Source organism: Motacilla alba, chromosome 4 (genome assembly GCF_015832195.1).
Source record: "Motacilla alba alba isolate MOTALB_02 chromosome 4, Motacilla_alba_V1.0_pri, whole genome shotgun sequence".
NCBI lineage: Eukaryota > Metazoa > Chordata > Aves > Passeriformes > Motacillidae > Motacilla > Motacilla alba.
Window position 1 is genome coordinate 55122311 of NC_052019.1, and position 250705 is coordinate 55373015.

Sequence of the window (250705 nt, forward strand, 5' to 3'; positions counted from 1 at the left end):
TGAGGCTAACCTCCTTGTCAATCTCTTGTCATCCCTTGACATTTTTGTTCATGAAAACTACACCTAAAGTAAATTAACTAGCAATAGTGATAACATTATTATCATTGTGCCTACTGTTTAACACCTGCATTGCCACATAAGCAAGAGCCAAATTGTTCAGGACAGTGTACAGATACTCCAAAAGATGGCATTTACTTCAAAACACAACAGTATGAGGATGAAAAGGGAAAAAGCAAAGGAGAGGGAAGGTATGCACAGCACTTATAATCTAGTCAGCATGTAGCATAATTGAACCTATTAAAATGGAAAACATATGAGAACTTACATCATGACACAGAAAGGGTCAGAGGTCAGATGTTGAAAATCCTAATTCAAAAAGGATACGAGTCTGGCAGACCAGGGTCTTCCACAGAAGCTGAGCTTTTATGGAATGTAATTCTTGTCAGTGTTCTGGAGGGCAGCTGGGTTTAGCAGCTTGGGACATCAATCAGTGAGCTTTGGTCTCCCAGCCAGATACACACTGGTGGGAGGGAAACACAGCTTGTGCCTCACCAGATACTTCAAGGCACTTCACAGTACAGGTGGGAAAATGCTTCCATTTTAAACACCAGCACTTCTGGCCAAGCAGTGAGAATGCATTCCCCCATCCTATCCCTAACTAGTGAGCTGCTGGACTCCTAGTGCTCCATCATCTCTGTGTGGCTCTCTGTGGAACTGGGATCAGGAGTGCAGTGATCAAGTGGTGCCTCTCTTTAGAAGGGCCTGAGTAAAGAGCAGTGTAGGAAGTGTTTTTGTAAAACCATCAGGAGTTTATTCTGATCCTGAATATGGTAAATACAGCATCTTACAATCAAAAAAAAAAAAAAGAAAAAAAAAAGTATATGCTTCTTCAATGTGTTGGTACCTTTCTAACAAGATTTTATTTGCCCTTCCTGGTGTATCTTGATTTGAGTGGCATAGAAGTATAAAAACACAAGTGTAAATGAAATTCATGAAGTCCTACAGCATTAGTATCCTTTAAGTTACCTGATACATATTTAATGTGGAAAGATCTTCCAGTTCTTTTTAAGCATTACTTAGATTCATGCATACCTCTCTCTGCAGTTCTTCACCTTCCAGGAAGAAAAAAACAAGTTGACACTTTCCATTAAGTCTGTGTTGCTATAAATAATAACAAATGCCAGGAACACCTAGCCTAGGAAATGAAAAGGAACTTACCCGGGAAGTTTGGATCATTCCTTGCAGTTAGCAGAGATAACTTTGGATTCTAGGTTCAAGTGCTTTTCTGCTTCTTCGGGACTCCCTTGTAGGAGGACACTGAAGGAGTTTGGGATCAGTAAAGACAACATTGACAACATTATTTGAATCAAAACAAGGATATAGATAAATAGCTAAAAGATCCTGGTACCACCAATCATATTAGTGGAAAAGAAAGTTTTTATGGGAGGAGGGAGAGAATGATGCTACTGGGATTTTATTAAGTTTGTGGACATGGAGATCCCATTTGCCCCCCATGTAGCTGTTATGACTCTGCTTGGCAGGAGGGAAGAGTCATTCAGGTGGGAAGAGTAAAGTGGGTGCATTCCACATCCATCTCCAGTGCTGGAGCAGAGGAGCTGTGCAGCTGACAGTCATCCTGCTCTTGGGATGATGACAGAGGGGAAGGGAATGGGAGAGAGGGAGGGGGCTGGGCAGACTCCGACAGAAGGTGGCACAAGCACTGTAAACTTTTGAGACTGCTGATATGTTACTGCACAGAGTTAAAATCAAAACACAGATGTCAGGTCTGTGTACTGACCATTACCATTGTAAAGGTTTTTAAATGCCTTTTTTCCCACTGCCTTTTCATTTGCAGGGTAGGACCAGGTAAAATTCTCAGCCTCATGTCTGTCAAATCAGCACTTCCTCCCCTTCCCTGCGCAGTTTATCAATATCAATTCTAAGTCTTGTTATCTGTGTGCATTGCTTGAGATAAGGTTTCAAATGAGGCCTCAGGTGCTGTAGTCACACAAATCTCTTCCCTGTGGTTTGATCTCCCCACGGAAGCCACCAGGAGCTGTGTGAGGGCATTAATATGAAATCAAACAGCTTCTGTGCATGTGACAGAAAGATCTGAGAAGTGACTTCCCCCAGACAAATGACCAGTGTTGAGCAGCTCACTGTATGGGTGAGAAAGCACAATTACCAATTATTTGTGTAGATAACAAAGGTCTCAAATAATTAAAAATACTGTAGACAGACCTGTTCACAACACTGTGGATCATACACCAAATCAACACCAAACTTTTGGACAAAAAACTCGCAGATTTCTCCATTATCTACCAGGAGCCTCGTGGCTGATTCAGGGATTTTAACATATTTTGAAAGATGTTGCAACACAAAGATTATTCTCAAACAAGCAGTTCCACAACAATCTGCTTCTGATGACTTGTACCTAAGTATGCATGGTTCTTTTCTTTTCCTATCCCATGCTCTTCTGCTTTACTTCTTCCTACCATGATGCACAGTCTGACCCTCTAAATTCAAAGTTCTGCAGGTACTGCTGCCTGCAAATAAAGGGTAGAGCCCTACGTAATAACAACAGCACAACAATGCGGCATTAAGTGAGATGAAAAATTTCTAAAGTGACCTGTTGGAAAATGCTGATAATTCAGAATGAAAATATCCTGCAGATAAAGGCTATTTTTGTTCAAATTCTCAGTAATAATAATAATATCGGACTGATATCATTAAGTCTTACTATCAGAATGTTGACATGTTCATTGCAAAAAGTCCAAACATCTTTTGTCTTTCTTGTTTTTTGATGAAATAATAGAATATCAGTTTAGCAGCTCTGAACTTATTGAAATGAGATGCTCTGCATGGCAGAAAAAAAAAAAGATTCCTGCATGTTTTGTTTGCAAGTTATTCTGAGATTTTCATCCCAATTTAAGGCAACATAGAATTTTGAAATTTCAGTCTCTCAAATAGCAATTTATTTTTCCAGCCCCATGTAGATACTGGAGAAAGAAGACAAAGCACCAGAGCCTCCAAAGGAAAAAAACCACACTTGTTGGCAACTATAAAAACAACTGACTGAGAAACAAACAACTAGTAGCTTTTCTGAAGCACTGTGCAAATAAGAAAGTTTGTGACAGTAATTTTATTAAATGTAAATTTTGATGTATTACCTGATTTGGCAGGCATTACCGTGAGATTCTCAATGTAACTACTGAATCCCGGTGTTAATTTACTTTTTATTCTCTTAATGCATTGACTATTCCTATTTTAGACCTCACACAATTTTATCATAATTTTATCAATTGTTTGCATGGTCAGATTTGCATGCTCAGAAATACAGAATTAAGGAGCTGGCACTACCAGAGACTGTTGCAGATGCAAATCTCACTATCAAACCTCTGCTCACAAGCTTTTCCAAACCAGACAGCAGGGAGTAGTTTCTCCCTATATCTGAAAGCAAAAGGTCTGAGGAAGACCCTTAGGCTTGGTGGTTACAAGAAGAAAAAGTATTTTTCCTGGAGTTGAGTCTGTAGCTGTTTACTCACACAGCCAGCCAATGAACCACAGAGATCTGACAGTCACTTGTTCAGTGAATGGAGAATTACTCCTCTATTTCATACTTCCATTTCTGACAAAACATCTTTCATGCTGAACTAAGTGTGGGGAACCAGAGAAAATCCTGGAAACGAAGGGCTTGAAGCTGTTGAAAAGAAACAAAACAGTGAGAGTGGGAGCAGACTGATGGCAGAAACTGTCCCCGAGCTGCCTTCTTTTCGTTACCCACAAAACTCTAAGAATATATTCCAATTGCCCTATGAACTAGAAGACTTAGTGATTAAATCCTGGAGCTAATTGGGTTATTTAATCATGAATATAAACTGTTCTAGTTTCAACTCACAGGGCTGAGTAACTATTTTGGGTAAAATAAGTGGAAGGAAGGGCAGATAAATTGTCTTGCTGGACTTGGGAGCTGAGCATGAGCCCCCTTGTGCAGAACTAGGGCAAAATTTTTTCCACTGCTTTTAGCTTCTCAACAATATTCAAAATGTTATGTTTAGAATATTAGCTAGAGAAAGCAAAGGCACAAAGAAGAAGGGGCACAAACACTCTGCTGAGAAACAATAATCACAAATATCAATATAATCTCATCTCCTACAAGATGCCTGGCATGGGCCACCCTTCTCTACCCAGTCCTTGCCAACACAAAGTTATACCAGTGCTGAATGGAAAGCCACTGCCACAGCTCCCTCCTTTTATAAATAAACACATCTATGCAAAGTCACAACAAATTAGGAACTTCTTATTTCTGTTCATTGAGCTTGATGGAATCAATAGCCAGCAGGGAGCGGGCAATGGATTTATTAAGGCAGCTCTCAAGACCTCAGTCATAGGAGTGAGAAGTCACCCACTGGCCTCATTTCCCTGTAAACAGGAAACTGGGCTAAAATAAATCTCATTTCAAGTGAAAATAATGGATAATACTCACCTTACATTGCACTCTTTTGCCATCTACAGCAGCTGAGCTTTTCCCTAAATAATTCATGAAAGGCTGTTCAATGGCCAATATCTGATAACTGTATTGTCTTGTCTTGTGAAAAGAAACTGAAATAAAACCAGAGAAACAGTCTGTGGCATTTCATGCTTATTTTTTGCCTGTCTGAAGAACATCAATCCATTTAAGTAGATTTGCTTTTGATTGAAATCAGTGTGTTTCATCTGACACGTTAGAAATTCAGATGTCTGCAAAGCAGGTGTTTGTCCTTTTCTCTTGATGTGCAAGTGCATAACACTAGAGCTTAATATTTATTAGAAATGTTCAATCAATCTTCTGAGTCTGCAGTTCTCTGGATATGTCACATATTAACAGGGCTGGGAATAAAAGTCAAACACAGTACCAGATGTGAAATATGATAGTGCTGTAAAATGATAAAGGATAGATAGAACTTCTCACTTTATTACTATCGTAACAAACTTTTTTACTGAGGAAGCCACAAACAAATAGAAGAATCTATTGTGCTGGGCACCATTCAGGTTCTTAACTGGGAAATAAATCTTACCCCAAATATTTTTCAATCCATGGCCTTGTAGGAATGCTCTTGCTGACCTTATTCTTGGAGCAGCTCCACTGACAGCAGTGCTGTCACAATGATAAAGTTGTGCTTGTATGCGCTGCAGAATTGGAGCTTTAAAAGATGAAAGAAGAAGAAGGGTCACAGCCTACAGGGATCTGTATTCCCCATCATATTTAATGGCTGGGAAACCAAGGCAGAGATTACTTTGGGCCACTACAGTCAGAGGTCATCATTAGCCCTGGCAATAACTGGCAGACATTTTTTGGCATTTTTACCAGAGAGACCGAAGGTCCAAATGGGCTTAGTAGACAGAATGCTGCTTTGGTAATACTATACATTTTTAAATTATTATAAAAATAATTCTATTTTGTATTAATACCTCATTAAGTTTTAGTCATAAAAGCAAATTAAGGCAATTTCTCAGCAGAAATGTGAGTACTTTTCTGGAAAGGTAATAATCCAAATGTTGTTCTCAATAACTAACAATCACTTGAAGCTGCTATTCCCGCACCAACAGATTTTGGGATAATAAAAAAATAATCTAAATATAATAATTTTAACTGTGAAGTGTCACCAACTCTCCAGATTGTCCAAAGGCATTTTTTAACAGTTTAATAATAAAAGTACAATTTAAACTACATTAAAGAAACAGAGTAAATTACAAGTTTTCATCTGAATGCGTAAATTACAGATTTGGATTATTAAAAATTAACCAGGAAAGGCAATGCAAACAACGTAATGGAACATTTGAAGGGGTTAAGGAACTTGAGTTCTGGTCCCAGCTCACTGATGTATTTAATCTTCCTGTGGCACCTTAGTGAACAGCTCTTGACTTTAGAAGGCACTTTCCAAAACTTCCACCTCACTGTGGTTTGAACCGGGCAGGAACAAAAATCAGTGTCTAGGAAAACCCAGAAACAAGATATAACATCTATGTCTTTTTTTGGTTGGTTGGTTGGTTGGTTGTTTTTTTTTTCTTTTTTTATCACTGAAAGGTCATAGTGAAGTTCATGCCCATGGGAAGAGTAGGAAGGATTGTTTGACTGAGGTACCAAGAAAAGCCTTATTTAGACACAAATCTGGTTGTAAGATTCATGTTGCTTGAAACCATCTACCAGACTCAGTAGAAAAGGTTTTTTGACGGGTCCCATACTAAAAGAATGGTCAAGATACCTATTACATCAAAATATCCTATGGGAGCATGCAGGTCAGAGAGTATCTTCCCTGCTTCCTGTCTCCTTTTAGCGATTCCCATGCCTTGCAGTGGGAAGGTGCTGCCCCTCACATGACTCTTTCCCCATTAATTACAGGCACGGAAACAGGCTGGAGACAAAATTTTTCAAAAAGCATGAATAGTGATCCTTTTTAACAGCTTTCACAGCCACACCACCTGAGAAAACTATGTTCCCTTGTCAGCTTGTGTCTGCATCTTGCAATTAGACTGACTGGAATGATCTCCATTAAATGAACATGCAAATGGCACCAGGCACAAAGGTAGGATGGCATTGGAACAGAGGGTTACTCATTCTGTCTGGAGATGAGTCTGAATAGCAGTGAGAGATAATTCCAGAAGTGAAAGGATTGGAATTAAATGAAATGTGACAATGAGCAATCCAGTCAGGGCAGTGTCAATAGTGTTACATAATTTCATATGCAGATTTGGTTTATCCTAGTCTGCCCCTAGTTTGCATGGACTCAGGCTAAATCTAAAGGCCTTTCCCTTTTCAGTGGAATTACAGGAGACACAAGAACGTTGTCTGTCGCTGCTATTTTTCACTGTTCTCTGCATAGTGCAATGTCTTACATGTGGTTCAAGAATTATAGATTAGGTGTCAGTAAATGGGGTAAAAAATGGTTTTGAATTGAACATTTCTTTTATGAATGCAATTTCAGATGAAGGTATATTGCAAGCTGCCACACAACATATTCGGCAAGTACTGCCTTGCTGCCGTAAGACATTATTCTGCCTCCAAATATGATTTGTGTGAGGAGGGAACCAGGAGCGTCCCTCCTAAATTATGTTGTTGACTCATTTTGCCATTGAATTCTGGCATGCCAAGGTTGCATCACTAAACAATGTTTAGTTGCATAACCTTTTAGAGGTTATGTAACTATTATGTCTCATTGCACAGAGTCTATTTCTTCCACCAGAGTTTATATTTATTCAAATTTTATAGTATCAATGTTTTGTCTTTTAGGAAAAATGTTCACAGTACAATCTCAGACTCCTGATTTCACATTTCACATGAAGTTATGCTGTTTTAAGAATAGCTATGCTTAGCATTTCCATTTCACTGGCTTCCTATCAAATACTTAGTGCTTCGTTCCAGTATGCCTTTGAAAACTAATACTTTGGCTTCTTAAATTGATTTACTCAGACCCTTTATAATTTGCACTGTACAATACTGGAGTCAAAACTGTTAAAAACAGAAAAGAGGGGTACTTCACTCACCTTTTTTTGTATGTGTGTGTTACAATCGCTTACTGTAAGGCCAAGCAGTGCACAGTATAGAAACACAGGAAGATAACATAGACTCATGGAATGGCTTGGGTTTCAATAGATCTTAAATATCATCCAGTTCCAGCCCCCAGCCATGGACAGGGACACTACCCACTAGATCAGCTTGCTCAAAGCCCCATTCAACCCAGTCCTGAACACTCCAGGGATGAGGCAGGCTCAGCTTCTCTGGGCAACTTGTGCCAGTGCCTCGGCAGCCTCACAGTAGAGATTTTTTTCTTATATGTGATCTAAACCTACCCACTTTCAGCTTGAGTCCATTCCACCCTCCTCCTGTCACTTGTAAAAGGTCCATCTTTGTTTTTCTTGTAGGCTCCTTTCAGGTACTGGAAGGCTGCAGTTACATCACCCAAAGCCTTCTCTTCTCCAGAATGAACAATTCCAATTCTTTCAGCCTTTCTTTTCCATCTGTCTGAGCATGTCCATGTCCATTCTCTTGACTCACTCCAACAGGTCCATGTTCTTCCTGTGCTGGGACCCCAGAGCTGATGCAACACTGCAGGTGAGCTGTCAGCAGAGCAGAGCAGAGGGGCAGAACCCCCTCTCTGGCCCTGCTGGCCACGCTCGGCTTTGGATGTAAGGCAGGATGGAATCTGCTTTCTGGGATATATATATATATATATATATATATTTGTAGGCAATTCTTCTGTAGTTCTGGAACTATTTTCTTATCTAAATAAGTTTAGATATACACAATAACTCTCTCTTATGGAATGTTTAGCAATGCTTGGTATTTCATTCCCAGAGGGAAGGGGAAGAAGTTGCATTCAAAATTGTAAAGGCCTTCAGCAACTGGGATTATTTAAAACATAATCTCTAGTCAACACAAGCTTTTCTGAGTGCATAGTGGTGGGCTCAGGAGTACTGGACTGAAATGTCTATTATCAGCTCTCTGGATCCCGTTAATATTTCTTATTTCTTGCATATTGACCTTGTTTTGAATGCAATTTATTTGTGTTTATTTTATTGAATGGCTTTGAGAAGCTAAACAGATAATGGCACCTTTACAGCTTAACAATGAGTTCTGCAAAGAAAATAAAACTTTAAGTTTCACTTTTCACTTGTTTTACAGTCTTTATCCCAGACCTAGTACCCTTGACCTTCCTGCCATGTATTTCCTTGTGTTTGCTTTAAGCAAAAAGCATTCAAAGGCTCATGAAGATGAAAGGATGTGGGCTTGGTGAGTTGAATATAAAGAATTTCAAGTATGTCCAATGAAGCGCTAGCATTCAACCTGTGTCAGGGCTATGGGCAGGATTGAATAGAGAATAGAAAAAAAACAAATAGAAAATCTCAAATCTACTTCAGCTTAAGCACTTAGCCTGCAGACTACTTAAAGGCCAAGTTTACAAGTTATTCATTGCAGAAGTAGAGGTTTAGCGCTTTACAAAGACATTTGTGTTCACTATGTTCCAATTCAGAAAAAAAAAGGGGGTATTAATGTTCAGAAAGTACTTATTCATCTCTCTGTGAATCATCAGACTGCTTGATTCTGCAGGTCTTATCCTTGCCTAGCAGGAGAATCAACGTACAAAGTCTAGAAGGTGGATTGAATCAAATGGAACTAATTTTGCTCTGAAAATGGATGTTTATTGAACTTTTTTGGTCTGCCTCACAGCTTCAGACAAACAGGAATTCTTGTCTATGATTAGCAAACTTACCCTATGAAGAAGGCATTCAAAACATTAAATTGCTTTTTGGGAGGAATTTTGGAAGCAGTGAAAAAAAATTAGGTTGAAATTTCCTGCAATAAGTTATTAAGTGATTGACTTGAAAATCCAAAGCAAATGCTCATTCATAGCTGGGATTAAAAAAATAATCTTTTTAAAATAACTGCATTGTACTTAAAGCACCAAGAAACAGGAGGGTATTCCCTGACTAGAGACTATTCTTCTGATCATGTTTTGCTAATCCAGGAGATACCAAAACTTAAAAGGTGAGAGGTTTAGGACCTATGGAGCAGCCTGTAGACTGGTATGCAAAAGGCTTGTACTCCCTGTCACTACACTTAAAGAGGGAATAATATCCGCATATAAAATTCATAGCATTTAGGAAAAGCCCCATGGCTAAAGTTGAAATGGGTGAAATTAGCTGCAAATTGCCAATTTGTTTTGTGTTCCTTGATGCTTGCAGAACGTGAGAACACTCACAGACATTCTCTTTTCTTCTACATGAGATCTGTGAGAATGCAGTGTTATCCTTTCACGTACATTCTATGGTGTGTAATTTTCAAGGGCAGTGGGTGTGGTAACTTGGACTGGAGTTAGTTGATGTACAACTGAAAAATATAGCTTACCTGAGATTCCTGTAGTCAAAAAAGCATACAGCAATGTTAGCCACCCTGTAAAGCATTTCAAACAATTTTCAAATAATTCTTTTGGTTCTTTATCCTGCTGTGACTCCTTAATACATTGAATTCATTGGCTGCATATACTATGAAAATGTCATCTCTCTTGACTCCCTGAAATTTTGTTTTATTGTTACACCCAAGAAAACATCTGAAATTACCAAAAACAATATGAACATAATCAAAACTTGAAACAATCAAGTAGTTAGAATGCTGAGTACACCTCTTACACTATTATTATCTCACTGTTCCCTTGCACTCACACATCAATCTGTGTTGGCCTTCTACTGTAAACCAATTGGTGGAAGTAACAATTTCTGCTACGTTGTCCAGCTGGTGTCCACCAGGCACCCTATTCATGATCAGGCATCCAAAGCATTTCAGCACTATGAATAAATGTAGCAGAAATATTTCTGCAAGTTTTTTTCATATGTCCCCCAAAATGTATACATTTTTGAGGGATAGTCAAAAAACAATGCAGAAAACTGTCTCTTTGGTATTTTTATCTCATGGCAGATAGCAGGCACTGGGCTGAGATAAGGAGTAAAACCCATCATTTTCCCTTTCTTTTTTTATTTTGATGATAAAGCTGAAATCTGCTGGGCTACACAGATCTTTCCTCAGCTTTGTAGCTGACTGCCCAAGCAACTTGTGATGCAGTCTCATAGTGGGGAGGGCTTTCACCTGTGCATTTTCTTGTCTTTTCACTTCATGCATTTCTCCTTTCTGTCAAAAATGTGGCTAATGCTTCAGTCCAGCCGTGATTTGACAGGAATTGAGGGATGACTATATACTTTAAAAGAAAACTTAGGACTTCTATTGTTGAAACCATTTCTCATATACTATAAATAGATTTAGCAGACCTTTCTAGTCCCAGGCCCAAAAGCACAATTGTAACCCCCCTCCTGCAGGTTTTTCTCTGGATGTAATCCTGTTTTTTCTCCTGGAAGCTGATTGATGTGACCTGGCCAAACTGGACACAACCTAGGCACTGTTCTTGAAATCTGGATTGTCAAAACATGAATTTCACTACACACCCCATGCAGTCAAACTGCACAAGCTCCATGCCTACTTGTCCTAGATTTCTACTATTCCTAGTCCATCTGGGCTACCAGATATCTGTAAATCCTCCAGACCAGTGCCTTGCATGGAGTGGATGAGGATTAATATTAAAGCTCTGTAGTCCTCGAAAAAGGATGCATTGCATGCCTCTCTGTTACACAAATAAATCTTAAGTCTGACACTTTGTTTATTCTCTCAGGGCAAAATTGACAAGCAGATCAAACAAGGGGCTGTATGAACTTGTTCTGCTAATGCAGACACGAGGCACTCAGCTAACATTTGTGTAATGCTTTTCTTGTTTAAAAGTATTTGTGAAAGAAGAGCAAACCAAGTTTGCATAGCGTGCAAAAGATCAGAGCTTAAGTCAGATACAAGGAGACATTAAATTCAAATGGTAAAATTCATTTTGACTAAAACAGAGAATGTAGTCCAAGGAAAGAAATGTTGATTTCCCCCCACCTTTGTAAGACACAATTTTGTTGAAACTAAGAATGCTGTGACTTTGTGAACAAGTAATGAACTCAGTGTGGGGTTCTTTTAAAATTACTTTCTTAAAAGTTTCTCACTTCTTTCTAAATTCTCTAATTCATTTACAGTCACATTTCGATTTGTACATATTTAGAAATACACTTTATTAAGAGTTCTATATTATGAGATGTATTGTGTCTGACTGGGATGGGGTCAACTTTCCTCACATTGCCTTTGCAGTGCTGTGCTTTGTATTTGCAGCTAGAAAATTGTTGATAACACACCAGTGTTTTGGCTACTGCTGAGCAGTTCTCCCACACCTTCATTGTTGTTTCTCCAAAGTGCTACCACCCAACCCCCAGCCCCAACACCTGGGGCTGGGCAAGAGGATGGGAAGGGGCAGAGCCAAGATAGCTGTCCTAAACTGACCAAAGGGATATTCAACACCGTTTAACTATTTTGAGACATTTTGAGAAGGGGAACATCAAGAATATCACTGAAGGCGGAGGAGAGAGGAGTTTTTAATGGAGTAGACAGAGAGAAGAGGAAAGCAGCCACTGAGGCCAGCAGAGGAAAAGCTGTTTGCAAAGAGGCACAGACTGAGTGCAGCTGCATTCTGTATGGTTTTGTATGTGTTCCTTGTTCAACGCAGTAAGACCATCCACTCCTTTCCTCATGGTGCTGCCAAAATTAAGTTTTTTGCTGCCGATGATATTTGAGCATGCTGAGCTTTTTGTGTACCCAAAATAATCTGAATCTCTGGGACAAACCTGTAAAAAAGGAGCTTATCAATGAACAAAGAAATGAAATTTTTAGTTTCTTACTTTTGAAAATTAGTAAGAATTGAGTCATCTTCAGCAACCAAGTTTGGTCTTTGTCAACAGAACTTTTCATGCAATTCCTCTGTACTCCAGACACAGTATTCATCTCTGGCTTGGAGGTTGATTTTTAGCATTTTTTAGTATTGTCTGAAAAGCTGTCATACTCTGTGAAAGCAGCAGCTTTTAAAGCTGCGTCTTTATCCAAGAGGATCTTTTGTGCAGGAAAAAGACTCTCTGCTATGAATTGCATTGATGCTATGCCCTGTTTTCTCCCAGCTGCTTAGGATATAAATACTTATTACTAGCTCCATTTTAATGAAACACCAGTAGGAACCCACTTTTGAGCCAGAATTTAAAAAGCTCATTTATCATGGTTAATCTTAGCAGGTGGAAAGCAGTGCTTCTGCTCTGCAACTCTTGCCACAACTTGAGTTATGGTGCTGGGCAGGTGAGCAACCTGTCTTTGAAGATCACCATTTTCAGTAGATGTCAAACATGTAGATGGACAAAGCCAGCCCAGCCCTAAACATCCAGGCAGTTGTTGGGAAAACAGTGCTTTTGCAAAGCACTTCTGTCAATAAACACTGAAAGAGTTTTTTCTCAGTTCTTGGCTTTCAGCATGTTTCTCTGTCTCCCTGGACTGTAGCTCCACTTCAAGGCTGTTTGAACCCGACAGCTGGGCTTTTTTGTGTTTGGGGTTTTTTCTGCATTTTTTGCCCCACTGTGAAATTCCAACAGACTGGTTTCAAAGAAAGGCATCTGTTACCTTCAGTGCAGAGCTGCTGCAAAGCAAAGTAACTGCCATTCTGTGCCTTTGGAATAGTTTTTCTTTGGATTACCTGTGACTTTTATGAGTCAGGATATGGGACTTGCCATATCCCAGCTGTTCATGAGGCTTCCATTTCTTCTGCTGTGAGATTAGTTGAAATAAAATAAACTTAAAACAAACTCAGCCTGACTGCAGAGGAATATACACAGCAGAATTAGGAGCTGCAGTGTCATGTAATGCCTGATGTTCCCTATATCATTTCTCATTGTGAAAGTACTTAACTGGGAAAATGCTGGAACATTGGCAGGGCTGAACAGAGAGACGTCATTAAAACATTTCAACTTTACAAAAGGAAGCTAACATACCATCGCTGGCATACGTGATTAAATTCTTTTTTCACTCAGATTAAAGTTAAAATATCCACTTTCTTTGCAGTTTTCAATGCAGGAACTGAAATTCTCATTTGATTTTTTCTTTTTTAGTTTGATATAGGTATTTGCGAGCTGTGGTCCATGGTTCACCTAGTCAGTCTCTGGAGAATGTCTGGTCCATCTGTTTGGGCTTATAGCTCTAAGTGTAATTTTTCTGAGACAAAGAAAAATAATTTGTACAGTATCTTGCACAATAGAGACTTTTCTCTATGCCTGAAGTCATCAAATGTGAGAGCAAAAAAAATGTATAAATGTTCAAGATGTTCCTAAAAAATGTTTGAAGAAACCGGTGAGGAACATATTTCACCTTGAGCCTGCTCTGTGCAGTCTTTCTTCCACCCTATGCAGGTTTTAACAGTTCCCTTTAAGCTCCTTCATGCACCTTCCAGTCACTGAATAAACACCTGCAACCTCAGCTATCACTCAGGGAAAGCCTTTCAAGGGACAGGTGAGAAAAATAATTTCTGCTTCTGGGCCCTGTTGCTCTTCACATTGCAATGGTAGAGAAATGATTGCTGTAGGTGTTGCCTTACTTGTCATAGCTGCTACTCCTCAGCCCACTTTATTGGGTAAGTTGGAAACTGAACTGGGAACATAAAAAGGAGCAGTAGCTGGGTGAAAGCTTCTTCAGGTCTGGCTTGAGTGCTGAAGGAGCTCTGTTTGTGGGCTTGGTTTTGTGCATCAGACACTGGAGAAATAGTGCAAGATTTGCACAAAGGGTCTTTTACACATTTTAATCTCCAAAGTATCAGCCTGTGTACAGTACACTGACATGTCTTTATTAGTTAATATATTCTCATACAGGTCACAGCTGTTTGATCAAAGCAGTGTCTCAATACAGCTGAGCAATGTGAGCCAACACCAGAACAGAGAGGAGCAATCTATATTATTGAACTCTGTCTTTGTAGTAACAGAGGAGGAGGGGCAGCCCAATAGTACCACTCCATCCCAATTTGTCTGTGCCTCCCCCCATTCTTCAATTCCCAGCCAGGAAAACATTTTGGTTTCTTTAGCTTTTTTCTCAGCCCCATTCATGCTATAAATTCTTTATGCCCTTCAGTGTGGATATATAAGGGAAAATTTACTTATTGAGTTTCATTTTATCCTTTCATATTTCACATTTCAGTTTCTTCTCTTGGGAAGATCCTAATGTCTGATGCTAGAGGGAGCTCAAAACCAGTATGAAATCTCATCTGGGTTAGTGGATAAAAATCAGAATATTGAATGTTACATAGAAAAATTGTTCCTTTCTGCTGTGATGATTTTTTTCTTTTTTGGTGGGTTTTTGGGTTTTTTCTGCATCAGTTACAAAGAAGGAAAAAGAAGTCTAACCTTGATGGGATTTTTTTTCCCCAGTTATTAATTTTCCCTGATACTGGTGTGACCTACAAGAAGCTTTTGTTATTTTCAAGTGAAATGTTTGGATTTAAGTTTCTGGACCATTTCACAGTGAATAATTTCCAGCTCAATTTCTGATCTTTTTGCACAAGTACAGGCAGTCTTAAACTTACCTTAAAGGTATAAATGAGCAAACATTTCATTAAAAATGAAGAGGCTTATGACAATACCTATTCTCCTCAAATGGAACCACCTGAGCTTTTCTAATAGCTGGTGACATCCATTAGCACTTCTCTCAGAAATTGAAAACATTTTCCATCTGTTCATACACACTCATTACAAAGTAGTTAAGAGCCTATGGGATCACACAGACACATTTTTGCAAATTAAAAAATATCAAGATGAGTTATTGAAGAAGCAGGGATGACTTTGTAATAAGCATCTAGGCCTTAAACTTTCCCTTTCCTCAGCCACTGCAGACACCCCATTAGCTGAAACCTGTTTAGTCTGCAACCTTCCAGAATATGTCATTTTGAAACTCTATGCTCTACATCCTGTGAGAAGTCCAGCCAGCCCTGCCCACTTACACTACTCTAACAAAGAGCAGAAATCAGTCATTTTTTGTTAGACATTCCTAAGGTCAAATAGCTAAGAGAACTCAAATAAAAATGGAACATTTACATAAACAATGAGATCAGACAGTATTATATTAATATGCAATAAACTTCATGAATAATATTCTTCCGTGTTTCCATGCCTGGAATTGTCTCTAACCATTATGTTTGGATTTGTCTTTCCTGAAGGAAAATTTATTGGGAATGGACATTTTAATAAATTCCTTAAGATGATGGGATATCAGTGAAAGGCTTCTACAGGCCGGGCTTCTAGAATGACAGAGAAGGCTTGGTTGGAGACACATGTCCAAACAAATAAACACAATACGCATTCAACTTAAATATGTTTAGAGTTCTTCCTCAAAAATCAGTCTTCTTGAGAGTGATTCCAGTACCATCTCACTCTATCTATGTTTCTTCACATAACCAACCTCTTGGTCAAACCTCCAGTTTGTACACGTCTAATTGATTACCTCAATATGGTAAATTGAGGGTTACCATATTTTACATTGTTGGGTCCTAAGCCTGATTCAGAGCTCCAAAAGCTTCTGTTTTTTTTTAAGTAAAGTGGCTGCCACATGTCATGGTCTTGTGGACTCCTTGACAAATTAGATTGCTGAGCAATCACCAGCTCTATGAAGTTTAACAAGGGCAAGTGACTGATTCTGCACCTGGGATGAGGCAACCCTGGCTGTATGCACAGAGCAGGGAGCAAGTGGCTGGACAGCTTGCTCAACAAGGAAATATTGTCTGGGGAGACATAAAAGTAGCTGTGAAAAAATATAGCAAGGAAGAAGAAACAGTTAGTGTGGGAACCTTGGGTTAGCCATTAGTGGTGCACATGTTATGCCTATGTTTCAGTCCACAGTTGGTGTCAGCAAACTCCAGGCTGTAGAAAAAAGGTCTGTATGAGCTCACTCAATAAGTCAAATGTTTCTGGATGTTGCACAAATATACATGAGCATGAACAAAGAAGGGAGCAGAGAACAGTGGTGTGTCATCTGCAAAACAAGATGAAATAGGGTCCAGATGTTCTTAGCACTCATAAAGCAAAAGGCTCACTAAGATATTTCTCTGCACTCTTCCAATAGTTTAAGCTATGTGATGACAACACACCTTCCAGCTCCAAGATTTTCTGCATTACCATACCAGGCACTGTTTAGAAAATGATTGGCTTGTTGTATTACATAAACACTGAGCTTACTAAAATCTTAACCTGAGCCAACATTAGAGCAGTCAATTCTCTACTTCCATTTTACATATGAGATTTTCTCAGTCTCTATAACAAACGAGGAATTATTTGCCAGGAAGCTCCTTTTTTTAACATCACTTACAATATTTCTTCTTAGTGGCCAACAGAGAAAATGAAGAACCATGTATTACATAAAATTCTTAGAAGGTGGGCTGTAACAAAAGACTAAATCCTTGCTAAATGTTGACAGATTGCCAGCAGCATACAGTAACAATGGACAGTCAGAATTAAGGGCACAATTTGACATTTTGTGCAGAGTAACAGCAACTGCAGTTGTTAGAAGATATCTTTCAGCTGGTTGGCTTTTTGAGGACAGAATGAAGACTGAATTATGAGGGAAACGAGAGTCCTCCTGTCAGCTGTGATGTATGAGGAAACTTTCTATATCTTAACAATTAAATCCTTTTCAAGCATTACAGACATGTAAAGTAAGATGAGTCAAAGAGAAGTGATGTCACCATAATAGAAGTGATAATGTAATAGGTTACTATGGAAGATAATGGCCAACATTCCCCAAAAATTAGTCTTTCTGCTCTGTATCTAATCACTGAATGATCTTAGCCAAGATGTTTAAACACAAACATATGAAGTGAGCCTTTCCTGGTAGTTTTTTATAAAGTCATCTGAATGTCTCTGTTTCATTGAAAAAATGAATTGTACTTTCATTGCCTTTTGATGAAAGTCTTGAACACATAATGGGATAAATGGATTTGAAAACTTCTCTCCTACATTTGTGATCAGGCTTCCAAATATGTATGATGGTGGTGAAAACATGAAGGGTGAAACCAGCATGCATAATCAATGCATGATGTTTTTTAGAGGCCTGTTGGATCCTCATGTTTTTGCTAACATCGCTGCTGTAGCCAGCAGAACAGACAGGCCATGTGCTGTGGGTCCGGGGAACAGGCAGAGTGAGGAGATACTTTGGGGGAATTCTGCATGGGTATTTCTACCAGAACCTGTCTATGCTGGGGCTGTAGCCTCAGCTTTCACAGCTTTTTGCCACTGTTGACATTTCTTCAGTAAAAGCTTCCATGTTTTATACCAAAACCTGAGCAGCCCTATTTTTCAATGCCAACCAACTTCCAGTTTCCTAGATTAATAACTGTGAGTAGCCTAAGAAAACTGCAGGTCCAAGTTTTCATTTATTAAGACTCAATGTATTTACTCTGATTTTATCTGATCTGTAATAATTTTTATCATCTGATGATAGATCTTCCTGTTTAAGCAGAACCACATTTCTACCCTGCCTGTGAAATCCAGAGCCTGCATTACCTTCATTTTGTGCATAGGACCTTCAGGGAAACTGCATTTCTTTTTACATGCTTTTGTATTTAAAGAGATAAAAAGAACAAGTCAGCTACTTTGGAGCAAATAGTGCTGTGAACTTAATGAGAGCACACTGTCAAATTTACTTTGGGATGATGCATTTGTTCATTAATTATGATATTTTAGGTGAATGTCATACTTTTCTTTATCTGCATGCTTAACTACACTTCAACCTTTTCAGCAGGTTTTCCATTGAATCGTTTTCTCGCATAAAAGTATTGGAGCCATGCCTCCCTTTTCTTTAGAAATATCTCTGCAGTTTTCCTGACCCTACTACTAGCTGGGAGAATAGATTAAAACTTCTGAGCTGTGAGTTACATTAGTGATTTCTATGGTTATCAGTGATAAAGCAAAGTGTTGGCATGTCACATGAGGAACAGACTTCTTTCTATATTAAATAACCTTTTCTTATGGATGATGAAAAAGCCCTGCTAGAATCATAGAAAGATTTGTGTGGGAAGGGTCCTCTGGAGGCTTGTTGTTAGATCAGACTTCTGAGAGGCCTGTCCAGGCAAGTGCTGAAGATATCAAAGGCTCTGGATTTAATTGCAAAATAGTATCCATTGCAGGATTGTCATTCTACAGCTGAATCACATAACAAGCAAATGCACAGCAGGGCCACCATTAATTGAAAGTGAAAGCAGCATCCAAATGAACCCTGCTCTACTTCAAATGAAGCCAAAGATTTGCAATCCTACTCACAGCGGACCAAAGCTTTCATCAACTATTTTGCACCCAGTATTCAAGTTATTCCATTGTTGGCTTCAAAGGAAAATCACAGGAATAACAGGCGGGCAAAGAGGGAGCACCCTAAGTCCATAAGCCGAGTGAGAGCCTCACTGTGTTGATATGCTGCTCCTGCAGGACCATGCAAGAATCCTTTGTTTGATAGCCATGGTACTGATTTCAGATCTGGAAAACTGCTTTACAGGGAATCGTAGAATAGTTTGGGTTCGAAGGGACCATTACACCTCGCCCAGTACAACCCCCAAGCTGAAGGACATAAGGAATCCACCTTAATTAATGTTCAACAAAGCCAACTCTAAAAAGAGTGAGTGGTTAGGTAGGAGACAGTAGGTTATGTATTACAGTCCTAGGCAGCAACTGCAGTCAAGAGCCACATTTTCCCAAAGCCATTGCACCCAACAACACCCCATGGAGAGAGGGAATCAGGAGTCATTAAGTCATTAATCAGTTTTATCCATGCTGGATAAAACACAGAGACCTTTGACTCAAGCATGGAGACAAAACACTCTGTCTGAGCAATATAATTAGAAAAAAAAAAAAAAAAAAAAAAAGGAAGCCAGAAGGTTGGCTGAGCTTATGCAGATACATTTTCATGGCTTTGCTAGGAAAAGACAGTTAAGGATGTGCTCTTTTTCTTTCTAAATGTCAGATTTTACTGAGCAATCTTTTCTGCTGTCCAATGACTTATTAAAAAGAGAGGGACTTTGAAATGCTAAGCAAAACCAAGATCCCAGGAAGCTGCTCATATCTGTTTATTTATTTACCCACATTTTTTTCTCTTGAGGCCAGCTTAGCTCCTGCCTAAGAGAGCAAACAAACCGCAGATGCAGAGCTGTTGACATTGGGCCTAACAGAGCCCTCAAAGTAAAGCCATAAATTGTTTCTTTGAATTGTCAAGGAAATGAGACTTTCCAAGTCTAATTTCAAAATAGATACTAAAGTCAGTCTCAGTCCAGTATGTGTGCTGAAGCTATGAGGCTTCAATGCTTTGAGTATTTTTTTAATTTCTTTCCCTATTAAGGACATACCATCTCCTATTTTTTTGCTGGTCTTTACAAAGTAAGGTAATGCTAGAGGAGATGCTGCTACCACATATTTTGTGTGTGTGTATTAAGTTACTTATAAGAAAGATTTACAATTCATATTTTAAAATAAAAGCAAAAAGAAAAGCACTCTTGTTATCTTGCAAATTTGGGGGCCATTTCTGAACTGATGTTTCAATTATGCAAAGTTCTTTTACCAGAACTACAAATCCACACTGTAAGAGTGCTTCCCAACCCCTTTGTTCCATAATGTAACCAATATATTTTTAAGCTGTTTGAGTTTGAACTGTTTTATCTAATTATATCAGAAATTGTTACCAATATCAGGTTGTTAGTTACTTTCTCTGTACAGTGAAACAATTTGCCAAAGTCAGTATTACATCTATAGATGTACTAATAACAGTTGCTTGTTCATTTTTTGCTTTATGGATTAGGAGCATTGGAATAAAAAATGTCTTTCATAGTAGCCTTTAATTCAGTTGTTAACCTAACAATGAAAGCAAAGAGTAAAATTACTGTAACTGTAATCAATTGGCCAGTGGCTGAAGGAAACTCATTCATAACATGCTACATGCAAAAATTCATCATGTAAGGTCTTTATACACACAATTCTGTATTTAATTGTTCTGCCATATTTACAGAGGCTCAGATCCATGGGGGTGGTTGGTGATGACAAGAGAAGGAGCTAGGATGGAGAGGTTCAGTTTGGATTTTGCCTTCTCTATTCCAACCCTCTTTCTCACAGACAGTGCTCAGTCCCTGGATTTCCTTCCCTTCTCCTACCTAGCCATTCCCAACACCATTAATCCTTCCTCCATCCACTTCCCTAAGGATTTGTCTCATGGTTCCAGAGTCCTTCTTGGAAGGAAGAACCTTCCATGGTTCTTCTGGTTCCAGAGTCCTTCAGAGCAAAGGAAGGCTGGGCTTGCATCTCCAACACCATGTCCACCGAGGCCTGATGTCATAGGAGGGTTGGAGACTCAGAAAGAACTTTTGAGATCCATCTCTGTGTTTTTACCACTCTTACATTCCTCCATGGATTTGCTTTTGGCCATTGGTAGGAAGGAGGATGTGAGGGAAAGCTTTAGGAACATGTCAGTACTTCTAAAAATTTATGCCAGTCTTCCCTCTTGCCCAGAGTGAGGAGCAGCACCCCAGCAACTGTCCTGATTTGTCCCAAGGACATTGGTGCATATACCCAGTTTTCTCAGGAGTATATCTCCCTTTTGTCTTCTAAAACAGAGAAATCTCTGTTCTGTGTCTGCATTCTGGACTGGTTATTTTCCAGCCTCCAAAATTACTGTGCAGCAGACTGAACCAAGAGTACTAGACTGAACCTCACTCACCTCCTGATATCCAGACATATGCAGGATCTTAATTAAAATGCAGGAAATGTGTTTTCTGTGGGCATTTCTTCCTTCTAAAAATCCAAAGTTTAGTTGAATTAAAATGTTTTGTGTAATGATTTTGTGATGATTTTCATGAACAATTAGAAAACTTGTTTAATAATATAAAAAGCCATAACATTTTGATGTTGGGAGGGAATTCTTTACTTTGAGTGTTGTGAGGCACTGGAATAGATTTCCCAGACAAGTTGTGATTCTCCCATGCCTGGAATTGTTCAAGGGCAGGTTGGATGGATTTTTAGAAAACCTGGACAAGTGAAAGGTGTCCCTTATGGTCAGAGGTCTGGAACTAGATGATCTTTAAGATCCCTTTCCAACCCAAGCAATTCTGTGACTCTATGATTTATGCTTTGCTACAGAAAGTTAATTTCAGTCACTTTAATTTGGTTGCTATGTAACAGAACTTTTGTATGCATCAACAGTACACCAAGTTTTCCTCCACTAACAAGTACTTCCCAAGGGCAGGCGTAGGAAGTCAGGAACCACTGGTAAATTTACCACTGGTGGTAAATTCAGTAAGCGTGTGTGAGAAGATATTGATGGCTGTACAATTTTGACTACAGCATGAAAGAACCAACAGTATCAGTCTTACAGGTCTCTGAAATATTAGGGCACAGAATGCCAAGAGCACAACCTTATGGGATTAATGAGACATTATTAAAAGAAATTAACTATTTGCATAGCATTTCCAGGATCATCATTTTTTGACATCACTAAGAGTAGAGTAGCTGAATGTTCTTAAAGCACACTCAGTCAGCATCTGTGATTGTGAAGAAAACTGTGTACTATGAGGGATAGGTGGGCAGACATTCTAAATCTTTTGGAGCATAATGTGGCCAATTTTATCTGAAAACTATTAGAATTAATGACAAATCATATCTTTAAAAAGGTGACTGCTACCATTATAAAATAATACATGCATATTATACTTCATACAAAGAAGTCATGACTTCAGCACATCTCTGAGTCACTGGCAAAGGGCCCTTGCTAACACTCACTAGAACGAGTTCATAGAAGAAATTCACAGAAGAAAATACATCAGGGTTATTTAACAGTATAATACTACTACTTGCTCAGCTGCACATTGCTGGTAGCTGGGAAGGTGTAACTAGGAAAGTACTACTACATAACCTGCCATAATATTTTTCCCCCAGGCACCCACTACAGTACATTATTGGATGCATAACGCAGACTTAATGGAATCCATTCGGCTATGGTTGAAATACAAGGATTATGAGTACACAAAATAGGTTTATGGGTTATTTATTTTATTCTGTCGCTAACATGCCAAAGTTAAGCAGACTTTCTTTCAAGGAAATGGAATGGAAATTCATTCAGGATAAACTCCGAATTCAAAAAAGTCTGAAAAAGGTGGGAGTAAAGTCAGGGCAGTAATTCAACCTTGGCTGTAATCTTTGCTCTGTCTACCACTGTAATCATTCACTCCCAACTCTTGGATGTTGGCCCTAGACTGACCAGAGTATAGGAACTCCCACGGAGCCCATGAGGGTCACTAAGATGAACAGTGATAAATCAACATGTTTTGCTCCTACCAGCTGTGATGGAATAATTGCTCTGAACTTTGTAGTTATTAAAATCACATTTGTCATGGGGGAAAAAAAAAGAAAAAAGAAGAGATTGAGGACTCAAAGGGTCTTTATATATAAGTCATGTTTTTCTATAGGGTATCTAATTTTCTTTTTTAAAAAAGATAACTCCATTACATTGGACTGAGAGAGGAAGAAGAAAGACAGGTGGAGAACAATCAAAATAAATTCCAGTTTGTCGTATTAGTCACTCTCTCCCAATGCCAGTGGCTAATTGTCATACTGCGGCATGCTGTGAGGACACTGAAAATAGCTGGAATGGCAGCAAATGCCTATTTCATTGTTTAGACATGCAGGCCCCCTCCACTCTGCTTGGCTTGTTTATCTGTTTGCAAATAGTTTTCTTGGGGATCAGGTTTTGCAAGTGTTTAATCATTTTTTGTGTGTATTAGATTCTTTGGCAGGCTACATAGAAATGAGGAGGAAAAGGGAAACCAAGGAAGAAAAGGGAAACCAATATTTCTAAAATCCTTTCCCCAGGTGACTTGCTTATGAGCAAAAGCCAAACTGTGTCCAGGGGGTATCTTCTAATTCTCTCTGATGATGAAGAAACCTGAGCTGAATGAAGTGTGGAAACTCACCTGTAGGCTGGTTTGCATACACCCATATCAGTAATATTTTCAAACAGGACTATGGTACAGAAAAGGTAGGAGATATTGCCTGTATTCATAACACAGATTAGCTTTCAGACTGTTTTGAATTAATCCAAGGATTGAAAGGATGGAGAGGTAAAGCTGATGTCAGAAGAAGTAAAAAAAAAATCACAAAAACTTCACAGCAACTATGGGGTAGTCTTGGAGCTGTGACAACAGGGTGCTGGGAAAATGGAGTTGTAAAGAGTCCCCAGGATAATGTAAAACCTTATTTCTTTGACAACTAATTGTTCAAATAAGTTTAATCAGAAAGTGTAATAGAGTATAAGGTTAAATAATTACCATGTGGTGTCTCCTGGAGTGGGTCCACTGGAAGGTGGCAAAGCTGATTAAGGCACTGGAGCACGTCTTTTGCAAGAAAAGGCAGAGGGAGCTGAGTCTGTTCAGCCTCCAGAAGAGATGACTGAGAGGGAACCTCATCAATGTCTGTGAGTATCTGAGGGGAGGTGTCAAGGGGATGCTTCCAGGCTCTTCAAGCAATAGGAAAAGAGGCAATGGGCAGAAACTGAGGCACAGGAAATTCCACCTGAACATGAGGAAGAACTTCCTTCTTTACTGTGCTGATGACTGAGCACTGGAACAGATTGACCAGAATGGTAGAGGAGTCTCCCTCACTGGAGATATTCAAGAATGGCCTGGATACAATCCTGTGCCATGTCCTAGGATGACCCTGCTTGAGCAGAGAGGTTGGACCAGGTGACCTGCTGTTGTGCATGTCAACCTGACCCATTCTGTGATTCTGTGATTAGCTGATTTTGTTCAGAGTAAAGAACAAAAACTGCCAGCACGAGTGCTTTTCAACATCCAGAATAGACTGAAAGAAAAAATAAATGCTTTCTGCCCACTGTGTGTCACATCATATATCCTGCGGTCCAGCAATATTAAGTTCTTCTTCTAGGATCATAGTTACTCACCTCTGCATGAGTCCTTGTTTCCCACAAGGCTTGTTCAGATGAAAATTGAATTGACATTTCCTAAGAACTGGAAAATTAGAAATATATTAAATTATTATATGAGCAGGGAGATTTTTAGGTAGGGTCTTTTTTCCCTCTGGGTCTACAAAGATTATTAAGAACATCTGGTCAATCCCATCTTGGGGGAAATAAAAATTTTAAAGTTCTTATTTACAGACTTCTAATCATCATTTTTGAAAGGATGAATCTTGTATTATGCTAAATTAAAGTATGAAATCTGAACCTGTTGAAAAAATGCAATAATTTCAGGGTTGGTTTTTTTTTCTCCTTTTTCAATGCAGGAGTGATACCAAATAAAGATCAATAGAAAATTAGATTCCTCTCCTACCAGACCATTGTTATAAAAGGTAAAAGGGCAAATTATTTCTGCATGGGAAACTTATTCTGTTTATTTCTTATTCTGCATGGGAAGAAACGGGGAAGGAACTTATTTCTGCATGGGAAGGAACGGGGTTGCTATCTATGCAAAATTATACAGCCAGTATACAACAGTCTTTTATTCCTAAAGGGCAGCAGAATAGGAAGGCTCTGTTTTTCTAAAACCTCAACATCTACTTCAAATGAAGTTTGGTGTGAAAAGGTGATTGAGGTGCCCTCTAACTCAGAAAAATATTAGAAACTGAAGAGCTGCTTCTCTACATGGGAAAGGCATAGCAAGGAACTCAGATCAGGAAGCAGAGACAGACAACATTCAGCTGACAAATAAGAATGGATTTTATGACATAAGGATGAGTGAGGAACAAACTTCTGAGGGGCATTTTATCTTGATTATCTGTAGAGATGCCTTTCTGGAGGGCAGGATTAACTCCAGCACAGAAGATATTGCTTGATGCAAGAGCGATGTACGTGAGATTCTCTGCCTTGAAGTAAGATTGGATAATTATAAGGAGCCTTTTTGTCTTTAAATGGCATGACTGATTTCCCAGGCATGCATAGCTCTGAAGTGGAGTCTGTTTAGACTGTTTAATCTACACAGATTTTCAGGCTGGAGTTGTGGAAAATGAGTGAAGCAAATATATTTTAACTATGCTTTACAACCAACTGTGCAAGAGAGCATGGAAAATGTTATACCATGCTAGACAAGCCACTCTCCTGTGTGTTAAGATCTGATTATTGTGTTGTGAAATGTTTCTACCCAAAAAAAAGGTGCAAACAAGATTATAGGCCAAAATCAATAGTGGGGATTTTATTTGACAGTAAAATGTGAGGTAGAGAGATGGAAAGAAATAGAAAAGGGGGAGGGGGGAGAGAAAGAGAGTGAGAGAGAAATAGATTAAGTAGAAAGATTGTCACCACGCCTGTGGATACAGTGGTATCCCATTGGTCCTTCTTCACCATGGTCTTCTCTGTGGTGGGATTCCTCCAGTCCCTCAAAACTTCTCATCTTTTATACATTTTAGCAAACAAAGGAATCAATGTCCATGGGCTACATGATTTTCTCAATTCCAGTGCTAGTTAGGTTCATGTTCAGTCTTTCTATTCCTTTGAGTTGGTGGGTTTCTTACATGGTTGCCCCCTTCCAGACCAGTCAGAGCTGATTTTCAGCACAGTTGCTGTATTGGCTTTCTTTGTGTATTCTTTATGTCCATTATCAGTGCTCCCCCAGCTTATTTACCTCTTTCTAGTTTGAGATAATCAGACAATAGTTCCAACTTTACCTTATCTCAGGTTCCAGCCAGTTGCTTATCTAAATGTCCAAACTTCCAGGAATTTATGAAGGCATATTTGGGTGGAGGGGAGGATGTATTCGGAGGTCACCGGTGATTGAGTAGGTCCTCCTTTCTGCAGTTTGCCATAGTGGGCAAACTTCAGTGATCTTAACAGTGTGTGAGGAAATTATGATCTATGAGTCTCTTACACTGTGAAGCCAATGACCATCCAAGTCTCCCCCTTTATATCCTGACTTTGGAAACTGAGTGCAGAGGAAGATATAATACTCTCTGTTTCCCTTCAGCAGCATAACATGAATGTGTTAGGGATTATCTGACACTCCCTTATGCTGCTCCACTGAAAAATTCACCTTTCATGTCAAGAGAAAGGATAGTGAACTTGTTTACAACATACAGAAAGACATTATGAAATTAAGAATTTAAAAAATTAACTCAAAAAGGGATTCTTATTGAGGACCCTCTGCCTTTCTGCCCCCACAGGAATGAGAAAGAATGTATGCAGGCAGCCCTCAGAGAAGTTTGTAACTTATTGTGCTTTGAACTTATATGCTAGAGAGAGGAACAACTGCCAAAAGTACATCCTTGTGCTTCATTTTAGCAAACAAGAACAACCTAGAAGAGTTGTTCAGCTTTAAGGGAATGTGTCCTCAAATATTTGTATTAGCAACTCGCTTACCTAATCCAGAGTTAATTGGAAGAAAAGAGCTATTCCATGACTGTCAGTCTTACATGGCCTTTCTAATCATGCCTCTCTCGTTATTTGGATAAAGATTTGGTGGACGGACCTCTATAGTCTTGCACTAAATTCCTATTTTACAGGGATGAGAAAGTGTACTTCATATTCATATTGTAATATTCACATAACCATCTTTATAATGATATCTACCTGTAGGACTTATAAAGAACAGCCTAGAATCAGGCTACTAAATCCATACTCAACCACTATAACTGATGTAATAACTGAGCTGTTTCATAAAAAGTCAGAGATTTTCCCTACTACTCATTGGTTACCTGCATGGCAATCCTGGGAATGTTGATTGCATGGAGAGAGAAGCCACAGAAATGGGCAAACCAAACAATTAGGATTCAAAAAAACACTTTGAATGAGTTAGTTTTGTAATGGTGATGCAAGAGCCTTGTTTAATTTACAGCTGCATCTTAGTTTCTATTATAAGTCCAACATTGTTTTCTGATTTTATTACATAAATTGTTGATAACACTGAGAATTAGATTTTAATCAAGAAAAGATTACTCCTGGGCACTAAATCTCTGATTAATGCACCAGTCCACGAGAGCACTGTAGCATGTAATTTTATCCCTGCTTAGTAGAGTACATAAAGTCATGCTTAATTTGAAGCCTGTGAAAACTCCCTTTGACTGTTAAAATAAGCAGGTTTATGAGAATCCAGAAGAATCCAGAGCACAAATTCAGTAGTAAATAAAACGAAAACAAGAACAGAAGACAGTAAAAGTTGCTGATTTATTCTCTCCCATTCTCCTCCCAAGTGGCAGTTATTCTGCTGTCACAACATTAACATCATTTATGATTTGTCAAGGAGGATTTTTACCATGATGCCTCTTGTGTACAAGATGCTGTACAAACCCCAAAAGATAATAAGCCCACCCCAAGTGGTTTGCAGTCCATTTCTAGCTGAGATACCTTACCTAAAGGACATTGAAACTCAAAGTTTCTTTGAGGTTTGTCTTGCTTGCACTTCTGCATTTTTATTATTGACACATGGTTTTGCACAAAAGCTGAATTTGTATGTCAGACTGTGTTCTTAACATTGCCAAAAACCCAAACATGAAGCTGAATTTATATACAGAGTCTTACAAAACTGATTTAAAAAATTAACACGAATTGCTAAGTACTGCCCAAATTAACACAAATCAGAGTTCATTACGTAGCATTAGGAGGCAATTTATTGCAATCATTATGCCTGCTGTTACAGAGAACCATATGCCAACTCCAGAAATAACAAGCATTCTGAATCAGGGTCATTGCTGTCATATTTGCATGTGAAACACATTAATTGATCTCCTGTGCACATTAAAATTTAAATCCATGCTTTTTTGCTGCTGAATGCTCCATCATAACTTTGTTGTGAGAAGGGACAGACTGGGTGGAGAGAGAAATGATGTTTTAGATAAATACTTGTCCCAGACTGTGGTAGACTATTTAGTTAAATCCATTCTGCTTAACTAAATGAGGTCCTTAATATCTTTTGGTTTCCACAGTAGGAAGATATGCAGTCTTACATGCCAGATATGTGAAATAACATGGTCTTACGCATGTCATCTTATTCTGGTGGTCTTCCTCAGGGGGCTGTTTCTGTAAGAGCTAAAGGATGAGCAACACAGTGTTTAGGAAAGTCTCTTCTGTAAAGGTTGCTGTGCAATGGAAAAAGGATAATAAATCTCATTGTTCAGTCACAAAGAGTGAGAATGTTAGCATGGTCTTCAACTGTTACTCCCAGGAGACACTGCTGCAATGCAAATTAAAACAATTCGGAAATCAAAACATGTATTTTGCTATTCCAGGTTGTATCCAGAAATTCCAAGTTGTCTACAGATAAATAAAAGGTGAAAAGAAGACTCTTATTTGAAAAAAATAAATTTAACATTACTATTCTTTCTCCCATTCGCTTTTGATGAATCCTGGACAAAGACAGTGGGAAATTTCCCCCCCCCAAAAAAAAAGAAAATCTCTTTCCAAGGCAAGGGGAGATTGTGGGAGAGAAGTTGGATGTGAAGTAATATGGTGGAAAAGTCTTTACTATAAGATAGGTCATGGAGTTTATGTTAGAAACTTGACTTTTGGCAGTGGAGTCGAAGAAGGAGGAGGAGATGAAATATTTTGAGATGAGCAAAGAGATGATTAAATTAGACAAGCCAGACACTGAAGCTGGACAGGGAATTCTGACAGGGGCATGAAGGGTGAAAAAACACCTGAGACAATTGGGGACTGGGAAAGGGCTTTGTCAACAGCCATTTAAGGCAAGATGGGAGCATTAAGTAGGACATAAGAGGAGCAGAAATAGTGGCTGTATCAGATTGTTTGTCCTGCAGTTGATGCCAATTCATTGAGCATGAGGAAAATCTTTCCCTTTTGCCCCTTGAAAAGGAAGATGTATCTTTCAAGCTCTCTGCGGGTATAGTAGCCCATAAGGACTTGTTTAGTTAAGGTTTTCCCTGTCGAGTCACATGGGTTTCTCTGATCTATATTTTCCTTGATTCCTATAGGCCAGAGAGAAATTGGTTTGAAAATGCAGTATGATTATGGATTGTTTTGCTCTACTTTGCTTCATGTGAGAGCAGATTTTCTGGAGCACATTCTCCAGGGTTTACCACACCAGCACAAAATTGTCCTGTCCTGTGAAAATAATTCACATGCCTATCTATATATCCTTTACCAAGTGAATACAGCATTTCTGTTATAGTGTGTGTCTGTCACCCTTAACAATAAAAACGGAAGTAAATTAGAAAATAGTAGCTTAAACAAACAAAATTATTTTATCAGCACGAGCAAAATAACTCAGAAAACCTTAAACTTTTCTCAGTTAATGTGCAAATAATGGCAGCTCAATGTTAGCAGTGCAAACAGCTGTTGTGCTTACCCAGAGGAGGGCAGCTCCTCTGAAATGATGTGGGTTATTTAAATCTTCGGAGATAACATTATCAGGAGCAGCACAAAATGCTACAGCATTTATCATTCACCTACTCTGTTTTTGTCAGTGCTGAGAACATAAACACATTGCTTTCTAGGCAGGAAGTCAGATAGGCCAAAGCATGAATTTGAGAGCTGAGTGCTATTAACCTTCAGCAAATGTGAAGATAGCAGATATGCTTCAGCGATTGCATAAGGAAAATAAGTCTGTGCAACCATGTTGTTTTGCACTCAGTACCAATAAATGTGGGTACTGAACTCAGCACTGCACATACACCTGCCAACCCAAAAAAGCAAGCGACGTGTTAGCAATGGCAGAAACTGATGCATTGTGATTCCTGTTGGAAAATCCAAGAGATAAGGGATTATAATCAGTAAAGCATTCTGCCATCACCATGACACCCAGAGTGCGCTATGAGTATTCAGGTTCCCTGTAAATATGTTAGTGAGCTGAGCAGCTCTGGCTGTTTTACACAAGCTGAGTAGGGAGCCATCCACAGGCAGATGGCAGGAAGGGCTGCAGGGAAGGAAAGAGCTGAAGCCCTAAATCCAGAATGTTGAACTGACCTTTGCTACATCCCTAACATACACAGCAAAAGACAGTGCTTATGGGGTGTTAGACAAAGAGAAACATTGCTTTTGGATCTGCTTTGGGTTGAGCTGGGAAAGAGCAGAATGTGGGCATGAGCTGCTTTTCCAGTAGATTTAAAGACCAAGAGAGATGCCTTGTGCCTTGTAAACCAGCCATATGAGTTCCCAGAGAATAGTGGTGCAAACAGAGCCTTGATTAAGTCTGGGTCTATGTCTGAAATGTCTCTTTTTCCATCTTTTCCAAAGTGTTTATGGATGGGGTACAAGTAAAGCAAGTGATGGTGTTTCCTGTAATGTCCATCTGTGTCCCAGGATGGTGGCATGCAGGATCCTGTGAAGTGTTTTCTCTTCCAGACAAATGGAAGTCTAATAAGGTCAACATGGTGATAAGGGAGCTTACAATTTGCCTTTAGTTCTGCTTCACTCATATTGCAATCCATTCTTGACAAATGCTCTTTGTTTATATAAATACCGAGACAAAATCAAAACATGTTTCAGATGACTCAATGTTCATTTCCTTGCTGATTTCATAGTCAGAGACTGTTAGATTACAGAAAAATTCAAGGAAGCAGAATGATTTACAGCTCCTTTCAGTTTAATACCTTATTAATACTATCTCTGTCCCATAACAATGAAAATAATTATTTAATAAAGTCCAAGATAATCTTCTCATATCTGTCCAGTCTGAGAGTGAAAGACATATATTGTCAGCTTTGTGGTGGCAGAAAAAGAGTAATGCCTGTCTATCAATATTGTACAGATTTCTGAAAGATTCAATAGATCCGAAAACCATTGGATTAGAGGAGCATCGTGGTTTAACCCCAGCCAGCCCAGTACATAAAGGAGATTCCTTACTCCAGAGTTGGTCATTCTGTACAAAATGAAATATTAAATTCCTGGCAAAAATGCTCTATCCCTTGCATCACTGACTCTTTGGAGTCCATTTTAGTCTGGGCTCAGAACATAGCCAAAAAGTTTTGTGTTTTTAACCTTTATCTCCTCCCAGACGTTCTTCCGTACAGTTCCACAAGCTCTGGCAGTGCTGACAGAGGTGAGAACTGCAGCAGCAGGAGGGGGGCAAGCTGCTGACAGAAAAAGTGAGATCTTCCAGCCTGCTTTGCTTTTGGGTAAATCTCTCGTTTTTTCCTCCTTAATTGGAAACATGTGTTTACCTGCAAAGAAAAGATAATGCGGATATAAAAGCTCAGCATCCTCACACGCCAGTTTTTCAGCCAGCTATTCATAAGCAAAGAAAAGATTTCTAGGGGATAAGTAGAAACATTTAAATTCCAATATGGCTATTATTATTTTAACTTTTTCTTTTCTTTTTTTTTTTTTTAATCTTAGCAGAGACTCTTTATCTCTTCTTTTAAAGTCTATAAACATGCAGAGAAATTAATAGCTGTTTCGTGTAATAGAAAAGCAGCAAAATGCTCCAAAGAGCAGACGTATTTTGTTTGGACTTTAGCTTATAGGAAATGTAAAAGACAGTCTTTTTAAAAAAAACGCGTTGAAACCTTTGCTTTACTTCTCTGACTTTGATGCTAGATTGGAGCCTGCGCTGCCTTTTTGAAGGAGCTTATAATGGAAATGGTGAGACATCCTTAACTGCAGCAGATCAAGTGATTTCCCTCACAATGCAGCCCAGCGTGGGAAAGCATCAGCAGTTAAGGAGACTAAGGGAAAGTGTGAACTGTCCCCAGAAGCCATTACATTAGGGAAGTTTATCTCAGCCGGGTAATTCGCCTCAGTCAGGAGCGGAATTAAATTTACTGTTGGAGCAGCAGCAGCGGCATAGCAGTGCTATTTGTGTGCTCTTTATCTAAGGTGCTATACATTGTGCTCAGAGATAAAAAGTCATCCTTTTTTTTTTTTCCTGGAGAAGACAAATTAGATATTAGCAGTCATAAGAAAGTGTTTCTCGCCGTGCAGATAACTTCTTCTAGGCGTCTTTGCATTTGTTTTAATGTTTGCATTTGCTATCATGTTTTCTTAACAGCTCCTTGTAAGCAGGAATCTCCTTCCCCAGCTTAGTAGGAAAGAAACACATGGGCCATAGTCGTGAGGATAGTTTCTCAAAAGACATCATGGTCATCTCACTAGAAAGGAAAATGCTGTCTGCAGAAGTGCAAGAAGAGGAGGAGATCAAATACCATTCTAGGCAGATGGGTTTTCAAAACTCTGTCCCTTTTGGGAAGATTCTAACTTCTAATTTCTGGAGGAACCAAGTATTTCTCCATTCTTAACATCAATGTCCCAGCTTTGTAGTGCTCCAGGAATAAGGCACTCCTTAAGAGAAGACAAATTACAAGTTTACAGAGCAGCATTTCTTAAACCTCTCCACTTAACCACAGCAAACTGACAGCAACTTTCATGCCACCTCCCTGGTTTCTGTCCTCAAGCCAGACCATGGTTTATCATGTCCTGGACATCAGAGATTTTAGAGTCAACCCAACCATACTGCGGCAACAAGCAATCCATTTTTATCATAGGGGCACTGTGGAAACAACAAACCCCGCTCCCCAAGGTGGCTGGAGCCCATTTATTCCTGGGGTAGAGCCACTGGAAGTGCACAGGGTGTTTGTGAGATTGCTGATCCAAAGGCCCATCAGGCTAATGAAACATTTCCTGCTGCAATGGAAGTGCTCATTTCTTTTTTTCAGAGGGCTTTCAGGTGTACACAGAGCTATCAAAATACTCTGACGCACTCTGAGAGGTAAGAAAGCATACAGGCTCTTAGGCCAGATACTCACTTGAATTCTGTGAACCAATGCTCCCTCATGTGGCTTCCAAAAATTGAGAGGAAAGAAAGGTGTACTTATAATCTTCAGTCAAAGTGAAAATACTGCCAGTAGAGCTCATCAATGGAGTAATTCAGAGCAGTACTGCCAGGAAGGCAATGGATCTTTAGCAACGTGACCAATCTGGGCTAGACTCACTTCTGTTGTCCACCACAAATTTATATAATCATGATGAATCTCTTTAAAGCATGTTACCTCTATTTTCTGTTTGAAAATGTGGGCTCAAACATACTCTGCTCATTCTAGCCTGAGGTACCTACTTCACCTCCTGCAATTAATACACTTTCTGGAGATTCCCATTTTGTCATGGTCATTTTAAACATCATCGTTTTATTAAAAGTTTTCAATCATCTCAGGTGATGAAAAGATGTTCATGTGCTTTTTAAAGGTTGTGAGCAGTTTTCTGGGCAGAGTCGAGCTGTTTGTGCATGTGTCCAGACAACTGCCATTCTCCTAAATGAATGAGAGGAGGGTATGGGAGGAAGGTTTTGCATGATTGATGGCAAGAATGAATTACTTCCAGCCACCCAGCAGCACTGTAATTGATGTCTGGGAGGCAGCTGCAAGTGCCACATAATAGCTGTCAGTGTCACAGATGGTCTGAGTGCTTTGGTGTGGAGAGAACAGTGTGACAAAGCGATTGGCTTGGTGTGAACACACCACCACCATCCTTGGCTGGCCACCTCCGGCAGTGGCAGCGCCGGCAGCACTGCTGTGCTGTCCTACACAGAAGATGTCTCTGACTCTTTCCTGCATGTGAAAAGATGATGATATCTCTAGAAAAGAAAACTGAGAGATGAAACCAGCATCAGAGGCCTATAAAACATATGTGCCTTTCCCTCATATCCTCTCAGATTCCTAGAAGATAAAGGGTTTATGGTTTGGTTTTTTCTTATTATTATTATTTTTTAATTTTTTGTATACTCTGGAACCATCTTGGAGAGAAAGTTTATTTCTGAAGACTGAGGGAATTTTCTAAGGTTCTCACAAGGTATTGAAAGGTAAAAATACCCCATAATCTTATTCATTAGCTCCCACATCGTCCTCAGAAAGTACTTTCAGATAGAAAAATATCTTACCCAGCAGTGTGACTAGGACTACTGCATCACACACTTTAGTTTCTGCACTCTCCTGGCATTGGAAAAGGCTCCCCAGGGAAGTGGTCATAGCACAAGCCTGACAGAGTTCACTCAAGAAGCATTTGGACACCACTCTCAGGCACATGGAGTGATTTTTGGGATGTCCTGTGCAGAGTGAGGAGTTGCACTCAATGATCCTTGTGGGTCCCTTTCAACTCTGGCTGTTCTGTAGTTCTATGATTCTGTGGTTCCATGATCCTGTGGTTCCATAATGAGTACTGTGACTCCCGAGATCAAAGCTCTGACTGTGTCCTCAAGTGACTGACTCAGGAAAGGAATCCAATTCAGAGTAGTAGAATTAGGCTATTTGTTTAGATGTGGCTGTCAATCACTCCTTATGCCCCTCCTGCATGATTGTTTATTTGTTTGCTATTTATCTTGTCTTGACTATGGATTGTGGGCTCACCATGTGGAACAGTCCATCCTTTTTATTCTCAAACCTATGGATGGAAATCTTAAATGCTTAGATCCTGGTTTTCCCCTGAAACCTGACTTGCACTCCAGCATATTTTAGAGATGTATTTTGTTGTAATTTTTGACATCATATCAAGTAGATCAGTAATCCTTCATTAAAGATGACACTTCCTGAGGCAGAGTTTGGATTAAAACAGAACTTTATGCTAATTCTGGCTTAATTCTTTCCTGATTTTTACTTTAGCCATGGAGGGGTCATTCTAGTTTGATAAGATCTGGGAAAACATCACTTAGAAAACAAAGCAGCATATCTGGATGCCTCCATCCCCAGATAAAATTAGTTTGCTCATAAAACCAAATATTTATTTAACATTGATTTAAAGTTAATGGAAGACTATTTTTAAAGATAATAATTTATAACATAAACCAAATACAAGTAAAGAAGAGTTAAATGATTAAATAGATGCATGAAACTGATCTGTTAATGTTTTCTTTTATCATGTATAAACAAAACTGGTATTAATAATTTGCAGTCAAAGTGGGTCTGCACTTGTAGAATCCTAATTATGAGCTGAACAACAAGATAAATATTGCCTCCCTCTTTTTATATATTTAACTCTTTTAGAAAACAAATCACTCAAGATGCTTACGTGTGTTAATTGCCAAAACCATTTTGAAAAACATCTCTGAATACTGACTTCACTCAGTGGGAACTGCTAGGTCCTACCTTTACAGAAGATGATACTCCCTTCAAAGTGACAGAGTTGCCCCAGTGCATAAAGGTTTTCTTGGACTGGGGAAACAGCTCCAATACAGCCAGTTGAGATAATTTCTCACCTAGTTGAAACTCCCTGCATGATGTTGAAATACACAGGATTGGAATGTTTTGCACCAACAGAAAGTTTGGCCCTGAGGCTTGTTATTTCTGGCAAGAAATGGAAGAGTAGTCTACAGCTGAACATTACCAATGTAAGTAAATTTCTCTCCTTCAGAATGCAGAGAAGCCAGCTTGTGTTAGCACTGCACCAATGCAGAGTGTGATTAATTATTCCAAATGGTATTTAAAAGAAAGCTAAAAGCTTGGTTTTCAAGGCTCCCAGACAAGAAAAGTCTTCATTCCAAAGTCTTGGTTAGCTGCTCTTAATGTGAAACAAATTTTGTTGAGAGACAAAAGCTGAGCAAAGTATATTTCAGCAAACAATCTACTATCTCATTCACATGTTTTTCATATCTCACTCATTAAAGTGGTAGAGTCTTGGCACATCTATGATCTCACTTTCAAAAACACAGCAACCATTCAGTTTTGATTAGTAGGTGATATTAGAGGAGTGTTGTAAAACACATCAATTAAACTAAAATACATTTCACAAAATCTGTTTCAGTACCTCCACTTTGAGTCTAAGTTTAAAAAAGAGCTTTTCATCCATTAGAGAGAGATGAAAAGAATTGGCACATAGATTATTCACAAGGTACATTTTGAGGAAAATTTAATTAAAGACAACAGCAAGCAAATAATAACAGCTCATGGTTCAGCATATTGATGAACATGGTGAAGCAATTTAAGTTTTGCTTTCATTATGTTTGTCTTCCAGAAAAAGCTGCTCTTCTCCAAGCAAGAATGCTGTGGCTGTGAGCCGCTAGATCATGATCTCCCACCTTCTTTTGAAAAGAGACAGGAGGAACACACAGCAGGGACAGTGAGGCAAATGGTTCTGGAAGTTGCTGCACCACAGAGTAGTAGTAAGCACTACTAGTAATTAGTTGTCTTGGTAGTAGGCACTACCAAGAGAGCAGCAAGAAAATCATAATGAGGCACAAAACCCCTGCCTCTGTTCACTGTTGGATTTTTGGCATTACACAGCCATGGGTCTGAGTTTCCAGCTGGAGAATGAAGTAATTATATATGTGTCCCTCGAGGCTGAGGACTGGGAGGTTAGAGAAAAAGTTCCTTTATAGATAGCTTAGGGGAACCCCTTGCTGGATAGTGGTTGATTAGCTTTGCAGATATAGTTACCAGAAGGGCATTTAGTCACCGAAAGAATGCTTCAGGACAAGCATGTCTTGTTCCATGGATTTTGATGGCTCCACTGGGATAGGTATTGATTTTAGTAGTGGTGGATCTGCTCTGCCATGTTTGCTTTTGCTCTTTGATTTTTTCAGTTTTAGCCCTTCTTGTTCTGTGAGAATATTTCCTGTAGTGATGGATTTTGTGAGTTTAGGGATATTTGCAAGTCAGCAGGAAGAGTTGTGAAGACATTTCTTTCGAGCCATGAACTTCTTTTAACACATGTAATGATTTTTTAATGACTTTGAAAATTTCAATATGCACTAGTTAAGGCCTCTGCGATGTTAGCAGATTTCTTTTTGTCTTGTAATGCCTGGTATTCAAGGTAATTCTTCAAAAATTCAATTTGTTTCTCAGAAGCAGCATTCTTTACAGGTTTGTGGTTGACTTTACATTAGTGAGGTGAATGTCAGCTGAGAGCATTTACAACAATATTGAAGGGTTTTGCTATACATTACAGCTTTCAGAAAGGAGATTAAAGAATATTGGAATTCCACTTAAACCCTCTCAAATGTCAGCGTGCGAAGGCAGAAGCCACATAAGTGAGGATATTGCCAGTGCTCTAAAGCATAGTAGTGATGAGACTTCACAGACTTGCACATCAGTGTTACCCTCTGCCCCTTACCTGAGAGAATGTGATCACACTTGCCTCCTTTTGCCAAAAAATTCTCCAAAGTCAGACAGATTGCTCTCTGTGTCTCCTTCTCTCACTCTTCCTTGTACCCAGGCCAGTCCTCATAGACCTTGAGTAAGATATGCCCTAATTTTTCGTGGCTCCACTTTAACTTTTCTACATTAAATGAGTGAAGGGCAAATATTGCATCACAGTCTGTTCAAGAAGGACACAGGATGCTGGCATTATCCATCATCCAGAGGTTAAGCAGGAGTGGCCTTTTCATTCCTGCCTTTCTGGTCTCATGCTGGCTACTGACACTCAGGGAGTGGGATGGTGGTGTAGAGCATCTTGAGAAGCATCTTTCTGAGAAACTCAACATTGGTGATAGTGGGATGCAACAATGCAAGGAACTTGTAAAGGCACAAACAGCAGCAAGAAGAATTTGCTTAATCACTTTGATATGAGCAATATCCTTCTCCTGTACCTATATTGTCAGGGCTTTTTCCTCAATCCAAAGCCCACTGATTCCAACAGAAAACTTTCCACAGTTTTCAGAGCTTCAGACTGGGGCCATAGAGACGATGTCTCCAAGCAAGGACACAACTTTGGCCTCCTTTCTGCTGTCAATTTTTTAGGTTCAGAGAGTAAGAAGCATCCTGGTGTTCTGGGCCAGGTGCTCAGCCAGGTCTCTTCTTTGGCAGGTATATAAACTTTACCAGTTAAGCACCCAACCTTCAATAGTTTTGATTGCGCTTGCATCCTCTGTTGCACAAAATTATGGGAAATGTAAATGCTTTTGTTTTACAGTGATTTTTTTAAGTCAGACCTAGATTTTAAATGTGTAAGCTCTCCTATCAAGCTAGATAATATGGATCCATGTTTCTAAAACTTGAGAGAACTCCTGTTACATGTCTTATTCACCGATTTTCAAGGTGCACATCTTGAATCTGATTTTTATTTATAATTAAGTTCTAGGCTGGTGGCTGACTGCAGACTACACTTAGAAAAGGGTTTTAATTCTTGCCAGAATTTTCCTAAAAGACCTAACCAAAACCAAGAATATGATATTTCCAGTTCATCCTTGAGGAAATTGCTATAGATTTGTGTAATGAATGGCCTTCATCAAAAGTGGTGAAAGAAAAGGACAAAATTATACTTCTGCTTTCTGCTATTTTTACTCTGCAAGTCATCTTATGATTTCAGATTAGACATAAATGAATGAAATCCTTCCTCTCAAGGAAAAAAATCACAATTTTCACCTTGAGTTAGCAATGCTGATAACTTAAGGATAATTAGATTAAAGAGAAAGAAGGACATTGTTAACAAAAGCACCTTGCAGTGAGTCTTCCCTGATTTTTATATGAAGTACAATACAAAAGGAAAGTGTGGTAGAAGTAAAGATCATGACATTTAGTGGTAAATTTTGGCCAGCCACTGATTTTTGAGTTATATGGATGTACGATGGATTGCACATAAATGTGCTCCAGAAGCAAAGACCTCCTGAAAAATGAGTGTACTATAAACTTCCACTACTAGTACAAGACTACACCATTTGGATAGTAAAAGTCTCAGTTCTTAAACCTTCTTGCCTTTAGCATCAGGAAGCCATAAGCAGCTACAGAAAATGGTGAGCGAGTTTTATAGTTTTTATCTATGGTTTAAAATTTTTTGTCCTTCTCCTTGGCACCTTCCACAACGATGTGACTAACTACAACATCTTCCTGTGCCTCATGAATGTCAAAGAGCAAAATTTCAAGGACTCTGGTTTCTCAGACTCATTTATTTATTTTGCTATTTTCTCTTTCCTTTCAACAAAATACTTTTGAGGGTCTCATATGCCAGGCCTTTCTTTATCCTCTAATTTTTCCAGGATTTTTTTCTTTTACTTTTCTTTGTACTTACTCCCTTGGTATTGATCAGGTATTTTCCACTTAGGGATACATATCAGGCTGTATCTCATTTCTAAGGAAATATCGCAATTTTTTTTCCACATTCATTTTCGCTGGTATCTTGTGTATGTCTGGTAACTACCCAGAAACCTAAAATTCAGCAGCGTGTTTACAATATAGCAGCATTTCCCACAGACAAAACAGTACACATGACTTTGCTGTTTAATTCAGAGAGTGCTGATACTTTTTCCACGACCTGGATGCAGACTTCATGTTGCATAGATTTGTTTTCAACCTGAGACAGCAGGCAGTAAGATATAAACAGTCCCCAGTTCTCAGTAGATTTTACTATAAAAAGCATATGGGAGAAAACCGTGCTGCATTTTTTGCCCAACACTTACATAAAACTTGCAAAGCACAGGGTACTCCTCAATTTTAAGACCACGCAACAAAATGCAATAAGCTAGAAGGCATAACATCTGCCAGAGTTTGTAATCAATGCATCAAACCCTGTTTACTGCTGTAGCCCTTTTCAGTCAAATTTGTGTTAGTTTTTTCCTGCGGCCTCCAATCTGTGGAAATGTTTAAGAGCACAGAGGTGCAAGCTGATGTGTAAAATATCTGCATTGGAATGGAAATTCTGTGAATGACAATGTCACCTTTGGCAATGTTTTGGTTAATTTTCATTAATAAGAATGAGTAAGCCTATTTTACTGCCAAAAGGACACAGCCGCTCACTGGTTTGGCGTCTTGATGTTGAGGTGGCAGACTGAAATACGTTGTTTTGGAGATACAGTTCAGCAAGATTTAAATAAAAAGCATTCAGGGGAGCATCTCCTCCATAAAATTGATAGACTTCTTTCACCTTCAAGAAAAAAAACAACTGATGAAGGCTGCATTTCATGCAAGGCATACAATGCAATTTTCATGCTTGTTCAATTCCAATAAGAAACATGAATGTCCACCTTTTAGGGGACAAATTGTAAATGTGTCACCTGAGGCCTTGAGAACATCAGTGAATTACAGTAGCACGAAATACCTACTTTAAAATATTTCTTTATATTCATCCATCTCTTCTTGGATTTTTAGGTGTGTGACTGTAAATTGTCTGTCCTGCATATTAAGTACAGACTTCTGGAAGTAAGACCTCTTCCTTAAACAACTACAAAGAGGAACACAAACACAAAATGCAGACCTGATGTAAAAGAATACAATTATAATTGTATTTTGTCCTTGAAGGACAAAAATGGCCTTATTTTGTTTTTCTGTGTATTCTGGTCTGATCTCCAGAAGTAGATTTGTTTCTGACTAAAAGTGTAACTGGCAGATTCACTTGCTCGCTGACACTGAACATCACACAGGGACAATCATTTTACTTTGAGGTTACCCCATGTGTATTTCTCTCTCTACCTCTAGTATCTTTCATTTTTTGGAAGCCTTCTTTTGACTAATAATTTGTGAACTATTCTCCTTGGAATTCAAAAATGCATTTCAAGTCAGGAGAGAAAATGTTGTAGTGGGCCATTTAGGGTCAGATTCAAATGACAGACATTAATTATTTCACCTAAGATTTTTGAAGTGCCCTGCAAATTACTGGCCACAATTCTCCCAGGATGAAGAGCTCTGTAGTACATCAGTCTTAGTAAGAAACTGGAAACCATAAGAATCCCATTAAGTACCTAAATACCTCTTAAAACCTATCCCTGTTGGTCTTTTCACTCGTTTTTTTCTGATCTGCAGTACACATGACACGTGAGAGTAGTTAGAATGATGCTACTGATAAAAACCAAGTGTCTCTAATTTTTAATATCTCTGACAGTGGCTTTTTTTTTTTTTAATTGTGTACTCTCTACATTTTAAGCTTTGCTCCTAAACAAAACATCATGATACTTGCACATGCCACCTGAAAGAATTAGAAAATCTCCCTTCCTTCCTAATCCTCCTAGGTCCACAGAGATATATTGCCTGGCTTCTAAACAGCCCTAGCCTAGTTTATGAAGACAATTTGACTGTTTCTTCTATTGTTCCCCCATTTTTTCTTTTTCTTCTGCTCTACCTCCAAAAATATCAATAAAATCTATTTTTGTATGCCTGAAGAAACTGTTAGAGATTTGTTCACATTCTCTTTTTGTATAAGGAAAAGTATGTACATCTTTGAACAATAGAGTAAAGAGCACACTTGCTAGGAAGAGAAAGTTAAAGAAGCTGCACAAAGAAAACTTCTGTATGATTTGAAATCACACAAACAGAGCATGAACCTCAAGGTTGAAGTGATGTTATTACCATACAAAAGAAAATGGAAATAAAGAGGCAAAGCTGCCACTCTATTTTCAAAAATAAAATAAAATTGCACACAAGTTTTCCCACAATACTTCACTGTCTTCACAAAGTCTTTTATGGCTTTATGATAAAAAACTTCTGGTAATAAAAACAAAGACTGGAACAGGTGGCCAAAGTTGTGGATGCCCCATCCCTGGAAGTGTTCAGGGAAAATTTGGATGGGGCTCTGAGCAACCTGCTCTAGTGGAAGGTGTCCCTGCCCACAGCAAGGAGGTTGGAACGGGATGGTCTTTACTGTCCCTTCCATCCCAGGCCATTCTATGACTCCATGCCTTTGTCATGACAAACATCAATATGGAAGAACCTAGAGAAGGTGGGAAAAGATTGTTGATGGTTTTTGTCAAGGTTTATGTCTGTCAAAAGCTACTGCAGTCCTCACTCTGGCTGCTCAGGGTCAAGTCATTCTGAAACTGTTCACTGGCATAATTGCTGTCACACAAAACACACAGAGCTCATGTTAACCACAGCTTTGAACATGATAGTAAAGACCCTTACACAGACCTTTCTGGCACTGTTTATGCCAACATTAAATTTCCTATGCATATTTTTGCAGTAAAAGCACCACATTTTTTGTTTTTGTTTTCTTTCCCACATTGTTCATAAATTCAACGCTTGTCAGAGAGGTGTGTGACAGGCAAGAGGAAGGAGCAAGAAGCCAGAAGCAATATGAAAAGTTCCAAACCTTTGTCAAAATTGCTTCTTTATGTAACATCAATGCTACTGCTGTCATGCCTTTAGAGGCCACCCTTAAGTGTCACACTGAGAGGTGAGGAGTATTGTAGAAGGGGTAGTGAAAATTGCTTCCGATAAAATGCAGTTTTCCTGAGGGACAACAGCAGGGTCTCAAAAGGTGACATACACAAAGTTGCTATTATATTTCTCTTTTTATTAAAAAGAGAAATTTCTCTTTTTATTAAAACCCTTCACACTCTCAAAACCTCCAGTCCTTTATATGTGGATAAAATAAGTAATTATTGCAAAGGAATATGATTAGTCCTTCAGGCAGAAACTATGATGTTCAAACATGCTGTGTTTAGAAATCTAGGTCCAGAGGTCAAAGTTTGTGTATGTCTGTAACATGGAGCAGAGCAGGTTACAGTGCCCAGGCAAGACTCTTGGCACAACATTGAGATATAGTGGTGCTGAGTTTAGTAATCTGTAGGTAATAACTTCTTTTTGAAGGAGAATTAACCTTGGAATACCTGATTTTTTGCATTGCATCTGTTTAAGACACTGACAACTCCCAGCAGTGCTGTGGAGGAAGGTCTTCCAGGCGCCAGCTCTAGACCTGGTTTGGACCCTCTGCCAGGAATTATTTCTCCTGTCATAGTACAGCCTGCCCTGTATCCTCATCAATTTTCTTTTAACGTCTATGTAATAATTTGACTTCTCCTGCTACGTCCATGACAAGAGAGAGGTCACCTCTGAATAAAAAATAACTGCATATCCTGGCCTATGCTTTAGATTCTAGTTTTGGATATTAGTTTAAAGACTGACAATGTTGTTTTCATTTAAAAATTATCTACGTTTTACCAAGTCCATAATTTCATATGGTGGTGTTGTTTTGAAACTAAGATATGCAGTGAAAACACGGGACCTATAAGGAAAATACAGTCTCATCAGCAAAATAGAAATTATGGCATTTTTGTGCAGCTTTCAAACATGCAAAGTTACAGGAGCAACATTTTTCCGTAGATTGGTTCTCTTTTACCCAGTGTGCACTGCTTATGCAGAGAATGAGAGTTTTGTTCCTCGTTGGTTTAAAATTGGGCTTCTTGATTCAGTTAGGTTTGACACAAGAACTCTCTGAGAAGCAGTAAGAAATATATTTTTCCCTAGTGTTAAATACACAGTCACAGTGAGGGAGAGAGATGAAAGGAATTTGAAAGAACTTTTGTCCCCTGAGAGTTGAAATATCTGATCTAAATCTTTTCTTATTCTAAATATATTAGATTATCTTGTCTCAACTGGAAAATGAAGGATCTGTTACATGCCCTTACTATATTGTCTAAATAAATGAGCTCTCTAAATCATCCAGGAAAATCCACTTCATGCTGGGCTGACATGAGTTAAACTGAGATATAAGGTCTGTACTGCCCTGACTTTTATATCTGTGCAGAAGATTGATGTAAGGGGAGCTTCAGAGAAGTTAAAGGTCTCTCAGCACAAGATCCCAAATACTTCTTAGGATCTGGACCAAATACCATTCCAGCACAAATTCCACATTGATATGAAGGAAAACACAGCGCCCTGGGTAGCTGAGTTCTCTGGCTGGAGCCCACAGTTATAAAAGTCAGAAAATCAGACTAAGCCTTTTCTTGTTTTTGGATTGAACTCTAACATTAATGCAGACTAATTTTCAATTTAGGAAAAAAAAATGTTCAAATTGATTTCACAAAAGATTCTCATTTTCTGTGGAAAATGCAGAGAAATCTGTTTCTGATCATGAAATCTAATGACCATAAATATTATCTGCCTTTTTATAGTAAAAAGTGGTAGAAGAAAACTTTGAAGAGTGACACAGGGAGTTACTATACATATATACATATGTGCATTATTGTCCTTGCAAACCAGAAGGACCTCATTGTGAGATACAGAGTTGATGGGAAAAGAGAGACTACATTATGAGATGCCATGAGAGTCAAAATCTAGCCTTTGGGACAAAAACTCATGGGAGGCTCCTCATAGTACTTCAGAAAATATCTGTATAGAAGTTAGCTGAAATAATCAATGTTTTTTCATCCTTATGATCGTGGGAGGGTGTTTAGAAATGATCAGGGCTGGGAACAAGATCTGCTGTGCATGTCCACCATCCTGCTATCACAGAGGACCTCTGAAATATTCAAGTTATGGAAGACAGACAGGAATGAATGATACACCAGTGAAGGGATCACATCACTTGATAAAAATCAAAGCTTTCTGTCACTGTCATAATTGTCATTGAAACTGGCATGGCTGTATTTAATCCTTATGAGTTTCCCCACTCCTCCATTCTAAGTTGCCATTTTTGCCTTTCCTGCTGAAGCTAAAGGCACTCTGAACCTTGTGCTTTGTGCAGTGAGTTATGAGACATTTTAAATTATGGTGAATTGAGGAATAGTTTACCTCTGGCTCTCACAGATTTGATCTGAGATTTGTTCCTTAAGCTGCAGTAGAGTGAGAAATTTGCAGCTTAAAAGGATTGAGTTGTATTTATGTTCTGACTTATCCTCAACTGTAATGGACTGAGGAATGTTTTATCTCTAACACTTGCACTTTGCTCTGAGATTTGCACCTTTCAAAGGGGACTGAAATTGTGCTTGTACCTTCTCTCTCTCTGATAAATAGCTTGGGTTTCTAAGATCTTAAATGAGTGCCATAGTGAAGAAATGTTAAAAATTAATAGCATGTAATTCTCTGAGGCACAAATAAGATGCTGACCTCTTTTCATTCAATATGCATTGATAGAAGGAGTAATTTGGAAAGGGAAATGCAGAGTGACCTTAATTTGAGGGATGGTGTGCTGGCAAGGTCCCTCTGTCTGCCCTCTCAGTGGAGGATGCGGCAGCAAAGATACATGAGTGATTGATGTGTTAGAAACTGCAGAAGAACTGAGAACAGCCACATAGGGATTCAGGCTTCTCTTCCCTGAGGGGTGGTAAGATCTGGAGTGCCTCTACACCAATGCATACAGCATGAGCAACAGACAGGAGGAGTTCAAAGCCATTGTGGAGTGGGAGAAATTGGATATACAATCAATCACAGAAATGTGGTGGGATGACTCACACACCTGGAGTGCTCAAGGGATGGCTATAAACCCTCCAGGAGGGATATGCAAGGAAGAAGAGGAGGTGGGGTAACCCTGGATGTTTTGACTGTCCAGAGAGCTCGATGATGGCAATGAAAAGTTTGCGTGTTTATGGGTAAGAATCAAGAGGAAGGCCAACAAGGCAGGGTGGTGGGAGTCTGGTACAGGCCACCCTGCCAAGACAAAGAGGCAGACAAAGCATTCAACCACAGAAGACGATAAATGACCCTCAGAAAATGTTGATGCCGTTTTGCCACAACATGGTAGACTAGAAAATTGTGAGAATTTTCTTCTTGCTGGGTCTGCACATAGTAACTGTTGTGACTTCTTTTCACACATGCAACATTTAGAGGTCAATGTAGTGCTTAATGGAGAATGTAACTGAAGATAAATCACATAATTCAGCAGTGTTAGTTGCTTGTGTGCACCTTGAAGCTCTGCTGACAAAATTGCACTGGTAAGTCCCTTGCTTTTCCCTGTGCTTTCAGGAGCTTAAAATAGCTCTGACCACCATTTTATGACTGGAAGGATGATGCAGGGATACATACAAGTATCTTACAATCCACACTTTTGATCATCTGTTTTGTTCAACCTACAACTGCATTAGAAAAAGAATTTGTACCTGTTAAGAGCAAACAGTGGACTTTCTATCTAGATTAAAACTGTTAGCATCATACAGAGTCCCTGCCTTGGCAAGTACGTGTAGGAATGATCATAAGTTCCACCTCAGATTTGGCCATTTGCCCTGATTCTCTTTCTATGTTCAAATAAACACAAAAAGCTGTGATAATTAGGTGGGTTTTCCCCACTATTGCTGCAAGTCTGGGTTAGCTGGGTCTGTGGGCTAACAGACCACATGGCCAGAAATGGTGACAAGGTCTTCGCTGTCACTTTGCTAATGAGTGCCACAATTATTTCCAGAAGATAAGAAGCCTCATGAAAGAGGAGGAAGAAGTGAAAAGGCCAAAGAAGAAGCCCCATGAGAATCTCCATTAAATCTTGCCTACGTTAAACATTTACATAGCAACAATACTGCAAAGGTAAGGTGTGAAAATGAAAGGATTTGCAAGCCTATGTGACTGTGACAAGTTATCTGAGAAGTGTTATCATCTGAGCGGGCATTCCCATGCTGTCCTAAAAAATACCCTTAACCTTTAAAAGGCAAATCCTTTTGCTTCTTTCTTGTTTCAGGTTTTGCACATGTAAAATCATGGAGTCATCACCGTGTCATGCTGCGATGTGAAGGATCATTAAAGTTTTACAAAGACAGCCCCAGGCTTTGAAAGGAATTCCATTTCCCTGGAAGTGGTCAGGGCACCAAAATATGCTGGCTTGTGGTCTAAGGTAGAAAATACCTCCAAAATGTTCACTGGCAGTGATGCTGGTGGTCTGGGTCAACCAAGAACAAGCTGCTCAATAGAACAAGTGGTCAGAAGGCAAGGAGGTCAATGACCATCCTATCTCTATTGCACACAGCAAATGCTCTTGAACCTTGCCTTCTGTTTCCAGGTTGCTGAAGGCTTTTGGGAACCAGATCCAAGTGTGAATCAATGGGATGTGATGATTCCAGGGATCTGGAAGTCCGAGCGACTCTAGGTAACGGGGGATTTGCTCGATTTTAGGAAAACAGAACAAACCACCAAAAAATTGGTCAAGACCCTGCTCTCTCTTTCTAGGGAAAGCAGGGAAGACAGAGGGACAGCTGCAGAAATTTGGGAGACATTTATACACAGATGCCAGGAGAAAAAAAGGAAAGTAAGAACTTTACTGAAGGGAAGCTTTTTTGTAGATTAAAATGCTAAAAAATGTACTCAGACAAGACGGGGTGTTCTTTGCTTGAAAGAAAAATTTAATTAATCTTGGTATTTTAAGCAAAGTCTTGCTTGTTATTTGTAGACTTTCCAGGGAACTTGTGCCATCACAGATTTCTGTGAGTCGTTGGAGAGTGTGGTTTTGGAAGGTAGAAATTTCCAAGTGAAATAGCTGCTTTAGAGTTTGATACTAATTTACAGGGAGGAATTTACTGTGAATCCAAAAAAGAATAGGGAGGTGGGATGAAAGCCAGCATGGGGATTTATTTTATTTCATTTAAGATGAGAAAATGCAAGATAATTAAAGTTAAGATTAAGCATTTGGAAGGGTGTTAGGAAAAGCTATTCAAATATGAAGGGATCACAGCAGAAAAGTGTAGCACAGAATAAAGTTTCCTGTAGCAAGGGTCAGTAAAGGAAAGGGGAAAGGTTATACAGACATACTGGGAATGAGATAAGTGCAAGCTCAAACATGGGGCAGAAAGATTTCTGAGGTTTTCGGGAACTGTTTTTTATAATCAGAAATGGACTGAGCCCTTCACCTTGCCTCAAAAGAGGATTGGACTTGGAAGGTCCTTCCAATTTCCATTACAGTTTGTCTTTCTCTAACCTATGCAAAAAAAATCAGGATTTTTGCCATTAAATCACAAAGCAGAAATTAATCGTTGTCCTTCTAACAAATGAAGTATTTATTGAGTTTTAATAACATGTATTTGATTCTGAAGATAGCTATCCTTGACTGAACAGTGAATTGCTGAAAGTATAAATCAGTAAAAAGTACTTATTTTTGAGGGAGGACAGGACTCATTGTTTTGAACAGAAAATACTTATCAAGTCAGATGGGAGTGAAAATTGATGCCTGTTGCTCCTTGTCAGCAGTTGTGTGACAACTAGCTGCCATTCACCCATTCCCAAATGGAAATACTTTTCAAAGTGGGAATGCAAAGTGATGATGGTGCCCAGCTTGAATTCACAGTAGGAGAAATTGTGCTCCAAACCTTGAGTTCTTCCTGCTGAGATCACTGAGTTATTTAATTATGCTGCTGCACACATTGCTTCAGCATTTGATCTTTTCCATGACATCCTTTAACAACTAACTTTTCTCAGTCAATGAGAAAGCAAATAAACACTGCATTTCCTTTCATGTGTTTTGCCAGTTTCAGTCATCTATATCATACTCAATTATGTCTCTATTAGCCTTCCTCTCTGTGCCTGTTTTCCTGCTTTGAAGAAGCATCTTTCCTGTCTTCTTGGATGCCTTTGGGTCTAAATGTCCAAATATGTCTAATCTCATAATTAAACGAACTAGCCTTTCATTCATAAGTAGTCATAACATTAGAGTGTCTTAACAAAATGTAAGCTTGATTTTGGATCTTTCTACCCATGTAGATGCCAGTTTAGGATTTCATTTCCCAGGCTCATGTTTAAACAACCCCTCTTTAGTGTTAATTCTGGTCTACAGAATATCCCTTTTACAAACACAAACAATCAGCAACATTTCAAAAGTGGTGCCTCTGTAAGGCAGTTTCAGTCCTGCTGCAGTTCCCTCTTGTAAACCTCTTGTTTGATGCTCATCCTTCCCTTCTTCCTACAACAAGACATGAAGGAGCAAGACCTCACTCTCGAAGCTTTGTTATCATGTGATTTTCTTAATGACTTTGAGGTCTTGTGTTTGCCTTTTTATTTTTTAAAGAAAATGCCTGTCAGGTGTTGGCCTTAATATTTCACCAGAAAAACATAATTTGAGTATTTTTCTTCTAAAATCTCCCAGCCCCGGAAGCTTAAATAATTTACCCTGTACTACAAACAAGATAAAATGAAATTATTTGTTGGGGGATGGGCTAATGGAATATGGAATTTGGAATATGGTCTGTCAGTGCAGAATCTTCTAAGTATTTCTGTTCCAGGACTGAAGAGCAGCCTAAAATAGCTGCAATCATCACATCAGCTTAATTATTTGAGATCTGTAGTTTTTTCAATGCACCTGTACATGTTCAGACATGCAGACACATGCACACACAGACTAATATTTTACTCAACTTTTTAGAAGACAGACACTGATACCAATGTGGAACATTCTAAGAACAGACTTAATTTTTCAGCTAATTCTTCCCTTCAATGCATGAAAATGGTTATTTTCATTTCACTGCAACTAGTTCCTTCCCCAGGTGGAGTCCATATACGGTGTTTCACTGTGGTTCAAGTATGAGAAGATTGAAGTGTTCTATACTGTTAAGATAATTTGAATCAAAGAAAAGGTAAAGACCATTGTAAAAGATATTTCAAGTGTTTTAATTTAGAATCCAACTAGCAAGCTGACTTGGAAATTCTTCCTAGTGAAATTCCCATGGAAGTAGGCTTTTCTGAGTGTCCAGCAGATGTTTTTCTTTACTAGATACAATCAATTTCTATCCTCCCGATTGGTGCCGGGTGGTTTGTCCTTTGAACCACATGAGTTTACAGATTCTTATCTTGTATCCCATTACTTCAGATTCTTTGGACAATCTTAGTGCTGTGGAATTTACTTTATAAATTAAATTCCAACTACAGATTCTGCAAAGACTGCACCAGCATTACAAGTTTCTGATTGTAGCTCTTCTACAGCTTGCCACATTCTTCTCCCACCAGTATCTCCTGCTCAGACTCCCATCACCAATTAATTAATTTCCTACTTTTTTGCAAGCCCTCCCAAATGTCTTCAATTCCAAATGCTATTTCATCTAGAATTATTTCTACTATAACTACACTGACATAGTATGCTTTAGCTCAAAATAATATCCTGGAGCTTTCAGGCCAACATCTGTCAAAAACTGGCATTGGACACCCCCCTTTTTGCTACCAGCAGTTGCCCAACAAAAGGCACAATCTGCATTTATTTTTGAAGTGAGCTGTGTATCAGATTTACTGAAACCATCCTACTTTTTTTCTACCAAAGCTATGTGAAAACTTCTGCCCAGGCAACTTTAAGAAATAAGGCTTTTTACATGCTGGCTTTTCAGCTGAGTCCCAGCTCACTGCTGGGAGAGGCAGCTGAAATCTCTGTTTAGAAGTTCAGCAATTATCCATCACGCTCTTTACTCTTTGAATTGAAGCTGGAGGCTTCATTTTACTCATAGCAACACAATTGTTTTATCTTGGCCTCTGCTGAGCCATTTAAACTGTGTTTGTTGGTTTCTGGTGGGCTAAGGGTATCTCTATTTGTGCTCTGAATAATAGCATTTGCTCCAAGCAGGCTTGTCCAAAGGAACATGGTGTTGGTTCTTTATTGTTAATTGGACAGAGTTCTGGTTGCTGTAATTGGGGTTTCTCTGAAAGGCCGCTAACAATGGATATTGATAATGATTGATATTGATAATATTGATGATGGATGTCAGCTAGTTTTTTACCAGGTATTCTGTCATTTTCTCACAGATTTACAACCTGTATTATTATCAAACACTTAAATTAGAACAACATCTTCTTAACAGTTTCTAAAAGCCCAGGCATAGTAAAAAGGATCAGAGGAAATAAGGCAAAAAAGACAATGTGACTTTTATGATTAGATGAGTTGCAAACAGCAGTTGCCATTCATAATGACAGGCAATCATACCACATGTTATGCTAGTTACACACGTCAATTTCTTCCAGCTCATTGTGGATTTTAATGCTTAATTAGATCAGCAATTAATTATTCATTAGAGAAGAGGGAAGTTCCAAATTTTTATCTTTTGAGAAATCTCCGTGTTTCCATGTGGATTTTTATGCCAAATTGATGTGAAAGGATCATATTACTCAGAGATTGGGCACCAGGTTTGTGACATGAGTCCTTGGGAGCCAGCCAGAGTGATATGTCCAAACCCACAACTAATGCTTCGCTACACAGTGGAGTCTGGATGTTGTACCAATATCATTCTGAAAATTTATTACCTGTGGAAGCTAAGAAGGAACATTTTTCCCCCTATGAGCAGGGGATTTTACTTCTGAGGTTGTGTATTATTTTACCGCATCTGAAGCCCTCTAGTCTGATTGTGGCTGTGACAGAAAGCAGACGGTGTTCCTAGGGAACACCAGCTGTCCAGTGACTGTCCAGTGGCAATATCTCAGTTCTGTGTGGCCATTTCCTCTGGTGTGCTGTGGCTGAGGCTTTTCAGGATGATGTTTGATGGTTTTCCAAGTTGTCTGGTGTGCTGTGTCTGAAGGGACTGGATAAACCAGAGGGCCTCAAAAATGTGCATACTGAAGCTTAAAAATAGCCTCTAACAGATGCAGATGGACAGCCCAGGAAATGGGGTAAAAAGACTCTTTCAGCCTGGTAGCTATTGATTCTTGCTATGGACGCTCATAAGGAATAACACAATGCAGCCATTGTCAGGCCTTTTCCTGTTATCTTGAAGTTCCTTTGAATAAACAAACCTCAAAACTGTGAAAAATCCAGAAAAACTGAAGTTACCTTTGACAGTCTGCCAAGGCCTGCAGTCTTAAAAACACCTAAAGGTCCCAAAAGTGTGTAAATTTTAAGACCATGAAGCAAGATCAGCGTGCAATTTTGGCTTGGATTACTGCAACAATTCCAGCTATTGTTTCACACTGCTTGCAGATTCCTACTAAGGTCAGTAGGCCTTGTGCATGTAGTTCAGAATTCAGCTGCAGGTACACTGGAGTATCACAAGAAACAATCAGCAATCAAGCAGTCATATATAAATTTCCACTCAAAATTAACTTCTTCCCCTTCACATACTTCCTCCTGCCCCTGAAAAGATTTTGTATTCTTGAGAGAGAGGGGGGAATGAAACTACTTCAAGAAACAACGTTGATGGGCCTACAGAAAAAAGAAAAAAAAAAAAGGAAAAAAAAAGAAGATTAAAATTCTCATTTGCTTTCTAAGGCAATTAAATTCTAATTGAAGGAAGTGTCTCATGTAACCTGGAGACTGCAGTAGGATGGGCCTCTAAGCACAAAAAGGGACACACTGAGCAGTAGTACATTCATTTCTTGCTTTAGGAACCCAGTACCTAGTGAGCCCAATTGAATAATGGGAAGGCTGATGCTGTAATGATTCCTGCTCTCTCACTATTCCTAAACAATAGCAGATGCCCCTGAGGTGTGAATAACACTCCTGAGGTGTCTCCTGACTTTTCAGTTCATTACAGTCCCTGGGCAGACAGTTAGTTCCCTTTCATCCAGCACTACTCATTTCAGCCACAGAAATTGCATCCCCAATTAACCCCTTTTCCTAGGGCATAGGAGGCATTTTGGAGGTCTCTTCTCTCAGGGCTACAGCTTCATGGAGCCAGACACAATACAAGCTAACCTGGAGAGTGGTATCTGCACTGCCTAATCTACACCCTAATTTGATCAGTGGGAGAGGAGTAGGGATAGATTTAGCAGGGCAACCAAGAGATTTGCTAACTGAACTAGAAACACTGCAGATGTCACTTGCCAGCTCAATTCCTTCCCACCTCTACCATGCCACCAGTCCCTTCACTGGGCCACCACATCAGGAGAAAGCAAAGACATGAAATTTGGGAAAGTGTCCCGTTTTTAACAGTATAGTCTCTTGAGGATAACTGCACAGAAAATGTACACCATGTGAAAATGCTTCCCACAAAACCTTCCACCACAAGTACTCTGAGGAGAAGATGGTTAGGATGGGGAATGATGTCGGCTTCCCAGGATAGCTGTGACTACAACATGCCAAACGTAGAATCAGATCATCAAATCCTCTTTTAAGTAAGAAGTCTTGAATATCAACACATGTGGTCACTTAAGCTCTAGAGCTGCTAATGTTTTAAGAGGCCAAAAACTGCTGCTCCCCTTCTCCTAGTAGAAAATGGGCCTATATAGACAACTGCTCACTTTGCAAGATGTTCCAGTAAACAAACTTGATGGATTGAGGTGGCAAGATTTAATTTAAGGGCAGACATAGAAAGGTGTGCAATTATTAGTCAATTACTCATCCATTAATAGGCTACTGCACTGAACTATTAATCATGCTTAAACTTAATTCTTTCCCCTCTTGTTCTTTAAAGGGCAGCTAACCCTTTTAAAGAGGGAGAAATGCAGTACTTCAGGGCAGTGGCAGCCCTGTCGTCAGTAGGGACTTATTTTGAACTCCCACATACGGAGGCATTTATGGATTACTGTTTCTCAAGGGAGAACTGTAGTGCACTGCATTATAATTTGTCATGTTCATGCCCTCAGCTTTTAGGAACTGTGGAGGAACTGTGGAGTGGCTGTCTGGAGTACTGGGTTTTGTCACAGTTTTATGTGCTTTTAATAATGACAGTCAGATGGCTCACAGGGTGCAAAGAATTGCTGGTTCTTTAGGATATCTCTGTGTCCTGGAGGAAAGAGCCATGAAGTTCCTGGTAGACGTATTTCCATACTTTAGCTCTTTGACATGTTTCTATTCTGAGGATCTTTGCATTTTGGCCTTTAAGAAATCATATCCTCTTTATTTTAAGCCAGAATGAATTAGTTCAGGGGAGAAAGGACTGAAGGAAATGTTCATCCTGTCTCTAGCTGCTCTGGAGAAGCCAAGTGATTTTGAAGCCTGAAAAATGATTATCCCTATACCTAAAAGAAAATATTTTTCTATTCATCCTCATATTGTGGGACCCAGGGGTAGAAGAGTTTCAATAAGTGTTTTAAGTTTTAGTAGCTTATGCAATTTGGACAGCTGCACTGTGTGAGTGTATCCAGGGGTAAAACCAACTGAGGACTTTTAGGTTTGCAGAATTTCATTCCTGCTGCTTTGTTTCCCTGTCACTGTAATTTTGGAATTTCTTGGGCTCACCTGCAGCCTGCTTCAGCTCACCTACAGAAGGAAAGAGCACTTACTTTAAAAAAGGCAGCTGTAGACCTTTGTGGGAGCTGCCTGTAAACAGAAGCAGGAGTTAGGGCTGCATGTGTGAACCTTTTCACTTCGGAATAAGGTTATTGACTTTCCCTTCATCCCCTGTTTTGCAGCAGTATTACTCTCCTATTCTTGTGCTACCTCTAAAATGAGACTTTTGAACATCTTTCGGGAAAATCCTCCCATCATGAGACTGAGATCTAAATGAGATGGATTTAATCCAAATTTTAGGAAAACAAACTGTCAGCTGTTTAAGGAGTTAGTCAATAAGATCCTCTGGGTAACTACTCTTCAGAACAAGGAAGCAGGACAAATCTGGAAGACTTTTAAGGATACTTTCCATACTGCACAAGAACCAACCATCTTCGTGTAAGAAACCAGCAGAGGAAGGAAAGAGACTGGCATGGATGAGTCAAGACCTGCCTGTGAGATTAAAGGGCAGGAAGAAAATGCACAGGCAGTGGAAACAAGGACAGGTAACCCGGGAAGGGTAGAAAGATGAAGTTTGGTTGTGTGTTCATGAGGTTAGGAAGGCAGGGTGAAGCTGGAGCTGTCCCACTTGGAGCTGGGACACAAAGAATAATAAGGGCTTCCAGAGGTATGTAATACAGAAAAGGAAGGTCAACAAAGGCATATTTCTCCTAAGAACATGACTGGCAAACTGCTAACAACAGACAAGGATTCTGAGGTACTCAACAACCTCTTTGCCACAGTCGTCACTGGCAACCTCTCTCCCCACACCTCTGGAGTGGATGGATCACAAGATGAAGACTAGGGGAGCAAAATCCCTCTCACTGTAAAAGATCAGGCTCACAACCATTTTAGGAACTGGATCATACTGAAATCTATGAGACCTGATGGGATTGATACCAGAGTCTTGAGGGAAGTGGACTAGATGACCTTTAAAGGTCCCTTCCAACCAAAACTATTCTATGATTCTGTTAGCAATGGGTTGTATAGAGAAACAGCAGAGAAATAAGGTGAAAAAATACTACCTATGCGATGTTGTGAATTAAAAATAAAATGAATTGCTAAGTAATTTTATTCAAAATGTAACTGTCATGTTAGAGGAGTTTACAACTAGATTGTAGATTTTTTTCATTGTAAAATGCAATGAGACTTTAGAACAAATCTGGTATAATTGGCTGATGAGGACTTCTTTTGTATAAATTAGCATATTGAACCCCTTTTAAAAGCAAATAAATGTGGAAGCAAGCATTTCATTGCAAAATCATTCATTGCAAAATTATCTTCTAAAAGTACAGATATAATGCCAAAGGGTTATTCTTTAGTTGTGTAGAATGATTTCAGGTTTTACCACAATCCAGTTGAGCAAAAAGGTTATTGTAACAAATCCCAATTATTTTTACTGAGTGTATGTAATGAGTACTTCTCCTAATCTACATATAAAAATTAGTATCTATCCCAGTAGAAATGTTATATCAACCCTTTATGGCAGATCTTCTGCCTTGCTTCAAAATTCTTCCGTGGTGGCTTTAAAATATCTGATTAGTCTGACCTATTCTTTGGGAAGGAAGATTTATAAGCGCCATGAAGGTGAAAATTATTTTTAAAAATTAGTATTCTTTTCCTCCTCATTTCATTTCCCTGAACAATGACAACAACAAAAATATTTAAGGCAAAAGAAAAATAGAGTGAAATTTAGAGAAAATGTAATATTTTCTCAAGTCATGGGAAAAATTTGTCCAAGATAATTCATCTGCAACTAAGTTTTGTCACAAAATCTTTTCCGGACAAATATATCATCTTGATCTATCAAAGGACATCAGTTTTGTTGTGTTCAATATATCCTTCAGTGTCATGGAGAGCTATCTAGCTGTCCTTTGTCTGATTTGAGAAAGTACAGGGCACATCACTCTCTCCTGGTGAGATTTCAGAGGAATCTTGTTTGAAGACATTTGTCAGCAATATATAATGATGGTTCAATTCCTTCTCCTATCTTCTTGCCACCAGTAACTCCTAACGGGGCAAAAATTACAGGCTGCTGTTCTCAGTGCTGGGAGGAAGAGGGAGGGACAGACAGGCAAGTATCAGCAACTCATCAAGTTCTTGTTGCAGAGAAAACTTTTTTCAAGAGGTCATCAAGCTTCCCCTGCACCTTTATGTGTCATGGACTGTATCTGGTCTCAGCAGGGAGTGTGCAATTATTAACAGTGTCAGGAAACAAAGCTTCTGAGTGTGGCCTGAATTCCAAGATGCTTTCTGAATTGCAAACAGATTTTCTGTGACCTAAATTACAAGATTCTTTGGTTTGATGTCTGAAAGTCTCCCCCAATTACTTGATATGAAATTCACTCAGCTCCCAAGCAAAGGAAAACAAGCATAGCAAAATGGTATAAATTGTATTGGTAACTAATGTTGAAAGAAGCAGAGGGCATTTTTTAGCTGTCCTCATCACGGCAACCTGGATCTTCACAGGAACACAGGTCTGGAAGAGGTCACCTGCTTTCTGAATCTAGTCACCTGCTCACTTTTTGCAGGGAGGATTTCAGACTTGAATTTTCATCTCTGTAATGACTCACACTTAGCTTTGTATTCCCTGCATTATAAACAGTCACTTAACAAGCTCTTAGTGGTCAGATCATAGATCTCAATGGTTCAAAAACACAATGAAAATATTGCTGGAAAATTTGTACGTTGGTAACAATTTTTAATGCACAATTTGAAGCAGTGTCTCACAGAAAAATGTAACGGCACCTCTTCTTAAATGAAAAATTACCTGAAGTCCTGAAAAGGCAAAAGCTTTTGTTTCAACCAACATTTTGTAAGTCTAAACTGAGAACCTAGATACCACTGCAACTTGGGCATATGCAAATGATTAATGTTTGCAATTGCTAAAAGGAATTTTAGTCAAAGTTTTGAAACACATTAGTAGAAAATCTGTGACCCTAATTCACATTGAGTGTGGTATCCAAACCAGTTCAAATTAAAGACTTTAAAACGTCACAGTCCTCACAGGCTAAAAATCCTCTTATCAACATTTGAAGTCTCTAGGTTACTACGAACAGTAGAAAGCTTCCTTTCTGGTCTTTATTCTTCCCCCACTGCATCTTTCCAGACTTTGCTCTGCACCTCCAAGGAATGGATTCCTTGCAGACAATGGATGCATTTACTGAATGCTTTCTTAGCATGTGTCTCCACTGGCTGGACCAGCCCTCCAGAACCTCTGACACAGGAGACCAGGATGAAGCATGTTGGAAGGAAGTTGAGGAGGAGCATGTTGAGGAAGCATGTTGGAGCAAGGTCGAGGGAGGTGTTCCTGCCCCTCTACTGAGATGGAGTGAGGCCTCACCCAGAGTGTTATGTCCAAATCTTGGCTCCTCAGGAAAAGAGAGTCTGAGCTCCTGGAGTGAGTCCAGTGGAGGGTGAGAAAGATAATGACAGGACAGGAGAATCTCTGTCATGAGGAAAGGCTGAGAGAGCTGGGTCTGTTCAGCCTTCAGCAGAGGTGACCGAGAGGGGACCTCATCAATGTCTATGAGTGTCTGAAGGGAGGTGTCAAGAGGATGGAGCTTAGCACTTCTCAGTGGCCAAGCAATAGGATGAGAGGCAACGGGCATAAACTGGAGCACAAGAAGTTCCACCTGAACATGAGGACACAATCCTGTGCCATGTGGTCTAGTGTAACCCCGCCTGAGCAGGGAGGCTGGACCAGGTGACCCACTGTGGTCCCTTCCAACCTCATGCATTCTGTGATTTTGTCGTTCTATTGTTCTCTGATTTTGTAAGCAGCCTGAGAGCTGGGACTTTTATGTAATTAGTGACGTGCTTACAAGCATGAGGCTCTTCAAGGAATATATGCCACATGTTGAAGACTTGACAACATTACCACTGCCCAGGGTGTGTTCACAGCCTGGATTGGCCTGCTAAATCTGTTCCCTTGGCCTAAAGGTAAGAAAAGGGGCACTCAGCACCTTTGCAAAACTTTGTCATCTGTTAGACACCTCCACTGATGATATGAGTCTTCACTTCTCAATATCTCAGGTCTATTGTTTGTAATGGGACAATAATTCTCACCTACTGTGGGAAGGTGAGTGGGCATGAGATACAAATAATTAGGATGTATTCAGTACTTGAAGAGTCTGATAAGTGCCATATTTAAAGAAGGACACAACATTGTCAGTAATTACAATTGCTACACCCTTTAGATCACGGGCAACTTATTTCCAGGACTTCCTATTTTTGTCAAATTGTCAGCCAGGGCATCCAGAAATGGCATTTTTAGAGTCATGAGTCACAGGAAATCTGACAGTCTGCACACATGGCCTTCCAAAAGATCAAGTCACTGGCCATTACACAGAAAAAGCAGAAGCACTTTCTTTCATTCAACAAATTACTGTTGTCAGTAACCCATTAGAAGAAGGGAGTTGGACTGGACAATTCCTTCCTTCCTTCCTTCCTTCCTTCCTTCCTTCCTTCCTTCCTTCCTTCCTTCCTTCCTTCCTTCCTTCCTTCCTTCCTTCCTTCCTTCCTTCCTTCCTTCCTTCCTTCCTTCCTTCCTTCCCTTCCTTCCTTCCTTCCTTCCTTCCTTCCTTCCTTCCTTCCTTCCTTCCTTCCTTCCTTCCTTCCTTCCTTCCTTCGTCTCCCCAGTCATTGAATCCACAACTCCCACCTTACACTCCTGCTGCTGAAATACTGGACTGGGTGAAGCACACCATGGGCTCCACAGCTCGAGTACACACTGCACAGCTCAGCATCCCTGCAAAGACCTGGAACTGCATTCCCTGAGTCTAGGGATGTCTGCTATTTTGGATAGCAAGACTTCAGAAATTTCCCAGGCTCATCTGGAAAGGTGACTGTGCTTGGAGGAAAGCAAAAAGATGAGCTTCTTCCTTGATTTGAACAACAGAACTAAGCCCTGGAAAAAGGCACCACTGATCTGCAGCTGTCACAGGGATGATGTTGCCAGAGAGCAGGGAGAAATCATTTTGCTACAGTGAGAAATGTTCATCACTTGCTGTCTAAAGAAAATGCTGAAAGATTTTGACACAGCTACATTGCTATTTGCATAAGCAGTTCAAGCAGGTGCTGACAGGGTTGAAGGCATGGGCATGGTCATTAAGTCCCTTTAACCAATTCTGCATCTTCTTGGAGAATTTTCCTGTTCAGATTTTATTACAGGAAGGATGTCCAACAACCTGTTTCTTGTTTGTACTGAGACTTCCCTATGCATCTTAATCAGGTAAACATCTGTTTCCACAGGCTGTCCTTTCATGTCTGGAAAAAAGCAGCTGGTGAGTTTAAATCAGCCTCACATTGTGTCAGAACAGAGATGGCCTCTGCTCTAGCTTTTGAGATATGCTGATAGGCAATAATTTTCCAGGTGTGGATATCAGAAACATTCAAAGAGCTGAAATGGAATTTCCTTCCCAGAGAGATGGAAGGCAGGGGTGGAGAGGATACCCCAGTAAACTCATTTCCTTTGATATGAATAGTGCTAATTTAGACTCTCATTTCAGATTAGTTACATAGCTACACACACCCTAGAATGGAAATAGTCACAGAATCACAGACTCAATTAGGGAAAGACCTTTGAGATTATTGGCAGACCACTGAGAGACCATGGCGCTGAGTGCTACACCCAGTCTTTCCTTAAACACCTCCAGAGATGGTGACTCCACCACCTCTCTGGGCAGCCCATTCCAATATACGATCACCCTTTCTGTGAGGAATTTCTTCCTAATGACAAACTTAAACGTCTTTTGATTCCAAGTTTATTCAAGCAAGAAATCTCTTGACCCACAGGGTGTTGAAATAATTATTTGTCACCTAAGTTGCTTTACTTTAAATTGGAGAGAGATTGGTCTTATACCAAGCAAAATCTCCTCTCCCTACCCTGCTCTGCCCCTACTTTATTTTTTCCTGTTGTTCATTTCTCTAAGGAATTTTATGGTTTAGTAGGAAAAGAAAATCAGAGACTGAACATATTTGTGCTTTGAGAAGGGAGAGGATACTTTAAAATATGCCAGGGAAGAAGGTCGGCTCTCAGCTTGCTGTGCAACTACACACAAAATACAAAAGCTTCTACTTCAGCATCACAACAATCTTCTTGACAAAACAAGACAAGCAACTTGGACTTCAGAAAGGGACATTTTTTGTAAAGCAAATAAAAAACACCTTCCTAATCCTCTGATGTTTTCAGGCTGTCTTCCTGCAGAGGTGTGCAGCCAACATTGCTGTCTCTTTCCACTCCCTCTGCTGAAACCACCCCTGCAGTCTCAAGGCTGTTTCATAAAGCTCACACAGGACTTTAGAGTACAAATCCCAGTGAAAGCTGGTAGTGCCCATTGCTTCCCCAGATGTGCAGTCACGTCCACCTGCTTCTCTGCTTACCTCTGGCTTCTGCACCCTGTAAGCAATCCTCTGAGGGGGCATCAGGCCAGAGAGATTTATTGCTAGCTGCCTTTCAGACACTGCAAGCAGTCAGAAAAGCATGGAAATGCTCTTGGTCGCTAGCAGCAGTGCTCTACAAGGGGTGATAGAAAATAAAAAGACTGACACGACAGAAAGTAATTGAGCGTGTTATTCTTTGAAGCTGCTTTTCTTGTAATAAAATAATGCAGAAAGATTTGATGCTTGTTTTGATGCACGACCCAACTTTCACTCTCATCTCTGCAGATTTTTGCTTCATTTCTCAGGTTCGGGACCAAGATTTTTATCATATTTTCAGCTTTTTGGTCAACATTTCTTATAGGAAGAGCTTCTCCCTAGAGGTGAGGTGCCACATGGCCACGATACCTGTGGTACCAGTGGAACATCAGGGATACAACTCCCTGAAACCACTGGCTTTAGTTTAAAGCACACTGGGCTGGGCAAACCTTCTACTGCCCTCAGCCTGATCATGGTCAGATAAAGAAACTTAAAAGTTTTCCTAAGAATTAACATAACCTCAATTTTCCCCCAGGCTAATTTCGGAATCATCCAGGTAATCACGAATGTTTTGCTCACTGCTCCTTAGGACCTAACAACCAAAAAATCCTATAGCTTCTTCTCACCCTCCTCTGGGTTGCCTGAATACAAACTACCTCTATCCAGGGATGATTAAATATTTATATGAAATGCTGGGCAGTTGTAGTCCACATGAGTTCCACTTGGAAATTTGCTGCTTCTCAAGGAACTTATCAGAAGGCCATGTATGTCTGCTTTATTTCCATGTCTCAGGCAATTGAATAAAAGACATTACCTCTCCCTATAAAGCCTGCTTCATATAATTTGATTTTGATCTCCTTTTTTTCTCCTATCATTTATGGATTTTTGGGGTTTGGATCAGTGAAGGCCCAGTGCCACAGAATAAATCATTTTTTCTGCTCCTGTGACTCTAATTACTTACACTTTTGTACTCTATAATCAACCTCAATCCTATCTTTATTTTCCTGTACCTATACCACATCTGGTGCATTTGCAGCATTCCATGTGATTTAAGTGAACTGAAGATCAGTCAAAAGTTTTAAAATTAAAATATCATTTACTGACAGACCAACAATATTCACAGAAAGTGTTTGCTTGGCTTGAACTTTATTTTTTTAATCAGAAGTGGAAAAACAAAACAAAACACCACCACCCCCAAAATCCCAAACAAACAAAAAAACCCAACACCCCATAAGAAATGCAATTTATTTCATTAATGAACTAGAATTTTTTCAAATGTAACCCAAGAGATAGCAAGAGATACTAAGGTTTCCTACAGTGGAAGGATTTCTGGCATAGTCTTTCTTCAGACAGAAACCACCTACAAGGATAAGTCTTTTGTTGCATTTTGCCACAGGATTCAATCAATGCTGCTGCAAAGCAGACCAGTATGATCATATTGAGATGGCATTTAAGGCTTTTATGTCTCATCAGTGTTTGGTTTCCTTTTATTATGACCTGTCAATTTTCCTCAAGTGATTAAATTATCAGCTCTTCTATTTATAGATTTTCTTAAACTTCTGAAATTAAAAGAGTTATATGAACAGTAAAACAGATATCTTTCCTGTGTTCACAGGGTAGGAGGTAAGTAATTTGGTAAAAAAAAAAAAATACAAAGATTAATTTTCTGCAGCCACAGAGAAATTTTTCCAGCTCTTCCAGCAGCAGGCCCTCCCTGGGAATTGAAAAATGTGGTGCCTGCTTCATGTGACAGCAGTAGCCCTGTATTTGGCAGCAAAAAGAGAAGCATATGGCAGGAGAAGTGACTCTGTAGCTGAATGCACCTTTCCCCAGTCACTGCTCAAAATAGGCAAAATAGGCATTTTGAGGAGAAAAGCAGTGCACGAGGAAGAAGTCAGCAATCTACTCAGTTGTGCTTTTAAAAGTTTGTGAAAATATCCATTTTTCAGAATAGAGAAAAGAGCCAGAGCTGCTCCACAATCCAGCCAGAAGCCAAGATCTCATGTTAATGGAGAAAGCTGGAAGGAAAGAGAGAAAACATAAGGGAGGGAAGGGAATTACATTAAAGAAAGAGAAAGAAAATGCTTTTAATGTTTCTAACTCAGAGAATGGGGAGCTTGCTAGGGAAGCAGTCCAGATGCTGAGCAGGGAATTAGAAGCTTTCCCACTCCCTTTCCAGTGCAGATGCCTGTCAGTGTGTACCTCAAACTCAGCATCCAAACCAGGTCTTTGCACTGCAGATCTTCATCTGAGGTAGTGTTCATTTTCTTCTTAGCAGCTGGTACAGGGCTCTGTTTTGGCTTTAGTATGAGAATATTATTGACAACACACTGATGTTTTGGTTGTTGCTCAGTGGTGCTTGCTCTAAATCAGGGCCTTTTTAGTTTCCCACACTCTCCCAGTGAGGAGGTTCACAAGAAACTGGGAGGGACATGGGTCAGGCAAGAAGTTACACCCTAGAAATTTAGGAAAGCAGACTTCCAGCTTTTCCAGGAGATAATCAGTAGGATCCCCAGAGAGACTGCCCTAGGGGACAAGGCAGTGGAACAGAGCTGGCAGATTTTTAAGGAAGTCTTCCAAAGAATGCAAGAGCTGATGATCACCAAGAACAAGAAATCTATCTAGCAAGGAGGGCAGGAGATTGGCATGGCTGAGTAGGGAAATGCTGGTCAAACTAAAGGGCAAGAAGCAACAGGTGTTGAAAGCAAGGACAGGTGACCTGGGAAGAGTAGACATGAAGTTCAGCTGTGTAGGGATGGGGTGAGTAAGGCCAAGGTGAAGCTGGAATTGAATCTGGAAAGAGACACAAAGAATAAAAGGAAAGGCTTCTACAGGTATGTTATCCAGAAAAGGCCAAGAAAGGTCTGGTCTTGTGAAAGGTGTCCCTGACCATGGCAGAGGGGTTGGAACTGGATAATCTTTAAGGTCTTTTCCAAAAATCAGATTTTACTGGATCGGCTTCCAAGTGAGAGGTTTGTCTCATGACCTACGTTGAAAAAGTAATTCTGAACTGAAAATAACATTGCTCTTCTAAATACACTGCAACAAACAGGAAACAGGGAGGCCTTAAGTATTATTTCATAAATACAGATAGTTCATCGGTGAATTTAGCTGAGTTCTTTTAGGGAGCCCCAGTTAAATTTCTTCACTCTTGGTGTCTGGTCCATTTGAAACATCTCTGTCTCCCCCAGGAATCTCCACCTAGCCCAGCCATCAGCCCAGTGCAGATGAGGCTGTGTCATGTCAGGCATGGCAGGCAGTGGTGGGTGGCAGCTTCACATTCCTCAGGGCACCTCAAGTGACACAGAGCAGCTGATTTGAGTCCACTGGGTGCTTTACTGTAAATGTGACCAGAGCTGTCAGAAAGAGAAACTGCTGCCACCTGACCCCTTCAGAGGTTTTACGTTTACAGACAGCTGGTGCCTCTTATTTAGATTCTTCATTTGCAACTCAGCTGAACTGAGATCTGACTGCAAAGCCACTGCTGAGACAGGAAAGATTTGATTTTAATCTAAGACAAATAGGTTTTTCCAATTTTTTTTCCCTCTGGTGAAGTTCCAATACTTTGGCATTCATTTTCTCACCATGAATTGTGGCCAACATTGCAGGGATCATCATATAGATAAGAGTCTTACCTGCATTTTCTCTTTTATATGCAGAAACATTTCACCTCAGTTCAGCTCCACACCAAGTGTTTTTTCTCCTCAGTTGCTGCCATGACATCTGTGATTTGTGGTTTCTTTGCGTTATGCCCCAATTCTTCCCCTCTTCCCACTGTGACACTGCAGATCCCATATGGATGCCACATGGTCACAGAACTCCAACAAACTTGGTGAGCCAGCTAAGGGGTGGCAGTGGTGCATCACAGGATCTATTTTTTAGCGTGGGAGTCCTTCCAAAAGAAAGTGTAAGATACTGCACTATGACACAAATGAAACCACAACTCATTAGAGTTGCAAGTTTACAGAAATCAAGATTTAACATTCTACCTTGCTAAAATCCAAGCGTTTTACCCTCTTTCTCTTAATGCAGCTTGACAGAATCAAGAAAATTTCCTGTAAAAAATTATTTTATCTTCTGACTCTTAATATATTTTTATTGTTTTAGTTAATAAATATATTAAGGGATGACTCTTAATGGAGCTTAATGAGTCTATGTCATTGCTAGTTAGCATCTTACATTACTGTGATAGCTTCATCCTCCACTCACTGTCAGCACCCCAAAGCAGAAAACAACTGCATCAGCATTTTAATAAAGCAAGAAATAACTACTTTTATTTTCTTTTATTAAATGTTAAGAAGAACACAGAATTCGAGAGCTTTTCCTAATAGGATTTCTTCTGCATTTGCTATGTAGGTAATGTATTTATTTCTAGCAATCTCTTATTGTGTATTTTGCAGTGCTAAAATATTTCTATAGGGTCAGCATATGGTAAAAAATGTAAGTGCTAGCAGGGAATCTGAGAAGGACTCACATTCACACACATCATCTTAAAACAAAATGCATTTTCTAATAAAACCTGTGAGGGCAGATCTCATAGCTATGGAAGATAAATGTCAAAAATAAACAGATAGTTTGGGTTGGTTTAAGGAATCTGTGCAGCACTCTCCCTGTGTAAAGTACTACTTAACAGGAAATAAAAGGTACACCTGGAACAGTGTTATTTTTCTATCAGTGATGTGAAAGCACAGTTTTTCAGTGTGGGGTTTCTTTTAAAAAAAAACAATAATTTGGAGCCTATCTAGCAGCTTCAAGCTCAGAGCAAATCCTTCATTTTAGAGCACCCTCTGCATAGAGCAGACTCCTGTCAGTTCTGGAAACAGGGAATTGCTTTCATCTGCCAGAGACCAAAAAATACCTCAAGAAAAAAGGCCAAAGGCCTCAGCCAGGTGGTGGACCCTCTGAAAAGCCTAGGAGAGCTGTCTCCAGAACAGTGGGAGGTAGTTTAACAACCTACTCCTGGAGAAGAGGACAGGTAGAAATATATAATGCCATCCAGCCCTGGTCTATGTCTTGTCTGTGTTCTGTGTATGGAATCCAGCAGCAAGGAACGTGGACTAAAATGAGCAATCCCTCAGGCTGGCATCCTCTGTCAGGGAATAAACTGTTGTGTCTTTCCCAAAGACTCAAAGCCTTTCTTTGGTGTACAGGGAAAAAGGACTAAACCTTGACAAGAACTATGGGGGGATTAGGGACTGGAAGGGTTTTCTAACACCTTCCATCTTCAACGAAGTGCTCACAGGTGTTATTCTGATGGAACAGGTGCCCCAAAGCCAGAGTTATTTGCTGTAACTTTCTATTTTAGAAAGCTTTTTGGAGTGTTTGGCACAGACTACTGCATTTATTCACACAGTATCTCCACGTGAGGGATGTGCATTTTATTGCCTTGGAGACTGATCCTAAACACTTCTATGCCCTCATTCTCTTCACCAAAATCCTGCTCATGAGGAAACATATTTTGAGCCAGAAACCTTGTACAGTGAGCACACCAACATGGTACTGATGTCTGCTTCCAGCAGCTTCAAAACCAGTGTAAAAGGAGATGTGACTGATCTACCTTTTCTCTGTTTGGGCAAAATAACTTACAGTTTAGGATCTGATCCAACATGCAGGTTCTGAATGAGATTTCCTTCAAGCCTTGGGGCTGACATTTAGTTAGATGAAGAGAAAACCTGTTTGGAGGAAAAACTCCTGTAGAAAGGTAATGTGCCATTTCACAAAAAAAAAAAAAAAAAAAAAAAAAAAAAAAATCTAGGCTGGTCACCAAAGTCATAATTTACATGTGCCAATGAGACTGTTTTTCTGCTTCCTCCTGACTTTCTATTTTTTGGTACATTCTCATCTGTTTTTCTCAGGGAAGTTTATTTTATTTTTGTTTTAACTTAGCTGATAATAAATCTGATGGATTATTTTTCATGTAGTGTTCATTCAGATTACATTGTGAGTTATCTTTTTCTTTTCCTATCCCAAACACTAAGAGAAAAAACATCTATTGACATTTTTAATTTAGTGTAAATGTTCCCTACTCTCTTGCTGTATCATGTAAACTGAACTGCTTCCTATGGCTTGCTCTCACAGAAAAATTTGACTCTTTTGGTTTCTAGTACTATTTTTATCTATGTTTCAGATATTCATATCTGTGTGACTGAAACTGACTTTTTTTCTTCAGTCAAGTGGGGACACCCAACCACTGCTTTTTTCTGAGCATGATAGAAGTTTATGTTATCAGAAGCAAATGCAAAATGTATAAACACCATGGAAAATCTTCCACGTGTTTCTAGAAAATCTTTACATCTGTCCAAGCAACTCAATAATCATGTACATTTTAACAGAAGCTTTAACCTGGAAGAGTCTCAAAGGTTTAATCTAATTTGACTTAGTTTCTATGTCAAGAGAGTACCTAAACTGGTTTTCTGGACTCATTCTATAGAAAAGTAGATATTGTCTCCCTCTGTACATGTTAGATGGCAAACATGGCTTCTTCTCTCAGACCCAAGGAAACAGGAATCAGTCTTTTACATAAATATTACTTTACATAAACATTCAGAGATGCTCCTCTAGACAGGACGCATCTACACAACCAGCTTTTACCTCTTATATATGCTAAGATAGAAAGGCTTCCTTTCTTTAATTAATTGTATCAATAGTGCCAGAAGATCATGGCAGTGAACTAATTCCAACCACCTTCCTTACTTCAGGAATGGCAAAAGGACCAGTCTAAACACCGCCAGTCCTTTGCCTTAAGCAAACATATCTAAGTATCCTGCTGACTTGAAATTAATTCCATATTAATACTGAAATGACAGGGCTAAATGTTTCCTTCTTTTGATGTGCTTAACTAATAGTCTGATCAAAATACAAGCTCGGATCTGCATTTAAAATGCAGACAGGCTGCTGTGACTCTAGCTCAAGTTATGAAACCTTTTCTACACAGAAGGCATCTATGAAAGCTTTAATCCTCAGCATTCAGCACATAGGTTCTGCATCTCGTGCAAAAACCACCTTCACCACCAATACAGCAGCATATTGCAGAAAAGAAGCTCTGGTAAAAATAATAAAGGTAAGAAATGTCCAATCAGATTCACTTCTTAATGAAGGAAGGGAAATTATGCTGATAGACTGTAATATTAAATGAACGCTTAAAGAAATCTAGACTCTCCAACCTGGACTATCTGCATAACAGCGCCTGAATTTCAGCAAGAAGAGAGGAAAAAAAGCTCCAGGTGTGAAAAATATGAAATTAAGGGTGATCAGGAACAAGTCTGAGGTGTGATTCAGCCTGTCCTTCTGGAAACTGGAGGGTGCCATAATTAAGTAAATGCTTTTTAGTGAATATGAACTTCTAAGAAGTCCATTAAATATGGGGGTTCTGCTCATGGTAAAGGAAGTGGGAATCACACCAGTGTCGGGTTTAGGAGAGAGACGCCTTCTCTTCAGGTGATTTATTTTTGGGTTGGATCTATTAAGATACAACTGGATTTTTTGGCATTTCCCTGGTGGTTAGGTATTTAGATCTCAGTGTCAATAATGCAAATAGCAAAGAACAATTTATTTTTAGCTCTTGTTGACTCATCTGCATCCTAAGCTTAATTTCTCAACTCCACCAATTACATTTGCTTTTTGCAGGGACAAAAAGTAGTAGTCCCTATTCTCATTTTGATGCCGTTCAAGCTTCTCTGCTTATCTTTTTCTGTTCCAGACAGTCAATAAGTGACCCAAAAACCAAAGCTGTTGATAACTTCAGTGAGTGAGAAGGGAAAGACAAGGACATCTCACAGATAACAAAAGCATCATAGAACAAATAAATATGCTGGGGAGATGATAATTTTGTGTACTTGTTCACTGCTCAGTTAGTGTTGTCATCCACTACATTTGTTCTGTCACAGCAGCCAAGCTTGAGACAGTATTTCACCAGATACTGTGAAAACACACACTGAAGGCAATTTCTACCCAGAGGTTTGCCAGGCTGAAAAGCTTACAGGATCTTTCAGGATCTTTTCCCCCAGTGAGCTCAATTTCCAACAGATGACTTGCAGAACTAAACCCTCTTGCACAGAGACCTCAGAACAGGCAGTGAGCGTGGGTTTTTGCCAGAGATGCTTGTGTAGCTGTCACTGGAGGCGTCAGAGGGAAAAAAATGTTCTCCATAGGAGGGTATGACCATAGCATCTAGAAGTGTTGTATGTTTTTGTCTGCTTGGGAAGTCTCCAATCCCACTAGAGGAAGGATGGCTGGATGTACTCTGTGGCAAGGAAGCAGCCTTCTGCCAGTCAACATCATGGATGTCTCTAGTAGGCACCAGGACTCAGGGATTTGTCTTGCACACCAGCCTTGTGTGGCTGGAGAGCCCGTGCTCCTTCTGTCCAAGGATGATGGATATGGCTGTTGTTTTCCAGTTTGCAAGTTCAACCAATAACAAAGCTAACATGTATTCCAGAGATCCACACAGAGACAGAGGGAGAATTTACATGCCCTCCCTCAAATATAAAAAATCCTCAAATTCATCCCATTATCCCCTTCTTAGTAGTTTCCAAGTGATCAGTTTGTGACCTGAGAGTTTGGGTCTTTGCCATTGTCTCTGTTATAACCTACCCAATATGCATGTGCCTCTGGGTGGGGTTTTTTGTCACTTCCCTGTTACTTATTACTCCCTTTGAACAGAAGATTTTTTGTGTGATAATCTCAATGAATTGGAAGCTGCTACATTTTAAACACCCTTACTGGTCTGAATCGAGTGGGAAGAGCCAAGAGAGGAAAGGCAAGATGCTTGCCTGCATCCAGGCACAGGCTGGCATTTATCACTGCAAGGTCTGCTGTCCTACCACATCTCATCACTGAGACATACACCCCAGTAAAATGCTGAAATGCCTCTCCTAGGCATCTTGCAGAATCTCTAATGTTTGGTTGTCATAGCTGTTCTGTGACTTAAGTACAGATGCAGCAAAGGCAACTTTCAGATTGTCATGTGTGACAGAGATAAGAGCTTTCTCCATACATTTAGAGCTGTTTGAGGTTTGCAGTGGAATGTCAATGCCTGCATTGACAGGATATAGAGGCTACATCCTCATCAATCCTATTAGACAAGAGCCAAAAGTCCCTATGGATCCAGGGAGACAGGCTGGACACACACCAGCATAGCAAACAAGTGGGGGATAGGGAGGTTGACATGACACAGCAATTTTTTTTCAATAATTCTGCTTATAAATCATCATTCAGTGCTGAAGCTCATCCTCATTCCCTGTCTTCAAGGGCAGAATCCTTGTTTCTTAAAGGATCATCTGCTTTTTCTGTTTATTTCTCTAAGTCAAATCAATTTGCAAAATAGCAGTTTGTTGTGGTAGAAATCACAGAGCCACAGAATGGGTCAGGTTGGAAGGGACCACAGTGGGTCATCTGCCTCAACCTCCCTGCTCAAGCAGAGTCATCCTGGAGCACATGGCACAGGATTATATCCAGACAATTCTTGGATACCTCCAGCTGATAACTCATAAAAACTAGATCTCTGAGAATTTTACAGTACCTGGTATGGGTAAGTAGCCCTTGCATGTTATTAAGCCCAACTTTGATTGTCTTATAAGCATTTGGGGAGCCATATTTTAGCAATTAGCTATGCCATTATTTATGTAAGAATCCATAGATGCAGTGTTACAGCTTGGTAATTGCATTGAGATATACATCTCTATGCAGTACTGGCTATTCACATTTCATATGGATTGTGGCCTAAAAGATACATTTCTGTTTCAAAATTTTCTACAGTGCCTGCAATGACTTCATCACTGTCTGTTACTTACAACTGACTCTCACTTCTCCAACTAAACATTAAAACAACAATCAATTTTCAACTCATAACCACCAAATCACAGAATGGGTAAGGTTGGAAGGGGCCACTGGAGGTCACCCAGTCCAGCATTCTTGTTCAAGCAGCCTTCTTGTTCTTGTTCCCCTAGAACAGCTTACTCAGGATTGTGCTCAGGCAGCTTTTTAGTATTTCCAGTGAGGCAAACTCCGCAACCTGTTCCAGTGCTTGGTCACCTGCATGTTAAAGATGTTCTTTCTCATGTTCAAGTGGAACTTTCTGTGTTCCATTTTCTGCCCACTGCTCATCCTATTGCTTGGCACTATTGAGCAGAGCCTGAATCCATACTCCTGACACCTCCCTTCAGCTATTTATAGACATTGATGAGATCCCCTCTCAGCTGCCTCTTCTTGAGGCTGAACAGGTTCAGTTCCTGCCGTTGTTCCTCATAAGAGAGGTGCTCCAGGCTCCTCACCACCTTTGTTACCCTCTGCTGGACCTGCAACAAGACATTCATGAAGGAAGAGCAAAAAAACTGAGGCTTCTCTTGCATTCAGCTGCTGCATCACCCAGGGGGACTCACTAACAGCAGGTGCAAGGAAAACCTCAAATGCTGCTGTCCGAGGGGAAGATCCTGGTGACAGCAATAACTGATAACTGTAACTGATAATCCAAAGGACACAGAGAAAAACTAAATAATTAAATGAATAAGGGAGATATGATCTTCTTTGATTTTTTTGAATGGCTTTCAATGAGTGATATAAAATTTCCAGGTGAAACCTGGGTTCTTTTGAATTAATTTCTTTGGCACCCTGAACAGCTCTCCTTTCCTCTGTAATATAGGGAACGATAGCACTTCTCTGCCTGAGTTATCTGTTTAGTCTGCAGGGCTTTTCAGAAAGGAATTATCAACCAAAGTAATTCAACACAGCACTTGCCTGGGGCCATCAATGCTTTTGCAGTACATTTAACAATAATAGATGCAATAAATAATGAGGTCCTAGAGGAAAATGATAGTCCAGCTAAACATCTTAGTACTCAAGACATCTCCAAGGGCTTCTCGAGCCCATTTGACAGCAGGTGCAGGATTGGTTTGTAATGACAGTGTTTCTCCACATGTTGCAGAAGGGTACTAGGTGAGCTTAGTGTAGCCCTAGCAATATATTCCCTTGTTTTTCAAAAACCTCACTTTTTCAACACTTAATATTAACCTCTTTTTGTCATCTATTGTGCTGTCTCTTGCCAATGTCATCCAAAAATATTTTCAACACCTCCTGTTGCTCTCCTGACTGATCTACAGTGTTTGCCCACTCCAAAGGTAAATTCAGAGAACAGCTGGAAATCAATCTTTTCCTTCTTTAATATTTCAGGTAGATTCATTATCTTCCAAGCTAGTAATTTGTCACTTTAATAAGTACCTGAAAAGTTAATTCATTTAATAGGAGCAACTTCTTCATTTATTAGCCAAGCAGCAATTGCAATTCAGGTGGCAAGGAGAGATTGATGAAGAATGAGTAATGCCTGAATGGTACAGTAAATGTTATTGAACTCATTTCATCTATTAGTTTGAAGATAATTAATCTGACATTGTCAGTATCTGGAGATGAACTGATCAAGCCTTGAGCTCTTTGGCCATTTTAACCTGCGGCTGGCTATGTTTTGTCAATGGGGAAGGGCAATGCAAAGTTAAAATAAGAAAAGTTTGTCCATAAATTAAAACTAATTTAGGATATTCAATATGTTGGAACAAAAATCCATTACTTTGTTCCTTTCTGACTCTTTTCTTTTTGAACAAAAAATGTAGTTTTGGTGGAAAGAAGAATCTCCCTGCATTCTCTGTTCTTTACTTAGAAAATAGAAGGTCATAGAAGAAGCCAAAATGTGAACTGGGTTTTGTACTTGAAGGAAGCTACAGATAGATGTTGAATTGCTCTGTGCTTCGACATGGAGGCAGGAGAGAGAGGAGAAAAAGAAATTGTGCCTATGCAAAACTGCTCTGAGCTCAAAAAGACCATTGCAGGGACATATTTCCTGTCATCTTCCCCTCTTCTCTGCTGAAGTTTTGGGCTGATATCTCCCTTTCCCTAAGTCTTTAGCATTTGCAATCCAGAGATGGCTTTTCAGAGGTCCTCTGAGGACCCTTTCCCAGGACACACTGTCAGCCCAAACACTCCTGGCTCCATTTGGTGCCCAAAATATTCTCTGTTCTCATCCTACTCCCAGCTGTGTGTTTAGCCCCTGGAGTCTCCTCACAAGCACTGAACAAAACTCAAGGCTTCACAGTCCAGGGGAATTTTTGACTTTCACAAAGGCCTTCTTGGGCTCTGTTTTGATGTATGCATTTCCTGTGCTTGGCAATTTTATGCCTCTGTGTGAAGTGGCAGCACATTTTGTGTCTGGAGGTAGCTAATCTCTGTCTTCTTCATCATCCTCACTCACCAAATATGCAAAGAGCAGTTAAACTTCAGCTTGACCAACATGATGACATTCCTCAGCTTTCAGACTGCAGCCCACATACTTGTAAGACAAATACTGCAGTTGTTCAAGCACCTGAACACATTTCCTGGTGCAAATTGGTGTGCATCTGTGCACACACATTCACGCACACAGTGTTTCCAAGAGTATGTTAAGGTCAAGGGAGTTGAATTTTCCCTATTCTCATGCTTTACAGTACCTGGTATTGTCAGCGCTGTCTTTTTCAGCAGGTTGTGTTTGTTTGTTTGTTTGTTTCTACTGAGATCAGATGTTTACATGAGAGTCTCAGGTCTTATTTGAAAAAAAGGGGAAAATGTATGTTATGTTACTTTGCAGATGTATACAAATGTTGAAATTGTGTCTTAACAAAGAGAAGCCTATCAAAAGAGCTCATATTTACTTGTGTGTGTTTTTTCAACTTGCTTGTTTTGAAATATGCCACAAGTCTTGCATTTGCAGTGTGTTATGTTTGGGAAAACAAAGGTCAGCATTGCATATTGATATCTCTCCAGCCTGTCTTGTCATGCTAACATTTGTACAAAAAGCTTGTCCTACAGAATCCACTCAATGTAGGACAAGACAGGTTACCTAACTGTAAGAAATAACTACAGAAATAATTTTTTTAAATAACTGTTTTGCCAAGAAACACAAAAGCCTCTCAGTGGAGATAAGTGGATCTTCAGCTAGCCCTTTCCCATACCAGAAAAGGCTCTTTCTTGCCATGCCATGAAGAGGGGACACTGTCATGTCACTAAGAAAACTACCATGCCCATACAGTTTCATTACAAGCCTCATCAAGCACAAACCTGGAGCTCTCCAGATGTTTTTGAAGTTGTCACCAAATTTAGGGAGAAATCACAAAAGAATTAACTTTGGGGAACTGCTGTCAGACTAAAAGAGAAAGGAAATTTTTAACAGTTAGCTCATTAAATAGGAGGATATGAAGGAGTTAAAATGGGATCTTTCAGCTTTCTCACACATCCCATTAAAAATTTCCTAAAAATTAAATAGAAAAGAGACTAAACATATTTGGAAATGGGAACTGATGTTTAATCCATTGTCATCAAATAATCTTTCAAAGTAAAATAAGATTTCTTTCCTGGTGGAAATAGTCCAAAAAGAGAAAGGACAGAAAGTACATTATCAGCCATTCTGTCCCTGATCATTAGCTATAATTACAGGCAAAGGAGGGAGATACACTTGTAATGAATTACCTTGTGGTAAGTAGAGTTTTAATAATTACTTCCTTAAATTGAGTTTTTATAATTGATTTCTCCTATAAGATCAGATATTGTAAGATCTTTAAAACTGCCAGATTTGAGACAATGTCTATTATATTTTTTACTGAGCAAAAGCTGATGCATGGAAAATTAACTGTTTTCTCCTCCAGAGTCCTTGGCTTTCTCTTGTTTGTATTAATGCCTTGGACAATTGGATCCAGTTGTGTTATATTCTGAAAGAACATTTCTGCTTAGATCTATCAAATGGACAGCAACAATAACTCATTCCCAAAGGTTATACATTTAACAGATTATTCTTCTTGTCTGGAAAGGAAGATGTAAGAAAAATTCCCTAATCTTTGGCCCTGGACTTTTGGGAATAGATGCCTGTGTTATCTGCCCTAAAGACAGTTCTGGTTTTCAGATTTTTCATTTTCTCTACCTGAAACTATAGGCTTTCTGCTGTCCACAAGAGTCTTTCTTTTCCAAGCAAGAGGATGTATGCTTTTGGTAAATTGCTTATTTTCTGCTTGGGGCTCTTGTTAAATTAATGCTTCCATTCAAGAAATAGCAACAAAAGTGTCAGCCCACAGACACTTATAGCTATTTGATTTGTATTTGTATTTCTTGCTTCAGATGTGTCATAGGGTGAGCTGGTGGGACCTATTATGTGTGTACACCTTGCTCACATGTGCTGGGGAATTCTAGGTTTTCTGTTGTGCTAGGAAGTGTCTGAGAAGGAACACAGAACATTTGATCTGTCTGCATTTAGAGTAGAAAACACCTTGTTTCCTTTGTCTGAGGTAGATTCTTGCAGATAAAACTTTTGTCCGTGTGCATTAGTTTAGGCTATTAGCATAATTAGACAAAATGTAATCAGGTCTCCCTAAAAGTAGGGACTGTGACACACCATCCTCACTGATAAAACTCCATAGAGCTTTTGCTGGAGTCCTCTTTGCTTCACTGATCAGGAGTCTCCTACCAGCTCTTTGGCCATTCCTTCCTACAGACCCATCTGCATGCAGTAATCACTTCAAACCAAGGAAAAAGCACCTTGTTTTAATGGCCTAATATAGGAAAAGATGTGAAAGTGATTTGCTTCTCACTGCTGACTGTGACTTCAGCTCTTGCCTCCCAGAGTGTAAGCATCTGGCAGAGTTAACCTGTCACAGTATCCCTCAAAAGAAATGAAGGAGTTTTGAATTTACAATCCTGAGGCAGGCCATGACTTCTTTCTGTCTAGGGCCTGAACTCATCTGAGCTTTTCTGTTCTCTCTGAAGATGGATGGATTTAATCAGCAGACACTGATTGTAGTGTGAAATCAATCCTTCTGGACTAAGCAGTGAAATTTTGAGAGTGGCATTTGGCACAGACACAGTGGAGAAAAAAAGCATTTCTGAAATACAAAAGTGAATACTGAAATGCCCAGCCAAACATGAGACCCTCCTAAGCCCTCCTCAGACCCATGAAAGGCAGAGTTTTCTAAGTGCCATAGGGCACCCACATAGATGACAGAAAATACTGTATTGCATTATAAAATGGGCCCTCAGGTCTAAGCAATTATTTATGGTTTGCCAGGGGTAAGCAAGTGAAAGACAGAAGTGTTGGACAGGAGGAGACTGAGCTGAACACACAATGAAAGAGGAGTTCCCTGCAAGCCTTCAGGTGTGTATTCTGGTATGTTTTTCCTGCTGGCTATGCCACCACAGTTAGTCCTTTGTACTCTTGAAATTATGCTCTTCACATCCACAGCAGTACCTCTGGATATAACCATGTAATAGCCCCATCTTGCTCTGTGCACGTGTGGGAAATCCCATGAATTTAATGGTTAAAATATGGTCATCTTATACTGTGTATATCACTTTACATCATATGCTACTGGAAAAAGAGCTGCAGGTTACACTGCAAAATGAGGTTTCTGCTATTTTCCATGTGAGTGAACTTTCAGTACATTAAGTACATTTAATACTATCAAAATTTCTTAATGCTAACAAGCTTTTAATACAGAAAAATTAATGCTAACAAGCTCCCCAAGGTGAAATGTATAATATCTTATCTTCAACTGAGGAGAATTCCTAAATGTCCTCACATTGCTAGAGAGCTTTAATTCCCTATTGATTTTACCTTTAGTTCTGCCAGGCAATGCTCAAAGCTGGGTAGTTTATTTTACTAAATCTGTCTGAGCATTGAAATAAAAAATTCATGAGTTTTCACACAGTTGTAGAAATGAGGGATGGAAAATGTGGGAATCCATAAAACCAGAGGGTTTTGGGAAAGCTGCAAAAGGCAGGCCTCAGAGACAGCAGAGCTGTGATTGGAGCTAAGCAGTAGCCATGAGATTGGTCAGCGGAAAAATTATGTAAGAAGTAGAAAAGTAAGGACATTAGAACAATGGTCTGTGTATTAACGTTTGTCTTGAATAACTGCTTAAGCTGCAGAAAAGTATATCTAGAGAGATATTAGGAAGTTCTGAGCTTAATAATGGAGCTCTGTGCATTGTATCTTAAGGCTTACAGGCAGGTATTTTATTCAAAATAGGCAAGCATTGTTTTAACTGAAGGTACACGTGCTTATAGTAATTGGATAGAGCTACTGTCAATATATTTTTGTTTTGTGTGATTGGTCAAAAAACTTTTACAGTTGTAACATTGAGTTCTTTGTCTGCTGCCTGGGATGTGAGCTGCTGGCATCTTCCCATTGTCATAACCATGTAATGAGACTGATGCTGGAAAACAAAACAGCTCAAGGCACATTCCTAGCACTCCCATCCTGTTTGTGATTTGTACATAGCCCCCCAGCTGGCGATAGAAAAGTTTGAAAGACATAATCCAGATATTCTGAAATCAGCATTCATAACATGTGTTTGAAAAACAGGGATGTTGCCTTTTCATCTTCTGAATTTCCATTGCCAGACAAAGTTTCCACTTTCAAACCAGGACATTTTTTTTAACAAATCTGAAGAATGAAAGATCAAGATCTAACCTGGTCAATAAAGTGTTCTTTGCACTTATTCAAAGAGAAATGGAGGCCAAAAATCTCTTGGGCAACTTCAGAAGCTGAATTTTCCATCCATTTTTTGGCAGGACCAAATTTCTGAAGAGGCCTTTTCCATGTGAAAATTTTCAAATAGCTCCAGCCTAAAGCCACAGTGTGTTTAATTGCTGTCCTGTGACTGGACTGTTATTTAATGAATGGATCTGATCCTTAACTCCACTAGTACAAGCTCAAAGTTTGCTTTGCTCTGTCCTAGTTTAAGCCCAGCCAGCAACTGAGGACCACACAGCTGTTTGCTCTTTCCTCCTCCCCCTGCACTGGAATAGGGGAAAAATTAGAAGAAAGAAAGTGAGAAAACTTTTTTATTGAGAAAAGATAGTTTAATGGGTACAGCAAAAGCCATGCATGCAAGCAAAGAAACACAAGGAATTCATTTACTGCTTTCATGGACAAGGAAGCCACAGGTCTCCAGCACAAATCAACACATAGACCCATACTAGCTACTGTAAAGAGCATTAATGCTATCCCAGCCAAAATTTCTCACTCTTACAGATTCTTTCCTGAAGAAAGTTTAAGTTACCTTGTCTCCTGGTGCCTTCTAACCACCATGAGCCAAGGGAAACACTTGAGACCTGACTCTGGTTTAGTTTACTTTGTTTTTACTTTGAAATAAATTCCTGGTTTTCAATAAGCTACATGACCACTGGAACCAAACTTTGATTCTGCATCTTTCCCAGGGGAAGCAGAAATTTCTCTCAAAGAGTCCCAAAAATCAAGATGTCAAGTTTACCAGAGATGCCATGAAAGCTGAGGGCATGCTTCAGATCAAGTAAGACACATTATTTGATTTAAACAATTTAAATGTTCTCTCAGCAAAGATCAATACATTCTCAAACCTTGAGCCACATACCATGGTGGGAAAGTGAGAATGAAAAATCAAAGTTGCTTTGACAATAATTTGCTTACTAAGGACCAAGGAACATTGTTTAGCACTGTGTCATTAAACACCTATTCGTGTATGTACATATGTGAATATTTACTTAGGCAGTTTGCATCCTGTTTTACATGAATGGTTTGTTCATGGCAAGAATAATTAATTATAAAAATATGGCTATTTTCCTGATAAAATTAAAAATATATTCATTTTTAACTAACAAGGCTGTTGAGGCACATATATACCTGAATAGGAGCTTTGTGGGATCTATTTAGATTCCTAGACTACATTATTAATAATGCAGAATGATTCCAATTGTCAATGGTGTTTATACCAAGATAAGATTTGGAACAAATTTTTTTAGAAACAAAAGGACATTTAATTTACTATGCTAGCAAATCTGCTGAGTTTGGGAAACTTCTTCAGATGATGTTTTAAGGCAACAGAGAGTTCCTATGCTCGATTTCCATGGAAAATGCAATGTGTACTCCTGCTCTTTGAGGAATAATCAAAGACATGTTAATATAGACATCTTAACACTTTATCAACTTTTACCTCTTTATTTCAGTCTTATCCAGAGCTCTCTGGTTACTAGAAGACTTCTTCCATTGTATGATGAGCCCAGCAATCATTTCATCTTGTATAGCATTGTGCAGCATATCTCAAGATAGGTAGTTCTATAAATGAATGGATACTATAAAAATAAAAACAGTTTACAGAAAAATCTGATATAGTTTGAACCTTCTGCATATTTTTCTGCAGAGATATATCTTCACCATGATACAGACAACACACAGATAAAGTTGCATGTACTTTGTCCCCTTTTTTGCCTCAGGAAAAAAACCCTCCATGCGAAGTCTTGTACTGTAATCCATAAAATATGCCAGTCGTCTACAGGCAGAATTCATGCATAATTTCCATGCTACCTTTGTGCATCAGCAGAGGGGCTTTAGTGTCACTGAATTTGGTGGTGGGTAGCAATGCCTGCTTTTGATTTAGGTGCACTCTTAAACTCCCTCCCTACTGCATCCTGCTTGTTATTTTTCTGTAATTATAAACACAGATTATAAGCAGCATCTGGTCCTCAGCACATCCTTAAGAAAATTCTGCTCTCAATGATGTTGAGTGGGTTGAAATTTTCACTGGAATTCATGTGCATCACAATGAATTTCTTCTTTAAACCTCAGCCTCAGAGGCTGGGCCAGTCACAGAGGGATGGAATTCAGGTTGTCTTTGCACCTTTTCTTGGAGGAGCTTTAATATCTCTATGAGTTCAAGTAGGTGTCTGTAATTAGGCAGGGGCAGAGGGGAAGGCTGTGGGGGATAAAGCACACCTTTCCCCACCAGACATTCTTCCATTCCATAGAAGCTGACTGGGTGCTACACCTGCTGTGTCACGCAGCCTATTGTGCTGCAATGTGCCTGTGTCCTGCACGTACATGTCTTTTTTAATAAAAAACTTTCTTCATCTTGGAGCCCAGAATTCATAACCAGTTATCTTATTTCCAAGATGCGTGAGCACACGGCAGATGCTGTTTTGCTTCTGATGGAAGTACCATACCATCTTCCTTACTTTTTCCTAGATATTCAAACTTCATACTTCCCGCCTTCACTAAGTTTGAGTTTTGCCTGCCTTTAGAAAACCTCATCCACTTGTTCTTCCAGTCAGATGGCCTACAGGCAACACTCACTATAAAGTCACATTTACACATCTTCTCTTTAATCCTATCCCATAAGTTCTCTGTTGGCTCCTCATCCATCCCCAGGCAGAACTCCATGTTCTCCAGCTGATTCCTCACCTCTCACACCAAGCTCATGCAACACATCTCATATCTCACACCTCATCTCACACATCATAACTCACATCCAGCTCTTCTTTCGCTCTCCGTGTCCCCCATCAAGCTCCCACCCTGTGGCACAGTGGGTGGCCAGGTTCTTCCACGTGACAGCATGGTCACCAGTGTACCCACAGCGCTGAGCAGCTGTAAGGCATGTGATGTCATGGCCCCACTCACAATCAGGATAAATTTAACACTGCCTAGAGCAGGATTATTTAATTGACTCTCATGTGACCAAGTGTGGAGCAACTTCGGATTACGCCATCAAGAATGTCATCTTCCAGGTCAATTTTAAAAATAACTGCAAGCAGAAGCAGTCAGTTATTGTTCATGCTGAGCACTTTGTAATAGCACACTACAAATCTGTTCATTACTGCAACATCCCTGCCTGGAAAGGGACACAGATGGCCCTCCCTGAGAAGCAAGATTGGGTACAGCTTTCTGCATCTCACAAAACATGTCAGGATCTGAACAAAGAGCAATTATTTTGGACTCTGTTTGCAATCCCTACGGTTTTCTAGGAGCAATGCTAATCCCTGGCTGTTATCTCCATTCCATTGCTAACTTACTTAAGCAGCTAGCTTGAGATGTTAATCAATGGTTTGAGTAATTTTGGTTATCTGAAGAGAAAACAATATTGGTATAATTTCACCCTCTGTGAGACAAAATTGCCCAGAACATAAAGAATCATAATTTTCTGAGAGTGTGGAAACATCCTTCAAACCATTCAAACCACTGTCCCACCAGGCAATGCTAAAGTTTTCCATTAAATACTGCTGCAGAAGTTGTCTTTATTCACTGCTCTGTATCAACAAAATAAACTCCAAATCCAGCTTTCCCTGAAAAAACAAATAAGCCCGAAGAAAGCCTAATGAGAACTGAAAATCCACTACAAATTAAACAACATTAATTGCCACTATTTGTTTCTCCCACAGGGAAAAAATATGATGCCACATTTCTTTCAGCAAGGATCATTAACAGGATTGATGGAGACAGAGTGAAGAAAAGATTGTCACCTATGGCATTTGAGAATTTATCTTCCCTCTTTGTAAATACAGATTTGGTAGAAATACTTATAGAGAATGGGACTAATATACAGCAACAATTACATCCTGATACACCCTTTTAGAAGAGCATGCATTGATCAGGTGCTAGGAGCTGTTTGATAGATTTTGTTTATGGGTCTGAGTTTCACTGAAATATATTCTTGTCCTTGATTGTGAGATGATGAGATGATTCTTCTCTGGAGTGTTCTTTGGAGGGAGCAGTCAGTACTGTCCTTAAAGTCCATGGGCAACCTCACCTGTTCATCTACACTGTGAGTTCTGCATGGACACACTGGCTTCATGTTGGACCTGCCCCATCACCACAAATTTATTTCATAGTTTGTATTCTATTTCCTTTACATTGGCTTAAATCCAGCCCCCACCCCAAAAAAAAAACCAAAACAAAACAAAACAACAACAAAAAAAACCTTTAGGAACAAACAGAGCAGTCTTAGTTCTTCAACATCGTGATTAAAAGTTGCTATGCAAAATTTAAGCTACAGATACAACTCATATATTCCCCTGTGTATTTTTACAGAGTAAAATAAAATGTGTGTTTTTAGGGTAAATTGTATCTAAATCATCACTTTTGGGCAGTTTCCCTTTAGTAAACAGACTGTAATACAATGTACCCATCTTCTGGTTTTTAGAACACCTATAAATGTCTGTCAGCAAAGCTCAAACATTTCAAGCAACATTAAGAGACCAGAATCAGAAAGCTATCTCCAACATTTCTTCACTGTTCTTTTGACAAACTCAATGCATATAATAGCATGAGAAAGCAGCCCTTTGATATAGTTTTAAAAAGTAGACCCCTGTTAATAAAGTTGGTTTGTTGTTCAGCGCATCACAATGAAAATCACTGTCACCATGTGCTCTCTGCTGGGGCATTTGTCTCAGGCTATTTGTTTTTATTCTCTGCAATGACAGAGGAGCCTCCTGTGGGAAGAACAGATTTAAAAGCACTGTTCCCACACAGGATTTGCCAGTGAGGATGCACTGTGAGTGGGAAGCTCACAAGAGTCTGACTGCTATCTGTGAGAGGATCTCCCTCTGGGACCTAATCCTCAGCAGTCTGCTGCATGCTGGGTTCAGCTTTTATCTTCAACTGATGAATGTGGGTGCTCAGATGTGTGTCAGAATAGGGCCCTCCAGCTTGTATTAATCCTTAAAATCATAATTCAAAGCTTGTAATTCCACTCTCCCTACATAATGACTAAGGCAACTATAATAATGGCAGATAAAGATTCCCATTTCATGTTTTCTTCCTTAAATACCTTGCAGTGATCACTATGGAAAGATCTGTTGGTAGAGTCCCTACCTTTTAATGCCAATTTATGAGCACTGATATATTACATAAAGACAGATTAAATTAATCCCACAGCTCAGAATGCAAATCTGTTTGAGCAAGCTTGCACTTGGAATTTATCCCCCTACATACAAGAGAATATTGGTTCAGTTAGACAGAAGGTGCAGACAGATAATACAGAAGGAATATTGTTATGCATTCTTCATCATCTTCAGACCTTCCACCTCCGGCATGTGACCATGTGCCTTTTGTTGCTTTGTCAAGAGATATTCTTTCTCTGTGCTTGTTATATGCATTAATGAGGTTCACTTGATATATGTGACTTCACCTCTTTTGAAACCCAGCTCTGAATAGTGTAAGGCTGAGCAAAGTGTGGTCTAACATAGCCTGTAATGATGATAAATGATATTTACTGGCCATTCCCAATTCTGTGTTAAGCCTTACTAAATTTCTGCCCCTTCTCTCCCACCCTGCCCCCAGTAACTAGCTAAGTCTTTTTAGGTTTTAATTATCAGAACATTGATGCTGGGTTGTCTCCACTGAGTAAAATTTTATTAGGGATACCTGCTGTGTGGACTAAAAGAAGGATTTTCTTCTCTAAATCCATATCTTGTGCTTGGGTCTGTGTAGGGTTCACTGGGTGATGCACTATTCAAGGGAAAGGAACAGGACATGTTTTTTTCTGTGCACATCTCCACTAATCTGGGAAGAGATTTAACTAAAAAAACCTACCCAGCATCACCCTGGCTATTGCATGGCCATCCTCTTCCATCAAATGACACAGGTGGATGAAATATAAGAGCCCAAAGCTTTCATCTCTTCCCTGGTCCCATGCAGATTCTCTGCCTCTATGCAAGTGAGAAGATTCCAGGTAAGATGGAAACCTAAGTTTTGTTCCCTCTTTTGTCATTAGACAGTGCACTGTGACCAATAGGTATTTCAAGGTGCTACAACTTCCATGGAAACAGCATCTCAAGAAATATTTTTAGCTCTTAATTACTGTAGCAGAAAAGAAGATGGAAAAGAAAAAAGCAAAAAGGTGAAAAGATCCATAATGCAAAAAGTAGTCAAAAGGATATTGACCTTTCCTCATTTTCTTTTTCCTTTTTCTTTATATGTGGAGAGATTTGCTCCCATCTCACTTTGATTAATTCTCTTCACTGGCATCCTTTAAGGCAGTATCAAAGATCATTACAGTTCTCTTTTAAATGGAAAGCAAACAAGGGGGGATCTGGAACATCACACAAGTGGCAGTTGTCTGCAGCTAGTGGCAGCACAAATTTTCAAAGAATCATAGGATACCCTGAGTCAGAATGGACCTGCAAGGATCATCAAGGCCATCTCCTGACTGTGCACATGACAACCCCAAAAATCACACCTTGTGTCTGAGAGTACTTGGAAATTCTGGAAATATTATTTTGTTTCTGGGAGTTCAATGATAATACACAATTAAAAGGAGAACCATCTATTATTTGCTTCATTATTTTCAAGATGTAATGAAAATGTTAGGAAAGCATTCACATAATTTAAAAGTATGCAGCAACCTAAATGGCTTGGTCTCCAATAGCATGTAATTTTCACTGAAAATTATAACATTAGCATTGCTTTGTGGTAGTCTCCAAATTAATAGAAAACAAGCAAGAATATTTGTTTCTACTTTAATTCCTGGTTCATGTTTTTTCATTTTGCAGCTTTGTTGATCAATAACTAGAGAGAAACCAACAATTAACCTTGAAGATTATGCATATATATATATATATATATATATATAAGGTTTGAAAGACTTGTATTCACTCTCAAAAGCAGTTCAGAATTAAAGGAGGTATTTTATTTTGTCATTCTTGCATACCTACAAATGCTCAGGTTTTTTACCACATGACTATCTCTTAAAATGTCTTCCAGATATTAGAAGTTATTTTACAACCTTTATTTTCAACTTTAAATTTAATTAGATATGAGCTTCAGCGGAAGTTACGCATTGTTCCTTGCAGGTATTTAGTCAGGATTTGGACTATAACATTGTGTTGCCCATCCTCAAGCTCTGTCCAGAAGCTCTCACAGCTCTAGCTCTTCCTGGTCCCTACACACAAACTGTGAACCCTTTCGAAATTCTTGGCTTTTTGCTTCCACCACAGACACTACCCACTGTTTTAGCTCTTGCACAGATATTTGATTTCCTCAACTGACTCCCTACAGGCACAATATTAAAGAAAGAAAGCTAAATATAAGCCCCCTGGAGAATTTGAAGGTAGCCAGTATTCAGAAAAGGAATATGGGACCACATCACAAGATATATCATAGACCAAACAGTTTTCTGGAATTGTGTTAGGGAAAAAAGGCACATTGGTATATATAAAAAAAAAAAAAAAAGTGGAACAAAACCAATATTCAGAGAAAACAGCCACAGCTCTTTGCCTCTGGTGTTCCTCATCCATTTAATGTGTCCAACTAATGTTTATGACTTTGGACTAAAGAGCAGTTAAACACAATTTATTTGTTGCTCCAAGGACATTTAGAGCATGATGAGGCTCAATTTGTCTGGTCTCTGGCTACAATTCTTCACTCACACTGACACCATTACCTTATTATGGCCCAAGAAGATAGTTACTGCTTGCTCCATATTTCCAGTTAAGATGCATTTATGACGATTGTATTACAGTTTTCTGAGACTGAAATTCATAACTGAGATAATTTCCAGAATGTGCTCTAAGCACGTCACAACATTGACTTGAAGAGTCTACATAGTGCATGTGCTGTGCCTCATTCTTTCTGTCACATGTAAATAACAGTCACATTCCTGAAACCAATTTGAATCCAAACATGCACAGTGCCTTTTCTATTCTGTCCAATTTCTCACTCCCCTTTATCCTCCATCGTAGGCACGGCAGTGGAAAATATGAATAACACCTTTGTTTATTGGCTGATACAGAATGGAGGCATATTTCCCTGCAGAAGATTTATGATCCATGAGCCCATTACATTTGGATTGCAGCTAGCAGATTAGTTGGAGATTTGTCTCATTCAGAAAGCATCGACAATGGTGATTCATCTCAATAATTTCACTGAAGGATCTCAGCAATGTTTGGAGCCACAAGCAGGTGCTCAATTGCCATTCATTAAGAAAGTCATATGAATGGAGACATTGCAATAAAAATGTAAGCATTCTTATTTATTTTGGGTGAGAGAAAAATGTGCATGTGAGAGACATTTCTTTCTTTACTTGTGGAGTTAGAACTTTGCTGGGAAAGAAACCATTAAGGCGGTTAAAATCAATGAATTTATCACATATCAGACTTTCATGTTTCTGTGTTGCTCCTTATAATGGAAAATTAATTAATCTTCTACATTCTGACTCATTAAAAACCCTAAGAGGACTTGAATATTACCTTTAATATAAGGGAATGTCTAAATTCAGTAGGCTTTGTCTCAAACTGTCAAAAGGGAAGCCTACATTTGAGTTAGTAACTATATTTAATCTTCTCATTCTTTGACCTGTGACACAGAACTTGTAGCATTTCAGCACAAAATTATGGAGTTTCTTCTTCTTCCCCCGGCTTTAAATAGAATATCCCAGTGGTCAGCTGAAGTCGGGTGTCCTGGCTGTGTCCCCTCCCAAATTCTCATCCATCTCAGCCTACTCACTGGTGGGATGGTGTGAGAAGCAGAAAAGACCTTGGTGCTGTGTAAACACTGCTCAGAAATAATGAAAGTATCACTGTGCTATCAACACAGTTTCCAGAACAAATCCAAAACAGCCCCACAGTAGCTTCTGTGAAGAAAACCAACAGCCAAACCCAGCACAACCAGCAGACCCAGGAATGATTGGATCTGCTCTTCTGTTTGTGCACAGAGCTGGGCACCATGATAATTCAGGGCCATAATATATTCCTTGAATTCTCTGGAATATGCATTCTGAGGAAAGGATTATTCAATTTAGTTCTATGGGTCTTCATGCCTCACCAATCTTTTAATTTTTTGTGCATTTTCTTCATGAGATTCAGCATAGGCATTCTTTGCTAAAGTGTAACATTGGGTATTTCCCAGAAGGCTCCTTCTTTGGAAATTTTGTTAACTTTCCCTGGAAATTAAGTATCTGACAATTGCATCACTCATTTGTCAGCGCAACAATTCCTTTAAAAACCCCTTTGTGTAGTTTACTCCCAAAGTTTGCTCCACAGACTTGCTTCCTCACTGATTTTCCTCAAATTGTTCAACCGTGCAGCTAATTACCCTCTCCTGAGAACAGACCTTGCATTACCTGCAATGCCTAGCATCCTCTAAGCAGCTCTTAGATACCACTCTCCTGGGCATCCTCAGGACCCAGGATTCTGTGCCTGCCCCTTGTGACCAAAGTGATCCACCACAGACCCTTCTATGGCTCACAGGTCCCCAGAGGTGCGTGAATATGTAGGCTCTTCTGCTTTGGGTTCCCTTCAAAGAAGTATTTGAATGCAGGATCCTTTTGTAGCTGAGTTTTAAGGGGTTTTCACAGCAAAAGACAATATATGCCTTCAATGAAGTGAATCACCTTAAATTATTATTCGCTCACCAAAGGTGAGCTCAGTGTCAAACTCAGCAGAGTTAAAAAGCCAGAAGAAGTCAGGGGGGAAGACACAGCATGCAGCCATTTATTCGTTCTTCCTACTACACTCGAGGCCTTGTCTCTCATAGCTTGGCCCAGTGGACAGACCAATCCGTATTTATGGACTTTGGGCTAACAAGATGTCTGCTGAACGTCTCAAGTCATAAGATGAGCAGAACCACCCGAGGAAGAAACAGTATGACCACTCAGATCCAAAATGTAAATGAAATTATTAAAGGGACCTAAGAGAGATCCCAGAGCCATCACATATGTTGTAAGGCTTCAGATATATTGCACCATTTCTTCTCTGGCTTAAACGGTGGAACAGATGGCTTGTTGGCAGCCTAATGACAACTCTCCACACTTCCAGCAGCTCTGCCCAGAAAGAGCTGAATAATACCCTCTTTGACTCTGAAGAGAGCATTTTTAAAGTGTGTGCATGTGTCTTAGTCTGACTCCTATTCCTATGACTGTCGGTTGCCCTGCTTGTTTGCCATGCATTGTGCTGTAATTAGTGCTGGAGAATAGAGCTCTAAAGAGTTTTATAAATCTTGCTGAAGTGAGTAATTTCCCTTGTGTAAATGTCACCTTTTGGAAAGAAAACTGCAAAGTTTTCTGGCAGTACATCTTTTACAGTATTAAGACAATACATTATTTGTCATAAAACAAGCATTCCTTCCATGTAATGAAAGTCAATAGTGATTTTATTGACCATAGGGAATAACAAAGTCAACAGAAACCTTCCAAATGTCATGGTTGGTTGTTTATCTCCAGGCAGAAGATTATTTTCATCTTCATGAGAACTAATGGGAGGATACATAACTTCATAGTAGCAGCAGAGGTTACACCATACTCTCAATTTGCTGCTTTCAAATCAACATGCCAGATATGAGGAGTGGATCTGCAAAGGCTGAGAGCTCAAGTTGGTTTCCAAAAACAGCTCAAAAGCTTTGATATTTTACATGAAAAATGCTTTTTGTCATTCATGTCTCTTGTGTACATTTAACAGCACAGTCTTGGGTGCAAAGACCAAGGATAATGTCTTCAGCTATTAGTAATCCCTGTGACTCAGTAGAGAAATCTATATGTGGCCACAGAAGGAAGGTTGCTCCAGACAACCATTCCTTATAGCACAAAGTTTCATGGCCACATACTGCTATGGGCAGGAAAAGATGCATTTCACAAATCTGCAGATACCAATCCAAATTTTTTTTCTCAGAGGTCTGTTCTCTACAATAAACTCTTGTATCCACTGGAATTAGGCCAGGAATCCCTGAGCAAAGCTATGCCCTGACACTGGGAGCACAAATAGTTTTGATGGAACATTTGTAACAGTACACTGGGTCCAGTGACCTCCCAGAAGCCGCTGCCTTCAGCTGGGTTAGGGCAAGTCCCTTGTCATTAGACTGTCAGACTCACCACTGCCAAGGCCAGCAAAATTAACAACTCCTGGTCAGATCCCAGGGCAATTTGCAGGGCCTCACCTTTTGTGGCACAATTCAGCATTTTGTAGATACTCCTCCCTATTCAGAGGCAAAAGATGTGTCTAAATGGAAGACAGAACTATGACAGGGAAATGCAGATTTATCTCAATCAAAAGAGAAGTTTAGATTAACAAAGTTGTGAGGGATAGTTTGCCTTGGCCAGCTTAATCCCTTGAAGGGATCAGCAAGGCAGTTAAAAAGGGACACAAGGAGGGAAAATATGTGACTGTGCACAGGGTAAGCTCTGCAGCAGGAGACAGTGGGCAAGACAAGAAATTTGATCAGGATTCTGCATGAACAGAGTCCAAAAATGGAGACAGGAAATTACTATTTTATACCTATGCAGATGAGTAAATTAGGATGAAAATAATAGCACTTAATTTTTTTTTTTAATTCTTAATCCAACACATGCACCTTTTAGAGCATCAGGCACAAAATAGAGAGTGCGTTGCTCTCTGAAATGCTTTGAATATAAGCATAAGGTAAAGACCCTGTTGATGGAGATGTTACCACCTCTCTGGGCCGCATCCCACTTTCTGTGCCACTCTCTTGCAGAAGAGTGATTTCTTCCTGGCCCATCAGAGTTTCCTATGTTGCAGAGGTACCTGTTGGCTTCTCCATGAGGGTCATTGCTCTGGCTTTGTCATATCCTTTTTGAAGTGGCAGATGCAGTTAACTTTGCTTCTTATCAGCATTCTCTTTGCCAGACTGAATAAAGCCTACTCCCTCGTGGTTTCCTTGTCCAAGATATGACCCAGATTGGAGTGTAAGTTGGCTTTTACCAACTGCTGGCTCATATTCCATTTGGTTTTCACTGGAACCCTGAGTCTCTGCAGACCTGCTTCCCACCTAGTTCCCAGCCTATCCTGGTTCTGTTCCAGATGGAGACTCTGCATTTTTCTCTGCTGAATTTCATGAAGGTGATGCTGCCAACTCACATGCCTGGAATCTAAACAGCTGTGGAGTGAGGGTGTGCAGCCGTGATAGAACCACTGTCTGGTCTAAATTGCCCATCACATTTGCACTGATTCCAGTCAAAACTCCTACCAAGCTGATTCCTATCCATCGGAAGAGGGAGTTTCAGCTGTTAATATTCTCCTAAGATATAATCATGTAAGTTTGGGCCATTGTGTTTTCAAAAGGCTGCAGGACAACAGGCTGGAGCCAGAAAACTGCTGATAGAGGTATGAGCCATAAAAATTGCAGTAAAAAGTACAAGACAGAAAAGCTAATGGTGCAATATGAAGGAAAAAAGTCAAGCAACAGCTCTGCCCAGTCTTTAAGAATAACAATGCAAAAGCTTCACAGGGTAGTTTGAACAGGGCAGAGAGCTGAGAATTGTCTTCCAGGAGTGAGTATTGGCTAAGAAATAACTCCTTCACGTGCAGCAAGAGAGCAGGAAACCCACTTCAGTGCTGAAGGTTCTCAGCAGGGCTGACAAAAGGCAAGAGGTGATTGTACTTATGCCCCATTCAGCCCCTTGTCTATGTACTCCTTTGTCTCTGTAGCCTTTCCCACTCCATTTTCCTCAACCTGGTTTATACATCAGATGTCCTTGTCTGGATAAATCCATAAGCCTCTCCTTTGTACACTGTAATTGAGACTGTGAAATGTAGTCCTCCAAACGCTTGGCATTTGAATTTTTTTTTTTTAAGCTAGGAAAAATGTACATTTTTAAATAGGCCATTGAATTTCTTTACAACTCAACTCATTTGACAGAGTCTTCTTATTTTTCTCTGTGTATTTCAATAGGAAAAGATATGATTTCAGAATCAGCTGGCATATTTTATTTTCAGATATGAAAATGTGCCTTGTGGAATTGAATATTATTATAATTGGAGTGCCTAAATCTTTTGCTGTGGTGACACCTCTCCCTTGACCCCCCTCCATATCACTCCCTTTTTCTCCTGTTTCAATTTATTAAAACTCATTTTTCAGTTGGGAATTCCAGCATTTCACCACAAGACTTTTTATCTTTCTCTTTAGTGTCATTTCCTTTGAAACCTCCTCCTCCTCTGATATTAACAGTGTCCTGATCAGCCACCTTCTCTCTGCTTCTCTCAGATTTCTCTGTTTTCTTTATTCACATTAAAATGTTCACAATTTCTGATTGCCTTAATTAAATACCCTGCTTGAGCAGGGTATTTAAGCGGAGTCCAGATGCTTCTTGCTTTTTAAAGAAAATTTGCAACAGATCTGGTGGAACCTGTTTACAAATTAACTCCTATTCTTGCTTTTACAACAATTATGTCTTGTTTACTCGCTTTAAAACATCCATATTGCACTGCTCTGAAAAGAACAATATGATCAAATGAGAACAGCTTGGGTTTACAGAGTCTTTTCCTACACAGTATCATGCCATGAGCTGTCAGATAGCAGAGAATCAAGGAAGAGTTTCAAGAAGTCAAACTTTTAGTTGCATTCATCACTTAAATCTACAGTCAGTTTCTCTGATGGTTTATTTCTGAAGGGCATATATTATTTCAGTCAGTTTCTGGCTTTAAACAAAAGATGTCCAGGAATTGAGTAGACCTACTGCTTTTGTCTCCATCTGTTGAGCAATCTGCCCTCTGCCCATTGAAAATGAAACAAGAAAGTGCATGACAAGACAGGAAAAATTGCGCTTAAAAAAGAAAAGGAAGTATTTTTGTTCTCCCTCTGAAAGGTTTCACTTAGAAATTTGGCTGAACTTTTTTTTTTACTTATTATTTTTATAATAAGCATTATTATATTTATTTATTATTTAAAATTAATACACACTTAGATTTTTGATCAAGTAGAACATTCTGCATCAGCATGTATATTATGACATCTAGTTGCAAAGAAATGCCTTTATAAGGAAATACCTGACTTTTCAATCTGATTACTCAACCACTATTTTCACTACTCTGCAGAATGGTGAATACTTACGATATTTGCTATTTTCCAGCAGGAAGACTGTACCAGTGTTATCTGAAATGGTTGTCTTGATCTCACTTTTTTTAAATTTATGGGAATTTTCACATCGAATTTTCTCCTTCTCAAAATCACACATATATATCTTTGCATCTGTTTCAGCTCATTTAACTGAGATCAGCTTTCTAATCTAAGATAACACATTCATGCCAGGAAAGCTAATGATTCAACCTGCCAACAAATTCCATAGATTTTGGCCAGAGATCCATTTGCTCAGAGAGCTAAACCCATCCATGGCTATACAGAAAGAAAGAAGAGGATGTGTTTGAAAGAGCTCAGATTGTTATATTCTAACTTTTATTTAAAGCTTTACTAAAATCAATCAATGTTATACACACTCCTGGATTAGCTCCTAACTAGTAATATACAAATTTTGGTATTTTAAATAATTAATTTATACTTACTTATCAGGAAGTACTGTAGTTTTCCTTTTAAATTTAAAATAAATCAGTATTTTAATCTTTCATATGAAAGTGTTCATGAAAATACTTTAATTGCAGCCACATCCTTGACTTACCACAATTCCACAAGAGTGCTTACTTAAATGATCACATTATATTAATTTAGCTCAAAATTCCCCCTTGATTTGTTGCTTTGGGCTCACTTTAGGCAGCTCAAATGGAGAACATCCTCATGTCTGTTGACAACGTGCTCAGACTTGACAGACAATGCCTCCTTCTTTGCCACAGAGAAGGATTTTATGCCTTAAAATTTTGGATATTGGCAAATGCCGCATGACAAACGATGTAGCTAGCTCTTCCAGTGGCTGGAGATCAGCTTACAAGGGACTTCTGAGGGACTTGGTCTGATGCATTTGAAAAAAAAAAGACAGCAAACCAGAAAGAAGAAGGTACTGCTGACCTTGGGGTGCCCTGTGCATCAACGTGTCCCTTCACAGGATTCTCTGTCCTCCCAATGCAGGACCAGTAAAAACCAACAAGATAATTCCTAAACAGAATTATTTCCAGTGCCAGCACAGCCCAGGCATGGACATGAGTGACTCTAGCCGTGCATACCTTTGTTACTGATTGGTGTAAAATTCTCTCTCTTGCTTCTGAGATACCGTCAATAAAATAAAAGATCACATTCCCAGTGAAGGATGGTAATACCTTGCAGATGGGATGCAGGTGTGAGTTAGTTGTGGCAATGAGATTATAATGAGCAAAGTTCATCCAGGGAGAGTGATTTCACCACAGCTGCTGGTTCAGCAGCAGGACATCTCCTCTCTCCCTTGGCTGACAGATGCTATGTGGTTTATCATCTACCTGAGAACATCAAGTTCCCATTCCTGCAGGGATTGCCACAGAGTCTGGCCATGGTGTCTTCATTCCATCTCACCCTCCATTTCATCCCTCCTAGCATGTGCTTAAGGTTGTAGGTTGAGTTGTGTAGGAAACTACTATGACATGGATTCCATGCATGCCAACCACATTTCACCACAGAATTCCCGTGCTGGTTCAACTTCTGTTAGAATGTGACAATCATTTTAGCCTCAGGATTTTTCCCAGTTTTCTCTAATTTTAGCCCCAGTCTTTTTTCTGACACATCCTTTCCCTCAGGCGCATCAAGAGCCCCGCTCATCTTGGTGTCACTGGCAAACATGTTGCTGATGTGCTCAATCCCACTCTGTCATCTGTGAAGATACCGAACAAGAATGTCCCAGAACAGACCCCTGAAGGACATTGACCTCCACAGAGCTTCTGACTGCATCCTTTTGGATGTTAGCATCCAGCTAATTCCTTATCCATTGACTAGTCCATCCATCAAGTCCATGTGTCCTCAAATTAGCAAGAAGGATATTGTGTGGAACAATGTCAGGGGCCTAACAGGAGCCAAGGCAGATGCCATCAGATGCTCTTCCCTTATCCACCAAAACAGTCATACAAGGCCACTGGGTTGGTCAGGCACAATTTGAGCTTTGTGCAGGCCTGTTGGCTCTCTCTAATGCCAACCCCTGTCTTCTACATGCCTCGAGAAAGCTTTCAGGAAAATCTGTTCCATGATCTTACCTGGGACAGAGTGAGACTGACTGAGCAGGCTCTAGGCAAGAAGACAAGTCTAGCAACAAGATAAGGAAATGAATGGCAACACCAACCATACCAGTGACAGAGAGTACAAGAAAGTGGTGAACAATTTACACGGAAACCTCACAACAATGAACAATACCAAACCACTTCCTCCACCTTGCTAAACCAACCAGAAGAGGGTCCATCTTCCCAAAAAAGATTCCCTTCCCCTGTCCCCAGAAAATTACGTGAGGTGGTGCAGAACCTCCAGATCCTGGGCATGCTTCTCCTGAGGTTTGCAAAAATTAACCCTGACCTGGCTGGAACCAGGACAATTGGCTAGACAATGTCTCATTCTGGGTGTGCAGATTGTCTTGACACACAAAGCACAACTCACTTGTTGAGCCACAACTTCCTTGCTCTTTGAACCACTATTTTTAACATCTAAATCATCAGGCTTGTGGGCAGGTAACAAAATATTGTGGCCACTAGGGAAAATGAATTTTGGGAAAAATACTGATGGATCATTAGTAAGACATCTCTTTTTTTCCCCCCCAAGCATTTCAGTTTTGCAAATGTTACAGTTCTTGAACTAACTGGTGTACAATACTTAAAAATTTCACTTCACAGGCCTTTCATTTTGTCTGATTAATGATTGATTTTATGACACACTTGCACTTCATAAACATTACAGTGCTCTCAAAGTTTACTTCTCTGCATTACCAGTGTGCCTGAAAGGGAGTTTTATTTGCCTTCACTGGGAATGGGGTGGAAAGTTTAAATTTGCAGCTTTATATATGTCACATTTAATGATACCAATCAACTGTGAGCCATCTCTAAAATTCCTTTCTGACATCATGAGACTGCAGCATTTAAAATGCCAATAAATTTGTTATGATATAATCATAGTGACTGGGTAATTAACCAGGACTGGGTAAAGATTTGAGCTGGAACATAAACCACAAAGCAACTTGAGGTGCCAAAAATATTTGGTAAGTGAACCTAGGATGACAATCTTACCAGCTTTTAATACCTTACTATGTGTGCTCAGGGAATAATGCAAATAAGAACTACAGGGGGATTTTTTAAAGACTACTTATTCATGCATTGCCAGTCATTGTGCTTAGGAATTTTTAAAGATTAAGTATAAATGGGGATTTGCATGAACATTAAAAAAAAAGAGAGCAAATAAGAAGGCTGACTGAAAACTAGAGGAAAACTCTTGCTAAGGCAAAAGAAAAAGATGAGGAAGTGAGATGGCTGAATAGTGACTGACACGTTTGATAGGTAGCAGGCCTTGCCAGATCCATGCATTTCACATTCAGTTGTGAGGGAGACACTGAGCAAATCCCTTCATTTTTTGCTGGGCCTCTGTTGCCTGACTGAGAAGCAGAGGTGCCTCCTCATCGTATCAGAGGGTCTCCAACACTCAATAGTACCCTTACTCAGAAAGTGCTCAGAAGTCTCCAGTAAGTCTGAAAGCAGAGATGTTCGATTAAATAAGTCCTGTGAACAGAAAAATGATATCATAATCCCTCTGATAATCATAAATCTTGGCCCTAGGACAACAAATTGAACTCTGGTTGTCCAAGATATCTCCTGCCCCTCCATGCCTGACTAAACTGTGTTAGGCATTTGCAGCAATCCTTTGTAAATGGAAATCTTACAGGAGCAAGGAAGGATAGGAAGTGTCCCTCCATCCTTTCCCATTGAATTGCTTCATAGAAGTCCTGTTTCTATATGCATTTAAACAGGCTGCTTGCTTTTCAGAGGTTGAAAACATTCTCTAATCAGGCAGAAATCTAACTGAGATTAAATGCTTGCCTGACTCTGTAGGCCTGGCAGAGTTCAGCTTGTCAAACAGCATTTCAGAGATAAAATCATGACCTCTGTGTGCAACAAAAATCAGAGATATTGGCTTAATTGAAAGACATTTCAAACCTCTTGCATTTGAAAGGCTTTAAATATTTAAAATATCTTCCAATTACTTCATCTTCTTTGTCTGCATTATGGATTCCCAGCTGCTGAGCTCCACATGGGGCCCTTTATCTCAAATTGAGAGTCACAGCTTCTGATTTCAACTTTGATAAGTAGCTGCCACTACAGCTTATGCTGTATGTAAAGCAAGTCTGCCTATGGCCTATTTGATAGAGAAAACAAGAGGCAAGACTGCTCTGGACACCAGCAAACACAACAACCAAATTGCCTGTATGTCTATGCTAAAAAGCTACTGAGAGTTGAGTTGAAACCATGCAAACAAGTGGAAGACCCCATTTCTCTCACCAAGCCAGTCTCTTGATTGGGTTCTGTGTCTGTATGACAATAGGAGTGCAGTGTTCCTTCTCCCCAGGAATAAAAATTTTACTTGATTTGCACATGGACAAGTGCCCAGGGTAAATGTGATGGTAAATCTGATGGTAAAGCAGTGTGGGTGGAAGGGACTGAAAGAAGAAAACTGAATGCAGGGAAGAACAAGAGTATATAGGAAAATTCTCTATCTGCACTCTGCTTGACATACCTGTTAGGCAATCCCTGAGGTAGTGGCATGATCCTAGATGCCTCCCAAGGATGCAAAATTTGTCTGTTAGGACGAGGAACTGGAGCTTATTTATCTTTGATGAAGATAAGGAAAAAATCCTCCAACTGGGAGCTTACCTGGACACCACAGGACTTCTTGGGTTTTCCTCAGAAGCAGCTGGTTCAGGTCTCCAGAAGAGCCATACCAAGATCCTGAGCCTGAGTTGTGCCGTCAGCTCCTGCCAGGGCATTTTTACATACAGAAGGTGAACTTTCACCAGTCTCCTGAAGTTGTGCCCAACACAAATTCTCAGAATGGTCCAAACTTTACCAGCCCAGCCAGAGCTTTTGCCTGACCTTCCTTCCCCAGGGCAAACATGAACAATGAGCTGCTTTCCTCAGGTTGGGTGGAGGAGTGGGCTGATCTTGGTGCACTGCACACCTCAGGCTGACAAGGGTAAGAGGAAAGAGCAGCATTTTCTCTTGGAAGGACCCAGAGAGAAACACTTGGCTTGGCTGCTCCTGCTGCTATTACTGTGCACTGTGAATACCACCACCTGCTACTCCAACTGTATCCAACAGCTACAGCTACAAATGTTATTATTGGCCATAAAATTATCCAGCCCATTTTTCAATGTGTCTGTAGTGTTTGACTCCCTGACCTGCTGTGGTAATGAATTCCATAGGCTGACTTCACACCACATGAAGAAGTGCCTCCTGTAATTTTTTTTTAAGTGCACTGGCCATTAGCTTCACCCAGTGACCCCTTTATTCTCTTATAATGTGAGAGAGCAGTTTTAACTATGTCCTTCATAATTTAAATATGTTAGTGAAATCTCCTCTATCTCACTCGCTGTCACTACTAGATATTTGCTTTTTTAGGCAAAGAGTTTTCGAGAAAAGAAAATCAACAGAGAGGAGCAGTTCTGCCAATTGTTACATGTCACTTAAAATGCAACATATACATAATGCCAGGAACCTTGGCTTCTCCCTGAGACTTTTGAACCCATGCAAGGACCACACAGTCCAGAGGAGATGGGAAGCTGAAATTTAAGATGGCTTTTGACTCTGCTATATCTAACAGCACAGTTTCTGCTAGCCAGGAGAGAGCAGAAGCCCAGTTCCTCACTCACTCCCTGGCTCCTGGGCAGGACTGCAATGTAACTCTTGGGCACTGCAGGGAGCAGTGATCCTGGTGAATAAGTATGTCACACTTCCCAAAGCAGGATGGGAAACCCACCAGCTCTGAATGTTGTTACAGTGACACCTGTCAACATCAACTCCTCCTGGTGAATTCCTCAGCAAAACCATCTGGATGCAAGGCCACCAGCCAGGGCTGGTAGTCATGGGATTGCTTGGACTGACACCTGAAGTAATTCTGCTCTTTTAATTGTGATTTTAAAACGCATCTATAAGCCTGACAGTTGGTATCTGTCTCCAGTGGTCCCCAATCAAGTTAGATCAGTGCAAATTCAGAGGAGACCCTGTGTTTGAGGAGCCCAAGGACAGCAGAAGCTTGAGCCTCACTGAGGAGTAGTGCAGGTTTTATGTGAGATGTCAGCTGGATGCAAGGCTGGCAGCTGGCACTGTGTGCTAGCAGAAGCTGCTGTTGACTTGTCTGCCTACACACAGCTTGCTTACATGATATGGTGCTGGGGCTTGGGACCCTGTAAATTGACTTTGACAAGCCACAGACATGACAAGGGGTAGCCAAAAATGACAGGTTTTGACTTCCTTCCCACGAGTCCAAGCAATCTTGGGCTGGATGTGTTATGATTTCTGGAGTAGCATCATTATCCAGTCTTCATAGCTCACTGCCTCCTGTTCGGTCTGCTGCAGTTGGCCTGTTTCAGAGCTACTGTACTGAACAAAAAGGGGTTTATCTGGATGGAGCTTTGTGGAAATGCAGAGTCCAGCTCAGACTGCCACTTCTGTAACCTTCCTGAGACAACTGCTCTGCCCCCACCACTTACAGAGAAATAGTTTATACATGTTCTCCTTGCCCCCTTCCCTCTCTCCCCACCCTACTGGTTGCTGCTGGGGATATGAGTGTGGCCCTTTGTGCTTGGAGAGCAATGAATAGCAGCAATACACAAGGAAAAGAAAGAGAAAGAATGGGTAAGAGTATAAAGGACTGGAGAGATATCACTACTGGTGGATCCTGCAGTGGGTCTAGATTGCAATTGCAATTTCAAGGTCCATGGTTTGAAGTGATGATCACAGTCTTGATCCGTTGTGGGTGGGGGAAGCCCACAAAACACAAAGTTCAGTGTGTTAATATATGGTTCAGATTCAGCTGGAAACACCCAGGTGCCTCCCCTGAGCGGGTGAATTTTACACTGTGTGATGTAATACCATGGATCGTGCACTGTCCATTGGTGGAAGGCCCCAGAAATTAGTCTGGAGCCTCTTTGGGGCTCCTTGATGGTTTATGACACCTTTAAGACATGACAGCAGTTTGGCCCCTGTGTAGCTGAGCCAGCTGTGTCTTATCAGAGGGAATTGGCATGAGAGAAGACATCACCCCACTTCTGCAGGATCTGCTTCTTATCAGCTTTTTCCCTTATAAGGCCAGAAAACAGCTTGTTTAATACATCAGTCACAGGTTATCAGGGACAAAATCAATTGCAGGCCTCAGCTTGTATATCCAAACAATAATCAGTTTGTTGTGGTCATCCTCTGGAGAGGGTGCACACCCCCTGCCTAATATAGATCAGAGGATTTAGCACCACACACCAAAAGCTCTCCCTCTCCCCTTCATTTAGGGTGTGCAAACTTGGCCTCAGCAAAGAACCCGCTGTTCTTGCAGATGGGCAGTTGTTTGGGTCATTCACCATTAACTTTTCCATCTATCACACCATACATAAACACTTGTTTTCTCAGACATAATGTCCCTTTCTCCCATTCTCTTCCTCTCTTTTGAGGCTGGATCCCTACCACAGAGGTTCTAAACACTGCCTGTCTTGCCTGGTGGCAGGTCACCTCTCTGCTCCAGTGTCCCCTCAGGAGAAGGTCTTGATAGGAAGACAATATAGACAAGGCTCCTGTGCCATTGCATGACAAGGGAGTCTGCAAGCACACCTTCGCTTGCTTTGGGCTGTCCCATCAGGCTGGAGCCAAAACTTTCACCTGTTCTCCTTTCTCCAAAGGTGTGCATGGCTCAGGGTCCCACAGATTTCTGTCCCCTCTGGGACGATGGTGTGTCACAGTGGTTACAAACAGGGCACAACATCTCCCACAGCGCAGCTTTCACTCCCGCCCTGTATGCAATGCTTCTTCACGTGGTTTCTGTGCCATTCCCCAGGAACTTGTCTTGTCAAAAACATGAGGATGATCTCCATGCAGGGCATTTGGGATTATCTGACTATTCCTTGTCCTCCAGCCCAATGTACTGTCTCATATATCAAGATGTCATTGTCAGCAGTTTAATAAAGTCCTTCCCGAGGTCCCAGAGAGTCCAGAGGAGAAGAAAAGAAGGGGCTTTTCTGTCTCTTGAGGCTGTTACTGCACTCAATAGTACAGATAAAAATTTTGTGCAAGCAGTTCATCTCAGTAGACTGATACCATCAGAGAACAGGATAAATTCCCCCCAAATACATCTTGACCTGAAGATTTTAAGAGTAGAAATACAATTGTGGCAATTGGCAAGACTGCTTCAGAATCTTTAAACTTTCTCATTTTCTAAAATAAAATTTACTGGATTAGATATCTTTATAATTGATTCATAAGAGGATTTTGTGTTTTATTTGTTTTTCATAACAGGGTATCTCCAAGATTTGGGAACCAGGAATTGTGGCTGTTAAATAACCATCCTATTTTTCTTATGAAAAGATGCTTTCAGGTTTTCTAATATGCAATTCTGTAAAACAATATGTCCCTTTACAATTTCATTTGTGAGGATGGTCTCAATAAAGTCTCATTACTTGTGGGCCTCAGAGTTTCCAGGATTGGGCCATTAAAGGCTAATTAGTACTAGCATCCAATAATGGCTTTGTATTTTAATCTAAAGCTTTGTTAGGGCCTTCAACAAAATGAAACTTCAATTATATGAAAACCATGCATAACTAATGAAGAGGACGTTGTTCTTTCTTATGTAAATATCACTCAGTCTGGAGGGATTGCTTGCAATATTGTCTGTTGATTAATTCATCAGGATTAAATCAAAGAAGGGACTTTTGGATTTATACTGCTCCCATGCACCCAGGCACACTTCAGAGGAGCAAGTCACGCACGTAATGGCTACTCAATTAATTAGTATGTTTTGAAAGCAAAAGATTCCCCTTGCACCCACCAGTGACAAGACATACTGCTTGTGATCAGCAGCCATCAACTCCTGCAAAAATTTAGCCTTAGGTTTTTATTTCGTTACACTCCTGGTATTTGCCAGAAAAACAGCTGCAATGCATTTATTGCCTTCACGTGTGGCATTTCTGCATCCGTGTGCTGGCACTGAGCTCCTGGTTGAGGAGAGTTTGAGACAAATAATACAATGAAGTGAAATTTATTTTTCCAAACAAATTAAAATCCCATCAACTATAAATTTAGGATGTTAAATGGGTTTGTCAACTACACAACCAACTTAAGAATTCTGATCGTTTTAGAGGGGTAACCCAAAATGAAGCAGTGACAGCCCCTGACAAAGAGATAATAGCCTTGTGGAAAGACAGGAATGTTGAGGGGTGCCAAGGCCACCTGTGACAGGTGCCATTCTCTCCCCACAGGTTGGCTCTGATTTGTCACAGAGGGGTCTGAAGAGCAGCCCCATGCTGAACTGTGTCCTCTTGATGACCAGAGCTGTGGCAGCCCATATCCCTATTCCTGAGGCAGGTTGCAGCATCAGGGATGCTGTGAATGGGTTAAAACAAGTAAACCGTCCAAAATCTAAGCCTGAGTGCCAATAGTTTTCACAAGGAGAACCAGTTGAGGAAATAAACAAAAAGCAATTAAGAAAAGCAAATTGACATATTTGGGTTGGATTCACAGAAGAGCAGGGAGGGATATAACTTTGTATTTGGAGACTTTGTGCAACAGCTTGTCTGTTCCCCATTTGTTTAAAAGCAGAACAGCAGAGGTGTCATCTGTTGGTCAATATTCAGGGAAAAAAGCTACAGAGAAAAGAGTCTTAAGCTGAGGGTTGTCTCTGTAAACACAATGTTTGTTCTGCATTTATGCCATGCTTCAGGGCTCCTGCTTATTTCTGCACAGTCCAGGAAGAATTTGCTGTGTGCATCCAGCTTTGTCCTTTCCTCTGTGTATAACTTGGTCTCCATTTTCCCTCTTCCCTAAGACAACTGAGAATTTGTCAGAGTGAGCTAGGGTAACATGCAGAGGACTGTACTGATACTACTCAGCGATAAATTCTTCATTGTCCCGTAGTAGGTCTTGCTCAGGGTTAAGGCATCTGAATTGTTTGGAGACCAGACAGGAATTCTCCCCTAGACTAGACTGGATTCCCCAATATTTGCTGTTTCTTGAGCCCACCCAATGTTTCTCCACATGGAAATCACACCGCTTCACCAAGCCTTTGTAGCTATGTCAGATGGAGCCTCAAAGCTGAATGAAAAGGTATAGAGGATTGAGTAACCCAGCCTCAACCTCTCTAGCACCACCGTAGTCCTGCATCACTGTCAGTAGGACATACTGTCTTCACAGAGTGGCTCCAAATTGTTGATCAAGGTCATTCCCTTCCTCACCTCTGGATAGAAAAGATTATATTGAGATTAATGTGAAAGACACTGAGCAGTCACTCCCCCAGCTCTCATCAAATGACTTAAAGCTCCTTAATTTACACTGCTAATTCAGCAAGTTCAAAGAAAAGAAGATTCCAGGAAGTATCACATTCTGTCATTAAAATATTTCAGTGATATTAGCTTCTCCGCCGATAAAGCTGGGATTGAATTTCCATGCAAAGTACTGTTTTGTTCCCTTCTACTATATACTATCTGCATTTTACTGAGCTAATCTCACCTTGATCTTTTGTACAAAATGTTCTGGAACATCTTTACAGAGAAGTGCCCAAGCTGGCTGGAAAAGGCAGACCACAGAAACTGAAAGTCTTCCTAGGAATTAATTATTATAGTGTGAATGATATGAGGGGAGGAGCTCCATCTTTTGTACTCATCTTTCTCAAGATTTCCAAAGAAAGTCTTAATGTTGGAAGTTCTCTTTTTAAGCTGCATGCTAAAAATAGGAGCTCAAACTGGCTTATGCCAAGCCATTTTATCAAGCCAATTGTGATGAAAATACAAGAGAAGGGATGATACTCCTGGAGGGAGATCAACCAGTCGCTATTCCTGTGAGGAGAGTTACATTTTGTCCAAACAGTGTTTTTGTTGAGTGGAGCAGCACACAATACACAAGCATGCAAAACTGCATGCATGGGACTTTCCAACCAGCAACTAATCCCATCTTTACAGCACTGTAAAGGGACTGATCTAAATGGTGAGTGATGAGCAGTCTGGCTGAGCACCATGAGACCAGACATTTGTGGATTTGAATGCTTGATCCTGTATGACTCTCTAATAGTTAGGTATATGATGCTGGGGCAGATAGGGACACAAAGTCTTGTTTTCATTCAGTTCAGCCAGTATCAGAAATTAATTGCATCCTTCCCTGAGCAGGAAAACTTGTCATGCTTACAGTGGTTTATAGCACAAGTTAGCCATTCCTTAATCAAGTCTGAGAGAATGAAGCAGCATTTCTCCAGGCAATTCCTTGTGATGCGCTCTGTCCCCCAGCAGTTTGCATATTTTCATAATCCAAGAGCTTCTGAATGTCTTTGATATTCCCCAGATGGGATGGTGGTTTGCCTCTGAAGTCAGTCTGGGGTTCTCACAGTCCCTGACGAGATGAGCTGTCATTAACCCTGTGAAAAATAAGTTTATATTTCAGCAGTCATAGGTTAAGAATATACCAACCTTCAGAGGAAACTGAATTTGGTTTCCTCATCACAGGACAGTAGGTGGGAATGAGGGGAAGAAGTGGAGAACATAAAGGAAGGGGTAGGACATAGCAGGGCACTATTCAAAGAACTTCCATAAAGTGCCCAACAGTGCAAGTGAGAGAAAAAACAAAGGAGAAGAGAAGAGAAGAGAAGAGAAGAGAAGAGAAGAGAAGAGAAGAGAAGAGAAGAGAAGAGAAGAGAAGAGAAGAGAAGAGAAGAGAAGAGAAGAGAAGAGAAGAGAAGAGAAGAGAAGAGAAGAGAAGAGAAGAGAAGGACACAAACACAAAATACCATATTTTGCCAGTCTCTAGCAAGAACCTGCCTTCTTGGAAATTACCACAAAACAGGTGTATAGGTGAGCCATTGTACTGTCTATGAAATTGTAATGAGACTTTGAAGAGGTACAATCTGGTAAGATGAGGGTAGACAAGGAAAAAACTGTGGGGTATCACAGATAAGGGACAAATCTGGGAAATTGAGCTGTTGGATGTGTCAGTGTTTGAGAAACACTGGAAAAACATTTTCCATGAATCAAAAAAGAGGCAGTGAAAAGGATTTGAGATTACAGGATATAGACAACAAAAGGTTTTGCTTCATATAATCATTATTGATCAAGCTTTGAGAAGAAGCAGCTTCAAAGCAGAAAAGTTGCGGCTTGCTTTGAGTTTTGAACACCTTCCTTCCCAAACAAGTCCTGCATTTCAGCAAAGCAGAAAAGTAAATTAAATCTGTTGGAACAATCTTCTTGAGAAAGTGTTACTGCTCCATTTAGTCAAGGCAGATGAAGATGAAAATTGGAGAACAAAAACATTGCTTTCAACAGAAAAGAGAAATCATTATCACTATATGTGACAGGAAGGATTCGTTAAGCAGCAAGCATATTTCAGGAAATTATGAAGAAGCAGACATCATAGGTCTGTGGGCAAGCCCTTCATATTGCTTTTCTTTTAAATGATCCTAAAGATAATTCAGTTATCCTGTTATTCTATTTTAATAAAATTTTGCTATAGTTTCTTTCAGGGAAACATTTTTCTAAGGGAGTCTGAGCACAGCTGCAGAATCACAGAATTGTTTAGGTTGGAAGAGACCTCTGAGATCACCTTTGATCACCACCTTGTCAACTAAACCACATTTCTTGAACAGCTCCAGAGACGATGATTCTACCACCTCCCTGAGTAGTCCATTTCAATGTTTAATGACCCCTTCTTTGAAGCAATTCTTCCTGATGTGCAATCTGAACCTCCCGTGGCACAGGTTGAGGCCACGTCCTCTCATCCTGTCACTGGTCAGCTGGGAGAAGACACCGACCCCCACCTGGCTACAACCTCCTTTCAGGGAGTTGTAGAGAGTGATAAGGTCTCCCTGCAGTATCAAAGATTTTGCTGAAGTCCAGGTAGACATATCCACAGCCTTTCCTCCATCCACTGGATGGGCCATTTGGTCATAAAAGGTCAGGTTGGTGAGGCAGGACCTGCCTTTCCGAGCCCTGCTGGCTAGGCCTGATCCCTGGTTGTCCTGGATGTGCCATGTGATCACACTCGAGATGGCTGGTTCTATTACTTTAAATAAAGCAAAGAAACCAAATGAAGACAGCTAGATTTGAGCAGCAAACACTTTGCACTGAGAGGACTAGCTCATTCCACTACCAGAAAACCCTGGCTTTCTTTTTTTCATCAGAATACCCTGTAGAAACTACAGCCAAGACCCAGGAGGGTCACAGTTGAAGTCAAAATCTGCCTCAAACCTGACTGAATGAAATTCCAAGTCTGAGGATGAGTCAGGGTCACTGGAGAAGAAACATATTAGAAAACCACAGGGGTTTTCTGATGAAAAAGTTTTTGTGAATTTCTGATTATATATAGGCCTGGCTGTATCCTCCTATTTTTTTTTTTTCCTAACAAGAGGCTCCCAGGGTGCCCAGTGCTTCTTTATGCAGCTTGAGAAGGTTAGTGAATACAGGACATTTATGATCCTGCACTCCCAAGCTTATTTTCTGTTCAGAAGCTAACCAAAATGTTCCGAATGTTGCACCACCACAATTACCTTTCTCTCCTGCTAAAAGAAAAACACAAACAAACAAGCAAACAAAAAACTTTGTTCTGAAGTGAATCAAAACTTTTCAGGATATCAGAATTTCTTGCACAAGAATAATTTTAACTTTCAGCCAGTGTTGCTCTTTCTGCTCTTCTCTTTTTTTCTACCTGCCCTTTTCCAAGGCCCCATGTTTAATGCTTTACCAAAGTGCTGGTCTGTCTCAGTTCATGTCATAAATGTTAGTAACTCCATGAAAGAAAATTACCAGCTCAATCTGAGCCATCTGCTCCACTACAAGCCTGTTCTGATGCATCTTATCAGACTTGCACTTCCAGGCCTGTGGTGACATGTTCCTCCAAAAGCCTTAAAGGCCATTATGGTCATACTTAGGTGTTTACAGATCTCAAGGGTGTTCTCCTTCCTTCTTTTTAAAATTAAATATCTCTTCAGTTATTCTCCAGGTCAATCTGGGAAATTTGCTAAAGATCTTTGCTTCTGAGTTGGCAATTTCATGAGAGAGATGTTCAGGACTTGCAGAGTTTATCAGCTCATCTTTCACCTTCAATTAGTATTCAACAAATTCCCAAAGACGAATTCTCTTCTCCAAGATGGACATTTCATTTCTGTCCATACACTGCTATTTTAAATCTCTGCTTCAGTTCAATATCATTATAAAAAAACCTGAGACAAAACACCAGGCCAACCTAAATTTACATCCCATTTGTGTTCAGCATCACTCTATTGTTCTTTTGTTTCAAAGGGACAAACCTTTGAGTACTAGCATCAATCTTTTATCAAAATCTAGCATATCTTGATTCTTGGCAATCCTTCTTTTACCCCTATACATCCTGATATTTCAGCTGTGTACTTTTCATCAGTTTGCCTTTCGTCTTACTCTCTGTGCTTATTCCTATGTCTTGAACTGTTGGTGACATGAATTCCTGCTCCCAAACTTTGACCTCCTTGGGCTTATTCTTCCCTTTAAATAAAACCAGATTAGACCATGATTTTATGTTTCAGTGTTTTGGAGGTTTTTTTGATCAATATCTATTTTCATTTTTATTTTAACATATTCACTCCCTTCACATACAGCAATGAAATGTCTCCACTTCTTATCCTTTCATTGTGGACTTGACAAAGGAATCGATGAGCTGTCACATCCAGGATTATTTGTGTCCTTCTGCTGCTGGTAGCAGTTGTTCTCCAGACTATTGCAAATCACTTCAGATGATTTGTAGATATTATCCTGATTTTAAACGCAGCCCTAATGGCACATCTGACTGGTGTTTTGCAGAACAGCCAGTCACAGAATCTTGTAAAACTGAGACAAACAATATATTTAAATAAGATTTTAAAAAAACAAAACCAAAAAACAAACAAACAAAATACAAAAAAACCCCCACAACAGTTAAAACAGATAAACCAATTAAGTCAACTGAAGGTCTGCCAACATTTAACACTATAATTCTAAAGGTAACAACGCAGTACTTATTTACAGTCTCATGCTATCTCTTGGTAGGTAAAGGAAAGAGTAATTAGGCAACAAAAACTTACAAAAGGACACATTAATTTTCAACTTAATTCTATCCAAGTAATTAACCATTTTTCCCTACTACTCTCTGTCTGTTAGCATCCAATATGAAATAATATTTGTCCTTTAATTTTTATTAATCACTTAAATATAAGTGTGAATTTCTCTTCAATTGAAGACAATTTTGGGGTTTGGCATCCCATTTAAATTAGCAACATCATAAAGGCACTTGTTTTTTTCCTAAATTATAAATATTTTTGGCAGTTTTGAACTGCGTAATAGTTACAAGAAAGGCAAGTTGATTACTTCAAAATTCAAAGGAAAATTTCTTTTAAAATTCTGAATTTAATACACTGCCATGAACAAAAGTTATGTTTATTTTCAGCACAAGAACAATCTTCTTCAATTTCCCAGATCACGTTATTGTATTCCCAGATCATATTACTGCTTGCCAGAACTTCCACAATAAAAAACCAGCTGGGAAAGAGGGACAGTGCGGTGTTTCAACATGAATATTCCTGTACCATCAGAAAAAATCTCAGTGTATGAAGTAAATCATAATGACAGTGTGACTGTCAAATCTTTGCATATTTTATTATATGTGCTTCAGAGCAGTGATTTTTGACAAAAGAAAGCTGATGGTGGAAGAATTTAAACCTGCTTTCCAGAGAATCCCCTGAAGGAATACTGGGTCTCACTTCTCCTAGTTCTGTCCCAGAAATATGAATGTTCCCTGAAGGGGGACTTCACATCCACATTGTCCATCTTGAGCTGATCACACCTAGGGTAGATGCTCCTGTCTCAATAGGTTCTGTTAATTTTAGGGCAGTGTAAAGTTTATATTAAAAAAATAACTTTTTTCTTTGCCTTTTTTTTTGGTCTGGTTTTGCTCCAGAAACAAACAAAAATAATAAAAATCTCTGATGTTAAAACCATTAAAATAATGAAATCAGAGCTCTGTTATAGAAGTATAGAAGGTTAAGAGTTGGAAGAGACCTTCGGGAACATCCATGTCCAAACCCTCTGTCCTGGGAAGGGACCTGCCACTAGTCCAGGTGGCTCAAAGCCCCATCAAACCCAGCCTTGAACACCTTCAGAGATGGGGCATACACAACCTCCCTGGGCACCCTCATGCAACCTGTTCTAGTATCTCATCACCCCCACAGCTTAGAAAATAATTTCTTCCTAATATCTAACCTAAATTTCCCCTCTGTCAGTTTGTGCCCATTCCTCCTTGTTCTATCACTACAGTTCTTGACCAAGAATCCCTTGTTTCCCTGTAGTCCCCTGCTGCTAATAAACAAAGTACATTTTGCATAATACGTTTAATGTATGTTATCCTCATAACCTTATTAAATCTGTCTCCATAATCTTACTAATTTTTGCCAGCATAACCTTGCAAATATAACTGAAGTTGAAATAGGGCCCCACTAATGATGAAAGTTTTCCTTGCCACACAGTTACAAAAAGCTGATATTCCCAGTAATTATTACAAAAGTAAACACCAGATTCACTGTAAGAGAAGACTTAAGCAACAGGTTCATTGTTGGATGGGGCTCCAGAATGTAAAGAAACCCAACATATATTTTTTCCAGAACATGTATGTGCCCAGGAACAGTGTTGAGAAGCTGGAAAAGTCTTTTTAACTTAGCATTACATGAGAATCCTCCATCATGCAAATCAGTGCCACATAATGCATTTCTCCACCAGACAGACATGACCTGGGGTCAGAGCTTAGCAAAGTATCTACTCATTTCTCTTTAGACACAAGGATAAAGCCAAAAGTATTAGCTCCACTAATATTTCCACATAACAGCACAGCCATAAGCCTCATACATGTCAAACACATCACAGTCTTAACAATGGAAACAGTGCATGGCTACCTCAGACTGTCACTAACTTCTAGCAGAAGCACTCAGCCTGATCCCAAGCCTGATATTTTCACTTCCTTCTCACATTCCTTTTACCAAATTTTTGTAGCTAGAGCACAGGGTGGTCAGGAAAGAGTGGCCTCCTCAAGAGAAATGTTGAGCGAAGAAAAACAGACTGACAGAACCAATTTTTTTTTTTTTTTTAAGCAGGAATTACCATAAAGGTGGAGGCATCAAAGATTCATCACATAGAGTCATATCCAGTGCCAATTCTCCCTAACCTGAATGCAGGAGGAGTCCATTTTGAGTTTGCATCTTCCCAGAGCCCCAAGTCCTAAGGCTTTCTGCCACTCTATCCAAACTACCTTCGTGTTTGACAATCCTTCAGCCTGTCATGAGGAAGGAGCTGCACTCAGAGAGACCAAGCAGGTCAGGACATCCTTGAAGACAGAAGAAAGTTCTTGGTATGCAGATACTCAAATTTAAACATCAGCTTCAATGCTTCACAGGTCAGCTGGGACAAAATGCCTTCAGAGACTTACAGGTTCTGTAAAACACCCACAGTGGTACATGCCAAACCCCAAAAGGGGCTGGAGATATGGACTGCACCTTTTGAGCTAGCCATTTGGCCAAGGACACTGCAGAGAAGGAACGAGGAAGCTTAAGTACTGACTTCTGTAAGGGCTTAGGAAGTCCTTAGTAAAAGAGTTAAAGCTGTTTAGTGGATGAAATTACCTTCTGGTCATGCCATTTGGGTTTTGTCTTTTTTTCTTTTATATGTTCTCTGTATTCTTCACACACGTATTTGTAACTCTGTCACCTATTGCATTCAGAACTAGTTTTCCCAGTACCTTTCCATGGCCTTTCCCTGAGCAGAAAGAAAAAACAAATGCCAGAGCTCCAAGCCACAGGGGGTACAAGGCTCCATGGTATCTTGGTTCTTCCTGGGAACCAAGGCGGAGAGCCCTTCGAGATACATTTCATGGACAAAGTACAATTAGTGCTGAAGGGAGGGCTCCAGAGACGGGGCTTGACCTGGGGGGAAATTGCATCACCACTTGTCCTCCTAATCAGTGCTTTTTATCAATTATGCTAATTTCCTAAAACCTATAAAAATGTACTCACCCTTGGAGAGGGGGGGATGTGCTTTTGTGGACATCTTCCCAAAACTCCAGGCCTCTGGAGGCCTTCAAATAAAGATCCCCTTTTATACTACCTCCTTACTAAAAATTATATTGAGTTTCTTTTCCAGGATGGGAAAAAGGCAACACCAGAATATTTGAAATCTTGCTTAACAGATATTTCAGGGCAAACCTTCATGGTTTGTAAACCTGTTATGGTTACCATGGGATGCAGAGAGTCAAGCAATGAAGCTTCTCCTCTCTATTCCTCTTTTCTCTTTTTAAACACTTTCATTGATTTACTGCAGAAATGTGTAAGCCTAAAAATTTTTAAAAAAAAAAGGTAAAAGGAAAAATTTATTCTTGCTGCTGACAGAAATGTGAAAGTTGTAATTATACACACATCCCCAGATAAACTGAAGCATCATAAAACATTTTTTTCCCAGTAAAAAAAGATTTCCTGAGTGTAAAAATATGATTTCTGGTTGGGTTTCAAGTTAATCCTATCTAGCTGCAGGACTCAATGTATAGGCTGTGACAGTGCTGCCTGTTTAGGACAGCATAATTAAAAGTGTAATAAATCTAAAAGAGAATATTATTTCAAGCCAGTTATGTTCTACAGAAATTCTGTAGTGATGTCAATGAATGAATACTTTAACCCTACCTGAACTGTCTGCTCTGTTATCCATTGCTACCATTATTTTCTCTAAGATGCCCTGGCTTAAGGGTGAAGCAATAACCCTCCTCAGGCACTTGAGAAGCTGCAGGGGTGGGAAGGGGGCTGTGGCCCACTCAGGGTTCTAGATGCCCATTTAGGAACAAGTCAACAAGGCATGAAGAACTCAGAGACAAAGCTCCATCAGGATACCCAGGGGTGCCCAGCTGCTCCATGGGCTTTATAGGTTTTCTTGCTCACCACAAAGGCTGACTGGAAGGGCTGGATGTGCATCTTCAAACACTAGTCCTACCCCAAGCTGTTATAGGTGCCATTTTCCAACACAGACATGGGGAATTAAAACTAAAAAAAAATATAAAGATGCCAAAATTTGTGTTCCTGAAATAGGGAGATGAGGCAAACAGCTCACAAGTAGAGCATTTGTCCCAAATGGCAGCCATCTAACCACAACTAGCATGAAGATCTCTTGACTGTATTTTTTAGTACATTCTAATGTACCAAATTCTGTGATTTTAATGGTGATGGACCTTTAATTTGCTTTACCTGTCCATACTGGTTTATAAAATAAATAGCATTTAAATATATATATCACTTGTCTCAATTTTAGAAACTTCCATGACACTGTGCAGAACTTCATATGTAGATAGATGAGTCAGACACTGCTTTTTTTGCTAGCTTTGCACACTTCTCTGTGACTCTCATCCTCTTTTAAATGTAGTTTGAAGCATGTTTGAAAGAACTAATGAGCAATGTAACCAGATCTCACTTGTCAGCGTGCAAAGAAATGACTGGAAAAACAAACCTTGTCTCTGTGCTTTCAGACGATACAGTATGGTATTAACTCTGTCATTTTACCAGCTATTATTAAATTCTGTCCCCGGAAAGACCTAATAAAGTCTAACTCTGCTACTGCTGCCTTTCATTTTCCTCAATGATAGAAATGTGGCTTCCCTTCACTTGGTTGCTAAATCATACACAAATTTTGCTGGTCCCATTAATTCAGCACTAAACTGAATTCCCTCCCTTTCCTGATGATCAGAAGATTTCTGTTCAGAGTTCTGCAGTGATGAGAGAAGAGATATAGCTGCAGGATGTCTGAAGCAGTGAACTAATTCCTGGCTTGTTCAGGAAAGGCAAACAGATAAAGTTTGCACTGTCTTTGAAATACTGGTCCCAAATTTACCCTGTAAATTATTCGATTTGTCTCAGTAAAGGTTGTTATAGGTAAGTCACTGAAATACTTTTTACTATGTTGTAATGTCTTCAGGGTTATTAAGAGTCTACAAAATATTCTGGTAAACAGGCAGACTCGATAAAGTGATAATTACCTATTAAATTTTTAACACAGTTTAGTACCTCAAAAATATGATCTAGATAATCCATTTATGCAAGTAAGATCAGAAGAATGGAATAAATGAGTTTGGATAGTGCACTGATTTCTAAGCATGGATGCTTCAAACAGTAAGGAAGCATCTGGGCTGGATAATTTTTAGAAATATATTTCTTCTATATTGCCCTAGCTCATAGTAGCTGCTGCTAACAGGAGAACTGTCCCTGCCTTGTCCACAAGGAGAACAAACAAACAGAAAAAAGTGGTATCCAACAAATTTTAAAAATTGGTCCATACATGGTTCCCTGAAGCATCGGGCATCTGCTGTTCCACAGAGATGGCATTTGTTCATTGCCTGAATGAACAAGCAGATGAGAAAAATAGGTGGTGGGCTGCTGAACTCATTATGTATCTCTGCATGCTTCATGGGTTAAACTCTCAATTCTATCTATCTATCATCTGTCTATCTATCTATCTATCTATCTATCTATCTATCTATCTATCTATCTACCTTTGACTAATCCCTTACACATGAGCATTTCTGTGAGGCTGCCTTTGGAAAGCACGGACTTTGAGGTTTTGCTTTATATTTGATGAGTCATATTTCCACTTCACTTTACCAGATGAGCTGACCTTGTCTACAGAACACCACACAAAAAGAGCCCTGAGCTTCATTTTTCATTCCTTGATGGAACAGAAATCATCACAATAAACACCCACTTTCAACAGGACACATCCTGGTAGATAATTTAGTCAGGTATTTGTAAAGTCTAATCCAGAGAGATGGAGTGGAACAGAACAGCAATTTGAGCTCTTACTGCTGCTTTTATTTCATTTCAAGCACCTACCTAATAATGATACATGAATTGCAACTGGCCTTCAAAATGGAGAAATGTTGACTTAGCAACAGAAAAATTTCAGGGAATTAAGTAGATAGTTCTAATGGAATTTGTGGTGTTGATCTGCCACTTTATGCTTGTAAAAAATGCTAGCCAAGGGCAGCTTTCACCTCAGCAAACTGCAGCTGTCTAGAGATTAAGCATTTCATCTAAGTCTGAGCAGCATCTTAAAGAAACAGTTTACAATAATTTGCTCTCACCAGTGGGGCCAAAGGGCCCTCTGTATAGAACCTGCACATTTTCTACACTCCTTTCAGAGTGAGACCATATTCCTCTCAATAAACCTCAGTGCCTAGATAGAATCTGTTGCCAGGACACACTGTCGACTCACAGTCAACTTGCCATCAACCCAGACCCCCAGATCTCTTTCTGCTGGGCTGCTCTCCAGCCTCTCATCCCCCACTTTGTACATATAACCAGTATTACCCCATCCCACGTGGAGAATCCATCACTTGGTCTGTTAAATTTCTTACAGTGGTGATTGCCCAGCTCTGTAGTCTATCTAGAGCTCTCTGTCCTCAAGGGAGTCCACGGCTCCTCCTAGTTTAGTATTACCAGCAAACTTATTCAGTGTGCATTCTATTCCTGCATCCAGATCATTTATAAAAACAGTATAAATTATAAGAGCATTATCCAATTTGACAGTGACTGTTTTGGCATCAAGAAACAAAGCATAATGTATCAGTAGCACAAGCCAGCAATATATGTGCAGTTTTGATGTGAATACAAACACATGCTTACTAGAACTGCATATGAAAATTTTTATTCCTTCTGAAAAAGAGTTTAGGTCCTAAGCTGGGGTCTACAAGAGTAGGCAGCAGGAATTAGTTTTGGGTAATAAACAGGTACAACCACAACTCCTGTTTGCTGCTGAATTCTTTTATAGCATTACTCTGAACCATATTACTTCACTAGACCATGAATTACGAATGTCACAATGCAAGAAGTCCAAGAACTGAGGAAGAACATCTGTTCTCCAGCATGTAACTACAGTTCCTGGAGCTGCAGTCTGGAAGAAGTTCTAATATTGGATTGCAGAGAGCTTTCTTCCCCTGAACACTGCCCAACATAGAGCATTGAAGTATAAATTTGTGCTGACATTAAAAAACAGTTGTGGAAACAAGCCTACATAATGCCCTTGCATTCCTCTGGAGCAGGTGCCTCAACCAATTCCAGCAGGATTTCATCCCAAGAGACCGTGTTACCACAGTTAGAACTGTTTGGGAAAGGGGGGAGGATAGTGAAAGAACACAAATCATGGCATTTCAATTTTTTTGAATTATTTGCGTCTCTCTTAAAAGAGACTATTTTTATGGGTTGGAAACTTCCTTTCTTCTTCAGCTCCACTATCAAACAAGCAATGTCAGAAAATACTCAAAACTTTGTCAAAATTTTTGGTTTTGAAGTGTCTTCACACCATGATAATTTTTCTGTCCCAGAATCAATCTGATATACATGTACCCTCCTGGCTATTTTCAAGTTTACTCTGTAAAGAAAACTTTTACTGCTCTTTTCTATTAATTCTTCTGTTCTTAATGTCTTTTAGCTAAAATAATTAGATTGGATTTTAAGAAGAAATTCTTTATTGTGAGGGTGGTGAGGTACTGGAACAGGCTGCAGAGTTGTTAGCATTCCATCCCTGGAAGGGTTCAAGGCAGGATTGAATGGAGCTCTGAGCAATGTGGTCTAATGGAAGGTGTCCCTGCCCATGGCAGAGGGATTGAAACTAGACCATCTTTAAGCCTCTTCCAACCCAAATTATTCTATGATTCTCTTATGAAAAAGCAGTAAGATTTTGCAGAGCTGAGATCTGGGTTTAGGTTTCCTCTCCAAGATAATTGTGTGTCCTACTCTAAATAAGTATGCTTTGTATGTAGAAGAAGAAAAGTCGGGTTTTGGCATCTTGATTCACTGCTAATATATTTATTTGATGGTTATGTTAAGAAAATACCCAAACCCGGACTTTCTGAATCCTATACAAAGATGTTTACAAGCAACTGCACTCTGGGAGCTGTGCACTGATTTCCCATCCTAAGGAGGTGATGACCAGAGTCTGTTGGAAGAGTTTGTGTGGGATTTGATTATTGCTTTTCAGAAGTCATGTTCTAGACACTGAACCTGTATCCTCCTGGGGATGCAGGAACAACCATGGGAAGAGAATGATCTGCACAAAAGTTGCTGCTTACTCCTATTTTTTCACTTTGAACAAATGTACTACCTATGACAAGACATATAAAAAGAGTATTTTAAGCAATGTATGTTATGTAAATAAAATCCATTTTCAAATACATTTTCCTCACTTGTTGTTACAATTTTTATCTATTACAGTTAAGAAATGCAGTCTTTAACTCTTCCATGGAAAGACATATTGGCTAAGTTCATGCTATACCAAAGAGCAAAATCTGCTTTGTGAATCCTAAGAAATATTTGCAATTTTGCAGCCTCCTAAAAAAATCTTCTTTAAAATTTGTGGTTTTTTTAATTTAAATTGCTTACACATCACCATTTTGACTGCAGTTGCTCCGAATGATAAAAGACATGCAAAAAAATGCATGTATGCATTATAAATTCATTCAGGGGAATGGGAGAACCGTTCTTCCATCACATGAATGCTACAATTAATTATTAAATTAATTCCAACATTTATCAGAAATTCAATCCCCAATCCCTCTTTTGTAATAGCAATATTGTCAAGAGTGAAACTATCAATTGGTTGGATGCCTTCCTCCAGCATTTCAAAGTAACATGCATTTCCCACTGACCTATCCACCTGGCTGCCCTGGAGCTGGGCTTTCAAAGCTTCTCACGTCTGGAAATGTGGATCAACATCAGTGGGAGTAACCAGGGCTGCACAGTTCTGAACTCACACCAAACATATGGAAATTCTTATCTGAGCTGGAGACAGCAAAGAGCAGCATTGGTCTGCAACTCTCACCCCCCAGTTGCCAAATATCCCCTGCATGTTGATGAGCATCAGCTGCAAGTACTGCCTGGACTATGCCTTGAAAAGATCACGCCACAAAAATTTCTTTAATTCCATGCTGTTTACCAAAAGTAGATTTTAACAGAGAGCATTAATGTTCTGACCCTCAAATGCATTTGCTTCAATGAACAGACTACTCAAAGAACCTTTTATTGGCTCTGGATCCATTAGGAATTAAATAATATTTCAAAATTCCCATAAATTCCTAAATAAGATCTTTGTTTTCTGACATTGTGTTTGACTTCATATTTTGCTCTTGCATGCACACAATTTTTTAATGAAACTCTCTCTGCAAGAATTTGTGGCTAGATTCCAAAAACTCTGACAGAAGGTAGGGAGTGATTTTGCTCTTTGATCAAACACCAATAGGAGATAAATAATCCAAAGATCAACATGTGGTCTGTCAAACATGATTCCCTGTAATTAGCGTATTGTATAAGATGACCAACCTCAACAATATCCTACAACATTTAATTTCTCCCCTACCACCCTGACAGAACAAAAATTGAGTGTGAAAACCGCACTATGTCAGATCCCAGTGGATAGCAAGTGCTGTCACACTCTGTCTTTTCTAGTATACACTGCATTCCCATCTGCAACCAAAACCAAGAAATTCATGTCATGGTTGTCTCTGGGGAAAAAAAAAAAAAAAAAGAGTTCAAGTGCCTGATAGAGACATGAAGCAAGAGTACTGTAGAAGAACACCTGTATTATCTGCAGATTCTCTCATAAAATACTTGCCAGAACATTCACTCTGTAATTATATATTAGCTGCTAATCATTAACTTTCTTATTCAGAAGTGTTATTAGCAAAACAAGCAGTAGATAAAACAAGTGATAGCAAGCAGATAAAACAAGTGATTTAGCCAAACCACACTTTACAAGTAACCAACAATCAAAGCAAGCGGGTCATGGACAACCAACTCAGTTACAAAATGAGCCACAGCTTAAACTTTTCTTAATGTCTGTGAGAGCAGCTACATTCATAGACAAATGTGCATGGATGTAGAGTCCCAAATAGCTGTTCAGCATCACCTGCTCGATCTCCTAGGTCAGAGCAATTCAGGAGCAGCTCCTTGGAACATTTTCCCAGGGCCACATCCAGGCACTGTAACAGCCGTGCAGCCCAGCATATGGACAGGTCTGGCTGCAGGTCTGTGACTCCAGATGAGGTCCCCTGTTAGACAGGCTGGCAGTCAGCAAAGTCCCTAAAAGCACTACACGAGACCCCACCTCCCCCCTAGATGGCGTGCTGAGGTTCCTTAAAATCATGCTGACCCAAATCCTTTGCAGTTCCCTGCCTTGCAACGTTGCTGTCTAAACTTCAGAGACTTATTCAGGACCCAGCCTGCACAAAAGTATTGAACAGCTCTAGTCTCTCCTATGCACCAAATCTCCTCTATTTCTCTCCTATTGCCTCATCCCTATCCCACTGCTGAGTTTTATACATATATATGTATACACCTCAATTTTATTCTTATTCCCCAGAGCCCACTAAATAATTTGTAGTTCAAGTTTATGCTCTTCCTTAAGATATGTGGAGAGAATATTTCCTTTCCCTCAGCTGACACATACATAGTACATCTTTTGTCTTTCTTCAAGGAGGGCAATCCATTCCAGTTCTTAACATTTTTGGGTGCTCTCTGAACTTCAGGACATTTGTCTATATCACTCAAGCACTTAGACATTGAAGAGCAGACACTGTAATCTTGCTGGATTAAATGGTTAAATTGTCACACCTACAGCTTAGACATCTGCCATTTATTGCAGTTAAACTTCTCATTTGTTGAGATTATAATCACTGGAACAGCCCATCAAGAATTTACTTGCTGCAACTGGAAATCCTGGAACAATGCTACTCAGGCAGTCCAGCAAATAAATCTATATATTGGGATTTTTTCCTGTCTAGAATGCAAAACAAAAAGTTTTGGCTACTCGGCAGTTGTGGGCAAAACTTTCTATGTGCCTGCACGTGTAAGAAATAGAAATAAAAGGAGTACCATGTGGACGCTGGTAAGAATGAAGACAGAATGTTTTGCTCAGTCAGCTGCAGGTAGCAGTAATGGTGCAGACAAGGATGCCAAACCCAGGTGAGATTTGCAGTTGGGTATCATGGGGCCTAATTTTGCCTGGAGAGGGGACACACTTTTGGGAATGGCAACACTCTCAAGACCCTAAGTGTCTCCTGCACACCCACATGCTGACTCCAAATCCCTCTGTTTTCTCCCTGCAGTCCTCTCAGACCCTTGACAGATTTATCACATATACTTGTAGAGTAAGTACATGGTGCTCTCAAATTAGGACCAGAACTCTGTGTATACATAGGCAGAAAATTATAGTCCCTGACCCACAAACTTTGCCATTTGCTCAGATAAAACAAGACATAAATGATGGGCAAGAGACTGGGTATGACAGGAAGGACAGAGAAATGACATAAATGACATGAATGACCTGCTAACAACCACCTCCTGTTCAGGAAGTGCAGCCCACCCACCACTGCTCAGCGGAGTTTTTTGACTACTTTGAAACCTGATCCTTCCTCTGTCAGTACTCTGTGATATGAATTGCAGGGAATCTGGACAATCAAACATGCCAATGAACTCACCTGTCTGTTCTTCAGCTGGCAAGTGAGTGATTGATCAGCTCAAGAGAAAGCACAATTCTTCAACAAATAAGTGAGATTTCTGTACATCCAGACACTACCCAGGCCTCTAGTTCCTCTCCTGTTTTTCTCACTTTTCTCTTCCCTTGGATTGTAGTTATCTGTATAACAGCTTTTATGTGTTTGGCTCTTTTTTCAACTGTTTGCTTTTTTGGGGGGATTGTTTTACATAAACTTTCTTCAAAATATTTTCTTTCCTGCTTCCTGTTTTCCCTTCTGCAGTTTCTCTTTCCTGCCTGATTTTCTGCTCTATCAAAATCCCCAGCTGCTTTTGCCAGGAGACCTCAGCTTTCCTTCCTTACCACACACCTAGGACTGAAAGGAAGGACAGAGTTACACAGCTGCAGGGTTGAGAAAGATGAATATTCTTTTGGGGCACTTTTATTCAAGTAGATGGGTAGACAGGAATTAGGTTTACTTGCCTGATATTATGCCTCTTCTGCTATGCTTGATCTTGGAGATGCCATTCCTACGCATGGACACACATATACAAATTTGAGCTAGAAAACCAAAGCACTAAGATGATAAACAATTCATTTGTGGTCCTAGAAATAGTCCAGGAGCTGAATGCAGACTCATGTGTTAAAGTCCTTTTTATCCTCACCCCAAAGATGGATAAGGAACATGCTGGGTTTTACTGCCATCCTGTGGAGATTCACCTCTTGCTTTCTCAGCAGCCGAGCACCACAGCAGCCAGGAGCACTTTAGACAGGCAAGGGACACAAATCCTGTCCTCGCTCCTGGAAATCTCCTCTGCTTCTAAAATAGATTGGTGTGAGGCTCAGAGTAAGCACAGCCAGAAAGAAGGCTGGCTGAGTTATCCATTCCATTCCATTCCATTCCATTCCAGGAAAAAGGGAAGGGAAGGGAAGGGAAGGGAAGGGAAGGGAAGGGAAGGGAAGGGAAGGGAAGGGAAGGGAAGGGAAGGGAAGGGAAGGGAAGGGAAGGGAAGGGAAGGGAAGGGAAGGGAAGGGAAGGGAAGGGAAGGGAAGGGAAGGGAAGGGAAGGGAAGGGAAGGGAAGGGAAGGGAAGGGAAGGGAAGGGAAGGGAAGGGAAGGACATGGGGTGGAATGGAATGGACATGGAATGGACATGGGGTGGAATGTTCATGGAATGGAATGGTATGCAACGGTATGTTAGAAAATTAATTGGAACTAAATGGAATGGAGTGGATGGTTTTGAATGGTACATCTTAAAATGGCATGGCATGGAATAGATTGGAATGGAATGGAGTTTCATAGAACGGAGTGGCATGGAATAGAATGAAACATAATGGAATAGCATAGAATTAAATGGAATGGAATTTACTGGAATGGAATGTAATTAAATGATATTAAATGAAATTGAATAGTATAAAATGGAATTGAGTGAAACCTCATAGAATGGAGGAATGGAATAATGCTATGGAATGGAAATAAATTAAAATTAAAGGAATGGAATGGAATGGAATGGAATGGAATGGAATGGAATGGAGTAGAATGGAATGGAGTGGAATGGAATGGGATGGACCATCATGAAATGGCATGGAATTGAATGAATTGGATTTCAACAGAATGGAACAGAATGAAGTGGAATGGAATGGAATGGAATGGAATGGAATGGAATGGAATGGAATGGAATGGAATGGAACCTCATAGAGTGATGGAATGGAATGTGATAAAATAGAATTAAATTAAATTAATTGGAATTAAAAGGAATGGAATGGAACGGAATAGAATGGAATGGAGTGGAATGGAATGGAATGGGATGGACCATCATGAAATGGAATAGAATTGAATGAATTGGATTTCAACAGAATGGAACAGAATGAAGTGGAATGGAATGGAATGGCATGGAACGGAACCTCATAGAGTGATGGAATGGAATGTGATAAAATAGAATTAAATTAAATTAATTGGAGTTAAAAGGAATGGAATGGAATGGAATGGAATGGAATGGAATGGAATGGAATGGAATGGAATGGAATGGAATGGAATGGAATGGAATGGATCATCATGAAATGGCATGGAATTGAATGAAATGAATTTCAATAGAATGGAATGGAATGGAATGGAATGGAATGGAATGGAACAGAACCTCATAGAGTGTTATGGAATGGAATGTGATAAAATAGAAATTAATTAAATTAATTGAAAGGAAAAGAAATCAAATGGAATGGAATGAAATTGCATGGAATGGAATAGAATGGAATGGATCGGAATGTCATAGAATGGCATGGAATGCAATGGAATGGTGTGGAATTTAATGGAATTAAATACAATGAAACAGAATTGAAGGGAATAAAATCCCTAGAGTGGAACACATTTTGTTCTCACTGCAAATGATGAGGTTTTGATCCCAGTCTTTTGTACCGAGATAAACTGCAGAAATTACACCCATTTTGCTAAATTAAGAAAATCAGATTACTTAAATAGTGTGAGCAACATCATGAATTCAAATATAAGAGGAGTTTAAGGCCTACAGTTTCATTTATTCACATCCAACACTGAGGGGATAGTACTGCAGTCAAATCATCTCATGGCAGAGGGTGGGGAAAGCCTTTCTAGACATAATTCTCCTCTTCTCCTACGCACTTCAGAAGCTGATTTTTTTTATTATATTCTGTTATTCTGTTACTATTTTTTGTTATTCTGTTTTTATTATCTTCTGTTTATTATATTTATTCTATTCTGTACAGAATTCCCCTGGGGAAAGATGTGCCTGTAAAAAGGAAGGCAATTCTTATAAATACTGAAGTTGCCTTTCTCTCAGGACTGTGACCTTTCAGACTCTGAAAATGTCTTTTCTGGGACTGATTCTGCCAGATGTTTTCTCAAAATGCAGGACAATGTCTCTCTTTTGTTGCACAAAGGTGTTTATAAATTTGCAATTAATTTCTCATGAGCAGCCAATTGCTTCAAGCTTGAAAGCTCAATTACTTCACCTTTCCCCTGCTTTTTCTCTTACATTTTCTGTCCTTTATCCCCTGATAAATAACATAGAGAACAGAAATTTTCAGTTCGGTTCAATTTTGAAGCAGCTGACAGAGCTTAGAGACTAACTAGCAAGAAAAGATATAAAAACGTAAAGGTAGGTACACAGGATGATAAATGTAGCTGGAACCAGAGGAGAAACAGATAAAGAGGACTACAATGGGGGGGGTTTTGGCAAGTTATGTAACAGGAAGTAACAGCACGTGCCCAAAGAAAAAGTTCAGGGAGGTTCAGAAAACAGGCTGGCAAGGAGAGGTAGAGACCAGCAAACCTTTTCACTTTTGGATGTAAACTGTACCATCAACACTAAGAATATCCATTTTCCTTGTCAGGTATATGTAGGATCATTTCCTTTCACTCTTGCAGTGCCAGGATCCTAAACTGAACCCTTCAACTAACTGCTTCCACTCTGAAGGTGCCAGGACCAACAAAAAAAAAAAAAAAAAAAAAAAAAAAAAAAAAAAAAAAAAAAAAAAAAAGGAAGCTGATGCCTGATGCCTGATGCATTTAACCTTCTCACTGTCCCTGTTCATTCATTAGCTCCACCAGATGACGCTGTGTACTCGCAAAAGAATAAAATGTGCCCTTTTCTTTCTAACCAATCCAAAGTGCAGATCCAAGGTTGAAAATATCTATACATTACTGACAAACAAATTGGGCCAGGACAAAAGGCTTTTTCTGACTTTGACCTTCTATTTACAGCCCTTAATTTGCACCTCACTCATGTGCCTGGTGAGAAAGCTGTTGAAGGCTCCTCATTTAAGTCATACCCCTTGAACTGCATCACAAAAAGTATTGTTATATACTTTCCCGCTGATGTGTAAGCACCATTTGGCTCTTGCAGACCCAAGATCCTACACAGAATACACCACTAGAGCCAAAACTGGGATATCACCTGCAAAACTGAATATGTTGGAGTATTGCTTTCACACAGAATGTGTTGGGATAGAAAGCTGTTGCAGGCCTTTTCCTCCCCTGGGCACTCTATCATTTTCACCACCAAGACTGGGGATAGGAGTTCACCTTGACAAAACTAAAGGACTGCCATTATTTTCAGGATCCTAGTCCCAAAATTCAGATAAATTTGCTGTCATGCTCTTTCATGAGACCATTATTGAGGTGGTGTTCAAATTTTGGAGGAGGGCTCCTGGCAGTGGTGACAGAACAGAACCTAGCCCAGTGTGGGTGGTGCAGACATGTGCTGCCCAGGGGAGGTAACAGCCAGCACCAGCTTTCTTTCCTGTCACGTTTAGTACAGGAGCAATCCCTAATGTATTCAGCTCTGGAGATGGTATCCAAATTTGGGATGTGAGCTCCTGAAAGTAGCTTTTCCATGGCAAGAAAATCATCTATCCCCACTGTTGGTGGTGCAGATGATGTTCTGCCTGGGGAAGGCAAGGCCAGCAAAAGTCTGTCTGAGCACCCTTTTTGTGAGAGAAATCCCCAGACATATTCAGATTTGGAGGTGGTATCCAAATTTCTGGAGCAAGCTACGAAAATTGTGGCAGTATGATTGTTACATTAAATAGTGACCAAGAGTGAGGACACCTGCTCCAATAGTTTCATGTCACACCTGGCCACACTGGATGAGCTCATGGAGATCAAGAAGGCATTGCCTGAGAATGGCTGGCATCAGCTCAACTGCATGAACAAATAGTCAATGTCTGTTCACAATGTCCCCTTTGAATACTGGGGACAAGAAAACATTGTGGCACATGCTTGTCCTCTGGTTGGTTTGTCTAATACCTGGACCAGGAAGTTGTCCTCCATAGACTCCTGGATTGCTTACAGCCAGCTGTGCAGAGATCCAGGTGGTCCTGATCCCACACTGGAATGAGAGCCTGCAATGCTTCCTGTAGCTGAAGCAAGAAGACCTCTGTAGAAAGGTGACTGGGGGTAAACTGGCTTTAATTATGATGAAACATAACTTCTGGAAACAGTCATGGGGTGCAGGTGAGCTTTCCTATGATCACTAAAGAGAAATGGTTTTATTTCAAAACATTTGAATTTCTTATTAGATAAAATCTTTCTTTTGCTTGCTTCTCCCGGTGAACTTAGTAGTTAACACCAAGCCTAACACATCCTGGGTAATATGATGATATGCTATCATGGTTGGGGGGAAAATGAAATTTTTTTGAGGGAGAGAGGTCATTTTATTAAAACGTTAGTTAGTCTGCTGAAAGATGGCTTAAATGTCTTGATGAGTGGCATTCATTTACGCATTGTACAGAGATGGATGGAAGGTGCAGATATGCTTGCATTTTTTTTCCTAAATGGCTAAGCCTCTAAGTATTCACCTCTTAGCTGCAGGCTTTTAGTACATTTTGCATGAAAATGGTTGTCTGACACTCAAGCTGCATTTGTTTCTGTGTGGTTCCTCTAATGTTTCCAATTATAGGCAGCTTCCCGGATGCACTTCAGAGAAAAAAGCATTTTATCAGAGATACAAGTGGTTGATGCCTGATGGTTTTGGTTAAGGCTATAATTTCTTTTAGCATCTAGATTTCTCTTGAGGCAAAACAGTGATAATGAAAACCATGATCCTCTGTAAAAATGTCTGCTGAAAATGAGGAGCAGTTTTATGTCCAATGGTTATAGGGTTCCCTCTTTGACATATTTTTTTCTTCCATTTCAGAAGGTGGCTTTTGAACTTCTAGTTTTGAAATGGTAAATTAGGATGTAGAAGTTTATAGCTGTAACTGCCATGAAGTCATGAGATTACAATAGGTGCAAGTAAACTGGGTTATCCAACCTTGTGACTGCAGGGTAATTTTTAGGAAGGGTAGAGGAGGAAGGCTATCCAACTGAGCTTCCGTGATATAAATGTGAATGGTCTATCTAAAGCAAACTACCAGAGTGTAATTGAGAGAAATGATGTTCCAACTCAGTATTTAGGACCCATACTTTGCATGTCAGACTAAACAATTCTGATGTTTCTGCCTTTCTTTGAACAAATCTCATCTAAATCTAACAGAAAGTGCCTCTGCAATGTTTTAAAGAGTAGAAATACATCTAATTATGTGCATACAGGACTTTAGCTTCTTCCCTTCAGGCAAGTGAAGGGGAAGGCAGAAACCAAAAATAATCCTTTCAGGCTACAGATACTGTTAGATGGAAATTTTAGCCCCAAGGAAGATGGATAATAATATCTGTCAAGAGAGAGAGTAGTGTAGGGTTTTTGCAGTAAGCATTGATGATCTGGAGTTGCATTCAGTGATGGCAGCTGCTGAAAAGGTTTTTACACAATCAGACAGGCAATCGATGGGTATCCAAGTGCTAGAAATCACCAGCTTTTTTTGCTACTCTATTAACTTTTGTGTTGCTCAGGTAGAGGAAGGATGAAATGAGCTTTGTCCATTCAGCAGGGTGTTTAGCCTAGAGCAGAAGAGAGGACTCACAGCATTGAACTTGTAGCATGGCATAGCCCTGCATGTGCAAAAGTGGAAATGGGGAGACAACAAAGAAAGGAGGGATATTTTGTATAGGAAAACATACTGGATCTATGAACAGAAAGGTTAAAAAATTAGAGAAAATGCCCTGACACACATGCAGGACCTTGCACTCGGCCTTGTTGAACTTCATGCGGTTTGTGCCCACCTCTGAAGGCTGTTAGGGTTCCTCTGGATGGCATCCCTTCTCTTGAGAGGGTCCATTTCACTTGGTGTCATCAGCAAACTTGCTGAGGGAGCCTTCAATCCTACTGTCCATGTCTCGGATGTTTAACATCGCCTGAGTCCTGAGGAACCCTGCTCATCACTGGCTTGCCCTGGGACAGTATGACTGACCTGTATGGTCAGAATAGTTCATTTTGTTAGCTTTTGTTAACCCTCTAGTGAATGTCAGTTTCTGGTCATTGCAGTGAATTTAATGTTGCAGGTAACTGCATTAATATTTAAGTTCCTGTGGGCTGATTGTGACACGGTACACAGAGAAGGCTTTTCAGCACTGGCTGGTTTTTGGTTTGTCTTTGCAGAAATGTTAATACTTAAGTTTAATACTTCTATAAGTAGCATAAATGTATATATGTATCCCTAGAATTAAGGTATTTCTTGAAGGTCCATACTCAGTGTTTATGGTGAAATAATAATTTGACATGATAATTAAATTTATAATTTCCATGTCCTGTCTGACATGGAAAAGTATAAACATTCTTTAGGATACATGCTGTCATCAAACACTCAACACTCTTCTACCATCTCCTGATTCAAGCACCCTCCTTTCCTAAGAAGTTTTAAGAACAGAAGAAACATTAAGAAAATAAAGGAGGTAAAGAGGTAAAGGATTAGTTTATCAAAGAGACTTAGAGGAGCGGTGTGGCTGTTAAGTGTCATTATCGCTGCTAATGCTGCAGCAAACACAAATCAAATTAGTCCTGTGTGCTAAACTCTTTTTGATGTTGAGGCTTGTTTCACTTGCTGTGTTCAAAAAAGAACTTCTGAAGAAATTAAAGCCTAAGAAAATGCCGATGTCTGTCAGATATAAATCCCGTTCTTAAGGCTGTTTTCTTGCTGTGTAAGAGTTCTGGGGTTTGAGTTATGCTGCAAGCAAGCATGCTGGAAAGCTGGGTGTTTATAGATAATTCACCAACGTGCAGTGTTCTTCTCTTTGACCTGCTGTGTGGCCATGAAGATCAGATGAGAGAACTTACCAGGCTTCCTAATGGGGGTTTGGGAAGAAAAGTTTGCAAACAATTGTGCTGCAGCAAGAACTAATAGAAAGCTTGGTTCAGCAAAGCCTTTCCCAGAGTAGGCAGGGCATATTTCAAGACAGGGAAGGAACAGGGCTAGAAAGAGACTCTACTTAAAAGGGCATTACAGAAGCAGGTGAAGGCAATTGTTGCTGCACGAAAGGGTTTTGAAGAGGGGAATACAAGGAAAAGTGTTTCAGGAGTGAAATGAGTTCTTCATGCACTGTAGAGCTGGAAAAACTGCAATCTAGTCTGTGTGGTGTATGGCCCATAGAATATCTGGAAATTAATTTGGTTTTACAGTATCATTTTTAGTTTAGAAAGCCATCTAATTGCCAAATCTTTTGCCAGAGGTGAGAGTTCATATTCTTTTACTTATTTGCAAGTGTATAGTTATTTAGTTCTATGCTTCTTAGGGATTTTTTTGGTGTTTGAAAACTGTAGGCCAAGACCTGATCTCTGCGGAACCCCGACTACAGAACTAAATGCATTTAGGGATTATTTCCCACTTGTGTCATGAGAAATCTCTCTTAGATATTGTTTAAGACACTCAGGTTGTATTTTAAGACAAGTAAACTTAGGTGTCCATGTATAGGCATGTATGCTACAGCCAAGAATCTTGGCTCTGTTTATAGGCCATGGAGTAGAGATCTACAGCAGACAACCAAGCTTATTCCTAAGAATATAACTGGAGCCAAGGTAGCCTGGAACCTGAATCCCAGTCCTACAACATCACAGGACATGTTTTATGTTCTAATTTGGTCAAACACCTTGTAATGCCAACTCACACACCTTCCGGGAGTAGGAAGAGCTATTGAAGAAAGGAGGGAACAGTAAAAACGTGGGATGCAGGAACTTTATAAAAGGGGACAAAGGGCCTGTCAGAAGGGAGAAAGAACAGTCCTCTACATAAGTCTGAACTTAGGGGGAAGGTGCTGAGATGGCTGAGAGAGAAGTCAGGCTTAGGAAAATGGAATTGAGCAATACACATGAGAAAGGAAACACAGCAGCCACAAGAGCTGAAGATGAAGGTACCTTTGGGCTGTGGGCATGTAAGCACTGGAATAGCTCTTGATGGCTCGCAAGTAATCAATTATATTTTGTGTATATGCAAGGGAAGAGAGGAAGCTGCTAATTATGGGTCCAACCCTATTTTAGCTTTTTGGAATAGTAATAAGGAAGCTCTGAAAGCAGGGGAATGAACTGCAGCAGGTTATTTGTCATCACACACTGTGGTTTGAGGTTGGTTTTGTGGTGGCAGCGTGGAAGTGAGAGTTGGAAGATTCAATTACCATCACCGCTTTTTACTTTGCAGTGAATTATCTCTCAGCACTGTGTGGCTGCTCTCTCCTGTGGATAAAAGAAAGCTAATGGGATATTCTTTATTTATTTTGAAAGGATGATTTAGGCCAAGTTTCTCGGACCTCTGTTTCCAGTTGCAACCTGTAACTCTCAAACAGTAAGAGAGAAGATGTAAAGAGCTCACACCTCAAAAATTAACTTTTTAAATTAGTCTTGATGGATCCTCACAGTCTCATTGGTTTAACTGGTTCTCAACTGATGAGAGATGTCTGTTTTAAATTAATTTGGAAAATTTCACACACAGATCTGGCACTGGCTGTACTGAAATTGGCTTTGAAACTGCTAATTCAATTGAGAGATTCAACTAGAGAGCATGGCCTTGGCAATGCAGGATCATTCTCTGAAGGAAGACAGGATGAAAAGGATGGCACTTTCAGAAATGAAATTAGGTCAGTCTAATTGAACAGAGCCTTTTTCTTTTCCCACCCTCATGGCTGTAAAATATATCCATCCATTACTTCACAATCTGCAGGGTTTGCATTGCTTATTTCTTACACAGCAAGTTTGAGGATCCAAGAGAAAGCCTAAACATGTTATTAGCATTGTACTGTGATGCACCACTGTTCTATCCCACTCTGGAAAAACAGGTTTTAGTCTCCTACTAATGAACACCTGGTGGTCTGTTGACTTTTCAGGGATCTCTGTTAACAAGCAAGCACATGCTGCCCATCCCACCTTAAACTTACTGCTTAGAGGTTTCTTGACTCTCCAGGTTTTGAAGAGAGCATGGAAGTTTAAAAGGCATTAAGAAGGAAACTACTTAATCAAAAGAGGAGAGGAGGTTTTGGTTCAGTGTTTCAGTCAAGTATCAGAACATTCAGTAGTCTTGCTTTGCTCTCACTGTTTGCCCTCTTTGGAAATGGGCAGGGCTTCATCTTGGCCAGAGTGGGTCCATGAGAGAATCCTGTGTGTCACACACACAAGCAGCTGCTATTTAGCAATGAACCTGATTTAGGTGGGTACCTAAAATTCCAAATGTCAGGTCAGAGAAAGAGTATTAGCAGTCAACCTGTTCACAACACTGAATTCAACAGAGAATTGCTGCCTCTGGGACATTGTTTGCAGATGGAGGAGGTTAAATAGTTTTTCAGTATAAAGTGCAAAATGCAACTACTTTTCAGCTGTGCAATATTCCCCTGTAATAATGACTGCACTGCATATGTACCCTTCAGAAAAAACACGGGGTTTTTAATGCTTTAAAATACTGTTTGTTTGCTAAACTGTCTAGGAGGGAAGAAGTGTGGCCCCTCTCAATCTATAATCCTGCTTGCAAATAAGAGGCTTAAATCTCCCCAAGTCACTGGCTCCATCTGTTGCTTTCTCTCTTCCTCTGCCAGTCTCTCAGAAAGCAGCACTGAAATCCTGGTCACTGATTGTTTTTTATCACTTGAGAGACCAGAGGCCTGTCTGGATTATTTACAGACAATAATGGCAAACAGATCTCAGTGCAAGTTTCAGTTCTTTTAATTCTCCTCATGACTTTGTTCTAAATTTCCTTTCTTGTAATTGTATGGCTTGCAAAGGGTGTTGAGCAGACATTGTCACTGTAGCAATGTCATGTCAAGCACCTGTTTCTTGAGCTGAGAATGTCAGGTTCAAGAAGTGCTTAGGTAATATTTTTCTGTGTGTTCTTATAGTGAGAAAAAATTGGATGGTTTTACATTTGTATCTTTATTTCCTGTAAACAGCAAGAGGTACTCCCTGGATTTGCAGCCTTATGCAAGTACAATGGCAGTTTTAAAGGTAGTGAGTCAGCTGTAGCTTGAAAAAAAATTCTCAGGCTGAAAAGTAACTAGAATAAAACCCAGAAATATTTTTCTAGGAAAGAAATGGAACAGCTGTTTCTAAGAAGCTTAATACTTTGAAATGAAGACAGGAAGGTTCAGTGTTTTGATTACTTGATTGCAACAATAACCAAGAGACGAGGGGGAGCAAACTAGATATAAAAGAATTTTATGTCAATGTTCTGTTCATTGACAAGACACTGCCTTTTGATTATTCTTTGTAACTATCCTTAGGTCATACAATCTTCAAACAAAATAAGTTTTTAAAGCCTCTCTCTTTGTGTTCAGTGAGCGCTCTTTATTCTCTGCCAGATTAATAGAAACTTCCCATGTATTTTAGTCATTCTCAGAAATGGAAAAAGGGAAGGCAAAATCCCATGATGCTTTGGTTCAGCTTGTTGGGAAGGTCAGGAGAAACTCGAAGATGCTTCATATTCTTGCCGTAAATCCTGGCACAGGCAGAGTTGGTGCTTGACCGTGGTGCAGCCACGGCAGCGGATGTGCCCCTTTGGTGAGGCAGACAGTCACACTCTATCCTGTCAGGTGTCACTGTCTGGAGTAGCTCCTGCAGCTGCCTGTTCTGACAGGACAACTTGCTTGGAAAATTGCACCCAGCCCACTTCCCACAGCCTCAGCATTTTACTCTGTGGAACCAGGCTGAGCAGCTCTCAGCCAGCAGCAGCAGCTGACCCCTTGATCCATTCAAAGAGTGACCTTTTCCATCTTGGATCTGTTCATGCCTCGGGCTCTATCATCTGCTGAGGTTGCTAATGGATTTCTGTGGTCTGTAGTTGAGATTGCAGGGAAATTAATGCAGTTCTACAATTGGGAAAAAATTATTTAGGAGGAGAAAATCATAAAATGTGTGGAAGTTTTTGGGCTTACAAATGAGATATCTGTGTTTTTTCTCTGACAGCTCTCTGGGTTTTGAAGTGAGCCAAAGAAGCTCAGATGAAGGGCATTTTCTTACAGTAGGGGGAGTAAATGGTCAATTCATACAAAAGTTATGAGGTAAGTAGTCCACTATTATGCAAAAAAAATAGTTATGCCTGCAGGCATCCATTTATTTTAATGGATGTTATTTGATTACCCAAAGAGATAAGGGATAGCATAGGCTGAAAGGGAAGTTAGAGATCATAAGAGGCAGAAATTAGCTCGGGTCCTGATTTTGGACAATCACAAATTTAGCAGTAACAAGGGTCCTTGTTTACTTCTCTTAGGTCGATGGTGGTCCCTAGTGTTGTGCTGTGGAGAGTATTTTTTATGTAATATTTTCCTGATTGAACCAGTTAGGAAATCTGTAAGAAAAAAAGCCTCTGCATAAATTCTTTTCTGTTCCGTCTGCTGTTCCACCATACATATGTCCAAAATGAGTTGCACTGATGTTAGACTTGTCCCCTAACCCGTGGTGATAGAGGATGGGTCAGGGAACCAAGGTAACAGTTGGCTCTGCAACAACTAAAGCAACATCACCATTACTGGCTCTGTAATTCTTATTATTATTTTTTATTTGATGTTGTAACAGACATATTAACCCTGCCTGACATCAGACATGTTGTCCAAACATACCATGGAGAACTAATCCTCAGTTTAGATAAGATGATAGCATTCAGGAGAGGTTAAGTTTAGTTGCTTTTGAACCTGGCAAATGTAAAGACTGAAACTTGCCTAAGTGTCCAGATTATCTTAATATTTATATTGTCTAAGTCAGGGAGTTTAACTCTGTTTCTTTGTTCTTATTTATTGCACTTTTTAAGTATCATTTCTGTATAGTGCTGGAGTGATAGTTTAGGTCATCTGTCAGTTCCTGTCATATTCTGTCCAGTTTAATGAAAACCTGCTGTAGTTCAATGGTTACAGGTGCTTCTCTTGAGAAGTAGTGGTGAAACAAACAGTGATTTATAAAAATAAGGGAGATCAAATTGTTCACTGAGTATTGGTATACTAATTAACAAAACGTTAGTTGTTTAAGAATCTAGAGATTCATTCTAAAAGCCCAGAGATCATTTCCTCTGCAGTCACTCAGAGCTTTCCATTTTGTAACTGCTGTTCAAGGTAAACTCATTGAAGAGGTTTGAAATCCATTCCTCTTTACACAAATGAATTTTATAGAGTATGTCCTACTTATTAAATTATCTCACCATGAACACATTAGAGAGGCATTTCCTTTCTGGATAAGATCATCCATTATATAAACTTCTCTTACTACCTGAAATATGGAAGGCTTCATATTTTTAATAGAAAACTTATTGAGCCTTTGTCTCAAATGAAGTTTCGTCCTCTGCCCCAGGTTGTCCTGTGTGTTTGTTTATTTATTTCTCCCCTATAATTTATATCTATGATACCTCTCACACACACACATCCCATTCCTGCTTCTTCCTCCAAAGTGGCGGACAGCAATGTCACTGACTGGATCAGCAAGGCAGCCTTGCAGGCAGCAGAACTTTCGTACCATATTTAGTTCAGTGTAAACACAAAGGTCTCTTCCCAGATTCAGGCAACATCCATGTATTTTAAGTGGCTTCTTTGACAGTGTAAGTACTTTTGCCATCATTTGATAGTCCTTTGAAGGACCATTTATGTCAGGTGCCCTCTGCCCCATTCTTGTGTAAAATCCTGCTTTTATCTTTGCTTATCAGGGCATTGAAAGTGCAGCAGGAGTTTCTCCTGAAGAGGTTAACCTGAGCAGCTTTTCAAAGAGAGCATAAAGCTCAGGGATCCTACACACAATTGGAGCCTCCTGAATGGTGTTTGCAAAATCTGGCTATTAAGTATGGCTCTGAAAACTCCAGCTTCTCATGTGATTATTGCTTGCCGTGATCCTGAAGTAATAATCTTGTTTGGAAATGCTGCACGTTCAGAAGTGAAAGAGAATGGGACAGTAATCCTGCACTCGTAAACATTCAAAATCCATGCAGTTCCAAAGATTACTGTACACATTTTGTGGAGGAAGTAGCTCATTAGGATGAGTGACCTCAGGTTTGGAAACACTGATTTAGTTGTCAGATCTTTTTTAGAATGCTCTACAGATCCACACAGGTATCTCTGGTGTGAATGGACATGGTAAGGGGCTGATGACATATGCTGCCAGAGGAGAGTACTGTTACTAAAGTTAGTGAGCCAATGCTTCTCTGAAAAAAAAAAACCAGAAAACATTTATAGTTGGCTTGAGGTAGGTGTCTAATTGTTGATGCGGGCATTGGCACTAGGGTGTTGGTTTCCTACTTTTTTCCATTAAGGAAGTGGGACTGGTCTTCGGATGTCAGAATGCCGTATGAACGCAAGGGAAGGTATGAAATGGCACAAGATGGAGGAAAGCCTTGGACAAGTAATAAACACTGCTATTTTCTGGGCAAGCCTGTATCTGTTTTTTGGCTTCAATTCAGAAAGAAGGGATCTGGAAACAGAACTCTGTAATACAATATAATACTGCAGAGTAAAAGCTCAAAGCTCTGACTTCTTTCTCTCTTGAGGTTAAAATACTTTTGAAAGCTTTGGCCCCAGTTCAGCAAAGCACTTAAGTCTATATACTACCTTTTCTTGTTAATCTTGGTAGGACTATTCATGTAAGTTGTCCTAAACCAGAGCTCACTGATCCTCCTGATCCAGAAGCTTCATTATAGGTGAGAAGATGAATTGATCTATCCTAAAAAGGCTGCTGATGTGATAGTGCTGCAGAAATTGAGTTCAGCAGCACTGAAAGCCTGGAGAGAGGATATGTGTCACCCTAGGAGTTATTTAGCTATCAGCTTGCAGTTTGACAACAGAAATCTTGATTGAGCTCTGCAGTGTGCCACATGGAAATTTCCAACTACTGCTGCTTTCCAGCTCACTTTCTGGGATGCTCTGGGGCAGCATCTTCTGACAAAGATGCTCAGATATTCCCCATGGTCAGTGTCTGTCCTCACAAAAAGCAACATGTGTTTCAGGGCAGAAATGCTTCCTGCCTGCAACCCTTTCTCTTAAAATCCTATGCCTCAGATTCCTTCATTTGGCACAGTTCAAATGAAGATGAAATTGAGCAAGCCAAGGAAGTATTCACATGGTAGGGGGAAAAAAACCTGTAGTGGTGAAAAATGAAATGTAAAATATCTCAAATATTTTCAGTAATTTAAGTCTACATTGGAAAAAATCTCCAAAATGTACTGTAAATACAAATTCTACATCAGAGCAGGGGATGTTCCCACATTTTGTTTTGGTCATTTTTCTGGCAGTAGTTTTACTCAGACACTCCAACTCTTAAGTTTTCTAAGACTGAGTCGAATCTTGGCCAGGGAGAAGGGAGATTTTGATTTTATTCTTTTAAGCGTGTGTTAGCAATTGGGGACAAGCTGTGTTAAACTTGTCTCCAATTCAGTAATAAAAGCATCAGAATATATATTGACACAACATTAAAAAAATATTTAGGAATAATTCTTCCCCTCTTCCCATTTCAGGAGGAATCACATTATCAGATTGTGAGGTTTCTATTAAGCTCCTTTTACACTTTCTTGATGCCAACAGGGATTTTGTTGCTAGTATCTTTGAAACTGAGGCTTATTTCAGCCTGTTAAAACAAAGTAAGTGACCAGCACTTGCACTTTGAAAGCACATATTTGAATTATTTTTCATATATTTTGTTCATTATCTTCTTAAACCTGCACTGTAAATGTGGATACCCAGTGTGAAATAACAGTAAGTTCCCAAACCTTACTTTTTTTTGGAAAATGTTTCAGGAAAATACCTCAGGAAAAAAAATGTTGTGTATCTTATGCAGTTAAATAACAGCTATCTCATTTAAATAACACCTAAATTATGTCTTTCAATTGTCTTATACTGCATGTTGAATTAATGAAAGGGTTCAATTAACCCTGTTGTTCCACTATTTCTTAATTAAATGTCCAGGCAAGGATAGTTCAACATTGCCTTCTCAAGATAAGTAGAAAAATGTTCAAGATTTGTTTCCAGACAATACCCAAGATATCTGTCACTGGCAGAATCCACAAACTGAAGTGACAGTAATGGGTGAGGCAGATTCCTGGTATTAGTACAATGAGTATTATAAGCTTCAGCAGTTAGCTTGAGGCAGGATGGGGTTATTGAGACTTCCAAGGCTTCATAGCTTCCTTGGGGACAAATTATCTTCCAAGTGCTTGGTCATGTTTTAGTCTGAGTTTCCTTTCTAATGTCACTGGAGGAGACATATTAAGATTGCAAGTGTTGGTATAAGGGGCACTTCTATGGGTCCTGAGGGTTCCTGGGCTCAAAATAAACTCTGTCCATTTACAAGCATCACCAAATCAAAATAGCACCAATAATTACATAGCAGCCTATAAAAAGAGCATCCTGGATCCCTTTGCCTTGAAACCTGCAAATCTGACTAATGGTGACACTTCATAGGTGGGAAGATGAGGCAGAAAAGAGAATCTTCATCTCTTGAAGAAAATGAAAGTTTGTGCCATAAGAAGAAGTCAAGGCCTGAAATGTGGCCATGTCACACAAATCAATGGCAGTCTGGCTCTGAAGAAGAACTTTTCCCTTCTGCATATGGCTTCTGGGTTATCTTCATCTCCCTGAACTCACCCAAGGGTGTGGGTGGGACAGCAAAGCCTGCCAGGGGTCATCAGTGTTTTGCCTTCATTTCCAGGCACAACACAAGGAACATGACATCTGTGAAAATGTGAGTCACTTGGAAAGCTTCTGGCTGTGATTTCTCAGTAAAGATCATAACAGAGAAACATCTGCTTCCCACAGTCTGTTACCAATCTGCAATGTGCTAATTATGGTGTGATACATTAAGTGGACTTTTGAAGCAGTCTGTCCATAGGACAAGCATTTAGATTATTTAAAAATGCTTTATTAAAAGGGGTTTTTAGTGTTAACTGAGTATTTGTTGAAAGCTTTTGAAAGTCTGAGTGTGTATGTGTGGATCTGTTCCATAAGGAAAGGATTTTAGAACAGAAGTTTTTATGGAGTCCTTGGTTTTATAAAAGGAAGAGAGGGTACCACTGAAACTATCGTTACCTGAGTTTATATTATACGCCTTATTGCTTGTAGGATGTGTCACTCCATATTTGTTGAAGAAAATCAGAAGGGACAGATGGCATAACACACATCTGCAGATCAGAAGGATTTTAAGCCTTTGAGAGTGAAGACCCTTAAAATGAAGGCCTTAATCTTGTGAGCTGCACATTGCAACAGACATGGAAATGCTATTTGGTTTTTAATTGGCTGAAGTTCTGTAAGACACTGCTGTCAGAAGCTGGGATTGGGTTTTATTTAGTTTTTCAAATTTAGGGCACTAGTTCTGTGTTGATTCCAGCCTACCCTCACTCAGTGTAAGCAAAGAACAGATGCATTGACAGGTCTGGACTGTGAATTCATCTCTAGAACAGCAATTTGTCCGCTGCAAACTCACCATCAGAATTCTTACATTTTATTCATGTGTCCTCTTTGGAACCTGCTCAGAGGAAGCAAAGTCAGCTGGCCTAAGAATTCTATATAGCTCCATGCAGCAGAGTGCATATTTTCAGTTCAGGGGAACCTTTATCAGAGATGACCAAAACTACCACAAAGAAAAAAATGCAGATATGTGCCTCTACAACAGGAAGAACAAAAGGTTATATTGTCCTTTTAAAGGACTCCATCAGTAGATAGGCAAGAAAAGGCATTGAAAATTAAAATGTAGCATGAAAAAACCATCACGGTGGCAATCATGGGCCATACAGGATCATGCATGCCATGGTGTGCATGGAATAGGAAGGGCTTTTTTCCCTGAGTTAGTTACTCCAGCCTTTATGGCTAAAAAGCAGGATGTACACCTGAGTTAGGAATTCACGAAGGGGGCACAATGACACTTGACATTTTCAGATACATTTTCCCTACTTATTTTGCAAACGCCTAGTTGTGATCACTGCTAGACTGCTCTCTTTAAAACGTTCCTTTTTTGCTAAATAGCCCATTTGGCTCAAGGCATGGAGTCCTAGCTATGATATTTCACTTGATATTGCCTTTGTGTTTGGCTGACAAAGAAGGCTGCAAACTTCAGCTGAGTTTTTGTATTGTGGTGATCACCAGGTACAGGAAGAGCCATTGGAGCCTGAAGCTGAAGGACTCTGGGGAGGCAGATATCCTGCAATGAAAGTGTAGCCACCTGTCCCACACCCCCAGGCAGCAGAACTGCTGTTTCCATAATAGCGCTGCACAGTGCTGGAAGCTCCAAAAGAAGGTGTGAAAATAGAAAATGCTATTTGTTCAGGCAGAGCTGTTGCTTAACCATAGTCAGTGCTCCTACAGAACTCAGTCTTGGCATAGGATAAAACAGCATCACATCTTTTGAAGCTTTTTCACCCAGTACTTGAGAGAGTGTGCAGTATGAAAGTGCAAACCAAGACAATACGATAATGAAAAAAGTTTTGATGTCTTTGATTTCTTCTTGAACACAGTCTGTGCCCTAGCTGGACTGCATCATGTACAGGCTGCCATCATCTTCAGGTTACATTGGAGATATTCCATCTGTACAGCTTCCAGCGGGAGCCATGGGTGAGCTTGGGCTGGAGCGTTTAGGCATCCTCTCCGTAGCTGTACAGAGGATGTACTGCTGCTCCATTTAGCTTGTTGTCCCCAGGATTTCCAGTTCTTTTTGAAAGCCATTGTAGCTTGCTTTGATGTGATTGCTTTTTCCACTCCTCAGGAGCACTGGCTGTCTTTGCTATCCACAGCAGCTCAACACTCTTCTTTGAGAACAAAATATCTGATATCGTGGCTCAGTGGCAGATAACAGCATCTCTGCTGAAAGCACCTGCTTTAAATGGCTGTCAGAGCATCTACTGAGATTTCTGAGGGCTCATGTAAGATTACTGTCTCAGCTGCTTTAAAGCAATTTCTCTTTACTCTGTTTCTTGGGCTTTAACAGACCTTAACAGCTACTACTGCTCATCCTTTAGAAACAGTGTGTGAGAAATTAGGGTAGTCCTGTCAAATCAAGATACTGTTGTCACATTAAGGAGTGGGGGAAGTTTGTTTATTTTTTAGAATGGTATTCAGGCAGGTACCTCCCTATGAATGTTATTTCTGAAAAGACCACCACCAGGCTTTTATAAAGATCCTACTTTGGCCCAACTTTTCCTTAGCTGTAACCATTAAGATATCCTCCAAAGCCCATTCCTCTCTAAATTCCTGTCTTCCTAGCCAACAAGGAATGCAAAAAGCTGCTACATTCTAGACAGAGGTTATGCCACTCCTTCCACATGAACTTTGGGGTCTGTTTATATTGCATCGATATTACAAAACTGAAGAACCCAAATGACCTGGTTTCTTACTGGTTTATGCTGGAGGCTTGGTACCTGCCATTTTTAAGTGATGTATTTTAGAAAATGGTTATTGGGTGAGTGATAAGGGGAAAAGAGACTTCATGATTCTGATTGTTCAACCGGAGAAAGTAATGGGAAAGTCCTGTTACTAAAACAATTTAATCTTTCTTCTAGTTTACATTCATGAAGCATTGAGTGTCACAGTAATTACCTGAGATCCCTAGCTCAGGTTCAACCAGGTCAGTACCACACAGACAAAAGGCAGGATTTGAGCTTTCTTTAAAAGTAAGATAAGCAAAGAACAGTACAAAAGCTACAAGAGTAATAAAACTTTTTGAAAATGAAAACCAAAAAATTATTCTTTCTTGAATATTTTCATATTTTGGGGTAAAATATTTTCTTTTGTTGCCTTCTCTCTTATTGAAACAGAGAAGGCAGTTCTGGTTAGTTATTGGTTTCCTGCCTATAAGCAGCATCTTTTACATGTCTGCTTTGTCTTTCCACACGTCACAGATTTCCTGTTTGTGTTCTGCTGTTGCAGTGGGAGGGAAATCCAAATTCTACGTATTTTTTTCCTTTGCTATGAGTTATCAAATTTAGGAACAGAAATCAAAACAATAAACTGTGTTTTATCTAGCAGTACAGTGATAAAAAGAGGCCAACAGCAAGGAGGCAGAATTTGCAAGAGGCAGCCAAGTATATGTTAGCAAAAACTAGAAAAGTTTGCATTGCATTGGCAAGACCTCCCAGAGCTGCAAAGATCTGAAGTGTCATAGCAGATGAGATTAAAATTCAAGTCAGTGCCAAATAGCAGATGCTGGAAGGAAGAATTCCCGCACAGATGAGGTCGACTTTATTGTGAGCAGCCAGGAGGAAAAGCAAGGTTTTAATCTTAATGATTCAAGAAAACAGATGCTATTGCATAGCAGGAGTTAGGGAATTGCACATTTATGCAGGTAAAGTCCTATAGGAATATGTAAAGGAGTTCTGTTCTTGGGTTTCTGGTGACATAGAGATTGAGCCTGAGAAGGATCCAGTTGTTCTTTCTCAACTGGGCCAGGTTATTCCTCTGACACATGTGATTAGAGTCCAGGGTCATCAGACTGGGAGCATCAGCAGTCTGACACAGGGCTGGCAAACCCTGTTTCTTCATCTGAAATAACATGATGTGCCACCTTCAGTGGTTGTGATAGTATCCTAAATTGTTGCAAGAAACAAGTGGGCAAAGATTTTAGTGTTAAGGTCTTCCTTGAAGATTAGAGCAACAGCATGCAAACAAGCTGAGGTCTGGACCTGGCTGAGGTGAAGGGAAGAGAGGAAGAAATCCTAAACTTTGCAATTTTCCACCCAGCCTGTTAATAAGAGGGAGAGGGAGAGAACTGATGGAATTTTGAGATGTTGTTTGTGCTAAAAGTCTATCAGACTGGAGCAGGGGAGAAAGTGGGGAGACAGGAAGAGAGGCAGCTGAATTACAACAGAAGGGGAAATGTACAGGAGGTACACATGGGAGCATGAATGTAGAATAATCAGGAATGCGGCAAAGCTTGACACAAGTTTGTATTCTTATCTAGAGAGTATTGCTATGTCCCTCTTCATGGGGAGAGACAAAGGTGAATGCTTAATAGTCCGTATCGAAGTCCTCATGAAAAACCAGTTCGTGTCCAGGACTTGCAGGAGCTGGTGACTGGTAAAATCCAAAGCAAGGTTGCCATGCTTCCCCTCAGGATAACATTCAGGGGAGCAGGCAAGGGACCAGCTCCACTTATTTAACACAAAATGCTGTCTACTTTGACTTCAGCTCCTCTACCAGATACCATAGTTTTATGCCTAGAGCTCTTTCTGTAATCGAGATTTCTCTCTGCTACATTCATTTCAGCTGATACTGATACATCAATTAACGCTAGGATTAATTTTCATCTCTTGAGTCTGAAAGCAAAGTATTGAGGGTTTATGTTCAGATTTATACTGGCAGAGTACAACGTTCTGCTTTCACCCTTCACATTCTGAACAAAATCAGCACATCCCTCCTGGCATGTAGCTGCATCTGCAGGAGTTGCAGGAGCTACAGTCTGACGCTACCTTAGATGTTATCTTTGTAGTTTGGATGCCTGGGGAGAGGGAGTGAATGAAGATTAAACATTCAGCTCATAAACTTTTGAGGCAGTACTTAAGCTGCAATTCTTATTTGTAACATCTAATTGATTTTATATATCTATGTCAAACACAGCTGATTTGTAAGGCAAGGTTTGAGTGTTGTTTTTCCTAATATTTTCAATGTCCTTCATGCTTTCACGATTAGAATTTACCTTCTCCAATTGGTCTGGCACCCCAAGCCCTTTTTTCCCCTCTAGATGTTCTGTCTCTATTATTGCACATAGACAGAGCTTGTGGTGATTATACTAAATGTTGTATGAATTGTACCTATTTTTAAACTTTGGGAAAACTACTTCCAAACTATTTTTATGTTGATTCTATGGCAATGAGATCTGCTGATTTCTCCTGCTCGCTCTGTGCGGGCAGTGAAAAGAAATGGTATCATTCCTTTCACTAGTAACTTTCCAAAAGGTTTTTGGTAGGAAAGCTGTTACACACCTACACACTTCCATGTGAGAAATATCACAGCTGTCCTGCTCAAGGGCTGCTGCAGCCAACCCACCAGGGAATGCACGAACCACGAAAATGGCCTTTCAGGATCACATCTCTCTGTTCTCAGGAGCACCAGGAAAATGTGCACTTTGGCTTTATTATGTTTGTATAACCCATTACTTGGCAACATGGAAATGTGGTTTTGCTCTTGTTTCAAGTTACATTTGCGTGGTAATGTGGGAAGCTTTGCCATAGTCCTTGTCTTGTGTGAGTAATTTGGGGTGTTTGTCCAAGCCACTCTTTTGTTTCATGTGAATCTTCACTGGTTTTAAGGAAGCATAGGAAAGAATTGTACATGCAGACAAGAGCAGATGTGGTGAACAGGCCACATTTCCCGGGTACACAGTATGGGTCAGTACAAAAACACACCTGATCAAGATGGCCTCTATCCATCCAGGCTCAGACCCAGATGGCTTTGAGTCTGCAACCTGTCCACTGCTGAGGAACACATTTCATGCAGGTGGCTCAGTGAGCAGCTGCAGGTTGTTCCTGGGTGGGCAGAACAGCTGGAGCCCCAGATAAGAGGGTGGGACCTTGCACCAACCCTTTGCAGAACAAAGGGCAAAGGGAACTGTGGCAGGAAAGTTTCCTTAACGCCATTAACCAATTTATTGGTCAACCTATAAACCCATAGGGAGTGGAAAAATGGGGCAGCTTATCCCAACTTTTTTTAGGTGAGGCTTATCCAAACTTTTTTCAGGCCTTTGGTTTTCAGTACGTGGCTTTTTCTCACCTAGAGATGGATTTTTTTTTTTCAAGAAGTTGGTTGGGTTCCTTTTGAACTTGGGTCAGCTTTTAGTACTATCTGTCATCTTCTGCAGGGAATTCCAAGTGTCACGTTCTCCTGTTGATATTTGACCTGGCTCTTGGTAGTTTGAGTGACAGTTCAGTCTTGTTTGTGAGCTGTCACTCAAACTAGCTGTGATTTTGGAGATCTGCTGTCTCACATTGCAATAATTTCCCAGGTTCCTGCGTAGAAAACCTGTATGGGCAGTCTCTTGAGGCCGAGGATGAACACAGTGACTAAGAGGGAACATGCAGTGTTGGAAAGGTCCAGTCAGCTGGGTGGATTTGTAGGAGCAGCCTTTAAATAAAATTCTGGCTCTTGGACTCATTTCAAACTTGTGGTTTTACTCTGTAATCAGCATTTCTGTTTGCTTGGGGTTTTTTTCCTAAGAATCTGAAAACATCTCTATTTCCTGCTCTTCGAATGTGATGAAGATGTACATTTTCAATGTAAATGTGACACTTTTATGAAAATATCTCTGTAAATTTGTAGCTTTTTATTCTGATAATTTCATTGTAAATTCATCTGTAGTATTTCACGTTGGCTTGACAGAACTTGGAAAGCCTTGACCCAGGCTTTCTGCTGGCTGATAACAAGAAGCCTGATTTAAACTAACTGAAATTAACATGCTTCCTTTCAATCCAATCCATGCTTCCTGACTTCACACATAACCTCTGTACCAAGAGACAATTCCCAGTCCCATGAATTAGAAAGTGATATTATTCACAGAAACTTCCCACTTACCAAAGAGAAGGGAGGAAAGAACTGGGCCAGCTGAAAGTTTATCGGAACTACTTGGAGAATCAACCTCTGGAAAGTCCTTGTAGCCTCTCATTATGACCAACATCATGAAGTACATGATCATTTGGTGAAGGCAGAAGTACCTCTGTTCTCAAATATCCAGTCGTCTTCTACAGATCTTTTGCAATGTTGTGGATCTTATTTTAGACTCAATAGTACCTGAAAAATCAATGTGGGCCTTTTTTCCATGGCCAGTAGTCTTGTAATGGGAGGGTTTTTTACTAAAAATCCTAATAGCTACTCAGCTGCGGACCTCCCTTTTGGAATTGACAAGTTTTAACCAAACAGGCCACGTGAGAAGATCACCAGAGGTCAAAGCACCACAGTGAGCTGTTTTCAGAAGTGCAGTGATCTGACAACGGCCACTGACATCAAAGGAAGCTTCCTGCTGCTCTGATCTCTCTAATAGGTTATGTAAATATCACCCCCCACAGGAGAGTAATTTCTTAATGCTGTTTCAAATGCCTGATATCTCTCAGTTCCTTGAGATAGGTGCAGCTGTCAGGAGGCTTCACTTGATTTCATAATTTCTGTTCAGTGATATTGTGCTACTTTTTACCAACTGCGTATGCCCTGGCTTTAATTTGAACATCTCTCAAATAAGGTATTAATAAAGACAAAGTTTGAGACTTTTCTGTTTTTCCAACAGACCATAGAGAGGAATTAAGCAAGGAAGTGTGCCTGATGGAAGGTCTGATAATTTTTAATTTTCTTAATTGAGTACTTGCCTTCATTTCCAATTCTAGTTCCATCTTCCTCTGGAGCTGCACATGCTTGTATTTTCTGCCAAGGTTTTGGAACTCTTTGTATGATCAATCCTTTTCACATTAGGCTTTAAATTCTGTGCTTCCCCAAAGTTTCAGCAATTGGACTCACTAACAGAAGTTTGTGATCTAATTTTAGGTTTCTGTCTTCCAAACAGCAGCCAAGGTTTTCTTTGGTTTTGTATGTTGAATGGCCATTCATCCATTTTGTTCAGTTTGATCTGGACAGAGCCTTTAGACAGATTTGTGCACTTTGACTACTTCAAACTGAGGTGAAATCTGAAATCTTCCAGGTCAGAGAGCCTTTGACAGAGCATTGTCTGTCAAGCATGTGTTTCTGAAGCCTAACTCAAGCATTATTTTCAAGACTGCAGTAGTTCTAGCAAGTGGGAACCTGATGCTGATTTGTGATACTACTTTAAACTGAAAGTTGGCACGTAAGACTTTGAAAAGACATCTTTTCATGGAGGATTTTTTGCAGGATTGAAGATCCAACCCAGCCCAAGTTCCCTTTGACTGAGGGAACTTTGTCTTTTCTGTCTCTCTCAGCTTTACAGGCTGGACTGCTTCTCAGTGCTTAATAACCTCCTAACCCAGCTGGGCAGTTAATTTATGCTGTAATTGATATGCTGCTGCTTAAATGAGAGTGAGTGGGAGGACTGGCTCATCCTGAAGAAAGCCAGGGTTTCTTCTGTCACACTTGGCTGCTGCTCCTGGAGCTTTTTTCCTTTTTCCCTGGGGTTCTTGAACAAATTATAGTTCCCAGATTTCTGGGCTCTGAGACACATGAATCTACAACTCACTGTGAGTTGTAGGTTTAAGGCTGAGCAGAGAGTGTTGGTTAAAACCTCCTTTGTAATAAGATAAAAGGCAAGCACAGTGGCTCTGTTTTCTCAAGGTGCTGCCTGGCCATGTTTTCCTTCTCACAGAAACCCTCAAAAGAGATCATTTCCTTTGTACACCTTCAGTCACAAAGAAGGGTGGCTCTGAAGGAGATTTGTGTAAGGACAGGATTGTTAAGGTTGGAAAAGACCTCTGAGCTCATGGAATTCAACATCAACCCACCACCACTGTGTTCACCTTCAAACCATGTCCTCAAGTGCCGCATCTGAGGTTGTAAATGGGATGGAAAAACACCTGCATTTCAAGTGCTGAAAGGGCAAAACACATAATTTGTCATCAGTATGACACATTATGGAATGTGGAAACAGGTGGAATCTTAGCCAGACAGTGAAAAAGTAGAGATTTTGTAAAAGGAGAAAAAAGTCTGCATTACTTGATTTTAGCTGGTTTCCACCATTTTCCAGATTCATATTGGGATCTCTTTCTCTGGTCATTCAAATCACATTGCATAAAATGGAAAGGCACCTTTTTAATAGAGATCAGCAATCTGAGGTGAATTCTCACCTTGTTAGCTCAGGTCAAAGATGAAGCTTGTTTGGTACAGTTTTAGCATGGCTATTGAGCTACAGCTTTCACAAATGTTCCAAAGGATGGGGCAGCAGCCTGGCTATTGGTGAAAGTTTTTGCAGAGAGATATTTGTGGTATCTTTGCTGTATGGAATTGCTCTCACAGGGCAAAAATGCACAGAACCATGACATAACATGTTATTTAGATATATATACAGCTTTTCAAACTATTAAAAACAGCAACTGCATTGAACATGTTTATTCTGTCCTGAATCTCACCCTGAAATCAAGTCACTGGTTAGTACAGTCAGTCTATCCCAGTGTAGTCTGCAATGACTATCCACAGCAGTTCAGCTGAGGGACACTGTGGTGTTACACACAATGCACACAGGGAACAGGCCCTGCAAGAGATAACATGAGCTTAACAGGGGCAGAACTGCAGTGCCTGACTCTGGTGCAGAGACCAAGGCCGATCTTTGCCAGCTGAAACACTTGGTGGATTTTCCAGATGATGAAATCCACTTAATAGATCATTCCGTTTTCTAAAAGGAGGAATGTTTCGATAGAAATAACAAGAAAGGAAAAAAATCCTTTCTTCCTAAATCAGCCGGTATTAGTGTCTCTAGGCTTATCCTTATGAAAAGTATTGCTGGCATGAAAGATAGAAAGTTCCTGTGCTAATGAGGGTACAAAAATAGAGTTTAGCTCGAGGCTAAATCCTGAAAGCTGGCAAGCATTTGAGTCTTGTGCTAAATTGAACAGAAGGTGCTCAGCAGGTCTTAGTATCTGGCCTTTACTGAACAGCAGGAGCCTGGCCTGACTGACATAAGGTGGGCTTAGTGTGCTCTAAAGGGCTTTGTTCTCCCCTTGATGGGTGTGTAAAGCTTGGCATTGGTCATACACAGCACAGTTCGGAGATCACTCCTGTAAACAACGTAGGGAAGCTCTGTAGGTGTTGAAAGATAATGATTTGGCAGAGGAGAAAAAGAACTCCTCTGCAGCCACTGCCCCAGAAAAGTATTGATTGATGCCTTCTTCATAATTAAAGAGTGAGCTACCTTGGGTGATACACATTCAGTCACTGCTTTTACCCAGCCCTCATCTACGTGTCAGCTCTGATTCTGTACTGGAAATACAAAGCAGTATGTTCATGAATCCATGCATGCTCCCGTGCTCCAAAACAGCAAAACACAGCCTCTTGAGACAGATGATGACAGATGATGAGAACTTGTCAGCTTCCTTTGAACCTGACTTTCTACCCTCTGACTTTCTTTTGAAGTCTGTGTGGTAGTTGTGTGCTGTCCTGTCTGAGCATTTGGCCTAACAAAAATGAATTTATAGTGGAATCCAGCACCTCCTTGTACTGAGACCCTTTAAGAGTTTGCAGGCCGACCGGGCCAACAGCATCAGTTCTCCTCTATTAGTTAAGTTGTTTTTCATATACACTGCTCTGACATTAAGCCCAGCTCCTGGAACGACCGCCACAGACCATGAATGTTAGTTACAAGACTGAAGTAATGATTTTGTAGCAGAAAAATCTGCACTGAGAGGATATAGGCTTTCTCTTTTCACACATCTGCTTTTCAGATTTCTTATTACATTCCCTGTATTAGTTAAAACTAGTGTCAAGTTATCTGCACTGCTAGTTGTAGTTCATTTTGGGGGAAAAATATTGACTTGATGCAGATGAAGTTACCTTTTTGTATTAGCTCTTATATCCAGGCATAAAATGTATGTACAATATTATTACTTCTTCTGCCTGTTCTTCAATATTTCTGAAAGACTTTTCCCTGATCACTCAATTAAATAAGTTTCCTTAATGTTTTCTGGGTGGTCCAATTATTTAGGCTGATTGCTTTCAGGACTTCGGGCTGGTGTCTATAAGAAGGAAGAAGTTTTCAAGAATTTGCTGCATTATCACAGAAACTTGAACATGTATTACCAGCAGTATTGCTGATTTCCTTTCAGTCTGTTTTTCTAGGGAAATTAGACTTTTTTTTTTAAGTTTATTTTATTTTTGTGATTCTTCTCCCCACCCTATAGTCACTATTGACTTACAAATTTGTAAAACACAAGGCTGAAGGATATTCAGGTTCTGCATGAAGAGACAAGAACCAATCCACGAGGTGGTTGTAGTACACGATCTCCTCTTATTAAACGTCAAAGTTTCCCCATGGGAACACAGCCTTTCAGAATGAATTCACAGAAGATTACTTGTTCTTTGCTTAGGGAGTTATTTAACATTCTTACACATGTGGCAAATTCTCTCAAGGGACAGTTTGTTTCTGCAAAGCTGTAGCTGAGAAACTCATTCAGTTCCGAGTTCCTATTTTGGTTTTGTTTCCTGCACCAGTAGAAATGACACATAAGACACGTGGGTTTAGCTTCTGATTATGCCACAAGCTCATTCTGGACCGTGAGCCAGTCCCACTGCCTCTGGGGCTTGAGACACTATCTCATCAAAGCTAGGGATAAAGTTGTGCTCTTTTATCTCTTCCTTCCTTAGAACTTAGTTTTCTCTTAAATTCTGTAGCAGGCCTTGCCCCGTGGCAGTGAAGTGTCTGTGCTGTAATGCAGCAGACTGAAAATTAGCACATCGTAACTACAGAAGTGTCAGATTAATTGAAATGCTTGTCTTTCAGCACATGCAGGCTGTTAGCCAGCTCTGGGATTCAAGGTGCCTTTCAAGTTACTCTGGGGTGTCATTTGTGTGTTGGGATAACTTCTTCAATGGTGTGACACAGACTTGAGTAAACAGTGAGACACGGTGACACAGTGAAGATACCTGGGTGATGAAGGGCAGTGCAAGAACAAAATGGTAGTTCTCAGCCAGTGTGAGCTGTGGAGAGAGGACCCCCAGAAAGCTCCCATGACAATGTCATGGCCATTTACCACACTGTCTTCTGATAGGAGTTATGCTGATAATGGCATGTGACTGGCAGAGCCCTGTTTGCACTAAAAACAGAGACACAGCAGGGGAGTGTCAGGAAGGATTTCTGAAGATCAGCTTAATTATCTTGGGTCTTCTTTTATAAACAGAAATGCTGTTTTCTTAGGGAAACCAGGGGAAATATGGGTTGGTTGGAAGACGCAGCTCTGCAGTTCCTGCACAGCTGCAGTTGCTTGCCATGCCAGGTAGAGTTATTAAAGTGATTGAAACTCCTCAACCCTCATCTCATACCATTAAGTTCGTAAGTGATAGTACACTAGAAACCTTGGGTGGACTCTGTTGCCTTAACCTGTTTCAAGAGAGACATCAAGGGATTCAAAATGGTGACAGTGCAAATCAAGTCCCTCTCTTTTTGCTTTAAATTTGAAGAACTGTCTAAATTTAGGTCGTTCTTTTGAATTCCATGTAGTATCTAGAAGGACAGGCTCAAGAATGAAGCCAAGTGACAGTTCTGCCCCAGAAACAGGGAAGATGAGCCCCAGCTGCAATGAAACGTCAGCTCACTGCCTGCCCAAACAGAATAACACCTGCACCACAAAATAAGCTGAAAATAAATTCAGTCCTTTACAATGATTAAAAAGCTTGGTCTTGTTTAAAGGGATCAGGGGGAAAAAAGGAAAGAGGAAGTTGAAGCAATGACAGCAAGACAAGGAAGTGAAGAGACCAAAGGGGTTTTTTTTGTGTTAAACATGTATTTAACAGCTGTGGACCTCAGCAGGTTTCCAGAAGAAATTGTGGGGGTGGGCTAAATGGAATTTACTTCTAACAGTCCCAAACACTACTGTGATCACAGGGATATTATTAATTTCTTTTGAACTCTGTTGTTGTAAGGGAGTAGAGTTGGTGTTTTCTCTGCAAGGGCTACGAAAAACCAGAGGTATTGCTAAATACAGCACAAGAGACATTCAAGCAGCTATAAAACAACAGAAAAACCTATACAGGAAACTTAAGCAGTGTATTTGTAGGGTACTACCATGCTAGTTTAAGGGGTTTAAGATGCCAGGATGAAAAGAGACTTTAGCTAAAGATGATAGTTTTAAGCAAGGAGGTAGCACATCCTGCAGAGAAATAGTTACACTGGAATCATCGCATGAACAAGTTCTTGGAGTGTGCACAGGTGGGAGAGGTCATCTGAGCAACCATATGGTGCAAGTGTCCCTGTCCAAAGATCCTGATTGCTCCATGTGACAGTGGAAAGAATGGCACCTCTGCTGACATCTGAGTCAGTGCTGTGCTACCCTCAGACTTTCTTTGCTTATGGATTCCCTCTTTTCCTCTCCCTTGCCTCTGCCTCCCTTGGAGAGTTGCTAGCTCTATCAGAGGGAAAGATGGGGGCATTTCTTCACGGCACATCAGCCTAAACATTGGCTCACACCATCATTGCCTGCCTCTTTCGCTTTTCTTTTTACCATTTCTTGTCCTGATAGGCATAAGGAGTTCTCAGCACGCTGGGCCCATTTCTTTGTGAGTAAATCCCCTCACAGAAGATTTTATAGCAGCTTGCCAGTCACCTTGCCAACCTCACCATTCTGTTCCAGCCCTGTGGCAAGGTTGTTTTGTGGCAGCAAGGAGAACTTGCCTGGATTCCCTACCCTCTGAGACTGACTTGGTGTGTTTTTCAAGCAACTCTCTGACACAGAAAAAAAGCCTGTTTGTGTATCTTGGGTGGCTCCTCCCTGTGAAACAACAGAAGATGGTGCAAAAAAAAAGAACTAAGCTATCGGCTTGAGATGCATTACAGTCACACAAAAATATTTTTCACCAAGTAGTTTGGGCCATGTGGTTATTTTTTAAAAATCTAAATAAAGTCATAGATTTAGACCCAGACTCAAGCTAGTGTTGGTAGTTTGCACTTGATCTTCTGCTTTTCAAAATATGTAAACAGCCTGAGATTTGAGTGAGTGTCTCAGTCTTTGCAAATATTACAATAATGCAGGGAAGTTACATGTGGGTTCCCTCAAGAGGCTTTTGAAATAAGACCCAAACCTCCAGAATAATCAGTTAAAGCTTTGAGACTCTGCTTGGTGGGAGAATTGTTTTATGCTTGATTCTGGTACAAGTTGTTATTTATGTGACAGCAGAATCATTCTAAGGGAATGCAACATCCCTGACCACTGGACCTTACTGTTTCAGCGTCTAAGTAGAAAGTTTAAGGAAGTCTTAAGGTCTTAACTGTGGTTCAGGGTTAGGAGTTTAAACTCAGCTGAGTTTTGTTTAGTCATTGATTTTTGTTGTACTTACTTTGCTTAGCTTGGGTGTCAGCAAAAAAGCTTCGCTCTGAAGAAAAGAACCCTTTTGATTCATGAATATTTCACCTGCTACTAACTTGAAAGCCTGACACAAATTTCCACTCAGTCTTGCCAAGTTAAAATCTTAACCATATAAAAGTGTATTGTGCTTGGTGACCAACTTCTGGCAAGTCTCTTCCCTTAGGAGAACTTGTCATATTCCTTAAAACATCCGGCACATGGCTTTTCATTAGCCACCATAGCCTGTAGACTTTACTTTGTTTCTTCATAAACATAATTATTTCAAAATAACAAGTGCCCGTGGATGCCCTGTCTGCAGTGTGAGTGCAGAGTGGCCCTTCTGTGCTTTCTGGCAGTGGTTGTGGCCATGCTTACAGGAGGCTGCAAGAAGCAGGGCAATGACACCGCGATGCATCTGACCCAAAGCAACCTCTTTGCACTCTGAGGCTGCATGAAACAGTTTGTGGATTGAAGGCAGTGATGGACTGGTGTTTTTTCAAGGAATGTCTGCTGTGAAATGGGCAGACTGAGGCTTGGGATGTGGGAAATCAGACAGCAGATCACCCTCACTTAGAATGTCTCAAATTCCTTCAGAGTGTTAAGTCTGAGGCTCCTGCACATTCAGCTGCCTTCAGATGCCCTTTGTTTTAGGTGTTTCAACTTTGTTTTAGGTGCTATGTTCATTCTGCAAGAAAATCACCCCATTTTTACCTGTACCTTCCGCAGGGTGCTTTTAGCTTCTGCAGACAATGCTCTCTCTAGGTGTCATCTCCTACCCTCAAGTTTGAAGGGACAATTATTTCATTCATTTTATTTAAATCCTTGCTATGGATTGAAAATTATATCACACTCAAAATGCAGTTGGAAATGTAGTCTGGACTCAAGAAGTCATGTGGGTCCAAAGTTACTCTTTTGTCATCTACTTCATATTTCACTTCATGGAGAATGTTTCAGAGCATGTGTCAAGCATCAAGATGCTTATGGAATGGAAATATTACAATCCTCTGCAGGTAAAAGTATGAATTCCAACTAAAAATGTGGTTACAACAATTACACATGGATAATAAAAGCTGGAGTAAAGTGACAACCAAAAAAAAGTCTGACTTCACAGTGGTCCTAAGCTTTTATGGTTTTCCAGATTGTCTACTGAGAGCTAGCTGTGCTCAACATATTGAGGGGAAATAAAGCAGAACACTTTTAATTACATTCTTACTTAACATACTCATATGAGAAACAATTAGTTTCATGACAATGCTTCATGATTTTTAATCCAGACCACAGTGGCCTTGTGGCATCTTTCCAGAAACAGCTCAAGATGTGAATTTTCTTTAGATTTCTGATAAGATGGTATGATTGCTCCCGTTGTGTTGTTTTCTCACATGAATACCTTTAGTCTCTTGTCTCTCATAAGCCTTTTGCAGGCTTATGTCTGTTAGTTATACTAATTTCTTGTTGCTCCTTGCTAAAATGCCCAGAAAGCCTTGGGCAAGGCTGAGGCTTTCCTATTTTAAGGAGTAGCTTTGAATTTTTGTTTGTGTGTCCAGTTTCACCCTCTCAGAATCTGTTTAATCAACAGATAGAGGAAATTCCTTTTTCCTGAATGTAAACAGTTGGAACCAAATAAATAAACATTCTTAAATGGGTACTTTAGTTAGTTTTAATGCACCCAAGAACTTCAAGTATATTTAGTTTAAAACAAACATGCTGCAATGCATCATCCCATAAAAAGATGCTGTTCAATGAAAATCAGGAGGAGTTTGTTTCTCCTTCTTCCCCTCCCAGAGCCATACCCAAGCTTCTGCTTTTCCAGTATTCACCCTGGTTGCAAGAAACACGGCTCTGGAAAATACACACAAGAAATAAAGTACCCAGTACAGCTGCCTTTCTTCTTCTGTGATGGGATGGACACAGCAAGAGAGACCTTTTCTCTTTCAGAGGTGAATTAAACACCTCCTTCACATGTTTATTTAGGCCCTCATTCAAGGAAAGTTTAGCTGCTTTGAGGAGACAAATAAGAAAGAAATAAGCTAGCACAAACCAAAGTGTGATCTTTCAGGGTGTCATTGTCATTTTGGGATGGGCTTAGGTAGTTTGTGAGAAAGATGGAGCTTTTCAGCATTAGCTCAGGACTGCAGGGTCCTAAGGTCCTGGAGGGTCTGAAGCTGTAAACCCATTTTAAACTGTCTTACTAGGTTTTTATCACCTATTTAGATCCAAAGAAGAATGCTTTGCTGGGGCTATTAGTAGATGAATGGATTAGTTGTCGATTAATTGATTTTATTGTAAACTGACACAATTGCTGTCTTTGAGCAAGCATCTTACCAAGGATTTAAATATTAATTCTGACAATCCTGAAATCCCAGGAAAGGCTCAAAACCAGAACAGCTTCTACTTTTTCTGCAACCCTGTCAAGACTTGTGTTTTCCTCCAGACCTGTATGATAATGCTTGAGGAGCTATTTTTTAATGTGTAATAGCAAAGCAGCCTTTGCACTGTTTTTTGCACTCCCTGCAGTCAGTGCCTGCACTCTGCAGTATTTGCTTAGAGCTGTGGTGAAAAGCAGATCATCTGGAGTTGATATAAACTGAAACATTTCGAGAGCACAAAATGTGTGGGCAGCCTCTTCTGCAAGGAAATAATTCTCCCCATCTGTGGTTTTGTTTACAAGAGGATTCTAAATAGACTCTCATCTCCTGTTGATGATTAGGAATGAGCCTTTTCCTGCACTAAGGAGTTAGAAGTCTGTTTTTGCAGAGTACACTGGGAGCATCTCAGTGTCAGACTTGGGTTATATTGAATAATGATCTGATGCTATCACTGAAATCCTAAGAGTTGCTGTAAATGAAGTTGCCCCCTTCTGCAGTAGGAAATCTGGCTGCCATGAGGGAACAGGAGACACAATTGCTGGGGATCAGAGTCATCCCAAAACCTCTGTGTTTACTCTGCAACAGGTTCAGCCACATTATCCTGAGAGAAATTATTTCATCTTTTTCCATGTCTTTCTGTAAGATTTCATTCAAGATGATTTCTGGAAATTTGGAGGAAAGGTCAGTAAACCCCATATTTCTCCAGTGCCAGGATCTATCTCAGCGTATAAAATATGCAGATCTTATTCTATTGCTTACTGAAATCTCTTTTAGGATGCAATGATCTGAGGGCTCTGTGTCAGCTCAATGCATTTGAAATGCATATTCTGCATTTCCTCAGTGGGTTACGTCCAACAGCAGGAAACTCACAGAATATGAGATTTAGGTCACAGAATCACAGATGGGTAAAATTGCAAAGGAACACTAGAGGACATCTAGTCCAATGTCCCTGCTCAATCAGGGTCCCCTAGGGCATGTGACTTGGGATTGTGTACAGAAAGGTTTTGAATATCTTCAGGAAAGGAGACTCCACAACATCTCTGGGCAGCCTGTTCCAGTGCTTAGTTACCCTCACAGTAAAGACTATGACTTCTTCATAGTCAGGTTTACTTTCTGAAGTAGAAGATGGAGAAAATGAATGTGATAGAGACTAGGAATAGGTTTTTTAGAAACTCCCATTCCAGTGCTGCAACTCAGACAGGGGAAGGCACAACTATTTGAGGAGAAACTGCCAAACACACAAGAAGGAAGAAGGAGTGTTTCCTCTGTGCAAAGTATTTGAAAGTACATTTCACACTCTCCTTGCCCAGGTATCAACAGCTACACCAGAAGACTCTGAGCAGAAAAGAGGACAGGAGGAATATTGCATGTGATAGTAGAATTTGAGAAGCTATTTTGTACTACTTTCGAGTGGTTTTTATCATCAAGTTTGTTACTTACTGCTTTTCTGTTCTACCATTTGGAGTGGAAGAAAGGAGGTTTATGTTATCTTAGTACAAGACAACTCAGTGCCAAACCCTATTAAAAACAGCATGTTGGGTTAGAGTACTGAAAGAGAAAAGACGTTCAAGATACAAGATGAAAAGAAGTAAGCTGAATCTGGAGATTCTTTAATGAGGGAAAGAAGAACAAACTAATGGCATCAAAACAGAGAATTCTGGCTTACATAAGTTTATTTTGGTATGATGGACCAAATAAAAGGAGATCCAGATGATAAAGAAGCAGCAACTAGAATGGTATTGAATAAAATTCAATGGAGATGTTTTCAAACTGCAGAACAAATTTTACATGCATGGGAAAAAGAGCAGTTACTTTGGCCAAACAGAAGTGTGTTCAGTTTCCAAATGTCATGGTTTGACTTTGTTTCTTATATAACATTTCTTCACATACTGTGTTTCTGAAGATATTATTGAAGTAATAGATGAAGTGTTGTATAGATGATTTTCTCCTGTGTTTACACAGGGACAGATGTGTTCATCTGCTACTGTTTATTCATATTTACTGAGTTATACTGAAGGTTTTGAACCAAAATGCAATCAAAGCTGCAGAAGATGCTGAGGTGGCTCTTTGTGAGGTAGCCAGAAGACATCTATGTCCTGATTTTGATTTTTTTCTTTTAGTTTTGAATTGTAGCAAGTTTTCTTTTTTTATGGTGTTATGTAAGCTGAATGTGTCACTTTGTCTGTTTTCCAGTCTGCATGCAGCGCAACTCATTTTTAGGACTGCTGTCAGACATAAATATCCAAGTGCTGGTTAATCCTTGCAGTAGTTTTAGAGGATGGGAAGGATGTCGCTTGCTCAAATCACAGTGTCTTCAGTAAGGTGAATATTCTTCTTTTGCCTGTTTTGGTTCTGGATTTTAAAATACCTGTCCGTTTCCAGGATGCCTTCCCAGATCCCCCCTGTTGCAAAAGTAAACAGAGGTTCTCCGTCATGCGTGTGTAGTGCTGTCGAAGTGCACAGGTGCCGCACAGACCCCCCATGTCTGACACAGCCCATTTAAGAATCTGCTTGATTGTCAGGGGCTGTAAAGGCAGTTTGTTTCTTATTATCACACAATTCAAAGTCAGCTTTTATGTTACAGGGTTAATGCTTTTGATTTCTCTGAGCTGATGGGGTCACAAATTGATGAGGTGAACAGATGAAGTGATTGTAACTCACTGGTTTGCATGTGACCACTAGAGAAAATAACACAGCTTTATTCTGAGGGAGTGAGGGAACACTGTCCTGAGTATTTAATAGCATTTATCCTAAAAGGAGGTAATAATCTGTAATACAGGAGGGTGCTAGCACAGCCTAATGGTAAACTAGACAGTCTGGTGGGCATCCAGTTTTTCTACCTTAGCAAGAAAGGTGTGAATCACTTTCTTATGCTACTACAGCAATAGCAGGGCAAAAGTGAACTTGGCTCTCAGACAGCATTTCTCCTCTGCCCACCATTTATCCTCCTGTGGAAGTAACTGCTCCATCATTTCACAACCCAAGCAGAGGGAGGCAAGCAGGCTCCTCTGTCTGTGCTGCTCAGCCAAGAGCAGCATGACCTTGAGAGGCTGATGAAGCCAAATATCACTGCAGTGTCAAAGCCAACATGTCACTTGACCTTGAGTGTCAACTTGATGCAAAAGAAATGTGACTGGAGTGACCCTGGAGCAGTAGTTGGCTGTCACCAATGCAAATGTGGTGATCCCCTTGAGAGCTGCAGCCTGAAAGCACTGCTAATTTAGAGAGTATTATGGGAAGTTCTCATAGGCTAGAACTGAAGCCTTGCCCAACTGTGTTTAAAAAAAAGTAAATTATCAGAAAAATTCCCGTGTTCCTCATATGATTGCAGAGATGAACTGGTGAATAGAAAGGCCATTCAGTAGAAAAAAACAAACAAAAACACGTGGAGAGCTATCAATCCTTTTTTTTTTTTTTCCATGAAAAGAGTATCTGCATGCAGCAGAAAGTCACACAACTAAAAAGAGCAAGAATAAATTTGTCTCCATCCACTGGAAAATGAAGAAATAATGGGGGAAAATTGTGGAGAAAACTATGTCATACTAGGGACTGAGATAGAAAAATGTCTATTTACAAAAACAGGGTGGCTTTCTTCTTGCTAGGGGATTGTCCAGCCCCATTGGCCTGAAGGATCCATTGCTTCCCATGGCTCATAAATCTCAAAAGGAACCTGTTAGTTATTAGTAATTTTCAGAGATTCCATTTCCTTTCCTCAGTTGTGTGTGGCTCCTGTGTGTCATTATCCCCAGTAGTATCAGCTTGGACCTTTCTTGAGATGCTTTTTCTCTCTCTTAACTTCAGTGTCCTTCTGGCTTGGCAAGGGAGGTGGCATTGTTGAGCATTTCTGTTGTGAAGCATCTGGTACCAGGCACCCACACCATGCTCTTTAAAGGCTGAGAAGGTGGTGTGCTTCAACAAAATAGTATTTTTGGTACATGAGGCAAAGGATGACAAATCTGTGCATTACTCTTCTTCTTTTGTTGGTCAGGAGTTATGTCAGTGGGGTCAAATTTGCTGAGAATTCACTGCAGGTTCTCTCATTTCATAAGCAGATCAGTGACTGCAGGGCCATCCTTCCTAACATCCCCTCAGATCCACCTTAGGGGGGAAAAAAAAAGCCCCCAAAATTATTAGACCTTTTCAAGAAGTCTCCTCATTTCAACTCCCAGGCAGGAAGCTCTGTCACTGTAGGACTAGCATGACACAATATCACAAGATTAGCTGCCTCAGAAAAAAATTAACCTGAAAAACAAAATGTGAAAAAATACCATGCAAAGCTCTCTGGATGCAGCCCAAATGGGACTTTTAGCACTCACTTCATTTTGACCTCCAATTTCTTTATTTTGAATTTGCTCCATGTAAGCAGGTTTGGTGAAGTTACTGCACCCATTTGGCTCCAATTAGACGAACCTTTTTTCTGAGAACCATGTTTTCTGAGAGCAAAAGTATCTATTGGTGGTGTTGTCTTTGAGTATTAACTCCTCTGTCCTCTTTATCATCTTGTTGTTCTATGCTAGGTATAAAGTCTCAAATCAAAGCATCTCCCCAATACCTTGATGGTATCACACACTTCATGAACCAGGTACCCAGCAGAAACTGAGCTGCTTCTGGAATAGACACAAGAGCTCCTGAGCAGCCACTTGGAAAAAGCCACATCAGCCCCATTGGCCTAAAGGGCTGGTCTTTCTTGTCCCAGGATTGTCCAAAAAATGGATTTGGCATTTAGATGAGGAACTGGCACAGCTGGTAAATCCTGCACTCTGATAGTGCTACTGGGAAAATACCTTTTGCATTACTGATTATTGATAATGGGCAACCCTTGTCCTTTTGAGCACTGGCGAATATCAAAACACAGCGAGAGAATAAGAATAAAATAAGAAAAAAAATTTTTCATCTGATTAGGTAAGCTTTCAGACTGATTACACAGGTTCCTAGTGTCTCTCTGTGTGCCTTTAAGTGAAGATAGAACTATATCAAAATTCCCCTGACACCAGAAATGTGAATCCCCACCAGCCCTGAAGGGTTAGTTTTGGTTGGGTGATTTTGTTTTCTGAGTTAAGGGTGGCACTGACTCAGCTGATTGAGCTGGTGGGGTACAGTGTATTTACAGCATGTCTATTGGAGAAGAATGAAATTTCTGGATTTTCTTCTTCTTTTTTTTTCTTTTCTCTGCTTGTAGGTCTTTCCGCAGATAGGATAATACTCTCATTTCTTCTGAGAAAATCCCCATCCCATCATTTTTAAAAGCTTATTACTCTGGTGTTCAGGGAATTTCCAAACAACCTGGTTTGACTAATGGAAATTACCGTCAAAGCTCCAGCCTGCTCAATACTGGAGAAAATATCCCCTTCTGAGCCACCCTGGGGATGTGCCTGGGTGGTCTGGCAGGGTCCTTCCAGCCCTGGAACTGTCCTAGGCAACCCAGCTTATGTTTGAAGGAAGATCCTACAGGAGACTGGTTTAGCCCTTTATCACCTTGCAGTTGTTACTGTGAGTTTATCAAGCTGGCATGGAACCTCCTCAGAGGAGCTGCCTTACAGTAAATAAACAGCAAATTGACCACAACTCTGAAGGAGTTTTCTGAATCCTTTGCTTGCTCAGAAATGACGGTATTTAATGACACAGGTAGAGCAAGCTTCAAAGTCTCCTGAGTGCTTTAAAAAATTATTCAATGTCAGGATGTGCTTTTAACTCCTCAGATTTTGGTAATACCATTTAAATTGACTTCTAGCATATGTCATTCTCTCTGAAAGGTCTCTACAAATTTTGACTTGAAGAGCTGACGCCTAATGTGTATCTAAATAATTAAAGAAACATGGGGTCTTCCTGATAAATATTTTTTCTAATAGTTCCTGGTGCCTGCTAAGTGAAAAATACTGTGTACAGCCAGCAGCTCTGAATGCTGGCGTGGCTGGTGCCTGGTTTCTGTTTTTCCTCAGCATCAGGCTGTTCCAGCCTCTTGTCAGTAAACTTAAGTGTACTGACTCTATCAGTGGGTTGTATTCTTAGCCAAGGGTTACTCTTTGCCCTGGATATTTACAGAGCCAAGTAAATACATTGCAAAAGGAGGCATTGCCCAGAACTCCTAATGGAAGTGCACTTGCAATGTGCCTTTTCACTGAACAAAGCCTGTTGTAACAGGATTTTAGAGCACCTTCACTCAGCACACTGAAATGACATAAGATGCACAAAGTGCAGTGGTGGTGTTTGAGGAGGAGGAGATGAAGATTTAAGTATTTGCCAGTTTGTTCTGCTACAGAAACAGGTCCCAGGGGACCCCTGGGTCTCACCCTGGATCTCTGTAAGAACTTATAAGTGCCTCAAGGAGTGCATGGCATCTAAATTTAAAGGTGATCCCTGCTGTGGATAGGGACATCCCGTGATGTTGAGGAAATCTGTGAAATGCTGCAAACAGGCAGGGGCAGCCCAGCTTGTGCTGGAATAGCAACCAAGGGGATGCTTAGCTCCCAAGGCAAATTGTACACAGCAGATTGTATATTGTCAAAAATTCCTTTGGGCCTCAGGATTTCAGCTCATCTCTGAGGACTTGGCTGCCTGGCCTCTGTGGAAGCATTTCTCCTAGTGCATCTCCAGCAGTACCAGCTACCACCAGGGCTGTGCTGTTGCTAGGATGCCATGTCCAGCTATTCCTTAACTGTTCAGGAGGTTTCAGGCAGCCTGACACACAGATTGAATCCAGAGCCTTACCCTCCAGTGCTGTTTTGATATCCGCAGCAACCTTGCAATGATCTCAATTCAAACTGGCGCAAATCAAACTCAAAAGTGTTTTCTGCCTTTACTTAGGACCAGGAATATTGATTATGATAACACTGGTTTGTTGAGTCCCTGTTTTCAATTTTAAACTTATATTTGACAAAAACAAACTCAGTTGCAAAACAGACATCACATTTCTTTTTCACATTAAAATACCCAAAACAAGACACTCAAGCAAAAACTATACAAACCCAAACCCTTCAACATAGTCCCTCAGTGGAAGGGTTGATGTTTGAGGTAGATCTGAGTTTCCATATATAACCTTGGAAAAAGAAGCATAGAAAACAGAGTAGCAATAATTGCCACTTAGGAACACTGAAAGAGAAGTAGGAGTACAGTGTCAAATACTCCTGCTTCATTTCTCAGGGAGGTTTGTGGAGGTTTTATTTCTGAGTTTGCATCATGTGAATTGCCAGTAAATGGGCTTCATTTTGCAAAACCTTTCAAAACAAAGCTCAGCTTAAATTGCTTATTTTCGTCCTTTTTGTGGTTTGATCATATGAAGTTAACATATTTCCCACGGTTTCTGGCCAAAAACATTACTCTAAGGTTCATCTGAAACTCAGTAGAAGTTCACATGTAATTAGGGTTGGATTTTGAGGGGATTTCATTGAATCTGTACTGAATTTTGAGGTTACAGTAGAACTACAGTGTGTAGCAGAAAACACCTGGTTTTTTGTTAAGTTCCCTGTCTACTTCCTGGGCATTGTATTTGACAATTTAACCGGAATTTTCTGCTTGGAAATAATAATGAAATACTATTGTGGTACCATCTCTATCACCTCTTGAGTAAAAAGAATGAAAGGGCAAACCAAAATCTTGTTCCTTCTCTCTGAGTAGTGACAAAGGCCACCTCAGTTTAACCATTCAACTTCTCTGCCTGATTCCACAGCTTTGGCTCTGGTGCTCATCCAATCCTTTAATGAGCTGATTCACCCTGCTTGGGCTCTTTGCTTTTCCTTAAAAAAAAAAAAAATGGACAGAGGAGTGCCAGAGAGTGAAACCAGATAAATAAACATTGTCAGCCTGGACTTTTACAGACTTAGTGTAAATGTCTTCATTGAATAAACGCTTTTAGCTGAAGGCTGGCTTTTGACTGAAAGCAAATGAAATTGGAACTGATTGCTTTAAGATGACAAAGGGTTTAAGAAGACTCACCCACCTCTTGTGATCTTCTCAGGATCTTGATTACCTCTAATTCAGGAATGCTTGCAGTGGTCATGTTACTTTTCACTTCTAATCAGACCCCTAAGACCAAAATGTGCTTCTGGTTCATTGTCAGCTGCTCGCTTCTGGTAAGGAACTACTTTTGAAAAAAAAAAGGAAAGGAAAAAGGAGAAGTTTCTGGGATGATACATACTGCTGAAAGTTTCCTCTGCATGCAAATAAACAGAATATATCTGTGATCTATCCTCTTCATAACAGCTTTGCATCGTCCAAAATTATAGCTTTTCAATCTTGGGCGAGCACGTGCAGCGGAGCTGCCTGTAGAGACTTTTGGTCTGTATTACATCCTCAAAATAAATTGATGATTTGAAAGGTTTCTCAAATCACAGTTGTCTCCCAGTGGGAATGAACTTAGCAGTTTCTCATGACACAGCTTATGGTTTTGAGAGGAAAATCCTGCTCCTGTTGGAATTGTGCTCCATGCGTGCAGTGGGAGTTTAACAAAAGTGCTTTGATAAGACTGGGACGTTCATGGAAAGCAAATCTGTGCTTTGAACAAATTATGTTCACTTCATCCTGTGCCAGTGCAGTCTGTGCTGCCAAAACTCATCTTCTGCCAGTGTAAGTGTGCCTAAATAAAGGTTTCTCCCTGGCTGAGTGAGGACATCAGCACCACAGAGCCTTGGCAGTTTGGCTGTCCTGGCAGAGACATGTACAACAGCCATCTGTACCAGGATGCTGGCCAGACATTAGGGGATGGAAACAGCAGTTTGCAGCTTATGGAGTATCAAAGAGAACACACTCAGAACAGTTTGTCCCCGCATCCATGGCATTATTTGAAGTAGAACCCAACACTTTAATTTTAAACCCACACTTAGGCAGCCACCTTAAATTGGTATGGCTGTACACACTGCTGCCAAAAGGAATGTAATTCTGGAGCTCCCAGGGGCTCTGCCAGCTGAACTGGCTTCAGGGTTGAGGGATACATGTAGTGCCAGTGGCTCAGGGAGCAGCTGCAGTGGGAGCTGCAGGTTGGTCCTGGCTAGGGTAAAGGCTGGAGCCCCAGGTGAGGGGCCATGAGGTGGCACCAGCCCTTTCCACCACGAAGGGCACAGCGACCTGCAGCTCCAGCCAGGTGACCAGGCACTCAGGCCCAACAGGACCCAATGGTTCAGCAGGAAGACCCCAGACTGTGGCACACTTGGACTGGGAGGGGACAAAAGCCCAGGAGTTCCTTTTTTCCTGTGTCCCTCCTCAGAGGTACCAGTGGGAGCTGTTTCTGTTCAGCAGCTCCTGCAGCACAATTAAATAGTGGGAAGGATGCTGTCATCTGGGACTCTGCTATGGGAAATCTGGGCTCCAACCAGGGAGGGAAACTTGTCTGACTGTGTGAATGTGAGGTGTGTGGGGAGTCAAGTGGGGCACCCATCGGGTCACTGGAATTGCCCCACTGCCAAGGGGCTTCAGTCCCAACAGTGAGTGCCTGGGGGGTGGGAGTGTGACTGCCAGAGTGGTCAGACAGGAAACTTTCTTAAACATCAGGCTAGATTTTCACCTTCAGTTGTACAGTAGTTAGTGAGATAAAAGCGTGAAATGCACTGGGAGACTGACACAGAAGTTTTCCTATGTCAGTTCTTTTTTCCATGTCCAAGCTGTGCTGGTACAACTGCAGGCCAAGGATGAGCTGGGAATGTGCTGTTAGGGGGAAAATTTCTTTAAGCCAGTGCTTGCACTGAGAAAATTGACCACAGAGGTACAGGGTTGGGATATTTCAAGAATTTCAAGACAGGCTCTTTCCTTCTGTTCCATGTGGGCAAATGCAAGGCTGCTTGCTACACTGTTTCTGTGCTGACCTTGTCTGAATGAGCACAGATTTGTTGTCATGTGTGCGAGTGCATGATCAAACAGCCATCGCAAATGTAATACCAAATGTCAAGAAGATTTAATCATATGAGCTGAAACATCTCCCACTAATGATACAACCTAATCACAGGATGCTGTTTTGCATGCATCACTGTCAAATGCTTTAATAGTTTTAGTCAGAAGGTATTTCAGTGATTACAAGCTGCTTGTGATTAAAATTAGTACAATTACACTAATGGAACAGGATTTGTGTAGCTGCCCAAAGGCACATTCTGAAAAACAGAACTAATTTTTTTGTATAAATGATAAAACAAACCTGGGACAAAGTTTATTTGAAGGCTAATGTCAGCATTGGTCCTAGTGACCCACATGTTTTTTCTGCCAGTTTGTTTGCTTCTCTTTCATGTTGTCAAAGAAATTCCTTCCCTTTGAAATACAGACAAACTTCCCAACATAAAAATAGCATGTCTGCCAAAAAGGAAAAAATACATTTTATTGGTGAAAATAACCAAAGAATGATAAGTAGCAGAGGTGTGCATTTTTTCCCCGCTCTATTAATAAGCTGGCGTTTACGGTTTTTTTTCTGGAAAAAGCAGGAAAACTTCAATAGTTTTCCCCAACATCTATGCATACTTCCTGAAAATTGTAATGGAGTCTGAGCTGATTCAGACTTAGGCCATAGAGTTTAAGGGGCAGTGTGATTCTGTGTTAACTCCTGCCTAGCTGACACTCTCCTGCCCAAAATCTGGTGGCTTTATTAGGTAGGAACCCCTGTCAGCAGCAGTGGATTAATTTTTGTAACCCTTGCCCTCCTGATATGAGGCAAGAAGTCTTTATAAGACCCTTGTCCGGTGGCGTTTTTGTGCCACCTTCTCCTGTGTGTTCATCTGAACAACAGAAGAGCAGGACTGGGGAGGGGTAAAGAGGGAATGTCTGTCCCCTGCTGAAGGGATGGCAGGGGCAGCTGCCAAGGGATGAGTCTCCTAGAGAGCCTGGCAGGATGGAGGAGGAGAGCTGCTGCTGCTGCAGAAATCGGGGCAGGGTCACCTAGGGCTGTGTCAGATGGAGCTGTTCACACACACAGCACAGCTCTCAGAGCTCAGCTCTGCCCCTGTGCATGGAGAAGGTTCCTCTGTAGGGCTTGCAAGATAAGCAAAAAGAGCAGCCCATGTATTTTCACTCAGGGCAGCGAAGGGAAGAGCTTCTTGGTCAAATAATTGGGGACATAAGGGAGAGAATCAGATTCTGATTGTCTGTGATTCCACTTACAAAGGCAAAGTGCACAGCTCCTGGCTGCAGTTCTTTGCCTTGATGTTAAGGCTAAGAGAATCTAGTCAAGGTTCTCTTGACTTCAATTTGAATTTATTTTACATGTTGGTTTTGTTTTTCTGAAGCAGGATAGACTTTTAAAGTCTCCAAACCATTAGCTAGAAAACCTCAAAACCACAAAGATTACTAGATACATTTTTTTTTAAAGTGATTAGTAAGTAAAAGAAATAAGACTTTTTTTCTCCAATCAGGTTCCAACTTCTCCACCTTGAAAATCTTCATTATTATTTTTGACTTGTTAAAGGTAGAAATGTTTGTTTTAGTCCTAGCTTTCTTGTATTGAGGACCATTTAGTCTGTTTTTAGCTCTCTTTCTCTAAAGCAGTTGGCATTGGTATTTCACAAACAGTTTATCATAGGTTTCAACCCATGATTCTTTTTCACTTACCAGAATCTGCTTTTCTTTTCAGTTTTGTTTTAACTCATTGGGGATTCATCAGAACAGAGTCTTAGCTCCTTGCAAAATAGTTAGGAAATCAGCTGAAAGACCTCTCTCCCAGAAACATTTTGAGGTGTGTAGGATTATGAGTTCTTTGATAGGAGATCTTGAGGTCCAGGCATGTTCTTGGTGCCAGGAGAAGGTGACTGGAAGCTTAGATACAGGGCAGGGGTGTAGGCAATCATGTTTTGATTAATGAATAATCTTGTAAATCCTTTGCATTTTTAGTAAACCGTATACATGGAATAATAATCAGAACTTTGACAAATTTCTGGGAATTTAAACTAGCTGAAGACATGGCTCAATGACTGGAAAGTGAAATTGAACTTATTTAGCTGCTGCAAATAACTCTTGTATATTCACTGTTGCATTGGCTGTTTGAGGGGTTTGTGTTTGTTATTGTTTATTGTTTGGGGAGTTTGTTTGTTTGTTCATTTGTTTGTTTGTTTGTTTTGACTGTGAGTTCTCAAAAATCTTTCCTTTCAGTTATACCAGACATGAAGTTCAGTGCTCAGATTGCAATAGTTGAGTGGGACATGTTTTGGGACAGACAGCGTGCTCCTGAAAACCCTTCTAGTCCAATTGTGTGTGAAATTTATGGCATCTTACTTGGTTAAAAGTTCTGAAAGTGTAAGTGCTACCGTGACATTTTGCAATTGCACTTTTCTTAGGCTAGCAGATGACCTCAGCATCCTGGGACTTGCATGCTTGCATGAGCTGTCCCCAGTGGAGCCTGGTGGATTAGGGGAAAAGGGATAATGCATTCCAATCCCCAAGCTTTGGATTTAGAGCAGAAGGTAAAGCAACCTGGAGATTGCTCTTATTTAAGGCAGTGACTCTGCTGCAAGTAAATATTGCCAATATACTCAGCCTGTCTCACTTCATCCAGGGCAGTTGTTTAGCAGGGAAAAGGCCTCTAGAACATTCTGCTGCTAACATGGGAGGCATCTGCAGAAATTCAAGATCATGAGCAACCTGTTGCAAAGGTTGTCATCAGTGTGACCTAACCAGAGGGATTTTTTTAATACTTGATGACAGAATAAATAAGACAAGGAAGGGTTTTCTTCCCCTAGGAAAACACACAATTACTCCATGTCATGGCAGCAGCTCCTCAGTGGAATGAGCACAGCTCTCAAGATCCATCAACTATTTCAGCAGTAGTTCAAGAACATTTCATTAGTATTTTGTCTAACGTAGGGCAAAATCATAACTTTACTGTCTTATAAAATGAAAAATTAGTGCTGCTTGGGTGTTTAGAAAGTTGTTGTAGTAAAAATAAAGAACAAATCAGCAAATATAAGCTTGATGGTTGAAGCAATATGTCAGAAACCATTTAAATTTCATCTTTGTTACATGACAGAATTGCCTATGACATGAGGGATATCCACTTTTAGAAATGTTTAGCTGCTGGGCAGCCCATGCAAGTCTTCAATTCCAGCAACACAGAAGCCTTCATTTCTTGTATTGCTTCAGATTTCTTTAGATAAAGCTGTTGTTATTGTTATTAACCAGAACCTTATTTTTTGCACTTCTACGTATCACAGTTCATTACATGATGGTACTTAGCACCACATGAGCAAAAAATAAAAACAAAATTCTTATATCATGAGGGGACTTATTATCTGAATCAATGAAGGGTAAACTGATATGCCCAGAAAAGGAAGAATCAGGATTTGGAGCAACCAACACCAGTCAGCTCCAGCTGCAAGAGTCTGGGCACGTCAGGGCACATCAGTGGCCTGTTCACTTCAGAATTTCCTTTACTCATCACTGCAAAGAAGAGTTTTGAGGTGGGTTTAAATAAAGGGTAATATATTAGTTCCAAAGGAGCTTTTCCCATGCCTGAATTAAAGCTCAGGAAAAAACCTGTCTCTGTGTTAATAAAGGCAGAAGGAAGGAGATGGAGATGGGCTGGACACTGACCTGGAGAAACAGAATGGCACCAAGTCACCTTTCTTCAATGAAAATTATTTTTGCCTATTCAGGAGTAAATAATTACAATGGTTTATCATTATTCCTTTTCATATTGTAAGTAATTATATTTTCAGTACATAATACAGAAATTGCTCTGCCTTAACTACCAGAGGGGAAAAAAGACCTGGGAGTTTGTTGGGAGTGTGACAGCGTCAATCTGCCAGGCGTCCCCATATTTATATTTCAGTCATCCTGCCATCAGAAAAACCTCCATAAGCCTGGATAGGAAAGTGCATTAGCAATATCAGTTGTGGCAATAAAAAAAGGAGTGCCTCTCAGATTCAGGATTTGAGCAGCAGGACCTACTCATGATCAGTATTATTGAGCTAACTTTAGCTTTTGATCTCCAAGGATTTTCCAAACCTGAGAGTTTTTGTGCAAGCACTCTTATTCCTAAATTCTGGTCTCCAAAATCTCCCAGGCATGTGGTCTGTTGTAAAGCTGCTTACTTTTTGTCAACAAGCAATATTGTGAAACAACTGGAGAACTCTGCAGGCTGTTTAACTTGGTGCTCAGTTCCCCTCAAGCATGCATGAGTGTGGGTATTCCAAGGATGTTGCTCTGAGCAGTCTGAAGATTGTTTGATAGAGGTTCTTTATCTCTTGCATTACAGTTCTAGATGTTATCGCCTTCAAAACATATTTGAACTTTTTGGTAAACATTCAGCATCTCTTTGAAGCAAAAAAACGTATCATGGCCCTGTTCCATAAGAGCTGGCAACAGTGGTTTCAGCTGCTTGGGGGCAAATTCATGTGGGAACACTGATGCCTCTGGAATACTCTTCTTCATGTCAGCCATGGAAAAGGGCATGCTAAATTCTGTCCTATAATTAATAAAATCTTATAAAGAAATTCAGTTATAGATATTCCAATAGTCATGTGAAGAGTTGTAACTATGGCAGTGCACTGGAAGGTAAAGGCTATACTATAAAACCAAGAGGGTGACTTCTTTTTTCATTTAAAAGTGTCAGAAATGTGAATAACTGACAAAAGATTTCCAGTGCCTTGATTCTTAAAAGTTCTGCTCTGAGGCTTCCCCACCATCAGCATCAGGTTCAGTGGTTATGAAGTGAGTGACTTACAAGACCTCAGCAAAATCTGAACACCAGACTTGACTGGAAGCAGAGAACATCACTCTTTTCCATGCGGCAGTCTTTTTCAGGGACATCCTTAAAACAGAATTTGTGAGTGTCATCTACCCCCAGACTGACTGATTGATTGATTGACCAACTCCATGTTTACGCAAAAGGATCAAAATGGCAAAAAATGGCTTTCAATTAATACCATTCTAAATTTTATCTCTGCTGATTTTCAATGACAGATTGAAAGCAAAGTTTGAGTGATAGGAGTTCATTATCCTGTCTCTGCACCTACTTGCAGCAAAAGTAAGAGCAACATTTTTTCCTTTCCCATGTTCAAGTTGTGACTCACAGCTCAGCAGCTAAGTGGGGCATACATTGCAAGAACTAGGCTATGAAATTACGTGCAAGTCTGACATTTCCAAAGCAATGTCACTGAATGATCTTGTGCCAACTTGTGTCTTGGGGTGCATCAAGCACAACACATCACCAGCTGGCTGGAGGAGGTGACTGTCCCGCTCTACTTTTCCCTGGTACAGCCTCACCTCAAGCAGTGTGTGCAGTTTGGGGCACCACAATACAAGAAAGACATAAAGGTGTTAGGGTGTGTCCAGAAGAAGAAAAATTAAAAATTATCTCTGCTCCAGATTTGCTTACCAACCATCCCAGGGGGGGCATGGAATATTATTTTATTGTCCTTGGACTACTCTTCACAGCTTTATTACCACCCATATGGAAGAGAAACAATGGGTAATATGCAAGGTCCCTTGGACCAAGCTAAGAAGTTTCCTACCAATGTCCTAAAACCAGACCCCAGGGAGGCAGCAGAGTTCCCTAACAGGAGTGTCTGTCTGGCATGTAGGATCCTCTGTTTCCCTCAGAAGGAACCTACAACTATAACCCACCCTTCCTTCCTCATGGAGGTGATCTTGATACAAAGGGCAGGCCAGTCTGGCCTTCAAACACCTCTGGTGTAGCTGGACCATCCTCCACATCATCCACTGAGTGGCCTTCCACATGCAAAGCCTCATTCCTGTTGTACAGAGGCATTGAGGAAGGCGAGGGAAGGCGAGGAGGGGCTTCTCCTGCCACCTGTGACATGAACACAGGCCCACAGTGACTCTGTTTGCAGCAGTTCTTTTCTTGGGAGGTTCTTCTTTGACTCGCAGTTCCTTTCCACTTCTGAGTAAGAGATGTTTTCATTCCAAGCTGTAATTGGTGATATGAGCCACAGAGTTAAAGTTCTTTCAGTGCTCTTTTTTATGTGGTTGTTCAATGTACAGCAGACGACAGACAGGACTTTTACCCCTGAAATTATTGGAGTGAACTCACTCTGATGAACTTTCTGATCACTGGACTGACCTGGATCTACTCAAGAAGGAAAATATGAACAGCAAGGGACTGAATACATAGAGAAGCTCTCTGATGACAGTGGTAATGGAAAGGATGTCAGCATGTAAGGCATGAGAAAAAGACAAAAATACGCCTGTGGCTAAGGATGCAGGACACAATTTTTAAAGTTACATAACTTAGTTTATTTGGAAATTTAGGCCTCTCACTTCAAGTTTAATTTTCTGATAAATTTTGCATGATTTGCAATCAATTTACTGATCTCTGCTTGGAGGCAAGAAAAACAAGCCTCACATCTCTTCTCCTTCCAAAGGCAGGAAAAGATGAACCTGCCTTTGGAATAACATACAGATGAAACAGCCTACCTGCCCAGCAGATGTCTTAGGAAGGAGAGTCTGGGAACCACAAGCATGTGTACAGTAGTTATGAGAACCAAAGCATAATCTCTAGGCTCTGTATTCTTAATTTTATCCCTGGATTTGCATGCCTGCAAGCTAGATGGATCTACCAGGATCAAACAGTCTGCAGGGCTGAGTTTCATTCATCAGGTTGCTCTCTCCCAGTTTGAAATTCTTCCTCAGAAGGCAAGAATCCATAATCCAAATTACATCAGTTCACACTGGCTTTAGACACTTATGCACACTTTTGCTAAATCCAATTAGCTGTCAGAGTTGAACTTTGAAAAACCAGGTGAGGAGTAAAAGGTGTGGTAACTTGCTGTTGTACTTCAGTCCCTAACAGCACTGGAAAGTTTTGGGTGTATGCAAAGCAGTTAACTCCTGACTTTATTCTTTGAGTAATAAGAGTCTAAGGCATAGATGAGCCTTCATAAACATCAAAATAGGAGCTCTAATCTGCACTGTGGTAGTTACTGTCACAACAGGAGTGGCAGCAAAGAACAATGGGAACTTGAGAGCTGGCACAGATGGGTTTCCCTACAGTGTCTGACCAGACAGAGCTAGGAGAGTGAGATCTGAAAACCCTGCTGGATTTTCTCTGAAGTCCATATGTTACTTGAAAGGGCATTCAAAAGACACACCTGTTCCTAGCTGGAGAACTTGCTAAAACACCTTAAGCCTACACATGACAATCTGTACCCAGCCCATATGTTGGCAGATGCAGCTTTAAGTTCACAGGGGGAAATGAGGTTGTTGGGATGGGGGAGACTCTTTACTCAGTAAATTGTTGAAGGTTACCTTTTTTCTGTCTAGTAAATTTTTCCATTGCTTTCTATGGAGTAAATGAATTTTGTAATCAGTGCACCATTTCACCACTTCCTCTTTCTGCTGTGCACAGCAGCAGCAGCAGTTACTTGTGCTGAAGGCAGCTGGCATGGGACTTACAGGGGTTATTGGGAGGCAATCCCCGATGGAAGACTGAAAAGAAACTGAGTCAGTACCTCAGGGGAAAGTACAGTTCAGCTGGGTGCTGACATATGTGCACTGTCACTAAGAAAGCAGCTTGCCATGGCCAGCCCCAAGCAGGGCTGGAAGGTGGAAGGACTGAGCAAAACACAGCCCATCCGAGCTCACAGCTCTGGCCATGACTACAAAAGCAGGTTCTTCTCCCAGAGGTTGCCCCTCTTCCAGCTTGTCCAGACCAGCCCTTTGGCACTACAGAATAAACCAGCCTCAGCTACAGTACTAAGGTTGAGTGTAAAGTCTGGAAAGCATTAATTGACTTAGAGCCATTAAGCCTCGCCCTGTCTCACATCCTCAGAGCCAATCAAAGTCGCAGCATTGCTGTGGCAAAGAGAGAGTGCTGTTCAGTCCAGACTGGGGTTGCAGGAGTAACCTTTGTGCCCAGAACACAGATGAAAGTTTGGGAGCTATTAAACTGAAGGAAGTGAGCAATGGAGAGGAAGGCAGGCTTTCAAAGGAAGTGTGGGGTGGAGTGGGGTGGTAAAACTCAGGCACAGCAAGTATGTGACTTCCAGAAGAGGAGAGGGCACTTATTGGACCCACATGTCACAACAAAGAGCAATAGAAAGAAATCTCCTTAAATGTGGGCAGATAGAGCATTAGGGAGATTCAGCATGTCTTTCACGCAGATCCTCAGCCCTAAGCAGGAATTCAGCTCCATCTCTCTAGGACCTCCCTCTAAGTGCTCTGAAGCCTTCATATAATCCCTTAGCCAGAAGCCTCCCCCAGTGTGTTCTGTAGACTAAAGGCCACTTTACCTGGGGAAAGATAACTGGCAACAGAACGTGGCCTCACTTCTAGTCAGGATTCAGCTACTTCCTATGGTTGCTTCTCCTTGTTTTTTTCCCCTGTAGTTACTTTTAGAGGGCTACACATGGTCTTAGGAAATGGCTGGAGAGCATGATCCTATTTGAAGCAGAGAAATCACCTTTCTGTTCCATGCTTCAATTGTAGGCAGGAATTCCAGAGTTCCCTCCTTGGGTACGGTTGTATGTGAAGGACTCTGTCCTGTGACAGAGTACCTTAGAGTTTTATAAGGTGATCTAACTTCTTGAGGAAGCTTCAGAACATCCATCCCCAATTTTTTGTGCTTAAGGAATGGTTTGTTTGTCTGCTCTGCAAAAGCAGTAAGGGCCTTGCAAGGCATGACGAAGAAAAGGGCTGACACTTTGCTCTCCCTGTGGAGCTTTCTCAGAAAATGTTACCTAACTCACTTTGTTGATACTTGGTGGACCAGTGGCCAAACTTCACCACATCAAGTTATATTAATAAAAAATACATCCAAAAGAATACTTTGTTTTACAAGGCCCTGCACATCTCTTTGCCTGCATATTCTACAGGAAACCAGTTAGGTCCATTTAGAGCCAAAGAAAAGTACCACAAAGGAAAAGACTGCAGTTTTCAAAGTTGCTTCTGTTATTCTTGAGCAATCAGAATAGCATAATTCCTTCCAGTGCTGCACAATTTTGAGCTCGGAAACTTGAAATTTCATTCTCCTTAATACCACTCTCACCAAGAAAAATTACTGCAAATGAAAGTGTTCATAGGTACAGACAGTTAAAGAAACCTTTCAAAAATCTGAGCCAGCAGGTAATTTTTTAGAAGCAATTTTTGAAAAAGTTGATCGTGAATGAGTATTGTGTTTCAATTAATCACTCCACAGGAACTCCACAACATTATAGTTCTGTGTATTTCCTGCAGAATAATGAGATTTCCCCTGTTTCTGAAATAGTAGCTGAGCAACTCCAGAGCTCTGCAGTGCTAATACATAGTGGTGAAGGAAGGAGGGACAGGGAAGTGTATGCAGAGAATCCTGTTATCCCAGGCAGTGTGGTAAACTCTCACAGGGACACAAGCCAGAAGGATGTGGAAGCCATAGGCTTCATTCCCCCACAGATTATTGGTTTCTGACTGTTAACTGTGAGTTGTAATCTCTAAAGAGTGTTTGGAAATGAGGTCTTATCAATGTGCTGGATTAAACCAAATAAATTTTATCACCTATTTCTCATTGTTTGAGTAGGGCAGTTTGGGAAATGATGTCCCTCTGCTTCACACAAGCTGAAATACCTTTCCTTTAAAACAGATCAATTTGACAACTTCAGAAGGGTACAAAAAGAAATGTTTGTAAGGCCTTGACCAGAAGGGAACTATCAGGACACGATTTTTATATTTCCTGGTAAAGATATGTGCTTTGTTAAGACATGAATACGAATAGCAGTGCCCCTTTGGATAAATACAGCAAAACCTCTAAACCTTTCTGGGTTATTTCTGCTGGGCCTGATCATCATGTTCAAAGCTCATTGCTGCCTGATCCGATGAAGAGTAGGGCAGACTGGAAAGATGCTCTGAGCTGTAAGGTGATGGAAAAGCCATCTCTGTAATGGGTGGTGATGGGAGCCTTTCCTTGTTCAGTTCAGTTAAAATCAGGCACAGATCTTTGCGGAGACACAGAGAGTGGTTTTGGTTTTTCTGCCTTCCGAGGAAGAACACACAAGAAGTCTCATGGCAACTAGGACCAGCTGCTGGAGTCATGAATTTTTATGAAGGGATTTCTGGCAACCACATTAAATAATGCCTTTAGCAAACATGTCGGCTCTCTGAACTAATTTTTATATCACCAGCACTGCAGATGGGTGAGCTGCTGCAGCACTGGCAGACAGTTAAAGTTATGAGCTCCTACAACAAAAGACTTCTACTAAACAGTGTTTTCAAATTTGCAGTTTCTCTTCCACTCAGGGCAATGGTAGTACTAGAACTATGGAAGGGAGAAGAGGAGAGAATATTTCTTCAACCCCCAGGACCCAGTTGTTTTATCAGGTTTAACACCAGTTGAACCTCTTTACATCTTACTACTGGTTCTAACTTATAAGATGTTGGAATTCTTCACACATGAGGATTCTTTAAAATGAGACTAGACTTCACCCTTCAGTGACTGATATCTCAGCCCAAATTAGCCCATATTATGTCATTCAGCAATACCAGAAGAACAAGCTCTGTTTCCCTTTATATGCATCATCTGAAAGATTTCAAGACTGAGGATGGGAAAACTGTCAGTGTTGTAGCAGAGGACATGTGCAGGCAGATGAAAACAGAATCTATTCTGTAGAGTGCAGGAGAGACCTGTTAGTAAATGATTCTGAAAAGAAATGCTACAGAAATCAAGCCAGGAGGTTTGTTTTATGAAGTTAATTATTCTCCATGATGTTCATTGAAATAGGAATTTTGTGATTTTCCCCTCAAACTCCACAGCATTGAAGAATGACAGAATCCAGACTAAGTTCCTTCATCAACTTATTTCAAACTATCATGATGATTATTCACTGATGATACAACCACCATACTACTTTGCCAGCATTGTTTTTACTTCAAGAGCTTGTGTCCTACTGGTGCTCTGCAGCTCATTTGATGCAGTGAAGTGTGGCGGCTGCATTTGTGAAGGATGCTCATGAACATTCCACTAACTGTTACAAACCGGCTCAGGAGGTGTTTTTGATTTCTGGTTCTATATTTGAAAGCACACTGAACTCTGTGTGCATGATGATGCCCCTTACTTTGGAACTGTGGGTTGTCCAGCTACACAGAAATAAGCTGGTTTTGCACTGAAAGGCTTATCCTGTGGCAAACTGGAAAAGGGGAATGGGCATAGAAGGGAAATGATGCACATACAGCTGCAGAAAGCATCGTGAGCAGGGAGAGGACTTCCCTCCTTGCTCTGGCTCATCAGGATGTGTTGGCAACACTGTCCCCAATGTTTAGTGAAGCATCCTTTCCTTTCACCGTATTTCCTGACAGACACACACCATGTGGTTGTGGTTTTCTGCAGCTCTGTTTTGATATCTTCTGCAGAGTCGACAAAGCTTGTGAAAAAAACCTGAAATTCACTAATCTGTTATGTACTCTTGGAAAACAGCATGTTATCATCTACCTGCCTGTGCTTCTGAAGCTGCTCAGTACAGGCTTGGTCCTTTTCCATGTGGGTGAACCAAAGAGTTTCAGCAGATTTTCATGCACATGGATTTCACACCGTTCCTTGGTGGTGCTGCTCCTGTTTGATTACAGCACAGCTATACAGAGCTTAAACTGCAATAAAACGGTTTAATGAAAGTTGTACATAGTAATCTCTGATTTCCTCTTAGGAACTACAATCCTCCTTCATTATTTTCTGCATCCTGGAGTTTGGTTGTTACTCTTGTGGTTGGATTTCTCTTTTAGCCAGTCCCCCTTGTTCATCCAAATGCCCTCCCTCCTTCCCTTTCTGGAAGCATAATATTTGAGGGCATTTCTTAAGCAGTGGAAACCTCCTCAGAGCCTTGTGTTGCCTTAGTCAGAACACTTTTAAGGATAACCTCTAATCTGTGTGAGTGAGTGAGTGACTGAAGGCCCATATGTCCCAAGGGAAGGAAACCTTGGAAATGGGAGCCGGAGTCGAGTGTTCAGCAAATAACAAAACCCTTTTGGCTTTGTTCACATCAAACATTTGTGTTTGCCAAGAGAGGGAGAAACTTCTGCGTGACTATTTAGAATGCCACCTGCTCATTTAGCATTATGAATTGCATCTAAGCCTACTCTTAAATTAATCCTGTCCTCAAAGACTGGTTAGTAATTTTGAAGGAGGAAATACTCTCTTACAGAGATTGTCCTCAGCAATCTGTACATATTTCTAAACTTCTTATTTCTCCTCTATGCTGAAAAAGGGAAGGTATAGACCAGTCTGTAGGTCAATTCCATAAGTAATACTTATTCTTCATAAATAGAGAGCTATGCTGATATATAATTGGTTATTTGACTAATGGGTAAAAAAATCAATGTTGTATTAAACCTCTTTATCTGGAATCAAATGGAAATTGTTTTGTGAATATATTTCATTTTCTTTAAAATGTGAAATAGAAATTGCTTTAAAAATAAAAAAATATTTTTCCTACACCATCCAAAAAAACCAGAGCAGATGTGTTTTGCCAGCTGCGCTTTCCTATGTCTAAAGCAAGGCCTACTGTATAGGTTGTGAGGAGGGTGAAGTGGATAACACCTAGAATCTCTGCCTCCAAATTCTCACCAAAAATTGACAAAAGAGCTGGAATACCTTGATGTAAAAACAGGGTTGTTTTTATGTGCCTTTTTGAGCTTTAAATACATGTTTTGGTCACATTTACAGGCTTCGTCCAATAACTACGAAGCTTAGATAAAACCAGATGAAGGAAATGTTTGATTTTTTGCTTAATAAAATTTCTTTCAATGCAAGAAAGCAAAAATTTCAAGCAAGCTACAATCCTTCGGCTAAAACCCTTGGGGCTGGGAAATTGAACTGAATTGCTCAAAAATGGAGGGACAATTCTAGCTTTTGTTGTATTATGAAAGGTGAGTACAGAGTTATCCCAGAACTCCAGCAAACTGGAAAATGTGGCACTTCTGGTTTCTGTTTTCAGATGCTTTCATAAATGCTTCCTACATTTAACTACTCTCATGTTGCTGAATTCTGACACCATGGCTGTATTATTGTTTAAGTACAAGAAAGAGGTAGGAATTGATTAAAATAATAATAATTAGATTCAGAGACTCTCTTGTTTTAAAATTAGTCTTCTGATGAATTTGCCTGTTGTGCAGTGATGTTCATCCCAGCAATGAAGTCAGAGATGATGAGAAACATCTCACTTGGCTGAGGTTATGCTCTTATTAAGTAGCACAGCTCTGCTAAGTAGAGATGACAACAAAGCAATAATATTTAAACACTACTGTAAATCTGAGGAAGAAATGGCAGTCTTAAGTGTAAACCTCCTTCTTTTCAGCCTGTGTCCCACATGCCTGCATTGATGGGCTCCATTTGAAGCACTGTGTAAATGTTTAGTGAGACTCTCTCTCAGGTCAGCTCTCATTAATGTTGAGTGTGTGCAGAACAGTTTGCAGAATCTGAATCTTGGTTTCTGGCAGCGTGCCTTTCCTTTCTATTACACTGGAAGAGGGGGAAAAAGCAAACTGCCAGGGAGAAGTAGTGAACTGACAGCAGAGAGCTGCAGCTTATAATGGGTGTAAAAGCATCCTAAACCATATTTAGACAAGAACTGAAGCAGTCACTAGTTATTCTATTTCAAGAAGGGCTGTTTTGAAGCCATTTCTGTCACATGAAGTAACATGTGAACAGTTTTCAACATACTGTTGCTTGCTCAATAGAATAAAAAACTGAAAAGTCAAATGATGAAATGATGCCAGTGAAGTTGCTAAGCCTCTGTTGTTCCCTTCCAGACTTTTGCTGCCCACCAAAAGTATTGACTCAATGCAAGTCTTTGAATTTACGGAGAATAGCAGCAGAAAAAGCATAAATAATAACAGTTCCTATCTTCTCCCCCACTACTGCTGGGTTTATTTTTTAGGAAAGGAAAATCTGAGCAGATTTGTGCAGGAAGAGACACCTACCCAGACAGATGTGTAACCAGGGCTTCTGCCTGTAGCTGGAGAAGATTCTGTTTTGCTTAGCTTTGTTTTCTGCCTTGGATGTCCTGCCCTGCAGTCCATGAGCTCAGGAACAGCAGCTCCCAGCTTTCTGGGAGATCCACACCATGCTAAATAAAGGGGGTAGAAGGCTGAGTGCCAACTATTTTTCTTGCTTTGGGAGTAGTAGCTGCTCTGTTGGGGGCAGGGGGGCAGCTCCAGGAAGGTTTTATTCTTCAGAGCTTTGTAATCCCCCTCTTCACTGGAAGCTGCAAGGGGACAGCTGGGGACACAGCAGGCAACCTTTCAATTAAGTGGAAAGAGTAAGAAATTTTCCACTGACAGATTTTTCCCCTCTTGACCAGACAAATTTGCAAAACTGAACACTGTTATTAAAAAAAAAAAAAAAAAAAAAAAAAGAAAGAAAGAAAAAAGGTAGTTCTTGCAAAAACAAGCTGATAACCTTCTTTCAGAGAGAGAATTAAAAAAGATTTGAGCTTCTTTTCTTCTACTTAGTTATTTCTGAATATTAAAAAGTGGGGATTTTTTTCCAAGCCAACCTTTAAGTACGATCTTAAATACTAAATTTCTAATTTGAAATTTAGACATTTAAAACTGAAATATATCCAGATTGGCTCATGAACATGAGTTTTTTGGGGTGATTTCATACTTATGTTCTGATTTGGAAAGGATTTTTCAGTATCTTACAAATACTTAGGGAATACAAAAGCCATTCTCCACACAGCTGCTAGATGCTGTGGTGAGAGTTTGGGAAATATGAATCCATTCCCTGCACTTGACAGAGGTTACCCACCAAATTCCTTTCACTTAGACTGTCAAATTGCTTTCATTAGGAATAAATCTTCCTTTTTCTGCACTGACCAGCAACTGAACTAACACCTTACATGTAATAAAGTCTTAATTTTCTATGTTTTTCTTCAACATCTTTTTTTGTTGAAGCGTAAGAGCCACTTTGTCGCACATAAGGATGGAAAGCATCCCAGCTTCCCTCACCAAATAGCATGCCCAGGGAAATGTGTGAGCATTCTTCACCCACACTTCAAAACAAAAGCTGTGGTTTACAAAGTCTTTGAATCCTTTGTGCACTGGTTGTGGGTAGAGATGATTGAACTCTGGCCAAAGATTTTGAGAGGGCACTGCTAAGTTTATTAAACATCTGGGAGGCAGACCAGGTTTCCTGCAAGTCATTTGGTACAGAAGCTTCTTACTTCTAACCAGAGCTTTGAGGTTTGCAATTACAGTTCCTAAGAGCCATGGCTGTCACAAGTTAAAAGGATTCATTTCCTCCATGACTTACTGGGACATGGTTGGGATGGCTGGAAGTGACAGAAGAGAATGTCTTTCAAGCTAATAGATCATCCATTATAGCAGAGTCCCAGACTGGCTACATGCCAGGCAGACACACAAGAGAAACAAACCCAGTGCTAGTCAAAACTTCAAACAAACATAGTGGGATCACTTTCTCTGTTTGATAATCCATTGAAATGGACACTACTTCGTCCTCGTGACACTTGCAGCACAAGACTCTGCACTCCAAAAGCAGTCCAGAGCCCTTCAGCTCCAGAGCAATTCAGCAAGGGTTTATGAACATTCCAAAATTCAGAGGAAGGATTGGTTTTGGCTATGGGAGGAGGTGGTTTATTTGTTTTAATTTGAGGTTTGGTTTTTGAGGGATAGGGGATAGTGGTGTTAGTTTTGTTTTGAGGGTTTTTTTTTTTTTCTGCAGACATCCTTTTCTCCTCTTTGCTGTATCCTGTTGATTTCCTAAACAAGTGAGTATGTTTCTTATAGCCCAGATCCCAATATTTCAGCACAGCAAAGATGTTCAAAGCTTCACTGGCCAGAGATGAGGCCTCGCTGCCTGGAATAGCAAAGTGTGGCTGCTCATCCATGCAGCCACTATTGCTGCAGCCACTCCTCCAGCAAGGCTTCCCCAGCCCCCAGGATGGCAAACTTTAGTGCAAAGGGGGTTTTTGGGCTGCCTGTAGTGAGTCTGCAGGACATTATTATTCAAACCCTTGAACCTGTGTCAGGTTGTTAATGTCTTAATGTTTATTCAGGGGTCAGAGACTGCTGGCAGGTGTCACGGTAAATGGGAGGCTGTCAATAAGCAAATGACTTGCCATTCACAGCGTGATTGCTGTCAGCATGTGACAGGATGTCAGACTGAAAGAGGAGAGGATGGGGAGGCAGGAAAAACTGCAAATGTCTCCTTGTCTTGAGGAAGTGAGGGAGAAGCCTCCAGCAATAGCCATGGTAAATCAACATTTAAACAGCAAAAAAGATCCCAACATCCAGCTTTGGGATAATGCTACTAAAGGAACAGTTTAGGTCTTCTAAAGCTTCGGGCAGATGGCATTGACACGTTTGGAAGCATTTCCACTTCTCCATCAGGAAAGAAGATAGATTCTATTTTCTGGTACTCCCATTTCTCCTGTATTTGTGCATAAAAAGAGGCGAGGTCCTAAAGGAGTGGGTTTATCTATAATTAAAGACAGTGATTGTGCAAAATATGCTATTTCTTCTAGATAATCTGCTTTTAGGCACACTTCCCAGTCCATAAGGTTCTGACCTCCCAAGCCACACAGGACCTGGGGATCAGGAGTCTCTTGTCAGTGTTAGGTGTTCATATGCTGCATCATCTGGCTCTGAAAATGCCTCCATTTGTTTGTCTGTAAAACAAGCTGAAATATTTTTCAAATTTGCAAAGGCTCGATTAATAATTAAGATACTTGGGGAAGTATTATAGAAATAAAAGGAAGACCTAATTATTTCATCCTGGACAGTTTATTCCTTTGGGACAATTACATAGTGGTCACTGATAATTCAAGTGATTGCAATTGATAAAACAGCATCTTTTAGTGATAAAAACTGGGATTAAGCCATACTGAGCCAGGATCAACTCTTCCCCTCCTTTTCACACTGTCTTGGTGCTGACATGGAGGGCACAGAGAATATAAAAGAGTCTCTCCATCTCCTCAGCTCTAGTGCCCACTGCACTGAAGGGGATCACTGTAGTGCAAGTCCAGCTCAGCCCCTAAAACCTGTGACTGATTTTGTCCATCATGAGAAGGTCTGTGAGAATCATGCTGACAAATTTTCACACGTGCTCGCAGGGCAGGCACAGAACTTGTCTGAATTTGGGCAGTTCTTGCATTAAAGGCAAAAAGATTCAAGGAAAATTAGAGGGAGTGTATTCTTTCCATTTTCAAGACCCTGTCCAAGGTTTTGCACAGATTTTCCTTCAGTAGATAACAGGAAGAAATAAGGAAGCTATAGTCAATACAGTAAGATGAGCAGTAACAACAGATTTTTGTCCACCACCTTTTCAGAAAAGCATAAATAATATTTTCTGAGTTGTGTCCTAGCCTGAAGCAGGAACTTGCCACCAATACTTTGAGCTCCAATTGCTTAAATTCTGAAAAGTTGTTAGCAGCTAAAATCAAAGTGTCCTTACAATAGATCTGCTGCAGGGACCACTGTATGCCTACCATTCAAGTGCCCTGAGTGCTTTTACATCTCTAACGTCCACACACAACGCCTGCACTGCCACACTACTGCATCTAAACACTGAAGAATGTTGCCTGAATTCCTCTGTCAAATCACTGAAGTACACACTTCGCACTTCGTTTCAAACTTGAAGCCAAAGCAAAGATTAAGTGATCTGCTGGACCGATTCATCTAACTCTGCATGTTTACAGAGTGAATTGCAGGAGTTTTTTGAAAATTCAGAGTGGTCAAGAGCTTTGGTATCTGGATCTGCAAGAAATTTAACAGATGTGTGAAATTCTGCAGGTGTCCCAATGATTCAGCAGGAGTTCAGTGCACAGGTTTAAACATGTGCTAGTGTTGCCAGACTTTTGCATTTCAGACAATTGCTTACTTTTGAATTTCTGACAATTGATTTCACATTCTAAATCCTTCCCTTCCATCCATTTGCACAAGAGTACTCTTTGTGTACAGAGTTCTGCTGAGTACTTTTTGAAATGCCAAATATGTAACGTGACTTCTCCACAGTGACTTCAATACTACTTTTCATTTACTTTGCCTTGCATCTCATTTAAAACCACAGGCTAGTTTTGGCAAGCATTAAGAGCTCTTAAATGGTTTGTAATCTGTTTTTAATATGATCCTAGTTCAAGTTCAAGCTGAATAAACATAGGGCTAAAATGAAACCTGATGTTTTTCTGCTTTATGCAGGGAACTGCAACAAACCACAGGGTAAGGGCTGATTTATTTGCACAGCAACAAGTCCTAAAATGAAAAAAAAAAAAAATATATGGGTACTGGCTGTTTTCTCTTAATTATTACTCTTTGGTGACCTTTTGGAGTTACAGGAGGCAGACAGCAGCTAGTTTGGCCAGTTTTTTACATTGCTCTGACAGAGAACTGTCCAGACAGTTACTTGCTGAAACAAGAGAGAATGTTCTCTCTTGATGTTTAAAGTTCACCATCATTTAACTGTTTTAGCATGCTTGCTTGGCCCGCAAATGATTGCTGGACAAACTGAGGGACATGGTTTCTGATTTATCACTTGGAAATGATCAGTATTAGGCTGGGGCACGTAACACGAGTCATCCTGCATGAGGTCAGGATACATCTGGAGATGGGGAGGGTGCAGGTTGTTTTATCAGTACACAGATTTTCAACCACATAACAGAAGTTAGGCCATAACAAAAGTTGCATAGAGTTAACAACTCTATTTTCACTATGTCCAGCCTTGGTGGATTTTTTTAAAGCTGTATTTCCTCAAGTTATCTGCTACCATTAAATTTGCTTTCTCTCTACTCTCCATTCTTTATAACTTGTATGTGTGCTGAAAGAGAGACGGAATAGTCTGAATATGCTGATTTGAAGCATACTAGCTCACTTATTAGTCACCAGAAAAGTAAACAGAAATATTTGGGAAAAAAATGCATTTTAATTATATGAAAGTACCAAAATTTTAAAGCTCTCATTCCTTCAGCAGTTGATATCGGCCCTGCTGTAAAACTCACCTTCTCTGGAGTGGGACTAAAATCCCAGGAGCCTGGTCACAATCGGCCACAATTGTAGTTTGTTTGCCCAGGGATTTTCTATGTCTGCGACACAGGGAAGTACTCTTCCCTCCTAAAATCCATTTTGTTTTGAAATAACACGTTCTGTTCTCACATGCTGATGTTTTATAGTAATCATAGAGATAAGGTGGGGCTGTGGATGGCGTTTTCCACAGCCTAAATCCACAGGCAAAGCAGAGGCTTGGTTTGCAGCCCAAACCTGCTACCCGTATTTCTGCCAAGGTGGATGGTCTCACATTAAAGCCCAGCCTAGATGCTGGGTTTCATACTGGCAGATCCATGAGGACTAGGCCTGCATTTTAGGAGAACTTGTTTGGCAGGAATTGGTTTAATCATTCCCCGTGTCATTTTTTAGGCTTTGTTTGTGCTTAATTCCCTTAATCTGCATTGCTGTTGTGAGGACCACCATATCAAAATGGGAAGAATAAACAAGCAAAACATCTGAGAGCACAAACCAGGCATGTTCTGTGCTTGCAGTGTTGACTCATAACTGTAATTCTTTACTCCTTCCAAGTTTTGATCTCCTCTCAACTCTGGCCAAGTGACTCATAACCACCTGCACTATGCAAAGGAGGCCTGAGCAGCACCACAGAGTCACTTTCCTGGGATTTTCCTCCCTGCCAGGGAGCCCAAGGGCTGCCTTCACTCTTGTCAGCCTGCACCAAAACAAACCAGAATAAACGTGCCTGTACTTGCAATTACTTCAGTAAAATATTTCCACTTTAATCAAAGATGTTGTCTGAGAACGCAGGAGACAAGGGGAGGGAAAGCCATGTTTGCCCTTGCATCTGAGAGGGGCAAAAAAAAATAGGAAAAAAAAAATGGAAGCCTCTTTACCTGGATGAAGTCTAAATCTTTTTTCCAGAAGATTTCTTGTATGTATAGCAACAAGGGCTGTCTGACGAAGGAAAATGTAGGGGGAAACAGGAATCAAGAAAGCCAGGTAGTCTAGTGCATTGAGAAACCTATCACAGAGAGGAACTGGAGGTAGGACCACCACAAAGCAGAGTCTGAAGAAAATACATCACCATCCTCTGACAGCACCGTCCTCTGACATATTTGCCAAAATGGGAAAAGTACCAGGATATGTGTGCAAATGCTGGGACCCATGACTTGGCAGTATGTCATCTTCCTTCAGAAATAGCATTGCAATGTCATTTTGTTATGTTTTACATTACATGTGACACTGTCCGAAGGGACAGAGCAGGCTTTTGTGTGAATCCAGGACATAAAGACTTGCAAGTAATTTCTAGAATCCACAGTGAGACCACGTGGGTGTTTAAGTCCTAATTCCAGAGAGAGAAAGCTGCATGCACAAAGGCCCTTTGTGTTGGGGTTCCTTTTACTATGTTACATTGACAGTACAACTACTTTAAAACTAGTTTTTACAAGTATTTTTTTCTATATGCTCTATTTAAAGAAATAGGAAGGCAGGTAGGCAGGATTGTGTGGTTGCCTCCAAAATCACCCTGGCCACAGGGTGTGAGGTTTATTCAATCTCCTTCTGTTCTTGAATGTAGAAATAAGTACCTAGAGACACCTGTCTCTCAAACCCTTAACTACCAGAGACAATTTTTCTTCAGTTACTGAAAGATCTGATGCATGCAGTTAGCCTCACTCGTCAAGTTCAGAATATGACGTGGCTGCTGCCACTCCATAGGAAGACCTTGGATGGATGTTCTGAGGGGTCAAAAAAAGCAAATTGAGCATAGATGAGAAAATGTTAGGAGGAGAGTAGGCAGCAGGGAAAGTTGGAGTATTGCTCCCTAAATCTGAGGTTCAATTGACCCTTGAACACAGCTCCATTCCCCTCACCTCACGTTTAGAGGTACTGCAAAAACGTTCGTGGAGGATAACAAGGCTTGTCCAAGATTTGGACCCTGTTTATAGAGTGACTAGGTAAGCCTGGACTTTTCATCCTGGAAAAGTGCTGACTGAGAGTGCTGAACCAGAGAAAACTCAGAGTGCTCTGGAGAGAGCACAAAGAAGCAAAGTGTTTGTCACTCCATCCAAGAGCAACGGGGCACCAGATCCAAGCTAGTAAACCGAGTGGCAGAGAAAACAAAGGTGAGGAGTTGTAGCGGACCTGCACAAGACCTTTTTGAAGATTCCTGTGCATGAGCTGCACGGAGAACTGGATGAGAACTGGGGAGAGAGAAGAAACAGCACCGGGCTGAGGAAACCCTCCGTGCTGGAAATACGACCTGGGAGGCTCACGGTGCAGCTGAGGCCACGCCTGGCAGCGGCACGGGTGACACCAGGCTGCCCGCGGTGGCTCCGCAGGGCTCTCGGGGCGGGCGGGCCGCGCCGCGCTCCGCCTCCCCGCGGCACCGGCGCTGCGGCGGGCGGGGCGGCGGCGGGACGGGAGCGGCGCTTCCCGGCGCTCCGCCCGCCGCCGGCACAGTCCGTGGGGAGCCGAGCCGTGCCGTCCTGTGCTGTCGTGTGCTGTGTCGTGGATGGTGAGTGCGTGAGAGCCATAAAGCAGCGTCTGGGGTCGGGAGCGCCCGCCGCTTCCAGGTACAGTGCGTGAGTCTGCCGTGCGTCTTGTCGGTCCATCCATCCATCCATCCATCCATCTGTCTATCCATCAGTCTATCCATGTCTGTCTTCTTTGCCAGCCCCGGCAGGACGGTCTCATTCCTCCTGGTGTTTAATCTCCTTCCTGGCTGCCCAGTTCTGTACGGACAGAGCTACTTTTTGGGGGGGTATCAGCATACTGGGAAAGGGAGAGAACTTCAGCCCAGCAGTGATGGTGCAGTGATTGGGTCCTTCTGCTTGTCCACTTCCCTGTAGTAAGATAGAACAGGGTCCTACAACTGCACGATGTGATTTTTTTTTTCCGTGGCTATAATCCTTGGAGAATCTTTCCCTGCTTTTCTTTACACCCGTCTGTTCAAGTGATTGCTGGTTTTCTTGGGTGGGAAGAATAAAAAAGCACTGATTTACCAGATCGTGTTTGTAGGGCTGAGTAGAATGGGGTTGTGGGCAGTGTGTGTGTGTGTGTGTGTGTCTGTCTGTCTTTCGCTGGGCATCTGCTGGGTGTAAGTGTGGTAAAACTTCGGGCTCCTGCGCTGTGTAGGGTGGCAGCAATTCAGGGGTACGAGGAGAGTAAGGACTGTTAAATGACCCCAAATCAATGTTAAATGACCCCAAATCAATGTTAAATGACCCCAAATCAGTGTTAAATGACCCAAGACCAGTGCGTCAGTCCAGACTGTAAACTAAGGCAGCCCTAACAAGCTGTGTCTCCCAGTCTGCCCGTGTGTAAAGCTAAATATAACACAGGGGGATGAGGAAATCTTTCAGAGGAGCTCTCCTGAACAGAGCGGAGGAGGGCTGACTCCTCTCAAAGGGCAAGAATGGCCTGGAAAATCAAAAGAGCCGGGAACAAAGAGGTGCTCTGTACCTCCGGCAGCTATGTCTAAGCTAGGAATGTTGAGGGGGTTGCTTTCAGTGAGATTACCGCCTTGGTGGGCTGAGATGTCATCTGTGCCATCTGTGGCAAACTGGGACTTGGGCAGGCAGGACTGGGTCTCTAGGCTGTCTCTGTTTCGAAAGCTGAGAAGAGCTTTTTGAAGTACGGCTTCCTCAGGCTTATCTTACGGCTTCCAAATGAGATGCCTTGGAGAGAAGCTGTTAATCAGCTGAAAATCAATGCTAAATATACTCAAGACAAGTAGCTAACTGATGAGCTGTACTGGGGAGAACTAATAGCTGATTTTGGATAAGCAGTGGGGATATCGCTCCTTTGAACAGCAGGACTGAAACAGGCTACTGTAGGATTTGTTAAATCTTTGTAAAAGAGGAAAGAAATTACCGATTTAGCGGGGTTTGAGTTCACAGCTGTGCCCCGCACTGAGTAAAAGGCTTTTTTTGGTGTGGTGTGCTGAATGTGTTTTGTGTGTTGGTTTACATTCTTTATGGTTTCTTTCTGCTGGGGTTTTGGGGGACAGCACTGTGTGTTGTTGCCTGTGCTCCGGTTGTGTGGGTTATCTGAACAGTCCTCGGGGAGTGCAGGGTCACCGTGCCTGCTCCTGGTCTGTGGGGTGAGCTGCTGTCACACTGTGTCACAGGTGACAGGCACAGTTCAGCCCTGGAGCGTGGTCAGTGAAGGAATATGAACTGGGAAAGCTGACATTGTAGGGCTTTACTTTTCTAGCTGGGTGGTTAAAAAGTGAGGTTTTCTTGTGTGGATCGTATTGCCAGTCTGTGCTGTACATCACTGTGAGGGCCTGCTGATATATGCTAGGGCTGTTTGGGATAGATTGCCTGCATTTCAGAGGAGGAGGCACAATCTGGGATTGCACATACTTCAGCATTTTTTCCCAATGTTAGTAAACACACAGGTGTACTCTGCAAGCACTGACAAGCGCCCTTTGCTTGGCATGGGTATGAGGGACTGAGCCACATCATCTAATAGACACTTTGATAGAAAATGAGCTTGTAAACAAAGCTTCCAGAGAGCGTTTTGCAGCCACAGCAAGACAATACATTAATTTACAAACAGGAGGCAAAGACTCCAGCTGAAAGCTGTTGCTAATTTCTCCTCTGTTCTAGCTGTTGTAAGAAGTAGTATTAAAAAACTGAATCGCTACTGTGAGGAACCTGAACTGGTGGCATTTAGTATGGCTGTATTTTTAAATGGAAAATGTTCAGGATCATGACAACAATCCAGCTCACTCTCCCTAGGCGGTTCCAGAATAGCACTGAATGACTCAGATCCATGCATTCTGACTATTTTGGGTTTGATTCATCAAAATGCATCTTCTCCCCAGAATAAAATGTTCCCTGGGTCACCTGCCCCTCCCATGGGGTCAGGTACTCTGCTTGCTTCTTGTCACTCCTGGAAATAGGGCCAGGAGTGCCAGGTAGCACACCTGCAGAGAGGACCCTGGGAGCTGTGAGCCTGCACAGCGAGACGCTGGGATTCATGAGGAGTAAGACAGAGGATAAAAAAGCTTGAGTCAGACTGGGGAGTGGGGTATTCTCTGAGGTCATTGCTCTCATTGATACAAGGCCAGGTGCCTCCTGCATGAATGTAGCGTGCTGAACTGACAGTACTTGTCCATCAGGACTAGAGTTGATCCTCCCTGAAACATCCTGCAGGGATTCAGACGCTATTAGGCCATGTTTGTAGTGATCTTTTCACAGCCCAGCGTGGTGTACATTTGCTCAATATCATACCTACTGGGTGGTGACTTAATAGCTGTAATTGTTTCAGGGCAAAGAGCATTTGACCATCGATTGCAAAGCCCAGGGGTCCACCCTCAGTCGGGCACGGGAACTGCTGCTGGTCTCCAGGGCTGACACAAGCCAGTCTGCTACGGCCCTGCCTAGATGGGGGGAAAAGATCTTTTCAGTCATTTCGGCTATAATATGCTTCTCTTTGATTTCCCAAGGAGTCGGGCAAGCTGATTGCAGACAACTGTGTACAAGTCCTCTGTGCCTCAGACCCAGCTCTGCTGTAGAAGCCCTGGCTGATACCCAGCCTAGATATAAATGGGTGCAAGGCAAGTGTAACTGGTGCAGATGTGGAGCTGTACTTCCTCTCTTAGCTGATAAAGTGGAACCATCCATTTTTATCTTCAATCTAGACGTTGGAAAGAATATTTTTGTTGTTGTTGTTGTTGTTACGGTGGTGGGGGTTTAACTGAAGTATTTCTGTCGCAGAAAGTGGGAAAATACTGCTTTCAGCCTGCTGTATATTGAAGTGTCAGTAAAAATTCTGTACTGGTCATGGAAACATAAGGACTCAGTGACTGGGGAAAAAAAAAGATAATATTATTTGTTTGCCCTAAAACCAGCAATTTTTCTACATCATCTAAATGGCAGAGACATCTGGCAATGAGGTTTTAGGTAGAAACAGTGAAATGAGATTTAGTACTGTTATTTAACACTACAACAGCTTACTGTTGTAAATTATAACTTGGCTGCCTATTATGATTACAAAAGGGAAAGGTGTTTTCTTTTGAAGTGTACTGTAGGTTGCACCAAAAGGCTAAGCATGGGTGTCTGCAAAGAGCAACAGTTTTGGGATTCAGAAGGTATCTTGCTTTGATGAGGTTGAAGAAGGAACCATGTCAAGAGAGCTTCATGCTTAAGGCTAGTGTCGTGCTCCTGACAGTAATATAAGATGCACCTTCTGTACACCTTTTGAAAAAAGATCTTAGTGCTTAATGAAAGGAAATAACCCCATACTTATCCCTCTTTGTACTGTCAAGCAGAGGAATGCAGTAATGAGAAACTGAGTGACTTGACTAAAGCCACGTGAGGAGCTTGTAGCAGAGTCAGAAGCAGATCCAAACTACCAGGTGCCAGGTCTAAGCACTGAAATAATTCCATAATAATTCTGTTTTCTGTGGATGGATATGTGAACAGCTCTTGATGAAGCCGGTTATCACTCTGAAATGGTCCAGAGCCATGCTTAGCTACTGCCCATGCAGATAGAGAAGGTGGATCTTCTGGCTTGGATCACCTGGGGTGGGTTAGGATCCATGTCACATCCCAGGGTTCACATCCCTGTCACATAGAATGGAACACACTCCCCAAGGTTAGTGAAAGTCTAATACCACAGTGATTCTCTTCTGGTGATAGCGTAGGGGAAACTGCTCCCATTTTTGCTGAAAACATCAAATTTCAGTTTTGTCAGTTTGAAGTATGCAGGAGGCACAAAGCATGCTACAGAAACAATGCTGAGTGAAGAACTCTGTAGATGCAGAGCTACAGGACTCATGTCAGAGTTCTGATTCACTAGAGGGGGTAGCATAGCATGGTGGCATCACAGGCCCCATCTGTTCCACCCCACCCCATGTCCCATTCCTGGACATCTCAGCCACCGTGAATCAGCTGCTGAATCACTCATTTTACGGTGTACTGTTTTGGAATAAAACATCACTGCTGTTCACTTGCCTTCAAACTCCTGACCTCAGAACTGCAGCAACCCATGAGCTGAGTGAGGAGCTGCATCCCAGCTGCCCCTCAGCAGTGTGGGAGCGAGGGTGGTGAGCTCCTCCAGGCTGTGGAACTCTGCATCTTGCTGGTGGACGCCAGCCCTGGCAAACCAGTCTGCCACTGGCTGATTAGAGAGGTGGGATTTTAGTGTTTTGAGGCTGTAATATTTAAGAACAAATGGCAAAGCTATTCTGTGCTGCACTGGGTCCAATAAGGAGAATGCTTTGCTTCTAAAATCCCCACCCTGCTTCAGTAAGGTAAAGAACTGGAAGGCTTTAGTAGCATTCTTGCTTTCAGTCCAGCTGTCTGCTCAGAAATTTTGGTAGAAGAAACTAGCTATATGTGTTGTCTGTTTTTTAAGATGGGAGGTGTCTCATTGAATCCTTTGGCTGGCCTGAGACTCTTGTGCATCTTTTTCCTTTTCATTCATTCTGTAAATCCCTCAAGTTTTAAAGAGTCACTGTGGAGCATGCAATGGACTGAACTTTTCTAGAATCTCCTGTGCCTTCTGACATTTAATTACTGCTATGCTGATTCATCATGTCACTTACAATATATACTTATCCTGTTTTTTCATGTTTTAAACTTCTCTTCTGAAACTGGAATTAGCAAAAAGATGTACAAGGTACAAAATCCCCACACACATATGGGGAAAACCTTATTTTGCATTCAAATGGTAAAAGAACAGCATCCAGATTAAGAAATTACCCATAAAATTGAAAATAACTTAAAAATGAACTTAACAAGAAGACTAATCACTCAGATCTTTTTAAGTAGTTGTGGTCTCTTCAGTTTTTTAACCTACAGACAGAAATCTAAGCAGCATTGTGGTCATGGCAAGAGACAAGTGCTTTAAGAAATTATATGTTATAGGTGTGGTATCCTTTAGTGTCGTGTGTTTGAAGGCTGCTGCTTTTGTGTGTCCAGCAACACGGACAAATTGTATCATGTGTTTTGTTTGGGAGGAACACATGTCCTGTCCTCGCCCTGGACTGAGTAATTTTCCTGCAGCTGGGATTTTTGCCGTGATGCAGTCTGCCTGCATGTGCTTCTCTGGCACTGCAGCAATGCTGTCACAGCCGCTTTCAGCATCATTAGACTCTCTCTCTCTCTTCCTGCCCCAGTGAAGAAGAGGATGGGAAAGGATAGAAGGGGAGCTGAGTTGTGGGGCTTAGGAAGGGGACATGATTTACAGCACATCAGCAACAAAGAGGAACTTGTTTGTTTCCTTCCCTTTTCCTACGCTTGCAGATTTGGAGAAATTTAAGCCATTCTTAAATACCCCACAATGTTCCTGATGCTCCCAAGTAAACCCACAAATGTATTCATATCCATCACACCTTTGCTGTTCAGTATCCAAGGACTTTAATTTCGAGTCATTCAGGATTCACTTAATTACTGTGCCAAAGTTCTCATACGTGAGTGATCAGTCAGCAGTGCTGCATCTGACCTTCCCAAATCATCGGCTGGGTCTATTTATAGACCCAAGAAAAATGCACATTCAGGAGGAAAATGCCTCTACTTGAAATTCAGTTCCTGTTTTATTCTTTGCTTACCAGCATTTTTCATTTTCCTTCGCAGCTTATTGTTGCCTGGGTGATTTTTGGAAAACTTTACAAAGTTGTTCATCCTCTGCTGTTCTAGTGAAAACCAAAGAGTAGTTTAAGGTTCAGTCAGGTTTCTTACATGCACCTCAGGTCTTTTCTTGCCCCACCAGCAACTGTGCAAAATCTATTTTCTACTGTTACAACATTGTCCAGCATGGATAGTTTTGGTCCTCTTCCTCTGGGCTGGATTCCTTATGAGAGGTTCTTTATCTTCCTTTTGATTTCAGTCTGGAAAAAGCCGATACCACTCCTCTTTTCATCTCCTGTGTGAGTATGAAAAAATATTCTGTGCTCTGCCTCTTAAAAGATGCACTTGATAAGTAATTCTAGGAAGGAACTATAACTCACCGTTGGTGCTGAAGTCTCACTCTGAGAATTGTATGGCAAATTCATCACAAAGCAAGAAGTGGAAGCAAGAAGGCTTGAGCTGGGATAGTTCTGTGATCTTAACTTCTGCAAGTAAGACACATGAAACACCCATCTGGGAGTTGTTTAGGTTTCTTATCTTCTCAGTAGCTTGAGCTGTAAAATTTCCCTTTACCTTTCAGTGTTAAAAAAAAGCTTTGTGAGCAAAGCACACGCACCAGGATGAGCTGTGTGGAATGCGGTGGGGATGGGTTTCTGTGTCAGGTATGCTTTTGTTTTGGGCAGCCTGGGTGGATGCCCCGAGCACTGCAAAAGGATTCCAGCTGCTCCAGCCAGCCCGTCAGCTCTGTCACGGGCCTGGCTCAGATACCTCTGCACAAACACACACAGCATGGGGAACAAACAAGGACAATTAGAGGCACGCACATGCCTGCATGGGTGTGATGTCGCTGGCATCAGTGATGGGATGGCTCCTGTGGCTGGAGCATTAGAGTGGAAGGTTCTTGGCTTTTCATGGAAGACAGGCTAGGGAGACGAGGAGGGGGTGTAAGTCTGGAGGAATATGGGGAAATTGTACAGGAAGTTAGGGGTGAGGTTAAGAAAGGTCAAGCTTAAGAAAGCTAAGGACCAGTAAGGGCATCTGTAGGCACGTTGCTAACAAAAGAAAGAGTAGGGATAATGAGGGCCCTCTCTGGAGCTTGGCTCCTGCAGGAAGTCATTCTTTTGTTTTGCCATACCTCAGTTTTATGATGGTATCCTTAATAACAATGGTGGATGGTAATCACCTGTTAAGTGTGGTTAAGGGTTTCTGATTGCATAAGGAACAGCTCTGAGGTGATGTAATTGCATTTCTGAAGTTTGCATCTTTTAGGGGGAGGTGTGCCACGGGGCTCATACCGTTCCTCTGCCTGAGGGATATAGTATGGGAGAAAACTGTACCGAACAGAGGAGCTGAAAATGTTTGGCAGTGGCTTTAAAGGCACCTTTCGTGGCTACTACTGAACTTCTCAGTGGGTGCTTCTATGAAGGACACCAGCTGTCCATATTATTGGGGTTGTTTTATGAATCTGATGTGCAGCCAGAGCTCTTCAATATAAATTAAAACAAACCGATGCAACCTTCCACTGTTCGTAGTAGAAAACAGATTTTTTTTTTTTTTTTTTTTTTTTTTTTTTTTTTTTTTTTTTAACATAAAGGTTTGGAAAAGCACTTGGCAGCCTTGGAAGCAACGTCTGATTAGTTTTGCCAAACTGAAACTTGGCTCCTGCAGAGGGGTGGGGGTTTGAGCGCATCGTCTTTGGCTCTGACTTCCTATTTACAGTGCTGTTACTGGGAAGGTTGAGGCTTCTTTCTTGTCAGACACTACTCACAGGCAGAATATGGACCTCAGTGCCCAAGGTCTCCTGTTCTCCATAATGATACTAAATGCAGAAAAAAAAAGTTGTATTCCTCTTTCCACAGTGCAGAGTTTTTGACTTCTCTCTGTCACAGGAGAGCATCAATGATAAAGCCAGGAAATTATTTCATTGTTCTTTCCTTCAAGTCAGATCTTTAATCAAAAAAAACCCACTCTTTTCATTCTTGGGAGAAAAAATAAAGAGAGAAGAGATAAACGAGTTTCCATGTGGTTGCTAGCCAAATGTTTCCAAAGCCCAGTTAAAAAGTTCCAGGTTTTAACTCCCAGAACATTTTGCATTGGAGTAATATTTCTTGTATTTTTTCCCAATTCCTGCTCATCAGATCTTGCGCTGCTGAGCTTTGTCAACAATATTTTTAGGTTCCAAGATACCTCTGCTCTGTATGCCACGGATTTGTGGGTCATTATCTGCTCTGTAACCAAATTTCAGTTCCACTCCAATTATTCTGAAGGGAGAGTTCAGCTGAAGCTTTAGCTAAAGAAGTTTCTAACTAGAATTAAGCATGCTGCTTTGTGTCTCCACCTCCAAATAAAATACAGCAGAGTAGTCAAAGTCAAGATAATAAAGGAGTCATGCTGGAAAAGCACATGTGTTGTATGAATCATCCCATTGGCTATGCTATATTTATCTCTGTCACACTTTGCTATCAGCCCTTTCCATCGCATGGAGAATGTGTCCTGCTCACTTCCAGGTGAAACCCAGTTCTGCCCACACAGAGCATCACCACAACTTGGTGTCTCACTGAAGCAGGACTGAGCCCTCTCTGTCAAGCAGCTTCCACTAATAGACAGCAAAAAAGTGAGACAATATGCACCCTTTGGGACAGACTTTTGAGAATTTTATTTCATGGTTACAAATTAATGGCCTGATGATTTTTTTTCCTTGCCTGTTGATGGGGCTCTAGGAGACTGTGTCTTCAACCTGCCTGATTTTTGTTGTGAGGATTGCCTGAAATCAAAACTGAGTGCTGGCTAGTTTGGCTAAATCCCCTGCAGATTCCAGTCTCAGCCTGAATTAGGCTGGTTTGGTTAATATGAGATCTGGGTTGAAACAGCTACTCGCCTTGGTTTTTTACAAGTGGTAATATTGATGTCAAGGTGTTTTGCAGATGTAGACTAGCCTTTCTCACTTCCCTGTGGAATATTACCTTGGAACCACAATGCTACAAGTGTTTGGTGGGTTGCAGTGTTTACACACTGTTCACTACCACTTGCATTTTGACTGAATAAACTGTGCTACAGTAGCTGAAAAAAAAAATCTGAATTTTGGTGCAAGCAGGACGTCTTTCAGTGTCAGTGGGCTGAAGAATATTTTGGAGTTGGTTCAAGTCTGTGGCTTTATATACATGGTATGAAAACCTAGGAAACGCTGCAGAAGGTTCCTGTCAGCTCCTCAGTAAAGTTTTGTTCCTTAAACTGGGTTAGCCTTGCAAAGAACTTGAAAGACCAGGAGTCTTTATGCATCAGGATGCTTTATTGCTGCACAGCATGGCCATGGTAGGGTTGCACTTCACGTGCCCAGTAATTTGAAAAATTAATTCCCTCCCTTGTACAGGAACCCAGTTAAGTTCAGTTCTGCACTTTGCACTGTAACCTGTGTATTTACTTTATTCTTCTCCCAGTTCATCGGGCTGAATGGAATTGAAACGCTGGTTGAACAGCTGCATAGAGTGTCTGATGTCACTTTTCAGACACTGAGACTTTTCAGTCTTTCCCATTTTGATGCAGATATCTTTTGGCACGTCTCAAGGTGGAATTAGCACAGGTCTTGTAGGCCAAGAGGCTCTCTTCACTGTTCTTCTCTGCCTTTGTTTTTGGCTTTCTTTTACTGTTTATTTACTGAACCACTCAGGCTTGTGCTGGTTTGAATGTCTCCATTGTCTGGACACACTGCCAGCAGCAAGTCTGTGTGGTGCTCCAGGTCCAAGTTAAGGAATCTGGCTAATAACTTAATAGCTTCTCATCTCCACCGAGCTCACTCTGAAAAGTGCTTTATTGTGGCTTGGGGAGCACACAGATGGCAGCACTCTATTTATCTCCAGGCTGTCACATCACTAGTTGTTCTCAAAACGGGGTGCCTTCACAAGCTGGTGTTCCTGAGGTTTGTGGCTTTGAAGAGCCTTTTCCCGAATAGGATTGGATACAATGGAGAGAAAAGAAACAGCATCTGCTCTTACAATGATGGCTCAGAGGCATTAATGCTTTTTTCATGCACATGTCGTCACATGAGCACAGCAGCCTGTGGATATTGTCTTCTCAGTTTGATCTCCCTTGCCTTGAAGTTGTGGGTAGGGCTGGAAACAAAGTGCCATCCCCTTTTGCAGTTTATCTGCCTCTCCCTGAATGCCCATCAGCACCCAGTAACTGCTGCAGTAGAGTTAAAACCGGCATGTTTGGGGTTAAAACTGGGCAAAACTTAGCTTCCCATCGAGGCTATAAAACCTAAGTGCCTTAAACTGACAAGAACTGCTACTCCCAGAAAGCAGGGAAGGAGGGAGAAGGAAGGAGTTTATAACTCAACACTCAAGCAATCAGAGAGATTTTGTCTTTTGGCGTTTTTAGATACTGCATTACCAGAAGAGCTCTTGAGTGGTCACGGCCCCCTTGCTGCCCACCCACTGCTCTGAGTGACTAAACAGCCTGCAGCACTGACTGATCTTTTCCTTGGAAAGACATTTTGATTCCACAGGCACTGAGATGCAGACTGATGAGTAATTGCTTTATTTTTCCTAAAGTTGGGAAACACAGGGCTGGATTTTATCACATTTTCACAGAATCTGGGGAGAAGGTTTAACAGAACTCTGTTAACAGGTCTCATAGTTTATATCATTGGTGAACTTGGACAGGAGTGGTAAGCAACTATGCCCAGGCAAGATTTTCCAAATTTCTGTAGAGCCACTCAGAGAGTAGGTGGAGGCAGATGCACTGAAGGATCAGGCTTTAGCCTGGGTCACACCTCTCACAGTGTTATTGGGAAAACCAAGCACCAATTTACCAGGGTGGAGTTGGGAAATGGGAGGTTTGGGATTGCAGTTATACATGGCTGTCGTGTTGCATGAAGGAGACTGTCCTCTCACATAACCTTTTCAGGGCTTCACTTCAGTCTCTCTCCTTCTGCACTGGCATTGGTGGGGTGTGTCAGCCTGGGACAGCCCGAACCTGCTTCCCCTTCTGAGTGCTGCTCTTAGGGAGCTACTTCCAGGATTTGACCAAAGTGAACATTATGCCACATCCCCAAAAGCTTTCTAGAGAAAGTCTTGAGTTCCCAAAGCCTGTTAGGATTTTTGTACCTCCTTCTAACTCTTAGCCTGGACACCTTATCTGCCATTTAATAAACAAACAACAAGATATAAAGAAGCACCTGGCAATTGTGACAGGCAGCGGTGAAAGCCTGTGTTGGCCTTTTCCTGAGGAGTCTGCACAGGCTTAAAAACAGTACAATCTTTACTGTGTGCAGGTAACCCATGGCATGACACTGAGGGTTTTTTTCTAGTGCTGTATTATCTCTGGAAGGTAGAAAACCCCTTACATTGTACACCTTCCCTGAATTATCCCTTATCTCTTTTGTGTGTCTCCTCAGGGCAGGATGCCGCAGACGCCTCCCTTTGCAGCCATGTTTGACAGCAGCAGCTACAACAGGAACCTGTATCAGACTAAAGAAGACAACTGTGGAGGGCTCTATTACCATGACAACAATCTCCTGTCAGGGTCTCTGGAAGCTCTGATCCAGCACTTGGTACCCAATGTGGATTACTATCCCGATGTAAGTTAACTGTGTGGCCAGGCCTGATGTGTCTCCTAAAGGGAAACATGTGCAGCAAGAGCAGAATGTGTCATGTCCATGGCTAGGAAAGGGGTTCAGGTGGCTTACCAGCAGTGATAACGTGTGCTTTACCTGAGTGCATCCTGTAGTAACTCACCCAGCCTAGGAAGTCTAATGCTTTATTACTCCCGTTGTAAGGTGAGCAACCCTGGTGACTCATTTATAAAGCACACACCTAGACTGGCTCATTGCTTGGTGGACTGTGTGTACCATTGACCCTCAATAATGCTGCCAGGCAAGCTGAAGAGAGAGGCATGACCACCGTTGTGACAGAATGAAAGTATTTATTGCAAAACCAAGTGGTTTTAATGCATATTTCCCACTGTTCATCTGAGGTCAACGTGTACTTGCAATAAGCAACCAAAATGTTGAACTAGTACCACACTATTTAAGCTCAGCAGAGGCTGGATGTGACAACAGGAGGTTTGTCATCTGAGAATTTTTGACCTGTGTGGGCATATGCACACATTGAGACATTTTCTATAATTCTTAGAAAAGAAGATAAAAAAGAGTGGTATCAAAAGGTGGCAGGAAAGGGCAGCTGGGGATGACTGGTGGATGATGAAACTGCAGCTCTACTTGTCGACATGCTCCTGCTGAAGACATAACTCTGCTTATGTTCAGCTTCTGTTATTGTCATAGAGCTGTTCACATTTCCAAGACAGGATCTTTTTTAACTCAGAATTAACAGCAGCACAGAACTGTACTTAAGGTAGTGCTTAATGCTTAGTGTAAACTTCAAATATGTAGCAATTTAGACACTGGTTGGTCAAACATAATGATTTATTCCAAGTTTCTAGAGCCAGAACGTTGCAGAGTCCTTGTAGAGTGGGTGCCATAGATACTTAACTGCTGGCAAAGTGGAAAGGAGAATGGATATTCTGAATATCCATCTCACAATGAGTTCAAATCGTGATACATGGAAAATCAAAGCAAAATAAGGAGCCTCTTCTTGTAATCTCAGAATCAGGTACTGATTTTTATTTTGTAAAATTAAGTTATGTAGTTCTCTCTGCTTTCACCCAGGAGTTGAAGGTTTACTGTAGAGCAGGAGAAGACGAGTTGAAATTTTGTTCTGAGTAATTTCAGGTAATAAGCTTGCAATAAGGCTCTGTGCAATAGGAGAACTAAACCACCTTTGCCCTGCCTTGTTTTGGTTTAATCTTGCATAACTTGGCTCGAGCACAAACTTATAATACTGGTTCTGGAGCAATGATAAGTGTTAAATTAAATGCTTACCTCTGTAGTAATTGTTTTTGGCACAGCCACATGTAGAGTTTTCTTCTGCAGATAGTAAAGTACAGATTTTTCAAGAAGGCATTTCGAGAAAATATAAAAAATGTTGGTAATTTATGCTTTTCTCTGTCTTCTTCTTGCTCACAGAGGACATACATCTTCACCTTCCTCCTCAGCTCCCGCCTCTTCATGCACCCGTACGAGCTCATGGCCAAAGTCTGCCACCTGTGCACTGAGCAGCAGAGACTCTGTGAGCCTGGCCTGGACAAGGTAAGATCCCACACTCCCAGGGACTTCCCAGGTCCCTGCCCAAACCAAAATGCTCCTATTCAAGAGGGTCCTCAGTGGGTTAGAACAGGCAGAAAATCTGATGCAAGCAATTAGAATTTGACCCTTTATTCAGTGAGATTCATGGGCAGTTTCCATACTGCTCAGCCTGTCCTCCATGAGGGCTGCTGCTTCTGCTGCATTGTTTGTTTTACTGAGAGAATCTGTGAAACAGGGTCCTGAACAGACCAAAATCTGCCCTCTGAAAGTCCAAGGCATGGGTTTTGCTGACCCTCGTCCTTACTTCACCGAGAATCAAAAATCATTTTGTGGTCACTATGCCCAAGGCAGCCTCTGACCACCACATCTCCTCACCATCCCTTCTCTGCCTGTACACAGGTTTCTCTCTATAAGGTGTAGTGCATGCATAGGTCATAGCACAACTGAAATTCACCACTTTCTTTGTTGAGGGTTAGTCATAACTTACGGAAACACTATCAATGCCTTGCACTGAGGCACTCCTGATAATGAGGGGAGTCATTTCCACCCACCTGAGGCCTAATTTCCAGGTCAGCTAAGCCAGTGAGAGTCTCGTAGTTGGTTTCCATGGCCATTGGCTCTGGCCTATAATCCAATGCTGAATGAAGTTAAGAATAAATTTACTTGACGTTCATACCCTGACATTCCACAGGGTCCTGCAGAGTAGAATTCTATTTCCTTTGAGCTAGATATTTCCTGCATTGCTGTTACCTGTAACATTCCTCACTGCTGTTTCCAAATAGAACTGGACCCAGAAAATTGCACCAAAAATCCTACAGTTGTTGACTGAGTGGACAGAGACTTTTCCTTATGATTTCCGTGATGAAAGAATGATGAGGAACTTAAAGGAGTTGGCACAAAGAATAGCCAGTGGGGATGAGGTAAGTTGTCTGCACACAAAGTTACTGGATAAAAAGACGTTCCTATTACTGCTTTGATATTGCTGTTAATGACACGGTTTGGATCTGGGTGCTTAGGAAAACTTATTACCAATGTGCTGGTAGGCAAAAAGTTCTGTTGGGTACCTAAGCCTAGGATGAAACGACACAGCATAAGCAGATCTTTTCCAAAGCATGGGCAAGGTTCTCTCCACCTCTAAGCCCATAATATAATCCCATTTCGTGCAGACAAGCACAACTTGGTGGATGTTAGTATTTATCATTTTACTTGGAAGAAGCTAGCTAGGACAATAGCTGAGAAATCCTTATCAATGATGATCACTTCTTGAGTAAGGTGTGTTGGAATTGGGCCTTTGACCTGTAGGTCAGTGGAAAAGTTATAGCAGGTTTGGGGAGAAACTTCCTAAAGAGGAGTGGACCAGGAAGCATGGTCTCAAGCTTAAAATATCAACTCAGAGGAAATGTGTCCTTTTCCTTCCTGTGGATGGAGCACACAAGGAAGCACACCTGACCTTTCTCAAAATCCCACTTTTCAGATATGGGTATTATGAAATATTTTGATGATCAGCTTAACTGATGCTTGTCTTTTAAATACTGAAATAAACACGGCCAAAAGCCAAGGGTTATATTTACTTAGTGGAAGGGAATTAACAAGGTTTCAGTAAGTAAATCCTGTGTAGCTGGCATAATACTGCGATTGCAAAAGACACTGGAGTGGCATTTGGAAGAACTATAAACACAAATAGCAATTGCTAAATGGCATTGTGTTTCCAGTGTTCCTCAGGGACCAGTGTTCCTTATATAAGCTTTTAAGTAATGGTATGGATGAGGCAGCAAACAGCATTAACAGGCGTGGAGGTAAGCTGGACTCAGAGAAGCTGAGAGTGCTGCCAAAGGCCTAGAAGAGCTTTGAGAGGCTGTACACAAGCATGGAAAAGAACAAACCTGAACTGAACTTGGAAGCTGAAATACATTTTGATGTTGTCAGAGGGGGGAGGGACGGAAGAAGATGGGACAAGAGAGTGAGATGTGGTATGAAATAAAAAGGAGAAAGAGACACAATTTGATGTGCAAGCTGAAGGTTGCAAGATAGCTCCAGGGAGCTCTGGACTGAGAAGAGGCAAGAGGTGTGCCCTCACTCCAGGGGTGCCGGGTTGCTTTGTTTCTAGATGCTCATCATAGCAAGGTAGGAAATTTAAGTTTAGTTCCAGGCAAAGTAGTTGCGATTGAGGGCTCACACCCACTTGAAAAATGCTCACTGGCACAAAGAAAAAGAGCTGCTTAGCCTGGAGGAAGTTAAATTGGTGGATGGAAGAATGAAATGGGAAGAGGGAAGGGTTGTCTGCAGTGAAGTTTCTGGCACTACGGGCAGTTTAAACAGTGAAATCGTCTGTTGAAGGGAATGGCAGATGTACAAAGCTGCTAGAAACTGCGCAAAGGGAGCAATCTTACTCAGAGAACTATAGATCCTTTCCAGCTGTAGCTTTGAGGTTTTTTTGACTTTGATGTTTCCTTTAAAAAGACAAAGTTAAAGGAAGCACTGCAGTAAATTGACTTGTTTTATTGTGAACTGCTTGGTACAGTAAATGGCAACTTCCTTGACCTTGCCTTTCTAAAGATCACTTGGATGTTTGTGAGTCATTACCTTAAAGGATACAAAAGGAGCAGTTTCCTACTCCTGTTCACTAGAGTTCTACTTATAGCTTCTTATTCCACTTCCTGAATTATTGTATTCCAGTTCTTTTAAGAGCTGGTAGTAAGAGTACAACCAAAACCTCTCACCAGAGTAACATATCTCTCCTTTAAAACAACAGATTTGGAAAAATCTTTGGAGAAAAGGACAAATTCATCAGAATAAAGGAAATATTGCTGCCTTGCACTGGTCATACTGTAGTGTGCAGACAATAGTTTTTGGATGATCCTTTTTTAAGCCACTTAGGTTTTGCTTTAATGCTTTAGGATGATACGCGGAATCTGGAAGACTTACCCCCTTGGTTACACAGATCTATCTACTTAAGAGTTGAGATCTGCTATTACTTTAAGTTGTCACTCCTGGTGACTTAAATCACTACATGGAAAGGCCTGCAAAGGCAAAAGAAGAGAGAGATAGTTTTATTATCTTCTCCTTTTCCTCAGATGCACTGCAAGTTTGAGCTCTGACTTTGGTGAAACTGGTCGTGATTTGCTGCAGAGAGAAGCAGGCCCTTTGTTTATCACTGAATGGCCACGTATTTGTTTTTTTCTGTTGTCTTAAGCAGGAGAAGATGGAGTATTTTTATTTGTTGTATTTCCTCCAGTGGTGGTTGTTACTTTTCAAGGAGTGGATTGAACACATCTTTTCTTTGAGCTAACTGGGTCAATATTGAACCTGTGAGACAATCACTGCTTAAACCCTCAGCTGGATTCCTTTTGGTCTGATGAGATGCTAATGTTACAAATTCACATAATAGAGCTTATCTTGACAACAAGTACAGGTATCAGCATCCATCTGTTGTAGTGACATGCAGACTTCAATGCTGTCTTCTCACATTTTGGAGGTGCTTTCTGATTGTTTGATGTTGAAACAGATGTACCGGAAGAACGTGCAGCAGCTCCTCCAGAACCTGATCCGGAAGCTGGCCGCAGTTACCCAGTACGAGGAAGTGCTTGCCAAAATTGATGCCACCACATCCACAGATCGCCTCACGCTCCTGAAGACCAAGCCCCAGTCCATGCAGAGGGACATAATCACAGTCTGCAATGATCCCTATGTGTTAGCTCAGCAGCTGACGCACATAGAGCTTGTGAGTTGTTACACTCCCTGGGATGACTTCATCCCTCCCCTCTTTTTGAAGTGCGGGTTAACAGGGGATATGACTTGGCTGCTTCTGTGCTTTATTTAGGAGAGACTCAATTATATTGGACCAGAAGAATTTATCCAGGCGTTCGTGCAAAAGGATCCTTTGAATAATGACAAGGTAATGGGAGCAGATCTGGAGCAGCTCTGAAATGCATCATTTACCATCAGGTGCAGGAAGTGAGGTCCAGCAATAAATGAAGACCAGTAGAAAACAAGCTTTAGTATTCCCATTAAACATTTTGTTAATTTTTTTTTTCTGGAGTACAACTCCTGAAGCTTGAGAACTCAGCCAACAAATTGACTTAAATGAACACATTTCCAGAGTTTTCTGACTTAAGCTAAGGGAGAACTTAATCCTGAATGTTTTCCCAAGGCCATTTATGTGGCCTACAGCTGGAAGAAGCTGGGTTTAACTTTGCCTTCTGCATTATTCATTTTCAACATATTTTCTTCCTTTTTAGTAAACTGAACTCTCTGCAGCCAAGTGGCACAAGGCGGGATTTGCAGGTAGAGCAAATAGACATAACAAAAAGACCACAGAGGGCTCTAGGCCTATGTGAGATGGAGGGCAAATATGCAATGTTTTTAACCAGCCATGATGGAGTTGTCATCTCTTTGAGTGCTGTTTTCAAAATTACTTAATTTTTTATGATTTTCAAGATGACTTAAACTCTATAAATAAACTGTGACAAAGTCAGTCCATTAAAACTTGAATTAACTTTAAACTGACAAACAGAATAGAATGAATATACAGAATAAATTTACAACTTGATATTTAATCAGATGGTCTCTGAAATTGTTTTTCCAGATAGAGATCACTGAAACTACTGTCTAACCCTTTTTAGGCAGCCCTGAGGTGTAGTGTGGGAAGGCTTCCAAGGTGATACAGCATAGCACTGCTCAGGAAAGGGATAATCCCATCAAAATGGTAGAGCTGATCTCCCAAACATGGATGCAGTATGTCCATTTATCATCAACAGCCAAAGATAATGTGTCTGATCTCTGTTTACCCCCTGCACTTGAAGAGAGCCTAATGTTTTATCTACTCTGTCACAGGAACAGGAGTAAGGACTGAAACAGTGTGCATATTCAAGGGAGCTTTATGTAGATATTTATCCCTGATTGTTTGCATAAGTCTGTCTAAGGTCCTTAAAGCATCCCAGTAGGACTTAAAGCATTCCATGTGCCTGCTGGAGTGCCTTACTGGGCCCACAGCTCAGAAGGAAGTTACACATGCTTGAATAGTACCACTGCTGCTTTCCCTCTATGGTTTTTGTCACTTTGGGTAATTTGAGTTATTCCTGGTTACTTGACAGTGTTTGAGAATGGCAAGGCAGAAAGCCAAAAGATCTCCCAGGGAAAAGATAAAAACGGTGCTAAAAGTTGCTATTTTATTTCTGTCTGTAGAGCTGCTACGGAGATCGAAAGAAGACTCGGAATCTTGAGGCCTATGTGGAGTGGTTCAACAGGCTCAGTTACTTGGTTGCAACAGAAATCTGTATGGTAAGCATGGGCTTTTTGTGCTGAAAGGTTTTGTTCCATTCACTTGGTTCTGTAATTGTTGACATTTGGATGCAGTTAGAGCACATCTGAAGAAGAAGTAAGTTCAGTGTTTTTAGCATTATACTGGTGCCTCAGCCTTGTTCGTGTGACAGTGATGATTTATTCTGGGTTAGCCCTTCTTGGTACATGAGCATGTCTGGCCTGCTGTTCTCTTCTCTGGAAGGCCCTTGTGAATTGAGGCACATTCTCTCCTCTGGCTGACCCTCTACTCTGCTCTGCTGTTCTTCATATCCTTCTTCTTGGCAGAGCCTCTTTGCCTGTTGTCCTTGCTCTCTGCTTGCCTGGGATCTGGTTTGTCCTTGCTGTCCTGAATGCTTTTGAACACAATAGTGTAACTTCTACATGTAAAGGATCGTCTGAAGCTGTGGTACATATGGAAAAGACTTATAACAGGGGTCTTATTTCTTTGGGGATGTGTCTGAGTGCTGTTTCCTGCTGAGCATAACCCTACAAATGCATCTCTTGCAGCCTGTGAAGAAGAAGCACAGAGCAAGAGTGATAGAATATTTCATCGATGTGGCACGGGAATGTTTTAACATTGGCAACTTCAATTCCTTAATGGCTATTATTTGTGAGTATGTGTACTGAGATATTATTTTATCCCTGTTTAAATCTGGATGAAGGAAGCAGAGTGCTTCACGCAGAAGTCTACTGCTGAGCTTGGTCAGCAGCATGAAGTTGCTTGACACTGTTGTAGTGCTATGTGTGTAATATAAAGTTGGTATAAACTAAAATTTTCTTTGCAACTCTTCAGAGACCTCAATCCCCCAAGTTGGTTTTTTAAACCAACCAATTTAGTGCTGAATTGGAATAGTAACTTTCCCTGTAATATGGAGAATTGAAACATCTTCCATAATTTCTGTCACATCCTAGTGGTTTAAAAATTCCACACCTCTTTATATCTGGTAGAAAAATACTGGGAAGATTTTTTTTTCATATGAAATGTGAAAACTTTATAGTTATGTGTAGTTTTCAATGAATTGTGTAAGAGATGGTGTTCAGAACACTCATTTGAGCTTTTCTGTTGTATATACATGTTTTATCAAATCCATATTAAATAATGTCATAGCATTTTTAAGAGCTGTTGTATACACGTGTTTTATCAAATCCACATTAAACAATGTCATAACATTTTTTAGAGCTTTCATTCTATTAGATGAAGATTTTGTTTCCAAGGTTATTTTTAATTTGAAGGAAACAATGACTCTGATTTCTTGAGCAGCTCCATTGAAAATACTTGTTATTTGTAATAGATTCTTTGCTTTATAAATACTTACTGGTCCAAGCTACCTGAAAGATTTTTTTTCTTTTAAATACTCCAACAATCTCTTTCTCTTATATCAAGCTGGCATGAACATGAGTCCTGTGTCTCGATTAAAGAAAACCTGGGCAAAAGTGAAGACAGCCAAATTTGATATTCTTGAGGTAAGTCTGGCTAATATTTGGACAGGAGGCTGTTAATACCATGTTACTTTTAACTGCTCAAAAATGTGAGTTTGGCTTCATTATGACATTTAATTTACTATATTTGTGCTCTTAATGGATATCATCCAGCTGACCTTTGTCAAAGGTCATGCAGGTGCAGCACTATATGAGTTTGTGATTTATCCAAGAGAATATATTGCATCCTTTGTTGTGCTGAATGTACATTTTTTAAAATAAGGTTCTCTTCTGATCAAACGAACAGACAGAGTGATACGCAGTCCTCTACAAAGCTGCATTTGTGGGGCTGTTCAGAAGACCTTTTCCTATTTAAGAGTTGCTCAGTTGAAAAAGGCTTGTGTGTACCTCATTATTTGAATCTTTTCATGCCTTGCAGCATCAGATGGACCCTTCCAGCAATTTTTACAATTACCGAACTGCTCTGCGCGGAGCGACTCAGAGGTCCCTGACAGCTCACAGCAACAGAGAGAAGGTGTGTTTGTGTTTGCAAATGGCTTGGCAGTGGGCAAAAGGGAAATGTGCCTGTTAAGTTGCACGGTAAACCTTTATCCTGGAATTCTCATTCTCAGCAACTCTACCCCTGGTGGGCTTATAAAAAGCTGCCAGATCAGTTTGGTGCTGGCTGAAAGTCCAAACATTAAATGATCACTTTGATTATTTAAGTGAAATAAGCACATTGCCTCAGCTCATTTTGGTTTGACAGACACCTCTATCTCACAAACCCATACCACAAACAGAAAGGCTAAGGACTGACATGAGGTTGCTAGTAATTTGTTCTTAAAGCTGCTGCTTGTGCTAAATTTCCAGTAATTCATGGCTTAAGGTGGAAAGGCTTTAAAGCTTACTTATAAAAGGTATTCTAAACCTCAAATCTAGACAGAGCTGTGGCATTCCCTTCCTGTGTGTAGTCTTTAGATGCAGACTCTCAGTGGTAGTTCTTGTGGAAAGGAATCAAATAGCTTCCAAGCTGCTCTCCACTTGGAAGCAGTTGCTCATCAACTCCTTATGATATTAGGACTTCATGCTGTGTTGAATAAACATGATCTTGGAGTTCCTGGAATAAACTACCAGGCAGATGAAGCAAATCCACGTGCAGTCTGCTGATTTGTGCTGTTGTTATACATGGAACGTCTTTCTGAGTCCTAAGGATCTGTTCACATATCATTCAAAGTACCAGAAGTCTAAATGTAAGAGGCTTACTTCTTTTCAGAGAAAAGTCAGTTTTAACACTTCAAAGAAAGAACTTAGAGATACTGAAATATGGTGCAGTGAAGTGTTCCATGGAAATAATAAGTGATTTTTTTTTATCCCCAGTTGTAACAAGGATGTGTAGCTGTGAAAACTTCCATAGGATGAAAATTAAAATAGAACCATTTTAAGAGAGTAAAATTCTCCAGCATTCTCCAAAGAAAATACTTTGTTCAGTTGGCAGGAAATGCTTAATTTTAAGCCAATCAGTACCAAGGTTCCATGACTTGCATGAGTTCAGGGAATTGTAGCTCAAGCCATTTGTGCTGGTACCCCAGTATTCCCTGCCACGCTTCAATGTGCATCTCCTCTCGCTTACCAAGTCCTGTCAAGAGGGAAAGCTACACTACAAGATACCCTGCAGGAATTACATGTAAGAAGTAGGTGCCTCTGACCATTTATCTTCTGGAATCTGCAAGGAAGAAAGAAAAAATGAGAACAAGAAATACGTGACATAGAAATGGAGGACTTTGTGGAGAGACTTGTATTTTAAAATGTAGTGAATGTGCAGTTTTTGTGTAAAGATGTAGAATCCTTAGTCCTTCTTTATTTGGCTTACCTTTTGTATCACCTGACTTCCTTTCATTTTTCTCTGTCGACCATTGTGTCTTGATTCGGGACCAGACTGATAATAATGCTGCTCTCTCCCTAGATTGTGATACCTTTCTTCAGCCTCTTGATCAAGGATATTTACTTCCTCAATGAGGGTTGTGCCAATCGCCTTCCCAATGGTCATGTCAATTTTGAGGTAAGGGGAGCACTGAGTGGGGTTTTAATGCAGGGTCAGACCCTTTAACAGAAAACTGAAGCAGATCACTGTCCAATTTCCACTGGGTTCTGGGAGAGCAAACATAGACTGGAATTTGAGTTTATCTGTTACTTCTCAAGGGAGCCGGGAGGTAGTCAGGAAAAAGCAGTTTTATGGAAGATGGATTGTTTATAGAAACTTTCAACATTACTAGTTCTTTTAGTGGAGGGAAAAAAAGTCAGAACTTCTTCCCTGTGCTCAAATTCATCTCAACATTTCAATTCACAGGTTTGTTATAGTTAATGACAAAATGTTCAATTTTTAGGGCTTTATCTTTTAATTCCTCACATAAAAAGCAAGTTCCTCCTTTAACAAGGTATATAGGCAGCATTTTCATGCATGTAAGTCCCAGATTGTCTCTGAAGAAATATGTGATAGAGCAGCAGCGAGGGAGTTTTGAATCTCTTGTCTTCCAGTAGTTTTTCTGCCTCTGATTTTATGCTTGGTATCTGACACAATGTGAGTTACCCAATGATTTGTTTCCTGGTACTTTCAGTTTTCAAGAAGCTTGGGTTATCCACACAAAAGTGCAGTACATTTCAGTTGTAGTCATAGGCCTGAATTAGCCTTAAGGTTCTAAAACTAGGCTGTGCAATGCCCTTTTGCTCAAGGAATCCACATGCACTTGTGGCATGTTAAACTTTAATTGAAAGAGCTTATCAAATAATGGCATCAGCACACTACATGGGGAGTGTTTATTTTTGGCATACATTTCCAGCAAGAAAATAGAGCATTTCATATTTGCTAACTGACAGGAAACATCTAGATTTTGAAGTGCCAGTATTAAGCATCTGATGTGGAAATCACTATGTATTTAATTGCAAAAGAAAAAGCATAAGCATCAATGAAGTTAAAATTTGGGCATAAGGAGTGTTGCCAGCCTCTTAAAAGAAAAAATTAAGTGCACTTCATGATCTACTGTATTTGTATTCACAACAGCAATTTTAACAAGGTGAAGGAGTAGGTAGTTATCATTGCTTAAAACAGGAACACAAAAGTTAGAAGCTGAGTTGTTGAGTCAGATCATGTTCAATTCTATCTTAAAAGCCAAGGACAATCGAAGCCTTGGTCTCCAAACCAAGATCTCTCCCTCCTTTTAAAAAGATGTTCAGGGTAAGCAATGCTGTTCAATATATAGCACCTCTTCTGCTTTGTATTTTGACAGAAATTTTGGGAATTGGCAAAACAAGTCAGTGAATTTATGACATGGAAGCAAGTGGAGTGTCCTTTTGAAAGGGATTGGAAGATTCTGCAGTACTTGCTCTCTGTCCCAGTCTTCAGTGATGATGGTAAGGAGCTCTGGACTTCTGCAGGGATGGTGTCACTGGCTACTGCTTAAACTCTTTCTGTCTTAATTTGTGGCTTCCTCACAGTAAGGAAAGACTGTCCTGGGGACATCTCTATCTGGCGAGTGAAAAATGTTCCTCCCTTACAAATGACAGAGAAGATAAGATTTTTCTTTTATGTGCACATAGTCTGTGAGAATCAACATTGGTTCTGAAATAGAATGAACTAAATTGATGTGGTCCCTGCAAATGCCACATGAAATGTATTTATGTGGACTTTCAGGATACTTTGCACTAAAGAGTGCTGCTTAAGAAAGAAAATAGGGACTTCACTGGCTACTGACAAAGCACCATGTCCCTGGGCTCATTTTATTTTCTCTTGAGTGCTTTCTTCTCCTCGTGCTTTTGAGTTTCCGCTGGTTGGCTTTTCCCCCCTCAGGGTAGTCTTTGTTCTCATGCACAGTTTGTTAGCATTGTCTGGGTGCAGTTATAAGCAATGCTATACTTCCTAATGGGATTCTGAAGCCCTAAACTGAGAGATTGATAATAAATGCCTGCTTCATTTAACTCAGACTGCTTTGCAGGGAGAGCAAATTTTAAAATGCCAGTAGGCCTAACATAATGTATTTGCTTCTGATTGCAGCACTTTACTTGGCTTCCTATGAAAGTGAAGGTCCTGAGAACCACATTGAAAAGGACAGATGGAAGACACTAAGGTTTGTGTCAGAGGTTACCCGGATCAATAAATAAATAGAGTGGGATACAGAGCAAGCATCAAGCAGTTAAAACCAAATGGAGAGTTACATGTGTCAACAGATGGGGTGCAGCATGGTTGTAAATCCCCCCCACCCCTATCTCTTGGAAAAAATAGATCAATCAGTCTTTATCTTAAACCCTCTTGGTCCTACTTTCCCTTAGGAAATGGGAATTAGAATAAATAATTTTGTATTTTAATTCCTTGTGTTGCTCAGTGAAGGAAGAAAGTACTTTCTCAACTCCAAGAAATCCCCACTTCCTCACAAGTACTATACAGAGCACTCTGGATGCCACACAGATGTTTTCACAGCTTCTGCATCTCTTCCTGCGCCAGCCTTTCAAACAGGGCTGAGGTTTGCCTAAAGATCACTCTGGGGCACATGCATTAACAAAACCAGTTAACAACTTAGAGTTCAGGCTGGGTAAAAATATTCAGCAAAGTCATATTTTTGGCTTTTCTTCTGCTGCTATTAGAATGCAGCCTCACCAGCTCTTTGATTTTACTAATTGTGGAAGGATACCTGAACCACTGAGGCAGGGGATATAACTATTCCATCTGATTGATTTCACTCATTTTGAGGAGAAGACAGGGAGAGAGTTACTCACATCAGGGCACAGACATTCCACATTACACAGGGTGACAAGATGAAAACCTGCAGTAACTGGAATCTCAGTTTCACAGCTTCCTTATCACAGTCACTCTGTCTGAGAAGATTTACGTCGTTCTAATGGTTGCCTTTACCCATTTGCATTTCCCTCTGCTTTTCAGGTCAGCGCTTCTGGGCAGAGTCTAGAGCACAACCATGTCTGCTGCTGCTGTGTTACATGGATTGCCAAGGGCCATGGCTTGGTTTATTTTTCTGTGCACTGAGTGGCACTCAGAATGATGAAAGATGTGCAGTCAGATGCAATATTGTGGCAGCAAAGATGAAAGAAGTTAATTCAAGAACAAACAGGCAGCTTCTCCCATCTGACAGATGAGATAAAATCACAGCCCACTCATCTGGGATTCAGGCTGAAGTATTGATTGAGAATCCTTTGAAGATCTCAGATGCTGCCTGTGAATCATTTCACACCTGGATGGAGTATTCTTTCCTTTCCTTTTGCTGCAGCTTGCTGCTACAAGAATTCTGCAGAGCTGCTAGAAAGACTCACAGGGGGCTGCAGAAGGGAAATGTTCACCATTCCTTTCAGTGAAACCAAGTCTGTATTGAAGAGCTCTCATTCCTAATAAGCTGAATATATCCCAGAAGTTTGGGATTGCTAAGAAGGGAAAGGACTGGACACAAAAATTGGCTGCTGAGGAGAATTTCTCCCTACCACTGTAATGGTGGCTGGGTTTTTTGTCTTTTTCCAATGTGTTTTTGAGTTGGCTGCTGGCAGGCAAACTCATTATTATTTTAAGTTATTTAAAAAATATAAAGTAATAAAAATCAAGGCTGTGGTAGAAAATACACCTGCTATAAAAAGATGGTGGCTATGTAGCTCTACACCTTCTAGGGAGGCTTTTTCTTTTGTTCACTTCTTTACAACTAACCACTACATGCTACAGACACACTTATTTTTACTGTGAGGTTTTCTTACTCTTGATTTTCCATACTTGACCTTCTTCTTATATTAGGTTGAACAAGCTGACTTTTCTAGAATAGTCCTTGAGAAACTGGCATAAAAACTGTTGAAATATGAGAGTATGTTTTTATTAGGTAATTTTTATAATTGCTTTTTTTTGAAAGGGTAACAGTGGAGAACAAAATCCACTTTGACTGAAACAGCAAGATGCCGAAAAGAAAAAAAGAGTCTTCTTCTCAACTCCCAGCTGTGAACAAAACAGTCTTCCTGTGTGTTTGCTTTAGGGATTATGTTTATGACTGTGAAGTAGTTCACTCTGTTACACACCTTATAAGTTTTTAGTAGCTCTGAATACTTTAGTCACTCTATCTATCCTAGGAGGAACCTGATTGAAAAAGAAATACAAAACTAAGCTGTAGCTGTAGATCACCCTGGATGCAAAAATCAATAAGCAAAGTACATACTTGGCAAAAAAAAAACAAAAAAACAACTATTTGCAATTATTCTGCTGCTGTTGTTAAAGAAAAAAAAAAAAGGAAAAAAGTAAAAATAAATATATTTATTTGTTGCACTGCATCTCTTGAGTTTTCAGGTAAGGTGGTTTTTATGTTCTGTCTGTACCTTTTCAGGCATATATTTTTATTTTAAATTCCATAGTAACATGTTGAGGTAGCCTTTGTTAATGGGGATACTGTCCTTAACTACAGCCTGTTTGCTGAAACAAGGTACTGGAAGTCTCTGAGTTATATGTTCCACAAGGAATTCTCTTCTCACCAAGACCTCAAGCCCTGACAGAGGAGGTTTCCTCTCCTCCTTTCCCATTCCCTGTGTTGGGGTAAAGGAGGAAGAAGAGGCCAACTCTTGGAAAGGAGAAAACTGCTTCTGCTGTGCACAGACTTGCCTCCCAGCTTTCATCAGGTTTTCCTGATATTTCCCATCCTCCCCTCTACATCCCTCCCGTGTTGTTGAGGCTTATGTCTGGTGCTTGAGAGGGGAGTGCAAATCCCAAACCTCTGCCAAGCCAGAGCTGCTCCTTCAGCCATTATTTAACTCAGTGTTTGATGTTAGAGCCTTGCCACACTCTGTGCCCTCTGCTCCATCATTTGCTGCAGCCAAACCATGCTGGGCTTTAATTTTGAACATCCCAAGCTATGTCAGGCTGTTGAACCACTGATGTGGAAAGCGCCATTCACACCTGCCCGTAGCAAATGGGAGAGAAAAGGACTGATTCTTCCATGGTCAAGCAGCTCCCAAGGGAAACATCACAGACTCTCAGAAATGAGAAGTTACAAGAACTCATTAACTCTGCAAGCTGAGTGTTCAGGCACGACTGAAAATCCCATCTCAGTGCTGACAGATGCTCAGTGCTTAATGGGGGCAGAGGGAACGACGGTGTCTCCTCTACAAATGGCTCAAACATTACATATTTCTTTGTGGTGTGCTTTCTTCTCGTGGTGCAGAGACAAAATCTCTGCCTCTTGCAGACCCATGTGAACCAGCTTGTTCAAAAGATTCTATAGATGTCTGGCTAAGCCCACAAGAGCAATACCTGTCCTTACCATCCAGCTATTTCCCTGCTCTCCCTTTTGGAAAAATCTTCATGGCGTCACCATGAACAGTCAGATGAAAGCAAATGTGCAAGAGCCTATCTACAGCTGTCATGTCTAAAAGAACAAGTAGGAACCTTTACATCCATGTGGGTACTTTGCATTAGTGTTGTATTTTGTCAGTTTTCCCAGACAGATGTTCTTGACAGAGCTGAAACTGTTACTTGATCTAGCACTAGGCCAGTAGGCAAAGCATCATTCATTTTCCAAGACTTCTGCTACTCAAGGGAATATTCCCTGTCACTCTGGGAGACTTTCCTTACTACGTAGGTGAGAAAAAAAGAAAAAAAGAAAAACACATAGAAAACAACATAAAAAACACTGCAGTTAATAAAAAAGTCAAATTCCCAGATAAGAAGAAAATGAAAAGATGCTTTAGTCTTAAGCTAAAATTCTCTTAAAAAGCTCTAGTAAAAATATAATAGATACATCCAACTCTTTTTCCTATAACTCATAAAATGCATTAGGGCAATGTAGCATTCTAACAACAGCTATAAGTAAAAGCACTAGTGCTGAAGCAAACAGATGTTAAAGTAATTATGATCTAAAAAGGAGCTTAAACAAAAAAAAAAAAAAAAAAACAAAAAAAAACAAAAAAAAACACCAAAAAACCTTGCCCCAAAAATAAAAAAAGAAAATCTCTGTTTCTCAGAGATAGATGAAAAGAACTTTTATGGTAGAACAGCTTATCCTTAAAATAGTGCCCCATAAGTTAACCCATAAAAACAACACATAAAAACAAGTAAGATAACTATAAAGCATAAAAAAACTTTCACACTGCAAACAAATTTTCCTTTTCCAAGCAGCTAATTTGCTATGACATAAAAACCACAAGAAATCTATTTCTTCTAGAAAAGTCTTCATAGCATATCAAGAGACACCCCTCTCCCTAGAAGAACTAAAAAAAAAAAAACTATTCTAAAAATAGTAATCTAAAAGTCCCAAATTTTGTCTCTTTACATTTTCAATTTCAAATAAGTATATGAGAAAAAAAAGTGTTCTAATAGTTTTATTCTAATTCTTATTATTCTGTCTTTTAATTCTATTAATAAAGGGTTTTTTATACCATCTAAAGTGCTAAGCCTGCTTTGCTGTCCTCCTAATTCTTATCTCATAGCAAAAAATAAATAAATAATTCTAATAAGTGCACTGGCATTTAGCCAGCACTAAACCCACTACGTTAATTAGTGTGTTAGCCAAAAATGTCAAATTAGCAAACCAAAGCCACTACACTTACACTTACTGCATATGTGTAGCATGCTCCTTTGTGGGCTTCCTGCAGCATTTTTGCTGGAACAGAAGAATAATCCTTTTGTAGTACACCAATGTCTGCTTTTTCTCTCAGCTCCTCTGTCTAATCTGTGTAGCAGATTTTTCCTTCTTAAAGGGAAGGCATGTGCTAAGCTGACACTTCATACTCCAAAGTTCAGTGAGGGTTTGGTGCCAGCAAGGGCATCATTTGATACCCACTGACACTTCATCATCATTACACTGTGCTGCATAAGGCTCTTGTGGAATAGGATTTTTTCTTTATCCTTCTGTAGAAAGTTTTAGCTACAGTGTGACCCAAAAGGAGATCTCACTCTAAGTTAAGTAAATACGGTGTCCTCCTTTCATGGAGATAACTTTTCAGGAAGAAAAATGCAAAAGATAGTGTGAATAAAGCAGCTGGTTTTTATCAGCTGTTTATGTAGCCAAAGAAGTCTGGGTGCCAGTGATTCTGTGAGGCCAGATTACCTGCTTTCTTGTAGTGCTTTTCTCCCCTGTCTGGTGAAGTCCAGAGGCTGGAAGGGAAAATGGTTCTTAGGTGGACTTCCAGCAGCAGGGGAAAGCAGCATCTGGACCCAGTGTATTCCAGGAAACAATAAACCAAGCAAAATATCTGTTGGTGTTACAGCAGAATCTTCTGCAGCCCCCCAAGTCTGGCCTAGTGGTCCAAAGATTAAATAACTTTCCTGGCATTAACAAGTCCTTATTGTCTGAGAACTCACTAGCATTTACATATGGAATGCCGCACTGCTTTTCAAATGAGTTTTTCTTGGGAGAAAGGCGTATATAGGAAGTCAGAAATAATTAGGGCTGGGAGAAAATTATTTCAGGAGTTAGACTTTCCCTTGTCCTTTTCTCCTCCAGACGGTTCAGAGGAGTTAAATTCTGTTTTCCCATTTAAAAAGTTAGAAGAGGATCTATGTAGTAATAGAAAAGAGAATCTGGTAAGAAATGAATCAGCCACCCCTTTCCTGAGGCATATCACATAGTTGTAGCCAGCAGTATTAGATAGAAGGAAGTGCAAGCAATAAAAGTTTAAGTTACAGTAGTTTGTTTGACTTGCATATGTGAATTTCAGGTTTGCTGCCTAAGAAGCTCCACTCAGAAATACCACAGCCATTCTCTTGTAGAGGGAGTCATTGGTGTGCTGCATCTGCTACCAGGCTTTAGAGAAGATAACATCCAATGCCAACAAGAGTGACCTAGTAGGATGGCAGCAGAAGTTTACAAAAACATCAAGCAATTAGTAAGAAAAGTTTAGAAAAATAGCTTGTGAAACATGAGGTAAAACAACTATTGGCTACAGCCAATGTGTCTCTTCCTACTGCTGTTGCTAAGGTAACAATCTATTGTGATGCTAACAATGAAGAACATTACTGTTTCTCCTTAATTTCTGTTTGAGCAAACATTCAACTCTTTTGGTACTTCTTTCTGTTTGGCAGTTCAGGATCAGGACTAGAGGAAGCAGCAGTTGATGCTCCTTGATCCCTGTGTGACTCAATTTGATACCCAGCAGAACTGGAATTCAGAGGCTGTTTGCCCCCCATAAAAAAGTGCTTCCAGCATTGCATACTCTCAAGCAACCTCACAGAGAACAGGTGTCATATGAAGACCCAATCTGAATTTGGAGGGTTGAGCATTAAGGAGACCTCATCTGTGAATTTCCGTTTCAACAGGCTTAGTGAGAACTTAAAATTGCAACACATGTTGAGCTGCTTTTCACAAAAGATTAATGAAAATATATTCTGGAGCAATATTCACAGAGTATGTCATTAGTAGATTAAGTTTCAAGAAAAAGGTAAGTGTGTGATGAGAACAGTGCATCACAGTGGAAGCTTTTTAACAGATAGAATTTTGCTTTCCTCATCCAAAATCAAATTCAGATTTATCCCAGATAGTTGCTTTCGTAATACAGATTTTCAGGACACAGTACAAGTATTTTTGATGCGCTATCAGGTGCTTGTTATACTTAAGAAACAGTCATTCACCACCTTTAGAAGTGGGAATTTATTTAAGTCCATACATTTGCATATAAAAATTTCATTTCATATAATAGTAAGATTTAAATGGATTATTTAAATGCTGCTTTTCTTCTCAAAGAAGAAAACTCCTTCCTTTTTATTAGCTGCCATGGGAAGTCATAGTTACACAATGCTTTGTGAAGAGTGCCAGCTGGTGTATCAGTAGTTAGCTGGTTTTCAGTAAAAAGAAGTGAAGAAGGCACTCCAGTTATCCAGCATGACTGAGGGAGCCTTTTCAGTTGTGTCACATGGTTGTCCTGTTTAAATCCCTTATCTGTAGTCTACTACAGCTACTTTTAAATTGAGTTTTAAAGATTGCAGAGGTCCTCTTCCGAGTGGGAGGAGAGGAGGGTGGATGTTTGTCCCTCCCACGCAAGGAGAGGACGCTGACATTGCAGGTGTAGCCCGCTGATCCCTGTGGCTGTTCTGTCAGTGCCCCTCTCCCTGTAAGCCCTTTCAGTCCATGAACTTTCCTGGTTTCAGCTTCTGCCTTCCAAGATGTGGATGGGAAACTTTAGGCTGATGCAGGGTGCCCTCTTGTGATACAAGTGAAACAAATCCAGAGATCCGGGTGGGATGGGATGAGGAAAAATGAATGAAGGTTCCCAAGGAAAAATGTGTTTCGATTGTGACCACACCCCGAAGCCAGCAACAGCTTTATCTCCACACTCTTCAACTTCTGCTGACATGTGGTGTGAAGCCAATGAGAATTAAGCATCTTAATGAATTTTACTGGGGCATATTTCCTGCACCACCTCACTTCTCTCCGCTTTTTCCCTGGAATAGCTACCTTGTAATTGAAATAAAGCTAAAAGCAAGCAGTGATTCAGGTAGGGCACTGCATCCTGTTTTGAACCACCTGGAAAGCTGGTTTCTTTGGAGTAAAGGAAATGAAATTCAGCACCAATGTTATCTTGCTTAATGCCCAACAGAAAAGTGTTCAGATATTTTGAGATGGAGACAAAGTAAAATGCAGAATGAAAAAAAAGAAAAGCATTAACAGCATTATGAGTTTTCTTCCTGGAATTTTACGTCCTACTGAGTCAAGATTGCACTCATTGAATGTTTCTCTTGGGATTGGCCATGTGTGGTATATGACTCAACGTAAATTTTCTCTTGTAATGCCTTTTTTTCCTCTTAACTGCAGATGGGGACATGCAAACCCCAAAAAGAACTCCAGGTTTTTGTAAAGAAAAAAGCAACAAGCCTGCCATCACGCAGACATTTAATTTTTGGAAGCAAATACTCAAGTACTTGGGGAATGAACCTAATGAGCATATTAAAATGGTTATGAATTAATTTATTCTCCCTCTCTCCCCTTTCTCCCAGGCTTGTCATTGGTCAAATGCAAAAACACTGGTTCTAAGTGCTGTCTCTTACATGCTGATTTCAGTCACATCCTTGCTGCTTTTCTCAGTCCATTCATTTATCAATTTGATATCACATTGCTTCTGCAACCTCCTGTAGCAGACAAGTCGTCAAGTTTACAATTTGGAATTTACTTGGTTGTAGGACAAATTATATAATGTAGGTAATCTCATGGCAACAGGCTGGCTCCTGCTTTTCTAGCAGCAAACATTTGAAAGCAAAATGGCCTTAAAACAGTTGTCAGAAGTTGAGGAAATTGCTTGTCTTGGAAACACATTAAGTTTTGAAGAAACTCTGAACAGAGATAGAGAGAGACCAGAGCCAGAGGTAGGGAGTATCTGCTCATTCTTGAGACCAGTATTTTGTGTCAAGTTATATTTGCCTTGGGCTCCTTGGGCAAAAGAGGTTTGTATACTTAGAGATTCACCTGATGTCACACCTCCAAGCCAGGGTGTTGCACATGTAGATTAAGAAACTGGAAAGAACCAGGCACCTCCAGCACTTCATTTTGAGTGAGGTGATCTCACTCTTTGCTGTGCTTCCTGGAAAAGGTGAAATTAGGGTTGATCCCACCTTTAGCAGATGGAGTATGGAATAGTCCCTGACCCTACATGTTTCTTTCCATTTATAGAATAAATATATGTGTCCTAGTGCAGCGTATCTCAGTGGGGGAGCTTGAATACCCTTCCAGATGTGTCATACACTGAAGGATCTGTGTCTTAAGTAAGCAGTTCTTCAGCATGTACTAAAACAAAGTGAAGTGTAGCTCCTTCCCCTTCTTACACTGCAGAGCCAACGCATACACAAAATGTATCCCAGAAAAAGAGGGGCTGGAGACTGCAGGCAGATGGAGGTGGTCCAGAAAGGACCACACACATTGTCTGGAAATATTCCTGCTTCCAACTGCTCCTGGCTGTCTCAGGGAGGATTGGGGTGCAGTTATCTGCAGCTGGCAGAACTTACTGAAGCCATTATTTGCACTGTGGAGCATCTGTGTAGCAGATACTGCTTGGGGAGGTGTCACTTGTGCTGCTGGAAGAGCCTCCTCTCCTGCTCTGAACACACTTGCATTGCAGAAGTGACTTGCAGTCTGTTGGGCACAGTCTGCCCTTTCTTCTAAACACCCAGTGCCAGCAGGTCCCTGAGGCTTGACGAGGGGAGAGAACGAGTGACAAGGTAAAAGGGGAACAAAACTGAACATAAATCCTTGCTGCATAAGCAGAATTTGCTTTTCCTATCCCTGGGCCGAAGTGTAAGAAAAAAAGACCCCGCAGCCCTCCCTTGTCTGAATTCCCTTGTTCAGCTGCCATCACCAGCTCAACCACCAGATGTCTGCACCCAACAGAAAACCAAAATGTAGCACTGAGGTGAGCAGCTGGGAAAGGAAATGAAAAGAGACAAAAAGTGACAGGGAAGGAAAGTGCAGAGGGAGCTATAAGGGTTTCTTTCCAGGCCTAGACAGCCCTGAGGCAGGGATGATCCTCAGGCCCTCCTGGTGAGCTTTCATTCCACAGTGCAGGACTATATTCCCACCACCAGTGATGCTGAGCTGAGATTGATCTCTTTGGAGAGTGCTCAGGGAAAGGGAGTGCTCAGAAGCAGTGTTGTGGCTGTTTAACCTGCCTACTCAAACTTGTGACTTGATGGGCAGTCCCACAGGAGAATTTTTCAGTGTAAGGATAAGACCTGGGTCAACACCAGAAAAGGTTTGCATGAAAAAGTAACCACAATAGCAGGATGCTTTGAAATGTGATATATGATAGTTAAACTAGAAAAAAAATGAGTGTCTTTTCAAAGTGTGCTATGTCACAACTGAATCCTAATACCATTTGTTCTTTCATGTAATCTAAAGACTGGTTTCTGTTTGGGAATTAAGAGGCAATGCCATTTCCCTCACAGAGTCCCTCTTTTGTATGGCATAATCTTTGTTATCATATCTGCATGAAGAGGCTGCTCAAGACATCCTCGCAACATTCAACCTGTCAATCAATTGTAAAGAGAGGCAGTAAAATACAGTGAACTTTGCCCAGTGATCATTTTAGCGGGGTGAGAAGCTGTTTTTCCCACAAGGCTGAGGAAAAGGATTTTTTTTGGCAAATGGGGACAGAAAGAAAAGCAGAATCTCATTTGTTATCTGCTGCCTTCTGAACAACCACGGTTGTGATCCCAGCCTCAAGCCAGGACTGCAGCACCACCTCTTGCTGAGGGTGTTGTCCCAAAAATGGTTCTCTCATCCAGTGTGCAAGAGGCCAATTCACATAGTTGAGACATTTATTTACAGTTCTGTGCAGAAAGGGGTGCTGGGTGACAAACTCACAAAGCCAGCATGACAACTACCAAAACCTTTTGCTATTTATACATCTTAGTAAAGTTTCGGGGGTTTTTTCTGGACAGCAGAGGAGCTTAGATTATTGATGTGCTTTATGTTTCAAACAATGTTTTTCTGGTTGTTTGATTTTTAATTATGTTACTAGATGAGCCAAAACCACAAGAACAACCCCACACCCACAATAAAAAAAAACTTTTATTTGAGGCGGAAGGGAAGAAGGAATCAACCCCAAACAAAACACTCTTTCTGGAAGTACAGTGGGCAAGTGAGACTGTGTTGTGTTTCAGGTTGAAGTCCCTCTTCTAGATTACTGATACAACAGGCTAGTCACAATGAGCAAAATTCTTAAAATAAAGAAATACTTCCCAATGCATGAAAGAAGCAGAAGCCCTGTTATTTTCTAATCCCTGTTTGATTTCTACCTAAAAAAAAATAAACACCAACAAAGCAACATTTATTCACCATCAATTTTATTCTGCTACAAAACATGAAAGCACTACAATTCCCATATTTTCAGGCTCCTGCTCCTCAATACTTTGTGGCAATAAATGTCTCATCTATTTTTCTCTAAGACAACAGTACAAATAGAGACGATTAACAGCAGGCCACCCCTGATGTGCTTCACAGGTTTACTGTTGCCCCTGCAGTTTGCAGATAGGACAGTGGTTATTATGGGATATAGGCCTTGTGTGATACGATTGCACAGCTTTTTCTTTCACAATAACACCAAAATAAGTTGCAAGCTTTCCAATTTTTCAAGCTAACTTGTATCAAATGAAGTTCTAATTCATCTTGACCAAGGCACCCCTAATTTTTCCCAAACATACTGCTACCCTGAAACAAGTTCTGAAGGGGTAAAAAGGCTCTGTAAGATATCAAAGGAATTTTTAGAAGAGGTGTGACAGCTGGACCTGCCCACACAGGTATGAGGCCCTCCAGACAGTGCCCTGCAGCTGACCTCAGTCCTTTCAGGTCTGGAATGCTGATCTCCAAAGGCTCCTGGGAGGTGAACTCCAGGGTGTACCCATTACCTTTTCACCTTAGAGCGAAGAGCAAGACCCCACAGAGCCCTGGTGGAGCAGGGGTGGAGCAAATAGGGAGCAGGCTCTGGATTCCTGGCTGCATTTCTTATGAACTTTGCAACAGCAGAAGAGGGTGCTGACAAACTGCCTCAGGGAACTGGAGTCTGTTGCTGCATCCCAGAGCAGATCACTTGCAGAAGGGTTGCTGGGACAAGTTTTCTCTTTACATGCTTCACTGAGCACTATAACATTTCTGTTTTGAGGCTGTTGAGTAGTGAAACAGTGAAATGTATGTGACCAGCATTTTTATATATATTTTTTCTTTGGGGGCTGGTCCTGTTAGAATTTATGTGAGCTGCTTCATCCCAGACGTGGACAGAGACTGTAGAACACTGAGGTCTGTTGGAACCAAAGGAAGATTTATAAGTAGGCAGTCCCAAAAGGAGAGGGCAATTGTAGAGAAGAAAATTGGAGAGCCAGTGTCCTAGAGGCCACAGGTTGGTGTTAGACAAAGTCTTCTTGACAGCGTCCCTAGGAGAGGTATGCATGCACCTCTTTGCCTGTTGTAAAATCCTTTCATCCCTGGTTTGTCAGGCTGTTTGGGTGAATTGATTCAGATGTTCTGAATTGACATAAAGATATGTGCTAGGAGAGAACAGCCCTTGTGAAACGCTGTACTCTACCAAGAGTCAATGCCAAACATAAGCAATGCTCCATTCCGGGGCGAGCCTTAGTCAAGATATATCCTATGACATGGGCAAGCTCCTGGCAGGCTGTGCGGTGCTGTTTGAGGGTCAGTTTGAGACAACAAGGGCTGCAGGATCTCTGCAGCTGCGTGCCCACACGCAGAGCAGCAGAAAGCAAACAGGACCAACACCTGTCGACCTGAGCTGGGCCCTGCAAATACCTCTGTGCCAGGTGGGGTGCGTTGAGGAGCCCGGCTCGTCCCTGCCGAGCCCGGCCCGGGCACCCCCGGCCCCGCATCGCTGCCGCCCCGGGCGGGGGACAGCCCGGCGCCCCGCAGCCCCCGCACGGCCGAGGGAGGGACCGAGGGAGGGACGGGCCGGCACCGCCGCCCCCCTCCCGCCCCGCCGCATCCTCGGCCGCCCGTGACGGGAGCGGGAGCGGGTTCGTGCCCAGCCCGGCTCCGCGGGGAGCAGCGCTCCGTCCCCGCCGCCGCCAGCCCGCCCTGGCTCCCGGGCACGCAGGTGAGGGCAGCCCGCGGCTGGGGGCGGGCGGGGGCCGGGGGAGGCCGGGGCCGGGGGAGCCGCGGCCTCCCGGGGCGGTGCGGGGTTCCGGAGGGGCGAGGGTGCTGGCCCGGCGGTGCTGGCACCCCGCGGGCCTGCGGCGGACCCGGGTTCGGCTGGTGCTGGATGCCGGGAGCATCCCCTGAGCATCCCCCGGGCATCCCCTGAGCATTCCCCGAGCATCCCCCGAGCATCCCGCGCCGGGAGCGGACACCTCAGTCTCTCCCGGGTGGGTTTTGGGTCTCTCCGGTGCCTGTCCCCGTCTGTCCAGTGACCTCGAAGGAGCGTGTGAGGTGCTCTGCAGGCAAACACAGCTCAATGAATGCTCTGTTGCGCCTTTTGTCTCCTGAGCTGTGGGTAAGGCTGGTCAGACCTCGGAGGAGCAAGGCTTTAAGTTTTCTGCTAGAATTGGCTAGTGTAATGCTGAATTACCAAAATCACCTTTCAGTCTTTTATTGATTCCTGTCACACACATGAGTTTCCTACATAAGCGGCCAGTTAAGGGCACGATGTGGAAACAGAGATCTGTCAGATCTGGCTGCCTGTTCCATTGTCCACTGATAATTAACTGTGCATATATAATGGGAAGACAGAAGCTGCTAACATTGTCACTTCAGTGAGGCTGATAGATTATGAACCTCAAACATCACAAAGTAAACCTGTTCTATTTCTGGGTACAATCCAAACAGTGGGTTTTTCTGTGCCTTGGGACAGTCACTCTGCCATACATAATTTTAAAGTGTGTGGGATAGCCTTTATTTGAAATGCAGTGACTGCCGCTGCTTTTAGTAGCAGGGGCTGCTACAGTGTGATGATGTTTCCCATAATCTCCTCTCTATATTGTAACTTTTGGTTTATGTTGATTGTTGTTTGGGGTTGTTTTTAAATATGGTTGCATGCTGAGCTAAGATCTCTTGTTAGACCATGCACAGTGACACACAGGTCCCTCTTCAGAGTTATTTGTTTCGGTACCCTGATGTGCAATTTGTTTAAATTTCCTGTGCCGTACAGATTTGCCTTCATTTCTGACATTCTGAGGTACCCCTGTTAATAGGCAAAAGCTCCAGCTGTCAAAATGCATCTGTGAAATTGGCACAAATGAAAAATGTTATTCAAAGTCACAATAAGCAAGACAGAGCTGAGAAGAAAGACTATGTTAAAGAAAACTAGATTTGGAATGTGGGGTACCTTGTCAGCTGTTTCAGTTCTGACCCATGGAAGTCTGTAAACCAGAACAGAACTGTGCATCTGTTAAAAATATAGTTATACTAACAAGTAAAAGCAAATTGCTGGGGCTTGTCATCTGATGAACGTACCTTGTTAAGGGCCACGCTCTTATCCTGTTCTAATGAAATGGGGAAGGAGGTTATCTTAATCCGCATCAGTCAGGGCTCAGCCCAAAAAAAGTGTCCTTCATCCATGGGGCAGACAAACAGCTACTTTGGGCCTGCTGATGCCTGACCACAACAGCAGCATCATCCCTTGCTCCTCCTGAAATGATCCAACGAAACATGCCAAAGATTGTGTCCAAGGAAGAAGGTGGGTCACTTCACTGCAAACCTACTGAAGGCTGCTGGTTTGCAACAAGTGCTTGTTTGAGCCATAGGTGTGCTCTGACAGGACCCCAGGACCATTTTTTTTCCTCATCACTTTTCATGAGTAGCCAATGGAAAGGGGTAATTCCCCATAAAAAGATAATTGTTCCTTGACAGCAGTAGCAGCTGTTACAGCAGTTGTACTAACAAATACAAGCCAGTTTTAGATGAGTAAGTGAGCTGCAGAAATGATGCCAGCTGCCTGTGTGTTAACACGTATACTTACTAATCACATACCCTTTATGCCAGGCAGGTATGTACCCACTGGTTAAATTAGTCTGTCTATTAAATTAAATTAGTCTACACAATAATTATTCCTCAGTGGGGAAGTGACCCAACTTTTATTTTTTGCTTCTAACAATTTTCTTGTTTTAGCAGTCAAACACAAGCTTTTCTCCTTCCTACTGTTTGTTTTGTTTTTGTTAGGTTGAAAGGAGCTTACACATCTCTTCAACTCACAAAAATGAAGTAGCAGCCATGAGATCTTTTGCTTTGTTTCTACCATCCCCTCCCTGCCTCTTCTCCTTGCCCTTTACTCTGCTGACTTGCAGGACTGGAGAGGATGAAAGCAATCAGCTGTGTTTACTACAGTTGCATATGGCAAATTCAGCTGCCAGCTAATTACTAAATTCACTGCTCAACATTCCATGACTTAATTTTATTTTTTTCTTTGGGAATGAAATAAAACTGCAGATCTATTTTCCCACCTAGGTCTCTGGACAAAATGGGGAACGGATTAGTGAAACCCAAGCACCTGAGGCAGCCGAATAGGCACGTGGCAAACCTTGCTATTGGCTGTGCTGCCAGCCACAAGTTTCTGATGGACCCATGCCTAGGCATCAATGTGATCAATGGGCCAGCTGATGTCCTCTGCAGCAAGGTACTTGAACTGGAAAAAGAGCTGAAGAGAAAAGATCAGCAGTTGCAAGAGTGTCGAAGCCATGTTGCTGAGCTTCAGGAACAGCTGGCCATGCAGACCAAGGTCATAGCAGAACTCACCAAGGAGCTTCAGAGCAAGTGCATACAGTTGAACAAGCTGCAGGATGTTGTTAGCACTCAAGGAGAGCACTCTCTTCAGCCTTCTCCATTTAAAGTCTCTGCTGATAGGAGGAGAGGAGCCAAGGAAGGTGTATCTGCAGAGCCAACAACAGGACTCTGTGATTTGAGTAGGCAAACTATGTTTTCCCTTGAAAAAGCAACAGTCCGAAAGGATTCCAGGTGAGCTTGTTTCAGAGGGCTTCTCTGTTTGTGTTACAAGGTTATTGCTTATATCATAATTGTATCCTCTCCTCATGATAAATCAGGATTAAAGCACTCATCTTTTTCATGTAGGCTTTGCAGCTGTGATAGACTAGTTGAGTTTGTGGGTAGCTTTAACCAAGAATCACCTGTGTCCCACAGACTTCAGATGAAGAGTGGTGGGCAGCCTCTGTATTTCAGATGAGAATCTTACAGGTTTTTGGGGATTTATCTTTATTACCAGCTTCCTCCTTCACTCCAGCTTCTAACAATCATGGTGTAGGAACTGAATCTCACTTGTTCCTCTTTGAATCCAATTACACTTTCTAGACTCTGACAGACCCAGAAACCTCTGTGGTCAGAGCTGACCTTGCAGAGAGAAATATCAGACTGGTATCCTTAAGCATAACTTAGACCCTCTTTTACCTTGCAGTGTAGACATAACCTGAGAGTCTGTTTAACATGGTGGTAGCCAGACTCTACCTGGACTTCAGCCAGTGGCTTTAGTGCCTTCAGATTTGTGGGGACCTTTATTATTCATGGCATATCTGAGTCTTTACCATAGTAGACCTGAGAGTTATGAGGCATGTTTTCTCATCCATCATGTCCAGCACTGCACCTTAGAGGGTGCCTCATGAATCAGAAAGGCTGCCTGAGTCACCACAAAGAGCTGAGAACTTTAGCTAGCAGTGTTTTTCCAGAGTAAGGGAACTGCATTAATATTTTATCAGTAGCACCTGGGTAGCTTAAATCATAGTTTTAAGAGTGTTATGTTTGTAACCTGTCTTCTCCTTGGCACGATCCTTGTACTGCAGTCCACCACACGCTTTTCTAGGGTGCCTTCAGAGACAGAATTGTAACGGCAGCGAGGAGTAAAGCCAGGAGAAGAGGCATGGATTAACAAAGTGCTGCAGCCAGAACCAAAGCAAGTATTGCAGCTTAAGCAATCCAAACGAAAGGTGCAACATTTTTTGATGTCGTAGTGGTCAAAGTATTATTTGATCTTCCAAATATTTTGGAAGCAAACCCATACCAAAAAAAGCACCACAAAGCTATAGTGCTGTGCATTGCTATGCCTCTAAGTTAGATAAGCCTGTGATACACATGCACTTGAGACCCCATCACCTTGCTGTTGAGACAGCCAAATGATGAAAGGCACAAACATTTGTTTTCCTTACTTGGCCTGTAAATACTGTTGTAGGTCAAGTTCAGGCAGTTCAGACACATAAGGACAAAGTGTAACCTTCACTGTCTGCAGAATTCTGTGTGCTATAATTAGCAAATACTGACCCATTAGCCTGACAGTGTCTGTAGTGGTGTTTGGAGTTGCTGCTACCAGTAGCTGCCTCCCCTTTACAGAGAAAGGACTTAATGCAGCCTCACCACTGTGTAAGGTAACTTTACAGTGCTCCTTGTGAAAGCACCTGCTTCAGAAGGAGGGGAAGCTCCATGCTTCTTGAATTTGCATTGTTCCAGAGTGTCACCAATCCCCTTTAGAAATACTTGTAGAACAAATGGCACAATTTGATGTTTTTCATATGGCAGGAGTTTGAGTGCCGTACTTTTGTTTGGAGTATCTCAGCATGGATGATTTTAATGAAAGTTTAGAAGCATAGCCTCCTCTTCCATAGTTCTGGAAGCTTTTGTGCTCATTTCACATATCAGGTTATATGCAATTACTGTATTTTATTGTGGTATTGTACACATGATGCAGGCCAGGATGAATCAAATTAGCAAGGTTGGTTTTAGATGAAAACTAAGTTAGAGCTTATATTCCAATAACCCTATTGCTTTCAGCAGAAGGTAAGTTATGATTCCTATTTCTAAACACAATCCTCACCATAGCTACTTGGTCTTATTTTCCTTCATCATCTCATCACCTTTACTTACTTTCAGTCATTACATGACTAGTAACAATGTAAGTGTATTTACGTGCCCTAGGTTTTTTCATTCCTGGATTGTCCTCAGGAGATTTTTCCCACATAACCTAGTTTTGATGACAACCTCCCATCGCTTTATGAATACAAACAAGAGGAAGCCTTAAATGCCCCTGAAATCTGTCAGGGTTTTGACTTTGTCAACATTAGGAGCATGGGGACTCGAAGGCAGAATTTATCTTTCACTTCAGCAGTAAAAGAAAACTATCAGCAGGGCCATAGAAGCCCCATCAGTGCAGAAGTTGTTTAATTGCCCTCATTTGTGGTGTGGACTTGAGGCACTGCTTTATAGGATGCCCTTGAGCCAGAGCATACTCAAATCAATCAGAACCCATAGATTTGTTATGGCCTGCTTTGTTTTGGCTGGCTAGCCCTTATCCACAGATTCATCCATTGTTTCTTTTTCCATGTTTTCTCCTTCTTAAAATCCAACCACTGGGGTCTGCCAACAGCAGCTCAAACACAGACAGCTCTTGACTTTACAAGTCACCCATCTGTATGCATTTACTGCAATGGGAAATGATGCGGAGACTGTGTGAGGGAGCAGTGAGAACAAGATTGTTCAGTGGGATTGTTCCACCAGGTAACTACAGCACCAACAATTCCCTCACTAACCAGGCCACCATCCCACAAGGTCTAAACAAGGCAGGCAGAGCAGTGTGTTAGAAATGAGAGGAACCCTCTGGAGAGGAATGAATGCTTGGTGAATAAATAACCCCAGCCATGCTGGGCATTTTAAACTTTGTGGTTTTTTTTTTTTTTCATTTGCAACCAGTGAGAAGAAGCTCATCACAGATGCCCTGAATAAAAACCAGTTCCTGAAGAGACTGGAGCCTCACCAGACACGAGACATGGTGGAATGTATGTATGAGAGGACGTTCCAGCAAGGGAGCTACGTCATCAGACAGGGAGAACCAGGAAATCACATTTTTGTGCTCAAAGGTGAATTTTGCTTACTTGTACGGCACACAAGTGCAAGAAACAGGAAAGGGGTTTGGAAGGTTTTGCAGGAAATCACAGTGAGGGTGTTTGTGCCTCTAAATAATTTGTCCCTGTGGAGGGCAATGCAAGTTTTACCAATGACTTTTATGAAACAGAGTGAAAGCAATAAAAAGCACCTTGAAAACATGAGTCTTGATTGAATGCTTTTTCATGACCTTTTTCATTTCTGAAAGCCCAGAGGCCAGCACTTCTTTTCTGTTGTAGGCGTAGCCAACCCTTTCTTCTCCAGAGGAAGAACGGGTATTATTTAAAATAACAGAAACTGCTTAATGGTGAAGTCACTCCTGAAATAAATTTACTTTTCAACATTCATAAGATATCAGTTTTCTGTGTATGGGAAATTAAAAGATGACATTTGCATTCATTGTTCTCAAAGCTGAGAGGCTGCTTTTTTTAAAAAAAGACTTGCTTGGTTTTTTCTGGGAAAAAAAAAGCTTTAGGATAAGAAGACTTTCCTAAAATAAGGCCAACGAGTCTGAAATCATTTGTGCTGACTGCTACTGTGCCTCAAATTGCTGATCAGCTATAGTTTAACAGCAGGAATTTGCTCCTATCAGCAATAAGGTCTTTCATCATTTCACCATTAAAAAAAAAAAATATATATATATATTTATTTGCATATTTCATCAACTGGAGACCACTAAAAGTCCCAGAGACTCAAATGAATTAGGGCTCATACTATAAGGAGTATGTTCTGTTGAGGTGGGAATATTTAAACAGGAGCAAACTGGTATATGTTGGAAAGCTCATTTTCTGGTTTCATATGGATGCGTTAGTTGGGAAAAAATGATGGTAACTGTGTTAGGAAAACAGAAATGTTACAGGAAAAAGGAGGAGGCAGGATTTGTGACGGTGTAGTCATATTCTTGCAAGAAAAAATGGTAACACTTCGAAAACAGATGAAATATCAGGAAGGAGATGTGCACCTGGACCTTTTCCTGGCACATTAAAATCTTTCTTGAGCAGATGGTGTGGGCCTTGGAGGGAAGAGGGCAGAACTTTCATAATATGTTTAAGGGAAGGTTTTTCGGGGCCATAAACTGTGAAGAGGTTCAGACTTCCTTTAAATTTTACTAGTAAAGCTCAAGAACAACTTCTTGAATGCAGATTTAATGTGCTTTTAATTTTTCTGCCCTCTCCTTTGCATTCTGCATATATATACTCATACATCCATATGAAGAGATAAACCATGAGTAATTTCTCCTGTGGTCATTATTTTGAGACTTCTTTCTTTACACCACACTAGAGTATCTGAACCACAAGTGAGTGGCTTGTTGCAGCAAAGATTTATCCATAAGGATTTAGAATGGCCCCCTTTCTACAGAACACATCTGTAGATTAACAGTATATTTTAAAAAATAAATCTTTATGGGTTTGTACATGTGTTTCAAAGCACTTTTAGCATTTTTGCTCCCATTCCTGTGTTCCAGGGAGTGGCAAAGTCAGAAATATATTGATTTGTTTTCCATTGACTCTGTGCAGCTGATAACAGGTTTAATAGCTATTATCCTGATGATTTTTGACAGAGGGCAGTCTGGAAGTCTTTCAGCAGAATAAACTTCTCTCCTCCATACCTGTGTGGACAGCATTTGGTGAACTGGCCATTTTATACAACTGCACACGGACAGCTTCTGTGAAAGGTACCTGAGGTTAAATACAGCAACCTTGCTCAAAATGAAAACTGTGGATTTTTGTTATACTCAGATTTCCTTTGAAGTTTTCATTTAATAGATATTTGCATGTCTCAGTTATCTACAGTAAACTCACATATTTCTTCCTTGAGTTCTTTCTTCTTGGGAACTCAAATACTAGGCCATGAATGTCATTGTATCTCTGGCATAACTCTTGATAAACAATTAGGCACCTCCAAATTGTGCTGGTTAGCCTGGTCTGTAGCATACTAACAACTAGGGCAGGATTGTGTTTTAATTGTGGATGCTTTAGTAGAGGTGGTGGTCTCTGGCTCTTATGTTCTTGTGTCTAATGCAGTGCCGAGGATGAAATTGCAGTGAATTCGAAAGCATATGAGAACCATGGTGGTTTTAGCAGAGTGGGTACAATTCTAATTTAATTTAAAATATGCAGGAATTAGTTGCTTTTGCCCTTCTTTTAGTTCTGTATCATCATTATGTTACTGAGTCTTGCCTAGAGCCATTCACAGATGGCAGTTTGGGGTCTGACCAGGATGGAGTGGCTAAGTGTTGCTGTGACACAAATATTCCTCTTCCTGCATAAGACTGGGTGTACATCCATTAAATACCCCCCAGTTCCCTTTGCAACATGCCATAATTGCTCTGTGACAAGCAAGTAAGTGACTAAATATGGTTAAGTTCATAATTTTTCCACTCTCCACCATTTCATAAATAATATTTTTGTTTGAAGACTAATTTCTGTTCTTGCCTAAATCTGCAGGGACTTTGTGCTACCAGTAAGTATGAAGAGTTCATGTTGACTTGGAAAGGAGCAAACAGAATAAAACAAGTTGTTTGCTGTAAAAGCTTTTGGTCTTTCTTCCTGCACCCAGTTTAGGCACTTAATCATTGCTGGCTTTGCAGATGGAAGTTATTATATGTAATCTGTTTTTGTTGCTGCCTGATAAACAGAACAGCATCAGTAATGTGATTATTTTTCTTACTAACATGCTGTTCTAATTGAATATGTTCCCTATTTTTCTTTTTTGCCTGCTGTACAGTATTAGCAGTATAAAGTAGTGTTTCTGCATAATAAGATGTCAAGCTGCTTTAGGCCTTTGCTAGCATTAATTGGTTTTGAGGTAGGACAAGAATTGTCCAATTATGGACAAGAAAAGTTATTTGAATACTTGCAAACGCTGCAGAAATCCACCCCTCCCCAATAGCTTTCTTGTGATCCTTGTGGAGGCAGAGCAGTACAATGCCATAACTGAGCAAAAATAGTGAACACACATGTGAAACCCTTTCCTGATGCTGGATCTCCTGATGCCCTTTGCCTGCAGTCTGTGAAAACTCACAAGTGAAGGTTTTCACCTAAGCAGCATCTCAGTGGCTGCTGCTGCTCAGCAGCATCTTCACGGGCAGTAGCTGTATTTGAAATTGGCAATGTGATTTACCCCAATGTTTCTGAATTTCTCTCTTTTTTTAATCTCATCTTTGAGATTGCAGGCATTTTTCTAATTCTATAACCACTTCATTTAGTTAAGGTGCAAGATACAGGAAATACCAGTTTCCAATAGGCTGGAGAGTTGCCATGTTTTCTTCGTGCAAAATGAACTGAAAGATGTTATCTGGGAGAGAAATAAAACCAAAGGAACACCTTTGTTCTCCCATCCAGCAGCCAAAGATATTTTTTTATCTATTTTGATAGATGGCAGAGCATATGTGTATATTGTGTGCCATGAGAAATGACTGTGCTTCATTTTAAACCTGACATTTTTGTTCCCTGAAAAAAATGGTTCCATGTTGATGATAAACAGAGGAAATAAATTGTTCCAATTTTTTCTGTAAATTTTATCTCACAGAAAACACAGTTTTGTTCTTTCTTAGGGCAGAAGGAAAACTGCTGAATATGGTGTAGCATCTTTTAAAGAAGAGATTAAATTTAATAGAATCACTTTTTGCTTAAAAAAATAAGAACTGTTCTCTTGTGTCAATGATTGCACTCAGAGGCTGCTTAATGGTTTGCATTTGATGGTGAATCCTGTGCCTGCTTGCCATATTAATAGTTTGATTATCTTTTGAAAATGAGTCATTAATATTTTGATTACTCTTTATTCCTTTATATAATGGATAGTTTGGAGGAAAAGCGTGTGAGGATCACAGGATTAAATAAAATTAAATTTATTTCTTGACTTCTGTTTTTTCTATCTTAGTGTAAATAATTTGCATACAATCTGAATTTGCATATAATCTGAATTAGAGTTTGATCCAGGGCACAGTATTTAACGACATAGATTTTGGAAAACCGACCACGTTCTTGTTTCTTTCAAATCAGCTTCTTTGCATTTTACAGCTTTTGAGTGCAGAGACTGTGATTAGGGTAGAATTTCCCAAGTGTTGAGCCCTGTCATTTCCAAGGTTGCTCAGTCTATGGAATTGCATGGAAAGCATTCCCTAGAGGAACCATGTGGAAATCTATTCCTTACTTTAGTGAGCATTTTTTAAGTGGGAATTGGATTCTTTTAAAAGTCTGATTACAATAGGTGCTGGATATTTTTAAATTCAGCCTTGGGCCTTGTGAAATAGCTAGTCTGTCTTCTATCATGAGCTAATTCTGTAATATCATCTATCAAATAATTTGGAAACATTGCTGATTTTGTTCTTTTTGTTTGTTTGTTTTCTCAAAGCAATCACTAATGTTAAAACATGGGCACTGGACAGAGAAGTGTTTCAAAATATCATGAGAGTGACAGCACAAACCAGACAAGAGCAATACAGAAACTTCCTTAGAAGGTAAATATGATGAATTTCTATTTTTGATACTGCTTTGTGCTATGTAGTAAGGTGCACAGCAATACTGTGCTTGTCTTGTAAACAGAGAGAAAAAGGTGCTCTTCGTGCAAATACACCCTCAAAAGCCTGAATATTTGGGTTTTTTTCTTTTAAGATTCATAAGAGTTTTTTCCATTTTAATGTTTTTTCTCCTGCATCACACTAGAAAACTTCAATAGGTGCTTGAATGCCTTTAAGTAGTAATATAAATGTATAGGGAACTTACAGGTCTAGAATTTAGAACAATATAATAAATAAAGCTAATTAAATCCTCCAACAAGTGGTTAGTTTTCTGCTGGAGTAGATTAAGGAATATTCCTTATCCTTTGGAGATTTGAATATGAGATCTGCATGTTTCTCAATTTATGAACTAATTTCAACATAAATTACTAGGAAATCTGCAGAGCAGAATAATTCTCTCCTACAGGGAACACTGAGAGTGGTGCCATGCTTCTCCTTAGGAAGATGGGGAAATTAGAGGTTCCAAACCACAGTTAGCTGATGTAATGTTCTGTCTTTTTAACACAGAATGACCATTCTGTTGTGCCTTCAAATCAGGATGCCAAGCCTGGCCATGCATAGAATGTCTTGTGTATTTTCACACCCCTCCCCACCTTTGATTTGTATACACACTTCTTTGCTGAGCCTAAATAGATAGAAATTTCTATAATTTCCTAATTTTTGCAAGTCCAAGTGATCAGGGTGGAAGGTTTTTTCATTCTTACCAGCAAGTTCACAAAGTTTTTACTGTAATTGGATTATCTTTCAATAGCTGTCCAAAGAGTACTGAAGTTTTTACCTTTGATTTTGCAGTCTCTGCAATGCACTTGCAAATATATTCTTGAATTGCTGTTGTGTCTTGGGTTTGTAATTGCTGGATTCTTTTGAAAACAATCCTTATGCCCACTAAAGTCTTTCCTCTCCTGAAAAATAAAGTTGATTTACAAACTGACCAATGTTTGCCGCATTTCTAAGTTGTGCAAGTTTTATCTAAAAGCCAGGATGAGAATGCTTGAACTTTCCAAATTAAGATTTAGTTGTATCCTGTGTTCACCACTATTTTAACTAGTTATAAAATTTGATGTAAAAATTTGATGTAAAAATTGCAGAGATGAGAAGAGATCATAAAAAAATGTTAATGATAACTACTTTGGGTTATGGGGCTTTTTTTTGTTTGTTTATTTTATGTAAGTGTGTCCCTGCTGAAAAACTTACCTGAAGATAAATTAACCAAGATCATGGACTGCCTGGAAGTGGTAAGATATTAAGTTTTTCTAAATAGTATTCAGTGAGCTTCCAAAATAATAAAGGAAAATAAAAAACAACCAAGCTTTTTTAATATGAGAGTGGTTTTGGAGTGATCAGAGCTTAATTCCAGGTTGGCAGAAAATAATAACATTTAGTGACATAGAAGTAAGTTATATTTTTGGCATCAAAGGAGTCAAGTAAATAGTTAAGAGGATTTATAATCTATCCTTTATTAAGTTTAAGTACAAAGTTGCTCTCCGGGACTCTTGGTAATCAAATGTACCTCTTTGTGATGTGGATATGTAATACTTTTGTATTCCTTGGACCACATATGCTGCAAAATGTAAGGGGAAAAGGCATTAGGTCCCCAGCACATGAATCCAGCCAAATATCTGTGTGCTGTAGGGCTGCATTTGCCAGCAGCCTTTGAAGGTAAAGGCTTGATATTTAACCATAGCTGGGATTTTTTTCCAAGTATAGTGGTAACTCTTTATTCTTTTCGCATGGAGGCACGAAGGATAGAGGAAGTTAAACATCAGTGAGATATCCACATGTGTTAAGAACTCTACATAGTAACCTTTCAAGGATTTATTGGACAGTATTTTCTCTTACTTGCCCCCCACCAGGAGTACTATGACAAGGGAGATTATGTTATTCGTGAAGGAGAAGAAGGAAACACCTTCTTTATAATAGCAAAAGGAAAGGTAAGGTATAATAAACCTAGCTTTAAAAAGAACATGTACAAACACTTGTATCTCAAAAGCTACCTTATGAGGCATGGTCTTCAGTAAAAATTGTGCTGAGTGTTTCTGCACATGCTGATAAATTCACAATAACGTGATAAAAGCCTGGAGCAGCATTGCAGAGATTCAGGGAGCCTAATTTATCATTCACAATGAACTCATGTTATACTATTCTAATTACAATGTAATTAAATTGTGTCCTGAAGCCTCTTGACTCTGTGGCACAGATGTAAAGCCAATTTTTTTGTAAATGAGATTTGACCCTACGTCTTCTCCTACGTGGTGCAATATCTGATGGGCAAAACATGGACTTGTGAAAAGTCTAACTAATGGAGTCCCAGGCTTAATGGAGAATGATCTTTGGGGTGTCTCAGAATCCTTTCATTTGTTAGTCCCAGAGGAGCAAGGCAGCAGCCTTTATCCCTCAGCTGGTACCTTGGAGGCTGACACAGGTCTCTAAAGAATTATATCAGGAGAATTTTCCGCAATAAGCTTCCAGTTTCCAAAACATCTCTGTGTCTGTAGATATTCTAGTTTGTTTCTTGCTAACATGGACATCAGCAGAAAGTGCTACTGTGGAAGCAGAGTTTCATGAGGGGAAATGTTAGTTAATGCTTCTGGAGTGTTGCCTAATTGACTGAGAAGACAAAAAGCTCATATGATATCTGCCCACTGTGGGAACTGAAGTATTTTTCAGTCTTTCATTAAAATATGACTAATTCTGCTCTATTTCAAAAAGAATGAGGAGAAAATGTTGAGGGGTTGCCAATAATGAATATGTTCCTTCTTCTGCACAAAAATCAGAGAGGGCTCAGGGAATGTTTGGGTGTAATTTTTGAGAGGAGGGGTAACAATATATATCTGTAACTCTGCAGCATTACTGAGTTTAGACATTTCTGAAATACACAGAATAGAAATAAAATTGTGCAATACTTTAAAATTTTCCCTTACAAAATTTTCGTTCCTGTACTTTGCAGGTGATAGTTACCCAGAGTACTACAGACCACTCACAGCCTCAGGTGATTAAAAACCTACACAAAGGAGATTACTTTGGAGAAAAGGCTCTCATTAGGTTAGTTCACACTATCTGATTCATGATGTGAATTTCAGGATCTCCATTGTCCCATCACTGTATGTCGGATTTCTACAACTCATGGCTGTTTTGAATATATTTCTTTTGATTGTAAAGTCATGAAGGTAGTGACCGAATTTGTGTTAATGTTTTGAGGGGTTGCAGAGAGAGCTTGAAAGTTTACACTGGCATCTACCTTTGCCCCTCTGCATTGTGGCTTATTGTTAATACTTCAGTAAAAACTGTGGTGAGAACTTGTTCCAGGTTGTAATTGCCAGAATGGATAAGGTCCATCGTGAGTGGAATGAGCTCTTGTTTCCATTGCCCATAGCAGTAAGAAACAGAGTCACACAGTACATATTTACATGTATGATTGAGGAGGGAATCGCTCGGGTTTGGGAATGTTTTATATCCAGGATCACTTTAGGAATAAGTAGTAAATCCTGATGTAGTGATAATTATATCTCACCCTAACTTCTTGGAAGCTTGCTAAAGGATGTCATGATCCAAACCCTATAAAAACTGGAAAAAATACCGTGCTAGACCATAATAATGACTAGTAAAAGGCTAAATTTTGTATTTGGTTCAGCAGCATTAATCCAGGTACAGGCTGCAGAGGCTTTTGAGGAGTTTCACCCAGAGCAGCTGTGACCCTCCATGGGTGCAGTGTGAGGTACTTTGGGGATTTTGATATGCTTCTGAATTCTCCTAATGCATTTCAATTCTCAGTGACGACGTCAGATCAGCAAACGTTATTGCAGATGAGTACAACGTGGAGTGCCTCGTTATAGACAGAGAGTAAGTACATTACACCTTCATAAAAGATTTGCATCCTCTTTCAGGAGGTTAACATGACTTTCAGTGGGTTCATGTGACTTCACTGTAGGCAAAACCACCATGTTTCCTTAAAGGAATCCTGAATGAGTGGTTGTGCTTTAGGAATACTAATGAAGAGAGGCTGACAGCAGGTGCTGGAACACAGAAGCTTAAGAGTAGTTCAGAGGTACTCTTTTCTTTCTCTCCTTGTAGTGGTGATGTTTATCCTCATCTCCTGGGTAAGAGGTTCCTAAGGCCTGTTCTTGTCTGTGAGGCCCAATGCAAAGAGAGCATTCAGTAACTCTGCCTTCTGTCACCAGAGTCCCTGCTCCATTACATGATGGGTCCACATTATTCTTTATTTTCCTTTAGTTACTGATGTATTTGAAGGTGCCTTTCTTCTTGTCCTTGACATCCTTGGCCAAATTAATTCCAGGTGGGCCTCAGCCTTTCCCTGTCTCATTTATATTTCCCCTGACAACCTCTCTATATTGTTCCAAGTAGCCTGACCCAGCTTCCACCTCCTGTGTGTTTTCCATCTCCCGTGTGTTTTCCACCTCCTGTGTGTTTTCCACTTAAGCCTGATTAATTACAGGAATTCTTTATTTCTCCACACAGGTCTCTTGCCCCCTTTGCCAGATTTCCTTATCATGTCTTGAGCCTGGAGGAAGTGATCCTTGAGTATCCACCAACTCCTACTGGGTCATGACTCAAATGTTCAGCAGTTTATGATGTTTCCTTTGTGGTTTTAGGACATTTAATCAAACGGTTGGAACTTATGAGGAGCTGCAAACTTACCTGGAAGGTTATGTGGCCAATCTGGCCCAGGCTGATGAAAAGCGACATGCAAAGTAAGTCAGACCATGTTTGTTACACCTGTAGTAGGTAATCATAAAAAAAGAGTCATCGATACCTAAGTAAAATCATGGATGGTAGTTAAAGGGGGTGGACCCCTACAAATGACAGCAATCACTGTAATAAAATGGTCTGGCTATGCTTATGGAGCCCAACAAACTTTTTCTGATACAAAAGTTTCATAGACTCTCAGGGTGTTGACTTCCAAACAAGAATTCATTCTATTCCCGGAAAACTGAGCACAGAAAAGAAAAAAAAAAAAGATGTTGTGCTCAAATAGATTTTGCATTTTGATGATAAATTCTTTGACTGGTAAAAACTCCTGAAGGCCAACTTTAACTCCAGGTTGAGTTAAGGAAACTGTATTACTGTGCAAAAGATTAAGTGCCATTTCAAAGAGAAAGAAGCAGACATAAAGAAACAGTTTATTTTTAATGTTTCAGTGTAGCACTGATGGTATTGATGTCTGCTCTTAGCTGTGAGCCACACTTTTAGTTTATGTACCTTTGGTTTCAGTCTGAGCACTGCTGGAAGGTTAGCAGAGTGTGTTTTTCCTCTGTTTAGAAATATATCTGCACTCTTGTTTCTGATAATTCTACTGGAACTGGTACACAGTCCTTCAAGCGTTGCTTCTGCAGCTTGAACTGCCCAAACTTTTGCAGCTGCCCATATCAGTAGGAATCTCACCAGGGATCAGGTCTTGGTAAAATTACTGTAGATTCTACTCAGTGAATTTCAGTAGCATTTTACTTCTAATTTACTTCCACAGGATTCCATTAAGACTCTGTTAGGAAATTAAAAGGATTTTCTTTCCTTCTCCTTTCTTCCTTCTCCTTTCCCACTTCCCTTTTCCTTCTTTTCCATTTCCTTTCCCTTAAATAGGATCAGTAAAAGTAATGGCAAGGAAAAGCACTAACCTATGTCAATTTTCTTAATGCAGAGGAAGATCCTTCTGTGGACAGTTGACCAAAGAGGTGTCTTTGGAGATGATAGAGCTGAAGGAGAAAGTAGCCCAGTTCCCTCCTTCCCCATTCCAGAATTTAGAAGTTGTCACAACTCTGGGTGTTGGTGGGTTCGGAAGGGTTGAGCTTGTAAGAGAATGTTTTAAAATTATTCCTGTAGCTCTCTGTCTTTGATGATTGATTTAGCCACTGAATAATGGGAAGGATTTTGGTATTCTATGTGCTTGTGCCTCTCAGGCAGAAATAATTCTCCATAAAGCAATGCATAGTTTAAAAAAGCATTTCAGGACTTGGGTGTTTAAAGAAGCAAACCCATTCTTGTGTGCCTCCATCTCCTGCTGTTAAAAGTACCTTCCTGGTCACTAGGCATAGTCATCAGTCTGTGCATGTGGAGTTTACAGACGTGCCTGCCTGCATTATGTCCCCTGAATGGCAGGCCTTTTTCCAGGAATCTGCCGGGACCTGGAGCAATCTGAATGGCACCACATAGTCTGTGCTGGTAGAACTGCTTCTGTAATGCCCCACAGCAGCTCCAGCCAGCATGAGCAATCTCTGAGCTGTGTTCACTGGGAAATTTCCAACAATTTGCAATGGCTCTTTTGAGTCATATTCAATAGCGTGATCAGCTGTGCTTCTGGGATACCAAGAGCTTCATTAGCCCAAAGCCTTAAATTCCACTCGCCTCTGGCTGAGCTGCCAGCATCTGCAAAAACCTGAATGCTTTTTGTGCAGGCTGCTGAAGGTAATGGTAAATTAAAGGAGACTTTGTGCTTTTAGTGAAGTCAATAATCCTTTATAGTAGTTAGACCATCAACTATTCCATTCTGATTCATGCTTCACAAAAAAAATTCCACACTGGAATTCTACTGCAGCATCTGAATACTGAGCTAAAAATTGAATTCTCACACAGCTGTAGAACACAGATATCTGCTTCCTTCATTTCCAAGAGGCCCTGTTTTAGCTTCCATCTTTTTATTGCATATTGGATAATATTTCAGTGTAATGCAAAATAATTTGTAAACATTCTTCCTAAACTGCCTCTCCTTTTTGTTTGTATACTGCTGGTGATTAGAAATCTTAAATTGAAATTGGGACCCACTGCGATATAAACTCACTGTAGTACCTATTCAATCTGCTGCTATTTGGTATATATAAAATGAACAGAGGGAACATTTCACTTTACAAGGGGGACTGGGAAACTAAAACATCTGATGCTTGGCTTAAAATCACACATGACAGTTCTGCAGAAAATCTGGAATTTGTCCCTTGTTGCATCCATCAATTTCAGTCCTGTGCTGTGTTGAAAAAGATGGATATCAATGTATCTACTGAGAACGATTTAGTAAAACATCCTTTCTTTGCCTCATGGGTTTTCATCATATTTATTCACAGGTTAAAGTTAAAAATGAGAACATGGCTTTTGCTATGAAATGCATAAAGAAGAAACACGTAGTGGACACCAAACAGCAAGAGCATATCTATTCTGAGAAGAAAATCCTCGAGCAGATATGTTCTCCATTCGTTGTAAAGTAAGTTGAGCACAAGGTTCCCTTGATTTTGTCCCCCAGCTGACCCCTGAGGCAGCACTATTAGGAATGAGGTTTGGCACACATGAGTTCTGGAGGAAAGACACTGCATGTCTCGTTTTTATTTTGTTTTTCCTAAATTGCTGCTGTTTGTCTCCACAGGCTGTATCGCACATTCAAGGATAACAAATATGTATACATGCTCCTGGAGGCTTGCCTTGGAGGGGAATTGTGGAGCTTGCTGAGAGACAGGTAACAGCAAACTCAGCCTAACCTTGCCCTTTAAAGTCAGCCCCATGTGGCTACTGAGTAGGTTCTCCAGTCAATGAAAAGATGTTTGCTTCAGTTCGGTTAATATTCTGGTTGTTAGATATTATCTGTTTAATAACTGAGGCATTTTCAGAACTTGATTGTGATTATTTTTGTTCCAGAGGCAGCTTTGATGAATTCACCACCAAGTTTTGTGTTGGGTGTGTGACAGAGGCTTTTGACTATCTGCATCAAATAGGAATTATCTACAGAGACCTGAAGCCAGAAAATTTAATTTTGGATGCTGAAGGATATATAAAATTGGTAAGATGTAATCAATTGTAATGTTATCCTTGTGTGCCTGTATCCTGTTTCTTTGCAGGGGGGGATATAAATAGCATGTAATTATAGAACCAGGATCCTGGAGTGTAGTAACTCTTGTGCTTCAGCAGTAAAGAGGGCTTCTCATTGCACAATGAGAAACAAAGCCACTGCAAGCCATGGACAAACTGGGGAATTGCAGCTTCTCAGAGCTCTTGCCACAGTATAAACAGCGAAAGAAAAAATTCTCCCAGCAGTCAATTTTATTGTAAGAACAGAAACCACATTTAGGTGCAGAATTACCTCCCTGTCCAGCCTCATACAATCACAGGTTCAACATTCATAGATTCAATTTACAATCACAGGTTCCCTTTTTCTGTCGAGAGGGAACACAGAAAAGAATTCCTGCCATGCTTTACTGTGACCATGAGAAGAGCAACAAGAATACCCTTCAGGGAGCTTGAAATATCTATTCTGAAGACAATGAGCAACTCACTGCTTTTCAGGGACAGTAAATATCATGTCCTCAAGGAAATCATGGGTTGTTCTCCTCAGAAGGAAAACTATTCAGGAAATTACTTGTGACAATAAATGTATCTGTTTTATAACATTCAGTAACCCAGTGGAATTACCTCTCTCTCCTTCACCATTGCACTGTGTGGTTGTTCTAGCTGTAAACTAGCTATTCTGGGGTCCTTGCAGGAAGTGAGGAAGCAATTAAGACCTTAAGGCTTCCCAGTGCAAAACTCCTCTGCATTATGCAGCATATGTTGATTTTGATCAGGTTGATTTTGGATTTGCAAAGAAGATTGGATCAGGGCAGAAAACCTGGACGTTTTGTGGAACCCCTGAGTATGTTGCCCCTGAAGTCATTCTGAGTAAAGGCCATGACTTCAGCGTGGATTTTTGGTCCCTTGGGATTCTTGTGTATGAACTCCTCACTGGCAGGTAAGTGCCTCCTACTCACAGTTCTTACCTAGTTTGTTTGTTTTTAGAAACCTTTCCAAAGTTATTTTTAGACAACCTTGAAAAATTATACTTATTTATGCAAGTCTTAACCTTCCATCGTTTCAGAAACGTCACAGACCTAGTGGGTTACATATTCTCAGTTCTGGCTTATCCAGGCACAAGCTATAATGGGGAGGTGTAGGGCTCCTGTAGCTGCTGCTGATGTTTCCTGTGAGGAGCAAGTGACAACAGACTGTTCTCTTCCTTGTTAGTGGGTGTTGGGGTGCAGTGGGTTGGGTGAACTGTAAGCAGGGCTCTCTCTTTAGCTCCCTGCACACTCCCATGACAACTCTTTGGGAATGCCAAGTGGCAATACAGAGTGGAAGCTTCTCTGAGTTAGGCTTAAAGGGACACTTGGTCATGCATTTTACCTGGTACCTACAGGAAGCTTCTCAGCTTCAAGCCTTTCTATTATCTTAAACAGGCTGAAAGGGTGAGGGTTGTAAATGTAGGAAGGTGAGCTTTTTTTCCATATTTTTTTCCTATATTCTCAAATATTTGCTGAGGTATTGGCCACATTTGCTCTTGCCAGATGTTCTGTTTAGCAGTGTTGCTTTCTTTTTCTAGCCCACCATTCTCTGGGGCTGATCAAATGATGACATACAATTTGATTCTCAAAGGCATTGAAAAGCTGGATTTTCCTAAGGTAATAACAAGACGACCTGAGGATTTGATCCGCAGACTCTGCAGGTAGGAAGGGCAGTTTGGGGCAAAGCCTGAGTGTAGAGCGATTGAGCTCTTTTAGGACTCAGACTGAGCGTGAATTCCTGACAATCTCATTTGGAATTGTTATGCACGGCATGGTCTGTTCTGATTTAATTCAGTATGCATTGCATGCCCCTGAATGTGTCACACCTCTGAGTCTGCAGAGCCAGCAGAGGCTCTGAGCTTTCTCTGTAGCTGGGAATTTTTTCTGAAACACATCTTTGGGAAAAATTGTTAAGTGGAGGTTGATGAAAGAGCTAAGGAATTTGATTTTCAAATCAAGCACATTGTTAAAAAAATAAAAAGCTTCCAAAATGACTTAGGCATATAGATTCTACAGAAAACGTGGGGCACTTAAAGACTGGCTTAAGTCCTTTAGAAAATGTTCAGAAGGTGGTATGTCAAAAGGGCCAGCCTAACTTAGTGACCTGCACAACCTGTTGTTGGTGACACTGACCTTGGATTCTCAGCTCCTGTGGGATTTCATCCATGGCACTGGGAACAGTACTCAACATTCTTGTGCACCACGACTGGAAGGATCTTTGTGGCTGTAAATTTTCATCTGCCTGCTTTTGTAACTCAGATCTGCTGGCCAGGGAAAAAAAAGGTTGTGCAACTAAAACTCAGCCAGATGATTTCCCTGTGCTGCTTTTCACAGCTGAGTGACACTGTTTTGTCTTTCTAGAAGGTTTCTTCATCCTCAGAAAAAAGGAGCAGTGAGCAACACCTCATTATATCTCCTCATGAGGCCACATGTTTTATGCAGGCTGCATCCCTGTGTAACTGTTAAATGCAAGCAGTTAGGACCTATAAAAGCTCTTTTAAAAATAGGAATATTTTATATATTCTTATCCTTATTCTTTTTTTCTTTTTTCCCCCCCTTTTTTTTTTTTTTTTTTTGAGGCAAAACCCTACAGAAAGATTAGGCAATTTGAGGAATGGAATAAATGACATCAAGAAGCACAGGTAAGCAAAAGAGACTTCCAAGAAGAAAATATGGGGCTTAATTTGAAATATTTTTAATATGTTAGAACCCAGACAGGTAAACTCATCAACATCTCTGTTGCTCTTGAGTATTTTTGCAACTATAGCAAGCAACAATATGAATGTAAATCCTCAGCATGATTATCTAGAAATATTTTTTTACTTGTTTTAGTGCAGGTTGTTGATGTAGGAGTTTAATTCAGTTCTCAGAGAAATTGATGCCAGTTCAGCATCTGCCTCTAAAACCTCCTGACCCGTCAACATTTGAATTTAAGAATGAGTAGTTAAGGGCTCCAGAGCAATAATTTTAGGGTTTTGGTCCTCTTTCTTGTAACAAAGAAGTCTTTGTCACAATGAATTTTTCTAATGCAAGTCTTTCTTCTACTGAAGAAAGTCCTCTGTAAATGAAACATTTTCTGCTTTCTCTTCTTATCTGAGTTATTTCTAAGCCCTACACTCTGTGCTTGGGGAAAGCAGTTCTTCGATTTTTCTGCTCGTCTTCCTCATCTCATGTTGTAAAAAGGGTGGCATTCCAAGGAGACACACAAGCCTCTGCATGGCTGTGTTTCTGCATGTATTAACCTGCCCGTCTGTGCACCTCCTCCATACAGAAGTGCCAAAGTGCCTGGTGGTCCTGAAGCTGCCCCTGCCTCGTGTGGCAAAGACAGTGCTGGAGATTCCTCCTTCTAACTGTGTTGTTACAGGAGCTGGCATGAAAAAAGCTTCTTATAGCCCTTGTTCACATGATTTTTCAGCTCCTTGTGGTATAATGTCAGAAAAGGACCTGTCTTTCTCTTTTGGTCTCTCCCTGTCTGTCTTTCATCTCTTTTTATTCAGGTGGTTGAGTGGTTTTAACTGGGATAGTCTGAAAGTGAGGAAATTAACATCGCCTTTAAAAAGAGAGGTATTGGCTTTGGCTTTCAGTATCATAATGCTTTACTAACACAGCTTGGCTACAAAGGAGAGCTGATGGTGATAGCAAAACTTCCCAAAGATGCATTTGAATTATTACAGTTCAACATTTTTTTGTGAAAATTGAATGAAAGAGAGACAGCAAGCAATACATAACTTACATTCAGTCAAGTAATGGAAATATTATTCTGCCTGTGTATTTTGCATTACATTTTCACCATTACTAGAACAAATGGTGTTTGGTGAGAAACTAATACAAAAAAAGATAACTCCCTTGGTAATGGGCACATTATTAAGATGCACTGTTCATATTACTGTGAAGAGTACAAATTCCTGTGTTCTTGTACTACTGAGTTCCAACACATCCTTGAGTAAGCTCCTGGTTTTAAATGGCCTGTTTGTTTTTGCCCTTAAAATGAAAAAAAGACTAAGGATAAAGCATTTGAAACTCACTTTGATCTTAATTTGAAACAAAAAGTAATTCTGAGGTCTGCTTTGAGTAGCTAACCGATGAGTGTAGATTTGGTCTTAAATAGCATTCAGATTGTACAGTGTGGCCCAGTTTTCTTAGAGAATTAACAGGCCTTTGGATGAAATCAAGGATTTGATATTTGGGAAGTTCTTTCATACGAGAAGGCTAATGCCACTGTACTGTTGTACAATGTAATTACTGGAGGTATTTCTTTTAAAGAATGAGGAATTGCATCCATTGAAAGACATCATCTTTATCATATTAGCCTTTCATTTCCATGTTGGGAGCAATAAAAAAACTTATGCATAATCAATAGAGAACATTTTCAAAAGGTACTTTCTGAAACACCCTTTTGTTTGTGTTTTCAATGTCCTAGTTGTCTGGACCGACTGATTACAGCTACTTTGACAGCTATCCACCTGAAGTGGGAAGCCCTCCAGATGAACTTTCAGGCTGGGACAAGGATTTCTGATCAGTTTTCCTTCTGGCACATTTACAGAGACTCATAGGCATCAGTTCTATCTTGTTTCTTGCTTAAAATGAAGTTACACAAATTACACGGCCCTCCTTGAAGAATAGAAGACAGTACAGAACAAGAACATGTTTGGATAATCCACCAAAATCTGTGCATTTTATAGCAAGGGCATGCATTCAGTCAGCAGATGTAACCTGATTTTTTTTTTTTTTTTATACACAGTGTCTCTATGAACATTTTCCAGATACCACTGATCAGATCTATGGTTTTGCCACTAAAAATATCCCTAGCTAAAATTTTGATATTAACAAGGTTACCAAACATCTTTTTTTTGGGTGGAGAGGATGGGCATCAGAAGCCAACAGTTGTGACAGTTGTCAGGAGCTAAAACTATAGGCACTTCTTTTTCTTTTTTTCTGCTGTGTTTCGCTTTTCCCCCCAAATGTCCTGTATTGCATTGATCCAGAAATGTGTAGAAAAGAGACTTTTACTGAAAGGTTGATTTGATTTAGCTACAGCTAAAAGGGTATCACTGTGTAAGCTGCCTGTCTGTCAGTCTAGTTTTGCACCAGGTTGGATATGTGAGACTGGTCAAATGAAAAGGTGTATGCACAATAGAAGTTGCCTAGAGAATCAGACTGTGGTGTGCATTTCCCTTAATGCTTCAAAGAGCCATGTGCCTTTCTTGAAATGTTTTGCTTTTGTGTAGTGTGAAGATAAAACAGATGGACAAAAAGCTTTTACCTTGCAGGGAAAATTTGCAAATGGATGTTGTGCATTCGTGGCTTATACAGGAAAATTCCGTGTTATGAACCCCAACTGCTGTAGAAGCAGGGATGTTCCCGGGTTTCATGCTGGGTTTATGGGATGGATGCATCTGCAGCCACTGCTTGGATTTATTTCAGCTCCTGCTGAGACCAAGTCCAATCTAAATTTCCGGGCTGAAGCTGCCGCAGCTTTACGGCCTTTCAGACGCTGGATGGAAAACCTCCCAAGCAACTTGTACTGTGTGCTCAGGGTTTAGTTACCCATGGCTGCTGGATGATCTGCCGAGCTGCTGGGAGTGACTTCTCCCACTGGGAAGGGGAAAATGAGGGAGGGAATGCCTCAGGGGCAGTTCCATGGTTTATTACATGGTTATAATTATTTTTCACTGGTGAATGACTATTGCTTTGATGGCAAATCAATTTAAATATTTTGCATAGCCTTCAGCCTGAATGAGGCAATAGAATATTTTCCATTGAATTTAATGAAGGTTGGATGAAGCCCTTGAAAGAAGACACTACATATTTAGCTGGTTTTGTTTCTCTGCCTGTTTGCAAATTATTAGGGAAATTTGCAGCCAGCAAAGCCTGTGCAAAGTGGAATCAGAGAGGGTGGAGCAGAGGCTGTAAGCTGGGACTCTAGAAGGTTGCAACTTAACTTTGTTTAGTAATACCAAAGACTAAATTTTATTTTCAGGATTTAGATGAAGCACTAGACGTTGTGTATTTGTGTTTCTCTGTGCATCTGTCTTTCTCTCATAAATAATTTTATTACAGTCAAAATAATATTGTGCCAAGTTTTATAAAAAAGCTTTTGAATGTATTTTTTCCATTGTATTTATATGTAGTTTCCTTATATATACATATATATAAAATAAGAATGGAGGTATATATATGTTTTTTAAGTGAAAAATTATCTGTATGATAAGTTTAGTGCAGTTAGCATTAAGTCTGTGCAGCTGTGGGCTATATTTCCTTTATAAAATTTAACTTAGCTTGTTTATTTGTGCGCAAATAAAGTAAGCTTACAATGTAATGAGATGAACATTATTTTTTACAAGCAATTCCATACAGCAGTCCAGATTCAAAGACTGGATTCATACTTCTTGTCTACATGATTCAGAAGAGACTGAGGTAGAAAAGGCTACCCTGGAGAGAGAGCCACTGATGTCATTTCTTGCAGCATATCCTGCACTCAGATTTTGTTTGCCCTAGTGGATGTTGAGAAAATGAATGTATGAGAAGCTGCAATAAATGAGGTCACAGATTATTTTGTACTTATGTAGAGTTCCCATGTACATTCAATTCATTCTAGTTCTGGCACGCATGCAGTTGACTGAGGGGAAGTTTTCCAGAAACAAGCAGAAGCTGATACAGGAGAGACTAAATATTACTTGATTTTTCACCATCTGTCTTTGACAGACAGATGTGCTTCAGACTTCAGCTCAGCACCAGTGGAGTTATGCTGATATAAAACAAGGGGATGAGTGAGTGAGTCAGGCTCAAATAGTGTCACAGTGCAGGAGATCATGGGAGAATTGAATGGACAATTAGGATGATGATCAGATTAAGCTTATTGCTGCATTTTCTAATTTAACATCATTGAATAAGGGATTTTGACATCCAGGTTTTGGGCATGCTGTGGATATGTTAGTAATTGTCTGAGTTCTGTCCCTGGTGTTCTTCTCTGTGCTTTGACTTTCTGTCCTGTCACCTTTGCTTTTATGGTTTGGCTCCTTCAGAAACTCAGCTGTAGCTGTGCTATTTTCCCTGCACTCCTGCCACAAGAGAACCTGCCTTAGGAGGCAGGAGGGATGAAGATTGTTCCTGACAGGGAACAGTTAGCCTGGGCTGGTGAGATGAAAGTGCCTTCCCCCAACTACCAGATCAGAGTGGAGATGCAGGTGAGCACTTCAGAGAGGCAGGAAGAGCAGCACAGTGAGAGGATACAGTGTAGTGGCAAGAAGAATTTTTATCTTTGTCTGACAAAGTCCTGAGAGATTTAAGTCCCTAGATGATTTTGAAGTCCCTCTAGAGAGCTGTATGTTACTTTGAGTTTTGACTCCTTTGACAGTTTGACAATTTGGCTTCCTCAAAATTGTGTAGAAAGTGTGGGAAAGAAGAGGAAATCAAAACCAGCCTTTCCAACTGTAACACAGCAGACTGTCCTGAATTCTTCCTCCCTTCCCCCTTTTTGCAAGGCAGCACAAGACTGGCACTCTTTCTCTCTTAAGTTCCTTGTGCCTGAATGTTGTAGCCTTTGTTTCCTGGCATGGATCTGAACATTTCTGATTGACTTCTTTACATCTTGATATAGGGCTAAACCAGTAGGGGTAAATCAACATGCACACAGGAATGCACCCAGTACAGACATTTGTTTCCCAGTTGTATTTCTCACCACTGAAGTGGCTGCATGTCCACGTTCAGGGACGTGGTTCCCATCTTTTTGGTGCCATTCTTTTAATCAAAGGCAAGAGGTGAAGGCTTGGTTCTCCTGTACATCACATGCGAGATGGTGCCAGACATGGAGTTACATGTTCAAAGCAAACTGAGCGGCACACCAGGCATGGAAAAGGTGGGTAATTATTTTCTTGTAAACCCATTATCTGTTGTTTGCCACACAAATATTGCCCAGCTGTCTGTCTTGAGGATAGCAGCAAGACAGCAGCAGGATTTAACTCAGGGGTCAGGTGCATCCTTTGGCAGAATTCCCAAATGTGAGCTCATTGTGACTCCTGATGTGCAGTGGCTCTGTGTCAAGCTCTCTGAAATCTATTTTGCAATGAGCTTGTTACAAATTGATTAGATTCAGTTGGGTTTATTGGTTGAGCTTGTGAGATTCTTAACAAAAGGCATTGCCACACTGAATTTTATAAACTATAGATTTATTTGAGCAGCTGTTACAAGACAACTGTTGGAAGATACTACATCTGATTTTGTGCACAGAGCCTGATGCCTACAGAAAACCCAAGGCTATTTCCAGCTTAGCAGGTGCCATCCCCCACGTGTCCTAATGACACCAGGCCCAGGAATGACCACTGGAATAAAAAGTGAATCCTATTGCACTGCAAGCCTGTGCACATCACTACTTCTGGCTATCCTTAAAGCCAAGCCAGGAGTTCACAGAGCCCCACACCTGAGAGATGGACTCTTTTTCATGACCATCAAACAGCTGCGAAAAGTATTTTGTCATCTGCAACTGCCTGTCTTCTCAGCCAAGAGAAAAGCACAGCTTTTGTCTTCCAGTTTTAAACTCCCAAGTGTTTTGCACATAGATTTAACTTTTCTCCTGGCCCTTTCCCTTAGAGAAGGCCTGCAGATTTGAGCCCATCCTAGCCAAAAAATGGCTTAATGATTTTCAATTTCTTTCTGCCCAAGACTTATCAGGGTGCTGCTGTTTGCTTTTGATGTATAGAGGTACAGCACAAAAAACCCAAACCATCCAAACCAAAAAACTCCAAAATACCCCACATTATCATTGGCTCTTCCCTGAATGTTCTTAAAGCTCTCACTGTAAAAGACTCCTAACGGTCAAAAGCCAAAAGAGGCTGGAATTTGGTCTGTTCTTTTTTTTCAGAGGCTGATGGTGGCTGGTGACTTGCTGATTTCCCCACACAGGACTTGTTTACCCTTGTCTGCATGGCAATTTCATACCACAACAAAGGAAAGAAAAGGCATTTTGAAAAGGAAGAAAACACAGTTCCACAAGAACTCCTGTAGGGGTCAGTGTAAGCATGAAATCTGGTACTTCTGAATGAAACACTCACCCCCTAAGAGGACTGAACCCTGGAAAGAGAAAATTGCATTTAATAGTTGTTATAATGTGTGAAAGGAGTAGCAGTGATGTAACTGATTATTTTAACTGATTTAACTAATTTAACAACCATGTTAAGGAAAATGGGGAGAATGTGGGAGGCTGAAATTTGCAGCCAAGAAGTGCAACAGTGAGAGCAGAAGATCTGGAAACAAACCAGCTTGAAAGGGAAATACTGTGAGTGTGCCAATCAGGCAGGCAAGGCAAAAGCCAGAAAGCTGAGAAGGTGTTTTCAGTCCCCCCACCATCTCAAGGAACATTTGAGCCAGAAATTTTATGAAAATGCACTTTTCTTCTCTTTTTAAGAGGAGAGAAAAACAGTTAACTTATTAACTATTCTGCATAAATATATATATATATATATATAAATGTCAAAAAGTGATAAGCACTTGCGATTTATTGCTCTGGTACTTGAACTGTGAAAATATTGAAGGAGAAGGAAAAAGAGAAGGAAATGGATTACTGAATAGTGTCTTCATAGAGCTGCTGCCCCCCAGTGTCAAGTGAAAGTATAAATAGAAAGGCTACAGAGATAGAATTTTAAACAAAGGCTTAGAAAAGGCAGTTTAAAGCAGTAAAAACCCTTAACCAGACATGCTTAAAGGATCAAACATCACACTGCTGGGGTTGTACTTTCCCCCCCTTTCAGTAAAGGAGCTGCTTGTTTCATTACAAAGCAAAGTTTATTTGTCATCAAATAAGCATCTTGACTTGAAGAGATAAGAGCATCATGTTTTAGCCATGATCTGCTGACTTGTGTCCCCAGTTATCACAGCCTGCCCTACTCCCTGGCTGGGGCAGTGGGATCACCCTGAGGTGACCCCTGTGCCCCTTTGGACTGATGCAGGTAATATAGGGCTGCTCTTGCATGCTGCAGCTCTCACCTGGCACCTTCCCGTTCCCTGCTCTGGCAGGGTCTGTGCCAGCAGGACAGGATTCCTGTTGTCATTTCTTCCTTGGCTCAGGCTAACAGAGGCTATGGATAGCAGATGCTCCTCTGTTCAGCAGTGCTGGAAGGCAGCCCTGGCTGATGGACACCACAGCTTGTTGCAGTTCCAGCTAATGGGCACTCCTGTGGCTGGATGCTCTGGATAAGACAGGCTTGTGCTTCCTGCAGCTCTTGCTGATGGAGGGTCCAGCATGTTACTACTCAGGAAGCTTCAGGTAACTTCAGTTGCTGCTTCTTAAAAGCTCTGGCTCTGTCTTGTAGCTCCAGCTCCTGCACGGTTGTGAGGAGAGATGCTGCTGCTGCTCAGTTCAGGTGATTTCAATTCCAGTTACTGAACACTCGAGCTTCTTATAGCTTTGGCTTGTTTTCAGTTGAAGGTGATTTCAGGTCCAGCTTGTGGAAACTCCAACTTTTGTGTAGCAGTTCTCTCTTCCTACAGCTCCAGCTGATGGACATAGGCTTCTTTTTATTTCCAGTTTATTCCAACTCTACTTTGTTGAAGCTCTACTGCATGCTCAGAAAAATAGGTTCTCCTGCTTCTTCCAGTATCTGCCGATGGACATTTTCCAGCATGTTACTGCTCAAGTTATTTGAAGTCATAGATTAGTTCAGTTCCTGGAAACTCCAGCTCTACACAGCACCTCTGGCCACTGGCCAGAAGAGTGAGAGCACTGGTGCAACAATGTGTTTTTGGGAGAGCACAGGTACTTCCACTGGGAAGCCAAAGGTTCTCAAATCCCCACACCCACTGCCTTCCCAAAAAGGCTGCCATGGGCCTCCTGGGAATCAGGAGAAACCAAGGTCCATGGTTCTAGTGACTCATGCAGGCACTAATTCATTTAATGAAATATAAAAGCCAGGCCAGCACACCATCGACCCCATGGATCTCATCATAGGCTCTTTGTCAGTGCTGGCTGCAAATATGTGCTCTGTATCCATGGGCAGGTGAGAGCAACGTCATCTGCTGTCAATTCCCTTGGATACAGAAGATAAAAGCTCTTTTTGGATGACCTGTCACACAGTTAGCATCTCCTGCCCAAAAGCTTGTTTAGGTTTGGATTTATTCTAGGCCAGTTCCTGCAGAAAATACTATTGTGTGCTTGCTGGCCAGCCAGGACTGGAGGCAGAGGGAGATGTGTGAATGGATGTCCACACGTTCCCAGCTGGCAGCAAACACAAAGCCCAACCAGTGTGCAAGTGGCTGAGCAGACAGTGCAGGAGCCATGGCATGCATGACAGGCGCCTGATCAGCTCGTGCATGAGCACAGATAGCTTTATGCATGAACAGCCCATGACACTATGAACAACATCCCATCATTTCACACATGAATTCACACTAAAGCTTCATGCATTAGTGCCCCATTAGCTTATGCATGAGTGCCAGATTTATTCAGACCTTAGCATCCAATCACTTCATGCACAAACAATCTATTGACAAACAAGCCTCGAGACAGCTCACATGAGCACCCTATTTACTCATGCCCCAGTGCTCTATCCGTGCACACAGGAGCAGCTATTTCTCATGCACCCACAGCACATGTATTACTGCTGTGCTGGGCAGAAATTGTAGGGTTTGGGTCAGTGATGCCATATTCCCTCTCGCCTGCACTTCTTGCTGCAAGTGCTTCTCCACTGAAAATTGGCTCTTTTCAGGAGCATCAGAACTACATTCAAGGTCCCTGCGCTCTCCCAGAGGTGCACAAAGAACCCTCCTCCTCTTTCCCCAGAGCACTGGAGGGCTGAGGAGCATGGGCTAGCAGAAGCCAACACATCTGCCCAGCCCTGGGAAGAGGTAGAAGTGCCTTTCCCTGCCCCTGTGCCCAGCACTCGACTTCGCCTATCAGAGTTCAGCACTGCCCCCATCTCTGCCTTTGCTTTCTTCAAGGGTTGTACCACACAAGAGTCACACAATTTCTCCCTATGAATGCTCATTTTTCCTTACTAAAAAGGTTAGAGTGAGCTAGAGAGGGACGTCACCTTTTGAAGATTATTTGGTTGCAAATCTCTATCCACAAGCCTACACTGCTTTGTAAGAAAACGAAGACATTTTCTCAAAATGCTTTGCTACTCAGTCACAAATCCACAGCTTTAAGAGAGAACTGATTGTAATTCTTAGCACAGCATGAATTTCAAGTCATCTAAGAGAAAACCATCCACAGAACAAAATCCTGAAAATAAAGTTTACACGTCTTTTGCAGCAAACATATTTGTGTGAGTACATTATCACCTGGCTGCCCACCTGGCTGCTGGGATAATGGTATGAGGATCATGGAATTAGAAGGCAGGGAAGCCAAGCTGCTGGGATCACTGGCTGGGACCATCAGCCTGAACAAAACATGCTGCCTGTATGTAACACAGAAACCGTCCCATTCCTCCAGCAAGGAAACATACAAGTTCTATCTCTATGTACAAAGGTTGCAAGGACAATTTTACCTTACAGATGTGCAGGGAGCCTTGCCAACTCTAACTTCAAGCACAAAGTTTACAAGTACGTATGTGATTAGACACTTGAAGTGAAAACTAGCCCTGGGCTTCCAGAGGCATAGCACCGAGCAGTGACAATCCCAGCTCAGCTACCCTTTTGCACTGCTCCTAAGCAAGGCAGCACGATGAGAGATCATTTGCCAAAGGGGACTCCTGGCTGAGGAACTGCAAATTCCAATTTACAAGAGTGAAACTCCAAGGTCACTAGAAAAATGTTCCTCCTCATTGCTCACAAGAGCCAAAGTTGGTTTTAACTTCTCATACATCTGGAAACCAAAGAGCTCAGCCAACGCAAGGCTTCATTGCCCACACAGCAAGATAGCGAAGCTGCTCTGTGATAATGACACTGCACTGACAGAAAGCTCACAGCTCTTCTACCACAGCTGACAGGGAAGGTTCCAGATGCTTGCTTTCCTGAGACTTCAAATTTTTCTAATACAAAAAGCCAGTCAAACATTTGTACGTTACTTGCTCTCCTTGCTAAGCTGCATGCAGCTGTACTGGACATCTGAGCATGGAGTCATGTAATCTACCCCTGCCCCAACTCAAAGAGAGCATTCAGGATGTTATCCAGCTGCAGGTTGAGGAGAAGAACATTACCTAGGGAAGTTCCTCCAACAAGTCTAAGCAGCAGAGCACAGTCTCTCTCAGAAGTATATACATACATATACACAGCTCAGCATGTTCAGAAAGTCATCAAGAACAGCAGCTCTTCAACAGTGAAGAAACAGAGACTAGGGACAAAAAATACATTCCTGTAGCCAAGTGCATTTGAGAACTAGGCAAAGACTGAAAAATACAAAGGCTTAATACATTTATTAGTGACCGCTGGCATGGACCACAGAATAGGCTACAATCTTCATGCACAAGGAATTCATTGTAAGTACTGGCCAAGCCTTGCAAAGCACAGGTTAAACAGAAAGCTGAAACAGCATGCACAAACTCCACAGTCTTATTAAACTGTTCTGAGCGTGTAAATCCATCTCATACTTGTCCAATCAGCCTGCTTTCAGTCCTATTTAAATGATACAAGGACCAAAATTAAGGATTTAGAAAAGGGCCGGAGACAGCAGCTGTTTGCATGTAGCAGGCAGGAAGCAAGTCCAGGTGATAGTTCCCTCCCTGCTCTGAGGTTAATTCCACTCTACTATGAGCAAAGCTGGCAAGCAGAAAACTCAGTTTCCATCTCTTACTGCAAAGGAAACAGCAGATGCATATAGAACATGTCATACTTCAGACACACCTTTTTTTTCTGAAGGGGCCATAAAAGCAAAGGAGTAACCTAATGTGACCCACGTGGTTACAGCACTCCCTATGTCTTCACTTGATCGCAGAACAAGCTAATAACAAGTTATTATATGTTCATACAGCTCTAGACTTGCTAATAACAAAACACCAATTAATTACAAAGCCAGCTGGCCAGTTACCTTCCCTTTCATCTCTAGGTTTCATTACCTCTCTCAGTATTTTCCCATTTAGTACCTTACCCT

The 250705-nt window shown here is 40.7% G+C and overlaps 2 protein-coding genes and 1 long non-coding RNA gene across 9 annotated transcripts; 2 read left to right on the top strand and 1 right to left on the bottom strand.

Moving 5' to 3' along the window:
- Nucleotides 1–102355: 102355 nt before the first annotated feature.
- Nucleotides 102356–174669, bottom strand: LOC119700944. 3 transcript variants are annotated; one of them, XR_005256938.1, is made up of 3 exons: nt 174545–174669; nt 158679–158819; nt 102356–102488 (listed from the first exon to the last, which is right to left on the bottom strand). It is a non-coding gene; the product is annotated as an uncharacterized LOC119700944 (long non-coding RNA). The 3 variants fall into 3 exon arrangements; XR_005256939.1 differs by lacking the exon at nt 102356–102488 and adding an exon at nt 152162–154840; XR_005256937.1 differs by lacking the exon at nt 102356–102488 and adding an exon at nt 152162–154984.
- Nucleotides 174670–181957: 7288 nt separating this feature from the next.
- On the top strand, nt 181958–208330 carry RASGEF1B (RasGEF domain family member 1B). 2 transcript variants are annotated; one of them, XM_038136142.1, is made up of 14 exons: nt 181958–182096; nt 193559–193741; nt 195185–195307; nt 196087–196224; nt 198810–199025; nt 199125–199199; nt 200489–200584; nt 201113–201215; nt 201990–202069; nt 202464–202559; nt 203988–204083; nt 205309–205432; nt 206073–206145; nt 206955–208330. In XM_038136142.1, exons 1-14 carry the CDS (start codon nt 182094–182096, stop codon nt 206977–206979), a joined length of 1431 nt encoding a protein of 476 aa, XP_037992070.1. In that variant the 5' UTR covers nt 181958–182093; the 3' UTR covers nt 206980–208330. The 2 variants fall into 2 exon arrangements, with proteins under 2 accessions (XP_037992070.1, XP_037992072.1); XM_038136144.1 differs by having other exon boundaries at nt 181977–182154.
- A 10130-nt stretch (nt 208331–218460) lies between these two features.
- Nucleotides 218461–242993, top strand: PRKG2 (protein kinase cGMP-dependent 2). 4 transcript variants are annotated; one of them, XM_038136470.1, is made up of 19 exons: nt 218461–218578; nt 220924–221430; nt 224164–224330; nt 225917–226030; nt 228712–228817; nt 230049–230112; nt 230731–230808; nt 231825–231919; nt 232649–232717; nt 233488–233586; nt 234531–234681; nt 235945–236081; nt 236241–236330; nt 236510–236651; nt 237433–237596; nt 238224–238346; nt 239265–239327; nt 240183–240249; nt 241106–242993. In XM_038136470.1, the coding sequence occupies exons 2-19, from the start codon at nt 220937–220939 to the stop codon at nt 241199–241201; spliced, it is 2319 nt and encodes a 772-aa protein (XP_037992398.1). In that variant the 5' UTR covers nt 218461–218578; nt 220924–220936; the 3' UTR covers nt 241202–242993. The 4 variants fall into 4 exon arrangements, with proteins under 4 accessions (XP_037992398.1, XP_037992399.1, XP_037992400.1 ...); XM_038136471.1 differs by lacking the exon at nt 240183–240249; XM_038136472.1 differs by lacking the exons at nt 218461–218578; nt 220924–221430; nt 224164–224330; ... (5 more) ...; nt 232649–232717; nt 234531–234681.
- The last annotated feature ends 7712 nt before the right edge of the window (nt 242994–250705 follow it).

Excerpts from the sequence above, each read along its gene's own strand:
- RASGEF1B (XM_038136142.1), top strand. Across the intron at positions 195,308-196,086 it reads GTGAGCCTGGCCTGGACAAG|AACTGGACCCAGAAAATTGC; the intron begins GTAAGATCCCAC and ends GTTTCCAAATAG. Across the intron at positions 200,585-201,112 it reads TTGCAACAGAAATCTGTATG|CCTGTGAAGAAGAAGCACAG; the intron begins GTAAGCATGGGC and ends CATCTCTTGCAG.
- PRKG2 (XM_038136470.1), top strand. The coding sequence starts at position 220,937 with ATGGGGAACGGATTAGTGAAACCCAAGCACCTGAGGCAGCCGAATAGG. Across the intron at positions 221,431-224,163 it reads ACAGTCCGAAAGGATTCCAG|TGAGAAGAAGCTCATCACAG; the intron begins GTGAGCTTGTTT and ends ATTTGCAACCAG. Across the intron at positions 233,587-234,530 it reads GATGAAAAGCGACATGCAAA|AGGAAGATCCTTCTGTGGAC; the intron begins GTAAGTCAGACC and ends TTCTTAATGCAG.